Source organism: Juglans regia, chromosome 12 (assembly GCF_001411555.2).
Source record: "Juglans regia cultivar Chandler chromosome 12, Walnut 2.0, whole genome shotgun sequence".
Classification (NCBI taxonomy): domain Eukaryota; kingdom Viridiplantae; phylum Streptophyta; class Magnoliopsida; order Fagales; family Juglandaceae; genus Juglans; species Juglans regia.
Window position 1 is genome coordinate 26,591,941 of NC_049912.1, and position 264,124 is coordinate 26,856,064.

General features: G+C 35.5%; 28 protein-coding genes and 7 non-coding genes across 55 annotated transcripts; 24 read left to right on the forward strand and 11 right to left on the reverse strand.

The window, feature by feature from the left end:
- The first annotated feature begins 4,473 nt into the window (after positions 1–4,473).
- Positions 4,474–5,709, forward strand: LOC109007918 (PRA1 family protein F2-like). Its single transcript, XM_018987826.2, has one exon. It carries the CDS (start codon positions 5,006–5,008, stop codon positions 5,549–5,551), a length of 546 nt encoding a protein of 181 aa, XP_018843371.1. The 5' UTR covers positions 4,474–5,005; the 3' UTR covers positions 5,552–5,709.
- A 1,343-nt stretch (positions 5,710–7,052) lies between these two features.
- On the reverse strand, positions 7,053–12,841 carry LOC109007910 (inactive protein kinase SELMODRAFT_444075-like). 2 transcript variants are annotated; one of them, XM_018987811.2, is made up of 11 exons: positions 12,710–12,841; positions 12,113–12,254; positions 11,786–12,010; positions 10,904–11,058; positions 10,729–10,823; positions 9,505–10,547; positions 8,981–9,141; positions 8,666–8,742; positions 8,436–8,583; positions 8,053–8,202; positions 7,053–7,563 (listed from the first exon to the last, which is right to left on the reverse strand). In XM_018987811.2, exons 3-11 carry the CDS (start codon positions 11,964–11,966, stop codon positions 7,324–7,326), a joined length of 2,250 nt encoding a protein of 749 aa, XP_018843356.2. In that variant the 5' UTR covers positions 11,967–12,010; positions 12,113–12,254; positions 12,710–12,841; the 3' UTR covers positions 7,053–7,323. The 2 variants fall into 2 exon arrangements, with proteins under 2 accessions (XP_018843356.2, XP_018843357.2); XM_018987812.2 differs by lacking the exons at positions 11,786–12,010; positions 12,113–12,254; positions 12,710–12,841 and adding an exon at positions 11,154–11,274.
- Positions 12,842–21,515: 8,674 nt separating this feature from the next.
- Positions 21,516–33,581, forward strand: LOC109007905 (ABC transporter C family member 8-like). Of its 4 annotated transcripts, none has more exons than XM_035683347.1 (12): positions 21,516–21,631; positions 21,942–23,890; positions 23,980–24,300; positions 24,386–24,472; positions 24,589–25,212; positions 25,337–25,501; positions 25,592–25,886; positions 25,970–26,184; positions 26,282–26,587; positions 32,567–32,630; positions 32,793–33,032; positions 33,226–33,581. In XM_035683347.1, the coding sequence occupies exons 1-12, from the start codon at positions 21,607–21,609 to the stop codon at positions 33,345–33,347; spliced, it is 4,413 nt and encodes a 1,470-aa protein (XP_035539240.1). In that variant the 5' UTR covers positions 21,516–21,606; the 3' UTR covers positions 33,348–33,581. The 4 variants fall into 4 exon arrangements, with proteins under 4 accessions (XP_035539240.1, XP_035539241.1, XP_018843346.2 ...); XM_035683348.1 differs by having other exon boundaries at positions 22,923–23,890; XM_035683349.1 differs by having other exon boundaries at positions 21,522–21,631; positions 22,939–23,890.
- A 633-nt stretch (positions 33,582–34,214) lies between these two features.
- Positions 34,215–35,880, reverse strand: LOC109007908 (inorganic pyrophosphatase 2-like). The gene is made up of 4 exons (XM_018987809.2): positions 35,498–35,880; positions 35,226–35,347; positions 34,928–35,129; positions 34,215–34,704 (listed from the first exon to the last, which is right to left on the reverse strand). The coding sequence occupies exons 1-4, from the start codon at positions 35,636–35,638 to the stop codon at positions 34,348–34,350; spliced, it is 822 nt and encodes a 273-aa protein (XP_018843354.2). The 5' UTR covers positions 35,639–35,880; the 3' UTR covers positions 34,215–34,347.
- Positions 35,881–39,395: 3,515 nt separating this feature from the next.
- On the forward strand, positions 39,396–49,404 carry LOC109007907 (serine/threonine protein phosphatase 2A 55 kDa regulatory subunit B beta isoform-like). 2 transcript variants are annotated; one of them, XM_018987806.2, is made up of 14 exons: positions 39,396–39,879; positions 41,637–41,740; positions 41,851–41,949; positions 42,053–42,172; positions 43,306–43,503; positions 44,219–44,310; positions 44,869–44,987; positions 45,392–45,515; positions 45,703–45,826; positions 48,111–48,179; positions 48,271–48,362; positions 48,443–48,520; positions 48,603–48,670; positions 48,817–49,404. In XM_018987806.2, the coding sequence occupies exons 1-14, from the start codon at positions 39,768–39,770 to the stop codon at positions 48,951–48,953; spliced, it is 1,536 nt and encodes a 511-aa protein (XP_018843351.1). In that variant the 5' UTR covers positions 39,396–39,767; the 3' UTR covers positions 48,954–49,404. The 2 variants fall into 2 exon arrangements, with proteins under 2 accessions (XP_018843351.1, XP_018843353.1); XM_018987808.2 differs by having other exon boundaries at positions 43,306–43,500.
- Positions 49,405–68,653: 19,249 nt separating this feature from the next.
- LOC109007903 (dof zinc finger protein DOF3.1) lies at positions 68,654–70,474 on the forward strand. The gene has a single exon (XM_018987798.2). It carries the CDS (start codon positions 69,534–69,536, stop codon positions 70,194–70,196), a length of 663 nt encoding a protein of 220 aa, XP_018843343.1. The 5' UTR covers positions 68,654–69,533; the 3' UTR covers positions 70,197–70,474.
- A 2,725-nt stretch (positions 70,475–73,199) lies between these two features.
- On the reverse strand, positions 73,200–85,042 carry LOC109007901 (ubiquitin carboxyl-terminal hydrolase 6-like). Of its 2 annotated transcripts, none has more exons than XM_018987795.2 (18): positions 84,918–85,042; positions 83,775–83,920; positions 83,434–83,469; positions 83,235–83,342; positions 77,858–77,958; positions 77,610–77,736; positions 76,808–76,867; positions 76,659–76,726; positions 76,325–76,375; positions 75,444–75,552; positions 75,070–75,158; positions 74,758–74,827; positions 74,429–74,509; positions 74,221–74,313; positions 74,092–74,140; positions 73,849–73,956; positions 73,679–73,753; positions 73,200–73,423 (listed from the first exon to the last, which is right to left on the reverse strand). In XM_018987795.2, exons 1-18 carry the CDS (start codon positions 84,925–84,927, stop codon positions 73,368–73,370), a joined length of 1,437 nt encoding a protein of 478 aa, XP_018843340.1. In that variant the 5' UTR covers positions 84,928–85,042; the 3' UTR covers positions 73,200–73,367. The 2 variants fall into 2 exon arrangements, with proteins under 2 accessions (XP_018843340.1, XP_018843339.1); XM_018987794.2 differs by having other exon boundaries at positions 73,849–73,968; positions 84,918–85,027.
- Positions 85,043–87,030: 1,988 nt separating this feature from the next.
- LOC109007900 (dentin sialophosphoprotein) lies at positions 87,031–98,147 on the forward strand. Its single transcript, XM_018987791.1, has 12 exons — positions 87,031–87,491; positions 91,330–91,556; positions 91,941–92,008; positions 92,336–92,407; positions 92,598–92,953; positions 93,053–93,121; positions 93,203–93,291; positions 93,862–95,961; positions 96,088–96,165; positions 96,305–96,416; positions 97,409–97,459; positions 97,569–98,147. The coding sequence occupies exons 1-12, from the start codon at positions 87,114–87,116 to the stop codon at positions 97,617–97,619; spliced, it is 3,651 nt and encodes a 1,216-aa protein (XP_018843336.1). The 5' UTR covers positions 87,031–87,113; the 3' UTR covers positions 97,620–98,147.
- A 1,250-nt stretch (positions 98,148–99,397) lies between these two features.
- LOC109007898 (NADP-specific glutamate dehydrogenase-like) lies at positions 99,398–109,336 on the forward strand. 3 transcript variants are annotated; one of them, XM_018987789.2, is made up of 16 exons: positions 99,400–99,654; positions 100,573–101,174; positions 102,577–102,706; positions 102,820–103,021; positions 103,350–103,436; positions 103,528–103,587; positions 103,679–103,765; positions 104,083–104,154; positions 104,340–104,395; positions 105,014–105,099; positions 105,237–105,327; positions 105,427–105,584; positions 106,013–106,104; positions 106,559–106,639; positions 107,625–107,698; positions 108,820–109,336. In XM_018987789.2, the coding sequence occupies exons 2-16, from the start codon at positions 100,613–100,615 to the stop codon at positions 108,893–108,895; spliced, it is 1,914 nt and encodes a 637-aa protein (XP_018843334.1). In that variant the 5' UTR covers positions 99,400–99,654; positions 100,573–100,612; the 3' UTR covers positions 108,896–109,336. The 3 variants fall into 3 exon arrangements, 2 of the variants coding, with proteins under 2 accessions (XP_018843335.1, XP_018843334.1); XR_001998866.2 differs by lacking the exon at positions 108,820–109,336 and having other exon boundaries at positions 99,398–99,654; positions 106,013–106,157; XM_018987790.2 differs by lacking the exons at positions 106,559–106,639; positions 107,625–107,698; positions 108,820–109,336 and having other exon boundaries at positions 99,398–99,654; positions 105,990–106,053.
- Positions 109,337–114,760: 5,424 nt separating this feature from the next.
- LOC109007897 (uncharacterized protein At1g51745) lies at positions 114,761–121,873 on the forward strand. Of its 2 annotated transcripts, XM_018987788.2 has the most exons (5): positions 114,761–115,121; positions 115,285–115,638; positions 117,915–118,963; positions 120,358–120,537; positions 120,655–121,873. In XM_018987788.2, the coding sequence occupies exons 2-5, from the start codon at positions 115,445–115,447 to the stop codon at positions 121,467–121,469; spliced, it is 2,238 nt and encodes a 745-aa protein (XP_018843333.1). In that variant the 5' UTR covers positions 114,761–115,121; positions 115,285–115,444; the 3' UTR covers positions 121,470–121,873. The 2 variants fall into 2 exon arrangements, with proteins under 2 accessions (XP_018843333.1, XP_018843332.1); XM_018987787.2 differs by having other exon boundaries at positions 120,358–121,873.
- Positions 121,874–123,101: 1,228 nt separating this feature from the next.
- On the forward strand, positions 123,102–127,064 carry LOC109007895 (60S ribosomal protein L28-2-like). Of its 2 annotated transcripts, none has more exons than XM_018987782.2 (4): positions 123,102–123,209; positions 123,310–123,475; positions 124,709–124,872; positions 126,677–127,064. In XM_018987782.2, exons 2-4 carry the CDS (start codon positions 123,328–123,330, stop codon positions 126,815–126,817), a joined length of 453 nt encoding a protein of 150 aa, XP_018843327.1. In that variant the 5' UTR covers positions 123,102–123,209; positions 123,310–123,327; the 3' UTR covers positions 126,818–127,064. The 2 variants fall into 2 exon arrangements, with proteins under 2 accessions (XP_018843327.1, XP_018843328.1); XM_018987783.2 differs by having other exon boundaries at positions 123,130–123,209; positions 123,320–123,475.
- LOC118344130 lies at positions 125,032–125,123 on the forward strand. Its single transcript, XR_004797895.1, has one exon. It is a non-coding gene; the product is annotated as a small nucleolar RNA R24 (small nucleolar RNA).
- On the forward strand, positions 125,259–125,350 carry LOC118344131. The gene has a single exon (XR_004797896.1). It is a non-coding gene; the product is annotated as a small nucleolar RNA R24 (small nucleolar RNA).
- On the forward strand, positions 125,541–125,632 carry LOC118344128. Its single transcript, XR_004797893.1, has one exon. It is a non-coding gene; the product is annotated as a small nucleolar RNA R24 (small nucleolar RNA).
- LOC118344126 lies at positions 125,823–125,914 on the forward strand. The gene has a single exon (XR_004797891.1). It is a non-coding gene; the product is annotated as a small nucleolar RNA R24 (small nucleolar RNA).
- On the forward strand, positions 126,102–126,193 carry LOC118344127. The gene has a single exon (XR_004797892.1). It is a non-coding gene; the product is annotated as a small nucleolar RNA R24 (small nucleolar RNA).
- LOC118344129 lies at positions 126,367–126,458 on the forward strand. The gene has a single exon (XR_004797894.1). It is a non-coding gene; the product is annotated as a small nucleolar RNA R24 (small nucleolar RNA).
- A 1,362-nt stretch (positions 127,065–128,426) lies between the features above and the next one.
- LOC109007896 (60S ribosomal protein L28-2-like) lies at positions 128,427–130,823 on the forward strand. Of its 3 annotated transcripts, none has more exons than XM_018987784.2 (4): positions 128,427–128,540; positions 128,652–128,817; positions 129,882–130,045; positions 130,508–130,823. In XM_018987784.2, the coding sequence occupies exons 2-4, from the start codon at positions 128,670–128,672 to the stop codon at positions 130,646–130,648; spliced, it is 453 nt and encodes a 150-aa protein (XP_018843329.1). In that variant the 5' UTR covers positions 128,427–128,540; positions 128,652–128,669; the 3' UTR covers positions 130,649–130,823. The 3 variants fall into 3 exon arrangements, with proteins under 3 accessions (XP_018843329.1, XP_018843331.1, XP_018843330.1); XM_018987786.2 differs by having other exon boundaries at positions 128,449–128,540; positions 128,662–128,817; XM_018987785.2 differs by having other exon boundaries at positions 128,474–128,540; positions 128,656–128,817.
- On the forward strand, positions 130,202–130,291 carry LOC118344132. Its single transcript, XR_004797897.1, has one exon. It is a non-coding gene; the product is annotated as a small nucleolar RNA R24 (small nucleolar RNA).
- A 987-nt stretch (positions 130,824–131,810) lies between the features above and the next one.
- Positions 131,811–134,903, forward strand: LOC109007891 (eukaryotic peptide chain release factor subunit 1-3). Its single transcript, XM_018987767.2, has 2 exons — positions 131,811–132,120; positions 133,121–134,903. Exon 2 carries the CDS (start codon positions 133,152–133,154, stop codon positions 134,463–134,465), a length of 1,314 nt encoding a protein of 437 aa, XP_018843312.1. The 5' UTR covers positions 131,811–132,120; positions 133,121–133,151; the 3' UTR covers positions 134,466–134,903.
- Positions 134,904–135,586: 683 nt separating this feature from the next.
- On the reverse strand, positions 135,587–138,366 carry LOC109007892 (jacalin-related lectin 19-like). Of its 4 annotated transcripts, XM_018987768.2 has the most exons (7): positions 137,804–138,363; positions 137,510–137,578; positions 137,349–137,417; positions 137,205–137,255; positions 136,974–137,096; positions 136,670–136,885; positions 135,587–136,234 (listed from the first exon to the last, which is right to left on the reverse strand). In XM_018987768.2, exons 1-7 carry the CDS (start codon positions 137,804–137,806, stop codon positions 135,863–135,865), a joined length of 903 nt encoding a protein of 300 aa, XP_018843313.1. In that variant the 5' UTR covers positions 137,807–138,363; the 3' UTR covers positions 135,587–135,862. The 4 variants fall into 4 exon arrangements, with proteins under 4 accessions (XP_018843313.1, XP_018843317.1, XP_018843316.1 ...); XM_018987772.2 differs by lacking the exon at positions 137,205–137,255 and having other exon boundaries at positions 137,367–137,417; positions 137,804–138,366; XM_018987771.2 differs by lacking the exon at positions 137,349–137,417 and having other exon boundaries at positions 137,804–138,365.
- Positions 138,367–143,730: 5,364 nt separating this feature from the next.
- Positions 143,731–145,650, reverse strand: LOC109007894 (jacalin-related lectin 19-like). The gene is made up of 3 exons (XM_018987780.2): positions 145,321–145,650; positions 144,910–145,125; positions 143,731–144,407 (listed from the first exon to the last, which is right to left on the reverse strand). The coding sequence occupies exons 1-3, from the start codon at positions 145,321–145,323 to the stop codon at positions 144,075–144,077; spliced, it is 552 nt and encodes a 183-aa protein (XP_018843325.2). The 5' UTR covers positions 145,324–145,650; the 3' UTR covers positions 143,731–144,074.
- Positions 145,651–146,185: 535 nt separating this feature from the next.
- Positions 146,186–148,272, reverse strand: LOC109007890. Its single transcript, XM_018987764.2, has 4 exons — positions 148,068–148,272; positions 147,801–147,973; positions 147,652–147,707; positions 146,186–147,494 (listed from the first exon to the last, which is right to left on the reverse strand). Exons 2-4 carry the CDS (start codon positions 147,855–147,857, stop codon positions 147,248–147,250), a joined length of 360 nt encoding a protein of 119 aa, XP_018843309.1. The 5' UTR covers positions 147,858–147,973; positions 148,068–148,272; the 3' UTR covers positions 146,186–147,247.
- Positions 148,273–149,027: 755 nt separating this feature from the next.
- On the reverse strand, positions 149,028–157,643 carry LOC109007889 (uncharacterized RNA methyltransferase CT0009). Its single transcript, XM_018987761.2, has 10 exons — positions 157,192–157,643; positions 155,278–155,520; positions 154,484–154,645; positions 153,729–153,838; positions 151,329–151,437; positions 150,814–150,969; positions 150,543–150,658; positions 150,287–150,453; positions 149,507–149,637; positions 149,028–149,428 (listed from the first exon to the last, which is right to left on the reverse strand). The coding sequence occupies exons 1-10, from the start codon at positions 157,531–157,533 to the stop codon at positions 149,321–149,323; spliced, it is 1,644 nt and encodes a 547-aa protein (XP_018843306.1). The 5' UTR covers positions 157,534–157,643; the 3' UTR covers positions 149,028–149,320.
- Positions 157,644–159,705: 2,062 nt separating this feature from the next.
- On the forward strand, positions 159,706–161,860 carry LOC109007887 (40S ribosomal protein S30). Its single transcript, XM_018987759.2, has 3 exons — positions 159,706–159,902; positions 160,034–160,171; positions 161,586–161,860. Exons 1-3 carry the CDS (start codon positions 159,899–159,901, stop codon positions 161,630–161,632), a joined length of 189 nt encoding a protein of 62 aa, XP_018843304.1. The 5' UTR covers positions 159,706–159,898; the 3' UTR covers positions 161,633–161,860.
- A 1,928-nt stretch (positions 161,861–163,788) lies between these two features.
- LOC109007888 (40S ribosomal protein S30) lies at positions 163,789–165,781 on the forward strand. Its single transcript, XM_018987760.2, has 3 exons — positions 163,789–163,946; positions 164,078–164,215; positions 165,507–165,781. Exons 1-3 carry the CDS (start codon positions 163,943–163,945, stop codon positions 165,551–165,553), a joined length of 189 nt encoding a protein of 62 aa, XP_018843305.1. The 5' UTR covers positions 163,789–163,942; the 3' UTR covers positions 165,554–165,781.
- A 1,393-nt stretch (positions 165,782–167,174) lies between these two features.
- Positions 167,175–172,262, forward strand: LOC109007886 (glycosyltransferase BC10). 2 transcript variants are annotated; one of them, XM_018987758.2, is made up of 3 exons: positions 167,175–168,537; positions 170,801–171,320; positions 171,938–172,262. In XM_018987758.2, exons 1-3 carry the CDS (start codon positions 168,019–168,021, stop codon positions 171,976–171,978), a joined length of 1,080 nt encoding a protein of 359 aa, XP_018843303.1. In that variant the 5' UTR covers positions 167,175–168,018; the 3' UTR covers positions 171,979–172,262. The 2 variants fall into 2 exon arrangements, with proteins under 2 accessions (XP_018843303.1, XP_018843302.1); XM_018987757.2 differs by lacking the exon at positions 171,938–172,262 and having other exon boundaries at positions 167,176–168,537; positions 170,801–171,777.
- Positions 172,263–172,623: 361 nt separating this feature from the next.
- LOC109007885 (IAA-amino acid hydrolase ILR1-like 4) lies at positions 172,624–176,748 on the reverse strand. The gene is made up of 5 exons (XM_018987755.2): positions 176,289–176,748; positions 175,736–175,861; positions 174,740–175,054; positions 173,405–173,533; positions 172,624–173,193 (listed from the first exon to the last, which is right to left on the reverse strand). The coding sequence occupies exons 1-5, from the start codon at positions 176,646–176,648 to the stop codon at positions 172,783–172,785; spliced, it is 1,341 nt and encodes a 446-aa protein (XP_018843300.1). The 5' UTR covers positions 176,649–176,748; the 3' UTR covers positions 172,624–172,782.
- A 4,769-nt stretch (positions 176,749–181,517) lies between these two features.
- On the forward strand, positions 181,518–183,658 carry LOC109007880 (transcription factor bHLH87-like). The gene is made up of 2 exons (XM_018987752.2): positions 181,518–181,559; positions 181,722–183,658. Exon 2 carries the CDS (start codon positions 181,794–181,796, stop codon positions 183,108–183,110), a length of 1,317 nt encoding a protein of 438 aa, XP_018843297.1. The 5' UTR covers positions 181,518–181,559; positions 181,722–181,793; the 3' UTR covers positions 183,111–183,658.
- Positions 183,659–191,628: 7,970 nt separating this feature from the next.
- On the reverse strand, positions 191,629–196,109 carry LOC109007877 (LRR receptor-like serine/threonine-protein kinase IOS1). The gene is made up of 13 exons (XM_018987747.2): positions 195,990–196,109; positions 195,344–195,881; positions 194,659–195,152; positions 194,391–194,529; positions 194,221–194,292; positions 193,851–193,922; positions 193,690–193,770; positions 193,318–193,475; positions 193,006–193,229; positions 192,776–192,902; positions 192,556–192,621; positions 192,256–192,445; positions 191,629–192,164 (listed from the first exon to the last, which is right to left on the reverse strand). Exons 1-13 carry the CDS (start codon positions 196,069–196,071, stop codon positions 191,762–191,764), a joined length of 2,646 nt encoding a protein of 881 aa, XP_018843292.1. The 5' UTR covers positions 196,072–196,109; the 3' UTR covers positions 191,629–191,761.
- A 22,346-nt stretch (positions 196,110–218,455) lies between these two features.
- LOC109007825 (putative leucine-rich repeat receptor-like protein kinase At2g19210) lies at positions 218,456–221,837 on the reverse strand. The gene is made up of 9 exons (XM_035683796.1): positions 221,741–221,837; positions 221,065–221,608; positions 220,382–220,863; positions 219,993–220,128; positions 219,616–219,690; positions 219,400–219,471; positions 219,215–219,295; positions 218,652–218,800; positions 218,456–218,532 (listed from the first exon to the last, which is right to left on the reverse strand). Exons 1-9 carry the CDS (start codon positions 221,835–221,837, stop codon positions 218,456–218,458), a joined length of 1,713 nt encoding a protein of 570 aa, XP_035539689.1.
- An 11,692-nt stretch (positions 221,838–233,529) lies between these two features.
- LOC109007878 (LRR receptor-like serine/threonine-protein kinase IOS1) lies at positions 233,530–237,931 on the reverse strand. The gene is made up of 13 exons (XM_018987750.2): positions 237,831–237,931; positions 237,196–237,733; positions 236,522–236,997; positions 236,258–236,396; positions 236,101–236,172; positions 235,820–235,891; positions 235,649–235,729; positions 235,322–235,479; positions 235,008–235,231; positions 234,790–234,916; positions 234,568–234,630; positions 234,272–234,461; positions 233,530–234,170 (listed from the first exon to the last, which is right to left on the reverse strand). The coding sequence occupies exons 1-13, from the start codon at positions 237,913–237,915 to the stop codon at positions 233,768–233,770; spliced, it is 2,628 nt and encodes an 875-aa protein (XP_018843295.1). The 5' UTR covers positions 237,916–237,931; the 3' UTR covers positions 233,530–233,767.
- A 6,629-nt stretch (positions 237,932–244,560) lies between these two features.
- LOC109007881 (mediator of RNA polymerase II transcription subunit 6-like) lies at positions 244,561–248,638 on the forward strand. Of its 5 annotated transcripts, XR_004797713.1 has the most exons (4): positions 244,563–244,898; positions 245,183–245,261; positions 245,662–245,909; positions 248,148–248,638. XR_004797713.1 is itself a non-coding variant. In XM_018987753.2 (3 exons), the coding sequence occupies exons 1-3, from the start codon at positions 244,645–244,647 to the stop codon at positions 248,243–248,245; spliced, it is 600 nt and encodes a 199-aa protein (XP_018843298.1). In that variant the 5' UTR covers positions 244,561–244,644; the 3' UTR covers positions 248,246–248,555. The 5 variants fall into 5 exon arrangements, 3 of the variants coding, with proteins under 3 accessions (XP_018843298.1, XP_035539017.1, XP_018843299.1); XM_018987753.2 differs by lacking the exon at positions 245,183–245,261 and having other exon boundaries at positions 244,561–244,898; positions 248,148–248,555; XM_035683124.1 differs by lacking the exon at positions 245,183–245,261 and having other exon boundaries at positions 244,561–244,898; positions 245,662–245,752; positions 248,148–248,234.
- A 2,250-nt stretch (positions 248,639–250,888) lies between these two features.
- LOC109007824 lies at positions 250,889–251,485 on the forward strand. Its single transcript, XM_018987676.1, has 2 exons — positions 250,889–251,131; positions 251,180–251,485. The coding sequence occupies exons 1-2, from the start codon at positions 250,889–250,891 to the stop codon at positions 251,483–251,485; spliced, it is 549 nt and encodes a 182-aa protein (XP_018843221.1).
- A 2,486-nt stretch (positions 251,486–253,971) lies between these two features.
- LOC109007823 (uncharacterized mitochondrial protein AtMg00810-like) lies at positions 253,972–254,598 on the forward strand. Its single transcript, XM_018987675.1, has one exon. The coding sequence runs from the start codon at positions 253,972–253,974 to the stop codon at positions 254,596–254,598; it is 627 nt and encodes a 208-aa protein (XP_018843220.1).
- Positions 254,599–264,124: the final 9,526 nt, after the last annotated feature.

Sequence of the window (264,124 nt, forward strand, 5' to 3'; positions counted from 1 at the left end):
AAAAATATTTATTATCTTGACTTTATAATGCTACAGTATTTTCAAATTTTGATATGAAAAGTGGATTTTGGCAAATTCAAATTGCTGAAAAAGACCGTTATAAAACATCATTTACAGTTCTTTTTGGACATTTTGAGTGGAACATTATGCCATTTGGATTAAAAAATACTTCTAGTGAATTTTAAAATATTATGAATGAGATATTTACCCATTTTACTCATTTTTCGATAATCTATATAGATGATGTATTAAAAATTTTTTCATCCATTGAACAACATTGGAAACATTTAAATACTTTCGTTCAAATCATCAAACAAAATGGATTAGTAGTTTCATAACCTAAAATAAAGTTATTTCAAGATAAAATTAGATTCCTTAGATATGAGATTTATCAATGAACTATTACAGCAATTAGCATAGCAATAGAATTTTAAAATAAATTTCCAGATGAAATAAAAGAGAAGAATCAATTACAGAGATTTTTAAGAAGCCTTAATTATGTTGCAGATTTTTATCAATTTCTCACGCCATTATGTAAATCATTATTTAAAAGATTAAAAAAGAATCTACCTCCTTGGACAGACAAACACACTGATATTATAAAACAAATTAAAGCTCATGTTAATAAATTACCATACTTAGGAATCTCATCTCCTCATACTTTTAAAATCGTTGAAACAGATGCATTTGATCTTAGATATGGTAGAATTATAAAACAAAAATTATCAACTGATTTGGAACAGATTGTTCGATTCCATTCAGGATGTTGGAATCCTACCCAAAAGAATTATAGTACTATTAAAAAAGAAATTCTAGCTATCGTATTATGTATTTCCAAATTTTAAGATAATTTGTTGAATCAAAAGTTTTTACTTAGAATAGATTGTAAATCAGCCAATGAAGTTTTGATTAAAGATGTTAAAAACCTTGCTGCTAAGCAAATATTTGTCAGATGGCACGCTATATTAAGTATTTTTTATTTTGATCTTGAACATATTAAAGGATAATCTAATTCTCTTCCTAATTTTCTATCCTGAGAATTCTTACAGGGAAAATCATGTCATCTTCAAAGTCGAAAGTAAAGTCCAAATCCTCATACGTGCGGTCACCATCTCCTCCTTATCCTTCACCCTGTCCATCTGCAACTCCAATACCACATATGGTATTGGGGTCATTACCGCAAAATATTAGACTCTCTTATAATTCATTTTCACCATTAACTTCTCTAAAATTACCAACCTATTCCAAAACTGTTTCTCCATCTTCCTCTTTTCCTACCCAAATTATTAATCATCCATTATTATCTCAGCCTTCTTCATCTCCTATTATTATCAAATCTCATTGGCACTCAGTCTTTCCTATTGAATCTGAAATTCAACACTTGTCTGACCCCCATAAATTACTTTATGTCTTTCTTTTACCAGACTGGCATTATGTTCTGCAAAATATTAAGAAAACTCAGCATTTTTATGAATTCATATTAGTAGATACCGACTCAATTATTCTCTACCTGCATCCCTAATTATTGATTTTCATAAAGTCACTATTAAACAGGTTCTCACTTTGGAACAATGGAGAAAAAAATCTCTTCTTAACAAGACAGTTCTCTCACCCTTATGATTATCCTTATTATGATTACTATGATTATCAGCAAGCATGGACAAAATTGTTTCTAAAACAAAATAAAAATTTGCGTCATTAATGGTTACTTTATTTTGACAAATTATAAGAAATCAATACACTCCCGAAATGGTTCTCACTATGGTGGGAATATTACAGACCCGAACCTCTTCTCCTTCCCCTTCCCCTTTAGGAAAGTTTCTGAAATTTTATTTCACAAAATGACAATTCACCAGCATTAAACTATTGTTCACCATTTCTGATATTCTTTCTCAAAACAAAATTAAATTGATTATGAAATGGGAATACGTCATCAAACCTCATCCATCTCTCAAAACCATTATGTTTCTAACCCGCCAAGTTTCCGTCAAATGGTGGAAAAAATATAATTATGATCATGTATTAAAGATGTTTTAAAAATCTCTCAATCTTCTTTTTCTTATGTCTTCAACCTTCAACCCCTTTGAGAATTAGTCTCTTTGTGTAAGTATTATGTTTTTAATGAAAAAGTTTATTTCATATCTCTTTCATATATTATTTACTTTTTCATGTATATGGTCGGTTATACCGCCTGCTCTATCTGTTATCATGCATATGGTCGGTTTTACCGCCTATTATCATTTCTATTAATACTATCTATTTATCTATTTATTATTTGGGATATACGCCTTTGTTATTTTTATTTTTTATTTTTTTCGGTTGAGAGACATTTTCCGTTGCCTTTTATCATTCATTTGGCTTCCCCACGAGGCGTGGTCTCTTCCGCACAAGAGTCCACCTATCCTTCGTTAGAAGATTAGTTGGAAAGTTTTTGGCCCTTTCGCAACGACCATACTTTAAGGGGAAAACGAGGGAAATCATTCCCATGAACGTGCACTCCCCTATCACATACTATCAACCTTTCCAATATAAAAGTATTATTTTGTTATTATTTCTTAATTAATATACCTCATCCTCCTTTTATTTATCGTTGTCTCGTAATATTAAATGATTAAAGTTTTTATTTATTATATTCAATTATCTACTGACCATGATTATTTAATATTACATAAAAAAATATTGAGAAAATGATAATTAACGTGGTGATGACTAATATTTTTCTTCTTATTTATCCTCAAACATATGAACGATTAGTCCATGTTTCCTCCATTTTTGGAGCTACCCATACATCTTTTTGCTTTGAATCGTATAGATATTCTTAATTTTCGATGTCAGTTTGTAATAATTTTTTATTTATTAGTAGTTTTCTATTGTATCTAAGAGCCGAGTTATAGGATTTTTATTGTGAGACCTTGCTCTCTTTGTATAAGATATTCATTCACTTCAAGTGATAATTTTATTTAAAATTAGGATTCCGTCGTATTCTTTAAAAAAAACTGAATTAGTAGTTCAGAAACTAACAACATCTAGACAATTGCTATTTAGAATGCTTCTTATTTGGTAAATTTTAAACCTGTTTTAAAAATTAGTAGAGAAAGAATGGGCGAAAAATCTACTAACTCCCGTTTGAATAGTGAGATGAGATAAAATTATTTTAGATAAAAGTTAAAAGTTGAATAAAATATAATTAGAATATTATTTTTTAATATTATTATTGTTTTGAGATTTGAAAAAATTGAATTAAGATTTGAAAAAATTGAATTGTTTATTGTATTTTATTTAGAAATTTTAAAAAATTGTAATGATGAAGTGAGTTAAGATGATTTCTTAATCCAAACGGGATCTTTCTATCATAACTGTTATTAGCATGTAAATAAAAGAGTTGAGAAATGAATACAAAATGGATGTATAACTTATAAGTAAATCCAAAACATTTGCACCTTTGTGCAATTTTATTCTAATGCAAGTTTGATTCCTCGTGCTTTGTATCCGTAGAGAGCAAGAGCAAAATTCGATTTTTTTACAAGTGTCATAAACTCCTTTGCAGTTCAATAATTGCTTGAAAGTTGTGGAAGAACTAAGTTGGGGCTTTGATTTTGAAACTATTATAAATAATAAATTAAACGACAACAATGTTAAAATTTAGGATTCTCTCATGTAAATGAATATTGGTTTGTTTAGCTATATAATTCAATAGTTTTTTTATTGATCAAAATAGAATAATAATACACGAGCAATGATACCCTTACACTTAATTTATTATTGCTTTACTATATAGTTAGTTTTTTTTTTCTTTTTGCTATTTAAATATAGATTAAAAATTTCAGAATATGATATTCTTGCATAATTTAAAAGAAAATAAATTCAATGAACCAATGTAATCATGTAATTTAATTAAAAATAAATTTAATTTTATAAAAATTGATTCAAAAAGAATGTCATTTTCTAAGATTTTCAATCCAAATTCAAAGAGTAAAAGAAAAAAAGAAATAACTAGATAGTAAAGAAAGTGTAAGGCTATTACTACTCATAATACACATATAATCATTTTTACAACTCTTTATATAATTACGTTATAAAATGAGATTACTTTTATATAAAATTATGTTTTTTTTATAAATTATTTTATAAAAATATATTTAATTTAAAATATAATTATATAAAGAGTTGTAAAATAGCCTGTATGTCTATCATTTTACTTAAAAATAATAGCAATGTCCAAATAACCACGTCCGGAACTAATCTTCCTTAATTTTATTGTCTTAATTTAGTATAGTAAAAAGCATACAGTTGAATGGAGGAATAGTTATTTATTAGACATTAGAATATTTAAGAGTTACTAATTTTTTGAAAAAAAAAATTATAATTTTTAAAAATATTAAAATAATTTGGGTGAAACAGGCATCTACACAAAAAGCTACGGGTCAGAATCCCCGAGAGTGGCATTTAGGGGTGTTCGGTGTTCATTCTCCTAATAACATTAAAATAACATAAATAAACATTCCACGTCTCGAAAATACACCCGCAATCTCCTCTCCCGCACACACGATGAAACTCATTCATGGATGTAAAATCAAGCTTTTCCGATCTTGTCGACTTTTGTCCTGTTTTCTTGGGAATTTTGCGGTTGTCCTAACCCAATTTGGGGTTTAACCATTATTGATATTCTCCCATCCGTTGTTGGGTTGGTCATAATTGATCTTCAAGAACCCAAGTGTACCCACAAGAAGAGAAATCACGTCCAGATTCCATGGCTGATGGCCCCTGTTCTTCTCTCCGGGAAATGCACCTCACTCGGTCACCACACGCATGACCCGTCTTTCTTTTTATAAGCCCCGAATATCCTCTCCCTAATTTATACTCCAAAATTATATTCTCTAAACACACCACCTCCCCAAGTTTCCCTTTCACACAATTCTCCCCAATCCATCTTTCCCCTTTCTCCCTACTTTTTTAACCCCCACAAAGAATCAAATTCCCGAACAGCTTCAGGGCCGGAACAAGCATGACCTCCTACGGCACCATTCCGACCTCTTCCCCACCCGGACCGTCCACAAACCTTGAGTACATCTCGCGTGCCAAAGAGAGAATAAAAACCGGGCTCGGAACCCGCCGTCCATGGAAGCTCATGTTCAACTTCCACTCCTTTGGCATCCCCGCCAGCGTCGCCGACGCCATAGCCAGGGTCCCCACCAACGTTGCCTTCTTCCGCATGAACTACGCCATCGTGGCGCTGCTGATTCTTTTCCTCAGCTTGTTGTGGCACCCAATCTCGCTCATCGTGTTCGTGGTAATGATGGCCGTGTGGCTGTTCCTGTACTTCTTGCGCGATGAGCCGCTGGTGGTCTTCAACCGGACAATCGATGACAGGGTGGTGCTGATTGTATTGGCCGTGCTGACGGTGGTGTTCTTGTTGTTGACGCACGCGACGGTGAATATCCTGGTGGCGCTATTGATCGCAGTGGTGGTGATACTGGTGCACGCGGCTGTGAGGAAGACCGACGATTTGTACTTGGACGAAGAGGCTGCTGGCTTCACTGGATCTACTTAATTAATTCCGCTTCTTTTTCATCTAGTTTCTTTTTTCTTTTTTTCTTTTCTTTTTTTAAATTTTCTTTAATTTTCCACCAATTTGCTTTTGTTTTACTCCTGTTTCTTGTTTTTTTTTAATGACTTTTAATCGATGAAATTTGTTGGTATAATTGGTCATGCTACGTATTTTTTGGGTGCTTTGAAGGGGTGGTTCAAATCTTCTCCGACTTCTTTGGGAAGCCACAAAGGGTAATATATTTCTTTTTTTTTTAGGTTTTTTAAATAGAAATTATATTTGTAATCGTAATTTGTGTAATCACTGCGTAATCATTTTGAAAAAATTGAATAAACGTGAGATTTATAAAAAAAAATTAATTTTTTAATAATAGACTTTACTCTTTTTTAAAATAATTACACGATGTTTACACAATTCACAGTTATATATTGAATTACTATTTTTTAAAATGTAACTTTACAAAAAGAAAAAGAAAAAAGCACAACACTAGCAATGCATTATGCAAGATTTGACGACGGTCCCATTACAGAAGAAAAATATTATTTATCATCTCTACATACTATTTTTTATTTATTTATTTTTACCTTATCAAATATGTGGAATATGAATTATGAATAGAAGAATTCAATTAATTTAAGAAAAATAAAACCAAAAACAATTTTTTTTTTATTTTAAAAGTATTAGTGTATGCCGTATGGTGTGTGAAGATGATGAGTAACAAAATTTATAATTTTTTTTAAATTTTTAAATAAAAATTATATTATAACAATATTTTAATTATATAATATATTTTTTTTTAAAAAAAAAATTTAATACAACATCTTTACTCAAATCATTTTATTACAAATAAGGAGTTGGGTTCTTAACAAAGATTTGAGCAACGTGTGGTAGAGCTTGATGTTGTTTGTCTTTATTTTCTACTAGAAATGTCTGGTAATCGAATTCTCCGACACTCACTTTTTCAATAAAAACGAGTTAATGTTGTTCAATTTTGAACCATCCACTAACCCTTATTTTGGAGGGATTGTTTTTTCCAGATTGATTAAATGAGGGTGATATTTAAAACATCAAGCTACGACAAGAAGATTTCAAAGATGATCTTTAAAGATCTTAGCTACGTGTAGTTAGTTACTCAACATGATAAAAAAAAGGTGAACCAGCATCTGAGCCATCCCCTTTCATTCTGAACAAACAAAAAAATGTGTTGTGCATGCCTTGCGTGTCATCTGCACATTCACATCCCACTCTGATAATGCATAGGCCAACCATCACAGACAATAGAAAAAATATATTCATCTATTTTCTCATCATACTCTCGTCATCTCATGATTTGACATTAGATAACAGGTTTAGAAGTGAGATAGAATATAATCTCCAGATAATATATATTGAATAATTATTCTCATCAACTACTATTCACTATCTCACACTCCATACCCTATGAAAAACACCCGACTCAATGAAAAAAAAAAAACTGTCATGTGTGGGATGTAAGGATGAATAATGGCTGATGTAAAGCAAAACCCCATATTCATTCACCGAAGTTTGAACGCGGCCATTTCAGACCATTTTCTCCATTTCCAAAAGAATTACAAGACCTTGCTACATTCCCTACTACCCCTTCTGTACATAACCAAAATATAAACGGGAGAAGAAAATACTAAACAGAAACAGAAGATTAAGAAACAAAGAAATTAAGAGAGGAGAAGGAGAAGAGAGATCAACATAATTTGGCGTGCCATTACTTGGCAATAGTTATGAAGGGGTGAGGTTGTTTACGAATGATCACATGAAGTCCTTCTTGCCTTATTCCTCTCCCAACAAGGTGGCCTTGGACTATCAAGAGACAGCTTCCCGCTAAGCCCTTCTATTGCCTCTAGCTCTTTCGTTAGGTGACCGCTATATTGTTGTTGTTGCTCTGCAAAAATCCGACCACTCCTGTTTCCTACATCATATCCAGGTGTTGACATGTAACTAGGGTCCATGACCATGTCACCTTCCAATATGCGGAGCACCTTCACCACAAGAAGGTAAAATAGGTAAGAGAAAGATGACAGTGACAACTGGCTCAACTTTGCAAGTATGCAAGGAAATATTGTAAAGATAAAGCAAGTTTTCAGAAATTCAAAGCCCACTTCATGACAGGACTTCTTCCTATACCTATGAACTTCCCCATTGAAATTTATCCCAAAACCCATAAAATACCCACAGCGAACCTGCTCTCTCCCAAGAAACAGGCTCCCACTGATCGTACAACATTCAAAAACCAAAAGGAAAGGAAAAGAAAAGAAAAGAAAAATCTAGCCTTTTGGGCCCCCACTAGTTTGATTCCTATTTCCATCCACGTCTGATTAGTGTTTCTTCTGGGTGATATTTGCAAACTATGAGTTGCCCATCACCAGAGAAACAGGATTTCGACATGACATGCTTGCGTTTTTTACCTTTCCCCAGTGTTTAGTCAAAATTAAGAAGCGATAAATGTTATCTTTTAATGTTCTCTCTACCTGTGACATGCGAGGCCTAGAATAAGGATCCCTCCGTATGCATAAAGATGCAGCATGCAGCATGCAATACACCTCATTTTCTGAATATCGATTCCCCAATTGTGGATCAATAAGTTCCTCAATGGCATATTCATCCAACAATGGGCGTGCCTGCACCAAATCCAAAAGCATATGTAAATCACAAAGAATCAACCAAAGAACCTACAGCTGGAGCAACCACCACAAAATCTACAATTTCAATTTTCTAGTTGAACTTGTCAGGAGTTTAGCATGTTTCTGAGCACTTCTGTTTATTTCTTACATTACTAGGCATGCACTCACAAGAAAGCATGACATGCCATTATGGATCAACAGAGAAATAATTAGAATGCAATAAACCGTACCCATTCCGTTAGACACTGCTGGCCCTTGGGACGGTAGAGGTCCACTGCTTTTCTTCCTGTAACAAGTTCCACCAATACAACTCCAAAAGAGTAAACATCGGCTTTTTCTGTGATTTGGCCACTTTCTGCATATTCTGGAGCCAAGTACCTACAGTGCAGCAGAATGGCTCATGGGATTCTATAATTGAATGGGGAAATTAGAAGATAAAAACAAAGGTTGTCATTCTTACCCAAATGTTCCAATTACTCGAGTTTCCACACCCATGTCTCCATCAGGCTGCCACCTTGCCAGGCCAAAATCCCCAACCTTGCAAAGCACAAGTCGGACCAAGATGACAACACTAAACAATTTCTCTACACGGTGAAAAGTGTAATAACACAATTGACAACTTGAAAAACGTCTAAAGCAACATCTCAATATCAAGGGGATCTTTAAAATTTGAAAAAAAAGGCTCTGATTGATGTTTAAGGATGCTACGGCGAAGAACGATGTCTTCAGATTTGACTTTCTCCAAATTAGATAGGGCTATATGAAATTGACATACCAGTGGTTCAAAATCATGGGTGATGAGGATGTTGTTTGGCCGCATGTCACGGTGAACAATGCAGCCCACCCTGCATTCTTCATGAAGATACCGTAGCCCCCGAGCAGCTCCCACAGCAATTTTGTGCCGTGCAGACCATTCTAATGGATCTTGATGCCGTCCTGTAACGAAGCCAAATCCTTATGACATTGACAACTAGAGTTGCTAGCAAAAATTTAACTTCTGAAACTTAATTCTAATTAATGCTAAAAATCTTAGATGATAATGATGTGTAAATAAAACTGTAAATAATTATATTAAAAAGAGAATGAGTAGGTCTTAAAGGCAATTAAGCGAAATATTTATTTTAAGGTTGTTCAGATTTCTTTACATGCAACATCAAGTTCAGAAGCAGCATAATAAGAGGTTCCACATTGTACCTGCCAAAGTTCATACGCTTTAAGCTGTGTTTTAAAAGAAAAATATTTCAGTAAATGAAATAGCATTACAGTCTCAAGTTGACCTTCCCCCCCCAATAAAATTACCATATAGATGAGAATCCAGTGACCCATTGCATATATATTCATATACCAGCAACCTTCTTCTGTCCTCAATACAGAACCCAATTAGCATGACAACATTTCGGTGCTGAGCACAGCTCAGAACTTCTACTTCTGAGCAAAATTCAAGATCCCCCTGAGAACTAGCCAATTTGTGTTGCTTGACAGCAACTGCCTGGCCATCAGGTAATACACCTCTATGAACAGATCCAAAACCTCCTTCTGCCAAGAAATTGGCTTGTGAAAATCCACCGGTAGCAAGCTCCAGTTCAGCATAGCTAAACCACCTTGGAGGTTTTCCAAACACAGGTGCCTTGTGTTGACATATAGAACACAATGGAGGGGGGCCAAGAGGCGCATTTCTTGATAAGGATACTGCTTCTCTCACATTTCCACTGAAGTCTATGTCAGTTCCATAGTTCAGCATTCCAATTTCAGCTTCTCCATCAAGTTTTGCGAACTTCTCTATTAAAGCTTTGGATTTTGATGTTTGAGGCTCATCAATATGTCTCTTTGAGCTTCCATCTATGTGTTGTGATGGTTGAAGATTAGAACTTAGAAATTCAGCCATCCACGGCTGGAACCTTAAACTTGATGAAGAGGAAGATAAATGGTCACTGTCTGTGTCTGAATTGGTATCACTGGGATCTTGGTTTTGTTTAATGACTAGTGAATCATCTTTATTAAGATCTCCATTCATTGCTGAGATGAAAAATGGTGAAGTTCCTGGATCTGAGCTTGAAACTGATGAAGCTCCAGCTTCAGTGGCTGTAAAAGGTGTCCCTAGCTCTGGACTACTAGTTGGAGTCACGAATGGCCCTCGAATAGAATTTAAGGAATCATTCTTCCTTTTAGAATGTTTTTTAGATGCTTCATCTAGCTCAGAAGGTGAAGGACGGGCTATTTCAGGCTGTTTCTTAAGTGATCCAACCAAATTCAAGCGAAGTACTTTTGGCTGGGAACGCTTCATAACCACAATGTTGCACTGCAACTCTTCCATGCATCGTTTTTCCTCATGCTTGAGCTGTCTGTTCAAAAAGAGTTGATTGAATTTGACAGGCCAAAATACAGAATGAAAAGTAAGAATATAAATTCTATCTCAAGATATCAAAAGGAAAGAACTAATGAAAGACCTCAAGCCCCTCGGAAGCTTAGACATATAGGCTGAATTAGAATGTGAAAAAAGTAAAAAAGGAAATAAAATATTACTTGTCTAGTACAACCCAACTGGCTTGAGCTCTTTTGGCCTCTGCAGCCACTGCACCGCAAGGTGATCCAGAAACAATTTTTATCGTGACATTTATCTTCAAAACAGAATCAGTATGAGAAACATGGAATTGACACCCGGAGAAGCAAATTTTTGAAGATTCGAAATAGATATTACCTTATTCGGATTATAAACATCATGAAGTTGAAGGATCATTTGGGAGAAAGAATCTGTAATGTCACAGTTCTGCTCTGAACTTGACATAGAATGAGATTTCCTGTGACCACCGGCACAGTCCCCAGTAAATCTGGGGAAAACCCATATTTTTCTTCCTGAAGAATTGTGGCAAAAAAAACTTGTCAGTTGGCGTTTATCTATAAGTCAGAAAAGTTGGAAAATGAAAAAGAACTCGCAGGAATTTCTGGACCTTGAAAATTGAAACCCAAGGTTTCAGTGTGACAACGGGTTCCCCAAACCACCATTAATATAATAACTCTACTAGCCAAACGAATGATGGGTTTAATTACTTATATCAAAACCCTCCAAGGCAGAAAGCAAGATCTGCAGGTAGGACATGTCAAAACATTTTTCGTTTCCCGAAAGCAAACTATAATTGCAGTGTAGAGGAGGCAGGACCCAAGGTTCACGTGATCATCATAAACTGCAATAAGTTCTGGGCCAGGCAAGGAAATCCAGCCCCAACAACCCAAGAAACAGAATAGGTATCATATTCGTTGACATTAATTGAAAGTGATCCAATAGTAGCAACGTTGACCAGCAGTGTGGAAAATGCGAATTACTTTTCCAGAAAACCAAACATTAAACCAAAATAGAGTCGAGAGGAATCAACATAAAGATTAACATCCTCAGAAACATAGAAGGAAAGGAATAAAAGGAAAGCACCAATTATAATAAAGGTGCCAAGCACCAATTATAATAAAGGTGCCAAACCGATTATGAAAAAATATTCCAATAACAGGCATTAACATATCCATCACTAGCAATTACTGAAATTTGATAAGAAAAGGAGTACAAATCAAAAGGAGGCAAGGAACATACCGGAACTTTGCGAAGGGACAACCACAACCAATGTAATACAGTCCCCGGGTTGAACAACATGGGTCAAGGCCCACACCAGAGCTGTCTTGGGAATTTCCTTCGATGCCTTAACCGCAACGACAACCTTCTCAGCTCCATCCGAGCCTTTCTCCTGCTTCCCTCTCTTCTGTTCTTGACTCATGGACAACACAATTACGAAGAAACCTTTTTGTTCAACCGATCCAACTGTTAAAACCCATCAGAACCATTTCAATACAAGGACGGAAGCACATCAGCACGAGTAAAGCGACACGAACAAAACCACAAGCATTATTACTCTGCCCCCACCATGTTGGGTTCCAAGACATGTACGAACGACATGCTCATCGTTCCATTCCGAACTAGCAGATCAACAAATGACAAGACCCTTTTCACCGTTTCACACGAATCCCTTTTGTAAACCCCCCTCCTCACGTCACTTTTCCCTGCGCTGAACCAGTGAAATGTTGGAATAAAAATTCTCAAAATGGTAATGTCGTCATTGGATCTAGTTACCCTTTTCGCTCAAAAAGAAAGAACCAGGATTGAAGCCTCGAAGGTAAGAGAATCAAAACACTGGTATGCAAACCGATACAAAACACAAGACGACACAACTGTGAAAGTAGAAGTCCGGCGAGCGTTCAAATCAATTGGTCAAAACGGTGAGACACACAGCTATAAAGGGTAAAGTAAGCTGTCAGAATTAGGATGCAACTCGGATTGTTTTTTTTCCCCTGGAAACGAAATTAAGAAAACGTAGGCCAAAGATTCCACTACTGAATACACACACACATTTAGCAGCAAAGCCTTTAAAATTTATCGGCTAAGAAAAATGTACATGTAAAAAGAGTACCAATCAAGAAGAAAACGTGAAGAAAAAAACACACAAAGAAGAGATAGTTATACTGTTTTCTTCTACTCCTTCTTTCACGTCAGATCAGAGCAGAACGCAAACACGTACTATAGCAAGAAAGATTGAATTTGAAAGCCAGAGAGAGAGAGGAGAGAGAAAGCGAGAGAGAGAATCCATGACCCCCACCACTACATGCACACAAATATATGCACCTCTTATTATCTGTACCTGCAAAATGAGTCACAGACTCACTGTCACTTGGGTTCCGCTGATTTCTCTGTGGATCCCCCAAGTTGGGTTACTCTTGACTAGTATATCAATACCCCTGGTTTTGGATTTTATCTCGGATATTTCAGATTTGAAAATTGTGCTGGCGCGGCTGAGGAATATCTGGCTTTCGACGGAAAGGTAAAAAAGTTCAGCCCGATATACTTTTATTTCAAATTAAAGAATGGTATAAAATTATAAATATATATCACCTTCAATTTTTAAAAGAGTAATTTTACATATAATAATAAATTATGTATCTATCGTGTAATTATTTTAAAAATAAATAGAATTTATTATTATAAAAATAATTTTTTTATGTGAATTTCATATTTTATATATTTTTTTAAAATAATTATGCGATAATTGTACCATTCGCGATTATAAATATTTTTTTTTTAAATTTTGTACTACTATTCAATAGTATTATTAAAAGGTAAAAATAAATATTTTTAATAAATAAATTTTATAAAAATAATTTATAAATTCTACGTGACTTCAAATTTTTATTAGTTGTTGAAGACATATGATCTGATGACATGCACTAACCTCCAAGATAGAAATCTTGGATTCGACCCCTCACATAATTAAAAATAAATAAAAAAATTCTACGAGAAGCACTCAATGCTTTCCTTTGCAAAACCCGTCTTCAGCGCACAGGCCCAAAATCAAAATCCCACAATCGTAAATAACACCTGAAACATGCCCTTTCGCAAACCCGTTGTGATCTCCCAACGTTCAATTTGCATAAATGCCAGTACATGTAAAAACTCTCAACCATACGCCACACCGCTCACAATAGCATTCCTGGCGCCACCATGCCCACCTCCAACTACAGTTTGATGGATAGTACCACAGATCTGCCCCACCACCGTTAGCCATCGCCGTCTGGGGTTAGATAATCGTTCGTTCGCCAGTCACCCCCAACCATAACCTTACCTGTCACGTTCACCCGTTTCCCCCACGCGAATGTTTACTCCGTCACCTCCCAACGCAAAACCCCATAGGCCGCCTGCTGTTTCCCTAGACTCCCCCCATGTAACCCTGATTTATCATTTATCTCCTCTGCAAGGGGACTGCGACTTAACGACGGCGTTTCGGTCGCTGACACGTGCTCAGGATCCTACAGCTTTCGAACCTGCGAAACACTTGATTGCTCCGTGCGTTTCGAGGACTTCGCCGCTTTCACGTTGTTTTATGAACACTAATTTAATGCTAATTTCACGAAATGAAATAGTTTTTTTGTCTTATGTATTAGCTTGCTAATTAGTTAACAAGGGAGACAAAAACATATCTGGGAACGTGTCAGTTAAAATATTTTTATCGACCGTACGATTTTTTTTTAATTTTTATTTTACTTGTGATTCTCGTAACAAACCACACTAAACTCAATTAATTTAAGAATAATAAAATTAAAAAAAAAAATATGTGATATATAATATATAAAGATGATGAATAACAAAATTATTTTTTTAAAGTTGAGATTGTTAAATGATGGTGCCATCCGACTCTTTATTTAAATTCACGTGAATGAAGTATTCGAGTTGTTAGTTTTATCAAATGTACAGTATATGAATTATAAATAAAAAAATTTAATTAACTTAAAATAAATAAAATTAATAATAATTTTTAAAAAAATAAAAAAAATATATAATATATAGTGTATAAAGATTATGAATAAAAAAATTCTTATTCGAATTCTCAGGAAGGAATTGCTCCAATTATTACAAAATTATATATACAACAAAACTAAATGAGAACGAGTACCATATGCGTGTAAAAGATTTTATAATTTAATATATTAAATATTAATTTATAAAAATAAAATAAAATAAAATGTAGTTAAATTATTTTTCTTAAATATTTGTGTGAGGGTGCGCGGAACTTGACTTTTCGAAGTGAAGTCGATTATTTTAGAAGCGGCATCTTGCTACATTCCAAACTAATCAGCTGCCTAATTTATCTTACATTAATATGTAAATTATATTTTAGTCTTTAGCAATTAATTAAATTAAGTTGATTGCACGCAAGCTCGTCCGAAAGTTCTCTTTGTCTTTTAGTTGGATTTATTAAATGGGGACAAGGACCCTCAATTTCATAAGCTCGTCAGACACTAATAATTTTTTATAATTAAAGTTAAATCCTGTTTTCAAAACGATAGCGTTTTTTATTTATTTTTTAAATCCCAGTAGTATATCTAATATAAACAAAGACCTGATTTTGTTGACTGGTAGAGTCAGAGTGTTGGAAAAAACAGACTCCAGTTTCGTGACTGGAATATGATTCATGGTTTCAGAATTTGGATCTATCCTTCGAGGTTCTGCTTAAACTAAGGGCATGTTTAGATGCTTAAATTAAAAAATATTATAAAATTTTGTGAATAAAATTAAAATAGTTTGAATAAAATGCTTTATTGAATTTTAAAAAATGAAAGAAATAATTAATTGAATAAAAATATGTTATAAAATAAGTATCGTATTGAGTTTTGTGAGAGTGGGTCGATAAAACTTAAAAAATTATTTAAATATAATTTTTATTTTTATTTTGTAAAATTTATATTGATTATTGCGTTTTGTTTTGAAATTTATAAAATTTGTATTTATTTTTATTTTTAAATAATGATTTGGTAAAAATTAAATGAAAATGTTTAAAATTTGAAATTAGAAAAATACTTTATATTTGAATAATATTTGTAAATGAAGTTACGATAAATTTTGAAATTTTTCTAAGTTTTCATATTTACCAAACATGCCCCTAAATATTTAATAATGGCTAAATAACTCATTATAAGTGACTATTTTTCTTTCACTTTTAAATTATATCATTTTGGCACAAACTTTATAGGATAGGAGGATACTCAAGAGTTATTTCTTATTAGACGTGGAATAATATTATAGAATTCACTTCGTGTTCATATCTCTCACTCACTCTAAATCATATAATTCATCTACAACCTTCAAGGAATATTAATTTCCTTAATGATGTTTTGAGTTTAGAGGTTTCGAGTAAAGAGAGTATTATATGAATTTTTTTTATAGAGTTTTATTACTCATTATTTCACACACTACACTTTTTTTTATTTTTATTAATGTTAAACTAATTGAATTTGTCTACTCATAATCCTTACACTACATACTTGCTAAGGATAAGAAATCATGAGTGATGTATGGATGATGAATATAATTTATTTTTTTTATAATGTTTATTGAGTATGTTTGACAAATTAGTATAATGAAAATGTCCCGTTTTATTAATTCTCACTTGATAAGTGTTATTTATTATATTTTAGTATTATATTCTCATTCTTTCTTAATATTAACATTAAATAAATGAAAATTATATGACTTATTTTTAAACAAATACATAAAAGTAAACTCACAAATTGATATAGTTTGATATTGTATGTCATATTATAAAATTAATTTTATTGTAAAGTTAATTTAACGAGTATTATGAAATCACATAAATTTATAAATTTATTTCATATAATCTCTTTATATCCCCCTTATACTTAAAAAGAGCCTATCTCATTATAAACAGTACTTGTGAACAGTAATGAATAGTACATTTTCGTATTCCACTTATGCCCCTCTACATTCTCACAACAATTATCTTCCTCGCAAAATCACCGTAAATCATCACAAAATCACACACAACAGAGCAAGGGAGCTACATCGTGGCTGTTAGAGGTGGCATCGTGGTGGTCCTACAGCGGTGGATTTGGGATCCTGTGAAGAGAAAGGGCATGAGAGGAGCTGGGGCTTTGGCTGGGCTACGGTGCTTGGTGAAGCTGAGGCTGGGCTGCGGTGGCACAAAAGTAGAGAACCCATGCGTCGAGAGCCATTTTGGGTTGCTCACGTGCAACTAAGGGAGGAACTGCCAAGGAGCTTAAACGGTGGGGTTTGGTCGCCGGCGTGAGGGGAAGCCAGTGAGGTGGTCGGTGACGTTGCAGGGTGGCGCATGGTGGCGTTGGGTTGCTTGAGGGAAGAGATTGGATGAGAGAGAGGGAATACGTGCGGCTGGGAAGGAGAGAGAGAGAGAGAGAGAGAGAGAGAGAGAGGGAAAAATGCTAGGTTTAAAGTTTTAAATCTCAATCCTTCATATTGAATCCTCATATTTGATCTAATGGTAGAGGTTTAAACACAAATTTAAACTAACTTAAAATAATTATTTAAAATATAAATATCATATTATACACTTAAAATCATTTTAATTTATAAAATATTAATATTTTATGAAGTTTTGTTAAATATTTGTAAGAAAATAAAACCATATAAATAATTAGAATTTTTAACACAACTTAAATCTCATAATATTCTTAACTAATTAAAAAAGAATAAGAAAGGAGAGCACAAACAAAGAAGATGGATTAGTTTCATACGAATTCACTATATCTTTTGCATAGTTAGAGGTAACATAACATATATGCATTAATCTCTACCGTCAAATATAGTTAATTTGTAGAACTGAAACTTCTATATAATTTTAACATTATTTTCAATAATTATATTTGTTTAAACACATTATTTTCACTTAGATAAATAGATAAACGTATTATCAAAAAAAAAAATAGATAAATAGATAAACGTACTTTGTACGTTATACAACTGTCAGTATATATATACACATAACAGTTACCATTAAAACTAATAAAAAACACGAAAATTGAAAGGACAACTAATAGTAATTTTTTTCTATATTATCCAATTTCCTAGAAAGCAGTGAGTAGTATGGTATGACAGTTGTATTTATTTCTACCCTGGAAGTTTTAGGTACCTTGGGATAGGCATTTCTAAAATTGAAATTAAATACTTTTATTTTTTGGGAAAGTAAAATCTATTTATATAAGGAATAATAATAGGATTATTATTTTTTTATTATCTATTTATTATATTTAATATACTTATTTTTTTTTATCTTTTTTTAAGTATTTTTTTAATATGTTTAATTATTAAGAAAAAATTAAAAAATATATAAATTTATTAATAATTACTTTCTTAATTATTAAATAAAAAATAATAAAAAGATAATAATTCAATCATCTTCCTTATTTAAGGGTTGCCAAAATCATACTCTTGATTTTGACCAGACAAGCTTACCCAAAAAAATAAAAAAACAGAAAGAAAAATAAAGATTTTGATGATCCATCACACATCGGTCCTCTAAAGATAGTTGGCTCATTAAATGCAGCTGGGCCTTTCTTGTCTCTAAAGCTACCGATCTACAGCTCAGACTGCCCAGTCCATCACAAGACACTCTGACATGCCCACGAGAACAGCTTTCCAACTTCCTTTTGTTTTGATAAGAACAGCTTCAATTATTTATCCTCGTTTCCTCAATTTTTTTCCATTAAAACATGGGATCGTGCTACAGCCCCCGCTGGGGGCTCCCGCTGGGGCTGTAGTGTATTTTTATATATGTTTTTTTTAAAGTTATTTTTTATATAATTTTTTTAATATTTTTTAAAAAATAAAATAAATTTAGAACATTATTAAAAATACTTTCTTAATCAAGAAGTAAAAAAAAAATTATTAAAAAATACTTCCTTAATCATGAAATAAAATAAAAAATCATATAAAAATATTTTATATTTTACTTCGTGATTAAACAAGTATTATTTAATAATATTATAAATTTTTTTATTTTTTAAAAATATTTAAAATCATTAAAAACATCTACATAAAAAAAAGAATTAAAAAATACACATAAAAAAATACACTAGAGCTCCAGCGGGAGCTCCCAAGCATTTTCCTAAAACATGATATTATTCTCCGTCCCTTTTTTTTTTTAAGTGAAGATGTAATTTTAATATATATAAAAAAAATTTTAAAAATTATAATATATTATTAAAAAATTATTTTTATGTATAAATTTCAGACTTATTTAATTTTTTAAAATAAAATATGCGAAATTTATATATTTAAAATTATAAATATTATTATTCTTCTCATTTTCATTATGATTGATATATCTAAATAATTAATATAAAAATGAGTGGGAGGTGACAAATTGATTAGCATTGAATTGTTCACAACGAAAAAAAAAAAACATGTCGTGCCCAACTGTATTTCATCTTATTAACAGATGTTCTGTATGGACATGGAATGTGTTTGTCGTTTATTGCTCGTTTGTGTGTCTTTGATTGCAAAGGACGGGCATAAAGGTTTCAATGACAATTCTATTTTTGACAAGTTGTTGGATTTAAGTTAATGTCTTGACTTTTACGACAATAGCCTAGTCTAGAACATAAAATTATAAAAATACATATATTTTCAAGTTAGTGTATTGTATAATATTTACGTGATATAATTTAATTTAAAATATTAATTTTAAAATTTAAATATTACAAATTAAATATTAAAATTGAAATAATATAGATGATGTGTTATACACGTCGATTTGAGTATATAATAACCCTATTATGAAAGTAACAACATTTTGAATAGGGTTATTTTCGTAAATTGATAATACCTTTTTAATATTTTAAAGATAACTTTACAAAATCATATTTCATTCAAATAATTACGTTTTTATCAATTTCTAATATTACAGCTTAGTTAAAATTGGTGTGACTGTCATTACAAAAAGGTTATTACAGTAGAAAAATTCTATTCCTAAGTTTCATACACCACATACCATCTTTTTTATGATTTTTTTAATTTTATTCTCTTATTAAATATGTGGTATATAGATTATGAGTATAATAATTCAATTATTTTAAGAATAATAAAATAAAAAAAATTTAAAAAAAATTTAAAAAAATAAAAAAATTTGATGTGTGGTGTATGGACTTATGAATAGCAATACTCATTACAGTATCATGCATACAGTAATAACATAACAAGGGAGAACATGTTTCCAGAAAAAGACAATCCGGACCGTCCAAAGAAGAGCTAATAGATGATTTACACTTCGATGGTTATATTGATTCTCTCCGACATCTTGTTAATTATGGACGGAACCCATTTGCTAATCCAACAAGTGATAGGTATAAATTGATGACAACAAAATGTATAAATTTATGCGATTTTGAGACTAATTATAATAAAGAGAGTTTTGTAATTTAATAAATCATTATTATTATTATTGATAAAATATTTATTCGTGAATACTCTCCAATCTCTTCATCTTTGCTGTTCATAGAGAGCCAATAAAGAGAATGAAAATTTATATTTGCAAGTTTATATTTTGACACACCGGGGTCCAGGACACGCCAGTGATGTAGATGATGTAAAGATATGTCACATATTCTAATAAATAGTCTTTTTATCTCTTTATAATTAAAGGAGGTCCTACAATAAATAGTGTATTGAAAATTATATTTATAATCGTGAAATGATAAGTGCTGTGTGATTTTTTTAAAAAAAGTGAGTAAATATAAAATTTATATAAAAAAAATTTAATAATAAATCTAATTTTTTTTAAAAAAAAATTATACGATACTTATATATTCTATAACTTTCTTTTAACATTACTAACTTATAAATAAGATAACTCGTTCAGTTTTGAAACCTGATCGAGTCTAATTGCTGTAGGCTGGTTGGGTTCAGCCCATTTCGCACACAACAGAAGAGATCAGTGGGAAAGAAGCACATTGTAACGCAGGCTGCTGCTGCTCTCTCTCTCTCTCTCAAACGTTCTTATGTCTTGGGCTTCTCTAACGCTGATCTAACACTGATCTTGGGCCCACTCCACTTCAGAATGTGATCTCCCATATCGAGTCTAATTGCTTGTAACGTCATAGTCAATCCAAATTTTGTTTAAAATTCACTCAACCCATCCACACTAAACTAGTACTTACAAAAAAAATAAAAAAAATTCTATTATCCAAACGCTGGTAATTGAAGAATGTGTTTTACAAGTCATTTTTCCACTGATCGACTGAATATCACGTCAACATTATTATACAAATACAACACTAAAAAACAAAGAGTACGTTGTTTTCTTATTAAAATTATTAGAGATGGTAAGGCTCTTTTCAAGCTTTGAGAAATTTAATGGAAGACTGTGCCTGCGTGCTTGTGCTATCCAATTATGGGTGATGAAATTTATGGGCCTAACTCATCTCATAAAACCGGTTGTATAAAAGAGGATTGCTCATTGCTTATAAACATGCCCAAGACCTTATCCACAGTCAATGTGGGATTATTCCTCAACACCCTCCCTCACGTGCAGGTCAGTATTTTTTCTAGTCCTTGTCACGGGGTAAATAGTGTAGGCCCACATTCGTCCTGTGGCAGGCTCTGATACCATGATGAAATTCATGGGCCTAACTCATCTCATAAAATCGGTTGTATAAGAGAGGATTGCTCATTGCTTATAAACATACCCAAGACCTTGTCCACAATCAATGTGGGATTAGTCCTCAACAATGGGGACCGTTTCGGAGGGCCTGTAAGGAATGCATGAATCGAATTTATAGGTACAAGTAGATGTAGAAACAAACAAATGCACACGTATACCAACACTTGGCCTGCTGCATGCTGAGCTAAGTTGCCAATTTAACGAGCAATCCAAAACAAACAAGTTTTCTTTTGAAAAACGTAAGATTCTGAACATGATACGCATGCCTCGGGGACTGATTCTGGAGAAAGTTACTCGTATACTTCGAGTGTTATTCCTATTAATAGGCTTTCGAGCTGCTAAAGGATCAAAGCTGACAGTAGAAGTTCCAGCAACAACAATGGCTTCCTTCGGAAATTCACTCGGTACTCTACGTACATCCAATAGCAACTTACTTTGCTTGTGTTGTGTTGTTTTGCAATGGAATTTGAAAGGTTCTTTTTATATTATGAAATAACGAATTGTGTTTGTCGACACTTGCAGACAATAAACCCAAGTGCCATTCTTTCTGATATATTCATTGCCTTTCGTTTTCAAGTTTGATCCTTCTTTTTTCTTGCCATTTAGTGAATGAAATGGAGTTTATTTACTCCTATACTTTTGAAAGCTGTATGAATTTCATTAAATTTTATGATTTTGACTTTTTTGCGTCCTTCATTAATGGAAATCATGTAGGAGCGCTCTCTTGGAAATGTGATGGAGAATTTGATTTGGGTACTTACTGCATTCAAAGATCTTTCATAGATGGCGTTAATCTTCTGCTTCTCTGTGTCTTCTATCTGATTTTGGTTATAGAATCTAGAAGAAAGCTTTACCTCAGTGGTTCTAATGGAAGAGACTTGGTCACAATAGTTGTTTCAATCTGTTGTGCTCTTATTAGCACTGCATATTTCAGTGCCTGTTTCTGGAATCTCATAGCCAAAAATGATGAATTCAATCATCTGAGCTCGTTGATTTTCTTTGTAAGAGGACTGGTTTGGGTCTCTTTTACAGTTTCCTTGCTGGTTCAAAGGTTCAAATGGATCAAGACTTTTAACTCAGTTTGGTGGGTGTTAAGCTTTTTACTAGTTTCAGCTCTAAACATCGAAATTCTACTGAGAAAACGTAGCATTAAGATTTTTGACACGGTGCCATGGTCTGTAAACTTTTTACTTCTCTTTTGTGCTTTTGGAAACATCACTCACTTGATATCCCAACAGAACCCGGAGAAGAGTCTATCCAAGCCTCTATTAGACAAAAAGTCCGACATTGGCCAAACTGAACTAGGCCAGGCCAGTTTTCTTAGCAGGTTGACATTTTCTTGGATTAATTCTTTGCTTTGCCTTGGTTACTCTAAGTCATTGGCTCTTGAAGACATCCCTTCTCTAGTTTCAGAAGATGAAGCCAATTTAGCCTACCAGAAGTTTTCTGATACATGGGAATCCCTTCTGAGGAAGGGGGTCTCAAACAAACCGAGCAACCTGGTTCTCCAGGCCATTGCAAAAGTATATTTTAGAGAGAATATTTTTGTTGCCATCTGTGCATTTCTTAGGACAATTTCTGTGGTCGTTTCACCTCTGATACTCTATGCTTTTGTGAACCATGCAAATAGCCATGAGAAAGATCTATTTGAAGGTCTTTGTATAGTAGGGTGTCTAATTCTTGCTAAGTTGGTAGAGTCATTGTCTCAAAGGCATTGCTTCTTCCACTCAAGGAGGTCAGGAATGAGGATGAGATCAGCCTTAATGGTGGCAATCTATCAAAAGCAGTTGAAGCTAACGAGCTTGGGAAGGAAAAGGCACTCAACAGGGGAGATTGTGAATTATGTAGCAGTTGATGCCTACAGAATGGGTGAATTTCCATGGTGGTTCCATTCAGGATGGAGTTTTGGATTGCAACTTTTTCTTGGCATTGGTGTCCTCTTTGCTGTTGTTGGTATTGGCGCTCTTCCTGGTTTGATCTCTCTTCTTATTTGTGGCCTTCTTAATTTTCCATTTGCAAAGATACTACAGAAGTGTCAGTCCAACTTTATGATTGCTCAGGATGAGCGGCTCAGAACCACTTCTGAGATTCTAAACAGTATGAAAATCATAAAGTTGCAATCATGGGAAGAGAAATTCAAGAACTTGATTGAATCCCTCCGTGATAGCGAATTCAAATGGTTGGCTGAAGCACATTTTAAAAAGGCTTATGGCACATTATTGTATTGGACGTCTCCAACCATCATTTCTTCAGTTATCTTCTTGGGATGTGCCATTCTTAGAAGTGCTCCACTAAATGCTAGCACAATCTTCACAATTCTGGCAACATTAAGATGCATGGGAGAACCTGTCAGATTGATACCGGAGGCTCTTTCAGTTTTGATCCAAGTCAAGGTCTCTTTGGATCGTCTAAATATCTTTCTGCTTGATGATGAGCTCCAACATGATGAAATCATTAGAACTCCATCCCAGATTTTGGATAAGAGTATTAAAATTCAATGTGGCAATTTCAGCTGGGATTCAGAATTCATGGCTCCAACTCTCAGAGAAATAAATCTGGAAATTAATCCGGGGAAGAAAATTGGAATTTGTGGGCCAGTTGGAGCTGGGAAATCATCTCTCTTATATTCTATACTTGGAGAGATACCGAAGGTTTCAGGAACTGTGAGTTACAACTTAAAAAATATACATTTTTTCTTTATCATGAACTAAATACGTGTGACTGATTTTTATCTTTTGATATATGTCAACAGGTCAATGTATATGGATCAATTGCCTATGTTTCTCAAACTTCTTGGATCCAAAGTGGGACAATTCGTGATAATATACTCTTTGGACAGCCTATAGATCAGATAAGATATGAGAAAGCCATAAAAGCATGTGCTTTAGATAAAGATATAAATAATTTCGACCATGGCGATCTCACAGAGATAGGTCAGAGAGGGCTCAACATGAGTGGAGGGCAGAAACAGAGAATCCAACTTGCTCGAGCAGTCTACAACGATGCTGATATCTATCTGCTGGATGACCCCTTTAGTGCTGTAGATGCACATACTGCTGCATATTTATTCAACGTAAGAAAAATCCTCCTTGACGATAGAAACTGGCAAAGGCTTCGGTTTTATTAATTTTACTCATTTCAAAAAGATGTAACTGCAGAACTGTGTCATGGCTGCTCTAGAAAAGAAAACTGTCATTTTAGTGACTCATCAGGTGGAATTTCTCCAAAGTGTTGATCATATTCTGGTAAAAGTTCTTCGATATTTAATGTTTACACACACACACACACACACAGTGGCATTACTAATGTATGCATGTGTTTTAGGTAAATCGAATCGATGACATGGTTTTGCACTTTTTAGGTTATGGAGGACGGGAAAATTAATCAATCAGGAAGCTATGAGGAGCTCTTGACATCTGGGATGGCATTTGAACAGCTTGTTAATGCTCATAGAGATGCAATGACAGTACTCAATACTTCACATAACGAGAGCCAAGTAGAATCTTCTCAGAAGGTAGATTCTGTTCAGATGGAAGTGTGTCAAGGGTGTTGCCTCACGAAGGGAAACAGCGAGGGGGAGATTTTCTTTGAAGGTGTGCCGGGAATACAACTAACAGAAAAGGAGAAGACAGAGATTGGCGATGTTGGATGGAAGCCATTCTGGGACTACCTTCAGGTCTCAGAGGGGACATTTTTTCTGTGCCTAAGCTTAATAACTCAGTCTATTTTTGTTGCCCTTCAGGCTGCTGCAACTTATTGGCTAGCTCTGGGCATTCAAATTCCTAGTATTACTACTGGCATGTTGATTGGAGTTTACACACTGACTTCAGCACTTAGTGCTGTCTTTGTGTATCTAAGGACTTTATTCGCAGCCCATCTCGGATTGAAAGCTTCTAAAGCCTTCTTCTCGGGTTTCACCAATGCTATTTTCAAAGCTCCCATGCTGTTCTTTGATTCAACTCCATCTGGGCGAATTCTGACCCGAGTAAGATTTCTTCAAACTCAGCTAGACTTGAAACCATGCCATTTTGTGTACCCTCTAAACTGTGTCTAACCATTATGGCCAGCTATTGTCTTCAGACATTCATGTCAGTTTTTATATCTCACAGGCTTCATCAGATTTAAGTATTTTGGATTTTGACATACCTTTCTCAATGGTATTTTTGGTGGTTTCTGCAATTGAGCTTCTTACAATGATTGGAATCATGGCCGCAGTCACATGGCAAGTTGTCATTGTAGCCAGCCTGACTACGGCAGCTGTAACATATTTTCAGGTAGAATCAATTTTTCAGTGTATTGATTTCTTCAACCTTTCTCGCTACACCGATAGAATAAAATACCTAACTTGTAGGATTTGGCAATAGGGTTACTATCTAGCTTCTGCAAGAGAACTAGTAAGGATCAATGGAACAACAAAAGCTCCCATTATGAATTATGTAGCTGAGACATCACTTGGAGTAGTCAATATCAGAGCTTTTAACATGGTTAACAGCTTCTTCCAAAACTACATAAAACTCATCGACACAGATGCTAGACTTTTCTTTCATTCTAATGCTGCCATGGAATGGATACTTCTAAGAGTAGAAGCACTTCAAAACCTGACCCTTTTCGCCACAGCATTTCTCCTAGTTTTACTTCCTAAGGGTTTTGTAGCCCCAGGTAATATCGGTTCATTAGTTTAAATAACGAATTTTAGATTTCTGAAAACGATAATTATTTTGCCCTTCTTTTTGTTTATGCAGGGCTTGTGGCACTCTCCCTTTCATATGCTCTGACCCTAACAAGCACCCAAGTCTTTTTGACTAGATGGTACTGCAACTTATCCAACTATATCATCTCAGTTGAACGGATCAAACAATTCATGCAAATACCTTCAGAGCCTCCAGATATTGTGGAGGGCAGAAGATCACCATCTTCATGGCCTTCAAAGGGGAGGATAGAGTTGCAAGCTCTCAATGTAAGGAGATCAATCAGTTATTTGAGTAATTTCATCACTGAAGTTGCTCCCTGGTGTTCTTAAATGTGATGACTTTATTTTTTTATTTTGGTTTCAGATAAGATATCGTCAAACTGCTCCCCTAGTTCTCAAGGGAATTACTTGCACATTCCCAGAAGGAAGTAGAGTTGGAGTTGTGGGAAGGACAGGAAGTGGCAAATCTACATTAATAAGTGCTTTATTTCGTTTAGTAGAGCCTGAAAGTGGAAGAATTCTTATAGATGGACTCGACATATGCTCCATTGGTCTCATAGATTTGAGGACAAAGCTAAGCATCATCCCTCAAGAACCAACTTTATTCAGGGGTAGCGTTCGAACAAACATGGACCCTTTAGGCCTTTACTCTGATGATGAAATATGGAAGGTGAGCATGGGCGGACCCAACTTAAGCTTGGGGGCCCCCAAAATTTCAAAAAATCATTAAAAAAAATTAATTTTTGAGGTCAATAACATTAGTTCTTTGAACAATTTTATGGCATAACTCATCATAAAATTGGTTTTATAATAAATTATTATTCATTTCTTATAAATATGTCAAAGACCTTATTGTTGAGTCCCTGCCCAAGCAAGCAGTCATTGTTGACTGCTTGCTGCTTAACCCCTAACGCCCAACTCTCAACTGTCCATTGAATGCAACAATAAATGCATTCATACGTAAAACAATGCATCTATAAATTGAGGCTTCTGGCGAGAGTCTCAGATACACCCAAAGAAGAAAAGAAAAGAGAGAGAGCCGAGAGAGCTCTGAGAGAAAAGAAGAGAGTTGAGTTGAGTAGAGTGTAATCCTCCTCCTCTGTAATATTTTCTTGTGTGCCACTATTTATTAGTGAAGCTCTTTTCTGTGGATGTAGGTAGTTGCCGAACCACGTTAAATTCTTGGTGTCACTGAGTGCATGAGTGTACTCTTTTATTACTGCTTTTATCCCTTCCGCTGTGTTGATTTCACCAACAAGTGGTATCAGAGCGTTTGTTGGAAGGAGTTTTTACAGAAAACTCGGTTTTAGTGCGTAGCTCAGTTTTCAAATTTGAGCATACCACTGTGTTCGTCTCATCGAGACAAGAAAAGCGGTGAAAACCAGAGGCCGAACGGAGGTCGCACGCTCCCTCACGCGCCGTCTGAAGATCGGAGAGTGAGACCCACTCTCGACACGCGTCCCACGCGCCAAGTAGAGTACCTAGCGCGTGAGTCCCACGCTCGGACACGCGCCACACGCGCTCCAGAGAGAGCCATTGCGCGTGAAGTTCACGCGCCTGACGTGCCCCTGACTCCATAAAGCGCGTGAGGTACACGCGCCTACGCATTCCACGCGCAGCAGAGGAGTTTCAGCGCGTGAGTTACACGCGCCTACGCGTTTTGTTCGCGCCACGCACTGCACGCGCGACAGAGTTCCTGTTTTGGTTCTTTTGCTCATTCCTTGTGCTATCTGAGTCCGATTTTGACGAAACAAGACTCGTTTCTAACAAAATCAGACGTTCCGGACACAACGGTGCTGTCCGTTTTGTGATATTCCACCTCAAAGATCCTGTACTTGTATTTTGTATTTAGAACAGTCTAAATCCATGGAGGATTCAGCATCAGGCGCCATGATAAAGCTGACTGCCTCAAACTACAGTCTTTGGAGACCTCGAATGGAGGATCTCTTGAACTGTAAAGATCTGTTTGACCCTTTGGAAGATGAAGGGAAGAAGCCAGATGAAGTTACGGATCAAGTGTGGAAAAAGATGCACAAGAAGACTATTGGTCAGATCAGGCAATGGATTGACCATAGTGTTTTTCACCACGTGGCCCAGGAGACGGATGCATATAACCTCTGGAAAAAGTTAGAGGATATGTATCAGGCTAAAACTGCTCGAAACAAGGCCCTCTTGATGAGACGGCTTGTTAACTTGAAGTTGAAAAGCGATACCTCTGTTGCCGAGCATACTAGCGAGTTTCAAAACCTAGTTAACCAGCTCGGGTCCGTCAACCTGAATCTTGGCGATGAAGAACAAGCCCTGCTACTTCTCAGTTCATTACCAGACAGTTGGGAGACGCTGGTGGTCTCCCTAAGTAACTCTACTCCAGATGGCAAACTTACCATGACGATGGTTAAGGATGCCCTGTTTAATGAGGAGGCCAGACGAAAAGAGACAAGCATGAATCAAACTCATGCCCTTGTCACCGAGAGTAGAGAAAGGCCTCAAGGTAATGATAGAGGGAGAAGTGGAGGCAGAAACAGAGGGAAGCCTCAACCACGTGGAAGGTCCAGCAGTAGCAGGAACCAGCAGACGGGTAACATGAAATGTTACCACTGTGGCAAAGAAGGCCACATGAGGAAACACTGCCGCAAGTTTTTAAGGGAGCAAGGTCAAAGCAGTAAGCTGAAGAAAGAAGATGGTGAAACCCTTGTCACTCTTTCTGGAGATGTGGCAATACTCTCCACCAGTGACGAGACGTGTCTGCACGTTGCAAGCCATGATGTTGAGTGGGTGGTAGACACAGCAGCATCATACCACGCCACTTCCCACAGTGAATTTTTCACTACGTACAAAGCAGGAGACTTTGGTACGGTAAGGATGGGGAACGCTAGTTCCTCGAAGATCGTGGGTGTTGGCGAAGTGCAGATAAAAACCAACGTTGGTTGCACCATGGTGTTGAAAGATGTTCGACACATTCCTGACCTTCGGCTCAACCTGATTTCCGGGACAGCCCTTGATCGACAGGGCTATGACAGCTACTTCAGCAAAGGCACTTGGAAGCTGTCACAAGGTGCCATGGTTGTCGCCCGAGGACATATTTGCGGTACGTTGTACAAGACCCATGTGAAGATCGGTTCTGATAGCCTCAATGCAGTGGAAGACGAGGCATCACCGAATCTGTGGCACAAGAGACTCGGACACATGGGTGAGAAAGGGTTGGATACGCTTGCGAAGAAGGCACTCATCAAAGTTGCCAAAGGAACAGCGTTAAACCCTTGTGAGTACTGTTTGTTTGGCAAACAATGCAGAGTCTCGTTTAAATCCTCTACGAAGAGAAGATCAGAGTTGTTGAGTCTGGTACACTCTGATGTATGTGGTCCCATGGAAGAAGAGTCATTGGGAGGTAACAGATATTTCGTGACATTCATTGATGATGCTTCACGAAAAGTCTGGGTATATGTTTTGAAGTCAAAGGATCAGGTCTTCGAGCACTTCAAGAATTTCCACACCCTAGTGGAAAGAGAGACGGGAAAGAAGTTGAAGTGCCTGCGAACGGACAATGGAGGAGAATATGTCTCCAAAAGGTTCGCTGCATACTGCGCTGATCGCGGTATTCGACATGAGAAGACGGTCCCATATACCCCTCAGCACAATGGTGTAGCCGAAAGAATGAACCGGACCATCATTGAAAGAACAAGATGCATGCTCAGTATGGCCAAGTTACCAAAGCCATTCTGGGGTGAAGCTGTTCTAGCTGCCTGTTACCTGATCAACAGATCACCTTCTGCACCACTGGAATTTGAAATTCCTGAGAAGGTTTGGTCTGGAAAAGATGTCTCTTACTCTCACCTGAGAGTGTTTGGGTGCAAAGCCTTTGCACACGTATCCAAGGAGCTGAGACAGAAGCTCGATGTCAAGTCAACTCCATGTATCTTTGTTGGATATGGAGATGAAGAATTCGGATACAAGTTATGGGATCCAGTGACAAAGAAAATTGTCAGAAGTAGGGACGTTGTGTTCCATGAAAACCAGAACATAGGAACTGAAGCTTCATCAAGAGAGCTTAGTTCCGATACTCCAAATCCTGCACCATTACAGTCCGCCACAGATAATGAGGATATGCAGGATCGAGATCCAGAAGCAGAAGAAGAAGCTCAGGGTGTCGAGCAGGGGGAGCAAGAATCCTCTCCACCAGCAGCTGGTGTACCACCACAAGGGTTAGATGGTGACGAACCTCCTTTGGTTGATGAACCAAGAAGATCGGCAAGAGGCCGCCTACTGATTCCGTCGAGGAGATATCCGGAATCAGACTATATTCTGCTTACTGATGAGGGGGAGCCAGAGAGCTTCCAGGAAGTTCAAACTCATGCTGATAGAAGCCTATGGGTGCAGGCAATGCAAGAAGAGATGAGTTCTTTGCAGAAAAATCAGACCTATGAGTTGGTGAAACTTCCTGAAGGAAAGAAAGCCCTAAAGAACAAATGGGTATTCAAGCTGAAGAAAGATGGCCAAGGAAAGCTGATGAAGCACAAGGCCAGATTGGTTGTCAAAGGATTCCAGCAGAAGAAGGGAATCGACTTTGACGAGATATTTTCTCCGGTGGTGAAAATGATGTCGATCCGAGTCATACTCGGATTGGTAGCCAGCTTGAATTTGGAACTCGAACAGATGGATGTGAAGACAGCCTTTCTCCATGGAGATTTGGAGGAGGAGATCTATATGGAGCAACCAGAAGGGTTTGCAGCTCCAGGGAAAGATCACTTAGTCTGCAAGCTGAAGAAGAGTCTCTATGGCCTCAAGCAAGCGCCGAGGCAATGGTACAAGAAGTTCGACTCATTCATGATGAGTCATGGTTACAAGAGACTTGTTGCAGATCAGTGTGTCTATGTTCGAAGGTTCCAGAATGACAAGTTTGTCATACTCCTTCTTTACGTTGATGATATGTTAATCGTTGGTGAGGATAGGTCCATGATTAACAAACTAAAGAAGGAACTATCCAAGTCCTTTGACATGAAGGACTTAGGCCCAGCACAGCAAATTTTGGGCATGAAGATTGTTCGTGATAGGAAAGTCAAAAGGGTGTGGCTATCACAACAAAAATATGTTGAACAGGTCATTAGACGTTTCAACATGGGAGATGCTAAGCCAGTCAAAACTCCACTTGCAAACCACTTCAAATTGAGCAAGAGCTCGTGTCCTTCTTCAAAGAAAGAGATTGAAGAAATGGAAGCAATCCCCTACTCTTCAGCAGTAGGAAGCCTGATGTATGCAATGGTTTGTACCAGACCAGATATTGCTCATGCTGTAGGCATGGTGAGCAGATTCCTTTCAAATCCAGGAAAGGATCATTGGGAAGCAGTCAAGTGGATTCTCAGGTACCTGAAAGGTACATCGAATATGTGCTTGTGTTTTGGGGGAGCTAAACCAGTTTTGGAAGGCTATACAGATTCAGATATGGCAGGAGATCTGGATAGCAGGAAATCTATTTCAGGATTTCTCTTCACCTTTGCAGGAGGAGCTGTCTCTTGGCAGTCCAAGTTGCAGAAGTGTGTTGCTTTATCTACAACAGAGGCAGAGTACATTGCCGCAGCGGAAGCTGGGAAAGAGATGTTGTGGATGAAGCGTTTTCTCCAAGAACTAGGAGTTAGTCAAGAGGACTACAAGGTACATTGTGATAGTCAAAGTGCTCTAGACTTGAGCAAAAATTCAATGTACCACTCCCGCACCAAGCATATTGACATCCGCTATCATTGGATACGCGAAGCGATGGAACAACAGCTGTTGAAGCTTGTGAAGATCCATACGAAAGAGAATCCAGCGGACATGCTGACGAAGGTGGTTACAAGTGAGAAGCTTGAGCTATGCAGAGACATAGCTGGGATGGAGAGCATCTAGGTAAATGGGCATGGAGGGGGAGAATTGTTGAGTCCCTGCCCAAGCAAGCAGTCATTGTGACTGCTTGCTGCTTAACCCCTAACGCCCAACTCTCAACTGTCCATTGAATGCAACAATAAATGCATTCATACGTAAAACAATGCATCTATAAATTGAGGCTTCTGGCGAGAGTCTCAGATACACCCAAAGAAGAAAAGAAAAGAGAGAGAGCCGAGAGAGCTCTGAGAGAAAAGAAGAGAGTTGAGTTGAGTAGAGTGTGATCCTCCTCCTCTGTAATATTTTCTTGTGTGCCACTATTTATTAGTGAAGCTCTTTTCTGTGGATGTAGGCAGTTGCCGAACCACGTTAAATTCTTGGTGTCACTGAGTGCATGAGTGTACTCTTTTATTACCGCTTTTATCCCTTCCGCTGTGTTGATTTCCCCAACACTTATTCACATAAAGATTAGTATTTTTTCTAATCATTGTCACAAAGTAAGTAATGTGGGCCCTCATTCGTCCTATAATAGACTCTGATATCATGAAGAAATTCATGAATTTAACTCATCTCATAAAACCAGTTCTACAATGAGGATTGTTCATTCCTTATAAACGTGCTCAAGACTTTATCCACAAGCAATTCCTCAACATTCTCCACCTTCAAACTATACTTTCTCATTCTGCCCTTAAATTTTCTGATTCCATCCCTGAATAAAATACTCGCTTTCAGATACTTTGTGACGAGGTAAATATGTAGTACATATTTGATAACCCTTTTCATTTGCATACAGGCTTTGGAGAAGTGTCAGCTCAAGGCAACAATTAGCAGCCTGCCAAATCTGCTAGAGTCATCTGGTGAGTTAAATTTATGAGGTTAACGAACAATCTTTGATGGTTTCTATGAAGCATTAATGATTGGAGGTGAACCCTTTTTAGAATGTTACCTATTTACGTCGAAATTAGATGCAATTCTAAAGCAGATTTGCTTGTATTTATCTAATCCTGGTAGTTCAACAGTGAGTGAAGAAGGCGACAACTGGAGCACAGGGCAACGCCAACTCTTTTGTCTCGGAAGGGTCCTTCTTAGGAGGAATAGAGTTCTAGTTCTTGATGAAGCTACTGCTTCCATAGATTCTGCAACCGATGCTATTCTACAAAGAATTATCAGGCAGGAGTTCTCAGAATGCACTGTGATCACCGTAGCTCATAGAGTTCCAACCGTTATTGACAGTGACATGGTGATGGTCCTCTCTCATGGTATGCTTCTTATTTTTTATGAGTTCTGCTGCATACTCTTTCTATACTTCAGTAATGTGATAGCTAAAATAATTATTTTATATTAAAAAATAATGATCTAGTCAATCACATTAATAAAATATATAAAAATGACTGCAGATAAAATTTTTGTTGAACCAATACCTAAACAAGTGTGCGTTGCTTTGTATCGCAGGGAAGCTGGTGGAGTACGATGAGCCTTCAAAACTTATGGAGACCAACTCCTCTTTCTCTAATCTTGTGGCTGAATATTGGTCCAGCTGCAAAAGAGATTCCTACCCAAATCCCTACAACTAATGAAGAAGATGATAATGACAATAGCGAGGAGATTATATCTACAAGTCGGCGTGGAAGACGCAATCATTATACTGTTGATATTACATAATTTGATTTCTGAAAGAGTTTGAAATTAAATCCTTTTACAAATCAAATCTTGAGATGTCAACGAAGTGAAAGGTATGATCTGCCGACTTGAAAATAGCATTGAGATTTGATTTATTGGATTCAAAGGATGGAGCGTTGACAATGGCAAAGGAAGAGAGATCATATTTTTACTGTAAATGCAAATATCCTTTAAACATCTTCGTTTGAATTTTAAACTAATATCAACTCATCATTACAATTTTTTCAAATCTCAATATAAAATATAATAAATAATTCAACTTTTTCAAATTTTAAAATAATAATATTATTAAAAAATAATATTCTAATAATATTTTATCATCTCAATTCAACTCACTTCAACGTCCAAACACAACCTTAAAATAATTTCTCCTCTCTAAAAGAAATGCCGTCCAATCATCTGCAGACTGCCCCAAGTTACGTTATAAAAAAAATCACAAAATTGTAAAAGAAAATCACAAAAGACAAAAAAACACCTCACAGAAAGATCCCATGAATGACGAAACGAAAGACAGGACTCGGGACAAGAGTCGAGAACCAAAAGAAAAACTTCTGAAGGCAATAAATAGGTATCGAGTAATGTTATTTTATAAGGTATTTTATAAAAATATTTATTATTTTAAAATATTGTCGTAAAATATTATGAAAAATGTCGTGTATTTATATTTTTCAATAGGCATCGACATATCAAACTCTAATGAAGCACGTTCATATTAATCACAACCAAAAAAAAACTGAGATTGATAGGAAGTATTTCTTATGGATTCATTCTTCATTAATTAACAACACAATTCATAAACCTACGACGTTCTTTCTAAAAGCAAGACAGAACAGAAAAAATCCTGAACTTGCTAGACTTGGTTTTTGCCAACATTCAAACTGGAAGCTATGCTAGCTATTGCTGAACAGGGAGTGCTTTCGGACGAGATTCATGAGCAGACACAGATATGGTTTGCAACTTGCATTCAGCCGAAATAAACTGATCAGTTTCTTCAATGGAGATGATCTTGTTAATAAGGCCTAGCAAAATGCGTTCAAGGTCTTCTCCGTCTATCCACTCGTGTATTTCAGCCTTAATAAGGAGGGGGTTCTTGCAGATGAGATCCCACACGGGGAAATCCTTCCTTGGCATCACATGATCTCCATCTCTAAGCTTCAAGCTTGGGCAATAATCTCCACTCCCATCCCCAAGATAGATGAACTTCTCCTCCTCCTCGGATACAGAAGCTTGTATCGTTTCTATGATTAGACCCTTTAGTGCACAAGGCATAATAATCAGCCAAGAGTTAAGACATTTTATCACAATCTTAAAGCTATTGAATCACATATTATAAGTGGGGTCACAAAAGAAAAATAATAATAAATTAAAAAAAAAACACTTTTATAATCTGTTCCAACCTTATTAGGCTCCAACAGAGGATAGGATTCTCTATATATATATTGTCACTCCAAATAAAGTAAGAAATTTATAATACCTTGCACATGTTTGGAGGGCAGAGACTACAGCCATGAGGAGGCTTGTGAGAATCATGGTAGGGAAAGATCCTTAGCCTCCCTTCTTCATCCACTAAGCTTGGGTTCGTATTGATCTCAGAAAAATACTCCCTTAACTCAAGATGCTTCAGAATAGTCTCGATAAAAAATGTGTTTGCATCGCTTACAATCCTCAAATCACACCTAAATAAAAAGTTCCATTGCCACCATAAATTTCACTCCCTAAAAAGCTTCCAAGAACTTAACGAGAGAGAGAGAGAGAGAGAGAGAGAGAAGTACCCTAAAGCATGGGCTGCTTTGATAGCAGGGACAATTCTGGGATGTATGGGTATCCGTTTGAATACATCAGCAATATCCTCGATGGTTTTTCCTCGTGCATGGAGCTCCTTCAACATCCTATCCTGTCAATTTAAAAAAAAAAAAAGAAGGAACAAAAAAACATCGGTTCTTTTTTGTTTTTCTTCTCTGAACAGAACAAGAAAGTCCTGATCACTCCTTAGAATGCTTGTTCATGATAACTGAGATCGTCACGAAGAAATCTGAGAACGTACCATGAGAGAGTTCCAATTAGGCATGGTAGGAAGGAGGTCATTGAACAAGTCCGTGGCGCCCAACTCGTCCACCACCCAATTGTCGCTATCGGAGTCGATGATCGTCTTGTCAAAGTCGAAAACCACCACGATTCCGACCATTATTTGCTTCCCAAGAATTAATGCAACAAAAACACAAACACCCAGAACTCTAGAACAGCTCTTCGAACACCCCCGCAAAAACTAATGTCTGTGCGCAAAATGACCCCAACGGGGAAAGGTATTTGTACGAAAAAGAAGCATACGGACGAGAAGCGCAACAATTCTTTCGGAATCGGAATTGTAAAAGGAATATTTCATGATCAATCCGTGGTATACGTTTCGTGGATTATGTAGGACTCCTTGTTTACAGTGGCTTGCTCTAGATATCCATGTCTTGGCCGTAGGATTTAATGACTTTAATCATTGATCGGGATATCCAACAGTGAATACTAGGCTTCGGCCGAGGAAGACGCGGGAAAAGAATATTCTGGGGAATTGAATTCACTTTGGCCACCTCCGAAACGCACTCACCAACCACTCCACTCCGAAAGTGAAAAAACGTTACAATATTCGGTCGAAATAAAGTTTTTTTCTAAAAAATAATTTTTTACGATATCTTTATTTAAATACTTTCTATAATTTAGAAAAATATAGACATAAAATGTGAAATTTACTTATTTAATGCTTGATTTATATTATTTACGGATAATATTTAATACAACAAGTTTATATTATCCACGGATATTCATTCTCTCCCCCATGTTTTGTTTTGGTTTGGTTTGCACAAGTGCGATGTTGTTCACGTAAAAATAATATTTACAGTTATAAAATATATTTATTTTAAAAATAGAGAGTAAATATGAGATTTATATAAAAAAAATTATTTTTTTAATATTAGACTTTATACTTTTTAAAAATATTACACTGTATTTATATAGTTTATAACTGTATCTAATATTACTCTAATATTAATAAGTTGAAGTTGACTTTTTACTACCTTTTTGGTAAGATGAATTGAATTTGTGCTTGTTAATGGGAGGAAAAAAAGGGTCCAATAGAGCATATTGGCAAATTAGGTTTCTGAATTGTGGGGATAATGCATTCCATGAACAATCAATCATCTTCCACCCGATTAGAAAAATAAATAAAAAATCAGCTTCCACCCAATACCCAACTCTGCAATTCTCTTTTAAATAATGGATCTACAAAAATAAATAAATTGCATGCAATGGAAGCTGATGTTTTGCTCAAATTTAGTGGAAGCTGATCATGAAGAATGTCCCCTAGAGGCCCCTTTCTTCTTTCTTTTTTTTTTTTATTTTTTTTTTATTTTTTTTTATTTTTCCTTTTTACGTTAGAGAAATGAGAATAAAATGAAAGTTTTTTTGAATCAAATGAATAAAATGAAAGCTAAACAGCCATATGCACGCAAAAAACTTCTTAGCATAGAGCGTGTTTATTTAATACGAACTCGATATAATTAGTAACGCTCGAAAGATATATCTTATAGATAAAAATAATGATATATACAAATCTTAAATATATAAATTTTGTGCATGTCTTTTATAAAAAATAAATTCATTATAAAAAAATGCAAAAAGATTATTTTTTATTTTTTTTAATTAACGGTTCCTACTTTTTTATAAAAAACTTATACAAATTTGATGTATTTAAATTTATTCCAAACATTACTCTGTGAAATTTGGTAGTTGATAGCCAACCCCATTGTCAATGTGTCATCCGGTACACATGAAGACAGACGACCATTGGGTTTATCTTTCTTTTCTTATTACGATGCCCATTTTTCCATGTTCATTGGACCTCGATATCTATGCCCAATAAACGAAAAGGCTGATCTGGACCAAATTGTCTTTTCATAAAGACTATGGTTTCTGGACCAAATTCTTTTACCGAGCCTAGGGTTGGAAAGTTGCATTTGTGTGGCAGATTTGCACGAGGCCTGGGCCTCATACCAGATATTACCAGCTGAATTTATGAAATAATAAAAAGCATGCACAGGAACCAATAAGCTACTAGTGCAACATGTTTATCCAAAAGTGAAAAAGACAAACATATAATATGAAAACAAAAAAAATTATTAATTATTATTCATCATTTTTTATTTTACATTTTATAAAAAAATTATAAATATAAAATATAAAAATAATTAATAATTAATGCATAATACTCATCATAAAATATACCTTATAATTATTACATGTTTTTATTTACGTGAATTTTCTTATCATCATTAAATACTTAATAATTTATCCTTCTATGATTTTAAAATTTTTGAAAATTTAGATAGTGAGAAGAAATGAGATAGTTGTAGATAAAATTTGAAAGTTGAATAAAATATTATTAGAATATTATTATTTTAAGATTTTAAAAAATTAAATTATTTTTTATATTTTTTATAAAATTTTTAAAAAATTATAATGATGAGATGAAATAAAATATTTTCACCATCCAAACAGTTCTTAGAGTTTGGATAAAATCTCTACAAATCCCTAATCCATGTTATCACTATGTGCACTTTTTTTTCTCTTCTCTTTCCGATCACTTACTTTTGTTACCCAATATATAAAGAGGGTGTTAGCGACGTGCATTTTTATTTTTTTCTTTTAATATTAAAAAAAGAAAAATACACGTCAGTACATTTTATCGGTCATTTTCTAATATATAATAGATTTTATTTATTTTTTGTAACTTTGCTTTATTTAAAAGACTTGCATATAGATGAATTAAATATTCGCCTTAATCAAAATCTTATATGAACTCACTTCTTCATAGGGTGGTAGAGGAATGTCTTTCCCGCCACTTTAGAAATTACGTGATGGAGGAACCACTCGTTTTGGATGGCTTAAGAATCGCACCATAGAATAATCGGTGAATCGGAATTTAATATTAAAAAAAATAAAAAAAAGATGAAAAATCCAACATTGCATTATTTCTACCGTATCATAAGTCCAATGCGACTCACCCCAAAGTTGCATCTTAAGTTACCTTCTAACCCTTCAATTACACCGTTTTTCAACCTCCATCACAAATTTCAACCCTATGATAAAAGTTGAAACTCAGGAAACAGAGATATGACTGTCATTCTAGAAAATCTTTCAACAATCTATTTGTTTATTACTTTTAAAACTCTCGGTCAAATTTGAGTTAGGCTTCGTTTGGATCATTAATTTATTTCAATTCATCTCAACTCATCATTATAATTTTTTTAAATTCTAATACAAAATATAATAAACAATTCAACTTTTTCAAATCTCAAAATAATAATAATATTAAAAAATAATATTTTAACAATATTTTTTCATCTCAACTCAACTCAACTCAACTCAACTCACTTTAACATCCAAACTCAACCTTAATCTATTCCTGATAAAACTTTATTAATAATTCATAAATTTTAATTTTTTTAATTAAATTGTGTTATATAAATATTTTATTATATATACGCTAACATCAATAAAAAAATAAAATTTTTGATAAAATTTTCCAATCATTTATTTAAGAGTAGCTCTACGGCAACCGTTGGAAGCTCCTGTTAAGGGTCCGTTAATACATTTTATTTATATATTTTTTATTTTTCATATGTATTTTTTTTAAGTATTTTTTCTAAGCATTAAGTTAGAAAATAAAAAATCTCACGGGAGCTATAGTCGGAGGATTAGCATTTTCCTCTATTCAATATTAGCATCACCCGGTCGAATTATTGCATTCCTCACCAACCAATCAAACTCCAACTTTCTGACTACATCTTCTCCAACACACAGCCCTTTGACGTGTCCACCTTTCGCTTTCTTCGGTAATTTTATGAGAGCTCAGAAAATTATTAAAAAGAAAATTACAAGCCCATTATTGGGAGCAAACAAGACACAGGAAGAGAGAGAAGTGAAATGTGTGATTGTGTTTGTGTTTTTGTTCCTCAGAAGCCCAAGGAACTGTTTGCTCAGTCACATTTATCGTGAAAATCCCAAATTTCTCCTTCTAGAGAGAGATAGAGAGGAAGAAAAGTTAAGAACAAAAAAAAAAAAAAAAAAAAGTTGTGAGAGAGAAAATTTGGCTTTGTTTGTGTGCTTCAATGGATGAATTAAAAACCAAACATTTTATGGGAAACTTTTGATTTTGTCGGATGTAATTTTGAAGCCAGGATCCTTGCGAACTCAGAAAAGCGATCTTCGATGCACTGATTGGATTAGTGGGATTCGATTGGATACGCCGATTTTGGTTTCTGGGTGCAATGAACGGTGGCGATGAGGTCGTCGCAGCTCCGGTGGGCCCGCCTCAGCCGCTAGAGTGGAAATTCTCTCAGGTATTCGGGGAACGCACGGCCGGTGAAGAAGTCCAGGAAGGTATAATAACACTCGTGACGATATCAATCATGGTATTTAGAAATTATATATTGCCCCTCTGTGGATCCAAATTGATGTTTTCTGTAAAGTTTTGGGATTAGGTTTTATTTTTGCGTTTCGATCCGTTTTAGATCGTGGGTCGTTGAGGAACTGTGGTTTTGGGATGTGGGTCGTGGAGGATATGTCGTATTGTTGTGGGGTCGGGATCTTGATTTGGTGGGAAGAGTGGGTTTTGGGTGTGGAATATGAGGGAGAGTTGTACGTGTGAGGTTTGGATGGGTTTGTGATAGTTGAGTTTGCATCGGGTATTCATCAGATTGGGAAGTTGAGGATGTCGAACTGAACTTGGTTGAGTTAATGGTGGGTGGTTGTGATGCATGCGCATGTTTTGGGGTTATAATTTGTAGTTCATAGTTGCAAATGCGTTGATTCGCATCTGCCATAGCTGGGATCATAGTTTTCTATTTATTCTTTGACTAGTGTTATTGAGCTTGTAGTGCATGAATATCGTTCTGTCACTTAAAATTAAAAGTGAAATGTGGCCGCCAGTGATTGCAAGTTTGGACTATATTTACCTTGTACGTTAAAATCATGTCCAAAGCAATTGTTGCAGTGCTCTGCCTCACTTCAGTGTAGATCATAGTTGTCTCGTAAACCTTAGTTGGATTTAGAAGGGAAAGATAGCTACATTTTTTAGATTCATCATATAATTAACACACATTATGTGAACCAAGCTGCATGGAGATTGCAACTCTTTGTATTTGTATCTCAAGCACAATGTTGAATACGGGAGAGTATAGCTCGAATGGAGAAAGGAGGATTGGTGGTTAGATTTGTACTTTCATGATGAAAGGGTCTTGTGCTTTTGGTGACTGAGAAACATGGATTGCTCCAGTCAATGGGTTGGATTAGAAAATGTCATTGAAGATTTATTGGACTGGCAGTTTGATGAGACAACCTAGTTCTTATCATGTAGGAAAGGTTATCTCATTCGTATGTACTTAATTTATCTATTGTTCTGGTCTGAAATTAAATTGCTGAAAACAAAGAATCTGGATCTACTTAAAAGATTTTGTAATTAAGTGCAGCATTATTGTAATAAAACAAATAGTGAGAACTCATTTGTGGGATCGTTGAATTAGAGTGACAAAATTGGCATCAGATGCCAATTGCAAATCACCTCTTCTTTTTTTTTTTTCCCTAACAAGTGCCAATTGCATAAGAAACTTAAACCCAATCCCTCTGTTTTTTCTTTCGGGAAAGTAATATGTGCATCTGCCTTTTTTATTTATATATATATATATATAGTTAATCTGTGCATCTGCTATATCACATTAGATCAATTCATCCATATACTATGGGTTGGCTGATTTAGTTTTGAGGTAGTCCTTGTTGGTTGTTTGGTATTGTTTTGAAATTAATCCCACAAGGTTCGGTTTCTATATCACCAATATCGGAGAAATGTTTACTTGTTAAGAAAGAAATATGTCATTACATTAGAAGGGGTAGCAGTTAAAGCATATTAACTTTTGGGTTTCAGGCAATTTTGGAAAATTTATTCGTGGCATATTTAGATTTTCATAAGCATCTGTTGATAATCCTGTCTAGGTGTCTCTTTTGCATTCATCTTTTGTACATGGGCTATGCCTTTTGTTTTCATCAATAAAACTCTCGATTACTTATAAAAAAAAAATTCCACAAGTATATGTGGGTAGGATGGGGTTTATTAATTTGTGTTTCTGTTTTTCCTGCTGCAGTTGATATCATTTCAGCAATCGAATTTGACAAAACTGGTGACCATCTTGCTACTGGTGACCGTGGGGGTCGTGTGGTTCTCTTTGAGAGGACTGATACAAAAGATGTATGTTCTTTCTACACGCATTGGATCTTACTAAACTAAATGTCGGTATATAATAATACATTTCTTGTTTGCTGTGACAATCTTACTTCTTTGTATACGGTAATTTTTAGCATGGCAGCTCCAGAAGAGATTTGGAGAGGACGGATTATCCGATTGGTAGGCATCCTGAGTTCCGTTACAAGACTGAATTTCAGAGCCATGAACCAGAGGTGCTTTTTTTTTCATCAGTTACTTCTGCTTCATTTTATGTTATTGAATGCTGGAATGTAAATTGTTTATGCTTAAAGCAATGTCTTCATTTCTTTGTGCCAGTTTGATTATCTCAAGAGCTTGGAAATAGAGGAGAAAATCAACAAAATTAGATGGTGCCAAACAGCCAATGGTGCTCTCTTTCTTCTTTCTACAAATGACAAAACAATTAAATTTTGGAAGGTAAGAAAGGAGCTTATGGTGTTTTTAGTTTTCCGAGTTCTTAATTAGTTACTGATCAAAGCATTTGGTAATTAGTTGGCACAATATTACTTGCTTTAGTAAAAAATAGTTTCTGAAATTTTCAACTTCCTTGTTTGTCTATTTTCTAGGTATATATGGTGTAGGATGTGAAGCAATCTCTCTCTCTCTCTCTATATATATATATATATAATTTAAGTGAAATTCATGGATTTGGTTGAAGGATTGCCAGCTATCAAAATTTGTAATTAATTGTTAATAATCCCTTTTTTCTCTATTGCATTTATTCATAATCTTGAGTGCAAAGGACGCTTTTGCTTTCAAATTTCATATTCTGGCATTTTTTTTTTTGGGTGAAATGAAAGAAAGGGGGGAGGGGGATCATGGGGGGTTCGTTGTAGGGGCGGGTGTATAATTGGAATGCAGGAATTGGGAATGCTTCCTACTATCTCTGAGGAGATTGTGCACAGAAAGGTTGGCACTTCTGTGGACTTTTTTGACAGTCCATGAGGAGAAATCTTTTAGTCCTTCAGTGATATCATTTATCAGAGGACTAAATCTCCAGTCAGTCGTAGTGACTGTATTCTAGTGCTTGCCTTGTCTAGAAATGCATCCCACATGCATGTGCTGAAATTTCACATAAAAAGGTGTATGTTGAACTTCTGTTCATGAAAAAGGAACAAAAAATAAATGCAATGTTACATGCTTTACACATGTTGGATGGATACAATGATTTACTTGCTGAAGGTTGCTCCCAATGCCTGATTGATTATCGCTACATGTCATAAAGATAATGGAGTAAGAGTGTATAAATAAAGCCAATTCTATCTAGACTAAATGGCATTTCCTTTCCCCATAAGTAAATGGTGGATAGTGAGCTCAAAAGAGTTCAATTGCATCAAGTACATGAGTTGTTTTACCTATTTATATGAAACGAGAGCAATCTTATTGAACTATGCTACCAGCACACTTTCTGTGAGTTCCCTGTATTCTTGTTCTTGCTTATGTATATGATGATGGAAGAATTGTAAATAATTTCACTTTCATTATTTTCTCTCAGACTACAGCTATGGGTGGCGATTTGTGACAACCACTGTTTTGTTTTGCCATCGCAGGTCCAAGAAAAGAAAATCAAGAAAATTTCTTGTATGAATTTGGACCCTTTAAAAGCTGTTGGAAATGGAAGTGTTGCTAGTTCGAGTAATTCAGTTTGCTCTAAATCATATCTTGCAAATGGAGGATGCCCAGACAAATCGAGTAATGACTTCTCATTCCCACCAGGGGGCATCCCATCGCTACGTTTACCTATGGTAGTTGTACTCGATCCAATCTATTGATTTTTTTGTTTTGCACTATAATTTTTGTTTCTGTTGGATAAGTGCAACATGGAAAATCTTAAAATGGGTCTAAATTGAATCATCGTGAATCATTTCACCACTCACTTGGTAATAAACTTAAATAAGCTTTCAACAATATGAAAGATGAACCAATGAACAAGAACATAATGTGCAGCAAGGCACACCTTGAAGCCTCTCCAAGCCGCAATGATTTCAGCTGGGTCTCAGATTTGGGCTTTAGCACACATATTATCTAAGTGCAACTGCAAATTTCCTAGAATTGAATATGCTCTTATGTGTTATGGGCACAGCTCTTCAGAGAATTAGATGTTATTGGTCAAACTTCTCTCAACTTGTTTCCGTAAATATTTTAGTCTTCTCCGTTTGAATTATTTTAATGTATATATTTGCATGTGTTCATCATTCTGAAGTTTTTTCGGTTAACAACACACACTCTGGCAAGTGTAAACTCTTTGTTTCTCATTGTAATTGGATGTATTGGTCCTTGCACTCGAGTACCTAAGGCTTTGAAGTATGGCTTTCTTCTCGTCGTCATGTCCATGTGCGCTCTTGATTGTTGCTTGGTGGTGGGAGGTTTCAGAAACAGAAAATTTTGTTGAATTCCATTAATTTTGTTAAATTGTCTGCCTGATCTTATGCAGCACTAATACATAGGTTATGTAATGTGTAGGTAACTACGCATGAAACCAACCTCATGGCTAGATGTCGAAGGGTATATGCTCATGCTCATGATTATCATATCAATTCTATTTCAAATAACAGGTGCTTCCATTTCTTCTACTCCCACTTGTGTTTTTTATGTTATGTTTTGACTTTTTTGTGTCTTCAGTTGCTACTAGGGTTCTTAGGGTCTTAAAAAACAAGCTGGTATTTTTTCTTTCTATCCATGCTTTACTTATATCTTATCCCTGTTTAACTGCCACAATGTACGGAATTTCAAGTGATAATGTGTAAACCTCTGGATGTCGATCAGTTCAGCTGCTGAAAGTCTTGTCATTGAACACGGGATCTTATCAAATCCACCTACTCTAGATGAGGAGTGTTCAAGGGAAGGAAGAGGATTACATCCCATTGTGTGGCTCATAGGCCTGAAGGGGTTTCTGGAATAAACACTCCTCCAATCACCCATATAACAAAGGAAACTTTAAGATAAATGATTGAGCCCTTTAGCTGGGTTAGCAAGGTCCCAAAAAAAAAAAAATAATAATAATAATAATCATAAAGTTTAAACTAATCACGTATAGCACTACTAAGAAGATCTTCGACATGGTTTAGTAAAGTTTAAACTGATCACTTTGCTCTCTCGTCACTTTTTTCCAGTGATGGTGAAACTTTTATATCTGCGGATGATCTTCGAATAAATCTTTGGAACTTGGAAATCAGCAGTCAGAGTTTCAATATTGTGGATGTGAAGCCTGCAAATATGGAGGATCTGACTGGTAAGCTTCTTATCTAGTATTTAGGGTTGTATTGAGAATTTTAAAGCTGGTTTACGTTCATGAGTTATGAACTGTTAGCAGATACTGTTTTATTTTCATGTATCCTGTTTGATGCATGGTTCTGGGCTAAAAGTTATTATGTACGAGTATTTTGTGTAAGTGTGCAAACATGCATTACAAGGTCACACATGTTTTTAAAGCTCAATCTGGCTGTTTGATTTGTGGGATAACTTGCATTAGTTTGGGTAGTGACGGGAAAAATGGGAAGATTTGTGGGAAAACTTGGATTATTTTTCCTTGTATGACATTTTCCCTTTTGATTGCTTGTTTTTCTGTTTTTTGTGGTAAGCTTTTGTTAGATGATACAATTTTTCCAGCTTTGAAGATTATATTTATTCTTTCAGAGGTGATAACATCAGCAGAATTCCACCCTACTCATTGTAATACATTAGCATATAGCAGTTCAAAAGGCTCCATCCGCCTCATTGATTTGCGGCAATCAGCTTTATGCGATTCTCATGCCAAATTGTAAGTGTTTAACTTGTTTTTATACTATTATGGTCATGGTACAGCTACCACGTAAGTTTGTTTGGATTGCAAATTGTTAGATGGGGAAACAGTATAAATAAAACACTTTTTTGGGCCTCGGCATATAGATTAAAATAAATTCTTCCGAAACCCTCATGGACTCACCCATGATACCCTTCGGATACAGGTTTGAGGAACAGGAGGCACCTGGTTCAAGATCATTTTTCACAGAGATAATTGCTTCAATCTCAGATATTAAATTTGGACAGGATGGCAGATATATACTTAGTCGTGATTACATGACCCTTAAGGTTTGGTTTTCTATACTGGTCTTTTAATTTGTTTCATATATGTTATGGAATTTTGAAGTAATATAAATTATCACTTTTAGATAGGAGTGCTATACTTGATTCTGTATAAGCTCTTTTAAGGATGCCATGACAAGTTTATTTGGCTGCATTTGACCTGTGAAAGAATCATCCATCTGTAAGTCCCATAAGGTGCTGAAAGGGTATGATTGCCATGAATATGTTCTGTTTCCTCGAAAAAGCATAAATTCTTTAGAGATATACGCCATGGCGTATCAGAGACCTGATACTTGCCCGCCTTTTTGATGTCGGGGAACCTCTCCAAGGCAGGTGTTCCCCTTTGTATACCCCCAGTGTACTTGGATTGTGCCCCTAGCACTTTTTGAATAATGCATGGTATTGTTACTTATCGAAAAAAAAAAAAAAATGTCAGTCCAAGAATTTCCCCAGTTTAGGAGAACCATAACAAACTCCAAGGTTACAAATTTACGGACTGCATGTAGAAAGATGCTACATTTAAAGCTTTCAAGATGTGTGTGCGAGAGAGAGAGAGATTGAGAGAGAGATTGGGTACGTTTGGCAGGCAGAATCTGTCAGCGCCAAAAGGGTTGGCTTGTTGATGCTTTGGAGGAGGTACAACCTAAGGAAGGAGTGACAGTGGAGATTGTGGGTCCAAGGCCCAGGGTGTATGACTTACCAGTTAAAAAAAGGAAATTAGGTAACATAGCTTATACTTTAATTTTTTTGTATAAGTAAAAATATATTAATATCAATAGGCGTAACCAAGTACACTGAGTGTATACAAGAGAGAACACCTAGCCCATAATAGAGATCCCTTAAATGAACATCACCCAAAGAGGGAGAAATTAGAAACCTATCCAATATGCACTAAGCCCTATTGGGACAAAACATGCCTTCCCAAAACAAAGCAAGTCACTGTAACTACCCCAACCCTTTGTCTCCCACACAATTATACTTTAATTTAACTGACAATATAAGAGAAATATCTTTCAATTTCAGCACAACTGCTATGATTTTTTAACTCACGAACACCTAGAATGGTAACGAGGTTCTATTCCTCTTTCTTCTGTATCGACTTCGTTTTTGAACAGTGTTGGCAAAAACATAGATAAAGGTGCTATGTTAGAGATGAAATAGGACTAGTGCACTTGATATGTTAAATTATACACGTTGACGAATAATCAGGCTAGCAATTCTATATGCGACAACTATCAAATCATATGTTTTCCCGATTCAATGGATTTGTTGTGCCATCTTATTACAATTCTGCATTCTAGGGAAAGCAATGGATGCAAAATAGATCCAGTTGAAGAGTTGATGTCAATAGTCTCAACTTACATTGACCATCCCTTAATGTCTATTCTTGTCCTGTTAATTTTAGTATCACAAATGAGCTCTCTAGCTCAAATGGAATTCCTCCCTTTATAAGAATAAGGAAGAAACTGTGGTTACTCTTACCATAAAGGGCAAAGGGGTTATGGTGTGCATAGTTTACTCATAAAACATGTTACCTATGTTGAGAGAGGGAGGAAGAGACAACTGAAATTTTTTCGAGTCTTCTCACTTTTAGCCTTTTAGGTCTGTTATCTCCCTGCCAAAAACAAACAAAAAAGATACACCAGAAGGAAAACATGGGTTAGGCTGGAATTAGTTGCAAAAGTATTCCTCCTAGGAGAAAACAGTTGGAATTATTATCTTCACCCAACTGGCTTAAGTCTAACCTATGTTATTTACAATAGTGAATGATGCCATTGCAAATTTATAAGGGCTACTTCTGATGGGTTTTTGTTCATGAGAGCATAAAGCATCTGACTAGGGGTGTGCTCCCCCAGGTCTAAGGTTCAAATCCCCTTGGATGCAAACAATCTCTAGGGGCCATCAGTCTGGGCGATTTTTCCATTGAATTATCCGAGGTGCACTTGCGGGATACTCCTTGTCGAGGGCCTATGCACCCCCGGAATTAGTCAGGATGCTGATCCTGGATAACTGGTGCCCACAAAAAAAAATATTATCTTTACACTTATTGAATGCTAATTCTCATGCCTTTTATTTCCTGTTATTGATTATTCTTTTTTCCTCTCTCTCTCTCTCTCTCTCTCAATTTTTGTGATGAGTATTTGCTTTGAAGTTTTAGCATAATTTTGCTTTTGCTATAGAATTTGATGCTTTTATTTTTTATATATTTATGTTACTTATCATTTTTTTTAAATATATTTTTATGTTGCTCCCTGTTTTATAACTCAAGTATGTGCTACTTATTTGTCAGTTATGGGACATCAATATGGATTCAGGTCCAGTTTCGACCTTCCAGGTTCATGAATATTTAAGACCGAAGGTGAGGTTCCCACTTTTTTCACTATGCCAAACCTAAGATTTCTGCTGCTGTGTTTGCTTCAAGCTGATCACCCGTTATTGAATGCATCCAGCTTTGTGATTTATATGAAAATGATTCCATCTTTGATAAATTCGAGTGTTGTCTGAGTGGTGATGGATTACGAGTCGCCACAGGCTCTTACAGGTCTGTGTTTTTATTCTACATCTCCATTTGTAACCTCATTGTTATTCACTTTGGCATCTCATGTATCAATGTTATCCCAGCAATCTATTTCGTGTGTTTGGTTGTGCACCGGGAACTACTGAGGCAACAACTTTGGAAGCCAGCAAAAACCCGATGAGGTAATTTTAAATGAAGATATTGACCACCAGAATGGCTTGAAGGATGGTTTATCTAACTGTATATATAAACTTTGATGTCTAGGCGCCAAGTTCAGACCCCTTCAAGGCCTTCCAGATCCCTGAGCAGTATAACACGAGTTGTCAGACGAGGTTGCCACCGCTGCTGTCTGTTTATTTATTCCCCCGTCCTTTCTAATTTTTTACCAAGTTATTATTTTGTCCTGAGAAACGTTTCTTGTATTCTCAACCTCATTGTTAAATTACTTAAATATGTCATTTTCCCTGTTGGGGAACAGGAGCAGAAAACCCTGGGGTTGATGCAAATGGAAATTCTTTCGATTTTACAACGAAGTTGCTGCACCTAGCATGGCACCCAACTGAACACTCAATTGCCTGTGCTGCTGCAAATAGCTTGTACATGTACTATGCATAAAGAAAATCCAGGAAGAAATGTATTTGCTGTGGGAGAAGGCTTTTCTGCCTTTGCCGCCGACCAGTGACTAGGAGGCTACATCAGATTCTCGCATTTCAACTGCCCCTTGAAATCTGTTGCATGTGCTTTTGCTTTTGGTATCAAGGTTCAGATGTGGCTGCTGGCGCATCCACGAGGAAGCAACCTGATTTTGTTCCTGGGTGGGCAGCGGCTCTTTTTACTTCCTCACCTCCCTTAACAACCACCAAAATTTCTTTGCTTTTCTTTGTCCTAGCTTGTTTCCGTATCTTTTTCTGAAAGGGAAGATGCAGTTATGTTCTACATTTGTGTTGGGTCGAAGTCGGGGAAAACAAAGGATGATTGTAGCTCTTCTACAACAAAACACTGAAGGATGTTCAATATATGCTACTAGTTTCAAGATAAAATGTAGCTTTTTCTTTTTTCTTATTTACTCAGAAATCTTGCTGGGATCGAGATGTTGAAACTTGCAGTGCATCAATTTCTTTTATTGATTCTTTGTCATGGTTGTTTACATTAACCGACGATGCTTTAGTCTAATATTTCTTGTAGTTTCCAATTTGATCATCAGTAAAGAAAATAAACATTGTTTGTAGGTTTGACACCAGATTGGACTTTTATTTGAGTTATCATTAACAAGGCACCATAAAATTGCAAGACTATATAGTTTGAGAGCTTGCGAGGCATGCTTAGAACTGTTGAAGCTTGGGGCTCTGTGGGCTATGATGATCGGAAAGAAAAAGCATGTGGTATGACTACCATCACTCCCGTCTACTACCAGACAAACTAAAGTTTCTGGACCTGCTTGTACGTTCATTGATCCATATCTCTTCCCGAGTCAGTGAAATATAAAACTTAATTTATAATATGCATATATTACATCTTTTTTATAATTCGTAAAACTACTTGGAACCTCTAAATAGGGGTAGAAAATCGTGTTTTTATATCGTGTCAAGTCATGAACATTCGATTATATAGGTAAATTCAAACCCAACCCCAACCCGATAAGTTAAACGTATTAAATTTTTAAACTCTGACCCAACTTATTTAGATAATGTCACTCATTTTGATCCGTTTAATAATTAATTAAAAATATGTTAACACGATACAACTTATTTAAACTCATTTGTTTAATGTAAATGGATTGAACTAAAACGCATAACTCATTTGATCTGATTAACATAATTTCACATAAAAGTTAAAATCTATATTTATTAATAACCACAATATTTTTAAAATTTTAACATATAATAAAACCAATATTAAAAATCATATAAAAATAAATATGAGCATAGGTCTAAAATTACAATCCCAACAATAAAAATATAAACATGTTGAGAAATATCAATATTACAATTTAACAATAATAAAATTTTAATTTTGAGATAAATTTTAAACGGGTAAAAACGGGTTGATTTCATGTTAAGTAAGTTGACCTGTTTATAAATTATATCTTAACGGATCAACTTGTTTTGATTCAAACCTATTAATATTAAATTTAAACCCGCTAATTTTGTATCGTATTACTTATTTGCAAAAACATCACAATCACGAGTTACCCGTTTATGCATGTGAAAGCATTGACTTAATTGGTTGAAACTAGTGCTGAAGCTAGCAAATGGAATTTGCTTCAAGAATATAGATGTTGGAGTTCGAAGCAACGCATAATAAAAGAGGACAAGAATAACGAACCTTCCTTAGTATCTCACTCTAGTCTTTGATGGGGAACATGAGTTGGTCAAGATTTACCATAGATCGTATACTTATGTTTTTTTCTTCAAATTATTCTCCATTTGCAAAAAAAAAAAAAAAAAAAAGGGTTGCAGAAAAACGAAAAGAACTCGGATGTCGGCAAAATGTCATTAATATGTTAATGTCGGCAAGGAGGAGTGTGAAACTTAAAAGGGTTTAATTTGATGTAAACCAGGTAGCATGATATATATAATATAATATAATATTATGGGTTCCTGTCCTCCAGGGTCCATGCATGCCGATTGCAGACACGTACGTACGTACCAAAAACTAATAGAGGTCGTGGGCGGCTGAGGCGGTCAATCCCGATTCCCGACCGGGGCTGGGGCAGGCAGAGCCAACGCGTTACGTTGCAAGCGAGAACTGGGCGGAATCAAAGGATACAGGTAAGCACGACATTTCCTTGTACGTACGTTCCCACTAGAAGTACTCAATATAACTTGTTTATTTTTATTTTTTATAAAAACCATCAGTATATTTTACTAAGTATCATGTGTCAAAGACCCATAATCCGTGTTGACATCTATTTTACTGTTTGTTGACTTTACTATAAACTGAGAGTCTCCCTCAAATTCTACTCTAACAAGACCCAAATCAGCACATCTTTCCATTGTCTTTCTTAAAGCCATACCTTCAGCTATAATTGATTTCATATTATAGCTATAATTTGTGCAAACACAGGCCATAATGTCACTAAAATCATCCCTGATTATAATTCCTAACCTAATCTTTTTTTCTTGATCATCCACATAAGCATCCCAGTTAGCCTTGACATACATGTAAGTTAGTTTTTTCCATTTTGTTTCACTTCTAGTTGCAGTTTCTCCTGATTGACGCTCATCCTCTTGAACAAGTGATTGAAGAAAGTTATCATTATCTACACTAGCAGCTTTTATCACTTGTTGTGGACTCTTAAAAGTTTTTTCAAAAACTACAAAGTTCATTCTAATCCATATTCTTCTTATAACAAAATTTGAGAACTGTAAATCTTCATCTGACAGCCTTGAATTTAAATCCATCCATAAACTTTTAAAATCTAAAACTGAGATTGGCCATTTTGAAACTGGACTTAAATTTTCAGCCCAAACATCACTAACTGCTGGACAATTCCATATAGCATGAAGAACTGTTTTAGCTTCCCTCTGACAAATTGGACACAGATTATTATCAACCACATACTTTTTAAAAAGATTTTGCATTGTTGGTAACAGCTCATTAGCTGCTTTCCATAAGAAGTGTTTAATTTGTCCTGGAACTTTTAGGCTCCATATTTGTTGCCAATCAAATGTAATTACTGATAATCCAGAAGTTTCTCCACCCTCTTGTCTTTTGATTGTGTAATGCAAGTGATATGCACTTATAATATTAAAATCTCCATTAGCAATATATCCCCAAATCATTTTATCTTGAGCACCCCTACTACTTACATATATTCTACATATCATTTCCCTTTCTTCTGGCTGAAAAATATGAAAAATCATTTATTTGTTCCAAGTGCTTGCATTATCTTCTAACAATTCTGATATAGCAGCATTACCATGCAATAAATGTATAGGAGATTATACTTTAAAGGATGTAGGTTTTGGAACCATTTCTCATGCCAGATTTTAATATTCCTACCATTTCTAACTGGCCACATAATTCATGCATTGACCAAATCCAGTGATGACCAGAGACTCTTCCATATTAGAGATGTATTATATCCCAACTTTGCCCAGATTACCTGATTTGAAATACTTCATGATTTTTGCCACTAAAGAATCATTATTATTCTTGATTCTCCATATATATTTTGCAAGCATAGCTTTGTTGAAAGATTCAAGATCTCTAAAACCCAAACCATCATTCTTCTTTGATTCTCCCATTTTTGTCCAATCTCTATTGAATTTTGTAGTGATTCTGCATGTGACTCCATCAAAAACTTTCCATCATAATATTAATTTCCTTGAGCAGTTTTTTTGGGTAGCATGAAAACACTCATTATGTAAGTTGGAATTGCTTGAATCACTGCCTTAATTATGACTTCCTTCTCTGCCTGAGAGAGAAATGTATTTTTCCAACTCGATATCTTAGTCCAGACTCTGTCCTTTATGGACCTAAAAGAGTAATACTTTGATATGCCCACCATTAAAGGTAGCCCCAAATATTTTTCATAATTATTACTCATAGGTACCCCAATAACAGCACTCAGTAGTTGTTGTTTAACCATTTATGTAGTATTTGCACTGGAAAAAAAAAAGTTGTTTTATCTCTGTTGAGAATTGCCCTAATGCATCTTCATACATTTCAAGTAATTCTTATATCTTTTTCCACTCTTCAATTTTTGCTCTCTAGAATAAAACACTATCATCAGCAAAAAGAATGTGGTTTATTTTTAAACCACCTCTTGAAGCAGCAACCCCTTGCAAATCACCCACTTCCTCTGCATGATTCAATAATGAAGTAAAACCCTCTGCACATAGTATAAAAAGGTAAGGAGATATTGGATCTCCTTGCCTTATACCTCTTTTTGGCTTTAGAATACCACCAGGCTGCCTATTAACCATGATTGAGTAGGTTACAGTTGTGACACAATTCATTATCAATGACACCCATCTTACCCCAAATTTTCAATTTTCTCATTATTGCTTCCAAAAAATTTCATTCAATACGGTCATCGGTCTTAGACATATCCAACTTCAAAGCCATGCTTCCTATTTCCTCCTTTTGTCTTGTTTTCTTTGAGTGTAGGATTTCGTAGGCAATAATTACATTATCGGTAATTTGTTTGCTAACACTTTTGATGCCAACTTATACAGTAAATTGCAAAGACTAATTGCTCTAAGTTGATTTACAAGATAAGGATCTTTTACTTTTGGAATTAAGGCAATATAAGTAGAGTTGACACAAAGATCCATTTCTCTCTCATTCAGAAAATTCAAAGTAGCATTGCATACCTCATCTCCCACCATATTCCAATAAGATTGGAAAAAAATATGCATTAGAGCATTGGCATTGGATTAGCCAAATACCTTTTCATTTCAAATTTAGCAAATATCATCCATATTTGCTCCGCATTGAATTAGCTAAATTGTTTTCATCCAAAATATAAGTTACAGTAAATTTATTCTTCTTTTCAAATATGAAAAGAACTATAGCAAGTCTAAAAGTATTTTTTAAGATTATTATATTATATATATGAGATTTTTATTCATATGAAATTTTACCATCTATATACATATGAGATTATTATATTATAGATTGTTGGATTGTGAAAATGAATATGAATATGATTGTTGGAGATTATTGAAGATTATGAAAATAAAATATAAATTAATTAAAAAATATAAATAATAAAAAATAATAAAATGTTATTATTATAGAGAGTGTGATGATTAATCTAATGTAGACTTCAAGTTTTGAATGATTAGTTAATAGTGAAAAAGTAACATATTAGCCAAAATTTGGAGAATATAATGGTCAATCTAATGCTAATGCTCTTATACCCATCTAGACCAGGGGACTTCAAAGGCCCCATTTGTGTCAATGCTTCTTCTACCTCATTTCTTGTGAATATTTTCTACAAGGCTTCATTCATCTTAGCAGTTACTTGAGACTCTATGAATTTTAAACATTCTTCAGTGGCTTTAGTAGTAGGATCTGAGGAATTAAAGAGATCTTGAAAATATTGTTTGAAAGCTTCTTGTATGTCCTCCTGATTCTCTCATATTCTTCCATACATATCTTTAATTTTTGTAATCCTGTTTCTATTCCTTCTTTGTGTTGCACACTTATGGAAATAGCTTGTGTTTTTGTCATCTTCTTTATACCAATTAATTTTAGCTCTGTCTCAATTTAAGATCCTCTTGATCCAATAGAATTGTAAAGTTTTTATAGTTGCAGCATTATGAGGTCCCTCTTGTTCCTGCATCTTTTTTAACAAATCTGTTTTCAGCTTAATATCCTTTTCAATGTCAGTTTTCTTTTCCAAGCTCCATTTTGTCAAATTTCTGCCACAGTTTTTTAGCTTCACATTTACTCTTTTCCAAGGATCCTGCACCTCATTATTTTTTAACCACCCTTCTTTAATAATTTTTTCTCCCTCCGAATCATTCATCCATTTAGCCTCAAACCTGAATATTCTTCTTCTTCTATTCTATTGAAAATTGTCCTTGTTCATTGTCAGTAGAATAGGTCTATGATCTGATCTTCTTGCTGTCAAAGTTTCCACCTAGTATGCTTTGAACATATTTGTCAATTGAGAATCAATCATTGCTTGATCTAATCTTTCTTTTGTAAAACTAGTCTTCATGCTTATTGCTCCAAGTGAAAATATCACCATTCCATCCTAAGTCATGCAATCTATTACACTCCATAACTTGTCTAAATTCCTCCAATTGTTTTTCTGGCCTTGGTCTTCCTCCATACTTCTATGTAGTAGTTAAAATCTCATTAAAATCTCCAATGACACACCAAGCCTTATCAAAACCTGGTTTGAGTAAAGATAACAAAGCTCATGTCTCACATATTCTATTTGTTTCAGGATGCCCATAAAAACCAGTAAGAAACCACTGGACTCTCTCATTCTCCTCGGCAACATAGGCATGAATATGATTTTGGGAGTAATTTACAATTACCACAACATAGACATTATTCCACAACATGGCAATACCCCATTTTCTCCCCATAGCATTAACTACAAAGCAACAGTCAAATCCCAATTTTCTTTTTATGGTCTCAAAACTTGTACTCCTTAGTTTTGGCTCTATGAGAAAAATTAAGTTGGGTCTCTTTTCTCTAACTAACAGACATAGATCATGAATTATTTGTGGGTTCTCAAGCCCACAGTTGTTCCAATGTAAGTGTTTCATGGCGATTGGCGGGGCTGACTAGCAGCCACCGCCACAATCTTCTCCACCTATATTCACTAACTTCTTCTTCATCTCTTTTGTCCTTTTTTTAAGGCCCTTGGTTTTCATTAGCATCATTTTCATTGAACATATAATGTTTTTTCCCAATATTCAAACTAACAGATTGGGTACCAGCATGTGTTCTTACTCTCCTTTTCCAGCTGCTTTGATTCTTCCTTTTGCTACCAGTCTCAGTCTAACCCCAACTTTCGTTGTTCCCCTCTATGGTGTGCATAGCCATAGGCCTTTCATCCTGCATGTTAGTACTCACCATTAGGGGTGTCAAATCGTGTTAACGGGTCGTGTTCGTGTCGTGTCAGAGTATATACATTACAGTTAATGGGTCAACACGAACACGACCCGTTAAGGGTTTCGTGTCAAAATTCTAAACACGAACACGACACGGTTTGATAACGGGTTGACACGACACGACCCGTTATGACACATTAGGAAATAAATTGACACGACACGATCCGACCCGCTTCAACCCGTTTCAACCCGTTTACATTAATGGATTAAACTGACACGATATGACACGATCCGACACGACCCGTTTTATCCCATTATAAATTATAAATATAAATAATATCTAAAAAAAAACTATAAGTCTAAAATTACAATCCAAACAAATATCCACACACATTGTAACAATATATTAAAATTACATCTCAAATATGATAAACAAAACACACATAGTAAATATATTAATATTACAATCCCAAATATAATAAAAATTAAAAACACAAATCTAAACAAATCTAGAAGTTGAAGAATGAGGCGGAGCGTCCTCCAAGCCCTTGCCCTTGTTGTTCTCCAACTCCATTACATCTTCAGTTAACTCATCCAATTTAACTTCTTCTTGTATTTCTATTAAAAAAAAGACATCAGTAAAGTTTTATATCATTGAAAAATTACAGTCATTTATTTAATAAAATACTATAATATTACCTTGCTCTTCACCATATAACCAATCTCTAGTGCAAACTAATGCTTCAACAATATCTGCTTTTAGTGCACTTCTAAACTGATCAATGATACGCCCACCAACACTAAAAGTAGATTCAGATGCAACTGTAGAAACTGGAACACTCAAAATGTCACGAGCCATACGAGCAAGATCAGGATAACGAAATTCATTTCCTTTCCAAAAGGAAAGAATATCAATCTTTGCATTTCTTTCTGCCCTAGGTTCATCCAAGTAAAGATCCAATTGACTTTTTCTCATATAGCCAGAAAGTTCATCAGGTCTAAATGTATCAAATTCCTGTATACAAAAAACAAATAAAAATATTTTCAAGCCAATATGTGATATGAAACAACAATATAATATATAATCATTAAACAAAAAAGATTATTTGATATTACCTCTAGTAAAAAATTATCATATGAAGACTGACTTTCCTCTCTAATAACAGTGCTTTCAGAAGTTGTGGTAGAACATGTCGTTGTAGGAGCACTAGAAGAACCATATTCCATGAAAAGAGATGACATTTTGCTCCGAACATTCATATACTCTATAGAACATTCTCCATAAAGCTTTGTATAAGAAAAATCAACAAAATGAAGCTTGTATCGAGGATCCAATATAACTGCTATAGCCAACAACACATTGAACTCGGACCAATATTTCTCAAACTTAGCAAGCATTTTACAACACATTCTCTTCATGTAGTCATCTTCACCCTCAGAGTGCCTCTTTAATGTAAAATAAATCGAAAACACTGATGGAAAGTAGAGATTGGCTGTAGGGTATTTAATCCCAGAAAAATTACAGGTGTCTCTATAAAAAACTCTCAATAAATCGTTAATCTTCTGTACTCGTTCCCACTCAGATATTGATGGACAATGCTTAAAATTGGAATCAGTCAACTCCAAATGAGTAAAGGCACGGCGATAGAAAAGAGCACTCTCAAGCATAAGATAAGTAGAATTCCATCTAGTGGGGACATCCTGTCTCAACCCTTTCTTGCTATCCAAAGACATTTGATTTGTTGAATCCATAAATTTTATTTTCCTTGTTTGTGATCCTTTGACATACTTGATACTTTCACGAACTTTTTGGATAGCAACATCAATCTCTTTTAATCCATCTTGTACTACCAAATTCAGAATATGGGCACAACAACGAAGATGAAAGAACTCACCATCACAAAGAAGAGCTTTCTTAATATTCAATTGAGTTTTTAACAACTCTACTGAAACATCATTAGAAGAAGCATTGTCTAAAGTCAATGAAAAAATCTTGTGTTGAATTCCCCATTCACATAGCAAATTATAAATTTTTTCAGACAAAGATATGCCATTATGTGGTGGTGGCATAAATGAAAAGTTCAAAACTCTTTTCTGCAGAACCCAATTCTTATCCAGAAAATGTGCTGTAATGCACATATAACCATCAGTGGTTATAGAAGTCCATAAGTCAGATGTTAGACTAATTCTACCAGGAGAATCATTTAACATGCATTTAATCCTTTTTTTTTCTCGATGATACATCTTAACCAAATCAGCCTTGGCAGTATTCCTAGAAATAATTGGAACATCTGGACGTAAATATTGTAATAAAGATCTCACCCCCGAATATTCAACAAATCGAAAAGGCAATTCATGCTTCACAATAGCAGATACCAAAATTTCTCTATATTGTTCAGTGTCAAATTTATGAGCGCTTACCGAAATATTTCCACTAGTTTGTGATAACATCATCTGACCAATATCTCGTGAACTTCTCCTAGGGCATGTCTCAATGTGACGCCTCATATTGCCGGTTCCATATTTGCTTGCTGCCATATAAATAATTCTTACACTTGGCTCGTGATTTGCCATCATTGTTCTCAGAATCAGGAACCATTTCAAAAAAAGCCCACACATTTGATCGTTTCCTTCTTTTTGTTTTAACTTCCTCATTTTGAATACTTTCTGAGTCAAACGGGTCCAAATCAATCATCTCATCATTTTCACTTGCTACCGAACTCATCTGATAACAAACAATAATAACAAATGTAAGAGTATAACATTAATTGTAGGGGACCAATTTACGCTTAAAAAACGAAAGCAACAATCGTGTAGATTATATGCCCGTTTTTATAATTAATTACAAAATAAAGATCATCTAGAATATGCCCGATTGAGTATGAAAAAGATAGACTCGTAATACAATCGTGTAGATTACATTTCAAGAGACTTTGGGTAAAATAAAATAAATGAACTCTTTAATTGAATTTATTGGAGTTTTAGTTGAGTTAATGACAATAGTAAAAGTGTAAAACATGACTTACCTTCAAAAATCCCAAATATTTTAATTTTTTTTTCTTATTTTATTTTTCTCCACTTTGGAATGACATATGTCACATACAAATCAAATTTATTAAATTTTCTCCGCCATCTCTTCTTGGATTCAAACTTAATAATTTATTTTTGTTAGGGAGAATTCTCCGCCATCTCAACAAACCACAACAAAACTGAAAGATGCTAATACAATCAATCTTTGATGTTCAAAATAGGATTAATAGCTAATTTATATTGACTGCTCATCAGTCATCATGACCAACTCAGAATTTTTTTACTTTCTATGCTTATAACTTGATTTTTTTGGACAATTGTTTCAAGATTTTGGCACTTTCAAATACAATTACACTTAATTATTCATGACCTGCGTATTAATTTTGGCAGTAATTTTACACTTAATTTTACACTTAATTATTCAAATACAACTCAAGATTTTGGCAGTAATTTTACACTTAATTATTCAAATACAACTCAAGATTTTGGCAGTAATTTTACACTTAATTTTACACTTAATTATTCAAATACAACTCAATTTTGGCAGTAATTTTACAACCTGCGCATTAATCCCAAATACAATTACATACTGTAAACCTTGAGCTTAATTTGAATAAGCATACAGAAATTACGATTTCACAGCACATTTCACAACTGTACAACACATTTCCCAACTCCAAAATCAACTTTTCTTACAGTGGAAGGCACGGCGTGGGCGTGGGCGACGGGCTTGGGCGTGGGCGACGGGCGTGGGCGACGGGGCGCTGGCGGCGGCAAGTGCGAATCCGTGGTTTAAGTCTTTGTGGGCGACTCGGCGTCACCGTGAAACCAGAGGGGGGCGGCGTCACCGTGAGGCGTGAGGACTGAGGACTGAAGCACACTGGAGTGGAGGCTTATCACACCACGCCTGTGAAGATGCAGGACAAAGCAAGCTCCTGGTCACGAGGAGCCAGAGTCTCACTAACCAGCAAATTGTAAAATAAATACCTGTAAAAGAAAGGTAAACCAAAATACCTTAACCAGCAAATGGGGGGGGGAAGGACCTGTCCACCTATGCCGTGATGAGGGAACCACTAACCCATCTATCTAGAAACCAGGGGTGGGGTTGAACCATCTAACTAAGAAGGAAGAGAACCCTGGGGGGGTGCGGCGCGGCTGATTTCAATAGAGTTAGGGTTTTTTTTTTTAATTTGTTTTTATACTTTGGGAAATTGGGGGGGGGGGCCGGCTGATGGGGGATGGGGGATGGGTTATATTTTTTTAATTTGTTTTTTTTAAATTAGTTTTTATACTTTTAGACTTTTAGTTATAATTTTTAGATTATAAGGGTAAAGGGTATAAGGGTAATTTTAATTTTCTTAACGGGTCATAACGGGTCATAACGGGTTGACCCGTTAGTGACCCGTTAAGCTATCGTGTCTTAACGGGTCAACCCGTTTTGACCCGAACCCGTTAAGACTAAACCCTAACCCGCTTTTATCGTGTCGTGTTCGTGTTGGGTTATCGGGTCGTGTCACATATTGACACCCCTACTCACCATCTTGGGCTGAATAATTATAGTCTCCTCAATCTGATCCAAGTCCTTTATAAAAAATGAACTATGTCCACTTCCACAGTCCTCAGCTTCAACATTTTTCTTTTCATTTTCCTTATCACTGGCAGTTTGATATAACACTTGTGGTTGAACAGACAAATCTTCATTCAAATTCAGATTCTCCTCTCTACATCCACCAATATTTTCTTCTATCAATGAGTTTCTGAAATTGTTTCCACCCATCTAGTCATGTTCCAAGTGTATGTTTGTGTTAGTTAACCCATTTTGAATATTTCTCACCTCTGAATCTACCCACTCCACCATTCCACTCATGCTTTTCTACTCATAATTATCTTCCACTTTCTTATCAAACCATTTAGGTCAATCTGTCCTTCTACTAGAACTTGTTTCAGCTCGTAACCATGCACCAAATTGGTCATTATCATCTTGACTGTGAATTCCTTGTTTTACAATAACAGTGCAGCCCTGACTCTCCCATGCACAAATTTTCCACACTTAAAAACCTAACTTAGGCAATTTTTCATATTTTAAAGGAACCAAAAGTCTGTTTTCTTTAATATTAATCATTCTTCCCCTTGTTATTGTTTTATTCAGGTCAATTTCTACCTTCATTCTCATAATTTTTCCCCACCCCATTCCATCTTTACTAGCATCAACCTCCTTAATCCTCCCAATTGTTGCTCCTATTTGTGTTCTGGTTTCAAGATTCATACAAGCTAAAGGGAGGTTGTGAAGCTGAATCCAAAATTCTTCAATATCAAAATTAAATTGTTGAGGAGTCAAACCATCAAAAGGCTTGAAAATAAAAAGATTGTTGTCAAAAAGCCATGGTCTCCCTTCCAACACCCTCTCCATGTCATCTTCAGTCTCAAATGTTATTACAAAAAGGTTAAAACTAATGTCTTGAAACCGAAAAGGCTTACTCACTCTCCAAATTTCTTCCATAGTTGTTTGTATCACTTCCTTGCCTATGAGTCGCTCTATACAGACCTTGCCCACTATACTTCTTTCCCCTTTCCCATTAGTATCCAATAAGTTTGTAACATCTAATTCAACTTACCTATCTTCATCCTCTGTTAGCCGTAACTTTCCCCACTTTTCCTTCAAGCTTTTCATGATGAAAAACAAACCCTAAATCCAAAACACTGGAATAGGTAATGTGGCGCCCCCAACCCCCATGTAAGGAAAACACGGGAATCGAGACGCCGGGATGATGACAACACGGTCACACATCCCAACGTAAGTGCCAAGTGTGTGTACATGCAACGGTGTACAACAACAACGCAGCGGATTAGTCAACTAAGTACCAGAATTAAAATACAAGTAAACATCAGTAAAGTTTTAAAAGTAGTTATACAGTCATCCAAAATAAGTTAACACATGTCCCGAAAATACAGAAGGGTAAAATAAAATAACAATAAATAGTGATCCCAGATCACTCCTCGGGCGGAGCCGTCTCCTCAGGCTCACCCTCCTCCTCATCTGCATCAAAATCTGCGTTACCACAGAATGGTACCGCAGGTAAGTATAACCCAAAAATAATCTCAGGAATAAAATGCATTTAATACAACTAACATGCATGCATATGAAGAAATATATATTTTTCTCAAAATATCATTTTCCCCGAAAATGATAATTTTCCAACACACGCCAAAAATCTCATTTGGCCCAAAAATAATCCGTAAAACATTTTCCCAGAAAATGAATTACACAAAATCCAACACACGCTATTTTCCCAGAAAATAGTCCATTTTTAATGTATGCACCATGATCTCCCCTATGGGTCATCCGCACACCCTGGCTTCGTAGCGATGCCCACTTTCGCGCCCAACACGTTAGTGGGAAACATCCACTACACAACGAGCGATGCCCAGTTCCGCGCCCAACACGTTAGTGGGAAACATCCACTACACAACGAGCGATGCCCAGTTCCGCGCCCAGCGCGTACATGGCCAGACATCCACTAGTCCCCGCCAGCAGAAGGACCACGGAGTCGGCACGAATCTCTCGTCCGATCCCATTGTCGCCCAACGACAATCCAGGGGACATTACTCAGTTTATTCCGCTCCCAAGTAACCAGAGGAGCTCCACCGAGATAATGCCCCATCTCGGCTTGGGGTTCGTGATACACACGCACCCAACAAATCATTCACATGAAAACCCAGTTTTCATAAACACATGAACATGAATGCAATACACGAAAACCCAGTTTTCCTTTACAAACATGAACATGCATGAAATGCACATGTACCAACACAAATCCACATTCCTCAATAACCAACAACCAATCCAATCAAACCAACCCAAACAACTCCAATCATAAATCCATCCGACCCCCGTACTCCTCGGACTCAGTCCGGCATGCCAAAAAATACAGTGAAATGCGTTAGTGCAAAAATACATAAAATTCATGAGAATACTTTGGAGAAATACTTACAGCGCTATATGATAATTTCCGGAGGATCACGAAGCTGAAAAAGGCGACGTCTGAGCAACACCACAGTGTAAAATACACTGTGGTCGTGGGTCACAAATACCCACTTTTCAACGGAGACAAACGAAGACCCCAAAATGATAGGGTAGGGCCTAGAGAGGTCGGTGAAGCCAATGGTGGTGGTGGTTTGCCGTGGATGACGGCGCAAATGGTGGTTTAAGGCCAAAAATGCCGAAATCGGAGATGGACTTGGTGGGGCTTCACCGGTAACGGATCGGAGCCGGGATTGGGTCCAAAGGGTTGCCAAGAGGTCGGGGATGAAGTGGTAGGAAGATGGTGGCCGGAGGTGGAGCGACGGCGGCGCTGGAGCAAAAGGTGGCCGCGGCTTTGGAGGGTGCGTGTGGGCTACCGGCGGCGGTGATATTGGTGGGGTAGGACGGCCGGCAGCTGAGGAATGCAAGGGACCGGGCGGTGTCGACCACTGCCGACGGACGGCGGCGCTGGGAGGGGACGAAGGATCGGGCGGAGGAGAGGGGAGAGAGAAAAAGAGAGAGAGCTCGCGCACGGGGGGAGAAAGCAGCGGGAAAGAAAGAAAAAGGAAAGAAAAAGAGAAAAATAAAAGAAGAAAGAGAGGAAAGAGAAAAATAGAGGGAAAGAAATGAGGTCCAGTCCTCATAACTTGGGTCACGAAAATGATCCAACGGAAATGATTTTAAAACCACAAATTAAATAAAATAATTTAAACGAAATGGTAAAGTCAAATTGAAATAATTAAATCTCACAGTAATTAATTTAAATATTAAAAGCAATTTAAATGCATAACAATAAATAAATATTAAAAGCACATAAATAATAATTTTCATCAAATTAAAAATCCTAAAAATAACCCAATTAAAATCCAGTAATTTTAAAACAAGAGAATAATTTTTTTTGAATAACATAAATATAATCTTTCAATAAAAATACACTAAAATACGGGGTGTTACAGGTAACACCACCCTTACAGCAGAATCGAAACCTGCGACAAAAACTCCACCTCTTCCTCACATAACCCAGAAAGAACGAGAGAAAATAAGAGGAGACTTTATAAACTTTTCGGTTCTCGGAACATTAACTGGTGTTACTCTAATATAACTTGATACTACTTTTAATTATGATCCAGCACTGGGATCATGATCAGATGCCAAAATTTTATTTTTGATTAAATTATAGTGGAGTATTATTTCACAAAATATCAAGCCACGTCCTTCCATAACTCATTGTGAGTTCATTATAAAAAAGGAAAGAAAATGAAACACATGTTGTGCGCGTGTATATATATATATATATATATATATTGAGAGAGAGAGAGAGAGATTTTTTATTTATATATTAGAAACCGATTACATAACCGAATAGTTTTGTTTCATATGTTAAAGAAGATGAATAGAATTAGTGATGAAATTATTGCAAAAATGAAAAAAAATGGAAGAAAAAAGTATTAGCCTTTCAATTTATTTCATTTAGTCTCGTTTGGATTGAGAAATGAGATGAGATAAGTTAAGATGGTTTATGAATAGTAGTAAGATTTGTGAATTGAGATGAGTTGAAATGGTTTTTGAAAATTTTGGATGTTTGGATTGGAAGTGAGATGAGATGGTTTTAAGTTGTTGGATAATTGATAGATTTGGGTCTCACAAATTATTACATAGTATTTGTAATAATTTTGTTTTATTTATAAATATAGTAATAATAATTTTTTAAAATTACATACCCAATTTTTTTATAATATAATTCATAATCATATTATAGGATGACAATATTTTTATAAAATCAAATTATATAAAAAATATCAAATAAAAAAATATTTTATTTACAACATGATTTTTAAATAATTATGAAATATGTATAAAATCGGTTTATTTTATATTTTTATTATTATATAAAATAAATTTTATTTTTCGACCGTTTCCCTCCTTTTTCGCTAGGAAAGTTGAATGGAATCGATTCCTTCTGAAAAGTACTGACCATTCATTTTTGTTTGTCGTCTTCTGAAAGTAATTTGAAATCTGATGAGAAAACTTGTTTTGACCATTTGGTTAAGAGATGAGTTGTCCGTACTGGATGAGATGAGATTAATCATGAATCCAAACTAGGGCTTAGACTTTGTATCCATTAAAGACAGATTAATCATGCATGACAATACCACTGAAACTCCTTAAAAGAACAAAAACAATTACATTTAAAAAAAAAAAAAAAGTCTTTTAACAATATTGTCCAAAGACATTAAAATTTCCAACACTCGTGCATGGAACTGGGTCCAATTAATCCCACCGTTTGCCACTTACTTGATCCCAACCACCCATCATGCCTCCTCGTGCTCTCTCCACATGCATTCCATGAGTACCTTTTGCCTTTTCTCTTCCCGCACAACTTCATCATTTTTTCTCCTCCTCCTCCTCCTCCGTCCTTAATTAATTTCCGTTAGGCCAACATGATTCATGCTAATATTACTTTAAAAAAAAATACAAATGTTTTGGCTCTCTTCTCATCATTTCAAATATTCCAAAAAATAAATGATATTGATGCAATTTTCCGACATAGTTGGACTTCAACAATACAGTTGAATGATCCACGATGATGGCTTAAGCGTTGACACAATGCTCGGACAATGCTCATACACAAGTTAAATAATAAATAAAACATATATAATATGAATAAAGAAATAAACACATATATTTATATAGTTAGACATTAAAGCATCTATGAGTTCTCTTAAGACAAAATCTACAACATTGTTTGATAATTTTACAATTTCTCATGCAACACGTAGCTCAAAATACAATGGATAAAATAGGGTTAAAAGGTAAGTTGAAAAAAATGATGTCCTTATGAGAAAGATCAATCCCATGATCAGCTTGTAGAGAAGGGTGCCATGTTTGTATAGATCCAGTTTCCTTCTTTTATAGAGTTCTTATTTATTCTTTAGAATAATTGAGTTATAGTACTTGTTTTATATCCATTTTATCTTTTTGTATATTAGTGACTTTATCTCTTACATATCTCACATCTTCATCTGATTTCTGTAGTAAGCTTTTAATGGGCTGAATCCTATTTATTTTGTATTCAACAAAGTACCATTTTGTTTGATGCCATAACGTGGTATAAACAGACTTTAAAAGATGTGCACCGTTGCTTAGGCTTCTGCATTGAGAACTGTTATAATTACAAAAAAATTATATAAAAATAATTATATAAATTGATATAATTTTATGTGATTCGTTAAATATATTTTATAATAAAAATAATTTTATAATTTAACAAATTACATAAAATTATATCAATTTATAAAATTATTTTTATATAATTTATTTATAACTAAAATATTTCTCTTCTGGTTTGGATTTATTTCCATTGATATATTTGATCATCGACGTTCATATTATATCCAATGATCCCAGCCGTCTATTAATTTATCTACAGCGTTGTGGGGCCTTTAAACGATAGCGAGTCAAAGACGTAAGCAAAGAAGACGGACAGCATGTCCAGTGTCCACTTAAAAACACACCAGTGGAACCCACAGTCGGTGATGACACGTATAATTTCACGATCCATCTCATAGATGTAGCTGTCACTCTAGCACTCACAGGAGTGCTTATAGCACTCAGGGGTGGGGCTCTGCCACGTGTTGACGGCAACTTAAAGCGACGATTTTTGTACACTCGTCAAATGTCTGGGTGGACACTTTGGCGGCTCTGATCTGTCTAGTTTAGAATTTCACGGTCTTTGATTTGCTGCTGAAAAAACCAAACAAAAAATCTACTCAACCTCCTATTATTCACACAACCTCTACACTCCACATTATTTTTAATTTTTATTATTTTTTTCTTTTATTAAATATTTATTATATGAATAATAAATAAAAATTTTGAAATAATTTAAAAAGAATAAACTCAAAAAAAAATTTAAAAAAAATATTAAAAATTTAAAAAGTTTTAAAAAGTGTGGAGTATGGAGTGTGGTGGAGGTTGTGTAGTAAAGCTCAAAACCAAATGATGCTGGTGCTGCCTTATGCTTCGTTTGCACGCAAGCTTGTTTTTCGGCTTCGGCTAACAGCCTCTAGCTTGAGCTGGGTAAAGAATTTCGCCGTTTCGCGACTTCACACTAGCAATAATTAGTAGCGTAATCAGCGAGAATTAAATTTCGTTTGGTTCAGTTGAATTTAATTTAATTTTTAAATATTTAATTTTTAAATTTTTAAATTCATTTTAACTGAAATTTTTTTATAAATGAGATTTATAAATTTTTTTAACTTAACACATTTTTTTATATGAGATTTATAATTTTTTTAATTTCTTATAAAAAATATTAAACTTATCTTAATATTTAAATATATTTTAAACTCAATTTAGATAAATTTTATATAATTTTTTCTACTCCATAACTCATTACTATTTAAAAAAAATTAAATTTAACTGAATTTAATTCAACATGCAATCTTTAAACTTTGGCTCAAACTTCCAGCTCACTATCTTTTTTCCCTCTGTTATTAATGTCATGACATATGTTGGAAAGAACATTTAAAATAATAAATAAAAAAATATTTAATTAAAAATTAAATAAAATATTATTTTTTAATATTATTATTATTATAAATTTTAAAAAAATTAAAATTTTTATTAGATTTTATATAAAAAGATATACAATTCTTGTATCGAAATGAGACTTTAGACTCATTTGATTATATAGATTAGATAAGATAAGATGAGATAAGATAAAAGTTAAAAATTAAATAAAATATTATTATAATATTATTTTTATTTTAAAATTTAAAAAATTTAAATTATTTTTTATTTAAGAGTTTGAAAAAATTATAATAATTATTTGAAATGAGATGTGATGATTTGAAAAATAAACTAGGCCTTAAAATGAAAACTTAAAAATTAAAAAAAAAAAGAAGAAGGAAATACATCTTAAAAAATTACATAAAAATATTTTTTTACTTTTTTTTTTTATTTCGATTTTTTTTTATCAATAGTGTTTTTTTAACTATGTTAACTTTTAATTTATTCCATTATTTTTCTACTTTTCTTTTCATAAATTGTTTTATTCCATTATTACGTAAACTTCAGTCACGTTTCTATCTTATGCCTTTTTTGTTCTTTCTGAAATGAGAACTATTTTTAAAAGCCCTTGGTCTTGGTCCTTGGGATTTAAGATGCCTCTATAAAATTCAACAAGCAGAAATGCAATTTTGCACAAAACTGACAGAGAATATAATATAATATTACTTTTTGAATGTCAACTTATGGGAATATATGCTCATCATGCACTCACTCAAAGAAGCTGTTCATGGAGCTCATTGATTTCCTTTAAAAAGAAGCTGTTCATGAAGAGTCTAGAGAGACATGCGTTTTTTGTTTTCTAGTCACTTCCATGATTTGGTATTCTGATTAAAAGATACGCATGGAAGTGTCACAAATCATATCATGCCTTTCAAATTTAATATTACCATATTGTTTGTAGGTGAATATTATTTATTTTTAGGGTTTATATAAAATAATAATAATTTATACAAATATTCTCGCAAGTTTTTTGTAAAAAAATATAATTTTTTTTTAATAGAACTCATATTTCTACAAAAAATACTTATATAAAATTTATCTTTTTAAAATTTATATCCAACGTTACTCTTATACAAAATATGCCATCTTGTATTATTTGAAATTTTCAAGTGGAGAGAAATAATTTTTTAGTTCAAGTATTGTAAGAAGGTTTTTAGTGGAGGTAGTGGCATTTTCCAGGAGGAGCTTAGCCAATTGCCAGTGACAAGGTCCACACTCGAGACAGAGAGACAGAGAGAGAATGTGCGGTTTCGGTTTCTCTATGTTAGAAGTCTGCTCGTCATTTTCACGCTGACACAGGGATAGGTCATCTCCATCAACATTTTTCAGACCCGTTTTATTGTGCTGGTTCTACATCCTGCGGGCGCTCCAGAATTGCTAATCCTACGAAACCAAATCCCACTTGAAAATTGCTAGGATTCCATTTTAGGTTCCTCCACAGAAGTACAGGCTCAAACTTCAAAGCCAAAAAAAAATCTCGTGGTTTGCCCATGGTTGTTTCTTGATCTTTCCTACACGAGCTAAAACTGCATTACTGTTACAGCCCCGAACTTTTTTCGTCGCCTTCAGGACTGCCGGTCATGTGTTGTATGGTCTCTTCCATGAAAACCCACTTCTGAGTACGAAAAGTATCCCTCCTTTTTTTTTACCTCTATGTTTGCTCTGCCTTCTTGCCAATTCGCAGCTTCAAAATCAATCGTTTGATAATCCCAAGTCAAGCTCAAGTCTCAGAATCTATTTTCCATCCACACAACACATTTAAATCTCTTTACGAAACCATGATTCACTAATTCCTCGAAAGTCCGTAACTTTGAGCTTAAATTTAATCGCTTTTTTGTTGTTTCTAATCTTGAAGAGCTTGAATACTCAAAATTCATTCGCACTCTGAAACTCAATCGATTCCTCCTCCAGATCGAAAACCCAACTCACCAAATCCTCAAAAAGCCACAACCTAGTTCCTCAAAGCAATCCTTTTTGTTTACTCCTTCCTATAAGTTTTGCAACGTAAAAGGGGTTAGAAGCTCTGGTTCTTTTGGCCTCAAATTGACAATGCAAGACCCAGCAATATTCCAACCCACCCAACCGCATTTCCCAGAGCAAGAGCAACTCAAATGCCCACGCTGTGATTCCTCAAACACCAAGTTCTGTTACTTCAACAACTATAACCTTTCACAGCCACGCCACTTTTGCAAGAACTGTAGGAGGTACTGGACCAAAGGCGGTGCTCTGAGAAACATCCCAGTGGGTGGTGGAACCCGCAAGAACACAAAGCGGGCATCAAACCCAAAACGATCTTCATCTTCATCGGCTTCATCATCAACAACATCAAATTCGGTGGTGCAGAACCCGGGTCCGGAGAATGACCCAAACCGGCTTTATGGTGCTGCTGTAGGGGATCAGGACCGTGGGATTCTGGATATCTCAGGGAGCTTTAGTTCTCTTCTGACATCAAATGGGCAGTTTGGAAGTCTTCTGGAGGGTCTGAACCCCAATGGGTCCGGTGTGAAAATGGTACTGGGTGACTTTGCAGAGACTTTGAATACGGGCCATGTGTTGGACACGAGTTCTGCTCGAGACCCGGGAATGGACATGAAGAGGGATAGCAATTCAGAGAGTTATGTAGGTTTGCAGGGTGGCGATTCAAGCTGTTGGACTGGTGGTAATGGATGGCCCGATCTTGCCATTTACACACCAGGTTCAAGTTTTCAGTAGAGAAAAGAGAGTTTAGTGTCTTTTATTTAATTTATTTTTCTGATTATGCTAATTATGATAATCTCTATACTACGAAACTGGGGATGGTTAAAGAGAGGAGCATGAATAAGGCAGGCTTATTGTAGCATTTTCTAATGCTATTGAGGGCGACATACAACATTAGCATCCTTTTGTAGGGAAATGGTTCTTTTTTCTGTTTCTGTGTGGTTTTTGTTTGCATGCCTTGTATGAGTGAAAAGAGACAAGGAAAAATGATAACTACTTAGTATTATTTCTTAGGTGGTCTGAACTTTGGGAGATGCTGCATTTGTTTTACTCGAAAATCATTATCTTCATGAAAAATTGTTCCATCTTTATACATCAATACCTGTCAGCATGTGTATGGTGTTGTATGTACGTGTGTGTGTGTGTGTGCCATTCTTGAATTGCAAAGGATTTTAGATTTGAAATCATTTTGTTCATGCAAAAAAGTAACTTGAGGATTTGCGTAAGTTATGGGGAAATCCAAAGTCCATAGTTCTATAGTTTATAGTTTCTACTGTATTTGGAGGGACTTAAAAAATTCAACTTCCCCTCCTCTTGGATATATTTATCTTATTTATTTAAAAATAGACTGAATTTTTTTTTTTTAAAAAAAAACATTTTTATTTGAACTATAACTAGTCTATTCTGCATAGAATTGAAGTCCCTGGGGCTTTAGAGAGTGCGAGCTCCACTCCTCTCGTGCTTTCTTTTTTTTTATATTCTTCAATCCTTTTTTTTTTTATATACATATATATGTCGGGAACCTCTCCAAAGTAAGGCCCTTTGGACTCACCTATACAGAGTAAATTTAGGTCCCATACACCGCATCCTCATAAGTTTCTTTACATAAAACTAGTTAAATCGTTGGATTTCATCACGATGTGTGGTCACAAATGATTGTTTGTACCTATGAAGTGTTTAACCTTAGACCTTGAAGGAGGCGATACTCTGAGACCAAGGCCCCAAAGGATTGTTTTCTATATTCTTCACTAGTTCGCCTTCATTTTAAATATCAATGCTATCCATTCGATATTTTGGCTAATTTGGTATCGTTGGTATCAACAAAAGTATGAGATCAAGTTTGAGAAGTTGTGCATGGAAGTCTATTGATCCCCAAGTGATCGATGGTTGGATCTAACTAATAATAGCATTCAAAACAGTTGAAGTTTTAATTTTTGGTAGGATTTTGTTGAAAATGATTTGGTTGGTTGTGGGAATCAATTATTTTCGTGATAACATTCAACCAAATAATTTGAATCGCCAATTACTCTATTTTCTGTCTCTCTCCTATAATGGGCCACACCCCATGGATCAACCTAAGGTTTTCCCATTTCTATATATAAAAATACGCAGGCAGCTCCCTGTGGACTTTAATATCCCATTATAGAAATTGTCAAATGTTGATGTGGGCAGGTGGTCTCATAATTAATGACTGATCAACCGTTCGCTCAAATCGGATAAGTCTTGGGTTGTGTTCAGAAATTTTATAAAAATAAATTTATAAATTAAATAATACATTAAATTTATTTTATAATAAAAATAATTTTATAATTTAATATCAAGATAAATAAATTTATTTTTATGAAATCTCTTTATAAGTATAGTGAAGATATATCAGTCGATAATTTACTCGTGACGTAGATAGATTATACAACATATTCATTACAGATGTTGCGTTTGCACGATATCTGGGATTCATCTGAGATTCATCATCGTCATCAAAATTTAATGGCTTCATTATGTTGAATAGAACCATTGTGAAAAACTAGAACCATTAAACGGTTTTCGTTCTTGGGTGGTAAATGACATATCATTTATCGAGATTTCGAGACACTTGTTTGCCAAGTTGCCAACGAAAATGGAAGACAAGACAGAGCATGAGTATGACTTTGCTTCCTTCCTACCCCACATTAAATGTAGCCTTTGCCTATCAATAGGAAGTGTGTGGCACCTATGCGCATCCTCTATGCCGTCCAGTTGGTTGCCTCCTCATAGATGTGAAAATCTTTGGATTGGGAAGATCGAGATTTATATGCATGTACTGTAGCTTCTCGGTTTTTGATACAGAAGTCTAAAGTCATCTTTCCCATAAACATTTCCATCAAATTTGTTTATCTGGAAATACCCTCTTTTTTTGTTCTCCTTTTTATTGCCAGTGTGTGCACCTTTGTTCATATGACTCTTAACGATACGAACCTTGTCCTTCCTTCCAAGTTAAAACTCTTTGTTTTGTGGATCCCATTCTTGCATTATCTGTATCCTCAAACAAGAGTTACTACTAAAATTGGAATGACTCGAAAAAGAAGAAAAATATTCTGTAACTGTAACGTTGGGGCATGAGTTAGAGGGATAGTTCTCGGTCTAATTGCTGAAAAGCATTTGGCTAGCTTAACAGTCAAGATTCAGCATTTTCCACTTTTTTGGTATCCTATGAATATACATTTGTGCTTGTTTGCTGTCTTCTAGTGACTGGTGTCTAGATTATTGAAAGGTGACAATGGAAAACCACTACGACAAAACATGGTTTTTTTTAGGTGAAGATACATGATGGCCAATAAATGAATAAAGTCATCGTGGGAGGTGCTGAGAAGGAAAAAAGATTGCAAGATTAATGATTAGGTCAATACATTGTAAAATGTATAAAGAAAGGTCTTGTGCTATTTTTTTGCTTTTTCTTGTGGGTCAAAGCTAATTTGAATTTCAAGATGAAAGGAAATTGAATGGCATGAGCCCAGTGGAACAACCAATAGTTGGATGGCAGGTGGGGGTTGAGGAGCAATAATAACTGCCTGCTTTTTTGGGTTATTGAAGATTAGCAACTAGGACAGTAATTATTTTCCAGGTAAGGAGAAGAGGAACCCTGGCTGGGTGTGGCCGCAGAGAACGTGGACCATCATAACCTGTTCACTAAAACCACCTACTTTTGTACTACCGACGCCCCCCCCGCCCCAAAACAAAACCCTTCTTTTCAATTATAAATGATTTAAAACACACCCTCCAATTGAAGGCTGCAGCACGCATTTTTTAAAAAAGCACCAATGGTAGGGTACAATACAGGTAATTTTGTTAACTCCTATTCCTTTTACAATCCTTGATCTTCCATAAAAAGAGATACTTCAATGGGGCTAAGAGACCTTAAAAGAAAAATTACATGGGGACGACTCTGGCCTTGTACATGCATATATAGGCCATGTGCCAATCACCTGTGACAAGCAAAGATGAAACTTTAGCATTGATGCAGGATGATAGTAAAGGAGTGACTTGCATTAGCATTTATACAGAAAGCTATATAAAAGAAGAAAAAAGGAAGTAAAGAGTCGGGTCCGTCCTAACAAAACGTATGCCTATTCCACAGGACATACACTAACGGGCAAAATTTCGAGTTATCTTTTATATGGCTGCAATTGTGCCACGGCAACTTAATGCCATTATGCGGGTGAACATAACTGTAATCTTACCTCCTCCAGACAGTTTAGTGATGTCTTCCTCTCGCTGTGCAATTGGATTGTCATCATCATACTCAATCCATTTCCCTGAGTCCAACAGTGGTTATTTGTCAGTTGAATACCTATCTTCAGTTCAAGCCACGTGAAACAGAGTATTAATGGGTATATTCTAGAGAGCTCACCACTTTCTTGCTTGACCCAGGCAACATAATGCCCTGAATCAGCACTCCTACCCTTGTGAGTCAACACAGCAACCAAATCATAAATTCCAGTCAAATGTGTTTCACTATCTGATGGACGCCCTGCAGTGTAGAATCGGTCAACAAGTGGAAACATGGAACCACATGCACTAGATATCCAAAAACCCCAATGAAATCTATGATTGACCACCGAGTTCAGTTAACATTCATAGTATACGTCGGTACCTTCTTGGGATGCGGTCATAGATGGTTCACCACTTCCATTTGATGATCCCTGTGTGCAAACAAGAGACATTATATAATTCCTTTATCACATAGAAACACATTTGTACGTGCATGTAACTAGGTAGTCACCTCTGCATCAGACATCTTGACATCACCTTTAGAACCAGCGGCATCCTTGCTAGCTTTCAAACCAAGTTTTTTACCTTCCTCATCCCTCAAAACCTAAATTATATATTGTAGAAAAGAAAATGTCCAACACAACAAAAAGGTAACAATAAAAAAATGGAGATGGAGATGTAATTTCGAAGTCCAATGAAGCCAAATGCAAGCAGAAAACCTTGCGAGGAGCTTCTAATTTTTTGCGGAGATCATCTGAACACAGATCATAAACATCCAACTCCAGAGGATAATCCACTTTCTGAGACAAGTAAACAATCTTAATTAATATTGATACTTCCAGTTTTAAATAACATTGAATATGAATGAAATAGACAAACACAACATGTGGACTTATCATATTCGAACTCTACCACACAGAGTAAACATTTAAATGAAAAGTTTTAATTTCTTTATTTTTTTATTTGATCTAATTTCCACAATGATGTGAAAGATACAAATCCAACCCCACAGTGCAACAATATGACAGGAGAAGAAAACTGGCATTACCCGCAAAATTTTGGCCTTCTGATTTGACTCCCTCTTCCAGAAAAAACGCACAAACTGAATGGTCAAGTACCTTGAGGAAAAAAAATTACAGCAGTCATAAGAATTTGCATAAACTGGCAAAATGATAAGGGAACCATCCAAAGAAGAATTTATTGTTGCTTTTATCAGGATAATTCAGACGTTAAATAGGAAGATCCACACGATTTGGTCCTATAAGGGGATGCTATTAAGGGGTTTTTGGGAAATTAGTAAATTCATCCCATTCAGCTATAAAAGGAAAAATATTAATTTAAAATCAGAAGCAAGTTATACCTTGGCAGGCCATTGATACGAGATTCTTTCAAGTAAATTGCACTACGTCTCAAGGAAGGGGAAGCCTTCTCCAATTCTGATTTTAAACCCTACAGAAACAAGTGAAATTAACAATAAGATTATCATGCTCATCCAAAAATGTTTGCTCCAAAATAGATGGTCCTCTTTTAACTAAGAGAAACAGAATATACAGCTTATGATTTGGAATCACCAAACCCAAAACAAGAAATATTCCACCCAACGTTTTGATTTAGCAAGAGACAGAAAACAGCAAGCACAAATTCCAATGGACATGCTAGTTTTTTTTTTTTTTTTTTTTGATAAATCCAATTGACATGGTAGTTAGATGCTCACAATTGGTTGATAACACTTACATGCTTTAGTCCTTCGTGCAAATGGTTCACCTCGTGTGATATGTGGCATTTAAGTGAATACACTGATTCTGTCTCTGAACTTTCTTCACCACTTTCTTGACAATACACCCTGGCCCACACCAGCAAAAGAACACATTCATACCAAAAACTTAAAAAACAAACTTTCTGGTTTTACAAAAACAGAGAAGGATCACAAAAAGACACCAATGTACCATTAATGTATTAACAAGCTAGGGATTCTTAGTTGTTTTTGGAAGACTTTATTTATGTGGGCCATTGCTTTAGATTTAAATGGTCTCAGCTTCCATGATTTTCTTGTAACAATTTTTAGTTCTTAATTTGGTGTGCTCACATGTATACTTCCAGTGTACCTGGGTTTTGCCTATCTTTATATCAATCAAATTTCTTCTTACTTAAAAAAAAAAAAAAAAAAGCTAGGGATTCTTCCTAGATAGGCGTTAACTCGTGTATACCTTCTTGTGTACTTGGGCTAAGCCTATTATTATTAATACAATCGTTTACTTAAAAAAATAAAAAAAAAAAGCTAGGGAATCCAGCCTATAAAAACCAATAGTCTCTTCATCCCACAATAGACGCTGTGCTTTTTTTGGACTGTCCCAAAATAGATGTAAGTTTCAAAACATGAAGATACCACCCATTTAACTTCCCATATTATCTTAAATTTGAATTCACATTTTTTTTTTCCAATTTGAACCCACCTTTCCTGACCCATCTAAGGGTATTTTTGGAAGTGTTCATTTCACTAAAATGTGCATTATTTGTAAACTTTCACCTATTGGGAGATGGAGGGAGTAATAACCAAACTAATATTACCGTTTTAAGTCAAAACATAATTATGAAACAATGACATGTATAACTACCTGCTAACAAGTTCGATGCCAAAGAGGGCCTTTACAGTATGGGGAATTTCACTGCAAAAATTGTCGTGCAGGATTAGTATTAAACTACCAGGAAAATAAAACCAGAACAATTAACTTATAAGTGCCGCTAAAACAGAATAGGACCAGAGCGGTTCAGAAGAAACTGCTCAATGGTACTTGTAGCAAAAATTAACTGCAACAGAAGTTCAAAGGAGGGAAAAGGGAGGGTGAGCATTGGGAAGTTTGTTAAGATTAATCATCCAAGATAAACTTCCGTGCAGCCAACATTGATTCCATGACACATGCACATCCTACCAAGTAACAAGAAAAATACCTAGAATCAGTTGATTTAAGAGACTGAGAAAGTGTATATAAAATCTGGGTCCAACATTCTTCAGCATCCTGTTACACATTTAAAATTGACAGATATACTTACAACCAAATTAAGTCAGTGAGATTGTCAAGAAGAAGGTAATTTAAAACCTGTTGCATGAAGATGCCATTGTGCAGCTGGCCAAATTGAGGATACTTTTTACGCAACACCTGCAAACATAGTAACAAAAAAGCATGATGTCTCCCTCCACCACAAGTAAGAAAATTGCAATATAAACTAATCATTGAGATTACAACGTAAGAAATAGTGTCTATAAAGAGGCTCAGGCAGATAGATGTATAGAAACTAGCAAAGAAAACATTTTTTTTACCGGTAAACAATTTTCATTGATGATATTTATAGGCGTAGCCAAAGTACATGGGAACTAGCAAAAATGAATTCATTAGAAGTGTTATATGAGTTGTGGCTTAAACTCTAGCAATGCAATAATATAAAGCATGGACTGAATAACAGTTTTAGAACCCACAAGAACAAGACAACATATGCCAAGAGATTGTAGAGAAGGTGGAAGGGGCATGCCACCTTTTTTTTTAACAAAAAAGTTCTGTTCAATATATTTCTTATTTATGCTATAGATTTTACTGCAAAGTCCCTGATGCAATAATTAGGGGTTGTTTTGGATACAAGAAGCCTCTTAACTCATCTCATCTAATCATTACAACTTTCTCAAACTCCTACACAAAATACAATAAATAATTCAGCTTTTTCAAATCCCAAAATAAAAATAATATTTTAACAATATTTTCTTCAACTTTCAACTTTCATTTCATCTCAACTGACTATCCAAACCTCCCCTTAAACTTCTAGTAAATCCCACTGGTAACCCCAGGTTGCAAGGGAAAGATAAATGAGGTTCAATATTAACTCAAATGGTAAAACAAGAGAACAAACCATCCAAAATTGCATCGGTGCCACAGGCTTGACACTTTTATCAAGCTCATTAAATAAATCGCGTGTTGCTATAGTCAACATATGAGAAGACTGATCCACATCATTGCTTCTTCCAGAGTGTGAATACCTAATGAGATTTCAGGTGATGCATCTCAGTCATTAAATGCTGCAAATTAACTATGAAAACAGCAATTCAGAGAATACATCCTGAAACAATTCCTGTTGATTGAATGAAGAAGACAACTCACTTGACCAAAGCTGACTTTAACTCTGGAACAGAATGGAGACATTGTACTGTGGAGTTCATGTAACAGGTGTTTCCGAGATTAAATAGACCAGCACTATGACCCTAGAAGCAGAAACAGCATGGGCTGAGAAATCCATACAGCAGAGGAAAAGACTAAAATATCACAATTAAATTCAAATATTTTCAAAGCAAATTTGGTCTAAATGACTAAATGAGGTTAAAAAACTATAAAATCCTAATTTTTAAACTAAGGAAAAAAATACATAATTAAATTTTTTTTTTTTTTTATAAGTAAGAAGTTATATTAATCCACGTAAAAAGGCAATGCCCAAGTACACGGGAAGTGTACAAGAAAAACCTAATTACAAACTACGCGCTACGGAAAGTAGCGTAAAAGTCATTAAAATTCCTCCCATTCAATACAATAGAAGAAGCCCAAAGCAACAAAGTGTGATAAAAAAAGGCCCTAAAACTATCCGGAGAGCGTTCCTTATTTTCAAAACATCGGTCATTTCTTTCATTCCATGTGCACCACATTAAACATAGAGGTACCATCTTCCAAGCAGCTGCAATATGACAGTTGCCCCTAATCCCTCTCCAACATGACAATAAATCCAAGACTCTCCTGGGCATCACCCATGCAATACCAAGCCTAGTGAAAATGTCATCCCATAAAACCTGACTATTTCGCAATGTAGAAGTAAATGGTCTACTGATTCACTGCTATGTTTGCACATAAAGCACCAATCGGTTAAGTAAAGGCCTCGCTTTTTCAGTTTATCTATAGTCAATATCTTCTCATGGGATGCCAACCAGCCAAAAAAGGCAACTTTAAGGGGTGCATTGCTCCTCCAAATGCTCTTCCAAGGAAAGGCATTGGTGGGATGAGCCGTCAAAAACTTGTAATAAGAGCGAACTGAAAATTTCTTGTTCCCAGTGAGTGTCCATATTAGTCCATCTTCCCTACCTGCTTGTACTTTCATTGCGTATAAAACATTGTAGAAATCAATAATGTCATTTAACTCCCAGTCTTGTACAGCCCTAGAGAAACTCACTGACCAATGAATAGAATTTGCGGAGATGCTCATATTATCAGCCACCGAAGCATCCTTGTCTGACGCAATCCTATAAAGCGAGGGAAAAGCATTTTCCAAGGCCACATCGCCACACCAGATATCATGCCAAAATCTTATGCGCGTGCCCCTTCCCACCTCAAATCTGAAATTACCAAGTAGGTCTTCCCATCCATTTCGAATGAATTTCCAAACACCCACCCCATAGGCCCCTCTTACTGCATTAGAGCACCAATCTCCCCAAATACTCCCGTATTTAATGTCGATGATGCTTCTCCAAAGAGTGTCCCCTTCCTTATGATACCGCCATAACCACTTTCCAAGTAAAGCCTTGTTGAAAATTCTCAGTTTTCTAATCCCCAAACCACCGCAAGACAAAGGGGTGCAAACTTTATCCCATCTAATCAAATTGAATTTTTTCTCATCTTCTAGCCCTCCCCACAAGAAATCACAGAAGATCTTTTCCAGTCTATTTGCCACCCCTGCAGGTAAAGGGAACAAAGATAGAAAGTATGTTGGAAGATTAGAAAGTGTGCTCTTAATAAGCGTGATTCAGCCGCCTTTAGACAAGTAAATTCTCTTCCAACTTGACAGTTTACATTCAATTCTCTCAACAATCCCATCTAACATTACCTTAGATTTGTGAGGGGCCCCCAAAGGAAGTCCCAGATACTTCATAGGCAAGAGTGACACCTTGCAACCCAAAATGGCAGCCACTTCACTTAGATTGTTAACCAAGCCAACTGGAACTAGCTCGGACTTCGATAAGTTCACTTTAAGACCTGAGACAGCTTCAAAACACAGAAGGAGGGCTCTCAAGGAGCGAATCTGATCTGGGTCTGAGTCACATAAAATCAACGTATCATCGGCGAAAAGGAGATGTGTGACTGATAAGCTTTCATGCAAGAAACTACCCACGGAGAAGCCCGAGATGAAACCCCTATCCACCACCCCCTCCAACATTCTACTCAGTACATCCATCACTATAATGAATAACAAAGGAGATAGAGGGTCCCCTTGTCGCAAACCCCTAGAGCTGCGAAAGAAACCTTCGGGGGTACCATTGATCAAAGTGGAGAAACTAACGGTTGTGATACAATGTTTTATCCACTGACACCATCTTTCCCCGAAACTGTGCCTGCCCAGAATGTACAACAAGAAATCCCAATTGACATGATCAAATGCTTTATCCATGTCCAATTTACACAAGAGACCTGGGGTGCCGCTTCTAACTCTAGATTCCAAGCATTCATTAGCAATAAGAACGGAGTCTAAAATTTGTCTTCCTTTAACAAATGCACTTTGTGACTTCGAGATGATCTTCCCCATAACTTCACTTAGTCGCTTCGCAAGAACTTTTGATATGATCTTGTAAACCCCGCTCACCAAACTTATGGGCCGGAAATCATGTACCTCCACCGACCTTGCCCTTTTCGGGATAAAGGCGATGAAAGTGGCATTTAGGCTTCTCTCAAATTTCATGAAAGAGTGAAATTCGAGAAAAACTTTCATAAGATCATCTTTAATAATGTTCCAACAAGTTTGGAAAAAAGCCATTGTAAAGCCATCGGGGCCCGGCGCTTTATCTTTAGCCATCCCGTTAAACACACTTAGAACCTCATCCTCCTCAAAGGACCTCTCCAACCAAGCTGCACTTGCTTGATCCATTGAATCAAAATCTAGTCCGTTTACCTTTGGTCTCCATTGATATTGCTCCGTTAAAAGCTTGTCATAAGAATGCACAATGTGATTTTTTATCTCAACGCTATCAGTCAAAACCCTGCCTTCCGAATGTAGGACCTCAATAGCATTGTTTCTACGATGAGAATTAGCAACTCTGTGGAAAAACTTTGTACATCTGTCCCCTTCCTTCAACCAAAGGGCTCGAGATTTTTGTCTCCAAGAGATCTCCTCCATAAGGGTGATTTTTTCCAGCTCAGCTACCACTACCATTTTCCTTACTTTTTCATCCTCCGAAAGAGTCCCCCCCACTTCTTTTACATCAAAATGCTGCAGCTCTTGAGAAAGAGTGGATCGCTGGTCGTTAATATTCCCAAAGACTTCTAGATTCCATTTTCTTAGATCCTTTTTCAAAGCTTTTATTTTCCCAGCCAAAATGAAACTAGGGGTGCCCGTGAGTTGATAGGAGTTCCACCATGATCTAACTTTCTCCGAGAACCCATCAACCTTTAACCACATGTTCTCGAATTTAAAATATCTCCGTCCCCCGTGAAGACCCCCACAATCTAGTAAGAGGGGGAAGTGATCGGAACAAAGTCTGGAAAGTCTTTTTTGGCAAAGGTTGGGGAAGTGGACCTCCCAAGAGGAAGAGACAATGAACCTGTCCAACCTAGACCAAGCCCTCCCGTTAGACCAAGTGAAATCTCCTCCCGCCATAGGAAGATCAACCAGTTCCAGCTCAAAAATAAGTGCTGAAAAATCCGCCATGGCTGGCCCATGTTGGAATCCCCTGATCTTTCACTTGGAAACCGCGTGACGTTGAAATCGCCTCCAATACACCACGGGATATCCCACCAACTACACATACCAGCTATTTCGTCCCACAGTAGTTGTCTTTTATTATCAAGATTTGGCCCGTAAACACCTAAGAAATCCCAAATGAAACCATCATCAACATTTGAGAAAGAGCAAGCTACTGAAAATTCACCAACGAAATCCTCCACCAAATTGACTACTCTTTTATCCCACAACACTAATATGCCCCCTGAAGCACCCTTAGAGACAAGGGTGGTCCATCCCACGTAAGGGCAATTCCACAAGCTTCTTATTAATTGCCTATCAATATACTTCAACTTAGTCTCCTGCAAACAAATCACATCTAACTTCCACTCCCGTAATAAGTTCTTTATTCTCAGGCGCTTGTTTGGATCATTCAAGCCCCGAACATTCCATGAGAGGATCTTGGGCTTCATGGACTATCGAGGTTCACCCTATCATTGTGTCTTCCCCTACTCACGCTTCCTTCTCTTGCATCATAATTAATGGAGCAAGTAAGCCTCTTGAGCTCCCTGTCTTTTTTAGCAGCGGATTTAGCAAGCTGTGGCTGTCCTGTTTCTATGGCAATAATGAGGGCTTTAAACTGTTCCTCGTAACCTTCACATGAGATCCCAAGGCAGTGTCGAAGAGCATCAAACTTTTGTAATACCCAATCAGATTGTAATCCCGCCCCTAAAGGTGCTGGTGGCAGCGAGCACAGAGGACTAGAAACATCTCCATACTCCTTACAAACTAGTTGAAGATCAGACCCATGTGAAGACTCATCATCTGAGAGAGCCCCTTCAATCGATGACTCATCCTCCCCTTCTTCCACAGTACACAGCACCATTGAAGGGGTCTCCAAAACCTGGGATGGAAAAGGCAATCCCTGGGCCCTAATGAGAACATCTGAGAGTTGAGGAGGACCAGAAGTGTGCGAGGGGACGTCTGAACCCACACCCGAAGGCAGCCCAGTGGAGGTCGAAGCCTCCATGCAAACCTTCCTCCCTTCTGAGGTCGGGGGTGAACCCAAAAAATTAGCCAGAGGCCTAGAAGAGGCCATCGGCACTATCTGTGTCTTGGGTGAGCACGACACCTCTTTCTGAGTCGCCGAGGAACACAAGATGGTTCTCTCAGCTGTCGGCAGTGGGTCTATCCTGATAACCAGGGGCCGAATTGAGGCCATCGGCGATTTCTGGACCATCGGCGAGCTCGAGATCTCTTCCTATGTCGTCGGAGTGATCCCCGAGTCCAAGGTGCAATCGGCGACACCAGCCGACTCCTTCTGCCTCGGAGAGCTTTGGTTCGCCGGCAACCGTGTGTTGTACATAATTAAATATACAACACAACCACAGGAAATCACCAATGATCTCATCATCCATGGGTGGAGGAGATGCCATACTAGGCACAGCATGGTCATGATTGTCAAGGAAAAAGTGACCAAAAAAATGAAAAAAAAAAACAAACTTTTTATGCTATAATTTGTTTGATTCCATGAATTTGAAGAGAAGAATATTGCACCAATTCATATTCAAATGTGGAAAAGATTTCAACTAAATTCTTTTTTTTTTTTCTTTCTTTTTGTGAATCCATAATATCCATGGTCCAAGTCAATCATTACCAATCCATATTCATTTCCCAATCTGTATCTCATCGCATTTCAATTGGCTTTGCAAAATTGAATTCCTAACTAGCTCACAAGATTAAAGCATATAGTAATTATAGCATAAAGTAAGAACAAAAGATGTGCAGAGTTTGTCTTACTTATCAAAAAATATGTGACTTCAGAACAGAAGATCTGAGTCTTACCATGGCAACCACTTGCTCTTCTTCTGGAAGATCTTCAACAAATACAGGTCCCTTCTCTGGAGCTTTAATAATCTCATCTGCAGTTCCCATCATCATTAATTTTTGACCCTAGACAAAATAAATGCAATGCGTCACATAAGAAGAAATTATAGAAAAACAAACAAAATCAGTGGCAAGTACACTATGAAGGTCAAAGCACCTCTTTTACTCCTAATGTCGACCAATCTGCATCATCCTGCATTATCCCAAGAAAATAAAAGTAAAAGAAAGTGGTTGGGAATTTATAAGCTTCTTGCATCTAGTTTCCATGAGCTCTCACTCACACTGCACCTCCTCCCCAATTAAGTGTGAGGTGGAGGGTGAGGTTGCAAGTTCAAAACCAACAAAGTGCGGGCCTAAGTTACAAACAAAAAATAAATAAATTTGCAAAAAATCTGATCAATTGTGAAGTTTATCCTGGATTTATCATATGATCAAGTGACTTGAACGAATCAAGATATGGATAAGATTTTAGCATCCTTTACAAAGGCATACACTTACTTTGAGTAAACCACCCTTAACCATAATCTTCTGCCTTTCGGGAGGAACCCCAGTTAGATCATAGAGCTGGCACTTGAAGACATAAGGAGGCTGTGTAGTATCGATTTCCACATCTTTAAACAGCTCCTTTTGCCACTTTACACTCACTATAAAGATACACATATTGCAATTTTCAGAAACAAACAAATAAAACAAATAATGAGAGCACCAGGATCAAAAGAAAACTAAAGGAAAAACCAAAAAGAGAGTCGGGATTTAGATAAAGCATCAACATTTGACCCCTAAGCTAAGTGACCAATGAAAAACCATCGTTTTTTTTAAAATAAAGGAATAATCGGACACTTGTGGGACTTCTAGAAGCATTTCATTATCAACTACATGTCCGAAGTGAACAAAAACTAATGCAACCTTAATACATGAGCATTTGAATTTGATCCGACTTAACAAGGGAAAAATCAAGAGATCGGGGTAGGAATAAAATTAAAAGAAGGAAAAGAAGAGGCGTGCAACACCCTCGCGCAATAAGAAGGGCTTAATGAAAGTCCACACGCTCAGACGCATAGGTGTGCATCGTAAATCTTTGGTTTCAAACTCGAATTAAGTTGACTACTATGGCTTCTTCTGACGTAGAATTCAAACCCGATGCACAAAGAGTACACAAGGCCAGCAATTAAAACCGACTTATGCTCACTTATTAGAAACTTAGTTCAAATCTCAGAGAATTGCATACCAGCGATATGTCAAAAAAAGAAATTCCAGAATCCTAAAACATACATAAAAGTCGCAATCCGCTACAATCCCAAATCCTAATATTCAGAAATATCCATAACCTCGGAATGTTACAGAGTTAACAGGAACAGACAAACTGCTTAAAAGCCACATCATTAATCTGAAATTAAGAAATCTCATAAATCCTAAACATCATGGGAAACTCATTAATAGAGCTCTAATTGTTCCATAAACCGCAGATGAACGAACAGGGATGCTCAAAAATCATGGGAAACTCATTAATAGAGCTCTAATTGTTCCATAAACCGCAGATGAACGAACAGGGATGCTCAAAACAACAAGCAAAAACAGTAATGTTGGGCTCGGTCGATGAAATATATCCCGATGAAAATCGAGCTTGAGAGGGTTTCCGACCTGTAATCATATTGTGAAGCTTTGGCGTTGAAGAATCGAGGAGGGGAGATAGAGAGAGAGAGTTCGTGTTTTGCAGTGCTCAGCTTGAAGGAGGGGCAAACAGGCAACGTGTTTCTATGGCTTTCTGCGTGGATTTTATAGAGTCCGAGTACTAATTCGGATCTTGTCCCAAATTGACTCCGAGTGTGAATTGGGTGTTCCTGCAGTGCGAATACGGGTCGCCGCATGACCTCATTGTCATTTATTGACCCTGAATGAGTATCAACGGGCCGGATTTTGGATGACCCAACCCGTTTACAACCAATTTGTTTACACTTGACGAAAAAATGGTGAAATTAGCTTTATTTTTTTTCTTTTTCTTCTGTGATAAAGAGATAAAAGTGAGAGCTATAAATTATGAGATGACATTATTCTTTCAATTTTTGAACATGAATTAAGTGTATAATGTAGATTATATACTTAGTCTCGAGGTGTTGAAAAAATATTAATATGTCAACAATTTGATAACCTGATGACATATGATCCAATTCTCTAAATAAAAAATTTGAATTCAAAACCGCCTACCTTTTATATAAAAGAAAAAATATTAATATGGCATAATTTAAAATGATAAAGTGTGTAATGTAGATTGTTAAGTCTCAATAAAAGGTTGATATTTGAAGTTGGTCAGTAAATGCAAGCTCTAGGAAGCTGTATATTTAAAACAATTAATTGCAAAATCAATCATAAATGTTTATTTTTTTTATAAAGCTTCTTAGGCTTGCAATTTTCATATTTTACAAATTTATAGTCCGTATGTTACCATCTCGAGTTAAAAAAAAAAAAATTCACAATATAGTGTGTTGTCTATTAGTGAAAAATTAATTATACTCTATATTTATACATCATGTCAATTGTTGATGTCGTGTTTCACAAGCCTAGACAATTTCATTCGGTTAATGCTCGTGCGATCATCTGTACAATAATAAGGGGGACCTTGGGGTCTGTTGATTCTCCTATACTTAAATCAGTATGGTGCTAAGGTTGAAGATAAAGTGTATTGACTATGATTGTGTTAGATTATTTACCTGTGTATTGTCGGTAGTGTTTATTTATACTTGCCGACCTGGTTTCTACGGTAGTAGAGCGTTGCATAACATGAGATCATATATTCATGTTGTCCACTCGTTGAGTTATCATTTTGCCGTTAGTTTACCAAACTATGAAGTACTCAGTGTTACCGAGTGTTGTTCGAGTTTTAAGTTGCATTGAACGCAACTTATATTTTATCTTGAGACCTTTTCATCTCATTAATGTTAGGTCTAAATCGTCACAAGTTTCATCGTCTGGCATTGAATGTTGTATTTATTCCCTCTTAAACCTTTTCTGCATTTTCTATATTGTTTCATGATGTAAGCATGATCCTCCGACCTGGGTCTTGTACCCTAGCCTTGATCCACCCAGATGCTACCGTTTGACCTAGTTTATATTATATGCCTGTGCCTTAATTCAGGCCTTGTCTCTAACCCGATACAGCCCAGACCTTATATCTGGGCCTTACCTTTAGCCCAATCCAAGAGATTTTCTCCATTCATATCAACCATCTTATTTAAAAACTTATAAAATTATAAATATTTTTTTGATAGAAAAAATTGTTTGAAGTTGAAAATAAAATAAAATGACAACCATTTTCTTTATAGAAAACAAACTCAAGAAATTATAAAAATAATAAAAAATGAAAAATATGCTTGGAACTTTTAAATGTAATAAAATGTTATATGTCAAAATTAAAGAACTGATTTGTTAATTCATATTCTCTCGTTTCTAAATATGTCACTTTAAAATTATATTTAGATAATGAGATATTTTTAAGTATTAAGTGAATAATAGTAAAAAAATAATAATAAAATATTAAATAGTAATAAATAATAAATAAAAATAAAATATTATAATAATACCTGAATACCCAAATTAGGCATAAATCATTCAACAGAGAAAATGGAATACATTCAGGTAAAAAAGATTATTGAATAGGACGAAAAAAATAAAATTGACCAGGCCAGGCCTCGGCCGTTCAATCTTCAAAAGAAAGACGGAGAGCCCAACTTCAAAGAAATTTGAAAAAAAAGGAAAAGAAAAATATGCCCACTTTTATTCTGCGTGCTGTCTGCTGAAACTCAAAACCGGTACGATCGCCTCCAAGTCTATTCTCTTTCAATGTACGGAGGCTCATCGAAGCTCGGCCGCAACGGCGGTGGCGGTGCGGCCCGAGGAATCGGAGCCAAGCGGCCCAACTCCTCACACCCTCTGCCGCCGCCGCACCGCCAGTCAGGCCAAGCTGGAGCCGGCCGCCTATCCATCGGCGGACGTGTCTCCAGCTCGGCGTCCAATCCCTGCAGCCGCGGCTCCATCCAATCCGCTGCGCCAGCAGCCGTGGAAGAGAACTTCAGCCTTGTTCCGGGGAACAACCCGCCCGCCTTCGCTATGATCATACGGCTTGCGCCGGACTTGGTCGATGAGATCAAGCGCCTGGAGGCTCAGGCTGGGACTGCGCGTATTAAATTCGACGTGACTGCGAGTAATTCTTCTGGGAATGTAAGTTTCTTATTGAAATTCAACTGGGTTCCGTTTATTTAGTTATGCTAATTGCGGATTTTGCTTATAGTTTACTTAGCTCGTGTTTCTATCTGTTAATTTTCTCTCGTGCATCGGTTAAATTCCTCAAATTTGCATGTAAGTGAAAAAATTCCTGGTGTTAATCTAAGTTTGGGATGGAATATCTGGTGGGTACGGCTTTTTCGTTAAGTTAATAGGATAGTTTGTGCTTTGTTTGTTACCTACGGATATATATTTATGTCTACTAGTTTGTGGGTTTCTTGGTATTGTTCCATTGGGCAGCAGTCAAGTTCTTCAATTTGAAATCAAATGCCAATATTCGTATAAAACTGGGAGTTTCTCTATTGGTTTTTTTGTCAGTTGGGAATTGTTTAAATTCGTTATTTCTGTTTTGATTCGAATATTGATAGTGGGAATGAGGGTTTGGTGATGAATTTGAAGCTGGAAGATTTCCTTTTTGTCAATGTACGTGTGAGATGTAAAAAAGTTTGCTATAACTGTGCTGTATTTTTGTGATTAATCTTTTACCATGATCTGTTTATATTATTCTTATTTTTATTCAAAATTCCAATTATCCTAGTAAGAACATGGGTATATTTGAGCAACTCTACGAAAAACTTATTTTTATTATATATTTACACACACATCTGTAATTAGTCCATGGGCTTCTTGGTTTCCATTGGGCAGCAGTCAAATTATTCAATTTGAAATCAAATGCCAATATTGTCTAAAACTGGGATTTTCTCCATTTGCGTTTTTTTTTTTTTCAGTTTGGAATTGTTTAAATTCTTATTTCTGTTTGAATGTGAATAGTGATAGTTGGATTGGGAGTTTGGTGAGGAAGTTGAAGCTGGAAGAGTTCGTATTGGTCAATGTATGTGTGAGATATAGAAAATTTGTCTATAGCCATGCTGTGTGTTTGCTGATTAATCTTGTACTCTGATCTGTTTATATTATTCCAATTTGTATTCACAATGCCAATTATCTCAGTAAGAACGCAGATTTTTTTTTTTTCTCAAAATTTAGGTTTAGCCAGTAAATTTTGTTTCTTTTCCCGGTACGTGGGTAAATTGGAGCATTTCTACGAAAAACTTGGTTTGTATTCATTTTGGCATGCGTACACTCACATTTGATTGCTCCATGGGTTTCTTTAGCAGTTCTATTGAATTTGTATTCTCTAGTCTTTGGACTAAGGGCTCGTTTGGGGAATGATATGAGATGATAAATCTTTGAATAGTAGTAAAATGGTTTGTGAATAGTAGTAAAAATGGTTTGAGTTAAGATGTTTTATTGGGTTTTGGGAAATGAGAGAAAAATTTGAATAAAAAGGTAAGGGAGAACTTGTGTGCACGAGCCACATGTCATAGGTTCAATTCCCCCTAGGATCAAATTGCGATTTAAGTTGGAGGTCATGGTAGTGGGTTGTTGTGCTAGTCTCCTTGGGGGTTTAGGTTCCATTGGTGAGTCCTAAGGGTTATGCCATGGGGTGGTTCCCCCATCATAAAAACAAAAAACAAAAATTTATAAAGTTTAAATATTGATAAAATATAATTTTTGTTTTGGAATTTGAATAAGTTGAATTATTTTTTGAGTTTTGTTTGGAAGTTTGGGAAAATTGTAATAATTAGATGAAAAATTTAAAAATTAGAAATTGAAAAGTGTTAATGTCTGAGTGTTTGGGAAGGAGATGAGATGAGATGAGATTCCAAACGAGGCCTAAATGACATCTCCTTCTTGAACTAGAGCTTTTTTTTGGTGCTATCAGTTGGAGAAGAACCGGCATGCATGAGAATTCATCACTCATTTAAGTCACTCAGATTAAATGGATGGAAACAAAAGAATTTGCTTGTAGAGTCTAAATGTGTTCCTTAATCACTCATCAATCAAATGCGGTGACTTCCCAACAAATAGTGGTAGCAGTCATGGAGAGAGAATTGAATACATCAAAGGATTGGTGTATTGCTTGTATTGCAAGATTTAAACCATTTGTCCTCCTACTATAGGGGCTGAATTATCTTAAAAGTCGCTAGAGCAGCATCGTTACCTTTTAATTGTTCCATGAGCATAATATGGGGAGGATAGGTTCTGGATTGGGAAGATGGATTCTAGGGCCCCTGGCCATATCCTTTAGCTTATTCTCCTTGAATGTATATGACTGTCTTTTGCGTATCTCTGGTTGTTAATCACTTCTAATGCTATTGTATATTGTACGTCACTGGTTGTTTCTTCCCTATGAATTGCATCAAAGATTCAAAGGCTTTCCCTCCCCTTCTAGGGAAGGGTCAGCCTTACACAAAGCAATCTCATATGTTTTATGCTATTAATATTGTTGCATGCATAATGTTTAATGTTGTTTTGGCTTTCAACATTTGGCTGTAATCTCATCTGAAAACTGTGATCTATCCAGAGCTTGTTTGTTCCCCTTAAATACATATTTTGTTTCTTTTATTTTTTTTCCCTTTGTACCTGTATTATTTGTTAAATTAGTGAATATATTTTATGCTGCCCTTCTTGGGGGTGTCAACAAGTGAGTTCGAGCAACTGCTATATTTTCATGGGCAACTGCTTTAGGGCTCGTTTGGATGTTGAGATGAGATCTCATCTCCTTTCATCTCAACATCCTAACATCACTCAAACATAAACACTTTTCAATTTCAAATCTTTAAAAAAAAAAAAAAAAAAAAACTTATAAAAAATTTCAAATCTCTAACTTTTTCATCTAATTGTTACAACTTTCCCAAACTTCCAAACAAAACACAAAAAACAAGTCAACTTTTTTCAAATCCCAAAACAAAAATAATATTAAAAAAAATTATATTCTAACAAGATTTTAACTTTTTAATATTTTTATTCAACTTATTCTCTCTCCTTTTTCAAAACTCCATAAAACATCTTAACTCAAACCATTTCACTACTATTCACAGATTTTCCATCTCATCTCAACATCCAAACGAGGCCTTAGTCTTCAACGGACTGAACATTAAAGATTTTCTTGCATCTATTTCTCGTGCTTGACTAGGTAACTCTTCTTCTATATGTGCTGTGTACTTGGGCTTCGCCTATTCTCAATTTTATTAATAAAATTTCATTTACTCATAAAAAAGTAACGGGTGGTCAACCTTTGTTAAAGTTTTATTCAAACACAAGTCGAATTTGAGCTTATCACTAAACTATATTTTATGCTCACAAACAATTCAGTCTTTGTTCTTCTTACTTATAAAAAAAATATTAATAATTCATTCTTTGTTGAACAAGTTCAAGTGTATTCATGAGCTACTTAATTTTAACAAAAGTAGATTCTTTATATAATATCTTATAACTTTAGTTTCAAATTTTGACAAACCAACGTTGAGTTTTTATAAATATATATCACTAATTATATTCCCAAGAATTTAAACAACATCCATTAGGAACTTGATTTCCTCTTATCTTTTTAAATACTTAAAATATTCCTACCTTAAAGTTATATTTTTCTATAAAAAAAATTAAAAATAAAGTTATACGAGCCCATTCAAGTTTTACATAAGTTTATCGTTTATAATTTTGTGTTTTCGAACAACTCATTTAATAAACGAACTGAGCTGGATTTGAGTTTGGCCAAGCCATTCCCAAGCGGCTTATAAGTAGTCTTTTTAGTTTGTGTTTTTTTAAACAGCCCTAGCTGCTCTGTGTCTTTTCAAACTCCAACCCCTACCTTAAAAAGATTTTGGCATTGAAAGGTGCACATTAACTTTCTTTGATGCTTTGTTTGCAGCACTTTTTTACATGGTTGTGGCTTTTAACAATATCAATATTTAATTGTCTTTTATTGCACCAGGTTATTGATGTGGGTGGGAAGGAGTTTAGCTTTACATGCTCGCGAGAAACTGGCGACCTATGTGACATTTATGAGGAATGCCAAAGTGGTGAAGATGGAAATGGGTTGCTTGTTGAATCTGGGTGTGCCTGGTGGAAGCTGAATGTGAAGCGTGTATTGGATGAATCAACAACGAAACATGTTAAGATGATGTCAGAGGAAGCTGAACGCAAGCTTAAAGCACGCAAGTATGTCTTCTGATAATCATCCATGATGTTTCTCTAATGTTTGGGTTCAATATATAGGGATCATGTGCTTTAGTTCTATTCATAACTTGCGGCTATCAGAAGACATTGTTCAAATTAGTTACAGATGTTAATGGAAATATGAAAGAGTTCTGATAATTTACAAATGATAAACAATGTTAAGGCAAAACCCTTCAACGACCAACTTTTTATTGGTTGACAACGATCTCGCTAGATTTCAGTATCTTGACTTTTCGTGGAAGGCTTAAGTTTTTTTTATGAATAAAAATTCGTGGAAGGTTTAATTACTGTTATACCCTTGAGCTGATTGGTTTTTATCTTGCACTTATGTCTTTTAGCACTGTTTTCCTTTTCCCTTGACGACAGAGCCATTGTCTTAGACCCTGGGAACCCACCTTCGAAGAGTCAGATAAAGGAAATAGCTGCTGTTGAGAGTAAGTTTGTTATTTCTGTTTTCATTTAGACCTAACAACAGAGGCATTGCCGCTGAACACATTGTATAATTCTCTCTCTCTCTCGCACTCTTTTTGGTCCCTGGCAGCATATTTATTCCTTTTTTATTTTTAGTCTCTATATACTGACTTTAGTGTCTCTTCTGACTTGTTGAAGTAACCATGTCAATAGTTATGATTCTAAGATCGTTATATGCAGTAACAATAGGATAATATTCCACTATTAGGCTTAATTGGTACTGATTTTATATTCTGCCAAAAAAAGGAAATACAAACTGTCTGAATTATGTAATCTTCCTGTGTTTCCAGCTAATGCATGGAGGCCTTACAAACAAAAGAAAGAGCCTGCATTTAAGAAGCGCAAGGTTGAACCACCCCAAGGTGACATAAACCTTTGTAGAGCCTGTAACTATTTCTAATATATTAGTATTCAACATAATGTATCTATCTGCTTTATATTCAGAAGTTTAAATAACTATGAGATGCAATTTCTCTATACTGTTTGAACTCTTCTCTATGGCATGTTATTGATTTCCCCCTCTTATTGAACTATAATGTCTACTATTCATAGTTGGTGGCCTCCATAAATCTGCCTACAAATCTGGATTATCCTCGACAACTACAGCAAAGAGCAGGCAGACATCTCCATCTCTTCTATCTCCACCAGAGCAATCAAGTCTTCCAGCAGCTCCACTGGAGAATGCAAATATATCTAAGAGTCATGCGACTATCGAAGATCCAATGCCCTCTCAGCTCATCAGTAAAGTGAAAGCTGCTCCTACCTCCGAGAAAGAAATCCCAACCAAGACTACTAATGTAGTACGGGAAACACCAGGACGCAAAAGAAATGTTGGAGCTAAACCAATGGATTTGCAAAGCATGTTGATTAATTTACTCACGGAGAATCCAAAGGGTATGAGCTTAAAGGTATGCATATGAATGCAAGTTTATTGATTGTTAAACATGATATATGCTTCAGTTTGGGAACAAACTCATGATTTGATTCTCCATCTCTCCTGTTTTTAGGCCTTGGAGAAAGCTATTGGAGATACAGTTCCCAACTCTGTAAAGAAGATTGAGCCAATTATTAAAAAGGTAAGTGGTAAAACATCCTGGATGCTTTTATTGTAAGAATATTAAGTGATCTGATGTCTTGTCATTAATCTTGAGCTTCAGATTGCAACTTTTCAAGCACCAGGAAGATACTTCTTGAAACCCAGGGTGGAGCTGGAAACCCTCAAGAAACCTTTGTCTGAAAGCGGAAGGTAAGTGTTGTTTTCTGATATAGATTGGTCGTTCTGGTCATTTTAGCAGTGAAGTTTCCCTTTTTATTCTCTGTTTTTTTCCTTTGAATGTGTCACGTGAGTCTTCTCTTCATTACCCCAGTTGTTCTCAAGTCTTAACCATCCATCAGCTAAGAATTGATTTTAAAAGTATAAGCAGCTAAGAGCAATGAGCATATCACATATTACTAGTTACTGAGGAATTGTGTTGGCTGGAGGAATAATTTTATTTCTAAGACAGTAACTAAAGTGAATGAATCTTTCAGGTCATATAATTCAATATTGACCCATACTTCCTTTGTGTGCTACTTTCACCACTAGTTTTTGGTACTTCTACCTTCTAATAATGGGAGCCATTACTAGTCTTGTTGTATACGTTACTTTTTGGGACTCCATGTTTGTAAAAGCTAATTAAAAATGATGGTTGAGCTATAGCAAAAAGTTTGCGAGAGTTCTCGTATTATTTAGAGAGTGTTTTCCCCACTCTGTCCAAGTGGATGGATTTCTTTGCGTTCCTTTATGTGGTTATAATGTATCCTTTGATCTTTCTAGTTCTCCAGAAGATAACAGTCACCAGATGCCTACTGCTGAGGGCAAACATGGTCAGACACGTGCTGCAGAACCAAGCTTTGAAGAGAAAGTCTCTCCTGATGAATTGGAAGAACCGGGATACTTGGGCTCTAAACTTGGAGAAACAACTGCATTGGCAAACATGGAAGTCCAACAACATTCACCTGATCTGTTGGGTGAAAAGATGGGCTCTGATAATAGTGAAGCGCAAGCTGGCAGCTCTAGCAATAGTGGGAGTGATAGTGATAGTGAAAGTGGCAGCAGTGATAGTGCAAGTGACAGTGGAAGCCATAGTAAAAGCAGAAGCAGAAGCAGAAGCCCGGTGGGTAGTGGGAGTGGGAGTAGCAGTGACAGTGAAAGCGATGCGTCTTCCAACAGTAAGGAGGGTTCTGACGAGGATGTAGATATAATGACAAGTGATGATGAGAAAGAAGCCCAACGTAAATTGCAGCCCTCTGAACCTGGATTCTCTTCCTCACCCATTCCATGGAAAAGTACTGGTGGCAAGACTGTACAGAGTGGAATTGCTGAGAAGCAAGATGATCAAGGATCTGATGCAGTTGAGATTGAAAAAGACTTCCCCAATGTTGAACATGGAACGGAAATGGCTGTAGAAACTAGGCCGATTCCTGACAAAGAGGGTGGAAAATGGATAGAAGAGACCAAACCATTTTCCCCTGATCATGATGATGTCCCTGAGCACCCGAATTATGCAATAAGTTCATCTACGGAAAGGGAAAATGCAGTCAAGGACAGCTTCAAACATGAGCAGTCTGACAGCTCTGAAAGAACATTGAAAGGGAAACCCAAAAGGGGTTCTGATGTGAAGCACTTCAAAGAGAAATCTGATGGTGCAAAAAGGTTAAAAGCAGATGTCCAACCCTCTATTTCTGGGGTTCGGGATGCTCAATTCTCAGAGAGCTCTCACAATTTATCCCCTGATAGATTCGGTGGAAACCCTTATAAGGGTCCTACCATTCTAGCAACAAATAGAGCTGTTAGGGATGGGAATCCTGATATTGTCTTACAAAAAGGATACAACCAGGTATTTCCTGGAAGATCTAGTTCAGATTTCCAACAATCTGGTCGAAGGTCCTTTGATAAAAGCACGAGGACAAAGGTTCCCGATACAGCAGAGAAACCTGATGAGCGTGCTGAGAGCGGCCGCAAATACTCTGAAAGGAATGTTCAAAGTTTCTCTGTGCAAAAAGATAAACTTTATAGAGATACGCCAAATGATGGCTATGCCAATGAGAAAAAGGTTTCAAAAAATTTCAAAGAAGGTGGTTCTGGTGGCAAACAATCAGTGCCATTTGACTCACATTACCGGAAACATGGTGAAGGTGGACAGTTTTCGAGTTCTCTCATGGGATCTTCGCCAAGGGATAATATTACAACAGGAGTGAATGTATCACCCGTGGTTAATGGGAAAGGCAGTATACTTCAGAGAGAGCTTTCAGACTTGGAGTTGGGTGAACTTCGCGAGCCCTGGCCTGAGGAAACACCAGTTAAAAAGAAACTTGAAAGCAAAAACTCTTTTAAACAGTCAGACAATAAACCGTGCTCTTCAGATAACTGGAATTCGGATTCAAGTAAAGGAAAACCTGTTGGAAAGACAACTTCAGAATCAGGAAAGCCATCCCCGCCCAATTTAAATTCTGGGCTTTGTAGCAATCTAGAAGGCTCAAATAAAAAGAGGAACACAGAAGATCAGGCTGAAGTTGTGCCACAGTTTAACAAATTGGCAGATGGGAGTAATAAATCTAGACAGAATGAAGTAAAAGCTAGCCAAGGGTTTGGTCTGGAAAGCTACAGTGAGAGCAATAAGAAAACACCAGTAAGTGCTCCTCAACAGCATGACGCTAAACGAGTGCTAGTTTCTCACTCCATAAAGGAAACCAAAAAACAAACATCTAATACAATGGTAGAGTTGATTGATGGAAGAAAGGATTCCATTTGGGCCGAGGGAAATAATAGTGATCGTAAGAGAAGGGATTCTTCTTCTGATGAGAATAGTTGTTCTTATTCCAAGTATGAAAAGGATGAGCCAGAGCTGAAGGGACCAATAAAGGATTTTTCTCAGTAAGTAGACGTGAATTTTATGTTGTTAATGGCCATTTAACATGCCACTAATGTTAAGGATTGTTTCTTGTAATTTTCTCATGTGATTTTCTGGTACTGATTCAAATAATGTTTCTCTAATGTCAGGTATAATGAATATGTGCAAGATTTTCGTGATAAGTATGATAGTTATTCTTCCTTGAACAAGATTCTGGAGAGTTACAGGTAGTGTAGAACTCCTTTTACTCATGTTTGAAGGTGTGATTGCCTTTGATCTTTTGTTACTTGTTTGACAGGGGATTTATATGGCTTTGTGATCTGAAATCGTGTCCACTTAAAACTATTTAATACCTGTTATATGTAGGAATGTTTTCCATAAACTGGAAAAAGACCTTAACTTTGCCAAAGGCAGGGATATGGAGAGATACAATGACCTCAAGTTGCAGTTGATGGAATCCTATCGTCAATGTGGAACGGTATGCTTTTTTCTACAGTTATACATGGTATATTTTGCATTTGTAACATGTATTCAATGTTTGGTGGATAAAATCAAGCCCATTAAAAAGATTGATCACTCTGTTCGCTTGGTCGGATGCATTATTTCAACAGTATTCTTTTCTACTTTTCTTTTTCAGAACGCCCTTTGCTTAACCCAGTTGATAGACCTTTATACTTTGGCCTCGTTGTGGGGAGTTGCTTGTATTATATCACTGATTTTAGGGGGCATTGTCTTGTGACTCTACTTAAGTGTCGACCAGCACTGGGTAGTTACAATAACATAATTGCCATTTTATATTCAATACAGTAGATGGTGAATTCCAAAGCATTCAACTCATTTCACGTGCAAGTAATGAAATTATCTTTTAGACTTGGGCATCATGCTAAAAAATGCTGGCATGAAGCATCTGACTTGAACTTGAACAAGAAAATTGGCAGTAGTTTCTGAATACTTGGTAGGTGATATGATAGTGCTCAGTTGAAACTTGCATGTGACCACATTATATTTTGTTAGATCTTACCTCTTTTGTGGTTTTATCATTATTCTTGAAACTTTGATGGTTATGTGATATACTCTTGAACCTTATAACAATTTTTAGAAAATGGTAAAACTTGATACACACGGGCCATTGAGATGCGTTCAATAAAATCGACTTGTGTTTGCGATTGTGCTTTCATCTCAGCTGTCTATTTCTCTTTCTCAAATCTCTGATTGCTCTGTGAATATCATGAGTACAGCCAGTTGAATTAGCTGTAGTTTCACTGGCAAGTAAACGTACTTATTTGAAGCTCTGCGATTAATAAACCCACTTGAATGGGTTTAGGTTTCTAAGATTTTGTATTTCGAGGGACATATCTGAGGATTTAGTAAACATATCTTCCGAATCTCAAGTGCTTGCTATCAGAATGAATACGTGCAGCTTTCTTTTTATTTGTCTTATTTCTTTCTGATCCTGTTTTGACCTTGCAGAGACATAAAAGGCTGAAGAAAATATTTAACGTGCTTCATGAAGAATTAAAGGTGATTCTTCCAAAAGCTTTCAGTTTTGAGTTATATTTTTTCTTTGTGGTCATTGTTTTTAAAAGTCATGGAAAAAACCCAAAAAGCTGAACATTCATTCATGTTACAGGACCTCAAGCAAAGGATTAAAGACTTTGCAGTCTCGTTTGAAAAAGATTGAGGAGAAAATCTTACGCACTCTTGTATATACAAGAAGGTAAAATATTTTCATTTAGGAAATGAATGTTATCCGGGGGATGATCGTGGAAGAACACCAGAAAGGAAGTTATGCTTTGATGTTCAAGGCAGAACATTTTCTTGTGATGTAAGGAACCACATCACATCAAGGCCAGTCTTGAAGATCAAGGAACCACATCAGAATGCCAATTTTGCTACAAAGAGGAGAGAGCTCCAGTTAGATTGGATGTCATGTCCATAAGTTTTGTTCATACCCCCATAATCCCATGTATATGCACATAGTGCCCTCTGTACATTCCCCTTGTACTCAAGACTGGCCTTTTTGTTTTTGTTTGGCCACCTTTTCTGGGACTGGGAATTTGGACTTGTTTACATAACTTGAATGTTTTTGTACATTTTGCTAGTCCTTATAAAGTGTTCTCCCATTTTCCCGTGTGAGGGGGAAAAAAGGAAGACTGGGAGATGCGAAAAACTCTTCTTTACTTTATGGAAAGCAGTTGTGATTTCATTACTTTATGGTGCCAATCAGTTGAAACCAAAATTACCCAGTGAGGCTGTTTCTCAATCATTTCTTCTTCCGAGGTCTCCGTAGCTGGTTAAAGCAACGTGATTGGCTCAACCAGCCCCCCCAATAAACCAATTTTCTGTAATTCTTAGGAGAGGTTGGATTTGATTTGATTTGATTTGATTTGAGTTGAGTTGAGTTGAGAGTTAAAAATTGAATAAAATTTTATTTTAAAATTTTATAAAAATTAAATTATTTATTATATTTTATAAAAAAATTATAATAATTAAATTATTAATTAAATTATTTTTTTTAATCCCAACCTCTCTTTTACCGGGTCTAACCTTAAATAACTGAAGAAAGTTGGGTCCCATATGGCCCCCCACCCTAATTGCAAGAGGCTATCTATTATGTTCGTGTAGAATTCTGCGGGTGGCAATTGTAGTATGTTTTTTAATGTTGTTGTACTAGGGAGGACCCATTTCTGACTGAAAAGGTCTGCCCAAAGTGATGGCAAGCAATGAACGGCCTCTACCTCCACAGCCTTTGAGCCTCGGAAGTTGCAGCAAAGTCTGTAGGTTTGGATAACGAGTTGAAGTAAAAATTAAATAAAATATTATTATTATATAAAAATTTAAATTATTTATTATATTTTATTTAAAATTTAAAGGCTCAAATATCCTTACATAATTTTTTTTAATGGAATAATTAGTTTCAGAGCTCACGGTTCAATATTCTGCCTCCTATTACAAAGGACAAACCGATTGAACTGAAATATTATTTTTATTTTAATCATGTTTGTTATATTTAATATAAAAAAAATTTCTTAATCAATTACTATTTATTATTTTATATTTTATAAAAAATATCTCAATATTTTATAAAAAATTTATAGATGTAAAATATAAAAATGAATAATGACTGATGTATAATATTTATTTTTAATATAATATATTAAATACTAAGTTATAAGGATATTTGGACTGATAGATCTAGTTTTTTTATTTATACAATCTAGATCAGTAATAGAATTGTTTTCTACTTAAGATATTAAATACTTTTTATATAAATATTTAATACTTAAAACTATTTAGAATATACTACATTATTAAATGCGTCTAAAACTATGAGGCTATAAAGTTTTTATTTTTTATTTTTTACTTGCCTTGTCGTCTCACCCCAGAATTTGCACAAGAAAAAGAAAAGAAGAGAAAGGGTAACAATTAACAATAAATAATTGCGGTTATGTAGTGACTAGTCCAAGAAAACTCCCATAAAAAGCTTCTCCCTTTTATCTTCTACTTCCACAAATCTTTCCGTAACCAGTGAATATAGGAGGAAGAATCTGAGTCAGGAAGAGCACGATCTAACTCTCTAGTTTTCGTCGTTTGAGAAATTTACAACTGTAAAAGAACGAGTTTTGGAGAAGAAACTTAAAAAACAGTGCTCAAGGACCAGCCTGAGAGTACTACTTGGGAGGGTCAGAGTTCATATTTTCTGTAGTATAATTAAGGTAATTGAAGATATTCTTTCTTTTAACTTCTGGGTATACCTTAAGAGTGGGAAATAAGTTATCAATAGTGGAGAATCAACGATGATTGCTGGTTTAGTTCCGAATTCTTAATTCTTGTCTGTGAGTTCGTGGGTTTTGAATAATTGTAGATTTTTTGTTAATGTTTTTTAGTTTTGGGTGTAATTGACTGGTCCCTTGGATTAGGTGATTGATTCAATTTGGATTTTAGAGTGCTTTTTGAGGACTCTAGTTTGGATACTAAGAAAATTGAGCAGTATATAATTGGGTTTCCTGGTTTTTGTTGCCTTCCTTCCTAAAAATTTTCCTAAAACATATCTAATTGATGTGCTAGGCTCACTTGCGGATTTTTTTTTTCTCGCCAAAGAGCTGCAGATATATGATTTATGAAAATGGCCGTGAAACCATTGAAAATGAGTTTTGAATTTTACTTGTCAAAAAATAAAACAGATAGGATTTATGAAATTCTTTTTTTAGCTTGTCCGTGAAAATCAAAAGGGTTTTATCGGAGGAATAACTCCAAATAGATGGGGAAAACTGAGTATTGGTGCTAGAGATAACTGGGAAGCTTTAAGAAATTTTCTGATTTAAGGTGCCACATTTACTTTGAATTTGGATATAGACCAGTTGACTATTTATCTTATGGCACTAAATTAATGTGATATTCGACTATTTATCAGTTGGATGGATAGGTACAGTTTTGTTCGTTGCATTTGAAGTGTGACCAACTAAAGATTATAGATATTATTAGGTTCAGTTTAGTATAGTTTAGTATTGATCCCAGTTAATTTTTTCTTAAAACCTTTAACTCGTTTTCTTTTTTGAAATTGATTTATATCTTAATCAGTTGAATGGTACAGTTTTAGTCATGTGAGCGATGCGTTGTCTTTCTGTTAACAGATTGGAGGATTTTAAGGTGTTGGTCAAATTGTCATGCTGCATGTTGCGACCAATAAGTGGAGTAGGGATGAATTCCACTATGGATGATATGAACCTGATTCAGCAGGCACAGAGGCATCATTTAGTGGCTAGGGAGCTAGGAGAAGAGATAGATTTAGAAATTGGCCCTGGGGATGATGATCCTTCATTTGCTAACACCCCTCTCATTGTCGGCCCCCCTCAAGAACCTTCTTCAGAAGAGCATGATGAGACAAAGCAGATGGTGATGGTTTCTCAGCTTCCCAGTGATGATCAAGATATGTCAAAGATGCAACAGGTGAAAAGGAAGAAGAAGGTTGTGAAAAGATGGAGAGAGGAATGGGCTGATACCTACAAATGGGCTTATGTTGATGTGAAGGAGGGTACGGCAAGAATTTTTTGCTCTGTATGTAGAGAGTATGGTAGGAAGCATAGAAGAAATCCTTACGGGAATGAAGGTAGTCGGAATATGCAGATGAGTGCACTGGAAGAACACAACAACAGCTTGCTTCACAAAGAAGCTCTTCGTCTCCAGATGGCCTCTAAGGATAAAATTATTGTTGACAAGCCAATCTATGTGAAAGGTTAGCAATCTCATTTTCAAATTTTTCTGGGCTGCATTGAAACTAGGCATTCACAACAGGCAACTATGATTGTATTCTCGAACCAAGGTGTTCATTAGCTTGAGTACTGGATCCAAGATTTGCCACCCCCTAATAAAAGTGTCCTGTGATTTGGACAGAATCTTCTCCAAGACCATCTTCATCCTATTGGCAAGCACTTTGGCTATGATTCCATAAACTTATCGAACAGGACCAATAGGCCGAAAGTCCTTAATATCCATAACCCCTTTAAAATTATATCAATAAAATTTCATTAAGGCTCCTTAAAAATTTTCCTTTGGCATGGAAATTCGGAACTACCTTCATAATATCTTCTTTCACTACTTTCCAACAAGTTTGGAAAATATCCAAAGAGAAAGCATTAGGGTCCTGTGCCTGATCCCAACACCTCATAAATCTCATTTTCCTAAAACTTTCCCTCTACCAATTCATGTCATCCTCATCGGCAGTCAAAAGAAAGGTCATCCAATCCAGGTCCCCCAACCACACTGTCCAGTATACAAACTCATATAAAAAAAATGCACAATGTTATCTCTAATTGCTAACTTTGAGTTCCAGCTTAGGAGCTCTGTTACTTGTAAAATAAAAGTCTTCTAAGTTCCATTGAATAAGGATACAAGGCTATAGAGCTTTAAAATATATAGATCACAATATGAAGGATGGTTGTGATTACACTTATTATCCTTGAACTTATGCCGGTTTGACTGGAGAAGGGTCACTGTGAAGTAAAGGCCTAACGACAAGGCATCTCCCCCCCCGCCCCCCACCAAAAAAAAAAAAAACAATAAAAGACGTTTTTAATTTTTTGATCCAAGGACAGCATAAGCCTTGGTTGATTGGACCAGTGTTAGTACTTTCCGAGTGTAGAAAAGTTTTGGGTGTTAACAGGAATCGAGAAGCATCGCTGCAAGATGATCCTATTACAATATTTTGTCTTCTCTCACTCTCACACGTGTCTGTGTTGGGGAGGAGGTGCATATGACATCTTTATTTCCCATATGATGGTTAGATTATTGTCTCAGAAAGATAAAATGTATAGAATGACGGTAATTGCAAGGACAGTTTATACATCCTTCTAGTTTTACGTACCTACTGATTCTCCTACATGCATAGGTGCCTTTTATTTCTGTCTCTCATTGTAGTATGAAAGAAGAGCACCTTTAAATTTTTCTATAATGAATGGGGTGAGAAAGTTTAGATTAATGTATTGGAGCTTTTCAATTCACAACAAAATCAGATGTTTGCATGCATATATTGTACTTCCCACATAATTGCATGACATAATCATGAACTTATTTTTTTCTCTCTATTGTTTGGCAACTTTTTCCCTTTGGCCCGTTTTGGTGATCCTCCCGAAATGAAGCTCTTATGTCAAAAACTGCTGGATCTATTGTTGAAGCGGCGCTGAAAAGGGATCCTTATGAAGTTGAGTTCATACAATCAATCCAAGAAGCTGTTCATGCTTTAGAAAGAGTGATTGCAAAGAATTCTCAGTGAGTGCTTTAAAATGAAGTATATATTTACATTTGTGCTTCACCATCTAATGCAAAAGGTCTATGCAGTAAAGTTCTTGGCAAGGCTTATGATGTGATTTGATATGTTTCAGTTATGTCAACATTATGGAGCGGTTGTTAGAACCAGAGCGTATTTTTATTTTCCGAGTGCCATGGGTTGATGATAGAGGTGAGACGCATGTCAACCGAGGTTTTCGGGTTCAATTTAACCAAGCATTGGGTCCATGTAGGGGTGGTATTCGTTTTCATCCATCAATGACCTTAAGTATTGCCAAGTTTCTTGGTTTTGAACAGGTATTGGAGTATTTCTGGTGCTCGTGTTATTTGACTTATCCTATAATTCAATGTGCTAAATTCTTGTTAAGACTTTGTCAAAAGTTTCTCCAACCTTCTTTTAAGTTGATTTGCATATTTGAAACCTTAAAGACTCTACAATTGCTGCTACTTGTTGACTCTCTCACATTGGTGTTCCTAGTTTCAATCTTGCCAAGCAAAAATACTTACCATTATGATAGAAGTCAAACAATGGATCATCCTATCTCAAAAGGAATGCGAATTTTATATTGGGAAGTAACTAATGTCTTGTGGCTGGTCTATAATCCTTTAGTTTTTCCTTCCACAGACTTTAAAGAATGCATTATCTCCATACAAACTCGGAGGTGCAGCAGGTGGAAGCGATTTTGATCCAAAAGGAAAAAGTGATAATGAGGTAAATGCTTCAATCCATTCATTGATGGTCTTATACTTTAAAATTTTCAACCTTTTGTGGAATTTCTGAAATACTTCTCACAAGCTGGCAGATTATGCGCTTTTGCCAAAGTTTCATGAATGAGATATATCGCTACCTGGGTCCTGACAAGGTAATTAGAATCAGGTTCCATTCTCTTTCTGCTTTATTCATCGGGTGAATGCTCAATGCTTAATGTACATGGTATGTCCTCTACATTTTAGGACCTTCCATCGGAGGAGATGGGTGTTGGTACTCGGGAAATGGGGTATCTGTTTGGACAATATAGACGTCTAGCTGGTCATTTTCAGGTACTTAAGACACCCGCGTTAAGCTATTTTCTGAAATCTACCATGTCTTTTTCTTGTTGTGTTTTTTTCACCTTAGAAAACAATTCACATAATTCAACTGAATCTCTACTATGGTTGTTCTTGATTTACGTGTCACTCTTTGAGTAATTTCTTCTTTATATAAATATGTAAACACAAGCATATATACATACATGTATGTGTAACATATCTGACTGATTTATCATGATCATTAATTGTTGGGATTACTACTTATTCACCACAGAAAGAAAACTAAGTTCTTGTGTTCATGCTTTCGTATGTATGCCCTACTTATGCAGGGAAGTTTTACAGGGCCAAGGATATTTTGGTCTGGCTCTAGCCTTCGAACTGAAGCTACTGGCTATGGCCTGGTACTTTCTATTACAACTCTCTGAAACTTTCAGTGTGTGGGTGGGTGGTGGATAATTTGATGGTGTGTGCATGTCTGGCTGACTATGCATCTCCATATGTGTTAAATTCCCTCCCACACTCAGTATCTGTCTCTCTAGTGGATGCAATTAGTTCCCCCGTTAACAAAGTTCTCATGCTTCTGCAGGTTTTCTTTGCACAGCTCATGCTTGCAGATGTGAACAAAGAACTCAAAGGATTAAGGTTTCTCGCTCAACTTTGTGGACTTTTTAAAGATACTTGCAATCCATGGTCTAGGAATTCTCTACTTCATTGACTGTTGGATACTGCATTTTTTATTTTCACTATTTAGACAGCGTTATGAAGGTATAGGGATTGTTTGGGAAGTTAGATCATCTCATCTTCTCATAATTTCCTTCCCAAACATCACTCAAATACAAAACTCTTTTCAATTTCAAATCCTCAACTTTTTCATCTAATCATTACAAATTTTCCAAACTTTCAAACAAAACACAAAAAACAATATAACTTTTTCAAATTTCAAAACAAAAATAATATTCAGATAATTTTTTAACTTTATAATATTTTTATTAACTTTTTTCTCTCTCCTTTCCCAAAACCCAATAAAACATCTTAACTCAAACCATTTCACTACTATTCACAGAATTCTCCTCTCATCTCATTATCCAAACATGCCCTTTAGCCTTCTGCTTGAGATACAAATCTTTCAGGTTTTTCAAGTTCATACAAATTTGAATGCTTTATGCTAACATCTTTTGAAAGTTTTTGAATATGGGAAGTAATTCAAGTTTTTGTGCTAGTTCATTATTTGTAACTATTATTCTATGATTTTTTCCCCAGATGTGTTGTAAGTGGTTCTGGGAAGATAGCAATGCATGTTCTGGAGAAGCTTATTGCATATGGTGCTCTTCCCATCACAGTATCTGGTAGTGTTTCCTTTCAAATTTGATACATCTTCGATATAACTTCCATTGTGTTTTTGGAATTAGGAATGTGGTGAGCTTTTGCAATGATCTGATAAGCAGTCTTATAAAGTATGACTTTCTGACAAAATAATTAACAGATTCAAAGGGGTATTTGGTGGATGAGGATGGATTTGATTACATGAAAATAACACTTTTGAGAGATATCAAAGCTCAACAGAGAAGTTTGAGGTGTGTTTGTGTCTCATCCTCTATGCAAGTCTATTATGTACCAAATTGCTATCTCTAGTAACTTTAAGCTGCCCGTGTTTATAAATGTGGCATCTGCAGAGACTATTCAAAGACTTATGCTCGATCTAAGTACTATGATGAAGCAAAACCTTGGAATGAAAGGTGTGATGTTGCATTTCCTTGTGCTTCCCAAAATGAAATTGATCAGGCTGATGCCATCAGTCTGGTCAATTCAGGTTGTCGTGTGCTAGTAGAAGGTAGTAATATGATGCATTACAGCTTTTAGTTTATAATATTTTAATTATTTAGGGAAAAATACACATAACTCCCTCAAACTACCACCCAATTCACAACCAACCCCCAAACTACCAAAAAATGCATTGTACCCCCGATCATTGATTAAAAAAACCCATGGAAGCTGCCTTCATGTGTTTGATTGCGCCATGGGTCACTTTTTTTTAATTTAATAGGTTATATTTTTTAAAATTACCCCTACAAGTTTTTTAGGGGTAATTTTGACTCTTTAAAAGGAAATGTTGGTACATTTAAAGTTTTGATTTTTTTTTTTTTTTTTTGGGTTTTGGGGTGGTGATTGCAAATTGGGTGATGGCTTGAGGGAGTTGTGTGTATTTTCCCCAATTCTTTAATTATGATGACATCAGTGAATCAATGTTTTGTGTGCTAGGTTCAAACATGCCTTGTACTCCTGAGGCGGTTGATGTTCTGCGAAAAGCTAATATTCTCATTGCTCCTGCAGTGGCTGCTGGTGCTGGGGGGGTGCGATGCCACTCCACTTTTTCCAAATCATGCATATACTGCCTTTTTAGCATGTACTAGAATAATACTATGATCAAATCTATTAGAATATTCAGAAATGTGCTTTCCTTCTCAAGAAATTTAAACTAAATAAAAGCAATTCTTTTTTGATCCATTAATATATGGAGTTCAGGGATTCATATTGAAGTTTTTGGTGTACCTTACATGTATCTAAGTGCAATGCTATTTAGAATTGCCGTAGATATAGTGAAACAAGAGCAGCAGTCCAGTATTTGACCATTGTAGTGAGATAATTTTGCTTTAACAACTATTATTTCGGATATTTCCTAAGCTTAGCAAGGGGGATGGCTAAGCTGAATGTTTAGTCGCAATTCCGTGTAAGGGTCTTGGTTATTATTCTCACCCACTCTATGTTCACTTTTATATGCTAAATTTGTAATCTACATGGTTGCAGGTTGTTGCTGGAGAACTTGAACTAAATCATGAGTGTAATTTGATGCATTGGTCACCAGAGGATTTTGAGTCAAAATTGCAGGTGAGGTGCTATGTATTTGTCATTGGCAGTATTGAACTGAAATAGTTGCAGGAGTTCACAAACCCCAAGCAGCAGTGCCCGTTTCTTATGGGTTGGAGCAGTTTGACTAAACCAACAAAGTCTATTTACTTAATTTTTTCAGAATCCAATTACTCATTCTTTACAGAAAAAATAGCTCCGGAATCATTCAATCCAATTTGATGAAAAGCAGTCCGTTTTATGTTGCTTCAGCACATTTGGATTGAAATTAACGCCTATGTTTTAAGCGAAAGGGGAAGACAATGTTTTGTGGAAGTGTCATTTTGTACTTCACTGCTAAAATTTGGATTAGAAGGTCACTGGAAGCATACATGTTCGTGAAGTTGTACAGATAGATTAGGACTTCTAAGCCTTGAGATCCTTTAGTGACCTATTCCGTAATGCAGGTAAAGTTGTCTGTGTATTTTTTACACCAACAGATGCCCATGGTGGTTATTAAGAAAATGCAGCTGATTGAGATCAAGTACCCATTAGTAATCGGCTGCGTCAGTGGAGATTCATCTAGAAAATGTCCATATTACCACAGCATAAATTTTTAAAACACCATGAGATTTTCACGAGGATCATCATTGCATATTCTATACTTGTTTCTCCATATCTTGGTTTTCACTAGCGAATGCAATGACAATGAAGCACTTTAGTCACCCTGGATGCTAAAATCATGGTCAAAATCGAAAATCAAAACAGGTAAAACTCGATCAAACTCCAAACGGGATCTTGTGTGGTAATAACTAAATGCGTTTCTTTATCCAAAAGTGGGAAAAGGTGACAAGGCGGAAGGGAGGTTTGGAGAGGAATGGGAGAAGGAACTCGGTGTGAACTTTGTTGTGGCTCCATTTTGAAGATTGTTGCCTTTTTAGTTTTAGAGCTTGAGCTGATTTGGTGATTTTCCATTTTTGTCTTTTTCAACAATTTTCTGATCTCCTTTGCGCAATTTTCTCTGCAGGAAGCAATAAAACAGACTTACCAGAGAGCCCTTAAAGCAGCAGCTGATTTTGGTTATCAAAAGGAGTGTCCTGAGTAAGTCCTTGTTCACATCGCATCAGGTCATGAAGTTATTGTCTGTTTACGTTTGTATAATAGTTGGTTGTGCTTATGTTGTCCTTTTCTGCATATTGCAAGTATCTTCTTTGTGAAAATTCCATTCCAATTGAGTTAACTTGGTATTTGGCCTAGAGAAATGAAATTTGCAGTCGTGGAGTGTGCAAGTGCCACGCAATCATTTTGAAAAAAGTAAGTAAATACGGGACTCACATGAAAAAAAAAAAAACTAATTTTTTAATAGTGGACTTCACTCTTTTTCAAAACGATTGTGTGGCGCTTGTGCACTCCACGACCATATATAGTATTACTCTTTTAAAGAATCTACCCCATAGCCCATCACTTGTGAGTTCTACTAATATTGATGATGATATTAAGACCTTGAACAAAGTTATTTCCTCTGCCCTCCTTCTGGGGACAAAAATATAATTTAACTACTAGGGAAGTGGTCTCCATTTATGACTGGTTTATCAGTTAGACGGCCTTGCAGTGAATATTAAAGGGTTTTGATAGGGTTGTGTTGGAGAACCACATCTATGGTTCCCTGTGATTCTTAAAATCATGTCCAGGTTGTAATACCTTGTTAAATTGTTTTGAGCTTCTAACGTACTGTTTTTAGGACCAAATGAATCTATGTAGCGCTTAGCATTTCTTCGGTTTTCCATCTTGGATGGTCTTCCATATTTCAAGGCAGAAAAAAAAATTGGCTGATGAGTTATATTAACATATTGTGTCATTGTCCAGTGATTTACTGTGTTTGAATGTTGAGTTGAGTTGAACTGAGCTGAGTTCTTTATGAATAGTAATGAGTTGAGTAGGTGGAGTGAGTTATGTGAGACCCTTCTAAAATGAGTTTAGATGTGTTTGGATGTTAAGATGAGTTCAATACTATTTATGAGAAATTGAAAAAGGTTGTGGGTCCCACGTGTAAGGAAGTTTTGAGTTGAGATGAGTTTAGTAATTTGAAAGTTGGGTGTTTGAATGTTAGACTCAGCTTAAAATTAGATTAAACTGAGTTGATCTTATCTGAGTCTTACAACCAAACGGAACCTTAATTGTTGAAGTCAGTTTTTCTTATTATCTTCTTGCTGGTCTAACAGGGCTTTGGTACATGGAGCAGTCATCTCTGCCTTTTTGACTATAGCTCAAGCCATGACTGATCAAGGATGTGTATAGAACCGAAGAATACTCTTACAATAATTCTCGTGCTTCCCAGATTTGATTTCTGTCATCTGCCCCTATTCATGTCAAGGAGATGTGCATCTCATTATTGGTGGCAAGCTGAAGATCAGATTGATGATAGATACCATGCGGATTTCAAGATCCAATCTTTGAAGTTGACGACAGGAAATCATTAAAAGCATGGCATATTTCTTTGTAACATATTTGTAATGTAATGGGAAAGGACTTGGAAAAGGGTAATTTGTGCAGAACAATTGAGACACTTGATGCAAGAAAAATGTGTGGTAGATCTAGTGGATAGAATATAAATTAAGGGGTTGGCAATTGTTCTTGGCCCACATGAGATGCCTCGATGACTGTTACCATATTGTGAACAGATATTTGATTGATTAGATAGGAAATAATATCAAAATAATATATTGCTGTTTTCACCTCGTTACTTTCTTGGAGCATTGCTCAGAAGTAGTGCTATTTGGTGTCTTCTAGTTGCTGGTGGTATCTGCTTTATTTTCATACACTGCGAGCTCTCATCAGACGAGCCATGCAATATTGCAATGTGGCCAACTTAAAATACACGTCCACAAAAAAATAAAAAGTCTGTCGTGTAAATATACATAATGTGCATGAAGTCTAAAAGGAAAAATGCATGTGCTCTATGTAGCAATTTGATTAGGTAAATGATTTATACAGTAATATGATATGCAAGTTCGTACTCTTTTTAAAAAAAGTAGGTAAATTTAAAACTCATGTATAAATATTTGCTTTTTAATAGTGGGTTTTATTATTTTTCAAAATAAGTGAACAAAACTTGTACACTCTAAAACTATATATAGTATTACTCATTTCAAAGCGATTACGCGGCGTTTACATACTTTACAATTGTATATATAATAACTTTTTTTTTAGCCTTTAGGTAATCTTTGCGAGGGCACACATAATCCATCATCTTATATTTTGGGAGGAGCTCTATTACAACCATCGAAAAAGTAAATCGAATGAGTCTATCGAATAGTGTATTTCATTTTTTTATTTTCTTTTACTTTTTCATATATTTTTGTAATCATCATAAATATTTATTTAAAAAATAAAAAATTCATAATATTATTAAAAACAAAATTTAATCATTAAATTGAAAAAAAAAACCATTCGATAGACTCATTCGGACCCAACGCATTTCTGTTTTGCGAGATCAAACTCTTGTCCAAGACACATTCCATCAGGGAAATCTTGACACGTCAGTCGGGGTCAGAGTTTATTTAATTCTCAATCCTATTGATATAACAATAACATACACGTGAAGCTCCTTGTTTTATTAATTAAACTAAATAATAACTGAATTTTAGGAAAATTAATAATACGATGGCAACCATACTTTGTGTTTTGAATTGTAAATTAAAATAGATATTGTTGTTTTTCATTTTGGATTTTGTCATTCCATTTACATGGACTTGTAGGACACACTTTAAGTAGAATTAGTTAAATGAACTTTTTTTTTTTTTTTTTTTAAATACGACAATTGATATGATTAAAATGGTGGAGTGGTGTTTTCATGTATAAGAAAAATGGCAAGTCAATTGATCATTTATTCTTACATTGTGATGTGACTATGGAGTTATGGGTTGTGATTCTTAGTAGAGCTGAAATGAGTTGGATTATGTCAATTAGAGTGGTGGATTTACTAGCATGCTGGAATAAGCAACATAGAAGCTCTTAGTTGGCAACTGCGTGGAAGTTGATTTCTTGATGTATTATGTGGTGTTTATGGATAGAAAGGAACGAGCGGTGCTTCAACGACAAAGAACAAACTGTTGAGGATATTTGGAAATTGTTTGTCTACTCTGCTGTAATGGTTCTCGGCTATTGTCCTCAAGGGAGGAAATGCTCATGAGTTTTTGTTTTCTTTTCAAATTTTTATAATGTAATTAGGTGTTTCTTTTATATTCTTCATGTTTACATTAGTTTTGTCTAGTTTCTTTAAATAAAACTCTTCTTACTTATAAAATATATATATATGATTAAAGATAATAAAATTTATGAGTAATAACAATATTTCTCATAAATTAATTGTCAATTTTAGTATTTAAGAGGTCATATTAAGAGATCGTTATAGCATGGGGATGAAGAGCAATGCTAGATACAGTCTTTATTTAGAGACTGTAATACAAGCTGCATTGCCTAAGTAATTTTATCTTTAAAATTTTTAAAAATTACAAAATTATTCCTCCTTAAATGATGTTTTTTCTCATTTAATAAAATGACTTGTACATACAGTTCTCAAGTGGAGATTGTAAATAGAATTTCTCGGGAATGAAATACAATTTTCCTTGAAGGTATTTTCTTGTTGAGTTTCAAGTAATGACAAGTGAATTAAAAAAAAAAAAAAAAAAAAAAAAAAAAAAAAAAAAAAAAAAAAAAAAAAAAAAAAAAAAAAAAAGGAAAACAAAAATGGGGAGGGTTTTGATAGAAAATAGACAAAAGAATTAAAAAAAAAGGGAAATCTAACTAGAGCCGTCCATTGCAAATCTTGTTTTTACATCCCAACACCACGTATCCTCGTAACCGTACAAAACGGAACGATGGGGCCCTTAGGACGCATGTGAGACAAGTGTAGATAATTAATATATACCTGTCCGTCCCATACCAAAACACTTTCACACACGCACATATAATAAATGCTTGGTTGACACGGACACTCACAAATTAACATAATTCATTATAACATATCATATTATAAAATTATTTTCTTTGATAAAAGTAGATCTAATATTTAGCATTTAATGCAAATTATATATATATTTAGCATTTAGCATTTAATCACATCAATTTAAGAGCTTTATTTTTATAAAAATTATTTGTGAACTATATAAAAGATTACATCGCAGATTTTATATGTAGGTTTTTAGTAAAGTATATATAACATTTTTTTAAACACGTAGATATAACATTAAACCACATCACGAGTTGTACTTTTGTAAAATATATTTGTAAATCCAATACTAGATATACATGTGAATAGTTTTATTTTAAATATTTTTATACCGCACACCATCTACCTAGTAAGTTTTCAAATAACACCAATTTATTAAAGTGATGAATAATATAAAATAGATGAATATTGTGTATCAGTCATTATTCATTCTTCCAGCTCACACTTATAATTTTTTCATAAGGTGTAAGAATATTTTTTATAAGATATTAAGGTGTTTTTTATAGGATATGAGAAATAAATAATAATTGATGAGAATAATTTTTCTAACAAAATATGAAAATTCTTTCAATGGAGGCACCCACCCATTTGATGATATTGCACTCCCATAGACCTCAATTTTCCATGACTTGGAGTCTCGGAGTGTTCAAATGATGTCCTTTGGGTCAGTGATGAGATTTTCCAATACGATTTTTATCATAACATGTAACAAGTCATCCCCTGAAATTGAATTGACAAGACCAAACTTCAAAACTTCTCTTACATCTAGTAGAGCGGCTTTCGCTTATATTCTATGAACATCATACTTATTTGCCTGAATTTCGAAATCTTATTTTGTATACATTTAGTATACTGTTGATGTTACACATCAATTATTTATAGAGTTATGCTACTATGTCTTCTCAAATTATTTCTTATTTTGACTGTTCATGTATTTAATTTTTTTTTTAATATTTAAGAAAGTGACTATTAGTATATTTGTATTTTTTTTAAATATTTGAAAAAAAAAGTTAAAAAAAAAAACAATTTACACTAAAAAGGTTTACAAAGTGGGCATAAGAGTAACGCCACTCTTATTTATAATGGGTCTATACCAATATAAACTTATATATAACAACACTCAATAATAAATGGGAGATTATAGGCCTAACTACCTTTGCTATCGTACTATTTATAATTTTATACTCACTCCCCAAATTGTTGATATATTATTAATCTTGACGATAATTTATAAACTATAAAAAAAGTACCAAGTATCCTATTTTATATTTTCAAAAGTACAAATTCCTAACAATTTTGCTTAGAAGACAGTCTAATAATTATTTCATTTTTTCCAAAAAATGACCCGTAAAAGGAAAAAATGTATTTTTCATCGTTTTTTTTAATAAAGATATTTGTGATAATCTTTTAAATGTGGGGCAAGGCTTCTCGTCTAGCGAGATTAGGACGATCATGTGTCTATGATAGATTAAAGCCTAGTTTGGATAGTGAGTATCTTATTATTATTTATTATTAATTTTTATATACTTTTTATTATTATTTAATATTCTATCATTCAATTTTTACTACTATTTACATAATATTTGAAAATAATACATCACTATCCAAACGTAATCTAATCATATTTGAATAATAAACAAGTGGTGAAAGAATAATAATAAAATATTGAATAATAGTAAAAATAATAAAAAATAGGTAAAAATTAATAATAAAATATTAAATAATAACCCAAATACAATCTAAGATTCTTTTGAGAGTTAAAGAGAGGATTGTAAATTGGATGGTAATCGGAAGAATTATGTATATTTCCTTAATAAATGAGAAGAAGAAATCGCGAATTTAATTATTATAAGTGGCACACGTGTTGTAAAAGGTAATAATATTGGGAATAAAAAGATAAAAAAGGACATGTTAGGTAATAAACAATGTGGTGCGTGTATGTTATAAGGCGTGACAAATACGAGTAATACTAAATACGAATACTAGATAGGATATGTAAGTTTAGGCTGTTTAGCATTTTTTTTATTTTTAAAAAGTGAGGTATATTATTAAAAAATAATATATCTTATATTATTTTTTTAAAAAAGAATATGCAATAATTGCCAAGATTATAAATATCATTTATCGAAAATATACTTAGCACCTATTTGACAACCACTAGTATTCTTATTTTCAAGATTCTGAAATTTATTCAATAAAATCTTCAAAGAATTTTGGCTTTTATTCTAGAAAAATAAAAAATTTGGAAAAAAAATGCTGTTCATGATTTTCACATGGATGCTTCCTAAAAAGTACTCTCCTAGATGCAGTATGGTAAACTACAATTTAAAAGAATAATTATATTTATAATTTGGTGTGGATAATATATTTAATAAAATATTTATATGATATAATTTAATTTAAAAAAATTAAATTTTAAATCTTATAATTCAAACCTTACAATTTAAGTGGATGATGTACTGTACCGACAAATTTGAGAGCAAAATAAATCAAATTAAAATAAAATGAGAATTGTAAAATTTTGTAAATTCTTCTCCATTTGTCTAACTTTGATTTTTTCGCAAACCCTACACATAAAACTGTACATAACTCGTATCCTTTTTTCTTTTTGGGTGTTTGAGAAATGAGATGATAAGATAATTTTGTAAATATTAATAATATAATTTGTGAATAATAATTAGATAATTTAAGTTAAATATTTATTAATTTTTTTAAAAAAAGAGAAAAAATTAAATACAAATATTAAATAATGTTAGATACAATCATGTATTGTATAAATATCGTGTACTCATTTAGAAAAAAATAAAATCTATTATTAAAAAATTAAATTTTTTATATGAATAATATCTTTATTCTTTATTTTTTTAAAAGAGTGACAGTATTTATGTATTTTATGATTGTAAATATTATTATTCAAAAAGATTATAAAATTAGATTGTTAGAATAGAATTATTTAATATTATTTTTATTTTAATATTTAAAAAAATTAAATTATTTTTTATTAAAAAATTCGTAAAATTTATAATGATTTATTTAAAAATTTGTATATTTAAATAATATTAAAAAAAAGGATAAAAAAAGATAAAATCGGATTAAAATTATTTCCAAACATCACATTTTCTATAGCACTCCCGCTCTCTCTCTCAAGATACCAAAAGGGTACGTTCGACCCAAACACCCAAGCTTGCTGTCTCTCTCTCCCCACAAAACTGTGTTCAGTCATTCTCGCTCTCTCTTCTCTCTCTATATCCGCACTCTCTGAGAGCCGCAGGCGAGGTCTTGAAAAAATATCAAAAACAAAACTCAACTACAGAAGATCGGAGTGAATCGCAGAAATAGCCGAAAAATCGTTTAAAAAAAAAAAACTTGATGGAAAAATAGAGAAAAAAGAACATAAATTCAGATCCTCGCTTTCTAAAGATATTACCGTACGCATATTTAGTTCTTCCTCTCCAGCAAGATCTCCTTCCTTCATAAATCCTCAAATCAAAGTTCCTTATCTCCATCTTCTCTGTGAGTTTTTTTTTTTTTTTTTATTCTTTTTCTTTTTTCCTTGTGCATATTTGTAGTTTATGGTTTGATTATTTTCTGGTTTATTTTCCGGGTTTTGTGTTGCATGTAATATTATGATTTTTGTGTATTTATTTTTTTGGGTTTTGTTGCTTCTGGTTGTTAGGTTTGAGAAGCTCAGTCATATGCTCATGAAACCGAGGCTTTGGATCAATTTTGGGACTAAAGAATAGACGGCCAAGATTGATTGCTTGAGATCACAGTATTTTTCTTTTTTCTTTTTACTGGGTTTCTTGTTTGAGCTATTCTTTGTTGTTGCTTCTGAGATGGGGAGTAGTTCTGGTGAGGCTAAATCCAACGGTATTGATGCGTCGGTGGGCGGATTGGTTTGGGTCCGTCGCCGAAACGGGTCGTGGTGGCCGGGCCGTATAATGGGCCTTGACGAGTTGTCTGAGGGTTCCTTGGTTTCGCCGAGATCGGGGACTCCCGTTAAGCTTCTGGGCCGCGAGGACGCAAGTGTGTGAGTGCTCTTTCTTGTTCTACACTTGCTTTCCCTCCTTGCTTATCTTGGTCGGGTCTCTGATGTTTTTACGTTTTTCTTAGTATTTATCGGGTTTGCGTGGTTTCAGATATGAGCTTTTGGTAATGCTTTTGTTGAGGTTCTGGTTTTTGCCATTATTTTTTAACCGTTCCAACCAGTTAAATTGTTTTTGTTTACGTTTTAGGAGTTGCATATTACATGATTGTTAGTAAAATTGTTCGAAACAGGCTATGGCCAGCGATGCTAATTTGCTTTACAAGCGCAAGATGTCAATGTTAGTGGCATTAGTTAGTCATTTCTTTGTTATGAAGTTTATCTCTGTTATGCATTAAAAGAACGCATTGTAACTGGCATTGCATTCTTACACAAAAAATGTTTATGAAGCAGGCCTGAGGATGCAGTCTCTCTGGATTTCTTATTTTCTCTCGTATCCCATGTTTTGATAATTTGCAGAAGGGGTTTTTCTTACCTTTTGGGTAAATAGAAAAAGAAAATGATAAACTTATATCTCTTTACAACTATTTTACAATTTTATTGCAAATGGAGGGGAGTTATGTAAAATTGAAATTATTTTTAATGAAGTGGGCCTGGCCAAAGAAAAGAAAAACAAAGAGGAAAGCTTGCTTATGAAATAAGGGGACCTTGGTATACATGCTATTGCCACCATGATGATCCTCTTTGTTAGGAGCCATCCCTCCTTCCAAAGTTATGCCATTGCTGTTATGGTGCAAAAACCATATCTATTTGAAAGAATATGCAAATTTTAGCAAGCGAAAACAATCAGTTGTGATGTGGTTTATTCATTACCTTGTTTTTTATTTTATTTTATTTTTTATTTTTATCCATTGCCTTGTTATGTTGGCCAAACTTGATCTTCTTTTTCTCAGCTTGTTGTTGACTATTTCTCGTACTGATAAATAACTTTTTTTTGATCGGTAAACAAAATTTTATTGATCGTAAGGAATAGACAAAAGCCCAGGTATTCGGGACATATACAAGTGCATCGCCTTAACGTGCTTGTTCAGCAATACAAGAAATTCATGGAATCTCATTCCATTGAAATCAATTACAACCGACTAATGGATTAAAGTATTGAAAAACAATTTCCTTTTTTTGATAAGTAAAAAAATTATATATATCAAAAGGAGAAACCAAGTACACTGAATGTATACAAGAAAACACCTTGTCCAAAATGACCCAAAAAGCTCGTGGAAAAACAACCCAAAATACACCAGACCCGACCCAACCCCTTGTTTTCCATAGAACTAAAACTCTGCCCGAACACCCAATCCCAACTCCTTGATTCCTATCTTCACAATGCCTTCCCTTTAGACTTCCCTCTAGTTGAGCTACCATCCTTAGCGTCGTAGTTGATTGGCCAAGAAAAACGCTGTAACTCCCTGATTTTTTTGAAATTTGATTTGGTTTCAAGCGCGTGGCTTGCCTCAATCGCAGTGATTAGTTCTTTAAATTGATCTTCACATCCTCCATGTGAGATTCCCACAAACTGCTTAATCTCGTTAACTTTAGGTAGAATCCAGTCCGCTATTGGAGGAAGAGAGACTAGGAGAGTAACGTTATCCCCAGACACAGTATCCAACTACACTCCCGACTCTACACAAGGCACCAACGCCAAGCCCATAGGTTCTCTAGCAACTCCATTGGTTCTCTCCATTTGAGATTCTGAGGTGATAGCAAGTCCCTTCGCCTCTAGGGTGATAGTGGATCCTACATCTCCTTCAGACCTCGACAGTACAACATTTTCCTTCAATTCTGACGAGGGAGCCATAGTTTCGTCGGGGACCAAGGGTGTAATACCGACTATCGGTCTATCCTGTGTTACATGAGGCGAATGACATTCCATTGATGTCTCTATGCCGATACCCGATGTAGACCCTGCTTCAAATAAGATTTCCTTTTGATTTCCTAAGCTCTCTAATAAATGACTTCTTCTTGACTTACCACTATTGATCTTTTGAGACCTCAAAATTCCACATTTTTCGTACTTCATTTGCCTTGTTATAGTTGTGATGGCATTCTTTATCTGTTAGATGTGACTTTTGAGTTGGTTATGCATGCACCGAATTTATCTCTTTAGTGACACGTATTTGTTGGAGTAATTAAAACTAATTGGTATATCAATTTGAAGATTGATTTCTTCCCCCTCCTGCTTTTGTAATGATGTATAGTGGTGTTTAGCTCTCTTTTATTTTTAACATGTGTGGATAGTGACACGTATTTGTTTGTTGGTACAGGGATTGGTATAATCTTGAAAAATCTAAGAGGGTTAAGGCATTTCGGTGTGGGGAATATGATGAATGCATTGAAAAGGCAAAGGTTTCTGCAGCTAATTCCAATAAAAAAGCAGTTAAATATGCTCGGAGGGAAGATGCCATTATCCATGCTCTTGAGATTGAGAGTGCTCGCCTTGGCACAGATCGCTTGGATTTCTTTCAACGGGATAATTCAGGTGGCGACCTTGGTAGTTCAGCCAGAGAGTCACCTAGCATGTCTCGTTCTGTTGAAGAAAACGTGGATCGGGGTGATGATGCTAGTGATTCTGAAGACAATTCAAATTCAGCGCCCGAGTTATCTCAATCTGGTTTATCTTTTGAAGAGCCAAATCTTAATAATCCTGCTAAGGTGCAATCTGTCCTGGGAAGAAGAAGAAGAAGAACCCCAAATGATTCGGAGGACGATGGAACAGAAGGAGTTAAGCGTATGAGAGGACTTGAGGACCTGGGCATGGGTGTCGTTTCAAAAAGGAAGGTTGGAGGGATGCTCGATCTAGTTCAACAAGATAGTGCTTCACTCTGTGATTCAAGTGCCGGGAATTGGATATCTAATGGGAGTCCTGTCAATGGTAGCAAAGGTTATTTGCCGTCACTCAAAAGGAAGAGATCTCAAGTGGCAAATGTTCATGAATTTTTGAAAAGGAAAAACCGTCGCCGACCATTGACAAAGGTTTTGGAGTGTACAGCCATGGTTTCTGTTCCAGTTATTTGTGATCAACTTCCCAGTTCAAGTGGTTCACCTCTTCAGGGTATGTCCGATAGCAGGGTTTCGGGACTGGAATCTAATGACTCAAAGAAATCTGTGATTGTGAACAACAATTCTGACAGCACCGGAGTTTCGTGTGAGAATGGAGTCCCTTTAAATACTTCTGAACATGCCTGTGATGCTTCCCAAATCCTTTACAAGACTAAGGAGAATGAAATTTCCAGCACAGCTGGGTTAGCTGAGAATGGTTCTTCTGATAGGTTATTTGATGTGCCATTTGTTGGGGAGGAAAAACACACTGAAGGTATTCTTGAGTTAAATGATAAAATTCATTAATATCAAGTGTGCATACCATCTTCTTTTCCATCTTTCTCATTCTTGCTCAGATGACATTCAAATTGATGATAAATTTTATTATTTCTAGTTGATTGCAACTTGGTCTGTTAGAAAGGTATGCTGCATATATACAACCAAATTCTTTGGAACAGTGTAAGTTATTTGTTACCGTTTTCATATTTGTTCTGGTTTAGGATTATACTGCTTTCACTTCTCACATTATGGGTGTTAACTGAAAAGAAAAAAAATGCTTAAGTGCATCTTTATGGTATGTGGGTATATACAAGAGAAAGGGGGAAAAAAGGAAGAAAAGCAAAAGCAACCTCTTCAAAATATGAGCCATTCCACAAATCCACCAAAGAGGAAGATAGGAATAAGAATAGTACATTGAGATGGTTGTTCACATACCTAGACACCCAATTAGCAGGCTTAAGCCTGGGTCTCAGGATTATTTTCCCAGATAGCCAAAATGGAAAATTTCGTTGTTAAGTCCTGTTCTTTAGGCTAAAGAAGGTTTATGTATGTATACACATAAAAAGTGTTTATACATATTCTTTGAGCAGGAAACTGTATAGGTACATGTGTTTCGGTTCATATGCACTTGTAAGATTTATGTGTATGATGCTGTGCACCCACCCTGCTGGTCCCCGGGATGGGGGGTGCGATATGTGGAGGAAGGTACTAGGTGATGTGATATGTTCTTGGTAGAGATTGATGGATTAATGCTAAATAGACGAAGACTTAACTTTTTCCAATGCCATCTAGATGCCCTAATGGTGACAACACGATGGAGGGCAATCTAGATGGCATTGGAAGAGAGGTGAATTTGAAGTTCCAGAAAAAATGGGAACTTATAGGCCTTGATAGACAATGGATTTTTGTTTGTAGCTATCAAACTCCTACCCAGAGGAAAAAAAAAAAAAAAGAAGCAAAAAAGCTCCTGAAATATCTGATTGGGCTCTGCGGATGTTGTGTGTCAAGCATTTGTCTGGAGACATTTGACTTTCTTTTTCTCTTTTGGATTTTAATTCACGACTGTAACACCTTCATTTTCTACTTGTAATTAGGTGTTCTTGTATACGTTCTTGTATACGTTCTTTGTACGTTGCCTATGCCCCTTATGGTTATTTTACATTGGTATATAATAGAGGTGACAGGACATATGCCATTCATCCATGAGTCAGCTGAGTGTTTCAAGTTCTACTTTCATGGTCAAAAGTTCCATATAGTTTCTCAGGAGTTATTTTCATGCAAACTAGCTAGTAGTGTAACAAAGCATTCTGTATATTTGTTCAGCTGATTGTAAACTAGTGTAGAAGAGTAGAAATGTTTCCTTGTGCTGATATATGATCTGTCTGCCAGGTTTTTCATCTATACCCGTGTCTGTTTCATCTGGAAGGTCTCATGTTGCTTTGGGAAGGCAATCTTGTCAAGGTAGTCTAGCTGAAGCTGCATTGTTGAGAAACGAGGGACTTAATGAATCTGGTTCTACCAGTTCAGCTACTGTTCATATTAATAATATTGGCCAGAGGATAGAGAAAGGTACTTCAAAGTGGCAGTTAAAACGAAAGAGGAATTCAAGACATTTAAGTAAAAATAGAAAACAGGGCTCCAGAAAATATGTGGACATGGATGATGAATCCAATGCTTATTTGGCAGGTATAGAGCATTTGGAGGGTTCAGATCAGAAAGTTGATGGCACTGGCGTTGGTGGATGCCTCGCATCATATAATTGTACCTTGCGAGCAAAGTGCAAATCAGTTGCTGAAGGCCAGGTAGATGGTTTCAGTGACTGGGGCAAGCAAATGTCTCAGAGGGATTCACAAATAAGAGTGCCAATAACTGAAGTCAATCTATCACCCAAAGGCTCTTTGACACCCCAAAGGTCACTTCCGTATCGTCAGTCCCGCTTTACAGTTCACTCCAGATATCAGATACCAGATTTTCCTGTCAGAAATATTTCCACTGATGCTTCACTGTGTGATGTTAAGATTGAAGTGAAAGCAAGCTACCGGCCACAGCATGTGCCATTGGTTTCCCTCATGAGTAAGTTGAATGGTAAAGCTATTGTTGGTCACCCTCTCACAGTTGAGGTTTTGGATGATGGCCATTGTGATTATCTGTTGAGAAGCATGGAGTGTAATCTCAAAGTTCGTGAGATGCGTAATGCTGCCAGGCCAAATTCAGTATCCGGAAGAGTTCCTGCCAAGCACTTGGCATTGCAGCCACGTTTTTCACCTGTTAAATTACCAAAAATAAAGAAATCTGGGTTATTGTCTAAAAAGATACGGAAACTTTCTTCCTTGACTGGTCACAAGCAGTCCCAAGAAGAGCAGAAACCAGTGGTAGATAAGCCTAAAGGTCCTGTTGTAGCCTGTATCCCACTAAAAGTAGTATTCAGTAGAATAAACGAAGCAGTGAATGGATTGACAAGGTCAACACAACACCGTGTGTTGACATCGAGCATCCCATAAATTTGGTTCTTGGGGAGGAGTTGGAGTTGCTGGATTCTACCTGACTTTGGTTTGGTGTCTTAGGTATTTTTATTTTTTTCCTTTTCAGTTCAGCAGCCACGTTGCTGTTTTATTTAACCATGCTCAGTCTGCGGCACCATATATTCTACCGATAAGGTAGGCATCCTTCTGTACACTTTCATGACAGTTCCTTGTAGAACCTGTAGGAGTAAAATTAATGGAAGCTGCTTTTGGCTCTGTACATAATGTAACATTATGTAAAGATCTGGTATTGGGTATTGTTGACCTGATATTAGGTAATTATTTTTTGGGTTCAGGTTGATTCGGAGGCAATAACTTCATTCCACAGTGTACTCGGTTTTTAGACATGTTTTGAAATTTACTGCAATCAGCCTTTTTCTTTACAACTTTATTCCTTTGAATCCAGATACTTTGTCTTCAGTTTTGAACCTCAAGAATGAAGTTGGTTTTGAGCATCTCGTCAGTTTGATTTGGTCACAATAAAAAGTGATGATGATTTCTTCTGAACTAGACCATCTTTTAATGTAATTTGGCGTTTGTTCCAGGCATTTCAATTTTTCAACCCTCTTGTACTTCTGTATTTAATGCAATCAAAATTCTTTAATGTAGCCGTTGCTCTGTCTCCCTGTAACTTTGCAAGAGTCTTGGATGGGATCATGGGCCTCATTGAACACGCTGCATTCTCTTGAATTAGTGATGAGCATGGCCTTATGCATTTAGTAGACATTTGCTTTTGAGTCAGGCAAGACTTGGACCCAAGCAAGGGATAAGAAGTATAGCAACGTTACCACAGGCAATGTTAACTTAGACAGATCAGGTGTTCCTATTTTAGGATGCAAATTGCTTCGAGTTTGTGTAGGCCGGAGTGTTTTTTTTTTGTCATAAAGGATAGAGTTTGGATTTTTGGCACATTGGTTTTGGTTTTTTATTTTATTTAAGGCGTAGTCTTTGTAACTGCCCTGTTTTTTTTCCCCATAAGTGAGTTATTAATAGAATCAAGGATATTTCTTTTTTAAAATAAAAATTGAAGTAAAAATTTAAAAGAAAAAAGTAATAAAAAGTGATATGCATCATATTTTTGAAAAACGGATAAAATTATTATAATTTATTCTAAATTTTGTTGCACTTGTTAATATGACTAACATTTAAGAATTAAGTGGTTTCAATCTTTTATGTGTTTGCAACTTAACTTTTTATTTAAGATGTGTTACATAAGAAAATAAGAATATTATTTAAAGATGAATTCTGTGCATCAGCCACTATTCACTTTCACACTCCATATCTATAGGTTTTTTTTTCATAGGATATAGGAGTGTTATTTATAGGATGTGAGAGTGTTTTTCATATGATGTTGAGTAGTGAATAGTGACCGATGAGAAAAGTTTTTTTTATTTAATAGAAAACCTAGTAAAATTCAACCAATCTTGGATTTACTGGACTCAACGACAAAAACATTGCCATCGTTGATCCTTTTCAGCTTATACGAATTGTCGTATAATCAAAACGAAATTTCATTCCCAAACTAGGGTATAGGGGCTCGGGCCATAGAAACGTTCCGAGGACACGGGCGTAATATTGTGAAATGACCATACCCACCCAGTCCAACAAAATAGTGCAGAATATTAGGGTTCCAATATAAATAACAACATCAGCCCTTCCCCTTCTGTCACTCCAAAATTCCAAATCTCCCACTATAGATTCATAAACAGAACGAAACAGGTGCTCTTTCTCTCCGTCTCTCTGTTGTATGTATATACATGTGTGATGTGCCTTTGGTTACCATGTTTTATCTAAGAGTGATTGATTGGATCTGGTGTAGCGAGGTGTAGGGAAGGAGATGGCGACAGTACCGGGGCCGTTGATATGGGAGATGGTAAAGAAGAATAACTCGTTCCTGGTGAAGGAGTTCGGAAGAGGAACGGCGAGCGTGCAGTTCAGCAAGGAGAGCAACAATCTCTACAACCTCAACTCCTACAAGCACTCTGGTTAGATTATTCGCAGGCTTTCTGTTTAGTAAAAAAATAAGATGGATTCTGATTGTGTTGATTTTACTTTTTTTTTTTAATCTTGAATTTGTATATTTTGGTATTGTTGGATTGATTTTCGTTGTCTTTCATGAGTAGAGTCATCTTGATTGTCTAGCTGTCTCTTTTATTTCAGAGAAAATGATGGCGAACTCTGCAATTTTTTTTTTCTTGTTTTGGTCTGTGAGGAGGAAGGGGATAGGAAAACTTTTAATTCTGGTTTTTTGCTTACTTTATAGATGGTTTTTCCCTGACGGAAGAACAAATAAGGTTTTGTATTTTGTCTGTAACAATTAGATCATGAAAAAGGAATCGAAAATTTGTGTTGGTTTGGTTTGGTTTTCGATAAAATAATTTTGACTACATTTCCCCCCTTTTTTGTGGGGGCTGGAATTCTTTTTAATTTTTTTTATTGCAATTTAAAGAAATTAATTTGTTGGAAAAGATTCTGAATTCTGAATTTTATGTTCGTGTTTTTTCTGGAAGGAAAGGAGCTGTTAAAAGTTTGAAACTTTTTTTACTTGTCAGAAAATGTTTAAAAAGTTGCATATTTCAGAATGATTTAGGTTTTGTGGAAGTGGGAGACGCAGCACGAGTCCGCAGATGTCTTTTTAAGTTTGGCTCATTAGTTCAAACTTAATGTACTAGTTTCCGTTTGATGGCAGGGAAGGGTTGTGGGATATTAAGGAAATTGAGTTTTATTTTACAAGCTGTCTACTATATAGAGAGAAGATTATTTTGCTAAACCTTTGACCTGTCTGATACCTGTTATCTGGGAATATTTTTGTTCCTGGAGTCCAAAAAGACATATTTTTGGGTCTTTGGAGTGAATTGAAGATGCATTTTTTTGCATTTCCTCTCTTAAAGTGTCTTATTTTAAAAATGTGCTAGAAAAATGCAGAGAGAAATTGCAGAATTTTCTCTTCATTTAAATTTTTGTTGCTCTGTATTAAAATTCTTGACGAAGTTTTAGCACTCAAGTTTAAAATGTCTCAAGGTTCTGAGTTACTTTTTATCTTCTCATGTTTCTTAGCATGGCTTGAACTATTTGTTATGAAAAAGAAGAGAAAACAGGACTTGAACCATCCATTTTGTTGGTAGGAGTAATTCAGGGTCTTCTATGTGTTGTTATGTAAAGGGATTTGTAAAAAAAGAAAGTGTTATGAAATGTGCTTGTGTATTGGGATGTATCAGGTCTGGCAAACAAGAAAACAGTTACCATTCAACCTGAAGGCAAAGACCGATCGGTGTTGCTTGCTACAACCAAGACCAAGAAGCAGAATAAGCCTGCTGCTTTGCTTCACAAGTCTGTGATGAAAAAGGAGTACCGCAGGATGGCCAATGCTGTGGCAAACCAGGTAATGTCAGAAGCTGGTTCCTTTTAGATTTGGTTTTCTGTTTTTTTTTTTTTTTGGGGGGGGGTTTCTACATATTTGAGTACTTTATCTCTTCAGTGTGTGGAGGTAAGAACCTCCACACAAAATTGTTATCCTGTTTTTGGCCACAAATCTCAACACTCTGCGGTGATGAGCCACTAACATGTAAGAAGAAACCGTATGATATTGTTTTCTCGATGAAATGTGTTTGTTACGCTTGGCTTCTGAGCTTCCAGTGTTCAAATAGTTTTTTTCTTTACATATTTGAGTACTTTACTTTATCTCTTCATAGACGTGTATATAAGATATACTAGAAACTTACCTCCACTCAAAATCTTTATTTGGTTTTTGCCCCCAAATTTCAACTCTCTGCGGTGATGAGCCACTAACATGTAAGTAGAAACCGTATGATATGGTTTTCTCGATGAAATGTGCTTGTTACGCTTGGCTTCTGAGCTTCCGGTGTTCAAACAGTTTTTCTTTACATACTTTTTTTTTATTGGCAATGCGTGCACAGGCCCTCGGCAAAATTTGATTGAGTACTTTACATATTTGAGTACTATGTCTCTTCAGAGATTTGTGCATAAGACATACTAGAAACTTACCTCCTCTCAAAATCTTTATCTGGTTTTTCCCCCAAATTTCAAAACTCTGCGGTGATGAGCCACTAACATGTAAGAAGAAACCGTATAATATGGTTTTCTCGATGAAATGTGCTTGTTACGCTTGGCTTCTGAGCTTCCGGTGTTCAAACAGTTTTTTTTTATATAATTTTTTTTTATTGGCAATGGGTGCACAATCCCTCGGCAAAATTTGATTGAGTACTTCACATATTTGAGTACTATGTCTCTTCAGAGATTTGTGCATAAGACATTGTAGAAACTTACCTCCTCTCAAAATCTTTATCTGGTTTTTCCCCCAAATTTCAACTCTCTGCGGTGATGAGCCACTAACATGTAAGAAGAAACCTTATAATATGGTTTTCTCGATGAAATGTGCTTGTTACGCTTGGCTTCTGAGCTTCCGGTGTTCAAACAGTTTTTCTTTACATATTTTTTTTATTGGCAGTGGGTGCACAGGCCCTTGGCAAAATTTGATTGAGTACTTTACATATTTGAGTACTATGTCTCTTCATAGATTTGTGCATAAGACATACTAGAAACTTTCCTCTCAAAAATCTTTATCCGGTTTTTTCCCCCAAATTTCAACTCTCTGCGGTGATGAGCCACTAACATGTAAGAAGAAACCTTATAATATGGTTTTCTCGATGAAATGTGCTTGTTACGCTTGGCTTCTGAGCTTCCGGTGTTCAAACAGTTTTTCTTTACATAATTTTTTTTATTGGCAGTGGGTGCACAGGCCCTCGGCAAAATTTGATTGAGTACTATGTCTCTTCAGAGATTTGTGCACAAGACATACTAGAAACTTTCCTCCTCTCAAAATCTTTATCCGGTTTTTTCCCCCAAATTTCAACTCTCTGCGGTGATGAGCCACTAACATATAAGAAGAAGCCTTATAATATGGTTTTCTCGATGACATGTACTTGTTACGCTTGGCTTCTGAGCTTCAAGTGATCAAACAGTTTTTCACTGCACTGTATCTGATATTGTATGTATTGGTACGTTAACCTCGATTGATTACGGTGTTCCTTATAACATTGTTTGTTAATCGTGTATATGCATTATTTGTCCTTGGACCTTCTATTCAGAAGGGTTCTCAATTATCCATGCTGCAACAATTATTGCCAGATTATATTCTAAAATCGTGTGTTATTCACGAATTACAGGTTGCAGATAACTACTACAGGCCAGATCTAAAGAAAGCCGCCCTTGCCAGGTTGAGTGTTGTGCACAGGAGCCTCAAAGTTGCCAAATCTGGTGTCAAGAAGAGGAATAGGCAGGCTGTGAGAGTTTACGGTAGGAAATGAGTTAGGGGTTATGATAAATTGTATTGTGCTTCTTCCTCCGTTGTCTTGATTCTCCACACTACTATTCTGGATTCCCTTTTTGTTTCCATCTTCATTGTGGTGACTTATTCTTGGGATGCTTTTTTTTTTTGGGTTTAATAGACAAGAGATGTAGTCGTTTTTTACCTAACATCATGATGTGCTTATTTTGGGCTAGTTGAATTCCGGCTAGATTGATCTTTTGAAGAACGATGTGAAGATCATTTAATACCTCGAACCATAATTGTGGAGCATGATATTATACTAAAATCCTGACATACTTGTGTAAAAGGAATCTGACCATTGATTGTTCAAAAGTCATGTCAGTGGAAATGGGTTTGTTACAAGCATTAGTTGCCTTGTTTAGTTCCCTAACCCTGAGAATTCGTGCTAATGTTTTCACATCAACTGTGCACCATATGTCTCAAAAGAGAAGTGGAAAAAAAATGGGAAAATGATAGGACTACCTCTTACTATTCATTTACTAATTTATTTTGTATTTGATTTTTTTTTTAATTTTTAATTTTTAATTTTATGTAATGGTTAAAGAAGTGACACTTAATAAATTTATATGTTTTTTTAATTTTTTCTTAATGATTAAGGATGTTAAAAAAATATATAAAATAAAATGATAAAAAAATAAAAATACTATTAAGTGATAAATGGGTAGTAGATGGGTAGGGTTGGTAGGAGATGGGTAGTAACTCTATATTATCCAAAAAGAAAAAAGGAACGAGTGCACCATATAGATTCTAGGCATTTAGCTGCCACAAACATATGGATGGTCGCTTTGGTCGCTTGCTTCTCTCCTTCATGGAGATTTCAGTAGAACTGTAGAACCAGGAAATCCTCTTGAGGTATATGGATTCCAACAATTTGAAGGCAGAGATCAAGAGGTGAGCCGAGGCTGATGAGGATGGGCCCATACATTTTAATCGCCAATATTTTTCTTTTTCTTTTGAGTTGGGCAAGACTTTGATCCAATGATAATCATATCTAAGGCTATTTGTTGTTGGAAGTCCTTTTACTGCATGCAAGACTGGTCCAATCAAGGATAATGTAGGTCCATCGTTATTTTTTAATCTATTAATAATGTAAATAAGTTTGAGAATTGATTTTTACAAATTTTAAATTGGCAAGTTTGCAAGTCTTTGTAAAAAGATTGATCCAATTTCGAAGGTATAAAAAAATTATTCATGTTTAGGCCCCATTTGAAAGTGTATAATCTCATTATTACAATTTTTTCAAATTTTAACATAAAATATACTAAATAATTTAACTTTTTCAAATCTTAAAATAATAATAATATTAAAAAATAATAATTTTTTTCAACTTTCATTTTTTATCTAAAACCATCTAATCTAATCTTTGAATCCAAACAAGCCCTTAATGAAATCTTTTTTTTTTTTATAAAAAATTTACATGAAACTTATCTCTCTAGACTTTACCATCGTTGATATTTTTTTTTGGGCTTATAGCATATTATCATTTCCATACAAATTGTCGTAAAATCGAAACAACTTTTTCCTTCCCGAGCCATGAGTTTCCGAGGACATGGACGTAATATAGTTAAATGAACCGTGCCCACCCAGTCCAACAAAATAGTGCAGAAAATTAGGGCTCCAATATAAACAGCAACATAAACCCATCCCTCGCTTCCGCCCTCCAAAATCCCCCCCGCCGATTCATAAACAGAACCAAACAGGTCCTCTCTCTCTCTCTCTCTCTCTCTCTCTCTCTCTCTATATCGTTATATATTTGTGGATGTGTATTTGGACCCAGCGTTATTTTCTGAGCGAGTTTCTATCTGGTGTAGCAAGGTGCAGGGAAGGAGATGGCGACAGTACCCGGGCAGTTGATATGGGAGATGGTGAAGAAGAACAACTCGTTCCTGGTGAAGGAGTTTGGGAATGGAACGGCCAGCGTGCAGTTCAGCAAGGAGAGTAACAACCTCTACAACCTCAACTCCTACAAGCACTCTGGTTAGATTATTCGCTGGCTTTATGTTTAGTTTTGGAAACATATAGGATAGATTCTCACTTTTAATTAAAAAAAATAGGATGGTTTCTTCTTGTGTTGGTTTTACTTACACTGTTGTTTTAGTCTTGATTTTGTTTATTTTTAAAGTGTCAGATTATTTTCGTTGTCGTCATGAGTAGGGTCACCGTGGTCATTTTGTTGTCTCTTTGGTTTCAGAGATAATGAAGGCAAACTCCGCGTTTTTATTTTTTTTGTTTTGCGCTGTGAGAAGAAAAAGGATAGGAAAGCTTTTTCTTTATGATTTTTGTGTACTTTAGGGATCTGTATCTTTTCGTTTCAGAGACAATTAAATATTGATTTATTAATTTTTAGATTTTATCAAACTGCATGAGAAACTAAATTTTTGGAGAAGATTATGAATGAATGTTATGTTTGTTTCATTTCCGAGTATGTGGAGTGGAGGATATTACGGTTAAAAAGTTTGAAAAGTTTCATTTTTCAGAATTATTTAGGTTTCGTAATTTGTAGAAATGGGAGTTGCAGCGAGTTTCCGCAGATATAGTTCAAGTTTGGCCGACTAGTTCAAGTTCTATGTACTTTAAATAAAATTAGTTTAAGTTTAATGTAAGAGTTTCTGTATGATTTGGGTGCAGAAGGGCGGTGGGATATTAGCTAAATTGAAGTTTTTACATCTTTTTTAGCAGTCTACTATATAGAAAGAAGATTATTTTGAGAATTCATGGACCTTTCCCATAGATCTGAAAATATTTTGTTCCTAGGAGAACAACAGACATGGTTTGTGTTATTGAAACATGCAATGAGAACTTGGGCGAATCCCTCTTCATTTAAATTTTGGTTCTTATATTGGAAGTCTTAAGGAATTCATGGAAGAAGTGGCCGGAACTGAGGTTTTAGAACCCAAGTTAAAATGTCGTATGGTTCTGATTTTCTTGAAGCATAACTTATTTTTTAAAATAATGTGACTTGAGCTATCTTTGGTGGGTAGGAGTAGTTGAGGATCTATATGCATGTTTCATGAATGTGCCTTTTTATTGGGATGTATCAGGTTTGGCAAACAAGAAAACAGTTACCATTCAACCTGAGGGCAAAGATAGATCAGTGTTGCTTGCTACAACCAAGACCAAGAAACAGAACAAGCCTGCTGCTTTACTTCACAAGTCCGTGATGAAAAAGGAGTTCCGCAGGATGGCAAATGCAGTGGCCAACCAGGTAATTTTAGAATCTAGGTCCTTTTAGATTTGGTTGGGGGGGGGGGGATCTTTACATATATAAGTACTTTGTCTCTTCAGAGATGTTGAGGTAAGACACTGGAAGCTTATCTCCTCCCGAAATCTTGATCTATTTTTTGCCCCCAAATTTCCTTTTTACGCTGTGATGAGCCACTAACATGTAAGAAGAAACCATATAATATGGTTTTCTCGATGAAATGTACTTTACGCTTGGCTTCTGAGCTTCAGTCTTCAAAAAACTTTTTGCTGCACTGTATCTCATCTCGTGTATGTATTTAGGACATCAAGGTCATTTGATTACCATGTTCTTTGCTAATCGTATAAATGTTTTGTTTGCCCATGCACCTTTATATTCGGCATAGTGTTTGGTTCTCAATCGTACAATGCTGTGACAATTAAGGCCAGGCTATATTCTAAGATTGTAAATATTCACTTGTTACAGGTTGCAAATAACTACTACAGGCCTGATCTAAAGAAAGCCGCCCTTGCTAGGTTGAGTGCTGTGCACAGGAGCCTCAAAGTTGCCAAATCTGGTGTCAAGAAGAGGAACAGGCAGGCTGTGAGAGTTTACGGTAGGAAATGAGCCAGGGGTTTTCATAAATTGTAGTGTGCTTCCTCCGTGGTTTTGATTCTCCTCAGCATAATTTCCTTCTTATTCTCGAGATGTTTTTTTTTTTTAATAGACTGATACTTTCATTTTTGGGCAGCTGAATTCTGAAGTTTACTAGTAAAACGAGTAAATGAGTTCATTCCTCGTATTTGCTGATGGTGAGTAAAAAATTAGGCCGTATTTTAGGTGTCTTAGCAATCTTTACCAATGTGCTAGCATCTCAAGTCTGCCGTGATAACCAGACTAGATTATTGGTAAAGACTACAGATATTTCAAAACCTCAAACCGCCATCATAATGTAGCATGTTATCGGCCAACCTATTCCGTATAGTTTTTGTGCTAGGTATTTTAGACCATTTCATCTGGCCATGGATTGTCGAAAATCAATTGGGTGTGGGTTTGTCTCGCCCCTTAGTTGCCTTGTTTGGTTCTCTAGCCTCATAAGTTCGTGCATATATTTTCTGAGCAACTATTGCTGCAGTACATGGCTCTGGGCATTTAGCTGCAACGATCAGCAGTCCAAGAAAGCCTCCAAAACAGACCATGTTGGTAAATAAGTCTGTCTCTCTCTCTCTAAACAACGGAGAGGCCGTGAAGAATGACGTCGCAAAGCGTGGATGCTTTGATCTTTGCTTCTCCGTCATGGAGATTTCAGTATAACCAGAAAAGCTACCGGAGGATATGGATAGGCTTGCAAAACTTTGTTAAACGCATAAAAATCTCGAAGAAATGAAAGATATATAATCAAAATGTTAAGATATCAAGAAAAATAATGTTATTTTGTCTTAAATTTTGTTTTTTTTCAATCACTTCTATTAAGAGTAATATATTTAAAGTAGTTTTATATATTTAAAATTTGTTAGTTACAGTAATGGATTGAGCGGGCGTGATGCATTTCTTTTAAAAGAGAGATCTATCTTTAAGAAATTAATTTTTTTTTAATGTAAATTTTATATATATTTAAAAAAAAAATATGTGAGACTTACTCCCTACAAATATTATTTTTTAAAATAATTTCATAACTCTACGTGACTTGGATAATAAAATGTGGCACGAAGAATCACGTTCCTTTGTCGAGAGAGAGAGAGAGAGAGAGATTATCTGCCCGGAAGCCCTTGCTAGTCTTCAATTTTAAATAAGCCAGTCTAGCACAGATTTATTTTTTTATTTATTTTGAAGATAGCTCAGATTTATTGGTTTGGGGAGAATAAAGCATTAATTGGGTCATAAAGTTTGGATTGGGCCCCCAATATCATCAGTAAATCTACCCCAAAAAATAAAAAATAAAAAATAAAAATAGAGAGAGAGATTCGAGAAGAGGAGTGAAGAGAACCCTAGCTCCCAGCAAGAGCAACTAAGCAACTTTGAGAGTGAGAGGGAGAGGGAGAGGGAGCCTCCACGGAAGCTGGAGACTGCACTTCTTCCAGTTCGTGGTTACCGTTGAGGTATAAAACTTGTAACTGTTTCTTTATTATTTGGGTGCTATTACGATTTGGTTCTTTCTTTTGTTCATGTATAAGGTCTATCTTCGATCTGGTTTGCTTTCATGTTATCCTACCATCAACTTCCAAAACCATGTAAAAAGATACGACAGTACGATTATGATAAAATCTCACCAGGAAATCTCACCACGATTGTACGATTGTTATCCTACCATCAACTTGTCTCTTAGTTGTTGTAAATTGTTAAATAATCTTGACAACTTAATGGCCAGCTTCTTGTCTATTCATATTTGTATGGCATATTCCTGTTTAATATCTACCTAGATGCATACATGTATATATACATCCAGTACTTGGTTACCCCTGTTGATATATATATATATATATATAATACTTTTACTTAAAAAAAAAAAATTGCATACATGTAAAATCCATACTGAAATATGGCTATAAATAGTGTTAAAAGTTTGTGGGAAGAGGAATAAGACAGTGATTTAAATCAATAAAAGAAAAAAGAGGAATTTCAAGTTTGTGGAAAGATTCATTTTGATTTAAATAGGCTTTCTAGTAATAATATATTGTCGCGGAATAATGTTATGTTGCCAGAGAATAGGATGAAAAATCATAGAAGATAGGGCAAAAAAAAAAAATATTAAAAAAAGGCTGACATATGTGAATAGTCTGCGCACCTTATTTTCGGATGTGAAGTACTGTTAACATATCATTCATAATATGAGTGAACTTATTATGACCGTAGTGTACAAAGTGTGCTTTTGTGCTCTTTCTGCTCTTATAATTTGTAGGTTTTAATGTCCAAGCCTTGGGTCTTTGATATTAGTACCTTTTTTCTTGTATTTAGGCATTTTCTCTTGTACACTTCCTGTGTACTTGAGCTATGCCTATTTACTTGATTCAATAAAACTTCTTATTACTTATAAAAAAAAATATTAGTACCTTTTTTGGCATTAAATAAGTTGGTTTTCTAACTTACACATATTTCTAGGCTGGTATTGCTGTGTCTATCATAACAAACAATGGCTGATGGTCATGAAACGGACAAGAATATTGAGATATGGAAAATCAAGAAGTTGATCAAAGCCCTGGAAGCTGCAAGAGGCAATGGTACCAGCATGATATCTCTTATAATGCCTCCACGTGATCAAATATCTCGTGTGACTAAGATGTTGGGTGATGAATTTGGAACTGCTTCAAACATCAAAAGCAGAGTCAACCGTCAGTCGGTTTTGGCCGCCATTACTTCTGCTCAACAGAGGCTGAAGCTTTATAATAAGGTTCCTCCCAATGGGCTTGTCCTTTATACTGGAACAATTGTTACTGATGATGGGAAGGAAAAGAAGGTCACGTTTGACTTCGAGCCTTTCAAGCCTATAAATGCATCACTCTACCTCTGTGATAATAAGTTTCACACAGAAGCCCTAAATGAACTCTTAGAGTCTGATGACAAGTTTGGTTTTATTGTCATGGATGGAAATGGCACACTTTTTGGGACATTGAGTGGAAACACACGAGAGGTTCTTCATAAATTCACAGTTGATCTACCAAAGAAGCATGGAAGAGGAGGGCAGTCAGCTCTGCGTTTTGCTCGTCTTCGGATGGAAAAGCGGCACAACTATGTGAGGAAGACTGCAGAACTTGCCACACAATTCTTCATTAATCCTGCAACAAGTCAGCCTAATGTTTCTGGGCTAATACTTGCAGGTTCTGCCGACTTCAAAACTGAGCTGAGTCAGTCAGATATGTTTGATCCTCGATTGCAGGCGAAGATATTGAATGTGGTTGATGTTTCTTATGGAGGCGAAAATGGTTTCAATCAAGCTATTGAGCTTTCATCAGAAATCCTGTCAAATGTGAAGTTTATACAAGAGAAACGCCTCATTGGGAAATATTTTGACGAGATCAGCCAGGATACTGGGAAATATGTCTTTGGTGTAGAGGACACATTGAAAGCTCTAGAAATGGGTGCTGTAGAAACACTTATTGTTTGGGAAAATTTGGACATTAATAGGTATGTCCTGAAACACAGCACCACTGGTGAGATAATAATAAAGCACCTGAACAAGGAACAAGAGGCCGATCAGAGCAACTTTCGGGATCCAACTACCTCTGCGGATTTGGAAGTTCAGGAGAAGATGTCCTTACTTGAGTGGTTTGCCAATGAGTATAAGCGGTTTGGCTGCACACTTGAATTTGTTACCAACAAATCTCAAGAGGGATCACAATTTTGCAGAGGGTTTGGTGGGATCGGGGGTATACTTCGTTACCAGCTTGATATGAGATCCTTTGATGAGTTATCTGATGATGGTGAAGTATACGAGGATTCGGATTAAGTGTCGATTGCCTGTGGGTTACTGCACTCGTTGGAGGATGTTGTGAAAGTTTGCACCAGGTGCAATGACGTCTTTGCTGCTGCAGCTACCTGCGAGACTCGAAAATACAGTCTGTGATTTCACTTGTTCAGAGTTTATTTTGCTTCTCTTCCATTGGATGTGTAATGATATTAACTCGGTAATGTTTCCTAAAAAATTTTTCCGGTCACTATCCTGCCTGGATCCTCTTCTGCAGTGTTTGAGAACCTTTCCTCTATTGCGAAAACAGTTTGTGATTCCTCGAGGTAGAATTGAGAGAGAAGTTTTTAATCCAGGACCTGGATGGTTTGTTTTTTAGTTGCGTGAAACTTGCCATTGTTGTGTGATGAAATAATGTTGAAGAAATTTGGACCCATCAAGTACTCTTTTCCATGGTACTAAAACAAAGTCTTGTTTGAATTATCTTATCAAGTATGCTATAGTTTTGTTTGTCTTCATGGTTTAAATCCAGGTGGCTAAATTTCTCCTCCTTTGCCGTTGGCAGAGAGGTCAGGTTTGATGCATGCTAGGTGGCAAACTGTAGCATCATTTCTCTCTTTTTGGTGGGATGGAATTGCAAGATCAACTTCGTACAATTTTTTGTGCTATCCTTGCACTCCAGGACCCGGGGCTTTATATGCATGGCCGAAGTTATTCTTTAGTCTCAGAAGGTTCTACGAATGAATGGATAGCATGGTTCTCATCTTGATGTTCTGACTTTTCATGGAGGGAGTATCAAGTCTTAAAACCTTCTGAGGTGTGAAAAACCAAGCCATTGAATCATACAAAACAGACCAATTACGGGTATTCCTAGCAAATCAAATTTGGTTGAGGTTTCAATTCAGCCCAGACTGAATTGGAAGAAGTTTAGTGTCATTGCATGCAAAATTTGATAAAATCCAGTCCTTTCATATCTTTTATTTTTCGATGGCTGAAATTACTTAAAATGGTTCATAATTACCACCCGCTGAAGGAAAATTGCATAATTTTGGTATCCAAATGCGTTGCAGCAGTCCCAATGTACTCCTCGTCATCAGAACCACAGTATTTTAAAGGAAAATAAGATAACGTTTGCAAAATGTCTTCCAGCAGGCTCTGCAAAATTCCCACAAAAGCATACTTCCATTAATCATCTAAAGGAAGAACAAGTTCCGATAGGTATAGATTTATAAGTTTAGCTGTAAACAGTTGACCGAGTAGACAATTATAACCTGCAGAATCTATATGCATGCTAGAGAGAAAATGGAGAGTTGACACTAAACATTATTTCCCACTTGAATCTCTTTAAATTGTCATGGAAGAACTGCAACAAGTGTAATACAGATTATTTTAAGCACCAAAAGTGGATGCAAGGGCTTTAATGGAGTGTGGTGATGAGCTTAGGTTTCTTTATGTCTCGAGGGCACGGCGCAGAAGCCCTTGAAATAGTCCTGGGGAGCCATTGGAGGAACCCTCTGGACTTTTGCAAATTGGACATGTGACTTCCGAAACATAAGGATATCTTTTGTAGGTTCGACACATGACACCCAGATCCCTATGGAATCTATGTACCGACCGCTCCTGCCATAGAAACCCACGATACTTCCTCCATGGATGGAGGATGTAAATGGCGTCCCTTCTTCCACTCCAAATGGCCCAAAGTTTCTTCTGTTGCTTTTGAATGACAGTGATCGGATCACTTGGCTCCCATTAAACTCAGAGTAGTGCCCGCTCACACTCACTAGAAACTCCTCTGGGTATTGCAGCTTTATCTGCATGGAATGCATGCAAAACTGGTAGGTAATAGGTATTGCTTTTGAATGTTCATGGAAATTAAGGTTTTTCATTGAAAATCACAAGATATTTGTAAGATGTTTGTAGTTTTAAGTTGTGTAAGTCATGCACACTCTATTTAAAAAAAATGGATAAATTTAAGATTTACATAAAAAAAATTATTTTTTTAATAGTAGATCACACTTTTTTCAAAGAGAGTGCGACAGTCCTAATTAATAAGATTAATAATATTTGAAAGTTTTTACACTATACATCATCCACATGACTTATCATGATTTGAAAGATTGAATTTTTAAAATTTATTTTTTAAATTAAATTATGTCACTTAAATGATGTGGGGTATAAAGAATTTCAAATAAAATTATTCTAATAATAATAAAAACTGAAATAGAGTGTCCTTTTATAATACTAACCTCGGCCGTTTTATAACCTCCTCCGCCTCCATGCTTTTCTGCTAAGACAGGCTTACCGTTCTTATCATAGAGCACACGAATGGAATCGATGCAAAGGGCATAAACCAGAGTGATTTCTCTCACTCCATGGTAGATCCCATCGTCCCAGCTGGCCCCACCATTTCCTCCCCACGGTCCCAGCGATAGTATGCTCTTCTTTTTCCCACTCCCACTTTCCTTTAAAAAAAAACCATTTTTCTCGTTGAAAATTCAAATGTTCAATATTTACAAAAATCTTTGAAAAAATGATGCAAAGGGCATAAACCAGTGTGATTTCTCTCAATCCATGGCAGATCCCATCGTCCCAGCTTGGCCCACCACATCCTCGCCATAGTCCCAACGACAGTATGCTCTTCTTTTTCCTACTCTCACGTTCCTCGTCACTTTCCTACAAAAAAAAAAAACCATTTTTCTCGTCAAGAATTCACATGTTCAAGATTTACAAAAATCTATGAAAAACGATGCAAAGTGCATAAACTAGAGTGATTGCTCTCACTCCATGGTAGATTCCATCGTCCCAGCTGGCCCCACGTTCCTTGCCACTTTCCTACAAAAAAAAAAAAATCATTTTTCTCGTCGAAAATTTCACTTGTTCAAGATTTATAAAAATCTATGAAAAAACGATGCAAAGTGCACAAACCAGAGTGATTGCTCTCACTCCATGGTAGATCCCATCGTCCTTGCTGGTCCCAAGTTCCTTGCCACTTTTCTACAAAAAAAAAAAAACCATTTTTCTCGTCGAAAATTCACTTGTTCAAAATTTTCAAAAATTCATGAAAAAAGGATGCAAAGGGCATAAACCAGAGTGATTTCTCTCACTCCATGGTAGATCCCATTGTCCCAGCTGGCCCCACGTCCCTTGCCAATTTCCTACAAAAAAAAAAACCATTTTTCTTGTCGAAAATTCACTTGTTCAAGATTTACAAAAATCTATGAAAAAACACAACCTTTTGAAAAACAGAATGAACAGTCGACACTTGTTGCTGGAACTCACGTTAATCAAAATTAATCCAAAAGGAGAGAAACATAAAACAAAAATAATCAAAGATAGAATGAAGTTATTGAATTCGAAACTACAGAAAATTTGATTCTTACCATGACAGGATTTGATATGACTGGAAACGAGAACAAGCGTACTGTAGAGCTTAACAGAGAGATGCTATGGGAGAATGGTGGTGGCAGTGTGTGGTAGGTGAAGAGAAATATGGTTTCCAATATATATGAGACAACCAATTCTCAAGTAGTGTAACAAAAGTACACTGGTCCAAGGACTCACTACCGTAAGATAGAAGAAAGATCAAACTAAAGGAAAAATGTATTCTTATTGATAGAAACAATACATCAATATAGAAAATAACTTGGGTAGGACAACATTTGAACAAGATAGAGGAAAGGTGAGCAAAACTAGATATCACTCTCTCTTTGGGAATATTTGGTGGGATATGAGGGAATGAATTGCTTGGAAGTTGGCCTAGGGTATATATAGGGGTGTGGAGATGGTTCTATAGCATTCTCACACTTATTCTAACAAGATAAGCATGAATTTTCATGAGTAAAAGAAGGGGTATGAATTTGCACACGAGAAATGATTAGGATTGCCTAGAAATGTGAAGGGTTGTATTGGAAGAAGTGATAGGTCTGAGTTCATAGAATGATATCAAGTATGTGAATAAAGGGTATGCGGTCAATATTATAGGAAATGGTGATCAGGTGTAATGGCTAGGAAGGAAATTAAGAGTGACATGTGTCATTCTACATGTGCAAGTGTGTCCAACACTCAAAGTATATATAAATACCTCACTACATTTCTCAAAGAAAAAATAAATGTACTGGATTCTAACTTTTAATATTTAACAAAATGATGCTATATATAGAGAACGAGTGGGACATCCTTTTTGGGAAGTATCAGATTCTGTTTGCGGCATCAGCTAAAGACTAGGAATCATGTTGTTTGCATAACACTATATTTTGGTTCCAAGTTGATAGGGGAGATCTTTTTCTGATTGAATTTGTAAAGGCAAAATGACAACTATCCAATTAAAACTTCTCAAATCCTCCAAATTATTCGACATACCTGTCGAAGATCTGACCTGCATGCAATACAAGAATGCGAGATCGACCCAGATAAAAGGAGGATATATTCAAGAGAAGGAAAGTCGTTTTTACTTGCTCGACTGGAACATATCGAAGATGAATAACATTCATTGTATAACATGATGGTGGGCATTGTTGCCTATCACAATTTTCTTTGGTTGCGGAGAGAATAAATGCAACTTTATCCAATAATGTGATGTGCCTACATTGCATTAATGAATTTATAAAAGCCTTTTATATGCGCAAATGCATGGGCATGTGTATGGCTATTTTGGCAATTGACATTGTTTCTTTAATAGAGTCGGATATATCATCCAATGTTCAATCTTATAGGACTGGACTATTGTTTAAATTTTGGCGATCACTTGTACCAATGAGCAAGTTAGGTTTTGCTCAAAGCAGGTGCCATTAAGGACTATTAACTCTTATTGGGTGATTGGTTCTATCCGGTTTGATGACTTATTATTAATTGATATGACTTATTATTAATTGAGAGCATATATTATTTTATATTTTATATGGTCAATTATAATAAATTAGATAAACATTATATCTTTGTCGTAAATATTATACACATGAGCAGCATGTGAAGACAGTTTCCGTTAGATTTGACGTTGCTAGTAGATGAAAGGGGGGATTAGTAAGTTTTGAAAGTAAACAGGTCAATTTTGATGCAATTACTAGTTTCAGGGACACATTGTGAATTAAGTGAAAGTTTGAGTAGGCAAAGTATAATTAACCCTTTATTTATTTCCTTCAACACAAATGCTCGCCACATTCCCCAATGTTTCAATGTGTCTCAAAACCTCGCATTTTCTCTCACATAGGCCCTGCAGACGATGAAATTCCCTTTCAAGGATTACGAAGAACTCTATACCTTGACGCTTGATAGCTTCTATCATTGTTGCATATGCCTTGAAGTGCTCCCCCATTGAAGGACCTCCTGTCCATAACCAGGAAATGAAATGATCATTATCCATAGGCAGCTTCACCTCATCATTATCACAATTGTTAGCAGTAGTAAAAGTATAGTTCCGCCATCCAACCCATTAATCTCTCCTTGCAACAATCGTTCATTGAAAAGGAGACGATAGAAGTCGCCGCTGAAAACTATATTCTCTTGAACGTCGTAGAGCCCTTGATCGCCTCTAACTTCCTCATTCGAAAGACACAAAGACAACTTAATCCGCAAGAAGCACCTAGATTTGCCAACCATTCAAGAACACGTTCAGGCCCTGAAACTTCCGACAAGCGCATCGAGACGAATGTCCAGTATCCGCAATTATAATCAAGTATTGACTCCGGAATATGATTTTGCAGCATTCCCAAGGTCAATCTCTACAACATTATGAGATGACTAGGAGCGTGTAGAATTCTAAGAAAGGATAGGATTGAAGTCTAATTTTATTTTCATGCTTAATATGAGTACACTAGTTTCTTTAAATAGTACAATGAGAGTAATCATCTGCATAATTTATGTATACATTTGAAATACAAATTCAAAACCTTGGATTTATGCAACTCCTTCTCGTGTGCAAGAGACTCGATAACAATTTGCAACTTTAGCTTGATCTTCGGTTGCCTCAGTATCTTTGGTTACCATAGTATCTTCGGTTACTGATGCTCCAATATGCCCCCACAATAGAAAGGGTAGTTCTTGCACTTGAATATTGTTACGCAATAGAGTAAAGTGAGCAGCATGCAAGGCTTTGGTAGGTAGGTCGGCCAGCTGATCTTTTGTTGACAAAAATGAAACCTCAAGTTTCTTTTGAAGGACTTGATCACGCACATAATGAAAATCAAATTCAATATATTTAGTCATAACATTAAACACTGGATTGGAAGAGAGATATGTGGCATCAATATTATCACACCATAGTTTTGGACAACTAGGTAATGAAAAATGCAAATCATGAAGCACAGATTGAGTTGCTGTTTACAACTCCACGAAATTAGTTTATGGCCATGAAAAACACAATAAGCACCAACACTTCGGTGATCATCACTGTCACCCACCCAATCAACATCACTAAACCCATGAAGGGTGTGATCATGTTGTTTTGTAAGTCGAAGGCCAAATGATATTGTATGTTTTAGATATCAGAGTATTCTTTTTACCACCTGCCAATGAGGATCATTAGGCTGATGCATAAACTTGTTTACACGATGAACACAATAAACAATGTCTGGACGGGTAAACCCAAGATAATGCAAGGCTCCCACCATGCTTCTATAAAGTTGTGGATCACTGAAATCCACACCTTCAAATTCCAAAAGATGGCAAGTAGTTAACATGGGTGTTGCACACGACTTCACTTTATCAAGATAAACTTTACATAGCAAATCAACAATATACTTTCTCTAGGTTAGAAAGAAATCACCCCATCATATAAAGCTTCCACCCCGAGAAAGAAAGATAATGAGAAATCATGGATAGTTTGCTTATCAAATGATCAATTGCCTTAAGATCCGAGCCAGTCACAATGATATCATTGACGTAAATGAGGATGATTAAGTGAAGCTGGTCTCGATGAAGGGTATATAGAGATGTATCTGCTTTAGAGCATTGAAAACCAAGTTGCTATAATTGATCAGTGAGTTGAGAAAACCAAGCCTGTGGGGCTTGTCGAAGACCATAAAGACTTTTTTGATTTGCACACATGGTTTGGATAATTGGGATGAATGAATCCCTACAGTTGATACATATAAACATTTTCTTGAAGAAATGCGTTTTGAATATCTAATTGCCGGAGTGACCAATTATTAGAGACTGCAAGAGAAATGACAAGGCGTATGGTGCTTGATTTTACCACTGGACTGAAGGTCTTAGTGAAACCAACACCCTTTTGTTGATGGAAGCCTTTCGCCACAAGGCGTGCCTTGAAATATTCAATGCTTCCATCTGCATTTCTTTTAACCTGATAGACCCATTTGTTTCCAACAAGATTGTACTCTGGTCATGGTGGAACTAAATCCCAAGGATACAAGGATTCAGATTAAGTGTCAATCGCCTGTGGTTTACTGCACTCGTTGGAGGATGTTGTGAAAGTTTGCACCAGGTGCAATGGTGTCTTTGCTGCTATAGCTACCTGCGAGACTTGAAAATACAGTTCGTGATTTCACTATTTCAAATTTTATTTTGCTTCTCTTCCATTGGATGTGTAATGATATTAACTCAGTAATGTTTCCTCAAAACTTTTCCAGTCACTATCTTGCTTGGATCCTCTTCTGCAGTGTTTGAGAACCTTTGCGAAAACAATTTGTGATTCCTCGAGGTAGAATTGAGAGAGATGTTTTTAATCCAGGACCTGGATGCAATTTTGTTTTTTAGTTGCTTGAAACTTGCCATTGTTGTGTGATGAAATAATGTTGAAGAAATTTGGACCCATCAAGTAGGGCTGTAACCCGACCAACCCGTTTTGTGTTTGGGTCTGACCTGACCCGGACCGGCCCGACCAAATATTGGAAGCACACGGAGGCAAAATTGCAAATCAGTTGTAGAACAAAACGCCCTTGCCCTCGAGGACGATGAATCGGGCAAACAACGTCATCCTCTGTATCAATAACTTTTGGGTTAATTTTGTTTGTCCCATTGTTGAGCTCAAACCAGTAATGGCTTAGGTTGGTGCTGTTCCGAACAATTTTTTGTTAAAAAATCTTCAATGGGTTGCTGATTCACTAAAGCAGCAACATTCTTTGGTGGGAACTCAACCACCAAGACCGAGATTTGATGCTTTGTACATATGGATGACTGTAAATGGACTGTGAAATTAAGGAAGAAGAGGATGGATAGTCTAAAGCATGTTCTTTTTTCTTCTGCCATGCACCCTTCTAACACAAGGAGGTACTCTCTGAAACCTCGAAGCTCAAGCCTCCTCAACCTCTACGTTTCCAATCTACTGCTACTAAGCCTCTGTATATGACCCAAATGCAGGCTGTTGACATTGGAAAGCAGCTGGCCGAAAAACATTTCATCAATCATGTGTTTGGGTAAGAATATCTACATTGAGTAAAAACAAGTATTATAATTTACATTTCATCAATCTCACTGGTAAATATTGCTACCGACAACGAGATCTCTGAGGTTTCCAAGATTTACAGCAAGAGCGAGAGTGTCAACCACTACCACGAAGAGAGACAAAGACAAAGAGACGAAGAGGTCCGCCAAAGAGTGAACAGAACTTCATCGGCGAAAGATTTTGGTCCCTCATACGCATTCAGAACCACTCACAAACCCCATCCATATTCAAAGAAGAAGAAAGCAGAGAGAAGCTCTTCATTTCAGCGGAGTGAGAATGGTGTAGACGGTTTCAGCAGGTTCAACCCGCAAGTTACTTCAACCCATTTTCTCGGGTCGGGCCGGGCCTCACAGACGGACCGGGTCTGAACCTTTTTTGCACAGCCCTACCATCAAGTACTCTTTTCCATGGTACTAAAACAAAGTCTTGTTTGAATTATTTTATCAAGTATGCTAGCTATAGTTTTGTTTGTCTTCATGGTTTAAATCCAGGTGGCTAAATTTCTCCTCCTTTGCCGTTGGCAGAGAGCTCAGGTTTGATGCAGGCTTGGTGGCAAACTATAGCATCATTTCTCTCTTTTTGGTGGGATGGAATTGCAAGATCAACTTTGTACAATTTTTGGTGCTGTCCTTACACTCCAGGACCCAGGGCTTTATATGCATGGCCGAAGTAATTATTCTTTAGTCTCAGAAGGTTCTACAAATGAATGGATAGCATGGTTCTCATCGTGATGTTCTGACTTTTCATGGAGGGAGTACCAAGTCTTAAAACCTTATGAGGTGTGAAAAACCAAGCCATTGAATCATGCATACAAAACAGACCAACGGGTATTCCGAGCAAATCAAATTTGGTTTAGGTTTCAATTCAGCCCAGACTGAATAAGTTTATCATCATTGCATGCAAAATTTGATAAGCTCTAATCTTTTCATACCTTTTATTTTCGATCACTGAAATTACTTCCAAAATTCTCACAAAAGCATACTTCCATGAATCCATCTAAAGGAAGAACATGATAGAACAAGTTTCGATAGGTATGGCTTATAAATTTAGCTGTAAACCGTTGACTGAGTAGACAATTTTAACCTGCAGAATCTATATGCATGCTAGAGAGGAAATGGAGAGCTAACACTAGGCATTATCTCCCACTTGGATCTCTTTAAATTGTCATGGAAGAGCTGCAACAAGTGTAATATAGATTATTTTAAGCACCAAAAGTGGATGCAAGGGCGTTAATATGGAGTGTGGTGATGAGCTTAGATTTCATGATCTCTGGGGGCAGAAGACCTTGTAACAGTAGTGGTGAGCCTTTGAAGGCCCTTCTGAACCCTTTGGAAGAGCTTCGCAGATTGGACACGTGACACCCAGAACCCTATGGAATCTATATACCAACCGCCCCTGCCATTGAAACCCACGATACTTCCTCCATCCATGGAGAATGTAAATGGCGTCCCTTCTTCCACTCCAAATGGTCCAAAGTTTCTTCTGTTGCTTTTGAATGACAGTGATCGGATCACTTGGCTCCCATTAAACACAGAGTAGTGCCCGCTCACACTCACTAGAAACTCCTCTGGGTATTGCAGCTTTATCTGTGCATGGAATGCATGCAAAACTGGTAAGTAAATAGGCATTGCTTTTGAATGTTCATGGAAATTAAGGTTTTTCATTGAAAATCGCAAAATAATTGTCAGTTTAAGGGTGTATAAGTAAGAATGAGTAAATTTAAGACTTATATAAAAAAAAAAATTGATTTTCTTAATAATAGATCGTACTTTTTTTTTTATCAAAGAGTTACCTCTTAAGAGTGTATTTAGCATTATTCTTTCCATTTAGCAGTTAATGCAGGCAATCCTAATTAATAAGAGCAGTATTATTTAAAAGCATTTACACCATACATTATCTACATAACATATTATGATTTGTAACATTTAAATTTTAAATTTTATTTTTCAAATCAAGTCATATAGATAATATGTGATGTAAAAAACTTTCAAATAAAATTATTTTAATAATAATAATAATAAAATCTGAATTAGAGTTTTTTATTTTAAATTAGAAGAGAAGGGTTCGGAGTCTTTTTATAATACTAACCTCGGCCGTTTTATAACCTCCTCCGCCTCCATGCTTTTCTGCTAAGACAGGCTTACCGTTCTTATCATAGAGCACACGAATGGAATCGATGCAAAGGGCATAAACCAGAGTGATTTCTCTCACTCCATGGTAGATCCCATCGTCCCAGCTGGCCCCACCATTTCCTCCCCACGGTCCCAGCGATAGTATGCTCTTCTTTTTCCCACTCCCACTTTCCTTTAAAAAAAAAACCATTTTTCTCATCGAAAATTCACATGTTCAAGATTTACAAAAATCTAGGAAAAAACACAACCTTTTGAAAAACAGAACGAACAGTCGAAACTAATCCAAAAGGAGAGAAACATAAAGCAAAAATAATCAAAGATAGAATGAAGCTATTGAATTCGAAACTGCAGAAAATTTGATTCTTACCATATGAATGGATATGACTGGAAACAAGGAGATGCTGACTGTAGAGCTTAACAGAAGAGCAGAGAGATGTTATGTGAGACTGGTGGTGGCAGTTTGTGGTAGGAAAATGATGCTAAATATAGAGAACGAGTGGGACATCACTCTCTCGTTTGAATATTCGGTGGGATATGAGGGAATGAATTGCTTGGAAGTTGGCCTAGGGTATATATAGGTGTTGGGAGATGGTTCTAGAGCATTCTTACACTTATTCTAACAAGAAAAGCATGAATTGTTATGAGCCCAAGAAGTGGTACGAATTTGCACAAGACAAGTGATTAGGATTGCTTAGAAATGTCAAGGGTTGAATTGGAAGAAGTGAGAGGTCTAAGTTATCAAGTATGTGAATGGTGAGTATGCGGTCAATATAGGAAATGGTGAGGTGTAATGGCTGGAAAGGAAAGTGTGAACATGCGTCATTCTACATGTGCAAGCGTGTCCAACACTCAAAGTATATAAACACCTCACTACATTTCTGAAAGAAAAAATAAATGTGGATTATAGAACATTACTTTTAATATTTAACAGAATGATGCTATATTTAAATATAGAGAACGGGTGGGACATCCTTTTTGGGAAGTATCAGATTCCGTTTGCAGCATCAGCTAAAGACTGGGAATCATGTTCTTTGCAGAACACTATATTTTGGTTCCAAGTTGATAGGGGAGATCTTTTTCTGATTGAATTTGTAAAGGCAAAATGACAACAGTCCTATTAAAACTTCTCAAATCCTCCAAATTATTCGACACGCCCGTCGAAGATCTGACCTGCATGCAATACAAGAATGCAAGATCGACCAAGATAAAAGGAGGATATATTCTAGAGAAGGGAAGTCGTTTTTACTTGCTCGATTGGGACATATCGAAGATGAGTGGCATTCATTGTATGACATGATGGTGGGCATTGTTGCCTGTCACAATTTTCTATGGTTGCGGAGAGAATGAATGCAACTTTATCCAATAATGTTCTGTGCCTGCATTCCAATGAATTTATAAAGCCTTATAGATGCGCAAAAGCATGTGCATGATGTGTATGGCTATTTTGGCAATTGACAGTGTTTCTTTAATAGAGCCGGAGATATCATCCAATGTTCAATCTTATAGGACTGGACTTTTGTTTAAATTTTGGCCATCATATGTACCAATGAGCAAGTTAGGTTCTGCTCAAAGCAGGTGCCATTCAAGACTATTAATTCTTACTGGGTGATTGGCTCTATCCGGCTTTTCTACTGTTGGGAACCAAAATACATTTTCTTTGGGCTGGTATGATAGGATTACTTGGGTTGGGAAAGTTTTGAGATCATAAGAAGATTGTGGGTGGCCAAACTAATGCAAGAACTAGTAAACCAGATAGGAGGGAGGGAAATATAATGCATATGGGGGAAAAAGGGTCGTCTTTGTCATTGGATGTGTAGCAGGAGCAGAGCAAATACTCAAAAACAGCAAGAAAAACAAACCAGAATGAAAGGGAAAACGTTGTTATTGTGTCACATGCACATGACCCCACGTTCTCTAGATAACTATCATCCTTGAGATGTGTCTATGCCTTCTGTGGTAAAACTCTGTAACTCTTTGCCAAATACTAGCAGGTTACTCATGTGCATAGATTAATTCTAGTCAACTTCAGGTGTTTCAGAGGGCTTCGGTTGTTCAATTTCACTGAATTTCTTATCTGATCTGACACTTTGAGCCTGAGCAAGACTTTCCAATCGAAACAATTGAAACAGACACCACTTAAAGGCAAGGATGCTTGTTCAAGTTCATGATTTCTCATCCAATTTGACACTCTGACCTCGAACAAAATCTGTCCAATTAAATTTACCGAAATAGATACCACTGAAAGGCAAGTGTTCAGGTCCAGATTTCTCTGGCTGCTGCTCACTTGAATCAAATTATTCACCAGATTCAGAGGAGACAACAGGCACACCCTCACCTACATTCTTATTTTGCTCAGCAAGACGTTTTTGTTTAGCCTCGTTCTCAAATTGCCTCTGAAGCTCCATGTTGTCATCAAGCTTTCTTTGCATCTCCTCAAAATCATGCATAGGTTCCTCTTCCCGTTGCTTCGATACATCAGTCGTTACAGGAAAATCAACAGCAGGATCACTATGATTTCCACCATGGGCAGCAGTACAGCAGCTGAAGCACAACACAGGGGAAAGCACATTGAACATGATTTTATGCCTAAAAATGGGAGCATGTATGGCAACAAATTTACACAATGGACAGGTATCTTGGCCAAAAAAAGAAAAGAAGTTCCAGCAGGTATCATAGTAAGAACAAAACAAAGACTTACACTATTGCCGCCTTTTCTGGATAGCAGGGATGCTGGTCCTCACTACCATCGGTTGTCTGCAGGGCAGAAACTAAATATTGTTAGGACGTAGATTTTATCTAGATGACCACTATTGTTACCAAAAAAAGAACAAGCCCAGAAATGACAACCTTTAGGATCCTTAAACCTTTGTAAGAACTTTGACTTTCCCTGTCCTTGTCTTGCATTAACAGCTCCTTTGTTAAGGGTCCTTGATATCATGTTGAAGATCTTTTAACAAAGCCTCAGTTGCTGCACTGGACTTGTCTGCAGCATCTTTGTCAACCAGATCCTTCAGGTGTGCCTAGAAAGGAGAGATTATCCTCAAGTCATCAAAACATACAGAGACAAGAAGGTAAGAACATAGAATAAAACAGGCAAGAGAAGTCAATTCGAACCTGCATATATGACTTCAACAGGAGCACAAAAATAACGCGATTGCCAAGAACAGATACCATCCCGAGTTTCAGCTCCGTCCGCCGTATGGCAGCATTTGTCGGCAGCATTGTGGCATCCAGTTTGTAAAGCTGCAATACTTAACACGGTGAAACCAAGCGTTCTTTCATAATCAAACGATTTAGAAATGTGACAGTCAATAAACGACATATTTAGCATTAATGAGTAGCTTCGTATGAATGAGAGACAGGAGACAAGAGGAGGAGAACTATAGAGAAAGACATGAAGTTTCATTAATAACTTGGAACGATTAACATGTTCATAAATATTCCACGAATCAATTGAAAGAGGCTGTTAGATTGTCTAGTTGGGCTGTTAGATTATCTCACAAAAAGCCCTATAAAATCCATTTTTTAAATTTCTCTAAAAAGTTATAGAAATTTACAAGAAAATGTTATATTCAAACATCCTCCGACTTTTTTTAATCGACTTTAATATCCTTCGCATCAAATACATCCCAATAGTTCAGGTTATGGCTATTTTTTAATGGTTTATTTTGCATCATTTTTTTATTCATAGATTTTTTTTTTCATAAATAGCAATAAAACTGAGAGGAACACAAGAACGTATCGTTGTGTTTTTTTTTTTTTTTTGGCAAAATGCTTGGGTCCCAATAATTTATACCGATGTTTTTTTTTTTTTTACTTAATGATTAAAGAAATGTTATTTTAATGATGTGATTTTTGTAAATGTCAGCTACACCCGGGTGTAGCACGACTCGTCTTTTCCGATCAAGCAAGGTAAGTAGAACTAGAAGTGATTCTTGCTCGAATTGTCTCATGCATCCGATGAAAGGGTTCGGCTTACTTCTTCACATCATCATGTATGATTCTACATTGATCTCAAAAATAAAAAAGGTAAAAAAAAAAAAAAAAAAAAAAAACACATTGCAGGAGAATATTTTTTGAGAAATTGATGGGTTTAATGGATAATTAAATGAATAAAATGTGAGAGGCCATCTAAGACACCAAAAATTGGCCAGTTAATTAAACATCAAAACCAATGAAAAAGAAGAAGAAGAGTATACTAAAAAGGGGCATAAAATAATTCCACCCCACTGATTTCCACCTCCACACTTCTTCTCCACCTGAGCTAATAATCTATTTCCAATAGCAAAATTGTAAGGAAAGAATCAGATTACACAAACCCGATTTGGTGCCTACAAGTTGATGAGAACTATTGTTACAAATAGAAATCAGCAAAGTTCCAACAGGCAAACACACTCAATGTGAGGTGTGTGCGGGAACATATCCACCGGCTGTAGGCTCTTCAGCCTGTAACCACCTTTTATATTTTTCTCTATCTGCACAACAAAAGATTTTCAAACGATCAAATGTCTGGAAACCAACAAAAAAAAAGAGTCCAAAAAACTGATGCATACCACGCCATGACATAGATAATCAAGGTCACGTGCACACGTGGCAGGATTACACGATACATAGACTACGCGTGGTGCCTTGAGCTTTAGTAGAAATTTAATCAACTTCATGTGCATGCCTGGACGGTTTGGATCTGCATGATTTCATACATCAAAACAAAGCAAAACAATACTGTGCATGCTCATCAAAAGTGAAAACCAGAAAATGTAACTAAAGGCATCAAAGCCAAAGGTGCACCATATAAGTAAACGAGGATAATTGACACATAACGATGCAAGATGTTTCCCTTCAGACAAAATAGGTACGGTGTCTTGACTTCTAATGCTCCGTGAAAATTGGTTCTGCGTGTTAAATGACTATGGGGCCAATTCAGTCAAAATGAAGCTAAGGTGCAAGATGGAATTGCAAGTTGATGGATCATAATCAATATCCCCAAGTTTACTTGCAACTAAAACGTGTTTCTATATCATGTATTTGGAACCAAATCTAAAGGGTGACCAGTAGCGTTACATGTTTTATGCTTATAAAATAGTACATGTTTTAGGGAAATAATTGAAGTCTGTAGCCTCCAACTAAACAGACAGTGAAGCTTTATTTTCATTTTAGAACTTATTGATGTGCGTCAAGGCTAATTGTGATATTGTAACTTTTTTCTCCCTCCCCCCCCACCCCCAAGAAAAAAACCCTGGCTCCACAGCTGGAAATAGAAGTTTCGAAATTGCATTGACACTAAAATTATGAAAAATTAGATGAATCTACATTGAGGGAGGCATCAGAATAACCTGAAATGACAATGTCGGGCTTAGGAAAATTGTTGCCAAAACTTTCATCAATTTTATTCAGATCCCCCTGGACAAATGTGGCATTGTGGATTCCATTCAGCTTGGCATTCAAGCGAGCATCTGCAATGGCTTGAGCAACTACTTCATATCCATAAACATGTCTGACCCTGACAAATCAAGAAAATGAAGGCAAAATGTGTCAGACTCACAATACTTAGGAAAAAAAAAAAAAAAGCATGAGAAAAGAGAGGTTTACCTTTGGGCAAGAGTCAGACCAATGGTGCCAGTCCCGCAAAACAGGTCAAGAACAACTTCTGATCCATCCCCTCTAAGACCAGCACAATCTTCTATGAGCTTATACAATACCTCTGCCTAAACAGTGAAAACACGTTTACTTATGAATTATCAACAAAGCAAACTGGGAAAATTGAGCAAGAACTTTTAGTAGAAAATTGGGCAAGACCTTGTAGTAAAATAGTATGAAAGCAAGAATGGACTGGGTAATGTATCAATTTCAGTAGGCATACCTGCCGAGTGTTTGTCTGGAAGAAAGAGTTAGCTGATATTTGGAACGTGAGCCCCCTTAAGATCTCTGTGATGGTAGATTTTCCATACAAAGTGTATTCTTCCTCCCCAACTGAAGTGCTACCAATAGAGGTATTTACATTGTTCATTATGCTTACCTATTGGCCATTCAACAAATAAAAAGTTCAACAAGAAGAAGATGGGTAAAGTATGTCTTAATAAGCCATGACACAGTACTGGAAAAATGAGAAAGAAAGGTAGCCAATCTTAACAAAGAGACCTCCAAATGCCCACACCTCTCCCACCGAAAAAGAGAGAAGGAATCATCATGGCTAAGGAATCATCATTTACTCAGTCTTTTGGGCATCAACGGATCTTAATTGGTACCGATCCAACCCAACAATAGAAAAAAAGAGACTTGAGGAAATTGACTACACTAGAAGTTTGTTTGCTCCAGAAGTAAAACACAACCATTGTATATGGGAATAAAATGATGTTAAAAATATTTCTTACGAACCACTTCAGGAACAGGTGATATTTTATCAACTAGGGGCCCCAGCAGCTCAGGCTTGTAAGACGAGGTCACAAAATTGACCATAAGTTCAGGCAGACCAGTCTTCACATCCCTGGAATAAAATAAAGCAATTATGCTAAAACCATCATATGATTGAATCATAACCGTTATATTAAAGGGAAAACAAAGTTTGCAATGACAATATTAAACCCATGAACAAACCAAGAACAAGATATGCTGAACCCATTTGTGATTGAAGACCCAAAGTATAAAAGAAATAAAAGAAAAGAAAATTCTAATGGCATACTTATATCTACAATTTTGATCAAACATTCAACAAATAGAGTGAAGACCCATACCAAGGCACAGGTAAGGGGTGCTAAAATTTCAAATTCCTTTTTGCCAATTGGTTAGGAAAATATTTTCAACTGATAGTTTTCCAATTTAGCGCCTGATCATATTCCTCATGTATGTTGCATCAATTTCTTATTTACATTTGCATAATAAGACTATCAACAGACTACCTAAGTGTGTTTTGACACATTTTAGCTTCTGTTCACACTTCACAGTTCTTCGTTCTTAGTAATGCCCATGATAAGTAAGATCTTACCATCGCATTGTTGAATATACAATCTTTGAAGGCCATCTTACTACGTTTTGAAGCGGTATCCGGGTTGAAGGTTAATCTTGCCAAGACGGAGATGGTTGCGGTTGGCGATGTCAGCAATATTAGAGAGTTGGCGAATATTTTGGGATGTGGGGTTGCTTCGTTGCCATTGAAGTACCTTGGTCTACCGTTGGGGGCTTCTTTCAAAGCAAAGACAATTTGGGAGGGGGTGCTGGAAAATTTTGAGTGTAGGTTGGCCGGGTGGAAAAGGTTGTATCTCTCTAAAGGGGGGCGAATCACACTTATGAAGAGTACCTTATCCAATCTCCCCACATATTACTTATCTTTATTTCCCCTCCCCGCAAGTATTGCTTATAGAATAGAGAAATTTCAACGGGATTTTTTGTGGAGTGGGTTAGGAGATGAGCATAAGTTCCATCTAGTAGGGTGGGAAAAGGTATGTTCCCCTTTGAGAGACGGTGGATTGGGGGTCCGGAATGTGAGGGCGTTCAATAAGGCACTATTAGGGAAATGGTTGTGGCGTTATAGCCATGAGAGGGGGGCTTTATGGAAAGGGGTGGTGGATATGAAGTATGGAAGTGAAAGTGGGGGTTGGTGTTCTAAAGAGGGTAGGGGGACATATGGAGTGGGGCTATGGAAGTTTATTCGAAAAGGATGGTGCTCTTTTGCTAGTAATACTCGATTGCGTTTGGGGGACGGTAGTAGGATCAGCTTTTGGCAAGATGTGTGGTTGGGAGACACGGCCTTGAAGGATGCTTATCCTATGATTTTCAGAATTGCACGGGAAAAAGAAGCTATGGTGGCTGACTTGCGGGTTATTAACCAAGGCACACAGGAGTGGATTATCAACCTCACTCGGGATGCACACGATTGGGAAGTGAATGAGCTGGTGGGATTTCTGAGCATGCTGTACAACATTACCACTGCTGCCACTTTGGAAGATACGATGGTATGGTGCCCCTCTAGGAAAGGGAAATTTTCGGTAAGCTCTTTTTATGAGTCCATTAATAAGCACCAAAGGCATATTTTCCCTTGGAAGAATATCTGGAGGACTAAAGCACCGACAAAGGCTGCATTTTTTGTATGGACGGCGGCTCTAGGGAAGATTCTGACCTTTGATAATCTTAGAAGACGTGGCCTCATTATTATGGACTGGTGCTGTTTGTGCAGAAAAAGTAGGGAAACGGTGGACCATTTACTTCTTCATTGTGAGTTTGCTCGAGATATCTGGACTAATTTTTTCAGTAGAATGGGTTTAGCATGGGGGATGCCGGGTAGGGTGGTTGACTTGTTAGCAAGCTGGAATGGGATCTCAGGAACATCACAAATTGCAGCAGTATGGAAGATAGTTCCTATATGTATTTTCTGGTGTATTTGGAACGAACGTAATGAGAGACTTTTTGAGGATCATGAACGCTCTTTGGAAGAGTTTAGGAGCTTTTTCTGGAAGACTTTGTTTGTGTGGGCCATTGCTCTTGATTTGAATGGTCTTAGTTTTCATGATTTCCTTGTAACTGTTTCGAGTTCCTAAACCGGTGTATTCACATATATACTTCTAGTGTACCTGGGCTATGCCTCTTTCATATCAATAAAATAACTTATTACTTATAAAAAAAAAAAAGCATTGTTGAATAAAGCTCATATGTTTAAAGTATATGTACCTTCACTTGTACCAATGCAGGTGTAATGAAAAGAATTACATCAAGTTAAAATATAGGAAATAGAAAAGACCTGGTTATAAAACGTAAAGGCAGAAGTTACAGAATGCACAGTACCTTCCAGTTCTTAGCATTAAATGCTTAAGAAATCCAGCATGAGAGTGAACATTGTAAGCAGAAAGACCTAGTTGTGGATCTCTCCAACAATCTTGGATAGCTGCAAGAACCTATATATCAGAAATGCAAGTCAAACAGTCGGGAAAGAACAACTTTCTAACAAATTTCACTGACGAAGTAAAAACGTAATGTCAAATAATCTAGTATCCGCCAAATACTAATTCAAATAATAAATAAGGTGCAAATTTTGAGCTAAACAATAGCAGATGAAGAAGAAAAATTTGTAAAAATCATGGCACAGGAAGTGATAGAGTAATTGCAAAAACCCATTGCAGAGAAAGTAGGTAGCACTAGGAATTCATTAGATATTGAAGGATATACAACCCATTTCCAAGCAAGCTAAAATCTTGGTAATATAAAGCAATTCATTCAAGAAATTTTTATCTTCTTAGCAGAAAAAGATGAAGATGCATAGTTTTGCAAGCGCATCCTACACTAGCTTACAAATTGTCATGCACAGAACATTGCAATAAACCTTAAGAAATAACCAGCATTTATAATAGGTCTTCATTGCTTTCATTCATTTATTTACAGGTAAAAATAAAGCAATTCATTGCCTTCATTCATACCCTGAAACTTCTATGCAAGGAAAGAATCCTGGCTCTGCAGTTGGAAATTTCCAAAATATGCTAAGAAATTTATCTAAGAAGTTATTTTTTAATAGCATCTAATAACCCAAAGAAAATATAACACACCATATTGGCAGGCTCACTTTGCAGTAAGCACTTGTTGACATTCAGGACCTTGTCAAAAAAGCCAGGAGCATGAAGTCCCAGTGCATAACTCTCATTACCATCTTGTTTCTCTGATAATGATTCCGTAGGTAACCATTCGTGAGAACCAAAGGAGAATTCCATCTGCAGAAGCACAAAAGTGGCAGCTAAGATATTTTAAAATTTTCAAATAATCTACTCACACACTTTTTTTTCACTAAGTATATGACAGTTATGGATTCTAACATTGATAGGGATATCGAGTTGGAGTGAATGATGAAATTGAAACAGGAGATACAGACATAACATGGTTGGGAGTTGGCATAGTTAGCGATTATCAGATGCATAGCTCTCATTACACTAAAGCTTCAACTTTTTTAATCTAATGGTGTATATTACAAACTCGTACCATTATTTAGCTTAAGAATCCTACATTTAATCTTTAAATAATGGCATGCCTTTCATATACTTGATTTCTAACAATGAATTAGTGATCAATTAACGAGCCAACAAATTAAACAAGTGAACTCATCCTACTTATAGTTTGAGAGTACCCTCCTTCAGACAAAAGCACCTATAATCAAACAAAACTATAGGAGTATGTGTTTAATTTTCTAGTACAACATTATTCACTATCTGGCAAAAATCTTGCCAAGTGCTCTACTCTAAATAAGAGATATTTTAAAGGTGCTAAAGTGCGAATAAAACTAGATGAATTAATGGATTCAGGAAAATTTAAGGCAACAAAATTGACAAGGTTTATGTTCAGCTCTAACCTTGTTCCTATAGTGGAACTGGATATCACAGGGAACAATTGGCTTCATGATGTCAAGGGATTCCAGTTCCTTACTAGAAAACATGCCGACATGTGTCACCAACTCTAGGACTTGTTGTTCCTTGGCACTAAGCTGAGCCTCATAAGAGAGGTTTTGCGTTTTACATCCTCCACAATAGGAAGAATACTCACAAGGGGCATCAACAAAGTCCCAGTGAGGAGATATTGTCTTTAATTTAGTCACCTGCACTTTTTACAAAATTGAAAAGTGAAAAATTATATGTCACTACATATTTCAAAAAAGGCAAAAACAGAAACATTGAACCAATGTGAGGAAGGTAGGATAGATAAACATGTCCCACTATTCAGAGTTGCACACCTGTCACTAAAATATAGAATTGATGCAGTGGCGCCACTATTCGAAGTTGCATGTCTATCACTATTAAATAATTTTTTTATAGGTTACTCTATCACTATTAACTTCCAGTGAACACCCCCCCCCCCAACCGGCCCCACCCCAACCCGGTTGGCATTCTGGACAGATTACTAAAGGGTTATAAGCACAAGGACAGAACCTTTATAGACACTTAATAACCATAATAATACTGCCATAGATTGATCTGATTTTTAACACTGACTGGCTCTCACAAAAGCTTAGAAGAACCAAAAATTAAAATAGAAACAAAATACTTTTTGGTTGTTGTGACACATCAAATTGATTTCATCATCAGCTTTGATACCAAACACATATATTAATATACCATGAAAAAATGAAAAAGAAAAAACTGCATACGTTAAGATGCTCAAGTAACATATCAGATAAAGAACATCCAAGATAGAAGTGCAATAATGTAATGCTTGCTTCACTTCTAGGGCTTGCAATTGTTGACATGAATTTGGCACGAACCTAATACGAAATTAATAGTTTTAGGTTAAAGGATTTGACCTGTTTAATTAAATGGGTTGGGTTAGGGTTGACTCGTTTACAATCCGAACTCGATTTTTGAAGAGAAATAACCCTAGCATGTGACATATACAACTGCCATTTTTTTTTTTTTTTGTCACAAAACGCGAGCCTAACATGAACCCAACTCAAAATTAGACTGTTGGGGTTGAGGATCTGACCGATTTAATTTTGGCTTGGCTCATATACAACACGAACCCAACTTGACACGACCCAAGCTCAACAGAACTTTGCAAAGTGTCAGCTCTAGTCAGTTTCAGCAGCCAAGCTCCAGTTAGGCAGTTATTAATCCAATCACCAATGGTTCCCAGATGAGCCTTATGGGAGAGCCACGTTCCCAATTCCATAGTTAAGTTTTAGATCTTGCGAGGGTTAAGTGAAAATCCATATCATATAAAATTGCATCCTTCAAGACCTAGGGAGGAAAAAAAGATGAAGCAACTGAACCGTAGAGACTGAATTCAGCAAAGCTGTAAGGTCTCTCCAGACGATAAATCCATAAACCATCACCACAATAAACGATAATTCTTAATCGAGTATTGAACACAGAAAAATGATTAGATCCAAATTTTCATTCTGATTTCCTTTTGATTTAATCTAATTTATCAGGAGAACAAGACCCAGAACAACAATTCCCATTTCCACCCCTCAATTTCTTCAGCACCTATGCAATCCCCATAAACCGTTACTGATTTACTAAACCTGAATTTAAATGTTTAGACCAATTGATGTCAGACTCTTATTCAACCACAATAGTCATCTTGGTCTAGCATTTGGCTTAAAATCCTCTCTCACATAAACACTCATAAAAACAATCGAACCCGGACATGCCCGCTCTCCCCTTAGACGTCCAAACTCAAAACCAAAAAAGGAAAATGAGACCCGACGAGTTATTTTCCCCCTTACTGATTACTTCATTTTCTCAGAAACCAAAAGGAGCCTGAAAAATACCTCCGCATAGTTTTCCTTCTTGCGAGTGACACGCCCAATGAATCGCTCACCTGGAAGTGCACGGTCGCACATGACAACGAACCCGGTGTCCGCCACCTTGCAAAGACCTTTCCCCTTAAAAGCCAGGGACTCGCATAGAAGCTCCAAGGTCTGGCCTCGTTTCGGGAAGTATGACTTGTTGGACTTACTGGGCTTGGAGGCGCTAGGCTGTGGAGCCTCGGCCGAGTCCTCGGCCATTGAGGAAGAAGATAGAGAGGCGAAGGTTGAAGAGGGACGACGATTTAGGAGCCATGGGCGCGCAGTGGTGAGGCTCCTGAGCCCATGGCTCGGCAGAGTCGCCATTCTAGGCGCTTTGTAAGCTCTAGACTCCTTAGTCGTGGGGGAAGGAAGAAAGGCGGTGCCTTTGGCAGCTGGTCCGCTGGACTGGGATAGAGAGTAGTTTGGTCATTGAGTCTTCGTATTTGCAAATGAGAAATGATATTTACTGTTTCTTGGTGCGTCTCGTCGCTAATTTTTTTAAAAAAAATACTATTTTGTCTATTCAATTTGTTCTCATGTATTTTAATTTTTTTAATTTTAATTTTTATTTAATAATTAAAGAAAATTGATATCTTTTATATTTTTAAAAAATATTTTAAAATGATAAAGAAATACAAATATAAAAAATAAAAAAAATAAAAATATAACTTTAGTCTAGCGGTCAAAATGTGCAATGCTACTCGGGCGGTAGAGTAGCACCGCTCATTTAAAAAAATAAAAAAATTAAATAATTTATATAAAAATTAAATTAAATTTTTAATAATAAATTTTATTTTTTTAAACCATTGAATGACATTTACACTTACACAATCATTGTATTATTACTCTATGTAAATTTGTGTCGAGATATAATCACGACTGTTCTTTGAATTTAGAAAAACAATAATTTCACCACAAACCATATATACTTGCTCTGATTTTAATACAATTAATTGAAAATTCTTTATCTTAGTTTTCACTAGATTACAAATGGTCATTAGATTTTCCCAATTATAACAATTATTTTTTAGATTTTAAAATTCAGTAAATATTAATTCCGTCCATCTATCATTAATTACTTAATATAATATAGACACATACCATACTTACTCCAAATACATTGGGGTAATTTTAAAGGTTAAAGGCTAAAGTATTTTTGTGAATTGTGAATAAAAATGGACAAATTTAAGGGAAAGCATAGAAATTTATTTCCACAAATATCAATTTTATCATAATGATTAACATGTGTACACTTGTTAGCAATTTAACACGTTGCTGTTAGAAGTAATAAATATTATTTATATAAAAGAATCTATAATATTAAATTATAAGTTGATGGTTTGGTGTAAAATATCAAATCTATTTGATAATAATTTATTTTTTTTATAATTTGAAGTATCATGTTAATTCATATTAATTAGTAAATTTATTTATTCATTAGTAAATTTATTTATTCATTATTTTATAAATAAAATAGTTTTCATTAAAAATCAAGGAAAACATAAAATATGTTTATTAATTTAACTTATTAAAATTAGAGAATAACTTCAAATCGGACTTGATGTAAAAAATAGATTTACACATTCCAATAAAATTGAGACACTTGTGCTTCTTAAGAAGTTAAAAATATAACAAGACTAGAGATCTGGTACATCTCCATCCCCCGTTGCTCTCTGCCTTTCCTATCTCTCTCTCTTTTAAGATGAATGTCTGTTTGATGGTGATGAATTTACATATAAAGGCACAAATGAAAGTATGTTCCCATCAGAATTTACAGCTAAAAATATTTCCATTTAAATAAACTTTTGAGTGGTGAGCATAAGCACAAATTTTCCTTGTTTTATAAAAACTAGTTGGAAGAACAATTCTTCCTATTAGTCGGTGCCAAAGAAGAGCACCATGATGAAGTGAGCATGGAACAAAAAAAAAAAAAAAAAGAAAAATCCTTCTAGGCTCATAAAGTATCGAAATCATTTCATCTAAACACAAATACAATGTGATGGCTTGAGGGGAGAGAGAGTGGAAGAGCTAGTGAGGGGTGAGAGAAAGTGATTTGCTTGAGGAAGGATTTGAAGATTTGGTTATCTACAATTATTTCTGCTTTTTATGAAAAATTATATTAATTATCGTCACACAATACATTTATTTTTATTTTCTTATTAAAAATATGGTATATAAATAATAAATAAACTAATTTAATTAATTTAAAATGAATAAAAATAGAGATAACAAACATATATATATTTTTTGTTAAAAATCATACATGTCATAAGTCTATTGAAATGTGTAAAAGTAATGTTATATATAATCGTAAAATATATAAGCGTCGTGTAATTATTTGAAAAAAAAATATAATTAATTATTAAAAAATTAATTAATTTTTTATATAATTCTTATATTTATTTAATTTATTTTGAATGGATTGCGCGACAATCTACGACTGCATATATTATTTTTTTCTTTTATTAATTTATGAGCGTTTGTGGCGGTTAGATTTTGCGGGAGTAGGACGAGAACGACAGCGTATGAGGTCAAACATCTACTCACTAAGCTAATATAAGCCGTTGATCTCGATGGACCAGCCGCGTAATTCACTCCCACGAAACCCTAGCCTGTAAGGTCTGATCTCTCTTGCTCGTCAAGTGTTCGCCGGCGGTTCCATCACATCAAGAAGCTCTAAAACTAATTCATGGGTAATCCGAGGCTCATTATCTCTCTGTCGTTAGTGATATCTCCAGATTTTCCTCACTTTAATTTCTTGTTTTAGGTTATAGATTTAAGACATTTTTTCATGTATTTTGATTGGATGTGTGAAATTGAGCAGGTAAGGTTCACGGATCGCTGGCACGTGCCGGAAAGGTGCGGGGTCAGACTCCAAAGGTGGCCAAGCAGGACAAGAAGAAGAAGCCGCGAGGCCGCGCCCACAAGCGTATGCAGTACAATCGCCGCTTCGTCACCGCCGGTCAGTCTCTCTCTCTCTCTCTCTGCTATAATGATTTTAGGTTTCTTAATCTTAATATAGTGCTTTGGATTGTGAAATACTGAAATCTACAATTGATTTTTTCACTGTTTGGAAAGTAAAAAAATTAAAAAAGAAAAAGAAAAATAGTGTCTGCGAAATGTTCTACGTGACTGTTTCTGAAAAAAGGAAAAATGTCTGGTTGGAATTTGAATTAAACCCATTCATTTAAATGCAACAATTTCTAAGAATATAAAGTGTGTACGCATTCATCCATTTAGTTGATGGGTAACTGTTCTTATAAAGCATAGTTAACTCCCAATTTAGATATCACGTAGTGTTTTGTAAAATGTTATTATTTAGGTTATAGAGTCGTATAATTGTCTGTTATGTTCTGTGGCTTGGTTTCCAGTGGGTATGAAATGACCCATTGATGTATCTCCTGTATCGGTTCTATAAAAGAGTCTTTGGCATCAAAATAACATGCAAGAAGAATGCTAGGCATGAAGTAAAACGGCCCACTTTTGACTTGGTGTCCGGTGGGCATCAAATTTCATTTTGAGCTTAGTTTCTCTAGTAATGGTAGCACTGGCTGATTCATCTATAGCAGGTACCTCTGGTCATAGAATCCACTTTCTTTATGATTCAGCATCTCGGGATGTAGGGGCAAAACCCATGACAACCAATGTCATGGATTTTTGCTTGATCTATGCATTTAACAGAAATACATGTTCCAAAATTTGCCACATTACATAGCTCTTGGTAAACATCGGTGTTCAACACCTTACACTAGGAAGAACAGAAACATTGTAGGATAAGAGTATATGCGTGACCTTGTATCTTTATCTTCTTAGCTGGGTGTTTGTTTTGTATACTTTATGTGTACCTTAGTTTCGTCTATATGCTAATTAATAAGAATTATTACTTACTTCAAAAAGGAATATATGTGTGACCAGTTGCGTATTGACTATCTCTTTTTACAAAATTATAATCATGGCCTTAATTTTATTGTATTACTTACCTGTATCTAACAAGTCCGTCACGGACTTTTCCCAGGCCTAGTACTCTAGGTTCATACTGACAGCATGTGGGTTTTGAGAGGGTCAACGTACGTTTCTTGAAAAGTATGTTTCTGAGGAGGTTGATGTTTGTGAATTATGGATAGTGAAGGGTCTTGTAAGATGTGTCAATGGGGTCTAGATCGAATGACATCTCCTTCTACGTAAATAAGGGATGGAGGGCGAGGGTACGGTTTCAAAATTCCATTCCTAGCTGATTTTACCCAGCCAACCCAAAAAGCATATATATATATATTTATGTGATATCTATAACAATTGATCGACTGTTTTCTATGAGTCATGTTTACCTGTCAACATAACCAACTGACAAGTGTGCTATTGGTTGGTTTATCTTGCAGTAGTTGGATTTGGGAAGAAGCGTGGACCCAATTCTTCAGAGAAGTAAGCAGCTTGTTGTATGAGGAGTTTGGTTATGGAGGCAGTGGTTGATCATGAAGCACTAGTTTGGCACTCTTATATTTTGTTTGTAGCTAAACTACATTTCAGTTTAGTAGTTTATAACTTAAAATCTGACTTTGTTTTGTTCAAGACTTATCTTGAGATTTAAAACATGAAAATGCATGGGATGTGCCGATTTTGAGATTTCTATGAGCATAGATTGTGTTGGCTTCCTTTTGTTTACTTATCATTTCCTGGGTGATTCGTATTTATATGATTATCTGGTATGAGTAAAATATCTCGGTTGGGGTGCGATGCGCTCTACTTGATCTGATTAAATTATATTAGCCTTGAGGTACTTCACCAGTTCAGCTCTAACCATGTACCTATAATGAAACTGGATATCACAGGGAACAATTGACTTCATGATGTTAAGGGATTCCAGTTCCTTACAAGAAAACTTGCCAACATGTGTCAACAACTCAAAGGCTTGTTGTTCCTTATCACTAAGCTGAGCCTCATTAAGAGAGGTTTTGCGTTTTACATCCTCCACAATAGGAAGCATACTCACAAGGGGCATCAACAAAGTACCAGTAAGGAGATACTGTCTTTAACTTATATGTCACTCTATATTTAAAAAAACCGAAAAAATAAACATTGAAAGAATGAGAGGAAGGATGGATACACATGAGGACAGATTACTTGAGGGTTATAACAAGCATGATGACAGAACCTCAATGGATAATAAGAATAATACTGCCATAGATTCAAATTGATCTGATCTTTTAATACCGATTGGCTCTCACAAAAATTTAGAAGAACCAAAAATTAAAATAGAAAACAAAATACTTTGACACGCTTGTGAACTTAGATTTAGGTTGAAGTGTTTGACTTATTACATTAAATAGGTCGAGTTATGGTTGACTCATTTACAATCAAACTCGATTTTTAATGAGAATAACCCTAACATTCGGCATGTACAATTGCTTTTTTTTTTTTTTTTAAAATCACAAATTGCGAATCTAACAAAACCCAACACAAAAGTATCAGGATCTGACCCATTTAATTTTGGCTTGGCTTATATACAACACAAATCTAACTTCGACATGATCCGAACATATTACATTAAGTTATGTGAATATGTAAATTTACTTTTGTATGATTTTTTTTATAGTTTTTTGTTTGGTTCCTTAACTCATCTCAATTCATCTTAATTCATCATTACAACTTTTTCAAATCCCAATACAAAATATAATAAACAATTCAATTTTTTCAAATCTCAAAATAATAATAATATTAAAAAATAATATTTTAACAATATTTTATCATCTCAACTCAACTCATTTTAACATCCAAACAGTATTTCTCTCTTTAGTTTAGTTAATTTGAAATTCCTTATTTTCAGTGACTTTTGTTTTTCTCAACCATAACATTTATATTTGAGATTTTTAAATTTTGTAATTAATACTTCCGTCCATCTATCATTAATTACTTAACAAAACGGGATGTCAGCTAACGACAATATACGTTTGTACTGTATAATATTATTTACAAATTTTAAATAGATAAATTCGATATAAGTCATTCAGAAAAAAATAATCTCATTAATAATTTTTTTTTATTTTAAAATAAGGTAAATTTTTTTACAATGAGTTGAATAAGGTCTATTTATTTAAAATTTGTACAAATCATTTTTATTAAAATTTAGACTAAAAATTCTAAAACACACTCTATAGAGTCTATACTATTGACATCATAAAATTTAATTCGTAAGAAAAATTTATAATTCAATTCTCTCAATTATGTTTATAAATTTGTTTTTATATATATTTTCTTATAGTTCAAGTATTTTTTATTAAAAATTAATGAAAACATGAAATATGTTTATTAATTTATGATTTTGTTATACATCAGTTATTATTCACTTTTATATTTAAAATTTTTTTTTATAAAATATGAGGTATTTTTTTATAGAGGATGAGATGTGAGATAGTGAATAATAATTAATGAGAAAAAATATACTTTAATTTAACATATTAAAATTAATATGATTAAAATGTTTGTATTTTTATTAATTTTGATTGTTTGTGGCGGTTAGATTTTTCGGGAGTAGGACGGAAAACGAAGCGTATAGGTCAAACATCTACTCACCAAGCCAGTATACTAATATCAGCCGTTGATCTCGACGGACAGCCGTCTTATATACCCAAAAAACCCTAGCCCAAAAGTTGCTACCAAAACACTAAGGTCTAATCTCTCTCGCTCGACAAGTGTTCGCCGGCGGTTCCATCACAGCAAGAAGCTCTAAAACTAATTCATGGGTAATCCGAGGCTCATTATCTCTCCGTCGTTAGTGATATCTCCAGATTTTCCTCACTTTAATTTATTGTTTTAGGTTATAGATTTAAGACATTTTTTCATGTATCTTGATTGGATGTGTGAAATTGAGCAGGTAAGGTTCACGGATCGCTGGCACGTGCCGGAAAGGTGCGGGGTCAGACTCCAAAGGTGGCCAAGCAGGACAAGAAGAAGAAGCCGCGAGGCCGCGCCCACAAGCGTATGCAGTACAATCGCCGCTTCGTCACCGCCGGTCAGTCTCTCTCTCTCTCTGATATAATGATTTTAGTTAATCTTATCACATGTCTCTTTGTCTACTAGTTCTATTTAGTGTTTGGGATTGAGAAATACTGAAACATACAATTGATTTTTTATTTTATTTTTATTACAACAATTTCTAAGAATATAAAGTGTGCATGCACGCATACATTTAGTTGATGGGTAACTGTTCTTATAAAGCATGGTTAACTCCTAATTTAGACCTTATTTAATGCTTATAGAGTCGTATAATTGTCTGTTCTGACATCACATTGTTCTGTGGCTTGGTGTCCAGTGGGTATGAAATGACCCATTGATGTATCCCCTGTATTGGTTCCATAAAAGAGTTTTTGGCATCAGAATAGAATGCAAGAAGAATGCTAGGCATGAATTAAAACAGCTCATTTTTGGCTTGGTGTCCGGTGGGCATCAAATTTCATATTGAGCTTAGTTTCATTAGTAATGGTAACATTGGCCGATGCATCTATAGCAGGCACCTCTGGTCATAGAATCCACTTTCTTTATGATTCAGCTTCTGGGTATGCAGGGGCAAAACCCATGACGACCCATGTCAAGGATCTTGCCTGATCTATGCTTTTAATAGAAATACATGTTCCAAAATTTGCCACATTACAAAGCTCTTGGTAAACACCGGTGTTCGATGCCTTACACTAGGAAGAACAGAAACGTAATAGAATAAGAATTCATGTGTGACCTCGTATCTTTTTCTTCTTTTCTAGATGTTTCTTTTGTATGCTTTCTGTGTACCTGAGTTGTGTCTTTGCGCTTATTAATATATGTGTGTGACCATTTGCATATTGACTATCTCTTTTTACAAAATTATAATCATGGTCTTAATTTTATTGAATTACTTACCCGTATCACCCGTATCTAACAAGTCCCGTTACTGATTTTCCCAGGCCTAGTATTCTAGACCCATGCTGACAGCATGTGGGTTTTGACTTTTGAGAGGGTCAACATATGTTTCTTAGGAAGTGGATGTTTGTGAATTATGGATAGCCAAGGGTCTTGTAAGATGTGTCAATGGGGTCTTAGATAGGATGGCATCTCTTTCTTCATAAGTAAGGGATGGAGGGTGAGGGTATGGGTTCAAAATTCCATTCCTAGCTGTTTTTACCCAGCAAACCCAAAAAAGCATGTGTGCGCGTGTGTGTAATTTTTTTTATGTGATATTTATAACAATTGATTGTCTGTTTTCTATGAGTCATGTTTACCTGTCAACGGAAGCAACTGACGAGTGTGCTACTGGTTGGTTTATCTTACAGTAGTTGGATTTGGGAAGAAGCGTGGACCCAATTCTTCAGAGAAGTGAGCAGCTTGCTCTTTGAGGAGTTTGGTTATGGAGAGGCAGTGGTTGATCACGAAGCACTAGTTTCGTAGTTTTATATTTTATTTATAGCTTAACTACAATTCAGTTTATTTGTTTATACTTAAAACCTGAATTTGTTTTGTTCAAGACACTTCTCAGGGGGTTAAAATTTGCAAATGCATGGGCTGTGCCCATTTTGAGATTTCTATGAGCATAGATTATGTTGGCTTCCTTTTGTTTACCAATTTTCAACTTCCGTCGGCTGGGATGCGCTCTATTTGATCTGATAAAACTTGTGCTAAAGATATTAGTCTTGTGGTACTTCACTAGTTCAGCAATTCTGGTGATTTTGCCTTGGGATTGTGCAACAAGTGGACTTGAGGGCTTTACAAATCTAGTAAGAGCAATGCTTGCAAATTTTGCGTTAACTTTTTTTATTTTTTTAAAAAGTAAGATTTATTATTAATTTTTTTAACATAAATCTTAAATTTGTTATTATTTTTAAATGGAGTAGCTCGCCGCAAATATCATTTCTATTTTCTACTCTAATAATAATAGTAAACTACAACTAATATAATAATAGTAAACTATTCAGGCGGTTTTGATAATGAATTCATTTTAACTCATCTTATCTAATTATTATAATTTTTTTAAAATTTTAAATAAAATATAATAAATAATTTATTTTTTTAAAATTTTAAATAAAAATAATTTTAAAAAATAAAATTATAATGGCTTTGTTTATTTTTTAAAAACATCTCATCTTATCTCATCTCACTTCATCATTACAATTTTTTCAAATTCTTACATAAAATAAAATAAACAATTCAACTTTTTCAAATCTCAAAATAACAATAATATTAAAAAATATATTCTAACAATATTTTATTCAACTTTTTAACTTTATTTTCAACTCATCTCATCTCATCTCTGAAAACAAACGAGTCCAAAATCTTATTTAATTTTCAATTTCATCTCCGACTCCACTGAACTCACCATTTCAAACCAAGCGAAAAACTACTCATAAAAAAGTCTGGATCCAAGTAGGTCAATTAAAATGATGCATAGCCTACTACAAGTACAACTAATATTGAAAAAAAAAAAAAAAAAAAAGAAAAGAGAAAAGAGAGACGATGCCTCAATCAATCAAATATCACGAGAAAAAAAATCTCAAACATAACCTCTCTATTTTCGGAATTATTTATTCCACCATTTCTCGCGCCCACGTTGTTATCAATGAGATTATTATTTTTAATTTGAACTGTTTCTTCATTTCTATACTTATCATCACTCATTAGTTAAAAAATTTTAATTTTATTATTAAATATAATTCTTTATAGTTAATAGAGATTGAAAGAACTGTCCAAAAGCTTTGAAAAGGACCCAAAAACACGTAACCCATTAATAATTGTGAAAAAGTCGACCATAATGAGTACTAGCACCGCCAGTTATTATTATTTTTTCATTTTTTTAAATATATTTAAATATTTAAAAAAAAATAAAAAAATATATTAATGCACTTAAAATTACTTCCTTAATCTATTTTTATTCAGCGATACCCTGTGGCGGTATGAACGGCATAGTATGTTTTATCCAAAAGAATTGTTACAAGTTGAATGTTGTGTATCAAAATGATACTACGAACCGTGATCCAGAAAGTTCTGGGTAGAAGACGTTAACTACCCAGCTAAAATGGCCCCGAAGTGCAACATCTGACCCTGTAAATCCTCTCCGAACTCCAAGACCCGACAAGATCAGTGAATTGCAAAAATCCTAGGTTTTATATAACGCCTCCACCCTACTCTACTTACTTCTCACGCGTTCTCTCTCTTTCTTCTCCTCGAGGGCGATGATCCTTCAGTTTCGACAACACACCCCTCAACGTAAAAAACAGAGATAGCGATATATCAAACTGCCTTAACCTTTCTAATCACCTCACGCTAATTCCACGTTCAATGAAAGTTGGCGCAAAGACAGCGTGCGAACAGTGGACTTTTATCCCTCACTTTTATTTCTCAAACCTCTTTGGTAGCAACTCCAACCTTATATCTAGCCCATACCATAAGCATCCCAAATGGTAATGACTTTGCAACATTTTTCTCTTTCTTCGTTGTGTTACGTGTTGTTTCCATAAGTGCCCAGAGAATTGGAATCGGAAATTTTGGTTTGGTTGAGGCTTTACTGTTCTCCTTGGGGGGAAGCTCTCTCTCTCTCTCGGTGAATACTGTTCTCCTCGGTTGATCTCGGTCCCGGTGTCCGACATCTAGATACCATTTACGTGTCTCTATTCTTGGAGAAAATCAAATACCCAAACCGAAGTCGCTTTATCATTGCCATTATGAGATGCATTCCGGGGCTTATGGTTCTGCCAATGGGGGAAATTTTCATTTGAAATGGGTGATATTGGATTCGATGTTCTCGAAAACATCACACCCAGAAGCTGGATTTGATTGAAAATCGAGGTAAAGATGCAATCAAGGTGGATGGCATTGGAGGAAGGCAAGGACCCCTCCACTACAGTGAGAACAAATCAGTCTAGGGCTTTCCCTTTGAGAGTCCTTCAATTTTTCTTGATATTTTTCGTGCTGGGACTTGGCATTTCAATTGTTAGCATGTACATGACTCGGTATTTCAAAGTTCAGATTGTTGCTCCCGTTGCAGAGTCCACTCTTAGGCCTTGCTTGGATGAGCAAACTACTGTAGAGAGTTGGATTAGACCTCCATCAAATCTGTTGCACACCATGAATGACACGCATCTGTTGTGGCTGGCTTCATCTGTTCCTCGGATAAAGACTTATCCATTCAAGAGAGTTCCCAAGATTGCGTTCATGTTCTTGACAAAGGGACCATTGCCAATGTCACCCCTTTGGGAGCGGTTCTTTAAGGGGAACGAGGGGCTTTACTCAATCTATGCTCATTCACTGCCATCTTACAATGCCAATTTTACAACTTCATCCGTTTTTTACAGGAGACAAATCCCAAGTCAGGTATCAGCAACCATTCACTTTTTAACGTGTATTTGGTGGCATGAGGGTGTAATTGATTGTAATGGCCTTTTTCCTGAATGAATGCTAGGAATTTCCTTATGGATATGTTGATAATTATGTTATTAATGTCCTTTTAAAATTCTAGATGCTGGTCTTTCTAATTTAGTCATCGGTAAAATAATTTTTTGGTTGGTCATTTTAAGGGTCACTGATAGGTATCTTCCTTTTTAAAGAAAAAAGATAGCACTGACAGGTTATAAGACCTTATAGATTTAATTTGAGAAGTTTCAGTATTTATGTTGAAGGCCATTAACTGCAGTGGTGAGGAGTGACATGTTTAAAGTTGAAAGGTTAGTGGAATCGATTGATGCAATTTAGTTAGAAAAATTCTGGCCTATTAGTAGTTGAATGTTGAAAGAGGATTCATTTGGCTGGCTCAAGCAGTAGAGTGGGAAATGGGCCTTCGCACTTTACCTGCCCAAATGTTTGGGACAAGGATTCTTTGGATCCTAACTTAATTAATTAAGGAGGAGGTACCATAAAACCATATTGGTTTACATCCGAGCTTTTGACTTCTTTATATGGAAAAACACTGTGGAGAAAGAGCAATGGAGCCATAAGATAGAAAAAGGATAGGTTAGAATATTCTATACATTGCCTGCGGTGTGCCTAGGTTTAGTACAAAATGATTTCCGAATTGTGAAGTGTGTTTCATCATTGTCTTTTGAGCCAAATAATGGAAAGGGTGTAAAAACTTGCTGCTATTTCTACTGAGATGTTACCATTTGCTTCATGGACTAAGCAATAACAAACTTATAACTATGAGAATATCGCTGAACCCTGTTTGTGATACCCTATGATAAGGATAGATAAGGATAATGGTAGGTGGTGTATGAGATCCCACATTGCTTGAGAAGGATAAGTTTTTGCTCTTTATAATGTTCCAATGGGGCTCTAATTGTATCATTAACTAGGGGAGTATAGGCCATATGGTTTGGGTCTTCCATTAGGGCGTTACAAATTGTATCAGAGCCTATCCCAACTAGAAATGTGGGACTTCGACGTCGTTGTAGGGCCAGTTTGTTGTAGGTGGCAGGGCTCAAGTCCCATATTTTTGGTTGGGATAGACTCTGATACCATTTGTAACGTCCCAATGGAAGGCCCAAGCCACATGACCTATACTCCAAAAGGACTAGTCAATGATACAATTAGAACTCTATTGGTAACATTATAAAGAGCAAGAGCTTCTCATTTCGAAGCAATGTGGGATCCCATACACCACCTACCCATATCCTTATCTATCCTTATCCTATGGGGTATCACATTGCTCCCCACCCCCAAGGAAAGACCCTCACCAGGAAAAAAATTACAGTAGTTTTTTTCATTCTCACATTTAGCTTTACAAGTATGTGCTCTGAACTTTTGACAAGTTCTTCCAGTTAGATGTGAGCCAACCTGTGACCTGCTAATGCCTGTGGTTGTGTGTGTGTGTATTTGTGGACCATTCATTCTGCCTGTCATTATTGATTGATTCCCTCCCCCTGCTCCTCCCCTACCCCCAATTATAAATTATTCAATCATCAACTATTTATCCTTCCTTGGGTAAATCAATAATCACCAGTGAATTAATATGTGTATAATTTGAGCATAAGTCAGGTTCAACTCTTTTTTGTGAATGTATTCCAACCATGGTTTTTAGTCCTGGAGTAAGATGTCAAGATTTTGTCAATTTAACCCCCAATTATGACTGGACATCATCAAGTTGCATTTGACAATGATATGCTGCGGCACTAACACTTGGAGTGGGAAATTATTTGCAATAATCACTAGAACTTAATTTAAGCATATAATTTGAGCATAAGGCAGGGACTACACTTTGAGTCAGTGTCTTCCAACAATGGTTTTTGTTTGATGGGATAAAATGGCACAGCAGGTTTTGTCGATCCAATCTTGAATTGAGTTGTATCTGATGATAATGTGTTGTGGTTCCAGCAGTTGTCATGGGAGATAATGGGTAATCTCAAGAAAAATTGTGGACCATGCTATGTACTTGTATAATTTGGCCATTCATTACCAATCTGCTGCTTTTCTTAATTTTCACCTTATCTCTGTAGCATTATCATGGTTAAGAAAGGTCATAACGATGTGTTTATTGCCACCAAATATCACTGGGGAAATCTCCAACAATCGATGATTATCTTTTTAAGTAATTGTCAACTATCAGAGCTTATACATAATTTTACATGGTGTTGTTCCTGAGCAGGTGGCAGAGTGGGGAAGAATGAGCATGTGTGATGCTGAGAGGAGACTCCTAGCTAATGCATTGCTTGATATATCAAATGAATGGTTTGTCCTCCTCTCTGAGACTTGCATTCCTCTCCACAACTTCAGCATTATTTATCACTACATATCAAGATCCAGGTACAGCTTTGTGGGTTCAATTGATGAACTCGGTCCGTATGGGAGAGGGCGCTATAATCAAAACATGACACCTGAGGTCAACCTCACCGACTGGCGTAAAGGGTCTCAGTGGTTTGAAGTTAATCGGGAACTTGCAGTGAAGATAGTTGAAGACACCACTTACTACCCCAAATTCAAAGAGTTCTGCCAACCAGCATGTTATGTGGATGAGCACTACTTCCAGACAATGCTGAGCATCGAAACTCCACATCTTTTGGCAAACAGGAGCCTTACTTATGTGGACTGGTCAAGAGGTGGTGCTCACCCTGCTACATTTGGGAAAGCTGATATCAACGAAGAATTTTTCAAGAAGATTTTTGAAAGTAAGACATGCATTTACAATAACCAACCATCTTCACTTTGTTTCCTTTTTGCTAGAAAGTTTTCTCCAAATGCTTTGGATCCTCTATTGGGATTATCATCCAAAGTTCTAGGCTTCTGAGATGCATGTTTGGATAAATGTTAGTTCGGGCGTGTAGGTCAGCTATGACTTATGAGTAAAATACACTTGGTCAAATGGTGATTTATCTCATTTCGCTCCCTCACAGGATTTTGAAACATCAACATTTCACCATTTAGATGTATAGAAAAATTAGACGTACTATTATTATCTTAGACGAGTTCAGGCATAAGAAATCCTACATTTTATTGAGTTGTCAGTTGACCATATGTGTGCGCGCGCACGCCCGAGCGACTCTGGCGTTTTTAAGTTAATCTTGCAACCTCCTTTCTGGTGGGATGTTTTTCGTCTTTGCAATAATATTATGAAACTGTCTTGTATTTGGTACCTCTAGTTCTAGGAGTATTTGACGCATTAACTGGACTAAATTATTTGTGCTTTTGCAATCGTTGATGTGATTTGATGAACGATAGTAGGTTCAGAGTGTTCTGATATGGAATTCCAATAAAAAAAATCCCCATTTCTGGATGTTATTTACAGATTTACATGGCGTCCTTTTTACTTATCATGGAGGGAAGTAATTTATGGAGATGAGGGTGAGCTTCACGTGTGTAGCAGTTACCTCCTCCGATCCCTACTTCCATCAATTAATCTATGTTATTCCTTACAATATGCAACTGTCTTGAATGAGTCGTCGACCTTTCTAGCCATGGGAATTACAGCCGGTTTGAATCTAAAACGTTTTCCATGAGGTGACAGAATTGATGATGCTTATGTGCACGTTTCTATCTGATTAGCTAACAACCTTTGTTTGTGGTATATTTCTTCACCCGTTAAGCAATAAACATTACAGATACAGGGCAGCCGGTGGAATGTGATCTAGATTTTACATATATATCACTTTCATCTTATCAAATACATCCATAACTTTTCTACTTATCGTCCTACACATCAAACATTACATTTTTATTTATTTTATTTATTTTATTCATCAAATTCTTTTATTTATCATTTATATATCATATATTTGATAAGATAAAAAAATATATAGTTTGTGATGTAGAGACGACAACAATATTTTTAGTTGATTTAGTCAAAGTTCTGAAAGAAAATGGGTGTAATCAAAGTTTTGAACCACAAGATGTAAGAATATCGATACATTATTTTTTTCAACTCTATGGATAAGCTGACAAATTGCTGACATCTGAAATACAGTGCTGACATTAATGAGCCTAGAGTATATTGCATAGATGATTTGAACTTAAAACTTGGAATTCATTTACAACTGAATCAATTAAAAATCTAAACCCAATGCCTGACGACAATTTTGTCGTGCCAAAGGCCAGTGAGGAATCTGAACAGGTAGAACATTAGTCGAGAAACATTTACAACTCGTCATGATGTTTTTTTACTTCGGAAAAAGAAACCTCCGGTTGGAATTCAAGCAGATACCTAGCAGCCAGTGATGCATGAAGAGCAGCACCATAAGGAAATGCATCTTCATTAACTTGGAAGTATGGTGAATGCAATGATTCTAGACGTCCACGTGTCTCATTCTCCATTCCAAGCAAAAAGAAGTATCCAGGTATTACCTCTTGGTAAAATGAAAAATCCTCCGATCCCATCAGTGGTTTTAAGTCCTTCACTTTGTGGCTGCCAAGCATATCCCCAGCCACATTTAAGAAGTAGTCATGCAAACCTTGATGGTTTATGGTTGGAGGGTAGAAGATTTTTGCCTGTGTGAAAAAATTCACAGTTGCATTACACCTCTGCACGGCAGCCTGCCCTGTGATAACCTGTTCAAGAAGCAAATCAGCTTGTTAAGGAGAAAACAGGGGGGCATTCAAAGGGAAGTAAGCATGAAAGGAAAGGAATCCAGTTAGAGATCTATTCATCAAGAACTGTTGTTTCTTTGCAACTTCTTAATTAGCACTGAATATCTCATCATCAATCCCAAACAATGTGACATTAGATTTTGCCACACGATGCATCATTTAACTGCTGTACCTCCACAATCCGCTGCTGGAGTTGCATAAAACTTCTCTTTGAAAATGCTCGAAAGGTGCCGCCGATTATTACAGAATCCGGGATAACATTGAATGCATCACCTCCTTGGAATTTTGCAACAGTAACTACCTGCAAAGGCATTGAGCAGATTTACATAATTATCGAAGTGTCTACAGATTTACATGCATGAAAACGTGGCTACAGAAGAAGCTAATGCCATGGATTATTTAAGAGGGAACAAATTAGTTACATATCATGAACCACACAGGGAATTAAGAAGATCAGAAGAGGAAGTTTTTCATTTAAAGATACATTAAAGTCATGTTTTACAAAAATCCCTTACCTAGTCCCCTGAAGCTTAATATCTAAATAGGGTTCTAGTCTTTAAGTTGCATGAAATAACTAGAGCTTGACAGCCTGGAAATCACTGCATCAGCTAATGCCCCTACCAGTATCATTCTATCATTTTTCAAGGAAATAAATCAATTAAATTTAGTCATTGATCCTATTACGATCCCATATCGACTAAGTATCAGATTGGTTGATAGTTTATAAGCTCCTAGGCATCCTTCCCTTGTAAATTAGTTTTCAAAGGTGAGTTCTACCTAGTGGGTTCATAACAAATGGTATCAGGGCCACCTCACATTTAAGACCATGTTGCGACGGTTGCAATCGTGCTGCACGGGAGGTGATGCCAGCATGGCAGTGTTTGCTCGGAACTAGGAAAAAGACCTAGTGTACATCCAGCCTGTGTGAGCGCCGAGACCGCCATGGACGTCGGCTGCGGAGCGTGTTGATTGTTACGATCAGATTGGTTGATGGTTTATAAGCCCCCAGACACCCTTCTCTTGAAAGTTAATTTTCAAGGGTGAGTTCTACCTAGTGAGTTCATAACAAATCCTTAATTTCATCACTTTCAGTTTCAGCAACAACTTGCCTATTGGGCACTATTTCCGGTGCAATAAGAACAATAACTTCATATGCAAGCTATGTGGTTAGTATTCTTTTACTCTAGCATGCCTATTGGCTATTTCCGGTGCAACTATCATATATGGCAAACAAGATGATTTTGTGGTTGGTTTCTCAGCAATCACACCTGTTGCCAACTAATCATGTCATGCCACATCATATTAGATAGACATGTTAGCATGTTGCAGCCACTTGAACACGAGGCACAAATGCCGTTAGGTGGCCAATATAGGATCGTTACTGTTCAGTATCCCTTTTTCTATTTTTTTTTTTAATTTCAAAATGCTCGTAAATAAATCATAAAAGTTGGGACTAAATGGAAAATGATTTATAAATGCTCTTAAGACGTAATGCTCTTAGACGTACCCGTGGGTCAAGCGGATCAGCTTCACGTGAAACAAGATGTTGTAAGCTAACAATCACATTAGAAGCTGCCAATATTGGGTCCACAGAGTGCTGAGGAATGGCAGCATGACCACCTTTTCCACTTATTACAGCCTCAAAGAAGCCGCTCCCAGCCCCAATGGGACCAGCTCTAGAGTGAACTTCACCTACCGGCAAGTTAGGTGCTACATGCAAGCCAAAGATAGCATTTACATTCTCTAACTCTCCAGCATCTATTATTTCCATAGCCCCTCCTCCACCTTCCTCGGCTGGTTGAAAAAAAAGTACAACCGTTCCCTGGAAAAAAGTTTGCATAATATCTGAACGATAAGTGACTATTTATTTGTCTCTTAATCTCTAATGAGGCGACAAAACTTCCATCAGAGCAGAATTGGACCCATAAAAAAGTAAGAAGAAAGAAGAAAGATTTCAAATGAGCATTCATTCGCATGTAACAAACTATACCTTACTATGCAATGCATAATCATATCCTCTTTTCTAATTAGGACTGTTCTCCGACCCGGATCCGAAAACAACCATTTCTGGTCTGATCCGAAAGTGGAGTTTCCCAGTTGACTGGTTACCTGATTACCCGACCCAAAAATAGTTTCAAAGATACGGATAGTTTCTAACGCCTAACAATTGCTATCAGCACTTTTGAGCCCCTTTCTGAAAGGGATATCAGAGGAGCAAACTGACTTTTTGCAGCAATAATGGACCCTCCCGATCCCTTAACAATTGGTCATAGGCTTTCTACATATTGGAAAAAGAATGATATGCCTCGAAAACAAATAAGCAACATCCAGATAGTATTCTGAAATACCCAAGTGAAACAGTGAAGAAGCGTCCAGTAGCCTTGCTTATTTTGTTAGCTTTAGGTAAGCAGAGTAGTTGAATCAGTCGTGTGAATAACAACATAACATAGCCATTTTATCTTGATAGATTACGAAATTAAGAAGCAAATTCGGTTCAACAGACCTTTAACTCTTCACGATGCTCTTGAAGGATCTTTGCAGCTCCAAGAAGCATTGCAACGTGGGCATCATGCCCACAAGCATGCATCTTCCCAGGAATTCTACTCTTGTGCTCCCACTCCAACATTTCCTATAAATTCAGGAGCCCGTCAACACAGTGATAGAAAATAAAATATAATATAAAAGAAGATGAGAAAGGAGAAACAGGAAAAGATATTTTTGAGGGCTATATTTTTACTTTTTCAATTGTTATTGAATACAAGACATTCATCCTTATTTATAGAAAATTTATATTGAGATAAGATAAGGTAAATGTTATAAAAATCAAATCAAAATAATATCAAATCACTTGTAATTATGAAAATCAAATCAAATTGTCTTCTTCAACACACAGTTCACTAAAATAAACTCTTTTCGAGTATCATAAACAAAGCCTTAGTTGCCAAATCCCCACTCTGCGTATTCAAACAAACAACAAAATAACTCAATCATACAACAATTAGACTATAATGATACAACTTGGTTGTTTTGAATAAATTCTCAAAATCTAATCGAACCTGCATAGAAAGAGCATCCATATCAGCCCTTATGCCCACAAAAGGGCCTCGACCAGTCCCAATGAAGCCGATAACACCAGTCACTGCAACTGGATACTTATAGGGAATACCCATCTTATCCAATTCCGTTCTGATAAGCTTACTGGTCTCAACTTCTTCAAAACCCAATTCTGGGTTTTCATGTATTTTCCTTCTGATTCTCACCATCCAATCAAACAGTTCGGGATTCTTGGCATATTGGAGAAACCTCTTGGGGATTTCTGATAGGCCATTTGAGGTTGAAGAAGAATATGAGAAAGTGGGTGTTGAACCAAACAAGTTAAGGATGAAAATAAAGGAGACCAATTTGAAGAAACCCATGAGTTATCTGAACTGAGCTTGGGATTGGAAGTACCAGGAAAGAAAAAAAAAGGTTTAGGATGAAGTAACATGGTTTTCTGAGGCAATATAGGATAACTAGCACGAAAGTGAAGCACGATTTTAAAACGAGGAACATGTGGAAATACAGAGTTACTCGTACAAGTGTCTGGAGACGGGAGTCATGGTCGGCCAACCATGAATGTGGTTCGAAAGTGGTGGCTTCAACGATCGGTCACAGCCAACCCCATGTGCTAAATTCTAATTCTCACATGTTTTCAAGGTTCCCCAATTACATCTCTGTCGTGGTGCCAACTGCCAAGAAAGTTCCAACCACATATAATATGCCACTGCAGTTTCCGGTTTGTAAACAGTAAAAAGTGCTTCCTTTTCAAATGAACGAATGAAGAGTAGACAAAAAGTAGTGTCTTAAATTTACTCGTGACTCGTCCAGCCGATTGATCTAGATCAGCACCTTCATCTTTGTAATAGCGGGGTTCATCTATCTAAATATCTATCGTTTGAAATGTCAAAAAGAATAGATTCATTAATTTCCACTAAAATATTATCTTATATTTACACCATATAAAACAGAAACTACCGGAATACATGGATGAAAAGATGCAGTACAGACAAAGGACCAGAGTCACCGCAAAACGATTAATAAATTCGTGGAAAGTTTTATAATAGAGTACTGTCTTTAATGAATATATTGACCTTTGCATCCTCTTTTTCAAGTCTTTTCCATCTTTTTCTCCTCCCCTATATTGCACAGAATAATAGTACGAATAGGAACCCAATTTAATTTAATTTTCATTGGCAACCTAATCTTTTGTTTTATGCAATTTGGTCTGAACCTCAAATCTCCTTCTCATTGTGGGGATTCGGGAAGGTTTTGGCCTATCCTTGTTTGTCCTAGCATTCGATAAATAATGGAACTATCGGACTCCATAGAGCTTGTGCACCTCTCAACTGAAGGTACGTGAGGCCAAATATCGAAGTCGTTTTTAGCATAAGATGACAAGCGGGAAGGACACCTCCAGCCCCAGTCTCCCATCAACATTCATGAATGACACAGATCCAGGCTCGTTAGTGCCTCATTTTTATGCGAGTTGACTCACTAAATTGGTAACGCAGAAACAGACTCAAAACATATTATCTTTACTCCTTTGTGGTTCATTCATACCATTACTATTATTCAAGGTTCATGCGTACAAAATTACTCTAATACACTCCATTAGGCCTCTCGGCTGACCCAGTTTTGAGCTTGTTAGTTCTTGGTCATCCGTTTCCATATCAACTTTGCGTTCGCATAGAAAGCTTGATCAGGCTCTAGAATATCATAGGCATATCCTGCAAGAGGCTAAACAGAAGTCCCTTGTTGCTAAGCAAAATAAGAAGAGAAGGTGGTGGAACCCCTCGAATTGTTATTGAAATAGTCCAAAATGGGAGTGCCCGTTTTGGAAATTTTGGGTTTGATGCTGTTCCAGAGAAGAGTTTTATGGTGATGAGAAAATTGGGATTGTACTCACAAATATCTGTTGACTTATTTAAACATCATGGTATAGGTACTTGGGAACATTTTCCATAATTTTCCTTATTATTTCAGTTCAATTTTCTAATATTTTGTCACATCCTAATATAAAAACAGAGGAGGCCTGCATGTGGTTTGATATTCCACACCATCCTTCCTAGGCTAATTAATTATGATATTCACAAGTTCCAAAAATTTGTCAAATGAACTGTCACTATATGCATGGAAATATACTTTTGAATTAACATTTACATTCAGGAACAGGTAGGATAATCAAAAAATAAAAAAAAATAAAAAGAAAAGAAAAGAAAAGAAAAATCCAACAAACATGATCTAAAGACTTGAGGTAGTGTTGGAAATATTTTTAAAATAATATATATATAATATTTATTATTAATAATATTTTTGGGTTATTTTGGAAGTTGTGAATTAATTTGAAAAGAGAGAAGATATAGAAAGGTATAATGTTTATTATAGTTTGGGTCTACACTCAAGCCATAAGCCTTTGATTGGCTTAGTGGAATTGTAGCTTTTTATGTAACGGCTATGGGATGGGTTCGAATCACACCTCTTCATTATTTTGCTGATTTATGAAGAGGCCCAAGAGGCATGTGGGCCAGCACCAAGCCGTGCATGCCTAAGCACTGCAATGCTTGGGGATCAAGGACAGCGAGGCGTTGCAATGCTTGGGAAATTGAAAAATAAAACTCTGAAAGTGTGCGCCTCATGACTCAAACTGGTGCCATCCAATTGAAGAGGAAGCAACGCAACCATTGGACTTAAGTCCAACTGTTGTATCATTTGGCAACAGGCACATTATATATACTTGTTTTGAACATTTTTTAGATATACGAAGAGTAATAACTTTTCGTTCACAACCTTTGGTTATCTATAAATAGACCCATTGGCCTATCATTTGAGTAGGACAAGAATATAATTTTGAATTCTCTCTCTCTCAAGTTTTTCACTTCTTCATAGTATTAGAACTTGTTAGAATCTGTTTGTTCTCGAGAGAACATATTTCTAATTTCTTAGTTGAATAGCAAAATGTAAGGGTATTCGGGGTCTAATTTCATGTGTGCATAACACAGTTAGACAAACAGACTTGTTCTGGGCTTCATTGTATCTTGGAGGCAAATTCGCTTGTAATCCGTGTGCATACCATTATTGGTGTGGGTGAATATTGTCTTAAGGAAAGCGACATTGTAATGCGCCTTGAATCAAACTCTCTCTCACTATTGTCTCTTTTGCAGCCCCTTTGCACCAACAGGTAGGAGGATGAAACCTCGTTTTGCTAACATACGTGTGTGTATATATAAAAGAAAAATGATATTTGCAGTCGTGGAGAATGCAAGCGCCGTATAATTCATTTTGTATATTTTTTATTGCATGGATTTAAATCCCCAATTTATACTGGCGGAAAAGAGCCAAATTATATTGGTATTTGGGATAGTAAACTTGAGGTCAACATTGAGTCAACTCACCGACTTGATCTTGGATGAATTGCATGTCTCAAACAAGCTAGCTCTATCGCTTCCGGTTTGTGTGTATGAAATTACTTCTCCAATTCTTCTTGTATTATGTTTTTTTTCCTTTCACTGTTCTAGTATGATACAGAAAATATGGTCAGGAAAGAAACGAAACAAAAAGTATCATGATCGATCGATCGATCGATCGAGGTCATTTTCATTTTGCTGAATGTGTGATCAAGTTTTTTACTCATTACTTCAGAGGAAAATGATACTCATTCTGTTATTCTTTTCTCTATCTGAATTGCTCTCTCTCTCTCTCTCTCTCTCCTCTCTGGCTTTTCAATTGATTTCTTTCAAAGAGAACGGCAAAGAAAAACATGGGAGTTTGACAATAAGAGATGTTATGATGGAGAGCATATGGGTAGGCGTCATAATCTCTCTCTCTCTCTCAATAAAATAAAGTGAAAAAGAAGACCAAAAACGGGGACAGTTTTGGAGAGACGATAACAACTCGACTTTGTTATCATCTTCTTATCTTATTTTCTTCAAGACGATATCTCAATTTTATTAATTATACTCATTAGAATATCTCATACAAACAAATAAAACTTGGGATTAGCACGCACTCCTACATTATATAATATTGTTCATACATAATACATGGACTTCATAATATCACATCTATTTTTGAATTAGACATCCTAAAACATGAATAATAATATGATAATATCTAAATTCATGCTACAAGTCGTTTAAGACAGTATCATAAACAATCATCTCAGAATTCTGGGTGTTGGAATGATCATGCTTTAAACCCATCATATCATATCCTATGAAGGGTTATAATAATTAATATATAAGAAAGAGAATTGTATGCACCTGGCCTGTAAATCATCTCTACCAAATAAAGGTAGTGTAGTAGAAAGGGAAGCAGTAAAGGTTATGATTAAAACTATGATTAAGGGAAGAAATCCTTTTAGGAAAGAATTAAAAGTACTGGTACTGTTAAAAGATGCTTTCTTTCTCACTGCAATTTTTACTGCAACTTTACAGTGCGCATGGAATAGCATAAGCAACAAAGGAGGTCAGAGCTTTCCCCCACTTAAAGAACACATAAATCAATATATATTAAACAATCAAACTATTTCAGGTTTTAAACTGCTTCTATGAAGTCTCATGCTCCCCATCTGCAACAAAATATACTCTTACACCCCCACCAAACTGACTAAAAAGCCTTATCTTTTTCAATACCCATGCATTATACTTCTTTCAACTGTTGCAAACTATATATAATTTATTGGCTTCTCCTTTTCTCGTATTAATTTACATGTTCAAGTAGTACTATTACCTCTGTTATATGTTGTTGGATTATAAAATTGGATGATTTGTTCTTCCGATCTATATAAGTATTAAGTACCATACCATTCATCAAAACAAAGCACTGCATCAATACTGGTACTCCATGGCTGCTGATGATCAAGGTGAAATAAATAATCTTCCTTTATTATCTTTGAATCTTCAATTTTGAGTAGAATTTGTTTCAGAGAATCCCCATTTCGTGATAGATACACCGTACTACTTACACGTAATTTTTTTTATCTTCATACTTTTTCTCGTATATACGAGTCATTGAAGCAGTTCCTTCAAGTTTCTTTCGGATTGCCCCATTACTACAGTGGACAGAGTTTGGTTTCCAAAACTGACGTTTGCACTGGTTGTTCTGTTTCTCTGATCACAGTTTTCATGGTATTGAATTAAAGAGGGTGCTTAATTAATTAGTGCCATTAACTGCTTTTGCATATATAAGGTCAAGATATAAAGCTGAGGTTTGAATTTGATCGATTTCTTTCCTTTGTTGACATCAGAAAGACAGAGCAAATCTGGTTAAGGGAGCTGAATCTGGAATTGGTATGTCCCAGAAGGCTATAACTCAAAAGTGAATTTCTCTTTTACTCGTTCCTCTCTCTAACAACGATATTCGAGTTTTATAGCTTTCATAGATATTGGAGATCGTCAAAGACTTTTCTTACTTTTTTCTCATATTCATGTCCTCCACAATACGATTTGCAGGTATTGAAAAGACGCATTTCATCATTTTGTCTTCGGGAGATATCTCTGTCACATCGAACATTTTTGTCCTCAATGGAGGGTTTGGGTTGGGATGGTTCACTACTAGTCACAAATACGCCATCCTTGTGGAGTAATCAGCAACATGTTGAGGAAAGCATGGTTTTGTCGAACTCAAACTCCAGCGTTTTGATCAATCCTATCCAGGCGCTCCAAGAGGCTCAAACATCTCATGTTTTGGCAAGTTCCGATAAAGTAGGCGTGATGTTTCAGCCACTAACACTCGTATCGGATTCGATGAAGTTTGTGTCAAACACGAATCTTTCCGACCGCCAAGAAGCAATGAGGTTGGCAGCAGAAGCCATGGTTGCGAAACCAGGAGCTGGGACAAGTTTGGGAGAAGATTTAACATCTGAATTATGTCCTTCTCCTTTGATGATCAACGGGCATTACATAACGAACCCTTTGAGCGGATTCTGGTCTGACTTTTATATGTCAAAACAATCGCAACTGCTCAATGGCTTACAAAATGGAAAGGAGTGCTTGCTCTCAGATACTAATAACAAAGACACGTCGGCCGAACATGATGGGATTCCCACGATGTTCTCCAACTGCAGAAATTTATGGAATTTTGGTTCTGGTAGTACTGCAATTTCATCAGGAGAGTCAGAGAATAATGCTTCCAATGCAAGAAACAAAGACATGCACTGCTCGGTAAATGAGCTTGAGGAGAGAGTGTCAAAAAGTTCCTCGGAATTTTATGGCTACCATGAGAAATTTCGAGAATCTAAGCCTGTTTCTACAAAGAGAAGCAGTAGTGATCAGAGAGAGCTTAAAGCTGGTCAGAATTATCATTCTTCTTATCTTCTTCAAACTGATTCTGCTACTACAAGAGGTGGGTTTAAGCTCATATCCGAGAATCCGCCAAAATCTAAGAAGTCTAGATCAGAGAAACGTCCGAGCACATCCAACATCAATTTCCAGCAGTCAGGTTCATCGGTATCCTCTTCCATCGTGGAACCTGATCCAGAGGCCATTACACAAATGAAGGAGATGATTTATCGGGCTGCAGCTTTTAGGCCAGTAGTGAACTTAGGTTTGGAGGTGGTGGAGAAGCCCAAGAGGAAGAATGTCAGAATATCAACGGATCCGCAAACTGTGGCTGCGAGGCAAAGGAGAGAGAGGATCAGTGAGAAAATTAGAGTCTTGCAGAGGCTGGTTCCTGGTGGGAGCAAGATGGACACTGCATCAATGCTTGATGAGGCTGCAAACTACCTCAAGTTTCTCAGGTCACAAGTCAAAGCACTGGAAAATCTAAGCCACCAACTTGACTCAATGAACTACCCCCCTACAGATATTGCTTTTTCTTTCCACCCCTCTTTTCCCAATTAAACCCATTTCCCACTACAAAAACCCTAACCATAATCGCCATTCGTAGAGTTGAAAATATTAAGAAACTTTAACCAAAGACTCCTAATCATATTCCTCATCATTTCAGCACGAATGAATAGCATCCAAATCCCATTTTCCAGCCAAAAACACCGATCAGAATCTGTGATCCACATCAAAATTAATTAATTATTATATCTCTGTGATCTAGGTCTCAATACTCTAGCTGATAATGGATTTTTTTAATTATCTCAGTCATGAGACCCACCACCCAGGAGCAAAGGGAGGTTTTTTGCTGCGTTATTCTCAGTACGTAGTAGGTTTGCAGCTTCCATTATTATTATGTTCTGTTCTCTGAAGGAAGAGATAATTGTAGTGGAAGTGGCAATTATAAGTGTGGACATGACTAAGCTAGCTATTCATCATCATGACCCTTTTTCTGTACAGAAAGGCTTAGCAATTATTCCACTTATGATTAAGCTGAAGAGCATGAAAGTGATTGTACGTCCCAGCTTTGAATTTTGTATAACTATTTAATGCGATCTGTGTAGTTAAAGCTCACTTGGTTGATTATCTTTATGGTTTTCTAATGTAATCTGCGAACTCACCAATGCAGAAAACATTCCCTTAAGAATTATTGTGAGCCCCAGTGGTCCTGTCTCCTTGATTCAACCCAAAGCGTGCCCTTGAAAGTCACCCCAACCTCATTGCTTGGCACGTGTTTATGCTTCTTTTTTGGCAGGCCGCACAAAGCCCTTTAATTTTCTCCATTTAAAAAATACCCCGGAATCACCATGGGTCCAACTAATGATATTATTCATGATGACAAAGATGAAGATCAGATGATAATCATGGCCGCGATGATCATGATGACTTCGATTTGCCACTTTTCTCTATTTTTTCGTATGTGTACTTCTTTATGGTATAAATCCATTTTCTTCGCCAATAATCCCTACCTCTCAAATCTTTGGAGGCATCAAATTGTGGTCTTTTTGGCGGCAGCTTCATGTCTTTAAGGTTTGGGAAAAGCTGGTTTTGATCGATCGCGCGGATCAAAGAGGTTGTGTGGTTGGGATTGTTTGCTAAATTTATGGAGTTTTGCCATGTACAAGTAAGTTTGCATACCAATCTACGTATTAATGTTGTTGCCTTCATATTCTAAATTCAAATTAGTACTGTTTTTAATACAATCTACTTTCTGATCAATCATATTGAATTGGTGTGTATTAGTGCGCAGAATCGCTTACAATTAATTTTTTCCAAATTTTTATGGGATGTTTAGGAAAAGTTTCAATCTCATCTCATCTCATCTCCTTTTTAAAAATAATATTAAAAAAATTATATTCTAACAATATTTTAATTTAATAATATTTTTTATTTAATTTTTTTCTTTCATTTTCTAAAACTCAATAAATATTTAACTCAAACTATCTTACTACTATTTACAAACAAAAACTCTACTTACAACCTGTTGTGGGAAACCCCCGCGTAAACGGGCCCACTTTTTATAAAAAAAAATTATTTTTTCCACTTCTCTCTTCTTTTCGTTTACCTCTACGACTCTTCATCTCTATCTGTTCTTCAAAAATCTTTTAAGTCGTGTAAAACTAGCAAAAGAGAAGCAAAATTGACGAGGCAGAAATCTTCGAGACGACCCACGAATCCGAAATCTTCCCACTCCCTTCAAAGCTGAAAGCTCTGCCTCTCCCTTCGATCCTTTGCCTACCCCATTTCGTAAGCCTTTTCATTCCCATGGGCCATGGCAAGTCTCTAGCAGCGCTTCCTCTTCCCACTACTGCTCCAAGCCGCAACATCCCAACCATCCCCTATTTTCACAACTAAGAACAGAGCAAGCTGAATAGGTACTAAACACTTTCCCTCATGTTGAAGCATTGGGCATCATGAGAGACTTCTGGTGCTCTTTATATATATATAAAGAAAAAATCGAATGAAAAATTCGTTTGAACCCAAAAGAGAGAAACATATATAGATTTACATTCTTAAAACATTTATATATAACAATTGTTCTATAACAATAGTTCTGAAAGGTTCAAAGTATTCCATCATGAATTCTCTTACTATTACATTAGCTAATGATGGCTCGTTAGAGCCTCCTGATCAAAATATACATATAAAGCAAAACATTTTGTAGTTGAAATACTATGTGGTATAACGTGCCACGAACCACATGCATTCTCGTAGGTCAACATTCTGAAAGGTTCAAAGTATTAGAGTGCTTCTCATGTTGAAGCATCGGGCATTATGAGAGACTTCTGGTGCGTCATTTCGTTTTTACCGTCGCGCCTCTCATCCTCTTTCAGTGAGTGGTGAGTATGTCTCCTTCCCGTTTACCTCTGGATGCACGCACTTGAGCAAAATCTTGAAGGAAATGAAGCTCGGGGGAGAAGATAAAGCTCTAGACAAGATGAGATTTTCGAGACAAGACGAGTCGAAGACGAAGCTGGGTTTAGTCGAAGACGAAGCTCGGGAGGGAGAAGAAAACTCGAAGATGATGCTCATATTCATTTCAGTTCCCGCTTTTTGCTTTTTTTTTTTCTTCATTTTACTTTCCCTCCATTTTTTCTGCATATTTCACTCACTCGATTTTTTTTATTTTTTGAATTTTCAGAATGCCACGTCAACCGGTTCTACACCGGCGATTGTATATAGAAGAACTGATTTAAAAATCATCTTACTTCTATTCATAAAATTCTTATTTCATCTTTTTCTTCAAACATCTCCTTTATTAGACTGTCATCAAAAGAAGCCAGATATCTCGCTTGTTTAGCTTCTTATATTTCCAATATTTCAACAAAAGGGCATCATGAAAACCGATTTGCGTGCCTTATAATGCTTGCATATTGATGATTGGTGAGTATTAATACTGCCTATAATATTAGGTGTGCAAATCTTCCACATTTTTTTAAAAAGTGAAATTTATTATTAAAAAATAAAAAATAAAATTTATCAATTTTTAAAAAATAAAAATATTTAAGATTTTTACACTCTAAAATTATAAATTAATAAAAAAAATGTGGGAGAGATTTGACTTTGTTATACAGTCGAAATGTAGCGGTTGCCTACTGATCAGGACAGCTACGTACAATATTTTCTCATGGAGTACTGCTGTGTTGTGCGTGCGGGCGGTTACATTTTCCTTTACTCGTGAGCTGATCGATGTTGCTCTTAAAGGACAAGTCATGATCTCCCTAACTGTCCACATTCCATGTGTATTTTTATGATTGATTACATCTATTTGCTATTGTTAGCACCATTTTATGGATCGGCCTCTCACCTTCTCTTTCATTGGCCAAGCATGGTCGGAATGCTATAGCCGCTGCAAATATCAATATAATAAGTAATAGTTTCTGTTTAATTTTATGCAGATATAAGGTACTATTCCTTATATTTTATCGATGGTTTCGAGTAATTTTACCCCCTGCTGGTCTTTTTTTGCTTCCATTTCCGCACGAAGGTCATAGGCTAGGCATTTCATTTCCTTGGGAACTAATCTCTTTTATTTACAATTCCGAAGAAATAGAGTTTGATACATATAATATTGAAAACATCACACAGCTTGGAAAAGTACATAAAACACAAGAAGCAAAAAAAAAAAAATTTTTTTATTTTATTTTGCTATAGAAATTACTATAATCAATTATTGTTGAATCGGATATCGCCACCTCAACAACAAACCAAATTTCACAAACGCAACACTATGGGGCCATGGGCACCCCTTTGCTACAGATTGGAAATCTGTTTTTAGAACTTTTGTGCCGAAACCAATTTTCAAAAGAGAAATTTAGTTTTTCATTCACTAAAATCATTTTTCGTCTGGTCACTTACATTTCTAAGCGTATTCAAACATTGAAAAACCATGAAAATCTATTTCCAAAACTTGTTTTACAGCAAAACAAACGGACTTATAACTGAAAAGCATTTGGAAATTAACAGTTCCGATGAACATTCATTCAGGTAGCAGGAGCTTGCATACCGGTTTACAGGGATATCATTTGTTCATGATGATCTTGCCAGATTAATTGCATATATATTTTACAAACTGCAACTCGCAAAAATATGAGCATTTCATATTTTAAATTCCCAGAGGTGAAATCACGAACATGTCTTCTGAGTAGGGGTGGGTGCAATTCGTGTTCGTGGGTCGTCATATTCGTGTCGGACTATTAGATTATATAGGTGAATGAATCCGAACCAACATGTTTAATTAAACGGGTCGCGCTAAATGTCACACCCGGGCCCCTTCAATGTTATTTTTCCTTCTTTTTCCCACCAACCCCCGATAACTCCCAGTCTCCTCCAAACTTCTCCATGTTTCACGCAGCCACAACACCGAGTAACGCTTCCCACGCTAATTTCCATCCCAAATCTCAACTCCCTCTCCTCTGTTTTCTTCCTCTTGGTCTCTCTCTCAATTTTTATTTTCACGTCCTCTTCTACTCTCCTCAAACCGCCAGCCTCCATCTAACACAACCACCCCCACCCCAAAGCCCACGGTCCCACAGGCCAAAAGGACAACGCCACTGCCGCCTCTTCCTTCTCATGCAACCGCCAGAATTTCGTCCGCTTGGCCGTTGCCGTTGAGAATGTCCGTCCAAACGTGAAGCCTAGCAACCCACGTCAACGGCTACAGCCACCGTGATCTGCCCCACAGTCACCATCATCAACCTGTTTTCCCTCAGCCTCCATGCACGAAAACACCAGCCTCATGCACGAAACACTAGCCTCATGCATGTTCACATCTCTCATCCACTAGTACCTCCATAAGCCAACCACCAAGACCCACTCCTCGGACGCCCAGCACACCGCAACCCACTACACGACGGGATAACACTAAACTCAACCCCACCGAAGGACCCCTGTTTTACACCACCCAGCCACTGCCTCGTACACACCACCACCATGCAAGCTTCTCCCACGTTCCCTGGGTTCCAGCCACCACTTCACGACGGGAGCTCCACGTTGCCGCCACCCTCCACCGTGAAACCCAAGCCACCGTCGCACGCTAAGAGGCCTCTGTTTTCTCTTGCCAAAAACAGAGCATGGTTTCCTTCGAACACTGCCTCTTTGCAAGCCGCCCAGTCACTTGTCGTCCGTGCGTCGTAGCCCAGCCGTGAAACCGCAAGTGGAGCCACCGCAGATCACGAAGTAAGACTCCATGGTCGGACTGCAGCTCCCACATTGCATGGTCCGTAACTCCCTCTCCCTCTTTCTCTCGAGTTCTATCTCTTTCTCTCTGATCTCTCTCGGTGCTCTTCAGCCGAGCCGTACACCGTCGATCTAGTCCAGCCATCGCTTCCGTCGTCCCTGGCCATTTCTCTCTGTGAGTTCGCCGTCTCTCAGCCCGTTGGTTTTGCTTTGGTTCGTAAAACTCATGCATGGCTTTTAAGTTAGAATAAATACGTGCTTACGTTTTTACCTTATTTTTAATCTACGACAGATATCAAAATGACTCACTAATTTTATCTGCTGCCCGTAGTAGCCTCGTTGTACATTGTTACAAAAATTATATTTTAAAATGTGCTGATTTCACATGGGTTCGATTTTTAAATTGGATTTGTTGTAGTTTACCAAAAAAAAAAAAAAAACTACGTAATGATTTTTAATGAACTTTATTTTTATTGTATTAAGAGACTAATGTATTATTTTTAATTTAGATTGTGTTTAGTATTTTTTAAAATTAGGAACGACCTCCTTGGGAGAAAAGTATTAGCTATAATCTGGATTTTACAGAAAAAATTTAAAGACTTTAATTATATTACTTAGTATTAATTTTTATAGTTTGATTTTTGGCAGTAAATTGTAAGTATTTAACCTTTTTTTTTATTTTATGCACTTTAAGCCTATTATATGAAATAAACCTTGTATGATTTTAAATTAGATATGATTAGTAATTTACGATTATTTAATATAGTTATTGTTAAGAATATTTTATGAATTATTATTGCTTAAGAAATTTATGATTTTCTACTAGATTATATGTTGGCAATATTAAATTATTGTTTTAATAATAGTTTATAGAGATATGAGTTTTAAATATGATTAAGTTAATTTTTGAAATGAATTTAAGTTATTTTGCCATTTTAAAAAAAAATTATATTATTAAAAGTTAAGATTATTTTTAATGTTAATAGTATTTATTAGATTTCGGATAACTAGATAGTTATGAAGCTGTTTCGTAGTATGAATTTGAGTAATTGAGAGTTTTAACAAGTCCATTTAGAAGTTTAGTAACGTTTAGTACTTTGTATAGGTGTCAATTATTTTCATTCAGCACGATTGTTGAAAGATTTAAATAGTTAAAAAGTCTAGGTAAGCGGGGTTCTTGTATTAGATTTGCATAAAAAGAAATGAATTGAACTTGGTTTGTAAAAATGTGTATGTTGCTTTAAAAAGAAAATGTGAAAAATAATATCAGTATATGTTTTGCATTCACTCATGAGATATATATGAAAGAGAAAATAAATATTTTGACATGAATAGTATAGACATGAGCAATATTTAACATGTTTCTGAAATGTGCAAAAGAGCGAATATGATGTCTGGAAATTTTTATACATGTGATATGAAAATGATTTGGATCTATTTTTAATCAAATGAAAATAATATGAATATGTTCAGCACGTGGTTTGATATGATATGGATATGAAAAACCTTTAGCATACTTATCTATTTTGATTCTGATTCTAAATATGGTTCTGATATAATGATATTGGTTCACGTGATATGGTTGAAACCAACATGATATGATATGATATGAGTGCACCCACTTTGAAAACAAAGTGGTTTTTTATGTGTTCTTTCTTGTGTGCACACTCGGGGTTTCGAGATTAAAAATGAAAAGTTTCACAATATGATATGCCTGGTTTGGCTACTAGGGATAGCACAACCATACTACGAAGGTTAAACATGGTATATGATATGATATGATATGATACGATGTGATATGATAAGATGAAGATGTTCAGTTATGTTATGTCAAAGTGTTTTTAAATATGAAAATGGTCTTTTAATATGAAAGTGTTTTTTAATATGAAAATTGTCTTTGAATATGAAAGCATTTTTGAATATGAAGAGGGTCTTTGAATATGAAAACGTTTTTAAATATGAAAATGGTTTGTGAATATGAAAAGGGTTTTTGAATATGAAAATGATATTTGAGTAAAAAAATGATCTTTGAATATTATCATTTGGTTTTTTAGTACGAAAATATTGAAAAGTTGCTCTGATTTTCTAATAACACATTTCTGAGATTAGATAACATGTTTATGAGATCTGCATATGAAAAAAAAATTTTTGTTTCTGCATATCGAACTTTTTGAAAAGACTCATGTTTACATACTAGTATATGTTTTCTGTTTGCTGAGTTGTTGATAACTCACCCTTTATCCCCATAACATTTTTTAGATAATTTTGATGGTACAATTGGGGATCAAGACCAGAAATTATGTTTAAGGCTACGTAAGCATAGTTGATTAAGTAAAGATTATATTTTTGGTTATTGGAGATTTTATTCCATAATTCTTTTTGCTATGTTGACTTGGTATCTTGGAAGGTTGAGATAATATTTGAGATTTTTGTGGTGTTTAGATTAATCTTATCAGAATAGTACTTGATCTGTAACAGTGTATATGTCATTGAAAACTTTGGAGTCTATAACTATATGGTTGAAAAGTGATTTTAAGTGATAATGAGTAACTCTCTAATCCATTCGGAATTGAGGCGTTACACTAAAAACCTTAACACGACCGTTTATTTTGAGTGACACTAAACAATCCATTTAACCAATTTCAATCCGTTTAATCCACTTCAACCTTTTTAATCTGCTTTAATCGGTTTAACTTGTTTCATATAAATTGGTTGTTTGACCTATATATTTAATTGTTTAACTCAATTAATATAATTTCGTATATAATATAAAGATATAACTATATAAATCATTTACAATTATAACTAGATTCATGATAAAATATTTTATTATCAACATCCAAACTAACAATATATTAGAAAATTTAATATTCTCATAAATTAAAAAAAATACCTATTAACAAAAAAAATTAATAATTTGTGATATTAAGTAGTCAAATACTAATATTAATTTTACATCCCAAAAATAAATAAAAAAGTATATAAAATCAAGTATTTATAAAATTTAAAAATATAATTAATTCTTGTGAAAAATGAAAATCAGGTTTTGACCATATCGGAAGCCGAATTAAGTTATTTGATTGAACGTACGAAATTAGAACGTATTTCGATCGTGTCGTTCTATGATTTTCGTATCGTGAATATATGTGATCAGTACGTACGTATGTATTTGTTTAATTTTCTAGTACTCCATGTTTCAAATCCTAAATATGTAGTACTACTGCATGGAATCTTTATTATTGTTCTCTTCATTAATTTATTTAGTTTGGAAAATATAGATAGACATTAATAATGGCCAGCTGATAACTTGGGTACATATATATTTCAAACAAAATATTAGAACCGGCCTGATGGGTGATCGATCAATGGAGAAACAATATTATTCAATATCGATAGAAAATTACGGGCCGGAAAGCACGAGAAAATCATGTTCTGGATTCGATACACCATCATGTATATGACCAGTTTCAATCTGTACGTACGTACGTTTACCTTGCCAACGACTTGAGTGCACTAGACAGATCCATGTTGACCATATTCATGGATTCTCTGGAATCGCCCTTGTTCGCCCGAGCTAATTCAGTTGCCATACACTCCTTTAGGTCCACCACTACCTGGCTCATGGTTGGCCTTTCCGCAGCAGTTGGAGATACACAACCAATTGCTATTTCAACGGCTTTCCAAACAGAATTACTGTTGAAGTTTCCATGCAACCTGGGATCAACTATATTTTTTATGTCCCCCTTGGCAAGCATGGACCTCACGAATTCACTTACGTGAGTCCTTGCCTCGGATCTTTCTATAGCGGGTCGACTTGTGATTATCTTCAGCAGAACTACTCCAAAGCTATAAACATCACTTTTCTCAGTCAACCTGTTTGTTATGTGGTACCTGCGCGCAAGTAAACAGAGCATGCACGTTACGTTTTCGTCACCTTTGTTGCAATGTTATTCACAAATAACTAAATGAGAGAAATACTGACTCGGGGTCAAGGTAGCCAGGGGTGCCAGCAACAACTGTAGAAACATGAGTGTCCCCATCAGTAGGGAAAATCTTGGAGAGACCAAAATCAGCTAGTTTTGCCTGCATATTTTCGTTCAGCAATATGTTTGTAGTCTTCACGTCTCTGTGGACTATAGGTGGCTTACAACCACAGTGCAGATACTCCAATCCTAAATTTCCCAGTCCACACAATTCCATAGGTTCAGGTTTTTTTTTTTCTTTTTTTTTTATCCTTTTTAAATAAAAGAAAAAAATCCAAGTCCACTCATTGCATGCTAACCTTGTGCAACATTCGACGCTATTCGAAGTCTATCTTCCCAAGTCAAGGTCTTTGCGTTCCCATGATCTACATCCATCAACAAAATGGGAACGTAAAATTCTAGGAAAGGAATATTTTTTTCTGATTCCTAAAAATATCATGAACATTTTCTTTCCTATATATATACCGATGACAAAAGTCACAAAATTAAGTACAAATAATTTCATAAATATTCCCAAACCTGAAAGTTGTGCTTCCAAGTCTCCGTTGGCCATGTACTCAAAAATGAGCCCCATGTTTGTTCCTTCATAGCAGTAGCCAACAAGGGTAGTCAAGTTTCGATGATGAACTCTCATAAGAAGTCTAACCTGTAAATTATAATTATCACCTAATTAGTTTAATATAACAAGGGTATGTATGTATGAAATTATATTAGCGAAAAGTTCTAATATTACGAGTGATGGTACGTGCCTCTGATTGAAATTGTTGATAACCTTGAAGTGATGAATGAGAGAGCATCTTCACTGCAACTTGGGTGTTATCTATGTAGCCATGATAAACTGTTCCGAAGCCACCCTTTCCAAGAATTCTCTCAAAGTTGTTGGTAATTCTTAGTAGTTCAGAGTATGTAAATTGACGCTGTAAAGTCTCCAATGACATATTCTGCATGTTGGATTCAGTATCTACCATCGCAGCTGAAAAACAAATTACATGGTCACGTTAGGCATGCATGACTTTTGTAAAGAGTGTTTTTTTTTTTTAAATATTAGTGATCTTACGTACCGTGTTTTGTCCTCCTTTTAGTCCCCCAAAAGATAGCCACGACAATCAATGTGAGGACAAGCAATCCACCGACGGCTGATGCTACTATCGGAATAACAGTGTTGTTTTTCTTCTTTTTGCAAGAACGAGACCCACATAGATCTGGATTTCCTCCCACGCTAGCAAAATAAGGCATGGAATTTAATGACAAAGCGATTATACACATTGATGTATCATTAATTAATTTGTAGATATTACAAATTTACAACTTGTGCTTTAGCTTCTTAATTCGCTCGCTAGATATATTTTATAAATTATTTATTCTATGAAAACTGAAATTAAGAAAAATTGAAACAAAAAGCTGGGGCTCAATTTCTTTGACAAAAATCATACCTTAACGATAGTGAACCACTGTCCCCTCTTTCAATTAGGTCAAGTGGAACTAAACCAGTGAGCTTGTTTCGTTCTAAGTTTCTGCAAAGGCAGATCAATAATTATAATTCCGCATAAAAAGAATAAAGTCATTTAAAAAGAATAAAGTCCAAATAACTTACAAGACCCTCAGGTTTGGTAATTTAGACAGAAAAGCATGCACTGGTCCTGTCAAGCTATTGTTTGATAGATCCCTAGTGTAAGAACGAATCGTTACATTAATTTTGATATTGATTGCGGAATAAAATTGTGAAGTAAGGATTTTTTATTTATTTGATCATGATCAATCGAACTATTCATTCTTAGAAGAAAAATTCTATTCTCTAGCCGGTGCATAGAACACATGCACTTAATAAATTTTGTATGTGACATAATTTGATTTGAAAGATAATTAATTTTAAAATTTAAATCTTACAAATCAAATCATACCATTTAAGTGATATCGATGATGTGCTCTATATACCGACTTAAGAATATAATAACTCTACTTACAAAGATTTTAGCATTAGGAGATTTGATATATCAGCAGATATCTCTCCGGTCAATCCACTTGAGGACAAGTTCCTGAGCAAATTACATTTTCCAAATTAGGGATATAGTTGAAAACGAGTAATTGGAAAGTGATTAATAAGCTTATTATATAAAGGAACAAAATTACTTACAAGGTTGTGATTCTGGGGGCTTTATCATCATCAAAGCTACAATCTAGACCTTCCCAAGAGTACCCTTTCGGGGCACATGGATCTCCTTGCCAAATTCTCTTTATTCGATATGTTGATTTGATCTTTCTGATGGCATCAACTAAAAATTCTCATATGCATATATCCAATTAGTCAGACAAATTTATGCAGATCAATAGAATGAAGTAGGTACGCAACTGATAGGTCTGATAGAGAAAGCTTATAGTTTGTGTGAGGAAGAAAGTCGTACCATCCTCTAGGTCTGTTTCTGATTGCAAGAAATCTTTCACAGAATATATCTCAACTGCGTTGAGGATGGGTGGAAGTGTAGAATTTTCCGCTTTGACAATCGAGAAATTATACGTACTCCTTCCAGCACTCAAGTCCGAAAAATCGGACACAGTATATGTATACAGGTAATGAGGAACAACAGGTCCATACCGGTGATCTTGTGGCCCATCCAGAGTAACGTAGAATGATCTGGACTGGTTGGGTTCTAGCTTTACGACTTCAGAAAAGTGCATGTAGAAATGGAATTTGGTTTTCGGATCGTCTGCTTCCCAATATAATTCCATGGGAGCGCTCTCATTTGTTGGGGTGGCTGCAGTACTCATGACAACAGATGCTGGAAATTCGTATTGATGATCTTGGGAATTAGGATTTATAGGTTGATCTGTGCTCAAGTCTTTCCATTCAGTGCGGTTATTGGGCGTCCAGATGCGATCATAGGCATCGTCTGGGTACCTAAGTAATTAAACACGTATATTCAGTATATTAATCCAGAAGCAGAATGAATCTATCTATATGTTTTATTGATAGACGGGTAATTTTCCACAGCTCAAACTTACTTCACAGCCAGAATATTATTCGTGAAAGTTGTATTTACTTCTGCAGTAATGAAAATGAAGCAGTTGATCTCATATACAATGACTTACCTGTATGATTGATTGCTAGTTGAACCAGCATCTGCGCGAAAAACTAGTGCCAATGATCCAGATATGGTCATGTACGAGTAGTTATGTAATGGCCTGAACTCTATTGCTGATATAAATGGTGTCCCGAGGCCGGTGTTTAAGAGACAGACGTGTATATAGTTTCGAGATGGGACATGTATGAGCTCCTTGTTAATACTATTGGATGCACTCTCCACCTTGACTGTATCCCACTTGTTTGCCCCGAGATACAGATCGAATTTTGGTAAATTACCTTCTCCATCGTAATTCCCATGCACGAAGGTTCCTCGTATCAAATATTTAGTGCCTATTGTGATGTTTATGGTGTAACAGTTCCGGACTCCTTGAGGAAAGCTTCTGACATTCCATACTTGCTGTTGAAGGGTACCTTTAAATTCAGATGCTATGCTCCTACTAATACCAGTGTCTATGAAGTTGGCGTCTGAGATGTAATCTATGCATGTTGTCTTTTCCTTGTATGTCGATTCTGCTGGCAACCCACAATCTATGCTTATGAAGCCTGAGACAGATAAAACAGAGAACAATATCTTAGATTTATATATGCATGCATGGTTAGCTCAACCAAAACCAATTAATACTACGGACAAGAAGATTTAGAACATCATACCAGATTGATGCTGGGCATGAACCAGTAGTGTAAGAGACAAAACACCAAGAAATGCAAAGATGAAAGGTTGGTACCCCGCCATCACCAGAGAATTAGTTTCTTTCTTGTTAATGGGAACAATGCTGCGGACACGTTTTGAGCCATCTAACTAGAGTTTATACTGCCAAAGTGTAGTAGTACTGCCAATACAGGAGGACTTGAGCAACGAAGTCGTCAATGTCCTTATCACTATCACTACAAGAGATTGTGTTTTTTGAGTCAAAAAATTTTGTCTCAAAAAACACAATTTTCGTCTCAAATTATATTTGGATACGAAAAAATTTTGTCTCAAATTTTTCTCGAAAAGACCATCTCAAAAAGTTTTTAGAGACGAAAATCAAATTTCGTCTCAAAAAATCATTTATAGACGAAATTGGATGGATCTAATCGAAACCGTTCGAATGGATAATTTTTTTTAGAAGAACCGATTTCGTCTCAATATATTGTTCGAATGAAATATTTCTCTGTTCGAACCGAGATGTCCATTCGAACAATATGAAATATTCATTCAAACTAATGTCCATATTTGATCTTGTTTGAACGAACGGAGTGTTCAAACATATTTTATGCGTTTGAACTAATAAATTTTCAAACGACTTGTGTTCGAACAAAAATTATGTCTGTTTGAACAGAAATTTTATTTTTAGAAATTATATCCGTTCGAACAGGGTTTTGCACATAAATGTTGTTCGAACAAATAATTTATTGCTCGAACGTCCGTATTTCTCTTTTCTAGTTTGAATGGGTTAGTTTTTATTTGAATGAGTCTATTTTGGTTCGAATGTAATTACAAATGGTAATTTACCGTTCAAACTATAATAATCATACAGATCAGAATTTAATTAAAAATACCATACTAATATTACACAATTTGTAATTCAAATATCAATTGTTCAAATGTTTTAGAACATCACAATATAAATGCAATGAAAGAAAATATAAATTTGAAGACTATGGTGATGGCATGGAGTTTTGGGACATCATTGATTGGAATTGTTCAAACATTTTTTGGTTATTCTACTGCATCCTCTCTTCTAATCTCGCCTCCAAATCCTCTGCTTGATCTAATCGGGCCAGCAACTATTTTTCATTGGACCTCAATCGTTCTATCTCAAGTGCTGCTTCCTCCAATTCTTTAGCCTTGTCGTCATTCGATTTGGCTCGAGAATAGGATGATGATGATGATGATGGTTTTATGCAACGCTCTAAGCCCCTCAAATATCCAGAACGTGATCGAAGAACTTGAGAAATGATCTGAGCATCATTGACAGATGATGTATCAGATGGATACACAACAGTTTCCTTAAGAGATATCATCTTGTCCTACAAAAATAAAAACATTAAAGTTAATATAAGTAACAAAAATATTATGTGACAATGGAATTAAAAAAACTTAAACTTACATAATTTGCTTCTGTTTCGAGACTGACCCAAACACCATCACGATTTTTATGTGTTTTAGCATACAATTGGATAAAATCATACTCAGCGAGACTTTCTTCTTTCTGTAAAAGGAAGATTTATATTAGAACTTTAATAAAAAAATGTGTATTATATGTTAATATTTTACGGGCACTAAAATAACTTACCATTTTGTTAGACAAACGATGGAAAGATCGAGAACCTGCATATAATTTATATTTAAATTTAATCTATTTGTTTTGTTCACAGTACTCCGTTACTAAAAAAAAAACATTAGTCTATATGTTTAATACATCTGTGATATACTATTAAAAAAAGATAGCAGCAATATTACCTGATAAGCAGGATCTTCAAACATATCACAAACTTTCTCCCATTCGTTTGGTAGAATTGCTTGGAATGGATTTTGGCGTATATCTATTGTAGTACTGAACTTCTTATAATGTGCATGACATCGACCTTTGTACCTCCGAAATGCATTTGACATCAGTTCCTCAACCGTTAATCGATCCTCTATTCGGCCAAAATTAAGCTCAAACTCATCTTTTCAAAAATTATAAACAATTAGTATAAATACAAAGTAACTTGAAAGTAACATGTTATATACTTAGTTGCTTGAGATGTAGCTTATTACCAAACAACGGTTTTTTATGTGATTTTTCACATCTTGGGGAACTTTAGACCAAGAGGATGTAGCAATCGGTGCATACGTGCGAGTAAGTGTACCAACATAAGAAGCAAGCCACGTTGCCGAATCTTCGGAGCCACCTATGTGAGCATCAGAAATATCAACCTTGATTTTACCAACTTTCCTTACTTTCTCTATGCAGACACCCATCGTAGTACCTTTACCTCGGCGCTTGCTTACAACAACTATATATACAATAATTAAAGTATAACTTTTTAATTAAATTAATTTATTTTATAGATATATTATTTAAATTGAGAATAAAATATAATATTTAATTTGATAAAATACCATGTTCTGGGCCTGGTGATGTTGGCTTACTATTCGTGATAGGTGAACCACACGGGGGGTCAGTAATGGATGGGGATGGCACACGTGTTGCTTTGCGATTGAGAGGTATATCTATTTGAAATTGTAACAAATTATTATTTAAACAAACGTTATCATAACATTTATATGTTAATATTACTTACAAAAATTCATGTTTGAAATTCATTCACTATCCGTTTTGCTGGACAAGTCGCCCTCATCCTCACTAGACACTTCAATTGATTCATCTTCTTCCGATATTTCACTCTCAATTACTTCAGGTTGAACATTTTCTCTACGCAATGGAACCATATCATATTGGCTTAGATTAACAAATAGATTGATGCATACTTCATTTTCTTGGTATGCTTCTTCATTTGCTGGATTATCAACTTCTTCATGTGGTTCGTCTGCCTCTGGAATGTAATCATATACATTTCTTGGTGCAAATTTCGCCACTACCGGCAATGGGTTTCTGTACTCTAGATCATCTAAATAAAAAACTTGATTCGCTTTGCAAGCGAGAACGAAATAATCGTCCTCATACCATGTGCAATATGTATTGACACTCACAAAATAATCATTGTTACGCACTCCCAACCTAGGATTTGAGATATCCCACCAATTACATTTAAACAACTAGACCATATATCTCCCCACGTACTTTAACGCTATGATATTTTCTACAATTTCGTAGAATTCAATGTTATCATCCCCATGGCTTCCTTTGACTACAATCCCACAATTTTGAGTTTTCATATATCGTTCTCTATCAGTTCATATGTGAAATCTATATCCACGCATCAAATATCCTGAGTACTGGATGGCCCGCCTAGACGGACCACATGCTAGAGCATACAATTCTGGTGAGATTTCTTTGAATTTTCACCATATTTCAATACAACCTATATCAATAAATATTATTATATAGAAAAAAGTAAAATTTAGTGGTATGAAATTCGTATTATAAAATGGGGCTTAACAGTAATACCTTATGTTCAAACCACCAGGTAAATTTATTTTTGTGCGTCTTTTCTACGTCAGTTACACCATTCGAGCGAAGTATTTGTATATGTTCGCTGTGCATGTTCATGTGAATGTTTAATTTGTATGAAGTTATACTATATTATTATACATAAACTTAAAGATAATATTGATTTAGATGATCATCACTAACCTCAAGTAGTGATCAATCTCTGCGCAGTTATTCAAGTCATACCATCGAATGGTTATTAACTTTTAACGGGAAAAATAAATTAATTTCCCGCCAATATTATTATTCGAACAGATTATATACTGTTCGAATGGATATTAATTCCATGCTCGAATCTATTTTGTTTCGTTTGAACAGTTTTCTTTTTTTGAGATGATTTTATTCATCACAAAATATCTTGTTCAAATGGATAGTTTTATGTTCGAATGAATTTAGTAGCTCAGACTCCAAAAATGACTTTTAGGGACGAAATTTAATTCATCCCTAAAAGTCCAATTTTTTGTAGTGTATGTAGAAGGATTTTCCTGGCAATGACAGGTCATTGAATTGTTTAATTGACATGTTCGCACCGTGTTTTTAATCAAATTTTAAAGGCTAGAGCGAGAATTCTCAAAATATAATATTCTCATTAAACTTATTAGAGTGAGATACACATAATATGCGATTTTAAAATATTTATAATTAATGTTACGAATGTAGTAATTAACTTATCCGATCCCGACCATAAATATAATGGCCAGGCACTATTAACTTAAATATAGATAGTTACAGAGGATTTGGTTTTTTTTTTCTTCTTTGAAATGAAACATAGTGAATTTCATTAATAATCATCAAAGGAAAGGCAAAATACATGAATGACTCTCCTCCATTCTAATCTCATCCTCTTCACTCTCTAAAGCATATTTAGGCGCCAAAACATGTGCTACCTCATTGACATCCCTTTTTACATGAACAACATCCCAATGATCAAAAAGAGATAAAACTACTTTAGCATCCCAAATTAACACACCTGCACTATGGAACTGTGAACTGTCAAGTTTAAGGCTATGAACAACTTGCAAAGCATCCCCTTCCAATATTATGCTCCTCAACCCAATCTCTTTAGCAAAAGTTATGGCTTGTAAAGCTCATTGACATTCGGCTTAGAAGGAATCAGTGAACATTGTCCTCTGCATACTCCTAGATGCCAGCACCATACCCTCAAAATTCCTTATGAAAATTCCAATTGCTACTCTCCCATCCTCTTCTCTAGTTGCAGCATCCCAATTTACTTTGTATAATCCCAAAGGAGGAGGTTCCTATCTAGACTGGATTCTTCCTATATCAGACCTGGAAAACTCTTTTGTAAGCTAGCACTCTTGATATGCTGATAGCAGTTCTTTGCCTGCTGCACTACCATATTTGGGTGAGCAAACTTATCTTGAAAGAAGAAAAAGTTTCTTCTCTACAAAATATTTTTAGTTGTCATAACAAATTCCTCCAAAGCCTCCTGCACTAACAACTCCATCATACCAGCAAATAATTGCATAAAATCTGTAATAGAAGACCCACATTTCTGAATTTAGTTAATAGTTTCATTAGCGAGTACTTAAAAAACAATAATCAAATGATAAATGTTTATGGGCAAAGGGGAAACCGATCGTATTTTATAGAAGGAAAACACTACTCCTATCAAGGATGGCCATCGACATTTTGTACCGGTTTTTTTTTACTTAATAGTTAAGGAAGTGTTTTTTAATGAGTTTCTGATTTTTTTAAAAGAAATCAATGTTTAAAGGTTTAAAAAAATGCTTGGAAAAAAGCACAAAATAAAAAAGTGCATTTTTCAATTGTCGGTAGAACTTCTCGGGGCCACCTCTCGGTGGCCATAGCAGTTCCCTTTATAAAATATCTTGAATCGGATTTTTAAAGACTTGTCCATCTGGCAATGATTAATTAGGGTTGTAAGAAAATTGAGAAACTGATAAACTAGACCGAACAGCTGTGTTCGGTCCAGTTCCAAATTAGTCAAGTCCAGTATAGGTTTTCATTAAGCAAAACTGGTTGAAAATCATTCCAGTTCTAGTTTTGAATTTCAGAATACCGGTTCGAACCAAACCGGACCGGTACATATATATATGTATATTATATTTTTTAATTTTTTTTGTATCATATATAAAATATTTTTTATAAGATTTATTTATATTATATATAATATTTATATAATATTATCTATATTATTTGCTAAATTTCTAATTAATATAACATGAAATTTTAAAATCTTATTATTCATGTCTATTAATTTTATAACATAAAATTAATATAAAATTTGATCATGATATAACATAAATTTATATAAATTTATAACATAAAATTAATATAACATGAATTTTAATCTTAAACATGAACATTAATATTAATTTATTAATATAAACTTGCTTTGGGTCAATCACTTGCTAAATTTTTGTTGGAGTATGATTTTGTTTATCCGTAAAATTGGAAAAATCTAATCAGGCTGGACCAAAATTGAAAAAACTGTTTTCGGTAGTGAATCAGTCTGGTCTCGATTCTTAAATTTTCAAAACCGGTGTATACTGGTTTGGTTCTAAAAATATCCAAAACTGGATCGAATTGGACCGGTTACACCCCTACTATTCAACAAGATTTCGTCAAAATTTCTAGATTGATAGTTGGGAGATTTGGGCTTTCCATGCTACCACGCCTTGGCATAAATTAAAGGGACATAATACTCTGAACCAATCAAAGTTAATTGAGTAATGCTAATATGCGCCCAAGTTATATCAAAGTTATTTTCTTATTATTTAGTATGATGTGGTACTATCATTTTATAATATATGTCATGTTGTTAAAAAAATTTCCTAAATGGTGATTTTTAAATAACATACATATTATATTTAATAGGATGGAAATATAGGTATCCATACTTCAAAAAGTATTTTAATGGTTGGTGCTAATAACTATGTATATATAGATGATGATAATGACAAATATTATATGCATGACAATAAGATGGTGGAGGGGATATTCCCATCCCTTCCTCGGGATTGGGCCTGGATGAGAGATTGAAGCCCATCTCGTCTCGGATTGCTCCCTTCCTATGGGCTTAGGAGTTTCCAACAGAACTAAGCCCACAAGCTGTATTAGAGGAAAGGGGATACTCTCACGCGAAAAACAAGCCGGGGGAACAAATAGGACACGCCGACCTTGACACCCTTCTGTGACACCTAGCATTTAATGATCTATGCCGACAAGTGAACAAAAAACATGAATGACCCTCTATGTCCTGATGATGGTGATGGGAAGAGACCATATCGATCGCCTGTTGTTGAGACGCCACCTGGGGAGCCATGCGGTATTAATGACAATACCTCAGAAGCCACGCCACATTAAAGACTGTGGCCTGACAACTGTGGGCATGATGTAGACCCCTGACACAGGGCACAAGCTGTTTCTCCAATACATCATATAAAAGTCAGATTCCAGGAATGAATAAGCTCTCTGAACACTCTATTCTATGAGAGTTCTCCAAGGAAGAATACTAACTTTGGCATCGAAGGTTTCCCAGACCACCACTGAGCCCACCTTTGTCTCTATAATATTTCAGGTTGCAGGATCTCGACCTAGGTTGTTGGAACTTAGCCCAGGTGTATGAAATACGTCATCAACAAGTAGAATGATATTTTGAAAGGAGAGAGAGAGAGAGAGAGAGAGAGAGAGAGAGAGAGAGAGAGAGAGAGAGAGAGAGAGAGAATGATATTTTAAAAGCCGTACAATATTAAAATTTGCATGTTGATCACCAGGACCCAACAAGCAAATGTTATCTTAAACATTTCAGAATAACTTGACAACAACGCACGACTTCGTGTGACTGACCACTATTTTTTTTTTCTCGATTGGTCATGAGTATTGCCTTTGCATTTTAAATCTATAATTTATATTTTAAATTTAGCATATTATTTTTAAAGCAAGACGATTATTTTAAATCTTCGAAATATTTTAAATGTCTAAAATTATTTTAAATGAGGTATTTTTAGTGTTATTGGACCAAGCCTATTTTTAAAATAAGCCTCTTTATATTTTTGGAGCCTCGAAAATAATATAGTTTTAGGAAATCATTTTATTTAAATGATTTTATTTCTTTAGGAATATTATTTAATATTCATTATTTTATTTTATATTAAAAATCTATTTATTTAGATGCTTTTATTTCTCTTAAGAAATATTTATGAAAGCTCATCATTTTATTTTATGATAAAAAATATTATTTTGGGATTAATAAATTAAAGTTTGATTTTAATTTATTTAGTTTCTATTTTTATCTTCGTATTCTTTAGTTAGTTTATTTTTTTGTGTTTAATATCCACCGTTGGATCTAGGTTAGGATTAAATCCCTAGAAACCCTAGATCCCCTCCCTCTTTTCTCTCGTATCTCTCTCTCCCTTATGCCACGCCGTAACCATCCCTCCCTGATCTCATCTTCCAAGGTCACCTTCACCGTACCCAACCTGTGCCGCCAAATGTTGCTGGCACCACCTCCACTATCGCTTCACGCCGGTGACCCTCCACCTTCGATTCTCCATCTCCATTTTCGCCCACACCATAGACTCCCCTTAAGTCGAAACCTAGCCCATGATCCTTCGTCTCCATCCAACGACACCGCGTAGCACCACCGTGAGCAGCCCCACTGGCACGTCGTCGAGCCTCACCAACCAACCCCTCCTTCATCGGCCTCTCCCTTAGCCCCTGTAGGTCTCTCTCCCTCTTGATCTTCCTCACCCTCCACTACGCTATGCCGCTCGTCGCCATGGATGGCAGCATCGAAGCCATACCAAGGGGCGCCATACCCCACAACCGCAACCACCCCTCTCCCCTCTCATGGCCCAGCGGCTACAGCGCTAGCCTCAACGACACTCCCTCTGTTTCTATTTGTTTCAACCCTCCCTGCCATAGACCACCGCCGTGAACCACCGAACGAGAAACCTAGCTCAGCCAATTAAGCCTCGTCGCACCCCTAGCACCACTGTCCTTCACCACGAAGCACCCACCCTCCACACATGGCTCACTGCCCAGCCACTAAACAACCCCTATTTTAAGGTCATGATAGTGACCTCCAAGCCTCAAACCAGCCCCTCCTTGCACGTACATAGCCTCCACCATGAGACCTAGTCAGATAGCAAGCGATGCAACAATTTCAGCCCCGAAATTATAGTATAATTTCTATATTTTTCCCTCGATGATTTATTATGTTGTGAAGTTGTAATTGTAATGGTGTTGTGAATATGTTGTGTTGTGAATGGTGCGTTGTTGTTGGTATTTGTGATTTGTGAACAGTGGATTGTGAATGGAGTAGTTGTGATATGGCTGTGTAATTGAAGTGATGAGCCTTATTGTGCAGTTTGTGTTGTAGTTGTGTGTAGTGTGAAGTGATGGGGTTATTGTGCAGTGTGATGTAGTTAGTGAGATGACAGCATGTTATGAAGTGCTGGGATCAAATACGAAGCTGTGATGTGAATTATGTGGTGTGGTTATGCCTTATGAAGTGTTGGGATATTTGTGCAGTTGTGTTATGACTGTGCGTAGTGTGATTGTGATGGGGTTGTGATTGTGAAGTGGCGGGACTATTGTGAATGTGCTTTGTGTAGTGAACTGTGAATGTGAAGTGATGGATCACTATGTGATTTGTGAAATGGTTGAATGCCATGTGAAGTGATGGAATCACTGTGCAGTTTAGAAGGTAGTTGTGAACTATATGACGTGATGGGATGTTACGTAGTTGGCGATGTGGTTGTACGTTGTGTATGTCGTGTGAAGTGTAAGGATAAGCTATGTAGTTGGACGGATTGTATGAAATGTTATGTTGATTGGGTTGAGTTGGATGTTAATGTTGGTGTGTATGAAGCTTGTTTAAACAAGCAGATGTTTCAGTGAGCTATATGTTGATCTTAGGTGATAAAAATGGTAAGGTACATGTGTAAATTGGTTGGACGCATGTGTCAGATAAATTTACCATACGTAATGGATAATCTGTCCAAAGCATGAGTATATGATGTTTAAGCCTCAAGGTTGGTTTAAAGTTGTGTATTATACTTGGTTTGGATTATGTTGAAGTGTTGATTAGATTATGCATGAATGGAGGAAGAGATGTTTGTATTGTCTATGATTGAGATGTATAACTTGGTTGGTTCAACTTATACATCGGAATGGATGGTTTGGTAGGAAGAGTATACGTCTTAACCTTTAAAGTGAATCAATGAGATTCACCTTAAAGAATAAGGACATGAAGTAGAATGCTATGTGTTGGAAATGTGACCTCAAGTGGGTCACAAGCTGCGAGCTTGAGATTTAAGAAAAGTGACAAAGGAAAACATAGAAGATGGACTTGGATGATAGAGTATGAATAAGTGAATGAAGTTTAAGTAAATAGTAGTATTATGTAAGTTTTAAGTTTAAGTTACATATGCACTTGAAAAGGAAATGATGTTAAGGTTATGTATGCATGTAGATTGTCATCTGACACGCACATGAATGGACTGCATGAAATGAAAATAGTATGAAGTCCAAGTAAGTATTATGTTCATACTCTTATAAAGTTTTCTAAATGATATGAAATGAAAATGAAAGTATCTTTTATGAAAGTATGCTAAGTATTAATGTTTAAAGGTATACGTATGTAATGACTTTCTTTGGTAGCCCCTATTTATGCACCCAAATTAATAGTTGTATGCATGTGAATGGATGTTATATGCAGTAGTTATTGTCCTTATTTTTCATGAAATCAAATGTTGAGGTTTACTCTTGATGCTTTTAAATGATATTTAAATGATGCGATAAAAGTGTATTTATATGATGCTACGAAAGAAATGTTTAATGGATGCTATGCACTGAAGTTTCTTGATGATGTTTATGCTTATGCTTTTAAATGATATTTATGAAATAAAATAGACTGATGAACGAATGAATGAAAAGGAAATAACTGAAATGAAAGGAAATGATGAATGTTAATGTATGAAAATACGTAACAACCATGACTGAATGAATGAATGATGGTACCAATGGACTGACCATATTACAATGTCGGGTAAGTAGTATTGGTAGTACACCCAGTGCTACCCCTTGACTGAAAGAGATTCCCAACCTATGGTCACTGGTGGAATCCGGGTCCAAAAGACCGATGACACCAACACACGGGACGTAATAGCGTGTACTGGCTAGAGAAAAAGTGAAAAGAGTTAATTGAATGTTATGAATGATTTAGCTCTTTATGAATGTGCGTACAAAGTGTGAGAAATGTTTTATGAGAAATGAAAACATTTTTAAAGACAAAATCCGCCTTGTAATGTTTTAAAAAAAAGTGAATATTTTATGTAAAGTATGTAGAGGAATGATGAATGCATGAATGAAAAGCCATGCTAGTTTATTTTTACAGTATGAAGTAATACTTACTAAGTATTCGACTTATTTTATTTTTATGTATGTCCCTCCCCCCTCAGGAACAAAATAAGTAAGAAGAGTCAGGACATACATGGCCCATGGGAAGAGTGATGGAAGCCTAGGCATGTTTTATGTAATGTATAAAAGACAACTTTTTGTAAAAGGACTTTTAATTTAATTTAATGATTTCCGCTGTAAACTCTCTTTTAATATATAAAGCATGTTTTAATTTTAAAACATAAAATCTTTTATATCCTGGGAAGGAAAGATAAAAAGTTTTAAAAGGGTCAGTAATTCCTGTCTCACCTTCTAAAATCATTTATTAAAGTCTCACTAGCTACAAGGACGAGCATTATACTTCGTGATGATATCATTAGGTCAAAATTAGTACTCACCAACATTTTATCGATATTCATGTAAATTATATAAGTTCTTCATGGCATTTAGTCCTAAACAACCCCCCCGGCAGTCTCTCTCTCTCTCTCTCTCTCTCTCTCTCTCTCTCTCTCTCTCTCTCTCTCTCTCTCTCTCTCTCTCTCGTTTCTTTCTAGCCGCCGGCTTTTTGATAACTCTCCCTCTCCGGCCTATCTGTGAGCAATGCTAATAAACATAGTGATCTGTGAGCATGTGGAAAAGGATTGGTGGTGTTCATCTTTAAACAAATTTTATGTGGATATAAGTATATGCACTTCTCTCTTCTTTTTTTTTTAGACATGGTTTTTAAAAAAAAAAAAAATTGAGAATTTTCGGTTCTAGCATATTTTGGATTATGGGATCGAGTACGTAGGCAGGCATATTAATCAAATAATTGTGTCCATTTTAATCTTTCTGTACGTCTTAGAGGTTTTTATGGCAGGAGGCCGCTGCAAGTGTACGTGTTGCTTGTTTGGTGCATATATAGTTAATTTGCATGCGTTATTTATTTATAATATAATGTTCAAATTAATATGAGCAGCGTTTTGTAAGTAACGGTATATATGCATATATGATATAGATAGATATATAGGAGCTGTTAATTCTTTGAGGACAATAACTAGGAAAGGTTGGGTGTTGGTGATGAATATTATAATTTCAACAAAATATAAGACTGTTTTGAAGTGAATTTGAATTGAATGGGCTTCATTATTTTCTTTCTCCCATTGCATGTGATATTTATTTATTTTCATTGTTGATTGGTTTGTTATTTATTATTCCCTAAAATATAAAAGAATATATATTGAATTGTAATATTGGTAACCTAGAGCTTCTTCTTTTTTTAATTAAATAATTTTTAATAGTGCTATTATTTTTATTAAGCAGTACTAGCAGGCCGTCCACCATTTATTGTTGGGTGTACCGTTAGTGAATTTCAATTTTTTTTTTCATTTTCTTTTTAATATCTTTTTAATATTCTTAATTATTAAGAAAAAAATAAATAACTTTTTCAATAGTCATTCTCTTAATTATTAAATAAAAAATAAATAAAATAATCGAATTACAACTCTAAGAAAATCCATCAGCATTTTTCATATTTATTAGTGGATCAACTTCGTACATCCATCTTGGATTCTTAAATTTTTAAACTTTGAAAGAAGATATTCTCTAGTCCCATCATCACCGCTCCAACTTGGTGGACACGTCTGATTCACGGCCATCAGTCTATTCTCTCCATTTCTGGTATGATAATAACACCCTTTACTTATAAAATGGGGGGAATGCAAGAATCCGCTATCCTATTTCATTTACATCCACTCCCCCAAGTCGTTCCCTTCTTAATTTCATTTTCATTAATTTCTTCGGCATATATTTTCTTTTACATCTATGCACTCCCCTAAGTCTTCGTCTTCTAATCATGACATATTCTCCTTTCATTTTTATTATATATTTCTTTTGTCTTCTGGTAGCAGTGGCTTTGAATTATTGAAGCCAAAATGAGAGGAAATTGGCGTCTCTCTGGAAGATCTAAATCCTGGACGACAAACTCCCCATCTTCTTCCTATCCATTTGCATGAGTCGCAGCATCAATACAGCCAACTTTGAGCAGCGTTTTGTAAGTAACGGTATATATTTATGCATGACCGCAAAATTTCCAATCCCTTCCTTTTCTTCGATGATACAAATTAAGGTAGACAAAATTCGTACAACCACTACAAGAAAAATGGACTTTTGTGGCCATTTAATTGCGACGAAAAGGTTATTTGTGACCAAAACAGACTCATTTTGATTGTAAATAGTCATTTCGCTGGAATTAAATAGCCACAAATAAGCAGTTTTCTTGTAGTAAACATCGCAGATTCGGCATGCATCGGCATGCATGCGATGAGCCCTTGATAAATTTCATTCACTGTGTAATTGATAGAATCTTGCTAGTAATCTTTGAATCAAAACAATAACAGTCAACTCTTCATTGAAACGCTGGGAGAAATTAGGGGTGACAATATGTGACACGATCCATTAACCCAATACGAACAACATACGATAAAAGCGGGTTAGGGTTTAGCTTTAACAGGTTCGGCTCAAAACGGGTTGACCCGTTAAGACACGATTGCTTAACGGGTCACTAATAGGTCAACCCGTTATGACCCGATAAGAAAATTGAATTTACCTTTATACCCTTAGACCAAACAAATTTAAAAAATCCTAAACTTCCTAACCCACTTCCTTCTTCAAGTTCTAAATTTGTTTAAATTTATGTTTTTAATTTTTTATTATATTTGTGATTATAACATTAATATATTTACAATGTATGTTTTGTTTATTATATTTGAGATGTAATTTTAATAATGAATATTATAACAAATTGTGTGGATTATATTTGTTAGGATTAATTTTAGACTTGTAGTTATTTTTTATTTTTTTATAGATATTATTTATATTTAAATATTTATATAAAATCAATCAGGTCAAACGGGTCGTGTCGTGTCATATTGTGTTTGTTCAACACATTAACGTAAATGGGTTGAAACGGAACGGAACGGAACGGGTCGTGTTGTGTCATGTCGTGTAAATTTATTTCTTATTCATTAACGGGTCGTGTCGTGTCAATCCGTTATCTTACCGTGTCGTGTTCGAGTTTGAAATTTTGACATGAAATCCTTAACGGGTCGTGTTCGTGTTGACCCATTAAGTGTAATGTACATACTTTGACACGACACGAACACGACCCGTTAACACGATTTGACACCCCTAGGAGAAACCACCACATCAATCGATTGTTTTTTTTTTTTTTTTTTGAGTTATGCACTTTCAGGAAATGGGTATTATTCATAACACAATTAACCCATTATCAATTCCCATGAAACACCATAAACATCCATAAAACGGGAATTACAGAGGGCGTCAGTAGGGAGGGAGGGATGAGGGAATCTCTGACATCTGGGGTGCTTAGTAGTGAGATAAGACTACTAGAAATATGTGAATAATAATGAAATTTTTTAAGTTAAGATATTTTATAGTGAATTTTAAGAAATGAGAGAAAAAATTGAATAAAAATATTCTAAAGTTAAAATATTGTTAAAATATAATTTCTTAATATAATTTTCGTTTTGAGATTTGAAAAAGTTGAATTTTTTTTGTGTTTTGTTTGAAAGTTTAAAAAAGTTGTAATGATTAGGTAACTATCAAATAAAAAGATTGAAAATTAAAAACTAAAAAATATTTATATTTAAATTACGTTTGAATGTTAAAATGAGATAAGATGATCAAATGAAATGAAATGGGTAGTATTGTTGGAAATATTTTCAAAATAATATATATTATATTTATTATTAATAATATTTTGGAGATTTATTTATAGAAGTTGTGAATAATTTCGGAAAGAGAAATTATGGAAAGTTTACGAGACTTAAATCATTTATGGTCTATAGGGATACTACGAGCCTTTAATTGGTTTAGTGGTATTGACCTTTTTTGGTTAACGCGTGTGGCGCACAAAAGCCACAATTTTGGGCAAAGAAAATGCCAAAAGTCACACCAATCAGGATTCAATCCTGTGTGATATGGTTGGTGGAGAAGCGTGGTGACTGTTGGACTAAGTCTAACCTTTGTGTCACTTTGTAACAAGCAGGATAAATATACCAATTTACATCCCTTGGCCCTATATAAATAGAGTCATTGACCTACGAATTTGACGTGATAATGATAGAATTGACAAAATATAGAAGACAATTTCGAAATTCTTTTTTTCAAAAATTTTCATTTTTTCAAAATTTATCATTAGGATCTGTTCATTCTGCAGAGAACATATTTCTAATCTCTTGGTTGAATAACAAAATTTGAGGGTTTTCGAGATCTAATTTCGTATATGCATAACGCAGTTAGACAAACATACTTGTTTTGTGCATCATTGTATCTTGAAGGCAAATTCACTAGTAACCTATGTGCATACCGTTATTGGTGAGGACAAATATTATTTTAAGGAAAGTGACATTTATAACACGCCTTGAAGTAAACTTTTCTCTCACTATTTTCTATTTTGCAGCAAAGCAAGAACAAAGTAAGTAAACAGAGCAGTACGGTCGGAATGCTATAGGCGCTGCAAATATCAATATTAGTAATAGCTTTTATTAAATTTTGTGTAGATATAAGATATTCCTCCTTTTTTATTGATGGTTTCGAGTTTCACCCTCTGCTGGTCTTTTTTTGCTTCCATTTCCGCAGGTCAGGAATTTTTTCATTTCCATGGGAACTAATCTCTTTTATTTATTTTTCAGAAGAAATATAGTACTTTGGTACATATACTAAAACCATCACATTCACAGAATCACAGCTTAGAAAAATAGAAAACACACGAATTGTCACCCTGCATGCATTTTGCCATGTGACAACCGATCGAACTAGCAATCAAATTTAGCATTCAGCACCATAATTGGAAAGTTAAAGTAGTTGCAATATGCACGTAAATGCATTAATGGCTAATTTAATAATTTTACGCTTAAAAAAAAACATAAAACATGCATATATATTGCATCTAGAGTTTCAAATGAAGTTGCAACAATATCAAAATTAATAGTTTTAAGCGCCAAAAAAGATCCTGTTTCTTATAGTGACTACGTACTGTAAGTTTGATTGATACTTTGCCAGCCCCACATGTCCACTACTATTTGCATAACAAGAACTGATTAGACTAGGTTTTGATGGCAGGAGGCCGCTGCAAGTGTACGTGTTGCTTGTTTGGTGCATAGTTAATTTGCATGCGTTATTTATTTATAATATAATGTTCAAATTAATATGAGCATCGTTTTGTAAGTAACGGTATATATGCATATATGATATAGATAGATATATAGGAGCTGTTAATTCTTTGAGGACAATAACTAGGAAAGGTTGGGTGTTGGTGATGAATATTATAATTTCAACAAAATATAAGACTGTTTTGAAGTGAATTTGAATTGAATGGGCTTCATTATTTTCTTTCTCCCATTGCATGTGATATTTATTTATTTTCATTGTTGATTGGTTTGTTATTTATTATTCCCTAAAATATAAAAGAATATATATTGAATTGTAATATTGGTAACCTAGAGCTTCTTCTTTTTTTAATTAAATAATTTTTAATAGTGCTATTATTTTTATTAAGCAGTACTAGCAGGCCGTCCACCATTTATTGTTGGGTGTACCGTTAGTGAATTTCAATTTTTTTTTTCATTTTCTTTTTAATATCTTTTTAATATTCTTAATTATTAAGAAAAAAATAAATAACTTTTTCAATAGTCATTCTCTTAATTATTAAATAAAAAATAAATAAAATAATCGAATTACAACTCTAAGAAAATCCATCAGCATTTTTCATATTTATTAGTGGATCAACTTCGTACATCCATCTTGGATTCTTAAATTTTTAAACTTTGAAAGAAGATATTCTCTAGTCCCATCATCACCGCTCCAACTTGGTGGACACGTCTGATTCACGGCCATCAGTCTATTCTCTCCATTTCTGGTATGATAATAACACCCTTTACTTATAAAATGGGGGGAATGCAAGAATCCGCTATCCTATTTCATTTACATCCACTCCCCCAAGTCGTTCCCTTCTTAATTTCATTTTCATTAATTTCTTCGGCATATATTTTCTTTTACATCTATGCACTCCCCTAAGTCTTCGTCTTCTAATCATGACATATTCTCCTTTCATTTTTATTATATATTTCTTTTGTCTTCTGGTAGCAGTGGCTTTGAATTATTGAAGCCAAAATGAGAGGAAATTGGCGTCTCTCTGGAAGATCTAAATCCTGGACGACAAACTCCCCATCTTCTTCCTATCCATTTGCATGAGTCGCAGCATCAATACAGCCAACTTTGAGCAGCGTTTTGTAAGTAACGGTATATATTTATGCATGACCGCAAAATTTCCAATCCCTTCCTTTTCTTCGATGATACAAATTAAGGTAGACAAAATTCGTACAACCACTACAAGAAAAATGGACTTTTGTGGCCATTTAATTGCGACGAAAAGGTTATTTGTGACCAAAACAGACTCATTTTGATTGTAAATAGTCATTTCGCTGGAATTAAATAGCCACAAATAAGCAGTTTTCTTGTAGTAAACATCGCAGATTCGGCATGCATCGGCATGCATGCGATGAGCCCTTGATAAATTTCATTCACTGTGTAATTGATAGAATCTTGCTAGTAATCTTTGAATCAAAACAATAACAGTCAACTCTTCATTGAAACGCTGGGAGAAATTAGGGGTGACAATATGTGACACGATCCATTAACCCAATACGAACAACATACGATAAAAGCGGGTTAGGGTTTAGCTTTAACAGGTTCGGCTCAAAACGGGTTGACCCGTTAAGACACGATTGCTTAACGGGTCACTAATAGGTCAACCCGTTATGACCCGATAAGAAAATTGAATTTACCTTTATACCCTTAGACCAAACAAATTTAAAAAATCCTAAACTTCCTAACCCACTTCCTTCTTCAAGTTCTAAATTTGTTTAAATTTATGTTTTTAATTTTTTATTATATTTGTGATTATAACATTAATATATTTACAATGTATGTTTTGTTTATTATATTTGAGATGTAATTTTAATAATGAATATTATAACAAATTGTGTGGATTATATTTGTTAGGATTAATTTTAGACTTGTTGTTAGTTTTTTATTTTTTATAGATATTATTTATATTTAAATATTTATATAAAATCAATCAGGTCAAACGGGTCGTGTCGTGTCATATTGTGTTTGTTCAACACATTAACGTAAATGGGTTGAAATGGAACGGAACGGGTCGTGTTGTGTCATGTCGTGTAAATTTATTTCTTATTCATTAACGGGTCGTGTCGTGTCAATCCGTTATCTTACCGTGTCGTGTTCGAGTTTGAAATTTTGACACGAAATCTTTAACGGGTCGTGTTCGTGTTGACCCATTAAGCGTAATGTACATACCTTGACACGACACGAACACGACCCGTTAACACGATTTGACACCCCTAAGAGAAACCACCACATCAATCGATTGTTTTTTTTTTTGAGTCATGCACTTTCAGGAAATGGGTATTATTCAAAACACAATTAACCCATTATCAATTCCCATGAAACACCATAAACATCCATAAAACGGGAATTAGAGGGCGTCAGTAGGGAGGGAGGGATGAGGGAATCTCTGACATCTGGGGTGCTTAGTAGTGAGATAAGACTAGAAATATGTGAATAATAATGAAATTTTTTAAGTTAAGATATTTTATAGTGAATTTTAAGAAATGAGAGAAAAAATTGAATAAAAATATTCTAAAGTTAAAATATTGTTAAAATATAATTTCTTAATATAATTTTCGTTTTGAGATTTGAAAAAGTTGAATTTTTTTTTTTTGTTTTTTTTGAAAGTTTAAAAAAGTTGTAATGATTAGGTAACGATCAAATAAAAAGATTGAAAATTAAAAACTAAAAAATATTTATATTTAAATTACGTTTGAATGTTAAAACGAGGGAGTCTTCCTCGTCTGGGGCATTTAGTAGTGAGATAAAACGAGAAATTTATGAATAATAGTGAAATTATTTGAGTTATAATGTTTTATGGGGGGTTTTAATTAATGAGAAAGAAAAATTTGAATAAAAATATTATAAAGTTAAAATATTATTAGAATATAATTTTTTAAAATTATCTTCGTTTTGAGATTTGAAAATTTTGAATTATTTTTTGTGTTTTATTTGAAAGTTTGAAAAAATGATAATGATTAGATAAATATTAGATAAAAAGATAGAAAATTTAAAATTTAAAAATATTTATATTTAATATCAAAGAAAATATATTTACAACTATGAATTGTACAATCACCGCGTAATCACTTTGAAAAAAGTGAATAAAATATAAGATCCACATGAAAAAAAATTTAATTTTTTAATTGTGGACCCTACTCATTTTCAAAATGATTATGCGATGTTTACACACTTCACAGTATTTTACGTAGAATTACTCATAATATCAACAAAGCAAGCAAATAGAGCAGCAAGATCGGAATGCTATAGGCGCTGCAAATTATATCAATATTAGTAATAGTTTTAATTTGTTAAATTTTGCGTAGATATAAGATACTCCTTTTTTATTGATGGTTTCAAGCTTCACCCTCTGCTGGTCTTTTTTATGCTTCCATTTCCGCAGGTCAGGTATTTTTTCATTTTCTTGAGAACTAATCTCTTTTATTTATTTTTCAGAAGAAATATAGTTTGGTACATATAGTACTGAAACCATCACATTCACAGCTTGGAAAAGAACAGAAAACATACGAAGAAAAAAAAAAAAAAAACAGATATTTTTCTTTCTATAGAAATTACACTTAATTCCTCGAATTGTCACCCTGCATGCATTTTGCCATGTGACAACCGATCGAACTAGCTATCAAATTTAGCATTCAGCACCATAATTTGAAAGTTAAAGTAGTTGCAATATGCCCGTCAATGCATTAATTTAATAATTTTACGCTTAAAAAATAACATAAAACGTGCATATATATTGCATCTAGAGTTTCAAATGAACTTGCAACAATACCAAAATTATTAGTTTGAAGCTGGTCACATTGCAAAAGGGTACGCAGAAGAATTAAGGAGAATTTTTTTTTTTTTGAACAAATTGTTACTACCTGGCCACGGGATTGACATTAGTAGTCAGATTCAAGTTGATCAATGGAATTGAATCTCTCGATTCATTCTCATAGCCCGCCGTCCGAGCTATGGACACGCATTCCGTTAGTACTCTAGAGTACCCAATCCTTCCATCCATATCTAGCCAGCTTCAATTCTATTCCCGACCCCCAGTTGGGAAATCAATATCATCTGAAAATATATGAAGATAAGGGGGGTGAGTTATCAACAACTCAGTAAGCAGAGAACATATACTAGCATGTAAACATGAGCCTTTTCAGAAAGTTCGATATGCCGAAACAAAACATTTTATTTTTATATGCAGATCTCAGAAAACGTGTTATCAGAAAATCAGAGCGACTTTTCAAACATTTCATACTCAAGTCAACAATTCATATTTGAGGATCTATTTCATATTCAAAAACGCTTTGGCATAACATAAGTGAACATCTCAATCTTATCATGTCATATCATATACCATGTTTAACCCCCGTGGTAGGGTTGTGCTATCCCCGGTGGCCAAACCAGGCAGTATCATGTGGTGAACTTCCCCTTTTTCAATCTCGGAGCCCCGAGTGTGCACACAGGAAAGAACACGTAAAAAGACCACTTTGTTTCCAAAGTGGGTGCACTCATATCATATCATGGTGGTACCAACCATATCACGTGAACAGTATCATCATATCAGAACCATATTCAGAACAGATAAGTATGCCAAAGTTTTATCATATCCATATCATATCAAAACACGTGCGAAACATATTCATATCATTTCTATTTGATCAAAAACAGATCCATATCATTTCATATCATATGCATAAAAATTTCATTGATATTGTATTCGCTCTTCTGTATATTTCAGAAACATGTCAAATATTGCTCATGTCTACACAATGCATGTCAGAAAATATTTTCTCTTTTTCGTTCAGATTTCATGAGTGATGCAAATAAATGACCGAGGTTGAATTTTTCTCAAGTTTTCATTTCATCACAAAATATGTAAAGTTTTCAAGAAGTCAACCTCAGTCTCGATAGTTCGTATAAAACCTAGCATAGGAACCCCGCTTACCTGGACTTCTTAGCTTTTCGAAAAATTTCCTCAGAAATGCCGAACTAAGAAAATTTATTCGTCACCTACAAGATAATCACGTAAATTCCATAAGTCTCCAATTAATCTCGTATTTTGATATTCAAGCCTACCGCTTCTAAAATAGTCCATTTTTAATTCCTCAAACTCAAAATTCTCATTATTCTCAACATACCAGCATCACTTTCGAAACTCATCAATATCCGACTTCGACTAAACATTTAATTCTAACTTATTTAAGAAAGAGAATACAAAGTAACATAACTATAATAAATTCATGCATCTACGCCTAAATAAAACACACTTTACAATCCACGTATCATACTCATGATTTCAAATCCGAATTACATAACCTAACTTAATTAAGCTAACACCCCAACACTACTTTGGAGGCGCACTAAAAGAGAACAGAAAATAAAATAAAATAAAATAAAACAAAACGATATTATTTCCTACTATTAATTTAATATGATTTTACATATACATCCGTATATATATATATACCTACATATATTTAGACCAGAAAATCCGTATATATATATATATATATGTACATATATAAATATATATATATATTTACACCAGAAGAAAACAAATAAATTTACGTATACATTCATGCATATATATATATATATGTAAGTACACGAGAAAAAGAAAACTCACTTCACACGGTGCGGCGGAAGCACTTACGGAGGGTAGGGATAAACACGGCGGCGTGGAGTTGGGGCTGGCTACGGCGGACGAGAGTGGCTCCTAGCTGCGAAGCAAGAGAAGGAAATGAGAGAGAGAGAGACACGGTGAGGGAACGAGGGAGAGAACGGAAGGCAAGGATCACCACTGTGAGTGGTGCGAGCTCACCGTGGGATGAGGCAGCGTGAGGCGGACCTGGGTGGAGGAATGACCTCGCCGGTGGTTTCTGTGGAGGCACAGCACGGTGAAGCTCTCGGTGGGGGTGATTGCAGCGGCTGTAGGATGCTCTGTTTTAGACAACTAAAACAGGGGATTTTCGGGGCTTGAAATGGAGGCTACGAATGCGTCGGGCGGCGGCTACGGGCTGAGCTTCTGCGTGGCTAGATCCGTGTGCGTGGACTGCGTTCGGCGGAGAATACTGCACTGGCCTGGCTGTGCGGGTGGTTGGACAGCTGAACGAGGCTTGCGGTTTGATGCCTTGAGGGTAGGGAACTGATGCAATGGCCACGGTTCAAGTGTGTTGAGGCGTGAAATGAGGGCTGCGGCACACGAACTAGGGTTGTAGTTGCTTCATATATATATATAGACCAAAATAGAAAGTAGATCAAACCTAAATAAAAGGGAAGAAAAACATGCACGAAAATGGAAACGAACCGTGCGATGCGCGGCATGGCGTGAACCCGTGAAACTATTTCTGAACATGTGAACCCCGTGCATGGGTCCAGTAATGCTGGGTCTTACAAAGTAAATTGTCGTATTTCTGACCCCAATAGCCGGTTTTGATTGTTTGTTTCCGCATCTATTTTCGGGGTTCCTCGCATAACCAACGAGTTCAGTTAGACATGAATATCTTTGAAGGAAATACAATTTCTTACATGATGTAAATCCGAATTCTTAACAAGAATTTGATCTGTAAAAAGAAAGTTGGCTCACCTTTTCGTTTTCTCCTCTTTAGGCTCCAAAATATAGCCGCTGCAGTTAATAAGATGATGATCGCCAGTCCAGCGACTGATGCTACTGCCGCAATAACAGCAATACTCTTCTTTCCGCACGAAGCCGATGAGCATAGGTTTGGATCCACGCTAAGCATAATTCAGTTATGGCAATGAAAATTCAGACTTGGAATTACAGAATTACCAATAATCTTCAGTTCGGATCGAACTAGCGTTAATGGCTTATGAGAGTGTGTGTGATTTGGAATGAAAATAGCTTTTTTTTTTTCTTTTTTAATCTTTTTATTGAACTCTCATCTTTCTGTCGATTCTGATAATAGGAAACGAGTTTTCTTGTTTTGTTTGTTATTTTAATTTCTTTCGTCGATTAATCCTTTAGTGTGGCGATGATCATATATTTCTGCTCCGTATCCTTGGTCATGAATTCCTTTTGAGTGTCGAGTTTATCTATGATCAGTTGTGAGTTTGTGCCTGTATTAATCCTCATCACTTTCCAGGAATCTGAGATCATCGAATCTTGTTAATATGTGATAAAAACCGTACCTGAGTAATAGGGATCGGTTCTTTGATTTTTCAATAAGTTGAACTGGAACGGAACCTTTGAGATTGTTCTTTTCCAGTTTTCTGCAATAACAGATCAGACAATAAATATATATAAAAAATCACCTGGTTTTTAACGTCCTTGAAATTTGGTATTTATATTAGTCCCAATTATTTGAATAACTTACAAAACCTTCAGCGATGGCAATTGTGATAGAAAATCTGGTATGGATCCAATTAAGCTATTGTTTGATAGATCCCTGAATTGAAAAAAAAAAAATACAAACTTGCATTGAATTTTTTGTTGGCATGTGTGAAGAAAAAGGATGACCTAATTAATCCAATTAAATATCATCAACTAGTACTTAATTTGTTAATTATATGTAATTTGTGAAGATACTTACAAAGATACTAGCATCGTGAGATTGGATATGTAAGGGGCAATAATCCTCCCGTTTAATCCACTCGAGGACAAGTTCCTGCTTATTCACCAGCTAGATGATCATCAAATATATAGTTGTATTAATGAGTAATGCTATACATCATATTCTTATCTTATTTTAATCATACTAAGTAGTATGTGACACATTCATTACCATTAGATGATAAAGAAACATGTAATAAATGATCGTTTAATTAACGATGATAAGTGTGTTATACCTTACTTAGTGAGATAAAAATAGGATGGTAGTATATGGTGTATAGAATTTTTCTGTATTAATACATAGTCGATCGGGATTAACCCAATACAAATTTAGATACTTCCTTAATTAAATCTTACAGGGATGTGATTCTTGCCGTATTATTGTGAGAGTAACACTCAAGACCATTCCACACGTACGCTGCAGGAAAACATGGATCTCCTTGCCAATTTCTTTTCACTCCATACGTTAACTTGGTGTTGTTAATTGCATCAACTAATCATGTCAAAATGCATTAAAAAAATATGTATAAATAGAATGGAAAATAAGTTATTATACAAGTCTCGTGCAGTAATTTTGGAGAAAGTTAGACCCCACCACGAAAAATGACTTTTTCATACCTTTATATATATAAAATTTGCATAGTATTACTCAAAAGTAGAATAATTAAACATATACGCGGTGACGATATGGCAGAAGGGATCAACAAATTAATAGTTGAAAGATATGTTGGGAAGAACGTACGCACCATCGTCCTGGTCTGTCTCGTTTTGTAGTAGTTCTATCACTTTATAAATCTCAAAGGCGTTGATGATCGGTGGAAGAGTAGAATTTTCAGTTCTTTTGAGTGAAACACTATATTTTCCAGCTCCTGTCAGGGCGGATTGGCTGGACACAGTAGAATCCAATAGATAATCGGGAACTACAGGTCCGTGCCAAAAGTTTCCATTTATGGTGACAATGAATGCTCTGTATTGCTTGACTTTGGCGAGTTCTTCAACCTCAGCGAAGTGCATGTAGATATAATATCCAGAGTTATCATTAGGAGGGGCGTCCCAATAGAAATCCAACGAAGTATTTGCATCTTTTGTCGACGCAGCAGTGCTCATGACAACCGATGGCGGTTCGTAATCATTCTGATCGGCGTTGACATTGAGCGATGTATTTAACGATGTGCACGCACTGAAAGTCTCAGTCGTCCAAATCCGATCAAATTTGTCGTCCTTGTACCTTTTATAAAAATAAAAAATAAAAATTACGTAGACATAGCAGCTTTCGTATGAAAATATTGTTTAACATCGTACACTAAAAAAATATGGACTGATCTACTCCTTAATTTGTTGAAGAAAAAAGAAAAATTAGAGCATTAATTATATATACACTCATTGAAAATCTCAGTATATATAGATGAAGACCAAATCGACTGATCACCTGAATGTTTGGCTCTTAGTTGCACCAGTATCTGTCCGTGTAACGAGTGCCAGTGAACCCGATTCAGACACATAAGTGAAATTTCTCAAAGGCCTCAGTTCTAGTGCGGAGATGAACGGCGTTCCGGAGTTCTTGTTGATGAGGCAAACATGGATGTAATTCGATGATGGGATATGTATGATCTCCTTGTTGATAACAGCGGACGCACTCTCAAATTTCAAGGAATCCCACTTATTAGGTCCAATATGTAGATCGAACACAGGTAATTCATCTTTCTTATCGTAGTTCCCATACATGAAAGTCCCACGGATCAAGTACTTCACGCCTGCTGTAAGTCTAATGTGGTAGCAGTTTCTGTCTCCATCAGGAAAGCTTCTGACAGTCCATAGCTGTCGACGAACGTCGACATTTGTTTTGAATTCAGGCGATACATTCATAATTTCGCCGGTGTTTACATAGCTGGCATCCGAAGTGTAATGTATATCGGTCGTCTGGTCGCTATAGCTCGAATACACCGGCAGTCCGCAATCTAAGCTTATGAAGCCTAAGATACATAGGCACACCGAGAGAGAGAGAGAGAGAGAGATGCATTAGAATAATAGGCAAGGGAATCGTACTATACTGAAGGTATAGAAGTTAAATGTGATTATATGAATGTTTAGATACTCGTACGTACCTGTTTGATGATCCTGGGCATTTCCAAGAACTAAAAGTACTGTAAGAGCAAAACCACCAGGCAATGAGAATATTCGGAAATCTTTAAACATCCCCATGATCTATCTCTTCGTGCTCAGGAGCGCAGTCTTCTCACAATTTATAACGCCGTTTTGGCATGATATTGATATGCATGACCAATATATATAACTACGACTTGGTCATCATCTTTGGTACTGGATTACTTTTCTTTTCTTTCTTTTTTGTTGAAAATAATGAGTTTACATGTTACATTTATACTACCTAGATCGAGATTCTTTGATGTTATTGTCCAAATTTTTTTAATTTAAAGTCTCAAACTGAAATAGATAAACACATGAAGTACTGAGTTTTAGAATATCAGAAAATGATACACATACAACTATTTTTACAATCTTAATTTAAATGAGGGACATTTTCATAAAAATAACTTATAAAAGTAATATAATGTCACAGAAATATCCTCAATTTAAAACTTAAAAAAGATTGTAAAAGAGGTTAATGTACGTACGTATCATTACTCCTCATTTCAAGTGTATCTATTTCTAGCTATATTATACATTATTGTCCTTAAAATATAATATATGACACAATTTTAAGGGATCGAGGTTGATCCAACAATTTGGTTCAACATTTCTGTCCCTTTTAGTAGTGGTTATTGACCAACTTAATTTACTTGTAGGTGTTAATTAATGTCTTGCTATTGAAAAAATGGGACAGCAGATTGGTATTTGCGTGTTTGTACAGTGAATGTCCGTCTGCATGATATTTATAGATATACACACACACTTAATATATATTTATATATATATAATTATTCACTTTCTTATCCAAAAGAGAAAAAGATATAATTTCTGTAAGTCCCGATCGACTTGTCATCATGTACTGCCCAATCATCATTTTGAAGCCTAAGAAAAAGCAAACTGAATTCAATATATAATTGGCTCGATCGATCGGAGAGAGAGTGTGTACGTGTGTGTGTGTATATATATATATATATATCCTCACCAAAATATTGATCTAGCTAGCTAGCTAGGATCAATGATCAAGAGAATCATGTCTAGATAAACTCGTCACAAGCCGTGTTGACATGATCTTAGCTGGTACATGTTTGATGTGCGTACTTGTCGGCCTAGCTCTTTCCTAGAAAAAACATGAGAGACTCAATACAAATAAATTCGTCTGACCGCCGCCTGCCCATGCTTCGACATGCATTTGACGTTTCTGATGATCCATATGTAGAATGGTTGATTTTGATTTCGTTCGTCACGATCTAGAGACAAGTAAGATACATTTGAGTGATACAAAAGGATTAACCATTTGCATGCGTTGATTTCGTTCGTCAGACCGTATATATATCAACCTATATATATATATATATATTTATATATATATATATATATGGTCCTGTAACATATGATAGATGTTGAATTCGAGGCATGCATGCGTATCTATATGATCGGCCTTCAGTACTGTACATATATGACCATTGAAAATTTTCAAAAAATGTTTAAAAACTTTGAACTTTAGATTTTTCAACATGATAACAATATATAAACAATATTGGCGTAATGAGTGGGGCAAACATTGTTTAATATTTTTACCAAGTATTTGTTTTCAAAGTCAGCATCGATCGTTACATGCATGTCTTTTTAACCAGAAAAGAAATTTAGTGAAAAAAAAAAATCTATATCAGTACTGTTTTCTGCACAGGATGGAGACTTGGTCATTAGTAAATCGATTGACTGGGTTAATTAACGTGTGTCAAGTGGAACGTCCACATCCTTGAAAAAATAAAGAAAGACCGATAGAACCGTCTGCATCAAACTGTCAGCTTTCCGATGAAATATATACATTATATATATATACACTCAGGTAGTTTCGCCGAAATAGTGGTGATATATAGGATTTGTTTGTTTCAATGTAAAATGTTTGTTGATAGCAGCGTAGATATGGGAAAAACAGACGAGACAGAGGTTGAAGAAAGGCTAATTGTATTCGTTCATCGTGTGTCATTTACAAGATAACTGCTGCTATTTATATTACAGTTACAATGAATAAAATAAATGAAATAATGTAGGCTAATTGCCAGTGCATGTAATAAACTATAACAGAACAATTACCACATCCTTTAATCTGGTGCAGCCGTAAGTATCTGAGATGAATTGGTGAGTAAATGTTAATTACTCCCATCTTGAGTAGCAGTCGATTGAATGTGGGAGAGTGTAATGGTTTAGTGAGTAAGTCTGCGAGCTGAGCTAAAGACTGTACATGTGCAGTGACGACCTGACCAGCTGATATCTTGTCTCGAACTAGATGACAATCTAGTTCGATGTGCACTGCCTATTGATGATATTGTCTTCTGAAATCTCTCTCTCCCTCTCCCCCTTGGTAAATCTGTGGCCTATTGCAACCTCTTCCATGTGTGTATCTCTGGTTCAACATCACCTTCTCTTGTTTGCATCATATCATTGTCTTTGTTCTAAAATCATATACATACTTTTATACTTGCGTCCAATGAGATTTTGATCCCTTGTGGAACTCCAACTCGTATAACTCCTGCTATAAGATTCATCGCCTAGAGATTTAGCATTTCATCAGCCCACAGATTTGAGTTGAAGAGTGTGTTGGAAATATTTTCAAAATAATATATATAATATTTATTATTAATAATATTTTGGGAATTTATTTGGAAGTTATGAATAATTTTCGAAATAGAGAATTTGTAGAAAGTTTATAAGCTACGAAATAGGCTTATAACATTTTGGGTCTATTGAAATGCGATTAGAAGATAATTGGCTCAGTGGTATTGAGCCTCCAAAGTTCACCCAAGGGCTGGGTTCGAGCCATGCCTCCTTCAAAGGAGGGATTTTTGTTGATTTACGGAAAGCTGCTTGCAGCGCGTGAAAAGGCATGGTGCCACACAAAGGCACAACTCTTGGCAAATAAAATGACAAAAGTCGCACCTGTTGGGTTTAGAACCCGTGCGTGATGGATGGCAAGCAATCAAGGTGACCATTGGACTAAGTCCAACGTTTGTGTCACTTGGTAACAGGCACAAATAATATACCTGTTCGGTTTAGATTTCAGAAAAATGAAAAGTTGTAACTTTTCATTCACATCCTTTGGCCCTCTATAAATAGACCCAATGGCCTACGAATTTGGATGATGGAAGACAGAACATAGAAGGAAAGTAGGCAATTTCAAAATTCTCTCTCTCCCAAAAGTATTTCATTTCTTCAAAACTTGTTATTAGGATCTGTTCATTCTGCAGAGAACAGATTTCTAATCTCTTGGTTGAATAGCAAAATCTGAGGGTATTCGGGGTCTAATTTCGTGTGTGCATAACGCAGTTAGACAAACAGACTTGTTCTGGGCTTCATTGTATCTTGGAGGCAAATTCGCTTGTAACCCGTGTGCATACCGTTAATGGTGGGGGTGAATATTGTCTTAAGGAAAGCGACATTCGTAACGCGCCTTGAAGTAAATTTTTCTCTCACTATTTTTTGTTTTTGCAGCCCCTTTGAACCAACATAGTGACCCCTTCAAAGTGTTAAATTAGAACGTCATTCTGTGGGGGAGGCTATATGGTTGGCCTTGTGTCTTCTACATTATTTTTCACAGATGAACTTCGAGATGTGGGTTACTCGACCTCCATACAGTGAATCAATATGATTTTGTTTAAGTATGAAAATTTTAACAAGTCACAAAATCCACATTCTATTTTGTGAAGCATTTACTTTTTTGTTTGGTGTTTCGCCCTATAAAGAGGATTATGTAGAGTTCTTAGTGGATTCAAAAGTGGTTGTTGAAAATCTTTAAGGGTCAAGGGGATCTTAAAATTTGATAGCTACTCTGCCATACTCCTACTTTCCATGTTTGCAAGGCTATATATTGTGTTATCTGCATTCATGTGACATTAATCTTAAAGCCTTATTACATTTATCATCACCCCATTGGATAGACATTGTTACGTGGTATGTAATACCAATTTGATTGAATAACCGTGAGAGATGGTTAATAATCTGGACACATAATGAAATGACCCATAAAAGAACTAACCTAACTGAAAATGATAAATATGAACCTTTTATCTTCATAAATATAAATATGAAAATTGATGCCCACTCCTTTCAACTGCGTAGGGGCTGATCTTGGTCTGTCCTACTCGATGCCCATCTTTACAAATGCATCCCAGAGCAAGACATATGTCAAACTTCCATTTTCGATTAGGATCTGAAGGGTGCCACCCACGTTGTTTGCCTTGCACCCACGTTTCACCTTTTTTCGTTTGGGCCTCCCTCCACTTCAAGGCATCGTTTTCTTTCTTCAAGGCCTCCATTTTCTGTGCCATACATTGCAGTTTCTCCTCAATCTCACAAATCTTCTATCCAATTCCATACCGTCATCGTCCATCGTAGTTATTTCCTGCTCACGAATCGTGTGTGAGCACGTTTTCGTAGGTATTTTAATCTTGATTTTTCTTTTTAAATCCCACGGATGGCTCCAAACTGTTGAAACAATTTCTTCCTTCTCAATCGTGTGATTATCGAGCAAGAAGAACAAAGTCGGGGGGTCTCAGACTCAGGAAACCTTCGATGCTTAAGTTAGATTGAGTAATATGAGTGTAGAGAACTCAAAATGCAAGACGCTCATGTGGATCTATTTATAGATGATAAAATGCACGGTATGGTGTTGCCCCTTTGAGTACTTGATTTATGGGCTTTGACACGGTAAAGCCTTTGGGTTGTTAATTTTGGGCATTTAATGTGGTAAACACTCTAGGACGTGCAGAACCAATGTTTTAAATTTCGTATCGTACTGGCCGGTACGGTCGAAATTTTTCGTTTCGGCCGTCCGGCCGGTACAGGTACTATATTTGTTCCTTACCGGCTAAAATACCGGCCTTACCGGCCTGTACCGGCCATATCGGACTAAATTTCGACTTGTACCGGCCGGTACCGGCCGATATTTCAGCCGGTATCGGCCGATATTTCGGCCTGCGTGTTTTTTTTTTTTCGTTTTTCCAAACTACAAACTTATTTTTTAACCCCTAATTCAAACTAGACTATTTATAATTTATATATATATATGTATTTATATATAATTTATTTATATATAGACTATTATTTTGGAATATAATTTTTATATATATTTATATATATAATTTATTTATATATCGATTATCCCGAAACGTTATCCCGAAACGTTATCCCGAAACGCTATCCCGAAACGATACCGGTATCGAAATATTTCGTTCCAGTACCTTGACCGGTACGATGTCCGGTACGGTATTCAAAACATTGTGCAGAACCCCTCTGGGCCTAATTTGACAGTTGACAGGGTCGAGTTGGTGCACGTATTTCTTTCGAAATTTCCTCTGTATCAGTTGGTTATGAAAAAACTAATCAGTGCTGATTTAGGGATTTGAGTTTCAAGGAGATATGGTGCGTTTTGGCTTGCTCACCTCTTGGTCATTCCCACGGGAACCCCGCGGTTGAGCTTTTATAATCGCTCATGGCTCTTTCTGTTGAATTCTAAGGAGTTGCAGATAAAGGAAGAAAATATCTAGAAAGAGCAAGGATGAGAAGGAATTCTCATCTTAATTAATTCATCTAAAAGCTTACAACGATAGCTATATATACACAATGAATCAAATAATAAAACAAAGAATAACAAACTAATTCTAGAAACTACTACAAAGGGAATATTTTAACAAACTTTTGCTAAGCTGTCAGCAAGAGAATATTCTGACATTATGTGGGAAGTCCTCTCTGTGGTGTGGCTGTAGGTACGTAGAGTCAGTGCATCCTCAAGTAACTCCTCTGATCCTTTTGATGAAGTTTGAGACTCCCCCTCAAGATGGGCATAGATGTTGAGGATGCCCATCTTGGACAGCAAGAAATGCAATGTAGCAGCAGGTAAAGCCTTGGTGAATATGTCAGCCAGCTGAAACTTGGAAGACAGATGGAATGGTATGATGGTTCCTGCTGTAACCCTTTCCCGAATAAAATGACAATCTAGCTCTATGTGTTTAGTCATTTCATGAAAAACTGGGTTCTTTGTGAGGTGTAGAGCAGATTGGCTATCACAATACAATGTTGCAGCTTTAGAATGATCAATCTGGAAATCTTTTAATAAAGAAATGATCCAAATAATTTCACAACTTGTGTGGGCTAATGCCCTATACTCTGCTTCAATAGAGGATCTAGAAATTGTTGCTTGCTTTTTAGACTTCCAACTAATCATAGGGTCCCAAATAAATATGCAATACCCAATAACTTATCTTCTTGTCTCTGGGCAAGCTGCCCAATCCGAGTCACTAAAGGCCTTCAAATGCAAAGTTGACAAAGTAGAGAAGAAAATAGCTTGTCCTATAGAACCCTTCAAGTATCTCAAAGCCCTGTGAACAGCTTGCAAATGTACCTTTGTTGGTTTGTCCATAAACTGGCTAAGTATATGGACAACATAAGTAATGTCTGGTCTTGAGATTGTTAAATAGATCAGTCGCCCAATCAACCTTCTGTAGGCAGTAGCATCCATTAACAAATTTGTAGAAGTGTGACTAAGCTTGTGATTAGTTTCAATGGGAGTGTGGACAGGTTTGCATCCCAAGAAACCAGAATCCTCAAGGATTTCAAGAGTATACTTCATTTGACATATATGTATTCCAGACCTTGATCTCGCAATTTCCAAACCCAAAATATATTTCACCTGCCCCAGATCTTTGATCTTGAATTTTGAGTTCAAATGTGCCTTGACATCATTAATAGTTGACAGATTTGAACTACCAATAAGTATGTCATCTACATACACTAATAGAGCAACAAAACCACTCTCATTTGACCTTGTAAATAAAGAATAATCTGATTTAGATTGTTGGAATCCAATAGAAAGTAAGAACGAATAGAATTTTGAATTCCATCATCGAGAGGCCTACTTGAGGCCATATAATGACTTGTGCAGCCTACAAACTAAACTCTCATTTCCATCATGATTCTCCCCCTTGATCTGATAACCTGGAGGTAGGTCCATATATATTTCCTCATCAAGATCTCCATTGAGGAATGCATTATGCACATCCATTTTGTTTAAATTCCAATTATGGATGGCAGCTAAGGCCAGAAAAATTCTAACAGTGGTAAGCTTAGCTACGGGATTAAATGTTTCTTGATAATCGAATCCCTCAATTTGAGTGTAGCCCATGGCCACCAACCTGGTCTTATATCTTTCTATAGACCCATCTGAATTAAGCTTGATTTTAAAAACATACCTGCACCCAACTGAGGTCTTTCCAGGAGCTAAATTAGTGATTCTCCATGTTCCATTTTCTTCTAAAGCTTTTAATTCAGACTGCATTGCTGCTTGCCAATGCTAAGACATCACAACTTCTTTGTAGGTTTTTGGTTCATGCAAGAGGGAAAGTGAGAGTGCAAAAGTTTTCTATGATGAAGAAAGATGTGAGTAGGACAAGTGTTTATGAAGTGGATGATTAGTGGAAGATAAAGATGATACTTGAGTGGGGCTGCTAGTGACTACTTGACAGTGATAATCATGTAGATATGAAGGAGGTTTTCTAACACGATCAGATCTCCTAAGAGGAATGATGGACTGATTTGTATTTTGTGAAGGAGTTGAGAGAGGATCAGGTGGAGTTGTTTCAGAATGCTGATTATAAAAAAAAAAATCTGGTTGAGGAGGATTAGTGTGAGGGAGAGAGGAACTAACAGGTGAATTTGAAATGAGAATATGAAATGTTGAAGGAGTGGTAAGATTATTTGTGAAGAAAGAAGATTGTTCTGTGATAGGTAAAACTAGAGGTATGATTTGATCATTAGAGGTGGATGTGTTGAGATCAGATTTTTGAAAAGGAAATGTAGACTCATAGAAGATCACATCCCTAGAAACAGAACATGACTGACTCTCAATATCATAAACCTTGTATCCCTTGACACCAGCTGGATATCCTATGAAAATGCATTTTTGAGCACGAGGGTCCAATTTGGATCGATTGTGTTTGTGAGTAGAAATGAAACATAGGTAGCCAAATACTTTTAAATGATCATAAGATGGTGTGGAAGAGAAAAGTTTCTCATATGGTGACTTATTATTTAAAACAGGTGAAGGGATCCTGTTAATGAAATATGCTGCAGTGAGGACTGCATCACCCCAAAACTTCAAGGGAAGGGAGGATTGAAAAAGAATGGCTCTTGCAATAGAAAGAAGGTGTTGATGTTTCCTTTCAACAACTCCATTATGTTGTGGAGTATAAACACAAGACTTTTGATGCAAGATTCCATGAAGATTATAGAAATATGTCATATTGAGTTCAAGACCATTATCTGATCGATTTTGTTTAATTTTAGCACCAAATTGAACCTCTACCATGTGAACAAATGATTGTAAGAGAGATTTGACTTTAGTTTTAAATTTCATAAGAAAAACCCAAGTCACTCGACTGTAATCATCAATAATTGTTAAAAAATAATGGTGTCCTTGATTGGATACTTGGGAATAAAGCCCCCAAATATCACAGTGAATTAATTGGAAGGGAGAATGAGAAAGAGATGTACTCAATTGAAATGATTTTCTCTTTTGCTTAGCTAAATGGCAAATAGTACATTGAGTTTGCTCTCTACACTTTACATTAGGAACTTGAGAGTGAATTAAATTCATTCTCTGATTGGATAAATGTCCTAATCTAAAGTGCCATAGGTCAAACTCTTGCTGTCCATTTGCATTGAAAGCTTGACTGTTGATTGAAGGCTTGAAAGGATGATTGAATGGAAGGGACTCTTTGATTGTAGTACCATGAAGTGAGCGGAGAAGGAGGTAGTAGAGTCCATTGTGGACCTTAGCTAGACCAATCGTCATCCATGAATAAAGGTCATGTGTAACACAAAATTTATTCAAGAACAAAAGGCAGAGAAGAGGGTTATCTGTGAGTTTATTCACATAAATCAAATTCAAGTTGAATAATGGCACACATAAAACATTGGTAAGAGTTAATGATTCTGAGAGTTTGACAGTTCCAATATGAGTGACTTGAACTTGTGTCCTATTAGGGAGCTGCACAAAAGCTTGAGTAGAACAAATTATAGAAGAAAAGAGAGAGGTGGAACAGACCATATGGTCTGTAGCACCAGTGTCTAGAATCCAAAGTGCCTTTTGTGCATCTTGTGTGGACATGAGATTGTGATGCATTAATAAATTAGGAACAATAAAAGCACTAGAGAGGTACTTTTACCTGCCATATTAGAATTTGGTGAAAATTTGGTCACAACAACAGCTGATTGAGTGGGGTTAGGCCAAATTGATGAGGCTTGACTAAAAGGTTGATGGATCTTTGGCTCATGTACGTTCAAGTGAGATGTTTGAGCATTAATCAAAGCAACTAGTTGCTGAATCTGAGTTTGATTAAGAGGCAACTGTGATAAACTTCCCAAACTTTCCTCCTAGTTTAGAGATTGCACCTGATTTGCAGAGTGACTAGCACCAGAAAAACCACTAGAATACCCAGTTTTAGATTTAGTAAATTTGAAATTTGGTGGAAAACCAACCAATCTAAAACACTTCTCCTTAGTGTGTCCAACCTTACCACAATGATAACATGTTACATCAGGTTTTTCTTTCCTCTTGGTTTTGTGAAAAACAACAAGAGCTGATGGCTCAGGTGAAGATAGTGTTACAGTACATATTTGCCTTTGCCTTTCCTCTTGCAAAACCAAGGAGAAAGTCTTGTCAAGGGAAGGCATGGAGCTCATGAGTATGATCTGCCCCCTTACATTATCGTATGTATCATTTAACCCCATCATGAATTTGAAAACATTATCTAATTACTATGTTTTGCCAATGTTATTCAAAGCATTACAGGTACATTTTCCACATAAACAATGAGGCAAAGGTCTGTGGCTATTCAACTCTTCCCATACATCATTGAGTTGGGTAAAGTATTCACTTACAGAAAAGCTTCATTGCACAATAGAACTCAACTGCTGCTGAAGATGATAGATCCTTACGTTGTCAGGTTGTGAAAAACGATCTTTGAGTTTCTCCCAGACATCCTTGGCTGAACTCATGAACATAACATTTGAACCAATCTTCTTTGAAATGGAGTTGAATATCCAGGTGAGAAGAAGATTGTTACATCGCAACTAGGGAATATAGAGAGGGTCAAAAATACCTGGTGTGGGAACAAAGCCATCTAGAAACCCTAGTTTATTTTTAATGGAAATGGCCAGTGTGAAAGACCTATTCCATGTAAGATAATTCAAACAAAGTGGAGTAACTATCACAGTGTGAGCATTGTCACTATGGTGTATGAAGAAATGACTATTAGGATCTTCTGAAGGAGAATCATATTTGGGTTTTTTGGATTGAAATTTTTCAACCATTGAGACAGAGAAATGTAGATATGAAAGATTAAAAGAAGTGAAGAATGAAACAATAGCAAAAAGAATTTTCAGGCAACCTGGGCTCTCGACACCATGTTGAATTTTGAGGAGGTGCAAATAAAGGAAGAAAATATTAAGAAAGAGCAAGGATGGAGAGAAGGAATTCTCATCTTAATTAATTCATCTGAAAGCTTACAACAACAACTATATATACACAATGAATCAAATAATAAAACAAAGAATAACAAACTAATTCTAGAAGCTGCTACAAAGGGAATATTCTAACAAACTTTTGCTAAGCTGTCAACAAGAGAATATTCTGACATTACATGGGAAGTCCTCTATGTGGTGTGGTTGTAGGTAGAGTCAGTGTATCCTCAAGTAACTCCTCTTATCCCTTTGATGAAGTTTCAGACATTCCTTGCCTGGCCAACCAGCTTAGGCCCTACACTTTCATTTTTTGTTTGAGGCCCAACATGTTTAAGGTCCCGCGCGTGGACATTCATTCAAGTAGCAGGAGCCAGACGGGCTGAATGGAATATCACTTGTTCAATGATCAGCTAGTTTACTGGATTAATTGCTTAATTTTACAGACTGCAACTTGAAATATTTGAGCATTTCAAATCGAAATTTGAAGAGGTAGAATCAGGAACATGTCTTCGGAGATCATCATATATATGGCCATGATCTCATATTTCTTGCACACTCGAATGCTCCTTGTGCTGTGATTTGATTTATCTCTTACGTTTTCTTTTTCTTCTTCAGTATTTTGGGGTGACAAATGATTTAAGATTGAAGAATTAACAGCTAATTATACGCCTTCAGCCACCCTTAACTGGCCGGAACAACCAAGTTTTAACGGATGATCTGAACCCGAATTAAGTTATAATTTGATTGAACACGTACGGAACTAGTACAAGATGTATTACTATATGAATTTTATGTTCGGATTGTGATCATGAATTGTAAGATTTTGAGGTTAGGGTTTAACATGCATGCCAAACTAATTGGGGTTCCAATAAACTTGGCCCTTGTAACCATACTATATACCTCCAAAGATTCATTCCTGAGAGTTCACCCCTAGCTCCCAATTCATTTTCGTACAGTGGAAACGATATTCAGTACTTGTTTTTCTAGGACGCACTCCATTTCTCAAATCCTTAATTGTAGCCCATTTGTATAACGAGATGAGATAGGATCATTTTAGATAAAAGTTAAAAGTCAAATAAAATTTTATTAGAATATTATATTATTATTATTTTAAAATTTAAAAAAGTTGAATTATTTATTATATTTTGTGTGAAAATTTGAAAAAATTATACTAATAAAATGAGATAAAATGAAATCGTTTCTATATCCAAGCAGAGCGGTAGTGGAATCTTTATTGTTGTTCCCTTCATTTATTTATTTTGGAAAAGATCATAGATATACAATCTCAATAACTTGGGTACATATTTCAAACAAAATAGTCCCAATATTAGGACCCTGATGGGTGATCAATGGAGCAACAATATTATTCATCGATAGAAAATTACCGGAAAGCAGAAAATCATCTTCAAGCTGATTCGATACACCATGTACGTACATGACCAGTTTCAATCTGTACGAACGTACATTCACCTTGCCAACGGATTGAGTTCAGTAGCCAGATCCATGTTGATCATTTCCATGGATTCACTGGAATCGCCCTCATTCGCCCGAGCTAATTCAGTTGCCATACACTCCTTTAGGTCCGCCACTACCTGGCTCATGGTTGGCCTTTTCGCAGCAGTTGGAGATACACAACCCATTGCTATTTCAACGGCTTTCCAAGCAGAGTTACTGTTGAAGTTTCCATACAACCTGGGATCAACTATATTTTTTATGTCTCCCTTGGCAAGCATGGAACTCACGAATTGACTTACGTGAGTCCTTGCCTCAGATCTTTCTATAACAGGTCGACTCGTGATTATCTCCAGTAGAACCACTCCAAAGCTATAGACATCGCTTTTCTCGGTTAACCAGTTTGTTATGTAGTACCTGCGCGCAAGTAAACAGAGCATGCACGTTACGGTTGCATCACTTTTGTTGCAATGTTGTTGTTCTAGATCAATAACTAAATTAATGAGAGAAATACTGACTCGGGGTCAAGGTAGCCAGGGGTGCCAGCAACAACCGTAGAAACATGAGTGCCACTATCAGTAGGGAAAATCTTGGAGAGCCCAAAATCAGCCAGTTTTGCCTGCAGATTTTCGTTCAACAATATGTTTGTAGTCTTCACGTCTCTGTGGACTATAGGTGGCTTACAACCACAGTGCAGATACTCCAATCCTATATTTCCAGGTCCACACAATAATTAGGTTCAGTTTTTTTTTTTTTTTTTTTTTTAAAAAAAAAAGTTCCAAGTCAACTCAATGCAGCATGCTAAGTTGCTAACCTTGTGCAGCATCCGTCGCTATTCGAAGTCTATCTTCCCAAGTCAAGGTTTTTGCGTTCCCATCTGCATCCATTAACAAATGCCTAAACCTTTAGTACCGATCATCAACGCCATTGCCGTAAAATTCTAGGAAATGAATTTTATTTTTCTGATTCCTGAAAATATCATGAAAAGATTTTCTTTCCTATATATAAAAAAGCTTAAATGTCATTATTCCCAAACCTGAAAGATGTGCATCCAAGTCTCCGTTGGGCATGTACTCATAAACGAGCCCCATGTTTGTTCCTTCATAGCAGTACCCAACAAGGGTAGTCAAATTTCGATGATGAACTCTCATAAGAAGTCTAACCTGTAAATTAGAATTATTACTAATTAGTTTAATATATTAATGTATGTATGAATTAGCGAAAAGCTCTAATATTACAAGTGATGGTACGTGCCTCAGATTGAAATTGCTGATAACCTTGAACTGATGAATGAGAGAGCATCTTCACTGCAACTTGGGTGTCATCTATGTAGCCATGATAAACGGTTCCGAATCCACCCTTTCCAAGAATTCTCTCAAAGTTGTTGGTATATCTTAGTAGTTCAGAGTATGTAAATTGACGTTGTAACAACTCCAATGACACATTCTGCATGTGGGATTCAGTATCTACCATCGCAGCTGATAAAAAAAAACATGATTATGTTAAGCATGACTTTTGTGAAGAGAATGTTTTCTTTGTTTAATTACATGAATATTAGTCTTACGTACCCTGTTTTGTTCTCCTTCTAATCCCCCAAAAGATAGCCATGACAATCAATGTGAGGACAAGCAATCCACCGACGACTGATGCTACTATTGGAATAACAATGTTGTTTTTCTTCTTTTTGCAAGAACGGGACCCACAAAGTTCTGAATTTTCTTCCACACTAGCAAAATAAGGCATGGAATTTAATGACAAAGCGATTATGATGGATCATTAATTTTTAGATATTAAAAATTTACAAATTTTTGATAAATTATTTATTCTATGGAAACTGAAATTAAGAAAAATTGAAAGAACAAGCTGGGGCTCAAGTTCTTTGACAAAAATTATACCTTAATGATAGTGAACCATTTTCCCTTCTTTCAATTAGTTCAAGTGGAACTGAACCTGTGAGCTTGTTTCGTTCTAAGTTTCTGCAAAGTCAGAATGGTTTATAATTTCAGCTTCTATGACCCAGAGTTTTTAAAGTATCAGTACTCTTTTCCAAGTTATAATTAACTTACAAGACCCTCAAGTTTGGTAACTCAGACAGAAAATCAGGCACTGATCCAGTCAAGCTATTGTTTGATAGATCCCTGTAATAAAGAATCATTACAATTTTGATATTGATTGTCCAAAAAAAATTGAAAAGGATTTTTTATTTGAAAATAAATTATACATTTGAATCATAGAAAGCAAATCATGAGCAATTTACTTGATTACGATATGGATGATGTGTTCTCCCCATCAGCTTGTGAATAAAATGACTTTTATTTATTTGATTACGTAAATTATTCATACTTACAAAGATTGTAACATTACGAGATTTGATATATCAGCAGATATCTCTCCGGCCAATCCACTGGAGGACAACTTCCTGAGCAATTTACATTTTCCAAATTAAGGATAGCTGAAAACAAGTAATTAATAAACTTTTTATATAAAGGAACAAAATTACTGACAAGGATGTGATTCTGGGGGCATTATCAGCATCATAGCTACAATCTAGACCTTCCCACGAGTACTCTTTCGGGGCACATGGATCTCCCTGCCAATTTCTCTTTATTCCATATGTTGATTTTATCTTTCTGATGGCATCAACTAAAAATTTTCATATGCATATATCCAATTAGTCAGTCAAATTTATGGAGATCAATAGAATGAAGCACGTACGAAACTGATAGAGAAAGCTAGCTTATAATTTATTTGTGTGGGGAAGAACGTACCATCCGCTCGGTCTGTTTCTGATTGCAAGAAATCTTTCACAGAATAGATCTCAACTGCGTTGACGATGGGTGGAAGTGTTGAATTTTCCGCTTTGAAGATCGAGAAAACATACTTCCCTCCAGTCATGGCCGATGGACTGAACACAGTAGTTGTGTACAGGTAATCAGGAACAAGAGGTCCATACCAGTATTTCCCATTCAGAGTAATGTTGAATGATCTGGACTGGTTGGGTTCTAGCTTTACGACTTCTGCAAAGTGCATGAAGATATAGAATTGGGTATTCGGATCGTCTGCTTCCCAATAGAATTCCATGGGAGCGCTTTCGTTTATTGGGGTGGCTGCAGTACTCATGACAACAGATGCTGGTTGATAAGCATTCTGACTTTGGGAATCAATGGTAAGTCCTGTGCTCAAGGCTTTCCACTTATTGTAGTTATAGGGCGACCAAAGGCGATCATGCACATCGTATGCATACCTAGATAATTAATAAACACATATATTCAGTATAATAATCCAGGAGCAGAATGAATCTATCCATATGTTTTATATATTGAAAGACAGGCAATTTTCCACAGCTCAAACTTACTACACAGCCAGAATATTATTCGTGAAAGATGTATTTACTTCTGCGGTAATGAAAATGAAGCAGTTGATCTCGTATACAATGACTTACCTGTATGATTGATTGCTAGTTGAACCAGCATCTGCGCGCAAAAGTAGTGCCAATGATCCAGATTTGGTCACGTACGAGTTGTTTTTTAATGGCCTGAACTCGATTGCTGATATAAATGGTGTCCCGAGGCCGGTGTTTACGAGACAGACGTGTATATAGTTTCGAGATGGGACGTGTATGAGTTCCTTGATAATACTATAGGATGCATTCTCCACCTTGACTGTATCCCACATGTTTGTCCCGAGATACAGATCGAATTCTGGTAAATTACCTTCTCCATCGTAATTCCCATGCACGAAGGTTGCTCGTATCAAATATTTAGTGCCTCTTGTGATGTTTATGGTGTAACAGTTCCGGACTCCTTGAGGAAAGCTTCTGACATTCCATACTTGCTGTTGAAGGGTACCTTGCAATTCAGATGCTATGTTCCTAATAATACCAGTGTCTATGTAGTTAGCGTCTGAGATGTAATCTATGCTTGTTGTCTCTTCCTTGTATGTTGAGTTTGCTGGCAACCCACAATCTATGCTTATGAAGTCTGAGACACATAAAACAGAGCAATATCTTAGATTTATGCATGCATGGTTGGCCCGACCAAACCAATGAACAAGAAGATTTAGAACATGTCATTGTACCTGATTGATCCTGGGCATGAACCAGAAGTAGTATAAGAGACAAAACACCAAGAAATGCAAAGATGGAAGTTTGGAACCCCCCCATGATCACCAGAGAATTAGTTTCTTCTTGTTTATGTTTTGAGCCATCTAATTAGAGTTTATACTGCCATAGTGCCAGTACAGGCCGAGGACTCGAGCAACGAAGTCAATGACTCAATGTACGTCCTTATCACTATGTAGAGGAAGCAGGATTTTCTTGCCAATGACGGCTCATCGAATTGTTTAATTTGACATGTTCGCACCATGTTTAGTGCTTGCCAAACACACGAACAGGGTAACGTTGGTAATTCCCAGACGTCTGACTTCAGGATGTCGACTAATAGGAAGGAGTGTGTAATAATTAGCGTCGATATAAAATCTAAGGAATCTATACAATATCAGTAGTTTCATTGCCGATTAATTTAAAAACATTAATCAGATGGTGAAGGTAATTCCCCAGTAATACCGGATTACGTACGGGCAACGCGGAAACCGATCGACGAATATCGTATTAAGTAGAATATCTTGCATCGAATATTTTAAGGAGTCCACTAATTATTGGCAATGATTAATCATAATTCCCAATTGGACATTCATTCATCACAATTTCGAGATTTATAATTGGCAGATTTGGACTTTCCATGCTACGTACGTACGCCTTTTGGACTTCATCAGAATATCTTCGATCCATCGAATATTTAAAAGCTAAGGACGTAATTAATTAATAATACTCTGAACCAATCAAAGTTAATTTCCTGGAAATAACATTTGAGGGTAGACTTTCCTGCATGAACAAGCAAATTGGCAATTACGCATCATTTCATTTCGAATGTGTGTATATTTATCTACTCTATTATAATAAGTGATTATCTAATTATAAATAGTAATTTTTTTTTGTTAAATCTATTAAATCTTATTTTACCAAAAGGCTTTTAAGACATTTGATCATTTAACGTATAGTTCCTTTATAGAATTTAATGAAGGATCATGTTTTATCAAAATGTCATTAACACTCTTGACCATTTGACGTGTAGCTCCCTTATAGAATTTAATAAATGATTATGTTTTACCAAAAGATCCTTAACATATTTTTTTAATTTTTATTTTTATCACATTTTATAGTTCTAGTAATTAAAATATTAATAATAATTATATTCTAATCAAATTAATAATATTAAGCATTAGATAGTAAATAAATAATTCAATATGAATACAGACCAATACTCATACTTTGTTGAAGTTTAGATTTTTTTATCTTAATTTTTTAGATTTGTTTAACATTATATTTTCTTTTCTCAAACAAATAAACTACTGACTTTTTTTTTTTATTTATTTAAATCATTATGTTAGGTTCACCCGGCTAACACATATGGGACTATTTCCTAGTATGTATATATATATATTTTCAACGTGTAGCGCAATTAATGAAATTTGAGATCTAAAAATATATTAATTATTTTTTAAAATGAGTGAAGAAAACTTACAAATTATATCTGACATTACTTTCAACTCTTTTATTCGTGGCATTTGTGAATCTATAACTATTTTATGACAGTAAGGAAGGATCTAATTTTGAAGAGAGAGAGAGAGAGAGAGAGAGAGAGAGAGAGAGGATCCAAGTAATTACAATACGACAATTTCAGTCGTCTCTCTATCAAGAGCCGCGCGTTTTGGAATGGGCATCTATCAAGAACACGCTTTAAAAATAATTGAGATGGTTGGTACGAACTTCCAAAATATTGCTCCGTCGTAATGTCAACTTCAATATTAGAATTTGCGTGTTGATAATCGGCAGGACCCAAATTAGACCATATAAAAAATAAATATTTTCCCTTTTTAATTTTTTAATACAATAATTGAAGGAATTATATCTTAAATATTAATATTTCAGAATAACTTGACAACAACGCGAGGCTTTATTTACAATTATACAAGTTCTTCGTGCATTAATATTCTATTGTCAATGCCAATTAATGGATGATCCATTAGTTAAAGATAACGTTATAATTCATAAATAATTAAATGAGATAAAATATAGATTCAGAATATTAATGTTAATTGATCTGATATCATATAAAATTATCACTTATTTTAAAAATTTATAATATTAACAGAAAGAACTAAGTTTTATTGTTTATATCATTTAACACCTTCCCACTACCAAAGAAAAAGTCTCCCATTGCTTTAAAACGGCAAGCTAGCCTTCGTTATTGACAAGTTTTCTGCGGCCAATATACGGCCGAGTCTTTGATCAAATCTGTGGGCGGTAGTCATGGACCACTCATAAGAAATCAATGACTGATCTGCATGGTCCTAAAAATTCTTTATACGTTTTTGCAATTTTTATGTGGGCTTTTTCTTAAAATCAAATTTCCTTTTAAATGATCTGATTAATTTTCCCCAACAGCAAGCGCCAGTACTACTGCATGTTACGATGATCATTAATATCCAATATAAATGTCTGCATGCATGGATCAAATTTATTTACTTATTTTGTAATATTCAAGAGAATACCAACTATATATTGTAATTGAAACAATAGATTTTCCATGCTGAATTTCAGTATATTCATTGAAACAAACGATTAATTTGATCTTCTAGAGAGACTTCAGTTTCCTCTCGTTTTGGCTTCAATACTTTAAAGGAAAATGTTAGTTTATTCTTTTATTTTATTTAGATACTTTGACTGCTTGTATATTTAATTTTTTTTAACTTAATAATTAAAAATAATAAATTTTAATATATTAATATATATTTTTATTTTTTAAAAATATTTAAAAATAAAAATAAAAATTTATATTTATGTTAGATGACATACCCAACGGTCAAAACTGACAGCGAACACAACTCATAATTCAAAGCTACTGTCACCAGAAGACAAAAGAAATATATAAAAATGAAAGAAGAGAATCATGATTAGAAGCGACGACTAGGGGGAGATAACGTAAAAGAAAAGGCCGAAGAAAGGAAAATGAAAGAAGAGGACGACTTGGGGGAGTGGAGGAAAACTCGAAGGCCTTGTACAGTTGTACTGGTCTACGTTGACTTTGGGTAGGCAATTAGGATTCTTTAATTGTAGCGACTTTTAGATGATGAGATGATTTATGATTAATAATAAAATAATTTAAATTAAGATGTTTTATGTAATTTTAGATAATTAAAAAGAAAAAATTGAATAAAAATATTAAAAAATTAAAATATTGTTAGAATATAAATTTTTAATATAATTTTTTGAAATTATTCAAATACCCATGTATTGTATTATCACGATTTATCAATTCAATCAATAAATCGGTTAGTGATAAAAAAATGAAATAATTTTATAATCAATCAAATACATAAACTAAATAAAGTAAATTACATCAAATTTGGTTATGAAGAGAAACTCTTTAAAAACTTTTTTAAAGGTAAAATCCAACGGGACAACCAAACTCAAAAAGTCAATTTTATTATTTAAAAATTAGTTACAAGTAATTCTCAATTATAAAATATTTTCTAATTGACTTTTTTACTTGACCCAACAAACGACTCATTTGTTTTTCTTGTAATAACAATCAGAACTCTGATGATTTTCAAATATTAACTTCTTTTCTATAACTCTAGTAGTTCAACACAATCAATTAATTTCTAACATGAAGTATGCACGCACTTGTAAAGAGAAAATTAACTAGAAAATTCTCAAGTGAATTTTTTCACACATAAGCACTTGGAATATACTCTTCACTAATTTCACGCAAAAACCACCAAGTCAATTACCCAATTAAATCCCTTAAATAAATAATCTTGAAATAGTTTGAGTTGCAGTAGGACTCTGCTGACGAAACAACTTTGTTGCGAATAACTCTCCTAATGAGATACTGACACATAGCATTAAATCTTCTCAACAGAAGCAGATAATTTCCATTCAAATTCTTCTTTAGATAATTATAGACTCGTTGGAACTCGATTTTCACATTCTTGACTTATCTAAAACACTTCATAATAACCTCTAGATAAACTCAAAATAGTAAGAGATAAAGTCAAAGTGTTTTACATTCATCCAAATTATAAAATCAGAAATAAGATGAAGCCTATCATCTTAGTCATCTAATCATATCCAAACTTATCATTTTAGTCATTTAATCACTTAATCCTAACCAAACTTTTGTATCTACATTTATTTTTGAGATTTGAAAAAATTAAATTATTATTTTTATTTTATTTGAAAATTTGTAAAAGTTATAATGATTAGATGAAAAAATTAAAAATTAAAAATTAAAATATTTATTTTTTGTAGTGTATGTTTGGATATTGAGATGAGATGAAATGAGAGGAAATGATTTTACTATCCAAACCAGACCTTAATGTATTCCACGTTTTATGCATTATGGGTATTTAAATGGAGAGAATAGACTCTCGATGAATGAGAGGTGTTGACCAAGTTGGAGTAGTGATCATGACCAGATTAGAAAAAGTTTAATGGTAATATTTGAATTGTATGATTTAAATTTTAAAATTTATCTTTTAAATTAAATTATATCATATAAATTATTTACTAAGTGTGCTCTATATACTAGCTTGAGAATAAAGTTTTTCAATAAATATGTGGCACTATTAAAAAATATGGAACAAGTTCGTTGTGATCTAGCAAAACATAACACCACCATCTCATCCCATTTCATGATAAAAGCAAAAATAATTGTTGTAAACCAAGTTTATCATATGTTTAGAGCGAGCTAGTTGGTTTTTCTCGTATTACCATGTTTTTTTATTTAAATCAAACAACCACAGGTAGAGTACTCTCTGGTATTAAAGTCATTAACTTGGGCCAAGGCTACCAATTCTGGTATGTTTCTTGTATATTTGATTATTTTTGTAGATGGTCGTTAACTAGGATCGAGATTAAGGATGGGCAATGAGGCCCACACTCCGTTACCCCGCCTTCATTCTCCTCGCCCCACATCAGTCCCCCTAACGGGGGCGAGGGGCGGGGAGGGCTCAACCATACCCCACACTTATATAGTTTGTTATATAAATATATATTTTTATATTTATACTATAAGTAAAAATTTTATTTAATATTTTGTATAAGTTGTAGTATAGTAAAGTGACCCTTTTATAGATTGTCAAGGCAATACAAGAGCCCAACATTGCTTAAGTGTGAGACTTATATTGTGAAGGCAATCCATAAAAGGACCATCTTACTACATTATTAAAGTAGTGGACTGTAATCCATTATTAAAATAGGTTGGGCAAATTGGGAGTTTGCTCTGCACCCGACATGCGGGGCGGGGGTGAAAACCCCATTCACGGCCCATGCAGGCAAGGGCGGGGAGGGGGCTACTGCACCTTATGGTATGGGTAACACCCCTAATCGAGATCACTAGTCTTTAGAATATGCATATGACTGATTAATGAAGGTGAATTATCGTCAATATGATCATTTGGTGTACCAACTTTAGATGCACAAAGAAGTAGTAAAGAAAGATTTGACGCGTACTCCCTGTGCTTGTGAATAATTCTAATGAAAGAGTTGGTTTTCTTTATTTCAACCAAATAATTACAAAGGCCACCATTAATTAGTCTGTGATCATATTTTTCTTAAATCAGATATTATCTAACTATTTGAGTTTGAAAGGGAACTTTTCATCGGTTTCATGAGCTTGATTGGCATTGTAGATATAATTGCGAGATGTTGAATTTAGTTTTGCTCAATAGGTATATATTTTTTTTTTTGACGACGCTCAATAGGTATATATGAGCACAAAGGATGGGGACGGAAAAGTGACAACCTTTTCCTTGAGGGCTTAGCTGGGCATCAGCCCATAGCCGCAGCACACTCGTGCTGTGTTTTTTTTTTTTTTTTTTTTACACTCAATCAGTGGAGTGTGCTGCGGCTGCAGCGCACAGTAGGCTGCAATATATATTTTATGTTTCCTTGATATCAAAGATTGATATACTGCAAGTTATACTTTGGATCGTACAAATTACAGAAAAAAAGAAAAAATGATTATATATATAGAAATTTTGATATTTTTTAAAAAATTTGATATCGTATTTTACATTATAAATATTTTAAATTAATATTTAAATTTATCATATACTGGTGTAAACTAATAAGTTATTATAACACCAGATAATGTCACATTAACAATTTTAAAATTGGATTTAAATGTTGAACTGAGTTGAGTTCTTTATTAATACTAATTAGCTGAGTAGATAGAGTGAGTTACGTGAAGACCATTTGAAATGAATTTAGATATTAAAATAAGTTTAATACTATTTATGAGAAACTTAAAAAGATTGTGAGTCCTACATATAAAGATGTGTTGAATTGAAAACAATTATGGATTCTACGTGTAAAGAAATTTTGAATTGAAATAAATTTAATAATTTAAAAGTTAAATATTAGATTAAGGAAAAAGATAGTCTGCCGTCCCATTTGAATCGCTCAATTTGACTACTTTCATAATTTTTTTTATTTTTTTATTTAATAATTAAGGAAATGATTTTAAATGTATTTATGTATTTTTTTTTATTTTTTAAAAGTATTTAAATCTATTAAAAGATATAAAAAAAAAAAGAAAAAAAAAATAACGCCCGATAAAAGTGAAACGACATATAACCCCGTTCTTAGATTAAACTTAAAATTAAACTAAATTAAATTAATCACACCTGAATCTTGCAACAGCGGTTGTCGCTGCAGTAATAATACCATAGTTTAGTTTAAAAAAAAAAAAAACCTTTCATCGCACCCACTAGTCGTACGCACACACGCGACCCGACTGACTGATTAACAAACCCAGCCAGCCTGATGGCGACTCCACCGGTGGCTTCTGTTCCGCCGGCGAACCAGGGGTTGGAAGGCGGCCCGCCAGCTCCACCAGCGCCTCCGGGAACTGAAATGACCGGAATATGCTTCAGGGACCAGCTGTGGCTCAGCACCTACCCTCTGGACCGCAACATCGTCTTCGATTACTTCGCCCTCTCACCCTTCTACGACTGGACCTGCAACAACGAGCAGCTTCGCATGCGCTCCATTCACCCACCTGATCTCTCCCACCTCTCGTAAGCTCCCCCAAAACCCTCCCTCCCTAACAAATACATTCACATATATCTATTATTATTATTTGTATTTCCAGTGCTTTCCATTGTTGAATCTCTTGATTTATGCACAATAAATTAAAAATCCCAAATGATTTAAATTATTTCCGTTTCATAATTTCTGACCTTTTTCGTATAATTTTTCTTTAAGTTGAATTCTCTTTATTTCTATTTGTATAATCTTTCTTCTTATGTGCCTCTATTTCTTTTCGTGAAGCTAATCCCAATCTTTAATTGGAAATTTTCAGGTATCAGTATTGACGTAGTGTGACTTCAATGTCCAAATCAACATATATTCATAAACAGAGCTTGAAAATTAATATTGCCGTAAGTTTTTCTTCATATTTCTCTATATTTCTATTGTGAATATGTCATTTACATTTATTTTGCAGTTTCTCAAATTTATTTTTCAAAATTTTCTTATAAATATTACCAATGTTTAATTGATTTATAAAAGATCATGCAATTTGACCGGCAACCTATAGGTTGAACCAATGACTCGGTGACCCAATACCCTCTTTGGGTGACCCAAGACCTACACCATGTCGTGGTCAGGTACCGGTTTAATAATTGTAGTTACGGAGTAATTTATGAATGCAAGGTTTAAGTAATCTTTCAATGTAAGTTACTGATCAAAAGAAAATCTTGCAATTAAGTGGATAGCAGTTTGTACTTGTAGCGACCCACATCAAGGCGCTGTTAAAGATTATGATTTGTTTGTTGACAGGAAAATGGCAGGTATAGAATACATGCTATATGAAGTTATGGAGCCCCATCTATTTGTTATCCGCAAGCAAAAGAGGGATGGTCCTGAAAAGGTTACACTGATGCTCACTTATTATGTTTTGGATGGATCGATTTACCAAGCACCCCGCTTTGCAATGTTTTTGCTGCTTGAGTGTAAATCAACTAAGGCCCAAGTGTTATTAAGTTCAAGAGCTTCTATTTCAGCTTTCATGCTTGTGCACCATTCAGGTGAATTTTTGGCATCTTGATAAGTTCTAGGTTCAGGTTGGGATGTAATTGAGGCAACAAAAGCTCTATGCAATTTGGACAACTTTTCATATCAAACACCATCACTAAGAGGATAAGCATTACCTGAGGGATTTTTGCCTTTCTGTTTGTCCAACTTTTGAGATGGGTGAAGATAGGTCACCTGCTGACATATGAAATCCTGCAAGTGAGAAAGGGCTCTTCGAACCCTTGTTGACCTCTTAGGCATGTGACTAATAGGTGTGGTATTTGATGCATAGTCATAAGTAGCAGAATATTGAGGGCTAGTTTCTGACTCAGTTTGAGAGAAAGTATCAAGAACTTCCGGTTCAGATATAGTATTTTGAGAATTTGCTTCAGTTTTTTGAGGAATGTTTGAGGTAGTGGTGACAGATTTTGTAAAAATGGTAGGGATTTGAGTAAAACTGATATTGTTTGGGTCTGATTCCACATGAGTGTCAGTGAGGATTTTATTTTTGCAAGGGAAAACATTTTCATAAAAAACCACATTTCTAGAAACAAATATTCTCTTGGTTTCAGGTCCAGCAAAGTATATCCTTTAATCCCAAATGGGTATCCCATAAACACACACCTCTTTGCTCTAGGGTCAAATTTATAACATTGGTTGTAGCAAAAGCTAGACAGCCAAAAACTTTAAGGTGTGTGTAACTGGGTTTCCTTTTAAACAGAATCTGATAAGGACTTTTATTGCTCAGCATAGGTGAAGGTGTCCTGTTTATGATATGCACAACAGTTAAAATACAATGATTCCAATATTTTAAGGGAATGCCACTTTGAAATCTTAATGCCCTGGCTGTATTTAAAATATGTTGGTGTTTTCTTTCCACCACAGCATTTTGCTATGGTGTTTCAACACAATTTCTTTGATGTATGATTCCCTTTTTGAGATAAAAATATTTCATGTTAAACTCCCCTCCATTATCACTCCAAATGGTTTTTATTTTGGTCTCAAATTGAGTCTCTATCATAGCACAAAAGCTTTAAAGAGTGGTGGTGGCATCAGATTTTAGTTTCAACATATAAGTCCAAGTGCATCTACTAAAATCATCCACAATAGTTAAGAAGTATTTTGAACCATCACTCTCAGTTTCATTGCAAGGACCCCAAATGTCACAATGTAATAATTCAAAACACTTTTCTGTTTTGTGTGTGCTTATAGGAAAGGATAGTTTGTGGAGCTTGGCTAAAGGACATATGGAACAAAGTTTTTTCACTAGGAGTTTTTTGAGAAATGAACATCACCATCTATGTTAGAAACTAAGTAAGAAGAATGTCCTAGTCTATAATGTCAAACATCAAAATTTTGGTCATTGTTGGTGACTGAAGCAGGAATTGGGAGTGAAGATAGGATTCATTTTGCCCAAGGCATCTGACAAAGCTGAGGGAGAGACTTCCCTTTGCAGTATATGGTACAACCCTTGCCTTACTTCACCCATGCCAATCATCCTCCAAACTGAAAGGTCCTATATGTAGCAGAAATGAGGAAAGAAAATCAAACAACAATGAAGTGTTTGAGTTAGTTTTCTAGTAGAAATCAAGTTGAAAGTGAAGCTAGGAACACAAAGGACATCCTGAAGAGTTCGAGAGTTTGTAATTCTTACTATTCCTATGTGAGTAACAACAGCTATATTACCATTAGGTAGAGCTACAGAATGAGAAGCTTGTGATTGAATTGAAGAGAACAATGAGGGAGAACAGATCATGTGATCTGTTGCTCCTGTATCAATGATCCAAGGCACATTCAATTTGTTTGAAGGCTTGGAATTAAAAACAGACATACATAATGACATACCAGAAATTTGATGAACATTTCCATCAGAAGATGAGGAAGCAAAGATGTTTTGAACATTGGTGCCAATGTAGTATGAGTGGCAAGCATGGAGCCAGTACCATCATTGGTGCCAATGTAGTATGGACTGCTTGGGTGAGTAGGGTCTTTGTTTGGATTGGGGTTTTAATTTCGGTTTTGGATTTCTGAGTTATCTTCCATAACTTGGCTCTAATACCCATGTAAGAAATGTAAAATCAGTGTATGTAAATTACCAAGACAATGGAGGAAGTTTGGAAAGAATTGGATTTCTATATTTCCTTTGTATATTGGTGTCTGTACAAAATGTGGCTATTTATAGCATTACATGAATGTCACTAACATACAAAAGAGCACTGGTATGCGCATTACTAACCAACTTTGCTTTACAGAAATAAAAAAGGAGAAGATGGCAGACAAAGGACAAAGCTGTGCATATAAAACAAAACTTCATACTTCAGAATTTTCTTCTCTCATCCACCCTTGGTGAATCCTTTTCTCCTCTGTTGACTTGCCATCCAGTGCTGATGTGGGTGGGAGTGATTGTGTTCTTGCCTTTCCAACTCAGCAGCTCCATTGCTCTTCAACACCAATACAAATTTAGACACTTCCTTACTTAAATCTTACAGGGATGTGATTCTTGCCGTATTATTGTAACCTCCAGAGCTACACTCAAGACCATTCCACACGTACGCTTGAGGAAAACACGGATCTCCTTGCCTGTTTCTTGTCACTGCATACATTAACTTGGTATTGATAATTGCATCAACTAATGTCAAAATGCATTAAAAAAATATGTATAAATTAATAGATCAGTAGAAAATAATTTGTATATAAAATATAGACCCTATCATAAAAGAAAAAAAAAAAACTTTTTCATGAAGATACCGATTTTAATTTTTTATCTACAGAAAATATATAAAATTTGTGTATCCTAAATTTATATATAGTATTACTAAAAAAATAAAATAATTAAATTTATATTTTACGACATGGCAAAGAGATCATCATCAATAAATAGTTGAAAGTTGAAACCTAAAAGATATGTTCGGAAGAACGTATGTACCATCATCCTGGTCTGTCTCTGTTTGTAGGAGGTGTATCATTTTATAAATCTCAACGGCGTTGATGATTGGTGGGAGAGTAGAATTTTCAAATCTTTTGAGCGAGAAATTATATATTCCTCCTGTTAGGGGCTATACAAAATAAAATCGTATAGATTATGGGGAACAACAGGTCCGTACCGAATCCATTAGGTATTTTGTCTCCTCCCGCTCTCTAGAGAGAAAACCTCCAACTTCTTCTAAAAACTTCTTTACTCCGAAATTAGCTTGAGTTGGCTCCTCCCCCTGCTTCTTTTCCTGTTTTATTTTGTTTGTGTTTTATGTGTTTTTTCAAATCTAATAAAGAAAGAACACTCTCTAAGTGCTTCCAGTCTCATCAAATTTTCGTCTATGTTTTCTCTTTCTACACAAAATCATCTCTATTTTCGAACCAACCTACAAGGACGAAGTTGCAAGGAAGGCTTGGTGGTGCTCGTGCGATGGATGGCCGATGAAAGGTGGAGGAAGGATGAGGGATGGTGGAGGGTGCTCGCACTTTGCGATGGGTGCGATTCGTGGGTGCGATTCGTGCCTCTTTAGTGCCCCTGTTGGGGGGTGGGGGGATACCCCTCCTCTCTTGGAGGATCAGGTGGTTTGTGATGGTTTTATTTCTGTTTATTACAGAGAGTGATACTCTCTTGTGAGAGTTTTAAGCTAAGACAATATCCATTGCAAAGAAATTTATGTGCGGGGAGGCGTATAAGAGATGTGTAGTTTAACTTGTATTCAGAGTTTTTCTCTATATTGACTAGTCATAGCTGTAACTTATTTCATGGATGAAATGAAGTCTATTTCCTATATATATATAAAGAAAAAAAAAAAAAGAAGCTTCGTACCAAAAGTTTCCATTTAAGGTGACGTTGAATACTCTATATTGGTTGACTTTGTTGAGTTCTTCAACTCTGCAAAGTGCATATAGATATAATATCCAGAATTAATATCGTTAGGAGGGATGTACCAGTAGAAATCCAATGAAGTATTTGCATCTTTTGTCGTCGCAGGAGTGCTCATGACAACCGATGGCGGTTAGTAATAATTCTGATCGGCGTTGACATTGAGCGACGTGTTTAACAATGTCCACGCACCGATCAAACTCTCGGTCGACCAAATCCGATCAAATTTGTCGTCCTTGTACCTGTGTAAAATGATCATAATTACTATTTTTATAAAAGTGATTTTGCATATGTTGATGTACGTGTTAGTTAATTATTCCCTATAATTTCTACAAGTTAATTTCACAATTAATATTGATCTGCTGCTACATCTTCGAAATTTTTTTTAGATCTAAATGGTTCATATATGTGAAATTATTGATTGTTCTAAAAGCTTAATTTAAAATGGAAAGAGATAAATTAATTATTTGTATTATATTTTTAAGACCAAAACAACTTACCTGAACATTTGGCTCCCAGTTGCACTGGTATCTGCCTGTGCGACGAGTGCCAATGAACCCGATTCAGACACACAAGTGTTATTTCTCAAAGGCATTAGTTCTAGTGCGGAGATGAAGTGCGTTCCATAGTCCGTGTTGAGGAGGCAAACTATTAGAAGTATTTTCCTTCTATTTAGTTAGTTTAGTTGTGAACCAAGTTATATTAGTTCACTTAGTTTAGTTAGTTTTAAACTTATTTTTCCCGCCTCTTTTTTGGCTTGTATAAAAGAGCACATATGTACTCTGATTTGTTTAATGCAAATTGACAGAACTTGCAAACCCCTTAGTTCAATACTTATCATGGTATCAGAAGAAATTTTTCCCACGTAAACATGGCTTCGTCTAGTTCATCTGTTTGATCTTCTTCTTCTTCTTCTTATTTTCTAGCAGATTCTTCTAATCCTATTACCTTCATCATGGTGATAGTCCAGACACAACACTTATTACTCAACCCCTTACAGGTGACAATTACAATACCTAGCGTCGTTCCATGCTCATGTCATTGACTACCAAGAATAAAGTCTACTTCATTGATGGCTCTGTTCCATCTCCTTCAGAAACTTCTCCATTATTTCAATCATGGAATTGATGCAATAATATGGTGCTTTCTTGGTTGCTTAATTCTATTTCTAAAGAGATTGCTACTAGTGTCATTTATGTCGATTCTGCCATGGAGATGTGGTATGATCTCAAAGAGAGGTTTTCTCAAGGCAATGGTCCTCAAATTTTCCAATTACAAAAGTCCATCGCATCTCTTACACAGGATGATCTTTTTGCTAGTGTGTATTTTACTCAGATGAAAGGACTTTGGGATGAATTGATGAATTATCGTCCTCTGCCTGTTTGTTCTTGTGGTGGTTTACGTTCCTTGCAAGCTATGCATTAACAGGAGTATGTCATGCGTTTTCTGATGGGATTAAATGATTCCTATTCGCATGTTAGAGGTCAGATCATTCTCATTGATCCTTTGCCTCCTATGAACAAAGTTTTTTCTCTAGTCCTTCAAGAAGAACGACAGCATGATATTGGATCTGTTTTGGTTCCAAGCATACCTTCTGCTACCTTTTCTTCCTCTACCAAACCTGTTCATATGGTCGAACCACCCACTCGCAGACCTATTTGCTCTCATTGTTCCATTCCAGGGCACACTGTGGAGAAATGTTTTAAGTTGCATGGATATCCTCATGGATATTGATCAAAAGGCAGATCCTCCAATTCTACATTCAATTCACTACCTCTTGTCCATTCTGCTAATCATGTTGCAAATTATACATCCAATCATTCGATGCCTCTTACTCAAGAGCAATGTCAACAGCCCTTGGCACTCCTCCATTCTGAATCCTCAGGCCTCAGCTCCTTCACCACAAATCGCAAATCTGGTAACATCTCCACTTGATCAACTTTTTGGTAAGTGTTCCTTCTCTTCTCCACATTCTGTTTTTTCTCTCAACACAGCACATCTTCCTTACCAACCTCATGATGAATGGATCATCGATACTGGTGCCACGGACCACATGGTTCATTATATTTCTCTCTTCAAATCCTTTCAACTTGTACATGACTCATTTGTTAAATTGCCAAATGGTATTTTCGTACCAGTTACACATGTTGGATTTGTCCATTTGTCTCCTTAGCTTGTTTTACACAATGTGCTATGTATTCATTCTTTTGATTTCAATCTTCTTTTTGTAAGTAAGCTTACTAATTCTTCTTGTTGTATAACATTTTTTCATGACACTTGCTTTATACAAGACCTCATCCATTGGAGAATGATTGGGAAGGGTAAATCCAAAGAAGGACTTTACCTACTGCAAACCAGATTCACCTGTGAATTGCTCAAAAGATTTGTCTTCTAATTCTGTTTCTATTTTTGCTTTACAATCTAGTCATCTTACTTTTGATATTTGGCATAAGAGATTGGGACATCCATCTCTTTCTACAATGCAATTGTTGTCCATGATTGTTTCTGATTTTTCTATTAATAATTCCACCATTTGTGATGTTTGTCCTCTTGCTAAGCACAAGAGGTTACCTTTTCCTTCACATAGTCAGCATAAATCTACTTGCTCTTTTGAACTCATACATTGTGATATTTGGGGGCCATTTCAATCTCATTCCTTGGATGGTTTCAAATATTTTTTGACCATAGTAGATGACTTTTCTCGCAGCACTTGGGTTTATTTGTTAAAATCCAAATCTGATGCTCGGGTGTTGTTACAACATTTTGTTGCCATGGTTGAAACTCAGTTCAATTCAAAGATAAAATTCATTAAAACTAATAATGGTAATGAATTTGCCATGCATAATTTCTTCTCTAGTAAACACATAATTCACCAACTTTCTTGTCTAGCTACTCCTCAACAAAACTCAGTAGTTGAAAGGAAGCACTAGCACATTTTAAATGTTGCACGTGCTCTCATTTTTCAATCCAAACTTCCTTTACATTTCTGGTCAGACTCCATTCTTACTGTTGTGTACTTAATCAACATAATTCATTCTCCTTTGTTAAACAATAAAAGTCCCTATGAGCTACTTTTTAATAAACTTCCTCCTTATGCTCATCTAAAAGTATTTGACTCCCTTTGTTATGCTTCTACATTAGCTCATAACAGATCTAAATTTGATCATCAAACTACAAGATGCATATTTCTCAGTTATCCACTTGCTATTAAAGGTTACAAATTGTATAATCTCGATGATCATACAGTTTTTGTTTCTCGAGATGTTGTGTTCCATGAACACATTTTTCCTTTCCAATCTTTATCTCAAAATATTAATTTTGTTCAGCTTCCTATTTCTGTTGTTCTTCCTCAACCCATTTCTGATCAGTCTCACTTCCATATTCCTTCATTTGACTCTTCCTTACCTTCATACCAATAAGCTTTTGCTAAAAATTCACATGTTCCTCTTAGAAGATCTTCTCGAGCTCACAGGCCACCTGGATATTTGCATGATTTTCATTGTCATATGGCATCTTCAAATGCTTGCTCTTCTTCATCTTCCAATGAGGTTTCTGGTTTTGTTTCAAGTACTCTTTATCCATTTTCTAGTTCTCTTTCATATTCACATTTGTCATCCAAACACAAGGCCTTTGTCATAGCTCTTTCTACTATTTTTGAGCCTAAATTTTTCCATCAAGCTGTTAAAATTCCTCATTAGAGAACTGCCTAGGCTGATGAAATCACAACCTTAGAAACTAACAAAACATGGACTTTAACTACTCTTCCCCCTGGTAAGAGTACAATTGGCTGCAAATGGGTCTATAAAGTGAAGCTTAGGTCTGATGGAACACTTGAGAGGTATAAAGCTCAATTAGTTGCTAAGGGGTTTACACAACAAGAGTGTGTTGATTATTTTGATACATTCTGTCTAGTTGCTAAGATGGTGACAGTTAAGTGTCTTCTTTCCATAACATCAATTAAGGGTTGGCATCTTATTCAGTTAGATGTCAACAATGCTTTTCTTCAGGGAGAATTGTTGGAAGAAGTGTATATGGTTTTATCTCCTAGTTTTGGTGATAAAAATGATAAAAGGGTATGTCGATTGAATAAGTCTTTGTATGGATTGAAGTAAGCTTCTAGGCAGTGGTTTGCTAAGTTTTCTTCTACAATCATTTCTCTTGGTTTTATACAATCCAAGATAGATTATTCCCTTTTTACAAAGACTCAGGGCACTAGATTCATGGCTTTATTAGTGTATGTCAATGACATTCTTATTGCTAGCAATGATATGACTTTTGTTAATACTTTCAAGAATTTCCTTGATCAAAAGTTTAAACTTAAAGATCTTGGACCTTTGAAGTCTTTTTTGGGCCTCGAAGTAGCAAGGAATACATCTGGAATTTCTTTGTCCCAGAGAAAATATGCTTTAGACATATTATCAGATATTGGTTTCCTTGGTTCTAAACAAGTTAAAAAACCTATGGAACAACATCTAAAGCTGTCCAGATCTGATGGTGATCTGCTTGAAGATCCCAAACTTTATAGAAGATTGGTTGGCAGGTTACTCTACCTCACCATTACCAGACTAGATCTTACTTTTGCAGTTCACACATTAAGTCAGTTTATGGATTCTCCTCGGCTACCTCATTTACAAGCTGCTCATAGAGTCATTCAATACATCAAAGACTCACCTGGTCAGGGCCTATTTTTTCCTTCCAATTCAAACTTAAAACTCAATGGTTTTGCTGAATTTGATTGGGCAAGGTGTCAAGACACCAGAAGATCTATCACAGGTTTTTGCATATTCCTTGGCAGCACTCTTATCTCTTGGAAATCAAAGAAACAATCCATGGTTTCAAGATCATAAGCTGAGGCTGAATATAGAGCTTCAGCTAATACAGTTTCTGAATTAGTTTGTCTTATCAATTTGTTACAGGATTTACAAGTTAATCACTCAAGTGCAACAACTTTGTATTGTGACAACAAATCTGCCATCCATATTGCAACTAACCCTGTCTTCCATGAACGCACAAAACATATAGAGATCGATTGCCATTTTGTTCGTGACAAGATTCAAGACGGTTCTATTAAACTTTTTCATGTTAATTCTCACAATCAGCTTGCTGATTACTTTACTAAACCACTTGATTTTCCATTGTTTTCTACCTTGCTCTCCAAGCTGGGCATTATTAACATTCATGCTCTAGCTTGAAGGGGGTATTAGAAGTATTTTCCTTCTGTTTAGTTAGTTTAGTTATGAACCAAGTTATATTAGTTCACTTAGTTAGTTTAGTTAGTTTTAAACTTATTTTTCCTGCCTCATTTTTGGCTTGTATAAAAGAGCACATATGTACTCTAATTTGTTTAATGCATATTGATAGAACTTGCAAGGCCCCTAGTTCAAAACTTATCACAAACATGGATGTAACTGGATGATGGGACATGTATGATCTCCTTGTAGATAACAGCGAACGCACTCTCAAATTTCAAGGAATCCCACTTATTAGGTCCAATATGTAGATCGAATTCAGGCGATACAATCATAATTTCGCCCGTGCTTACAAAGCTATCATCCGAAATGTAATATATATCAGTCGTCGATCAGGTCACTATAGCTCGAGTTCTCCGGCAGTCCGCAATCTAAGCTTATGAAGCTTAAGATACATAGGCACATATCTCAGAGAGAGAGAGAGAGAGAGATATATATATATATATATATGCATTAGAATATAGGCTAGGGAATGGTATACTGAAGGTATTCACAAAGTTAATTTAATGTGATTATGTGAATGTTTAGATACTCGTACTTACCTGTTTGATCCTGGGCATGAAGAACCAAAAGTAATGAAAGAACAAAACCACCAAGCAATGAGAAGGACCGGAAATCTTTAAACATCCCCATGATCTCTCTCTTCCTGCTCAACAGCAAAGTGATCTTCTTACAATTTATAAGTACGCCATTTTGGCATGATATTATACATGACCAATATATAATATCTACGACTTGGTCAATCGTCTTTGGTGGATTTTTATTCTTCTATTTTTTTCTGTCCTTGGAAATCATGAGTTTACAAGTATTAATTATAACTATTTAGATCGAGATTTTTTGAATTTTTTGTCCAAATTTAATTTAAAGTCTCGAACATAAATAGATAAAAACATGAAGTGAGTTTTAGAATATTAAAAAATTGATAAGCATTAACTTTTTTTACAATCCTTTACACAATCGTGTTCGATTTAAATGAATAACATTTTAGGAGCAATGATTAATCATGAGCAACCCTTTATACAACCTTTATACAACCGTGTTGAACCCTTTAAATTTGGTTCAACATTTCCTGCCTCTAGCTACTAGGAGTGGTTATAGATTGACTAACTTAATTTACTTGTAAGTGTTATTGTCTTATGCTGTTGAAAAAATGGGACAACATGCAAATGGGTATTAGTGTGTTTGTACAGTGAATGTATGTCTGTGGACTGTGTGCATATGTCACTACAAGAAATTTTACTTTTAGGGATGAAATTTGTTAGGGACTAATTAAATTTCATCCCTAAAAGTACTATTTGAAGATGAAATTTCTCAAAAATTGTTTGAGTTTATAAATTCGTTCGAACGGATAAATAGAATGGATATCTTGAGATGAATAAAATTGTCTAAAAATTGCATGGCTGTTTGAATGAGACAAAATAGATTCAAACATAGAATTAATATCTGTTCGAACATTATATAATCTATTCAAATAATAATCTTGGCGGGAAATTAATTTATTTTTCTTGAGAAAAGTTCATAACCAATCGAACTTAAATTTACTTATTCACACGGAGGACATTTGGTGGGAAAATGTAGCGGCAAGGTTGGTGGACCATTCAAATGCATGAAATATCGTTTGAACTTATTTGAACACCATATTTATTCATTTGAACGATTAATTTGGTTGGAAATTATATTTTAGCTATTTATCATCATTAATTTGTGTATATATTTTTTCCATTAATTTCTTATCGTTTTCAAAATATAAAAAAAGTGTATATATTATATAATATTATTTATGGTGAGTTAAAATATTTATAAATTTATAAATTAATTGTATGTAATTAATTTCAAAATTTTATAGTGATTTATTTTATGTTAAATTTATATAAATATAACTTTAAAGATAGCATCATTTTTTATATTATCATGAACAATAAGTAAAATTAAAAAAAATAAACAATGTAGCAAACACGAGAAATAAAAACCATACATTAACATCTCAAATTTATAATGTTCTATACAACATAAAAAGTAAAATAATAACTAAAACGATTTACTTGCTAAGTAGATCAAAATTCTCTTGTAACGTTTTAATGTGTCCATCAAGATTCCTAAACTTATCCATGATGGGCTTAACGAACTCCACAAATAGAGCTCATACCTGATCCAAAGTAGTCCCAGTAGGCTGTCTCTCAATAGCAGCATTACTACTAGAAGCTGGACTGGTCGGCATGCCATTGGGTTGTTCTGGTGCAGTATTCTGCAAGTGCATCTTGCTCTTGCTGAATGTGATCTTGTTAAGGGGCCCCATTTATGGCGACCTTCGCTCAGTCGTAGACACTATAACCCCCGATTGGAGTAGGAGGTTAGATATGATCAGCAGTGCAAATGGTAGACTACCTCCACTGGAATAGAGTGACTCCGATCGAATGCGGAGGAAGAAATACAATGCCAGATCAATTGGGTCTCCTCGTGCTATCCGCAACAAAAATCTGACTTGATCGATCCAGAAATTAGTCTTGTGTTTTTTCGGATCGATGTTATACCCAACAATCAAATTAAGCATTTTGAAAAATGTTATACAGTCGGCCTGTCGGATCACCTTGCTCCCATCATATGGAGGAGCCGAAGGGTCTTGCACAAGCTGACGGACCGGATTGTCTGTCAAACCATCATCAGGTAGATCCTCATCCGAACTACCATCCGACTTTACATTTGGCGCTGGCGTTGAGGATGCGGCCGGTGTGTCCGAATCAGATGATGCAGTCGTTGCTCGCGGTGTAGCTATAGCAGCCGCTGCAGGATATGCGTCGACCACTCGTGGAAGAACAAGGAACTCGGCAATAATGTAGGGTGAGAAAGTAATACTCATTCCTTGGACTGCTGTAGCACAGAGCATCAGCGTCATGCTCTCCCATGGAATGATAAAACTCACCAACCATCTCTGGATATGCAGTCCCTCGCTGCTGACAGATTGATGTCCATGCCCGGTCAGTGATGATGGATATGCTCTGTCCCTCCCATGAAAGATCGCAGAAGTCATCCAAAATGATATCCAGGTCAACAAGTATGAGCCTTGTCTCCTGAGCACGAGTTGCTCCACTACTTTGGCCGATCTGATCTCTTGCATGTTTTCTTTCACTGGATGCCATTAGTATATTGTTTAACCACAAGGAAAGTAAGAATATAATTAATAATTATATTATTATATAATTGAAGAATTATAATATATTGTACTAAATTGAAATAACTCGTTCGAATGCAACATATTCTGTTCAAACTAACCATTGTAATGTAACTTGACCATTCGAATTAGGAAAATCTCTATTTGAACGATATGTTCTGTTCATTAGAACAGGCAATTTGTGATTCGAACAAATTTAATTTGTTCAAATAGAAATATGTCTGTTTGGCAACTGAGCGTTCGAAAGGAAACACGCCAAACAGACACAGTTGAGTTGACTCAGTCCCGAACCAAAAATCCTAATCTAGATGTTATCCTTTGTTTTAATCGGTAGAAATGATTAAGGAGTGAAACCCCATCATTTCGATCGATTATTTTGATGTTAGGTTGCTGAAAAATACTAAAATTGGATATTTCGGATTCGAAATCCATACCCCCCCAAACAGAACCCATTTAAACAAAAATTGTCACAATAGAATAGGAGACTTGCTATTCAAAATCCATACCTCTTAGAAGTTTGAACATGGGCTTGCCACAACGGATTAGTGGCGGAGATGTGAAGGGGCGATCTGTGTGTTAACAGTGCAGGTTTGTTCGAACTGGGCATGATAATGGCAATCTATTCGAATTGGGTATATGATGTATGTAAGGTCTCGTTCGAACAGGAAAAAACTCTGTTTGAATGGTTATTATACTTATAAATGTTGTTCGAACGGACATGAAATCTATTCGAATGGTGATTATACTAATATATTTCTAATTATATTACTAATACTAATATATAATATTACTAATATTACAAAGTACAAAATTAAAAAAATAATACTAATAATAGTATTATAATACTTGTATTTAATATACTTAGTATATTATTTGTAATATACCTATTCTATTACCTATAACATACTAAATACTTAGTATATATTATAAACACTTAATTATATAGCTACTATAGTGTAAGTATTATATATAGTTATTAGATAGCTATAACTATTATAAGTTATGATAACTATACAAGTTAATATAATTACTATGTATTAATAAGTAGTATATATAGTATAACTATTATATAGCTACTACAGTGTAAGTATTATATATAGTTACTATATAGGTATAACTATTATAAGTTATGATAATTATACAAGTTAATATAACTATACAAGTTAATAAGGTAACAAGTATAGCATAATAATATAACATTATTATAATAGCTATAATAGTTACTATTATAGCTATAGCTATTATTTATAATATACTTATAATATTATAAGTATATATATAAGTATATATAGTTAATATAATATTCTCGTCACCGTTAAATATTAACATATAATACACTTTTCTGATTGAAGTTCTAATATAGATTTTCCTTTTGCAGGAAGAATAAAGTCATGATGACTATGATTTGATCCAATTGTATGCTAAAGTACATAAAAATCGTGATGGTGTTTGAACCAATCCCGAAGCAGAGACAAATTATGTAAGTTTAAATTTTTTTAATTCCATTATCTAATAATATTTTTGTTACTTATACTAACTTTAATGTTTTTATTTTTGTAGGACAAAATGATATCTCTTAAGAAACTGCTGCGGATCTGATTGATGAATCATCTGTTAACGATGCTCAGATCATTTATCAAGTTCTTGGATCACGTTTTGGATGTTGCGTGAAACCATAATCATTCTCTTCTCGAGCCCGATCGAATGACGACAAGATTAAGGAATTGGAGGAAACAACATTTGAGATAGTACTATTGAGATCCAAGGAAAAAAGAGTTGTTGACCCGATTAGATCAAGTAGCAAATTTAGAGGCAAGATTAGAAGAGAATATGCAGTTGAATAACCAAAAACTGTTTGAACAGTTCTAGTCAATGATGTCACAAAACTCTATGCCACCACAATCTTAAAATTTATTTTTTCTTTAATTGTCTTTATATTATGATGTTTCAAAACATTTAAACAATTAATGTTTGAACTATAATTTGTGTAATATTAGTATAGTATTTTTAATTAAATTCTAATTTGTATGATTAATACCATTCGAACAGTAAATTATCATTTATAAATCCATTCGAACAAAAACAAACTCACTCAAACAAAAACTAAACCATTCGAATGACAACCGAGAAATACAGTCCGTACGGACGTTCGAAGAATAAAATATTTGTTCGAACAACATGAATATGCAAAACTTCGTTCGAACAGATATAATTTTTTAAAATAAAACTTTTGTTCGAACGAACAGAATTTATGTTCAAACACAAGTTATTTGAAAATTTTATTAGTTTGAAAGCATAAAATCTGTTCGAACATTCTATTCGTTCGAACATCATCAAATATGGTCATTAGCTTGAATGGGTATTTCATATTGTTCAAATGGACGTGTTGGTTCGAACTGAGAAATATTTCATTTGAACAATTTATTGAGATGAAATTGGTTCGTCTAAAAAAAAAAAAGTTCCGTTCAAACGGTTTCAACTGATTCCTCCTAATTTCGTCTCTTAAAATGATTTTTTGAGACGGTCTTCCGAGATGAAATAGTGACAAAATTTTTTCATCTCCAAAAGTAATTTAGGATAAAATTTGGATTTTTTGAGACAAAATTTTGTCTCAAAAAATCTAATCTCTTGTTGTGTGTATATTTACACTTACGTACTAATATTATTCACTTTCTTATCTAAAAAAGAGAAGGATATAATTTCTGTTAGTCGCGACTTGTCATGTACTGCCCAATCATCATTTTGAAGCCTAATAAAAAAACAACCTGAATTCAATATCTTAACAGAAACAAATTCCCCATATAAATACTGAACTTATTCAGTCATAAAATACTATAAGATTATATTCATGACTTGGTTAAAGTACTTAATTATGAGAAAATAATTAAACGTACTTTGGTTTAAATACTTGCTAAAAGCAACAGATCAAGTACACCAGGCTCGAATCGAAGTACGCACGCCCATTGACTTCATATAATTAATTATGAGCAAGAAAACCTCGATCGAGAATAAATAATAAAAGTCAACTTGTTCTAGTAGTATAATTGGTTCGATCGATCAGAGGGAGATCGAGTATCTATATATATTATTATATAGTACTACTATGGACTTTGTCAAGCTCTTGAATATATATATATACTCGTCACAAGCCCGCGTTGACATGATCTAATTAGCGAGCTGGTACATATGTTTGATGTGTACGTACTTGTCCACATGTGAGACAGATCAATACAAAGAAACTTACATAATTCCTGATCTGGCAGCCCACATCCACGTGCATTTAACGTAAATTGTACGTGATACTATGTTTCTGATGATCCATATATAGAATGGTTGATTTTGATTTCGTTCGTCACGATGTAAAGATAAGTAATTAATTAAGATACATTTGAGTGATCATATACTCCAATGTACACATGTGATTTTATATCAATCTATATATGGTCCTGTAACATAATATATGATAGATTGAATTTAACGCATATCCATATGATGAACCTTCACATGAGTACCATTGATATTGCAGGAGCTGATCATTTTCATGAAATGTTTAAAAAATCTGAATTTTAAAATTTTTCAATATAACACATAATCAATGGTACGTGTAGTACTACTGAGTCATGTGCGGCTTACTTCTTTTAAATTTCTTGACCAAGTATTTGTTTTCAAAGTCAATATCGATCGTTACATGCAAGTATGTTAATTAATCAACCAGAAAAGAAATTTAATATTAAAAAAAAAAAAACTATTTCAGTGTTTTCACGAAATAATGGAGACTTGGTCATTTAGCAAATCGGTTGACTGTGTTAATTAACGTTTGTCAAGTGGAATGTCCACATCCTCAAAGAAATAAAGAAAAACCGATAGGCAGAACTGTCTGTATCAATGTGTCAGCTCTCTCAAGAAATATATGTCACAATATTAAAGATAAAATCTAATCACGCGGTTTGAAGTTAGAAGTTAAATTATAAAATTATATTTATTATAAAATAAATTTAATATATAATTACGATACGCTAAATTATAAAATTATATTTATTATAAAATAAATTTAATATATAATATACAATCATGTTAATTTATGAGATTTATTTTTGTGGAATATTTTATATATATATATAAATTCAGAATTTTTTTTTTCAGAAATAGTGGTGATATATATAATAAGGGTTTGTCTGTTTCTAGATCTGTGTAGAACGTTTATTTTATGAAAGATTATTTTAGTAAATTAGTTTTTAAGAAAACCAATGTTTTTCTGGTGGTGGTTGTCACATCAGAATATTTTTCTAAAAACGCTTTTTATTGTTTGGTAAGTGAAATCTTTTACGTAAATGTAAATTTTTTATGTGATATATATAATATTTATTCGTCAACTTTTGCTTCTATAATAAACTTTTTATGTACAAGTTAGTACCGTTAAATACCAAAATCTATGTGCATGTAGTTTGTCTTAAAGTCAAGTTGCAATTTGTGAATTTTGATTGAGCTTTTATTCTATGTGCTTTTAAGATTGATTTAATTAATAATTTTGTTAGAAATTAAACTATTAACTATATTAACGTGACAAGCACATGACATGTCACATCTCATAAAATTAAAAGAAACCTTAAAAATATAAAATAAAAACTTCAAAGAAACTGCAGTGCGGTTGTTCAACGGATTTTCACAATTGTTGTTGTTCGTCCAAAATCATCATTGTCGATGATGGAGTGTGCTATGTGTTAAAAACTTAGAGCAACACCCACATGTTCCACAACCTAAAATGTCTGGACTAGAGAGATGCACATTTGAGAGAGAGATTTTATGTCTGTGCATGAAGTGCTTTGGAGCTATAAATAGCCCCTCTAAGTGTAATCCTCGGTTAGTCTTAAAGGCCAACCATCAAGGTTCATGAAGTGTATATTAAGCTGCTTCATAACTCCAAGCCAAGGGAAAGGGAATGGGTGCCTACTATGGGCACCTCTTTACTACATCTCTCACTCGTATATAGTGGGCAAAGTCCTAGGTCTGCATCTCTCAATATGTTCTTAATGTTATTCATACTGACGAATAGGCTCTACAACCACTGAGCACATCTATAAAAGAAAATTGGGAGAACTATATCAAATATCTCTAAGAAAAGACCAATATCCCAAAAAGTGTCTCGTTATGCCTCGACTCATTTGATCATGCGCATTAGACTAAGCATCCATAATCCATCTCGAGCCCAAATGGCTCTAAGCAATGCTCAATCTCCATTACACATTATGGACCCACAACTATGTCTCATCTTCCAAGAAGCAATATAACTTGCTGGCAGTGAGTACAAACACAATATTGATGTGTTACCAAATAGTCTTTCTTTCACCCTCATATCATTCAGTTTTAGTCTAGTCGTTTTTCCAACAATGTCTCTTTAAACTATATCATCCATGGTCATAGACAACGTATCAAAGTAGCAGACATTAAAACTTCAACCTTGTGACATGGTCAAAGGTCATCTAAGAGTATAAATAACTTAAGGTAATCAATTATGACTTGCAAGACTCACACGGTGAGGAATTAGGGATTCGTCTACTTACCTCTATTGTTGGTCGTAAAAGCATATAGAGCATGTCTATCCAAAAAGAGCATATGTCTAATCTCAATACACTATATAGATCTTAATTTAGTCGTTATGTTAACACCTAACTCGAGACTCTCCATTTGCTCGCTATTCGAAGAGCCAAAGAGGATCTCACTTTTGGCTAAACCACAAGCTACATGGATTGTAAGCTATTCAGGTATGGTCTTAACAAATCACAATGACCTCATCTTAGCCTAGCTAAGATGACATATATATTTGTGTCAACCATCTCTATATGCTATGCTACATATGTATCAAGGGACACAATGTCTCATCTCCACTCACTATCTAAGCGCTAAAGGTGATCGCTCTTATGAGTGAACCGATCTAAGTCTATCAACATATATATA

Bases quoted from the DNA above. Each gene is read 5' to 3' on its own strand.
- LOC109007918 (XM_018987826.2), top strand. From the start codon at position 5,006: ATGACCTCCTACGGCACCATTCCGACCTCTTCCCCACCCGGACCGTCC.
- LOC109007910 (XM_018987811.2), bottom strand. From the start codon at position 11,966: ATGAGTCAAGAACAGAAGAGAGGGAAGCAGGAGAAAGGCTCGGATGGA. The intron at 8,743-8,980 runs GTATGTCAATTT...GTGCTTTGCAAG, and splicing joins CCCATGATTTTGAACCACTG to GTTGGGGATTTTGGCCTGGC. The intron at 7,564-8,052 runs GTAGAGAGAACA...CTTGTGGTGAAG, and splicing joins CTAGGCCTCGCATGTCACAG to GTGCTCCGCATATTGGAAGG.
- LOC109007905 (XM_035683347.1), top strand. From the start codon at position 21,607: ATGGCTTCCTTCGGAAATTCACTCG. The intron at 24,473-24,588 runs GTAAAAGTTCTT...TGCACTTTTTAG, and splicing joins AAAGTGTTGATCATATTCTG to GTTATGGAGGACGGGAAAAT. The intron at 26,185-26,281 runs GTAAGGAGATCA...TTTTGGTTTCAG, and splicing joins TAGAGTTGCAAGCTCTCAAT to ATAAGATATCGTCAAACTGC.
- LOC109007908 (XM_018987809.2), bottom strand. From the start codon at position 35,638: ATGGTCGGAATCGTGGTGGTTTTCGACTTTGACAAGACGATCATCGAC. The intron at 35,348-35,497 runs GTACGTTCTCAG...TTAAATTGACAG, and splicing joins CTAATTGGAACTCTCTCATG to GATAGGATGTTGAAGGAGCT. The intron at 34,705-34,927 runs GTATTATAAATT...TGTGCACTAAAG, and splicing joins GCCCTCCAAACATGTGCAAG to GGTCTAATCATAGAAACGAT.
- LOC109007907 (XM_018987806.2), top strand. From the start codon at position 39,768: ATGAACGGTGGCGATGAGGTCGTCGCAGCTCCGGTGGGCCCGCCTCAG. The intron at 41,950-42,052 runs GTGCTTTTTTTT...TCTTTGTGCCAG, and splicing joins TTCAGAGCCATGAACCAGAG to TTTGATTATCTCAAGAGCTT. The intron at 44,988-45,391 runs GTAAGCTTCTTA...TTATTCTTTCAG, and splicing joins AAATATGGAGGATCTGACTG to AGGTGATAACATCAGCAGAA.
- LOC109007903 (XM_018987798.2), top strand. From the start codon at position 69,534: ATGCAAGACCCAGCAATATTCCAACCCACCCAACCGCATTTCCCAGAG.
- LOC109007901 (XM_018987794.2), bottom strand. The intron at 83,343-83,433 runs GTGCTTTGACCT...TATTTTGTCTAG, and splicing joins CGACATTAGGAGTAAAAGAG to GGTCAAAAATTAATGATGAT. The intron at 76,727-76,807 runs GTTTTAAATTAC...AATGTGTAACAG, and splicing joins ATGGCATCTTCATGCAACAG to GATGCTGAAGAATGTTGGAC.
- LOC109007900 (XM_018987791.1), top strand. From the start codon at position 87,114: ATGTACGGAGGCTCATCGAAGCTCGGCCGCAACGGCGGTGGCGGTGCG. The intron at 87,492-91,329 runs GTAAGTTTCTTA...TTATTGCACCAG, and splicing joins CGAGTAATTCTTCTGGGAAT to GTTATTGATGTGGGTGGGAA. The intron at 96,166-96,304 runs GTAGTGTAGAAC...TGTTATATGTAG, and splicing joins AAGATTCTGGAGAGTTACAG to GAATGTTTTCCATAAACTGG.
- LOC109007898 (XM_018987789.2), top strand. From the start codon at position 100,613: ATGTTGCGACCAATAAGTGGAGTAGGGATGAATTCCACTATGGATGAT. The intron at 102,707-102,819 runs GTGAGTGCTTTA...GATATGTTTCAG, and splicing joins GTGATTGCAAAGAATTCTCA to TTATGTCAACATTATGGAGC. The intron at 105,100-105,236 runs GTAGTGTTTCCT...AATAATTAACAG, and splicing joins TCTTCCCATCACAGTATCTG to ATTCAAAGGGGTATTTGGTG.
- LOC109007897 (XM_018987787.2), top strand. From the start codon at position 115,445: ATGGGGAGTAGTTCTGGTGAGGCTAAATCCAACGGTATTGATGCGTCG. The intron at 115,639-117,914 runs GTGAGTGCTCTT...TTGTTGGTACAG, and splicing joins GGCCGCGAGGACGCAAGTGT to GGATTGGTATAATCTTGAAA. The intron at 118,964-120,357 runs GTATTCTTGAGT...TCTGTCTGCCAG, and splicing joins GGAGGAAAAACACACTGAAG to GTTTTTCATCTATACCCGTG.
- LOC109007895 (XM_018987782.2), top strand. From the start codon at position 123,328: ATGGCGACAGTACCGGGGCCGTTGATATGGGAGATGGTAAAGAAGAAT. The intron at 123,476-124,708 runs GTTAGATTATTC...GGGATGTATCAG, and splicing joins CAACTCCTACAAGCACTCTG to GTCTGGCAAACAAGAAAACA. The intron at 124,873-126,676 runs GTAATGTCAGAA...CACGAATTACAG, and splicing joins CCAATGCTGTGGCAAACCAG to GTTGCAGATAACTACTACAG.
- LOC109007896 (XM_018987784.2), top strand. From the start codon at position 128,670: ATGGCGACAGTACCCGGGCAGTTGATATGGGAGATGGTGAAGAAGAAC. The intron at 128,818-129,881 runs GTTAGATTATTC...GGGATGTATCAG, and splicing joins CAACTCCTACAAGCACTCTG to GTTTGGCAAACAAGAAAACA. The intron at 130,046-130,507 runs GTAATTTTAGAA...CACTTGTTACAG, and splicing joins CAAATGCAGTGGCCAACCAG to GTTGCAAATAACTACTACAG.
- LOC109007891 (XM_018987767.2), top strand. From the start codon at position 133,152: ATGGCTGATGGTCATGAAACGGACAAGAATATTGAGATATGGAAAATC.
- LOC109007892 (XM_018987768.2), bottom strand. The intron at 137,418-137,509 runs GTTTATGCCCTT...TTTTTTTTGTAG, and splicing joins GAGTGAGAGAAATCACTCTG to AAAAGTGGCAAGGAACTTGG. The intron at 136,886-136,973 runs GTTTATGCCCTT...TTTTTTTTAAAG, and splicing joins GATTGAGAGAAATCACACTG to GAAAGTGGGAGTGGGAAAAA.
- LOC109007894 (XM_018987780.2), bottom strand. The intron at 144,408-144,909 runs GTTAGTATTATA...TTCCATGCACAG, and splicing joins GAGGTTATAAAACGGCCGAG to ATAAAGCTGCAATACCCAGA.
- LOC109007890 (XM_018987764.2), bottom strand. From the start codon at position 147,857: ATGCAAGACAAGGACAGGGAAAGTCAAAGTTCTTACAAAGGTTTAAGG. The intron at 147,708-147,800 runs GTTGTCATTTCT...TCTGCCCTGCAG, and splicing joins AAGGTTTAAGGATCCTAAAG to ACAACCGATGGTAGTGAGGA. The intron at 147,495-147,651 runs GTAAGTCTTTGT...GTTGTGCTTCAG, and splicing joins CCAGAAAAGGCGGCAATAGT to CTGCTGTACTGCTGCCCATG.
- LOC109007889 (XM_018987761.2), bottom strand. From the start codon at position 157,533: ATGGCGACTCTGCCGAGCCATGGGCTCAGGAGCCTCACCACTGCGCGC. The intron at 155,521-157,191 runs GTATTTTTCAGG...TAAAAAGTGCAG, and splicing joins AGAAGGAAAACTATGCGGAG to GTGACTAAATTAAAGACAAT. The intron at 150,970-151,328 runs GTTCGTAAGAAA...AATGGCCAATAG, and splicing joins TATCACCTGTTCCTGAAGTG to GTAAGCATAATGAACAATGT.
- LOC109007887 (XM_018987759.2), top strand. The intron at 160,172-161,585 runs GTCAGTCTCTCT...TTTATCTTGCAG, and splicing joins TCGCCGCTTCGTCACCGCCG to TAGTTGGATTTGGGAAGAAG.
- LOC109007888 (XM_018987760.2), top strand. The intron at 164,216-165,506 runs GTCAGTCTCTCT...TTTATCTTACAG, and splicing joins TCGCCGCTTCGTCACCGCCG to TAGTTGGATTTGGGAAGAAG.
- LOC109007886 (XM_018987757.2), top strand. From the start codon at position 168,019: ATGCAATCAAGGTGGATGGCATTGGAGGAAGGCAAGGACCCCTCCACT. The intron at 168,538-170,800 runs GTATCAGCAACC...GTTCCTGAGCAG, and splicing joins GGAGACAAATCCCAAGTCAG to GTGGCAGAGTGGGGAAGAAT.
- LOC109007885 (XM_018987755.2), bottom strand. From the start codon at position 176,648: ATGGGTTTCTTCAAATTGGTCTCCTTTATTTTCATCCTTAACTTGTTT. The intron at 175,862-176,288 runs GTTCGATTAGAT...CTGAATTTATAG, and splicing joins TGGATGCTCTTTCTATGCAG to GAAATGTTGGAGTGGGAGCA. The intron at 173,534-174,739 runs GTACGTCTAAGA...ATGCCTTTGCAG, and splicing joins CTGATCCGCTTGACCCACGG to GTAGTTACTGTTGCAAAATT.
- LOC109007880 (XM_018987752.2), top strand. From the start codon at position 181,794: ATGGAGGGTTTGGGTTGGGATGGTTCACTACTAGTCACAAATACGCCA.
- LOC109007877 (XM_018987747.2), bottom strand. From the start codon at position 196,071: ATGGCGGGGTACCAACCTTTCATCTTTGCATTTCTTGGTGTTTTGTCT. The intron at 195,882-195,989 runs GTATGATGTTCT...TATCTGTCTCAG, and splicing joins TCATGCCCAGCATCAATCTG to GCTTCATAAGCATAGATTGT. The intron at 193,476-193,689 runs GTATGATTTTTG...TTATTTTGCTAG, and splicing joins AGTGGTTCACTATCGTTAAG to CGTGGGAGGAAATCCAGATC.
- LOC109007825 (XM_035683796.1), bottom strand. From the start codon at position 221,837: ATGGGGATGTTTAAAGATTTCCGAATATTCTCATTGCCTGGTGGTTTT. The intron at 219,472-219,615 runs GTAAGTATCTTC...TTTTCAATTCAG, and splicing joins CTCACGATGCTAGTATCTTT to GGATCTATCAAACAATAGCT. The intron at 218,533-218,651 runs GTGAGCCAACTT...TGGTTATGCGAG, and splicing joins AAAGAGGAGAAAACGAAAAG to GAACCCCGAAAATAGATGCG.
- LOC109007878 (XM_018987750.2), bottom strand. From the start codon at position 237,915: ATGGGGGGGTTCCAAACTTCCATCTTTGCATTTCTTGGTGTTTTGTCT. The intron at 234,631-234,789 runs GTTTGGGAATAA...TAATGGATGCAG, and splicing joins CTTGGATGCACATCTTTCAG to ATGGGAACGCAAAAACCTTG. The intron at 234,462-234,567 runs GTTAGCAACTTA...CTGGAAATATAG, and splicing joins AGCGACGGATGCTGCACAAG to GATTGGAGTATCTGCACTGT.
- LOC109007881 (XM_018987753.2), top strand. From the start codon at position 244,645: ATGGCGACTCCACCGGTGGCTTCTGTTCCGCCGGCGAACCAGGGGTTG. The intron at 244,899-245,661 runs GTAAGCTCCCCC...GTTTGTTGACAG, and splicing joins CCTGATCTCTCCCACCTCTC to GAAAATGGCAGGTATAGAAT. The intron at 245,910-248,147 runs GTGAATTTTTGG...TTTGCTTTACAG, and splicing joins CATGCTTGTGCACCATTCAG to AAATAAAAAAGGAGAAGATG.
- LOC109007824 (XM_018987676.1), top strand. From the start codon at position 250,889: ATGGTGCTTTCTTGGTTGCTTAATTCTATTTCTAAAGAGATTGCTACT. The intron at 251,132-251,179 runs GTTTGTTCTTGT...ATGCATTAACAG, and splicing joins TGAATTATCGTCCTCTGCCT to GAGTATGTCATGCGTTTTCT.
- LOC109007823 (XM_018987675.1), top strand. From the start codon at position 253,972: ATGGCTTTATTAGTGTATGTCAATGACATTCTTATTGCTAGCAATGAT.